At 44.7% G+C, this 230,325-nt stretch overlaps 6 protein-coding genes across 15 annotated transcripts; 4 read left to right on the top strand and 2 right to left on the bottom strand.

Moving 5' to 3' along the window:
- Positions 1-9,052: 9,052 nt before the first annotated feature.
- Positions 9,053-16,272, top strand: BIRC7 (baculoviral IAP repeat containing 7). Its single transcript, XM_027646090.1, has 7 exons — positions 9,053-9,569; positions 11,483-11,582; positions 12,179-12,260; positions 12,353-12,398; positions 13,329-13,547; positions 14,423-14,488; positions 15,008-16,272. The coding sequence occupies exons 1-7, from the start codon at positions 9,119-9,121 to the stop codon at positions 15,208-15,210; spliced, it is 1,167 nt and encodes a 388-aa protein (XP_027501891.1). The 5' UTR covers positions 9,053-9,118; the 3' UTR covers positions 15,211-16,272.
- Positions 16,273-17,350: 1,078 nt separating this feature from the next.
- NKAIN4 (sodium/potassium transporting ATPase interacting 4) lies at positions 17,351-70,588 on the bottom strand. 4 transcript variants are annotated; one of them, XR_003528182.1, is made up of 8 exons: positions 70,275-70,588; positions 44,805-44,942; positions 44,243-44,323; positions 35,963-36,160; positions 28,049-28,109; positions 24,892-24,976; positions 20,255-20,338; positions 17,351-19,781 (listed from the first exon to the last, which is right to left on the bottom strand). XR_003528182.1 is itself a non-coding variant. In XM_027646189.1 (7 exons), exons 1-7 carry the CDS (start codon positions 70,326-70,328, stop codon positions 19,772-19,774), a joined length of 627 nt encoding a protein of 208 aa, XP_027501990.1. In that variant the 5' UTR covers positions 70,329-70,586; the 3' UTR covers positions 17,351-19,771. The 4 variants fall into 4 exon arrangements, 2 of the variants coding, with proteins under 2 accessions (XP_027501990.1, XP_027501991.1); XR_003528183.1 differs by having other exon boundaries at positions 19,755-19,781; positions 20,255-20,342; positions 70,275-70,587; XM_027646189.1 differs by lacking the exon at positions 20,255-20,338 and having other exon boundaries at positions 70,275-70,586.
- A 10,680-nt stretch (positions 70,589-81,268) lies between these two features.
- Positions 81,269-103,207, top strand: ARFGAP1 (ADP ribosylation factor GTPase activating protein 1). Of its 7 annotated transcripts, XM_027645886.1 has the most exons (15): positions 81,269-81,401; positions 81,602-81,712; positions 85,284-85,347; positions 86,263-86,372; positions 87,666-87,837; positions 88,450-88,550; positions 89,124-89,213; positions 89,857-89,953; positions 91,349-91,405; positions 92,357-92,389; positions 93,721-93,750; positions 95,573-95,629; positions 97,204-97,263; positions 98,437-98,513; positions 98,963-103,207. In XM_027645886.1, the coding sequence occupies exons 3-15, from the start codon at positions 85,288-85,290 to the stop codon at positions 99,288-99,290; spliced, it is 1,272 nt and encodes a 423-aa protein (XP_027501687.1). In that variant the 5' UTR covers positions 81,269-81,401; positions 81,602-81,712; positions 85,284-85,287; the 3' UTR covers positions 99,291-103,207. The 7 variants fall into 7 exon arrangements, with proteins under 7 accessions (XP_027501687.1, XP_027501690.1, XP_027501689.1 ...); XM_027645889.1 differs by lacking the exon at positions 97,204-97,263 and having other exon boundaries at positions 98,443-98,513; XM_027645888.1 differs by lacking the exon at positions 93,721-93,750.
- An 8,887-nt stretch (positions 103,208-112,094) lies between these two features.
- Positions 112,095-128,261, top strand: LOC113948546 (DEP domain-containing mTOR-interacting protein-like). Its single transcript, XM_027646221.1, has 9 exons — positions 112,095-112,360; positions 118,598-118,776; positions 121,881-122,004; positions 123,274-123,452; positions 124,065-124,250; positions 124,629-124,769; positions 125,035-125,105; positions 126,727-126,831; positions 127,987-128,261. The coding sequence occupies exons 1-9, from the start codon at positions 112,275-112,277 to the stop codon at positions 128,113-128,115; spliced, it is 1,200 nt and encodes a 399-aa protein (XP_027502022.1). The 5' UTR covers positions 112,095-112,274; the 3' UTR covers positions 128,116-128,261.
- Positions 128,262-131,009: 2,748 nt separating this feature from the next.
- COL20A1 (collagen type XX alpha 1 chain) lies at positions 131,010-182,828 on the top strand. Its single transcript, XM_027646368.1, has 40 exons — positions 131,010-131,115; positions 134,710-134,794; positions 137,198-137,308; positions 138,970-139,113; positions 139,318-139,473; positions 140,390-140,590; positions 141,814-141,969; positions 142,926-143,045; positions 143,214-143,378; positions 144,567-144,731; positions 146,015-146,187; positions 146,805-146,934; positions 147,437-147,582; positions 149,196-149,319; positions 149,794-149,933; positions 150,538-150,667; positions 151,192-151,334; positions 152,396-152,528; positions 157,962-158,104; positions 158,705-158,834; positions 159,394-159,450; positions 162,327-162,365; positions 164,409-164,547; positions 166,264-166,406; positions 166,779-166,888; positions 167,565-167,723; positions 169,672-169,749; positions 170,386-170,472; positions 172,624-172,677; positions 173,640-173,735; positions 174,243-174,296; positions 174,646-174,699; positions 175,024-175,077; positions 176,444-176,515; positions 177,200-177,235; positions 178,573-178,639; positions 179,483-179,671; positions 180,951-181,028; positions 181,814-181,969; positions 182,468-182,828. Exons 2-40 carry the CDS (start codon positions 134,722-134,724, stop codon positions 182,479-182,481), a joined length of 4,419 nt encoding a protein of 1,472 aa, XP_027502169.1. The 5' UTR covers positions 131,010-131,115; positions 134,710-134,721; the 3' UTR covers positions 182,482-182,828.
- Positions 182,829-188,730: 5,902 nt separating this feature from the next.
- On the bottom strand, positions 188,731-210,082 carry CHRNA4 (cholinergic receptor nicotinic alpha 4 subunit). Its single transcript, XM_027646280.1, has 6 exons — positions 209,535-210,082; positions 208,042-208,193; positions 204,419-204,463; positions 204,219-204,328; positions 194,251-195,631; positions 188,731-189,319 (listed from the first exon to the last, which is right to left on the bottom strand). The coding sequence occupies exons 1-6, from the start codon at positions 209,593-209,595 to the stop codon at positions 189,194-189,196; spliced, it is 1,875 nt and encodes a 624-aa protein (XP_027502081.1). The 5' UTR covers positions 209,596-210,082; the 3' UTR covers positions 188,731-189,193.
- Between the last annotated feature and the right edge of the window lie 20,243 nt (positions 210,083-230,325).

Genomic DNA, 230,325 nt, shown 5'->3' on the forward strand with positions numbered 1-230,325 from the left:
GGAGAATGAGAGGAGTGGGGACTGAGGGGACTGAGAGGATGAGGGGGCTGAGGGCAATGTGGCAGCGCTGACCCCGCTTCTTGCCCCGGTCTGTTCAGCCTGGAGAAGGGGAGGCTGAGGTGAGACCTCATCCCTCTCTGCAGCTTCCCCTCGTGATAAGAACTATCAGATTAATTGGTTTTTTTTCCTTCCAGGGGTTTTGCAGAACCCGGATGGAGTCATGGCCCCCTTAGCCGGGCTTGTGTTGGTTTCAGCAGGGCAACTTCCAGAAGTTAAAGATGACTTGTAACATCTCCGTGCTTAGTTTTGGGGGTCAAAGTGGCAAATTCTAGTCCTCACGATCATCCTTTCCTTTAGACACAGTTAAAACCAGAGTCTTCTCCATGTACACATGGCTGGAAATTGGTAATTTGAGTTTGTGCTTATTATCGTAATAAAATATTTGCCATGAATGGCCCACTTTTGTCCTTTTTCTGATCAGACATCCAGACATAAGGAAGGAGGAGAGATGCTTTCATCCTCAGTACCTGAAGATGCTTTGGGTTCTCTGTTTGCCTTAGGCTGCGAGTAATAGTTGATATTTTCCTAGAATCCCAGAATGGTTTGGGTTGGAAGACACCTCAGAGATCATCTGTTCTAATCCCTGCTGTGGGCAGGGACACCTTCCACCAGAGCAGGTTGCTCCAAGCCCCATCCAACCTGGCCTGTTACAATTCCATTAGTTATGGACCAAGTCAGTAAGTTTGTGCTCTGGAGAGCCCCTGAGTGAGCTGGAAAGGCTTTCCAAAGAGCAGAGCTTCCAAAACAAACCTGAGGGAAAAACAGTGAGCAGCGTGGCTGGAGAGGGGAACATCTGTCTGGAAGGAAAAGGGAAAGGCTGGATGTTTGGGTGATGGGCACTGCTCCGGAGTCCATGTGATTGTGTATGTTCACCAGTCTCGATATAGAAACGATGTGACTGTGAATCATCCTCAACATGAGTGCATGTGGGCAGAATGCTGGAACTGTGTTTGCTCCAGCATCCCAAGGTACAGGGGACTCTGCTAGGAGGCTCTACCTGTTAGTTTGAACTCAAAGGCAGCATGTCAGGCATATACATACATGTGTACACCCGAGTCGTTGTGGGAGTATTTTTTTTTTTTCTTTTGCGTTAGGAAAATGCGAATTGTTTGTTCTTCTTGGTAACGTTAAGAATGATCTTGTCTATCCGTTGAAAAGCACGTGATCTTTTAGGAATAAAACCAGTAAGACAAGAAGTCTCAGTTGATGGATATAGACAAGGCAATATTCATATTTATATATATATTACATAATTCAGAATACTCTTGGAGTCTAACACTGTAACCCCAGAGGTAACATAGGGTTTGGTTTGGTTTTGGCTTTGTTGAGAGAAGTATGGTGGTACGTTCCTCTAGTGTAAGAAAAAGTAACACACATCTTTTTCTTCCTGTGCCAACACTCTCTGAAATCTAAGAAGAGTTCATGCGTAAATTACAGAATACTTTTGTTAGTGTTTTGGATTTTTTTTGTTTATTTGTTTAATTTAGAATTTACAGGGATTTTATGCAGCCCTCTCTCCTACAAACAGGGAGGAAAATAAAATATTGCCGTGCTGGAATCATCTCCCTCCTGCACCCCACACCCCTGCGGAATGTTACCAAAAAAAGGACCCAGCGTTCATTTCCATCATTTTAGGGTGGAGAATAAAAGCAGACACATGGAGAAATTGTATCTGTTCTTCTCTCCCTCTCGTGTCACTGCCACATTTTTTGTGAAAACGTGAGGAGGGAAATCATATGCAAAGAGTGTGGCCTGTGAACAGATCCCATCTGACATCAGCATCACACAGGCTGTTCTCTGCAAGACAAGGAGCTCAACAGAGCAACAACTGAGCGTGAGGACTCTCCCGTGTCTCCCTCTTCATCTTCATCATTGGCAACACGCTCTTGCTCCTATGATTCTTGGTGCCTGGTTTTCTACCAATTAAAAAGCAGGATGAGCTCCATTAGAATCATAGCAATGCCTGACAAGTCCTTCTTTGAAGGTAATTTACTGCCTGAATGGTGGAAGGTGCATCGATCACAAGTGGATCACAATCTCTTCTGGGGAGTTGTTAGTTTAACTTGTGAACAGTTTGGGGTAGCAATGCCACTCAGTTTACGTGAGGCTACATTCCTTCTGTTCCTGTACCTCCTGGCTTTGAGTCGATAGAGGGAATAGAGCTCAAATGTGAGGCTCCTTCCTGTCAGAATCAGAAGGAATTAGGAAATGGTCAGTCAGTGAGAGGGAGAGGCAGGAGCAGAGAGGAAGGAGAAGCACAACTGATCTTTGGGGAAACTTGCCCGATGCTACTTAGAAAGGGAGGAAGAAAGGGAATATCATTCATGTTTTCCATGCTCACTGTGGGAATTGTACTTAGCCCTACATTTCTCTCCCGAAACTAATTCACTCCACTTGCTCTTTGGATCTTTAGATTGTTGATCTGCTGCAAACTGAAAATAGTTCATTCAATTTGGGCCAGTATTGAATTTTTACAGATTTTTTTTTTTTTAAGTTTTCAGAATGTTGTGGGAAACAAATGAAAAACAAAAAGGCAACAAATAATGGGTGGGGTTTGGGTTTGTTCTTTATTTCTTTTTTTTCTCCCTTATGATGTTTATATTCACTGGAAAAGATGGGAAGGGATAGAAAGCCAAATAAAGAGGGGAAAAAAAAAAACTTGAAAAAGGAACTCAAATTTGTCAGCTTCAAAAGCCATTTAGTGAAATAAAAAAGGAAGTGTTTTCTACAAACACTTATCTTTTGAAAAAGCATTGAACCGTTTTCAACCCACTCTTCAATAGAAGAAATAGCTTTTATAATAGGCTGGACACTGAAATCATGAAGTTATGAAAGGATTTTCCTCATTCCAAGGAAGGAGCGTGTTTGCTTTTCTTTCAAATCACAGTAGGATTTTAAGGCCAGTTCCTGCAGTGATTTTTTGAGTATCTGCTGTGCTTTGCAGATTTTCCTTTTGATATGTACTGTGTTCTGTTCTGTGGGCTGGTGTATTAATAGGATTGGATTTGAAGCACTTTCATGAATCATGTTGCAAGCTACAGTTAGCTATTTCTAGCTATTACAATACATAAAGTTTTGAGGCAATCAAATGACATGGCAGGGGAGGCCAGGAGAAGGAATTAGGGCAGGAGATTGAAAGAGTTGAATCCTTAGGAAATCACAAGATGAGTATCTGTTGCTCACCTGTGCATTAGTTCTGGCAGTCTGTATTTATAGTATGTGTACTTTTTACAAGAGCATACAGTGATAGGACAAAGGGGAATGCTTTTAAAGTAAAAGAGGAGAGATTTGGATTCACTGTTCTTTATTCAGATAGTAGTAAGGCACTGCCACAGGTTGCCCAGAGAAGCTGTGGCTGCCCCGTCCCTAGAAGTGTCCAAGGTCAGGTTGGACAGGGCTTGGAGCAATCTGGGATAGTGGAAGGTGTCCCTGCCCATGGCAGGGGGTTAAAATCAGATGGTCTTTAAGGTCCCTTCCAACCCAAACTATTTTGTGATTCTATGATTTACTTCACAGCAACATTTTTCAGAATTAATGATTTGAGCAATAAATCATTTAGTATTATTAATGTGTTAAATTTGTTTTTCATTATTATTGAAAAGTCCCCTGAGAGAAGTGCAGCAAGGAAGACATTGCTAGGCAGAGAAGATCCCTTTAGATGTAAAGCTGTGGGAAAAGAAAGAACCTTGAGCTGGATGAAACAGCAAAGTGAGACTTCTGAGCTTTGCCCTAAGGGAATGACTTTGTGTTTGTCCCAGGGGTGACCAGTCACTTTTCAGTGTGTCTTGTCATTATTCACTGGGTTGGATCCTTTTGCTTGTCCACAGTGGAGCTGTTTTATGGATGTTGTGGAGCTCTGTGTCAAGAGCCAGCGATGTGCTTTGGTCCCTCAGCGCTGCACTGGGAGGCAGCTGAGCAGCCAGGCACCCTCCCGGATTTCACTGTGGCAGGAACAGTGACAGCAACTCCCCGGAGAGCAGGAGAGTGCAGGTGCTTTGCTGCAGGATGAGACCAGCTGGCCCTTCAGTGTGAAGGAAGTTGAAGGATGACAGACAAAGAAGAGGCAACCAGAAGAGGGGAAGCAAGGCCCTAAATGCAGAAACAGCAGCAATCATCTACTTCTAGGGCTACAAATGTAATGATTTTTTCTACTCTGCTTCAGGCTGGAAAGCAGTTCTATCACAAAGTCTGAATGTTTTGTTCTGAAAAATGGGTCCTTGTCTTCATAGTGGTTAACAGTGGTTCTGAGCAAGTGAGAATAGCAATTATGTCATAAATTTGTTTGATATCCAGCTCCTTTACACACCAGTTGCAGTGGCAAGCTGTGGCACCTCTATCTGTGTTCCAGCCTGTTTCTTTACTTATGCCAACTGATACTTTTTTCCCCCTGCTATAAAAGCCTCTTTCCTCAGTAAATGCTTAATTTATTGATGAAAGCACATTAGTCTTCCTCAAGCTAAACCACATGGAACAGCTTCATCCCCTTACAGCTGTGTAGCACCTCGAGGTTAGAGATGCTGAATTCTGCTGGAGTTTTTCCAGGGGCTCCAGTCACTTCAGCCCTTTCTAGCTCTTCATCATGCTGTCTCCAGCTATATTTTGGCCCTTGTATTTATTGATTGCTTTCCTTCCAAATCAGGTTGATGTTAATAAACATATTTTTGATTAATTATGTTTATATTCTTTTCTTCATCGAGTGTTTCAAATCACTGTCTAGTGATGGCACTGTTGATCATTATCACTGAGCTATCCTGGACTCCTGATTGATGTTTACTGATTCCCACATTTGTTTGTCATTAGCTCACGACACTCTTCACTGTAAGAAGCATTCAGAAGTTCAGTAGGACATCTTAATTCTCTGAAAAGGGACTAAAAATGTATATGACTTGCTAAAAAAGTGTCAGTATTAGCTGCATACAACACATTACTGAATATGTTATTTGCTTTCCAAATTTTGATGTGCTATAATAACCCCCCCATCATTTATACACAGTGACTTATTTTTATTTGCTCTCAGCAATACTTGATGTCACTTCATCTTCTGCTGTGATCATCTCACCAGTCCTCCTGAGCTTTGCTTTGTTGGTGAAACGTTCTCCCCAAAATCACGAGTGTATCCCCATATAAAACCAACCTTAAACCTGCCTTGAAGCTTCTATGATGGAAGGATGTTGTGTATACAGAGAAAAAACCCTAATAATCCCTGCCAGAATTAGTCAAATGCTGTCAGTTAACTTAGAAGGTGCTTTTGAGCTCCTATGAGATTTATACAGCTTTTCCCTCTTTAACAGTCACACTGGGGGCTACCCAGTGCACCTCCCGAGATCACCTGGGGGAAGACAGGTGGTTAAAGGCAGCACAAGATGTGTTCATTGCTTGTAAAATGCTTCACGAGATCAAAATTATCAGTCATTTTATCAATTAACAAGTGATTTGCTACAACCCATCAGCAGTCCCCAAACAGCCTCTCTAAGAGGGATTTTGCTAAATCTGGATCTTAGGTTTTTAGGACATATCCTTCAAAAATCAACACAGAATTAGAAAGAAAAGGATCCATGGAGCAGAAGAGAATGTGCAATTATCCTTATATGTATTTTATTATATATAAATTCATTAAGGACAAAAAACCCCCCAACACATTCGCTGGTTACAAGATTCTGTAAATGTTGTATATGAGCACTGCCCTCTACTGCTCAGGGACTTTCATTAAAGAGTATTTAATTAAAAAAAACCCAACACTGTTCTTTGTAATGAAAATATTTGTACAGACTTGCCTGTAACAAAAAGGACTCTGGATCTTTTTATTCGAAGAAAAATCCTAATTTATCATTTTTCATAAACAGAAACCACCTGTGTTCTTATGTTTGCAGAGAGAACTGATGTTTTGTCAAGCACAGAGTTTAGAATAAGCTTCATCTCTCAGGCAGAAATGTGGTAAATGAAAATGCATTTTCAAGTAGTTGCAGCCTTCAAAACTACCTTTAAAATCTTCCATTCTGAATTGTGACCACAGGAAGGCAAAGGAATAGGAAGATTTCAAACTGTGGAGATGCAATGGCAGCAAAAGAGTGTTGATCCCAAAGTAAAGCCAAGGCAATCTGTTCAAGGTGTCTTGAGAAAATTCTTCTTGCTATTTATCTGTTAATTTTACAGTACATTTTCTTAAGGAATGTAAGGTGCAAAACACATGTGAGAGCAAGTTGAAAAAAATGCAGAAATACTGTTATTAGAGTCTCAGCAGGAAGATGGGAGTCATTGTATCATAGGAACCAAGATGTTGTGCCTGGCACTCTACTCAGTTTTAACAGGATCCCAAGACTTAGTTGCTATTATTATTTTCATCAGGGACCCAAAAGGTTTTTTTCTGGAGAAAGTTCAAGCTTATCTTTGTACCTTTCCCTGGTGACCCCCACACTTATTAAGATCAAATGTGAACTCATCAGCCAATAGGGAATTTCAGCCCAAACCCAGCCAATAGGGGAAAACAAAGCATTAGAAATAACCTCTGAGGCAGCTGGGTTCACTTCCACCAAGGAAGGTTTTCTGCCTGTTTGAAAGAGTCTTTGCTGTTGTTGGGAAGAGAGTTGTGTGAAGCTTGTGGATTTGAGAGAGTTTTAGTTCATGGAAGCATTCTGGAGTTTTGTTCTTAGGTTGCAGGTAAAGTTGGTGGTTTGGGGTTTGTTTTAATAATTTTATTTTCATTGTGCTGATTGTAAGGAAGTGTTGATATGAGCTGTAATGTTGCTTTGGCTTTATATTAATGTGTAAGTAGTGGATTGTGTGAGAATATTGGCTTTTAGTGGTGTTGTAACTATTTTAAATGTTAACTTGAAGAGCCTTATTAGCCAAGCTAATGAATTTTCTGCAGAGCATATAAATGTCTTCAGTGCAGGTAAACCATAATGGGGTTCTTCATAAGCAAAAGGTAAATATATTTGTTCTCTGATATTGCATTTCTCATTTATTAAAAAAAAAAAAAAAAGTTTTGATGGAAGAAATAATTTTAGTTTTGTTTTGCCATGAAACTTGCTCTGATGTGCATTTCTTAAGTGGAAGTAGGCTGAGAACTTGTTCATTGTGTAGGTGAAACACAGCATTTGTTGTAGCTCAAGAGTTATAGCTTTTGTTTTGTTAGGGCTCAATATGAGAGCAGCACTGACTGTGGAGCTGTGCCTGATGAACAAGCCTCTCTGTTGTTTCTCTGTGTTCTGAGAGCAAAATCTGCTGTGCAGGCTGAAAAAGCTGTGTGCTCCTCAGTTTGCTTAGCTTGCAAATTCTGTTGGGTGTCAGGGACTTAATGGCTTTGGTTTTTTTCTTTTTGTATGGATTTTTCTCTATACCAGTGACATAGTTCTTGAGTAACCACTTTATTGTGTTAAATAAAGCACAGTTTCTGAAACTTTAGAGCTGCTTCCTACAACTCTGCTTTCTGTCACCATAGAAGATAATTCTAGCTGCTAATAAACTTTCTCTTCCTTGCTCCCTTTCACCCTGAGAGTATATGGTTGAGCAAGCTTGGTTTTGCTCTTAGAATCTCACTAAATGTGTAATACCTATGGAGGATGGATTTGTTAACTCTGGCTGCGGTCTGGTGACTAAAACGCCCTCTGAAGTATTTTTTGCTCCCTAAATGTGCTGCAGCACTTTGTTAAGAGGAAGAATAATTCAGAGATGTACTGGTCTGAGTGTTTCTTAAGTCCCTTCATGGTCTCTGTGATGGTGTTTACTGCAGAGTAGCTGCTACACAAGTGGTCTCCACTTGTTTGTATTTTACTCTATGCCTATTCCAAAGAGTGCACTGCTGTAGTTATCTTAATGTGCTGTACCAACTTTGAAACCCCATAATTTTTTAGGGTGTGTATTTATATTTTTTTGCTTGTATTTCCTTATATTTGCCTATGTGATGTTTTGGGGTCTGTGTGCTTATAATGCCTAACCCTGACAACCAGTAGATAGTTTTCACCTCTTTGGGATGAACTTACCTATTGAGTTAGGTGGTAAAAGGATCTTCAGGGCAATAAATTAAAAAGAAAAAAAACAGAGTTGATTGCACCTATCAGTTAATCACACACTTGGCTCCAAAAGAATTCCTTTGATGTAACTAGTTAAATTGTTCCTTATTTTCAGTTGTGCCATAGTATGGCATTTTGAAAGTGTCTTTGCCAGCCATGTGGAAAATATTGGAAGCAGTAGCTGAGTTGCAGCTCACATAGGGAAGGGCTGTTACCTTAGGCAGGATGAGGGCTTGGATAATCAGGCACTTGGTAACTTCTTTAATTTCACTTTTCCTCCTGCACAGAACTAACAAAGGCAGAAAATGAGAAAAATGAGAAAATCCTTGATTTAAGAACAATGCCTCGTAGAAACTGCACCTAATTATTTTAGGCTATCCCTGGGGAAGCCCTTTCATAGAGGTATTTCTAGATATTCACTGTTTAATTAGGACAATACAATTATGAAAAATCTACTGATTTGTGTAGTGTTTGGCTGTAAATTGGAGATGATGAGACACATCTTGTTTGGGTGTGGCTGTTCTCTGCTTTGTTACGATGTGCCTGCTGAAATCTGCTTTTAGGAATAAAAAAAATTTAATACTAGTTTAAAGGCTGAGCAAAATGACTGGGGATTTATCTTGCAGATCAGATGCCTAAAGCTGGATTGGCTCAGCTTGGGAGGCAGCACAGGTTTTGCCCTCCCCCTCCACTCTATGTTCCATCTCTCCTGTAAATTGGCAGGGGGGCTCTGAAAGTGCTGGTCCCTTCCCATCAGACACTAGTGAGGGCTCAGCAAAAGTTCAACAGCAAAGCACAGAAGCACCAGATCTGTGTTTGGGCTGCAATTCCGAAACAAGCTCAGCTTTGTCCAGACCAGGAGCTTTCTGGAATATACACGGGGATGAGGAACAAATAACACAGGGTGAGTGCTGCCTGAGGCTGGGAATCCAGCTGACTGCTCTGGGATTTCTCATCCTCTCTTTCAGAACAGGGCCATGGGGGACGCGGCACCGGCCGAGGGGACGGAGCGCGGGGCTGCCTCTTCCCAGCTCTTCGATTCCAGCATGAGGAGTGTGGCCAGGAGACTCAGGACTTTCCAGAGATGGCCACGCACCTCACCTGTGTCCCCTCGAGATCTGGTCGAGGCTGGGTTCTTCTACGTGGGTCCCAGGGATGAAGTGCAGTGTTTCTGCTGCGGGGGTGTCCTGAAGGACTGGAGGGCCGGGGACTGCCCCATAATAGAGCACCTGAATTTCTTCCCTTCCTGTAAATACATTTGTGGTGAGGATGTTGGGAACCAAGAGATGCTGTCTCTTCAGGAGATCTTTGACACTGTGGATGGGCAGTTCCTCAGTCTCTTGCAGGGGATAGTCAGTGAGGAGACAGCCCTGCCCAATGAACCAGAATACCCAGAGATGGTCACAGAGGAGATGAGACTCTCTACCTTTGAGAACTGGCCACAAAATTCTGACATTCATCCAGAGGAACTGGCCAGAGCAGGGTTCTTTTACACAGGTAGGTACCCTGGGGAGATGTTCTTAACTCTTATTCAAGTTAACTTTTGAAGGTTGCACTGTGTTTTATTGCTTTTACAAATGCTAGCAAATATGTGTGTTATAGTTAGAAACCGCATCCTTCCTTCAGAATATGCTGTTTCACTTGCTGCTTGTGCAGAATTTACTTCAACTTTAACTCCTGTTTGAATAATGAGGTGTCCACTACTAAGTGAATTCCCTTGCCACCATGAGTGGAGAAAGTGATGTGTTTTAAACAGATGTTTTACTGGCAGAAAAGTGTGTGCTTGAAGATCCATTGAGCTTGTTTACTAGTTGCATTTCTTAAAGGACTTGAGGAGCTTGCTTGGCATGTCATATTTTGTATAAAGTGTCTTACACTGAAGCCTCTTCTCAAACCCCCAAATCTGAGTGAAATCTGTAGGTAGTCAGCCCATCTGGCTGTCACTGTGAGTTGTTGCTCTAAGGACTCCAGATTTGTAATTCAGAAATAAGATACTAATTTTTTAGTAAAATAGGCAATATTTCTTGTAATCCCATGCATGTGAATATCAATATAACATTATCGTTTCCCTTTGAGAAGGCTTTGCTGATTAGGTAATAGTTTTAAAGAAATATTCCTCTCTGGACTGACCAATCAGAGGAAATATTTACACTATGTTAATGCTTGACTGCAATTAAATATTGAGGGGAGTCCTGCTGGTTTTTGGAAGCTAATAATTTAGGGATACTTGTGTATTACTAGTGTGATGACTTTGATATGAAGGAATCTATTTGGTTTTGCATGTCAAACTGAGACATGGAAGGAAGCCACAGGCAGGTTCTATAAACTAAAGGTCCCTAAGCAGAAACAAACCTGAACACCCTGAACACTTCAGAATCACTGTTGAAGTATGATTGAATTGCCCCTCTCTCCACTTATTTAAGTAGCTTTTGTTGGTGAAGATGGGAGCAGGGGAAAAAACAGCCTTAAATATTGTGATAGCTGGAAAAATCTGAGCTGTCAGTGACAGGGATGTAGGAAAGTCAAAGTACCTGCCTTTCTGTTCTTTTAGCTTGAGTTGGAGGAAGTGACAGGTTAGTTTGCTAGTACTTCTCAATTTCTGCAAGGTTTTCACTCAAACTGCATAACCCGGATCTTGCTATAAATCCAACTAAAAAGCTGTGTTCTGTGTTAGATTTATCACTTTCAGAGCTGTTTGATAGCCCAGCACAGACTTTTACTCTGGGGACTCATTAGGCACAGCAGTCTCACATGGCACTCCCCAGCAGTCCCCTGACCTGGAGAACTCTGGCTGAGTGAAGCCAAACAGTGCTCTAACATGAGTGCTTGGGAGATCATGCCTGTGACCCAAGCTCACTGGCAGCCTTTACTGACGTTGTTTCAGTGTCCTCAGGGCAGGGCACTTATCTGCAGTTCTTCTTAATGGTGTTTGGCTTTTTTCCCCCTGTGATTTCTCTGAAGAGAAGCACAGAGCAGACAGGGACCACGTTGTGGCAAGTTCTTATACCTGTGAGATGGAATCTGTGTACACTGCCTGCCTGTGCCTGCTGGTTATGGCAGATTGTGGTTAGTGAACACAGTGTATTTATAGGTATAACTAGCTACAGTTCTACTCTAAATAGGGTAGAAGAGGAGTTGGGTAAGGGGGGTGTGTGTACACATGGGAGCTCAGGTGCTCACATTCATGCTGCCTGTTTAGCTTGTGACCCAGTTCTGGAATCATCTCAACCAGCTGCAGCTCTGGGAATTCAAACTGATTTCCTGCCCTTGCTTGGTGCTGGTAAATTGTCACATGTTCATCTGTTCTGTCAGCCTGTGCTTTGTGCTCAGTCCCTCCCCAGGTTCTCCTCCAGGGTCAGTAGAGCACCCAGTGCCTCAGATATAAAATAACCTCTTGATATCCCTTTCAGGACGAGGTGATGTAGTGAGATGCTTTTACTGTGATGGAGGCGTGAGGAGCTGGTCATTTGGAGATGATCCTTGGAGGGAACATGCCAAATGGTATCCAGAGTAAGTCAGTCTGAGTTCACAAACGCCCCTCACAGCAAGATCAAAGATGGGTCATGCATTTTACACTGATAGATTTGGGTTTTTTTCCCCCCGAGGCTAGAAATATTTAGAACCTCTCACTTTAAAAGCAAAATAAAATATTCAAGCTCAGGTAGAATGGCACAGTTCAGACCTGAGATTTTCTAATTTGATCCAGAGTTCACCATCTAAGAGTTCAATTAAAATCACTTTCTTTGACACAAAGTCAAACAGCTTTGATTACTACTACTCTGAGGTACAAAAAGAAATGTATTGTAAACCTCGGATTTCTTTAGGAGTTCTTATGGCTCTTTTTTCTGTGAACTACTCTCTTATCATAGTTTTGTGGTCCATCACAAAACATGAAGATTGAATTAAGGGAGAGGAATCATGAACCTCTTACTGTCAACCTTTGTGCAGGAAGTGGGAGTGAGAAACCCCATGATATCCCATCTTTAATAAATACATAGCAGTTTGCTCATAACTCATAGCACCCTTTGCTTCTAAAATTCAAACTACTCCTGCTACTTTCACTTGAGAGATCCTGTACTAATATGTGTAAACCTTTCTGCTTATAGGTGTGAATTTTTATTGCATTCAAAGGGGAGAGAATTTGTTAGCAGTGTTCAGGAGACCTTTTCTACCACCCTGCTAGCTCCAGTGAGTCACTATGTACTTTGTGTGTAGTAGATGGAGGTTTGGTAGATGGAGGAGTTTTGAACACATGCTTCTCTTTTTGTGTCATTTTCCAGAGGCGTTCCTGGGATCAGACTGAACAGGACTCCTCTCCTTCCCAAGGTCAGTGCTGTGATTACATCTTCTGTTGGAAGTGGTGTGGTCTCAGTTCTGCCACCCCCCCAACCCCCCAGCTACTGTGCACTCTGCAGACATGGTATTTGTGAGATGTTTTGATGTTCCAGAAACAGTTTCACTTTGTTTTTAGGAAAGTCTCTAGCTCAAGAAACAAAATTACTTGTCCTTGTGAGACCTCTTAGACCAGAGACACTTAGCTAGTCTGGATAATGGTGTGAGTTTTGAGTGTTTGCCCAGTGTTCCTTTGACTTGTGCATGCTCTTGATGTTGTTGTCTGTCTATAGAGTCTTTCACACTGCAACATTTTAAACAAGCTTGGTAAGGCATGGGAGAACAGCTAGAGAGTCTAGATGTTTGTGAAGGGGTCGATCCTGGGGATTATTCCCATTCATCAGTTGCTCCTGGAAATTTAAGTAGGTGAAATTTGGCTCCCATGAGCTTAAGCAAGACTTAAGTCTTTGAACAGGCTGCCAGCTGAATTTCTTACTTCTGTTGTTACTGATGAATGGTTGAGCTAGACTGAGGTAGGAGATACTTCAATTGGGATGTTCCACTTGATATTCATGAAAACAATTTTAAGGCTTCTGTTCTGGGATGTGAAAACAAAGATAAGGATTCTGGACTGAGGCCAAACTTAGCTCACTGATAGAGGGAGACTTAGTTTACTGATACAGTAGAATAAACCATCCAAAATTATTCCCTGGGCTTTTATGAAATTGCTTTTGATTAACTGCTTGTGAATTATGGTTGGAAGTAAAAAACTGTAAATCTGGATGTTAGTCTAGCTATACAGATAGCTTGAGGAGTGTTTAAGAGTATATTAATACCAATTTATATATAATAGTTCTGGGGAATGTCACACTTGGGGCAAAAAGTTCTGCCTTCTTGGTAAAGTATCTGCTCGCTGCTTTACAGATCCTCTGAGTGCTTGGAAAGAGCTGGCTCATCCTTCTCAGGATCAGCGTAACATAGTGCACAATGTCCTGCAGATGGGCTTTGACCCCACTTGCGTGGCAAACCTGGTAGAGAATAAATTTGGGTTGACTGGGGCTTTCTACCTTTCTGAGTCTGAGCTGGTTTCAGATCTGCTGCAGTCGGGCCGGGCAGAGAGCAGCGGTGCCGCGGGAGGCAGAGGTAGGGCCTGGCTCCACACCTGCTCTGGGGGCTGTGTCACCTCTTCCTTCACCTTGAGCCCTGCTGTGGTGTCTTGCAGTTCTGCCTTCTCTCTTCCTAGGCTGGAATTAAGAGGAGTAATGCCCACAAGCCTGCCTGCCTTTCCTGGCTAGGCTGAACAATGGGATTCTGATTTAAAGAAACCTGAAGGAGCTGTGGTTACTGGGTTATCAGTGACTATCTCTGCCTCCACTAGGCTCTGGTGTAGATATCTTCAATGGTTCCCACTGCCCTTAGACCTGCAGTAGCAGCTCCACAATGTGGAGACTTGTGGCATAAATTCACATCTGATCCAGACAGAGGCAGCTGTCTGAAGCAAAGCTTATAGGATGGATGATTGATCCAAGCCTACTTAAAATTGGATCAATAAATTGATCAGAAACAGCCATACTACTTGTCTGGATGATATGTAGCTTCCTCAACTTATCTGTCTGTCTTGTGTTACCTGTTTTGTGGAGCCTGTTTGCCAAGTGAAGTTGACTTGAAGGTGCAGTTTCCAAAGCTCCTGTCTCCATGGCATGGTCTGACATTTCTGTAGCTAACATGGAAAAGAGAAGTTCACAAAACTGAAAACGTGATTAAATAGTAGGAATGAGTAGCTGATGGCTGTTGCTGTCTGATAGATAAACCACCTCTGAGGAGAGAATGTGATGTGGACATGCCTTGATATGGACGTTCACTTATATAGTGAGTGAGCATGTTAAATTAAGAGCAGAGTCAAGAAGTGTGTAACCAAAGGCTCCTGAGATCCAGGATGCTTCATCTTTTCATACAGCACTGTCTGGAGAGGGAGACAAGGGTAGCATTTAATACCATCTTCTTTCCTGGTTGCACAGATCCTGTTCGGAGGGAGGCTGGAACATCAAGAGAAGAAATGCAGTCTGTGCAGCAAAAGGAATCAGGTGCTCTGGGCTGACAGTGGTGGTGGAATTGAGCTTAGGCATAATTGTGATGAGTTTAAGAATAATGGCATCAGCAATCATTATATTAATTGATTTTATTATTTATTTTTTTTTTAAAATCCTGAAGGGGAGAGTGTGCTTGCTTGAGTGGTACCTACATTAGAAACCCTTATTCAGGAATTAGAGTTCCACTGTGAATCAGACTGTTTAAAAAAAAAAAAATCCAGTTTATTAGGATAATTTACATACCACAGTAAAGTGATGTTGATCTCTGTCCCTGCTCAGTCCAGCATGTGTACACAAACTGAACCTTGTGCAGATAAGCCAGGTTATAATGGCTGTAGTCTTCCAGCTTAAATGAACCTTGCCTGAGAGGCACTTTTGCCATGGCCACAGTCAGTCTCTGAACAAAACACAAACAAGTTGCAGTGTGACTTCCTAAGCTGCCAGAACTGGCACTCTGGAGCTGAGAGAATATTAACAGTTTGGGCTTTTTTTTTTTTTTCTCTTCTGGTAAAGATGAGTCTCAGCTGAGCACAGAAGAACAGCTCCGCCGCCTGCAAGAGGAAAGGATGTGCAAAGTGTGCCTGGACAGAGATGTGTCTGTTGTGTTTGTTCCCTGTGGCCACCTGGTAGCTTGTGGAGACTGTGCCCTCAATTTGAGGTTGTGTCCCATCTGCAGAGCTGTCATCCAGGGGAGTGTGAGGACTTTCATGTCCTGAGCCATGATGCACCCAAAGGGAAAGATAAGTCTGTACAGCTCACTGATAACACAGCAGAGGAAGAAAATCACTAAATAGATTGATGCTGGAGCAGTTTTATTTGCAGGGGATCTTGGCATATGTGTAAAAACTCACTAAATGTGCCTCCTGTGCACAGTGTTTCTAGGAGGAGCTGCTGGTTTGCTGTACTGTTGCTGTAGGACTGTTCCAGAAAAACTCTGCTGGGTTCTTTTGTCCTCCAAAGAGAGGCTTTTGTTGACAGATTCTCCTCCAAATTCCTCTGTTCTCAAATGAATCTTTGCTCTGTGTTGAAATCAAAGGCTTTTTTTAGTAGGCTCTCTGATTCTTTTTCACACATTTAGCAGTTGTTTAGAGATTATTCTGCTAGGGCTTCCTTCAGTAAGTTTGAGTGAAAATGGGAGTTTTTTGTATACAAAATGCATTCCATTGAGACAAGAATGCTCAGCAGCAATGTGTTGTGGGAGGGGGAGAATCTAACTTTTTCTTCTGAGCTCTCTCCTGTCCTCCCCTCTTTTTTTGTTGAATTTTCAACAATTGATGAAAGGTTTTACTGGTACTCAAATCTGCATAACTAAATGGAAAAGCCTGGCCTGTAGCAGACTCTCCAACCTCTTTACTCTCAGTTGCCCTCCCCAAGTGAAAGACTCTTTGCTCAGGGTCACTATGGTCTCCTGGAAGCTTCTCATGGAGCTCTTCCCTGGCTGTTGGGTACTATCCTACTAGAAGATAGCTATGGAAACTTACCTTTTTAGGACTTCTGTTTGCTGGCTAAACTGGTCATTCTTATTTAAAATGGAGCATTCTATCATTTAGCCAGAAAGAGTAAGTTTTGTCCATACTATAGCTTGTTAACTGAAGGGGAAAGGAAATATGTTTTTAAAAATAAACTGTTCTTTTTCATGGAATAAAATTTTTCCTTTGTTTAACTTAGAGCTCTGAGTATGTGATTCTAGTACAATTCCCTCCTTGGGGAGGGAGGGCTGTGGTGGTGTCCTCAAATGTTAGAGTGACATCAGGTTGTAGATGACTTCTGTCCCTCAGTGCTACATGGGCATGAGAAAAGTAACTGTTCTGACCATGGAATTCACAAGACAACAGGTCATGGAGGCATAGGATTGGGTTGGAAAGGACCTTAAAGACCATCTTGTTCCACCCCCAGACCAGAGTGGATGCTCTCTTCATCCCTGCCTTCAGAAGAAGAAGGTGGTAGTAGTAGTGAAGTTTTTGGCAAAGATGAGGGAAATTACTAGTTGAGCAGTTTGAACTCTCCAGCTCTTGAAGGAATTGGTGGGTCTCTGCCAGACAGCAGCTTTCATAGAGAGCAGAATGTCACCAACATGCTAAATTAGGTGTTGCGTGGGTTCAAGATATCACTGGCTTTGTTTTGCCACTATAAATAACAGCAAAATATTACAGTTTAAATAGAAGTGCTAATCATAGAAGGGAAAACAAAACCAACTCTCTGCTGGAATAGTGTTATTCCCTCTTAAACTCAGTTCAGTGTGGCTTGAACCTAAAGTAAGTGTGAGCAGGACTACAGGGCTGGAAATGTGCAGCTATTTCTGGGGCTTCTCTTATTGAACACTTTGAAAACCGTGGCTTTTCCAAGTCTGGAAGGGAGAAACTGGTTTTTCCTGTGGCAAGATGTTCCTCCAGAAACAGGTTTTTAGAGTGGTAGCATCTCCAGTGATGCCTGTCCCCAACAGAGGGCACTCCTAAACTGGAGATAAGGGAACCCACTGGAGCAAAACCCTCAGCTGCTCCTCGCTCTGAGAGCACACTGGGGGTAGAACCCACTGCCAGTCCCTGCCCTCACCACTTTTTGACCTTGTGGTGCTCAGAGTGGCTCTAGCACAAGCAGACCAGGAGGGGTTTTCAGAGTATGAAGGATGAATGGCTCTGATAATGAAAACTGGAGGAGGTAATTAAGTGTGGAATATGACCCTTGGTAGTTTCTCTTAGTTTTTTCTCAGACTGTGGTGGCTTTTTTTTTTCTTTTTATGATTTATGGCAGTCATTGATACTGCCTATTATAGGCTTACCTGAATATAGGCTCAGTGTTTATTTTCCTTCTATTAATTGATGCTTTATGCTGGAATGAACACCGGTAGTCAAGTGGTAGTTATGAAACTACTCAGTTATCACACTTTTATTTATTCACTTCACCAGTGTGTATTAAAGCCAAAACATAATGTTGTTAAGTGCATAGTTTGATGTTTAGTTCCTTTAGAGTACTTGGCAAGTGTTTTTTACCAGTTTTATTAGTAAATGTGGCATCAGGGCCTTGAGACGTGTAGCGTTAAAAACATGCAGATGTCAAAATAATTCCAGGAGTTCCTTCATATGACCACCTAGAATAATTCCTTCCTGAAACTATTAGTGAAATGTTTCAGCTGTTCAAAGCTGAAGCTGTGCTTTCTCCACCATCTGGGCTGAATTTTGTTTGCTCTCAAACAAGGCCAATAATGACTGCTGGTATCTGATGCACAGCAATTCCTCTGAGGAAAAGAAATCATAATAAAAGCAAACAAAAAAATGTGAAGTTGGTGTTTTTGGACGAGAGAAGGGAAGATTCATTTAAAAAACCCCAAATAAATGAAATATTTCATGGAATAATCTCATCGACTAGAGGATCTTTATTCTTCTTCTATTCCTTTTTGGTTTTCTGCCCCTCCAGGGAACATCAGGGCAGGTGGGAATGAGTGGGATGCAGAAATGAACTGAATCAAAGGCGAGGTGGAGAAAGAGCCAACAGACAGGGTGTGCACTTTTCTGTTCCTAGTGTTGAAATGGAGAGTAGCTTGTGTTTCACTGTTTAACTTAGTGGTGACACACTATTGACTAATAATATAACTAAGTAGTTATATTTTGTCAGGCAGAGCTGTTTGAAAGATGGTTGATCTTTTTCTTCCTCTAGTCATGACACTAGTATCAAACCAGTTGTCTGTCTTGCTCAGTCAGCAGCTGTGGCTTTCAGTGGATAAAAGAACAGGGGAAAAAAACTACACAGAAAACAACATTTTTACTTGTAGCTGCACCCAACCACAACTCAGGATGTTAATTTGCAGTGGGTATCTGGAATAGAAGCCTCACTGACCCAAAAAAATGCTCTCTTGGTGCTTATACATTTGGGTTTATAGAAGAAAACTTTGCTTCCTGGGTTCTTTGAAATGGGACAAAAAAAGCTGCATCATTCTGTCTTTGATTTAGCACTTAATGTTTTTATTTGTTTTCATTCTTCCTTCACACTTCTCCCTAGCATGGCTTCCAGTTTGACTCCTCTGAAAAGCATTTTTTCAAAACTGCCAAGTAATCCCAAACAGATTAGGTAAGACAATAACAAATTACAACAGCACTTGGAAGGTACCAGCCACAGAATCCCACAGCTGGCTGGCCAAGTGCTCTTTCTCTTCTTGATACTCAGTGTGCTGGGAGACACAGCTGACATCACTGACATTGGTTTTGTTGTTGTGGTGTTGTTTTTTTATTTTATTAATTGCTGCAGCTCATTAATGCAACTTAATTACACTTACATTCCCCCTTCAGCCCTTTCCTTCCCCTCAAAAAACCTGTCACAAAAAAAAAAACAAAACAAAACCATCTTCCATGGGAATGTTGCCAGGCTTGTGCCTGGAATAAGCGTGGCTGCTCGATGGAGAAGGCAGGGACAAACCCACCTGTGATCCATGAAGAACTAGGCCTTTTTCAGTGTCCTGCAGGGGGATTCAGCTGTGTATGTGGCTACACCAGTGTTAAGTTAATGTAGCTGAGCAAACCCAGAGCAAGCTGCAGCTGCTCTGAGAACGGCTTGGCATGTTGAAATGGGGCAAAGCTCAGTGCTGAGTAAAGATTTGGTGCTTGTAGTAGTTTTTAGCTGTTCAGCATTATAGGAGTTAGGTCACATGACACTGAAATCCAGGACAAATGCTTATTGCCAAGTCTACAGAGGATGAGGAAGGGAGTCCTGGATGGGCAGGGAGGAAGAAGGGAAGAGTTCTCAACTATAATTTAAAACCCAAAAAAGCCTAAGTAACTCAAATGTAAAGAGCCCCCACCAAGTTCTATACAGGCAGCGAGGAGATGAAGTTGTGTTAGGGGATTTAGGCTCTTTTCAGAACAAGGGAAAGGAGAAGGGGAAGACACTAACTACAGAACATAGAAATGTCCCAGGGCGGTGCTTCCTTCTTTATGGATCCAAGGCTGCAAGGAAGCAGCTCTGACTTCAGCTGCACCTCTTGAGAGAGGCTCTTGGTGAACTTGTTCTGCCAGAGGTCTCTAGGCCTGTGTCATTTCTTGGCTAGTACCAGCAGACTATGGTAGGAAAGGTTCGTCAGGGCACTTGGAGAATTACAAACCAACTGTGTGGCCGTTCTTTGATGTACATTCATTGCATTTGGAAAGAAGACAAGGAACAAAAAAATGGAATGGAGTTCACCATCCTGCATTTCCTCTGCCAAAGATCCAGGCCACAGGGGACTGTTTCCTGCAGCACCTTTGATGGTGGAGTGCAAGGTTTATCCATCCTCTGGCTCCTCTTCACTTACGCAGGCCTGTAAGGGGGGGAAAAAAGGGTGAATGTGGGACAGCAGTGTGGAGCAAGTACTCAATTGCTTACTTAGGAGAACAGATATGGTGGGGAAAGAATTAGGACTTTTTTTTTTCCTCTTCTGAGCTTTTAAATATGACTTCTTACAGATGAGGAATAGGATTGACAGCTCAGAATTAACGTGGTTAAGTAGTCTTCAAGCCTGGCAAGGACACTATGCACATGTCAGACCTGAATACGCTGCAGTTAGGCTAAGGAACAGATAAAACAGCCAAAGTGTTAGATCTATGGATCCCTCAGCATTTGGAGCCGCACAGAACTTGGTTAGGAATTTAAAAAGCTGAGGGTCATCTCTAGAATAAAGTAGCTGCTTGAAATTGCAGTGATGTGTTTTTTTGTGTAGATGCAGCAGTATAAGCAGATCTACTTTTGGAGCCGGCAGTAAAGGTGAGTGAATGTTTTTGGCTGAAACATCACCTCTCACACATGCAGCTGCAGGTTGATCAAAAGAGTTTGCAAATTCATGTTGATATTCACCAAACTGTTTGTTTGGGGAAAAGTCTACCTAGAAAGAGAAGCAGAAGCATTTTGTTTGGTGGGGTTTCTTCTCTCCTCAAAACAAAGTGGGATTTTTTTTTTTCCCTGTTTAAGTAAAAGTTTCCTTTGTAAAGTATTCTGGCCATCCTTAATTAATGTTATTAGTTAGATCAACTATCAGTTGATCTATTGAAGAACCAACTTTCAACCAGTAAGGGATGACTGTTGTATGGGGTCTAGTTCTTTAATGCTCATGCCCACAGCTGCTCATGCCCATGGCCAGCAGCCACTGCACCACAAAAGACTGATTAGGGAGTATTAAAGTGAGCAATTGCCAACTGGAGCCTTAGATCACTCAATTAACCAATAACCCCCGTTGCTGCCCTGTCAATACTGAGCTCTCCATCTGATAAAAGTCACACCCTCTCCAACCATATGGCCCTTTCCACTGGTAGATTGAGGAAAGGCAAGTCAGTGAAATCTGGCCACACAATTAAAATTAAGGCTCTCAAACCATTAATGTGATATAGCACTTGGGGTGCCAGATCACAGTGAGTGTTACAGGCTGGAGCTTCACAACTCTGCAATTCACTGCTTGGCCTTATAAATACAGTCTTAAAAGGCAGGGACGTCTATTGCTCATCTCTGTACCTTTTAAATAAATAGAGGCTACCTCCTGTCACCCAGCAGGTTCTTGCTTTAGCACTAAACTGTGTACAAAATCGTGCTTTGAGGCTATTCTGCTTTATAATTGAGATTGCACAGCAATGCTTTCCGAAACAAATTCAGAGAATGATGTCAAGAGACTAAATGGATGCAGCAGGAGGGAAGTGCTGACAAATGATCAGGATGCTCTGGGCCTCCTCCTGCCTTGGCAGGTAGTGCAGGGTGCTTGGAGATAAGAGCTTTAGTGGGAAATGTCAAAGCTGGCTCAGTTAACCCTTCCACAGTTATCGGTGGAGAAATGCTTCTTTGCCTCAAATGATGAGAATTCTGTGACTACAAGTGAACAGGAAAAAAACCTGGAGCTGAGGGCCTGAGCTGTGCAGCCCAAGGGGAGATAGTGGTGCCAGCAGGCACAGCCTGAACTTGGGCTTTAGCTAAAGGAGGGAAAGGGCTCAGCCCTTCCTTCCTGAAAACCCTTTTGGCCTCAGGAGAGTAACTTTGGCTTTCAAGAAGTGATTTATTATCCTTTGGCTAAGAACTTTGACACAGAAACTCAGGCACTGAAGACTTTACCATGTCTTCTATCGAGATTCCTGATATATTATTATTAAATAATTAGTGTAGTCCCTTAATTGGTAATCAGCAGTGAGATTAAGGGTATTTCTGTTACACAGTAAAACTTACAGAGCAATTTTTCCATGATAATTTGAGCTTCTTTTACTTAAGGTTGTGACTTGAAATAGTAACTATCCCAGCCAAACTCCCCTGGAGTCAATGAAATGTAGAGCAGAAACAGTTGTGGAACCTAAATAGAAATAACTGTATTTTTAGACAACCATTTTTGCTGTGTAAGTGTTGGAGGTACAAATTAAGATGAAGCAAATTTACATGTTGCCATTGTAAGCAGTAGTACAAAATGATGGTTGACTTTTTTTGTTGTTGTTGGCTTTTTAAATAGAGAAAAATAACAGCTGACTTGATAATTTGTCAGGTTTTCCACTAACTGGAGACTTGCAACTGAGGTCAAGGAAGGCAGTAGATCACCATGATAAAGCTGGGAGATAACTGGATTGTGGTCTGGAAGTACCTATTATCAGTAAAAGGTTTTGGAGGGATGCTTTTTCCTCCTAGTAGGAGGCAAAGGTATTTAAGAATTTCTTGCAGAGCAGTGGATGGAAGCTGAGGGCCAGAAATGGGGTGTACAGTTTGAATACTGAATTTAGCAGCTGATAACCACTGATTTAGGCTGCCAAGGAACACTGCAGTTTCCCTTTAGTATCTTTGAACTGTGGCAGCATATTTAAAAGTTTTCTAACTTGGGCTGTGTGTTCAATATAGAGATTGTGAGGGTTAGTCTCGGGTATAAACCGTGCTCATCAGTCCAGGTCACATGAGTGTTCTGTGGGGCCTTGGATCTCTGAAAACTCATAAATTTGGAGAGATGAAGAAGAGAGATTAGGGAAAAATGCAAGCCAGGACAAGGGAAAGGGCACATTGAGAGGAAAGAGTGTGATCTGATCAGAAAAGGATAAATAAAACTGGAGTGAATAGGATAATTCCATTAGGGAAGGAAGGAAAGTGATCCTGTTAGAGAGTTGTGGCAGCCCAGCAAGTGCATTATCAGGATAAGGGAGTGATGCCATCCTGAAATGAAAGTTCATGGCTGCAGTCAGCTCCAAGTTGTGTGGAATACATTTGGTTTTGTTCAGCATTTCCATTAACAAAAAGGAGTTAAAACCAGAAAGCCCATGTTCCAAATCCCTAGCTCTTCTATAAATTTACACTTCAAAGAAGTTGGATGTATTTGTTGTTTTGCATCTTCTTGAACAGGATAAAAAAATAAAAATAAAATGCCTTCAAGTCATCACTAAAGGATTTTCACAGCAGGACGAGGGCATCTGGCACTCAGTGCCCCAGACTGCAACACTCCATGGTACCATTAGTTGAGAATCAATAATCCCTTCCTCCCCCCACTCCCACTCATACATGTGGAAGAAAGGCAATAGCAAGGCTGAAATAAATAAACAGAAATTGCTGTTTGGTGGCTGCTGTGAAATTTATAGAGGGTCACTTTATCTACTGCTCAGCAGCTGTTTTCACGTGCTGGTAGCCAGAAAGAAATATTCCTGTGTGGTGGCAGAAGCCATCAACAGAGAAGTGATGGGCTGAAGAACAGGAGTGAGGAACTGCAAAATTATTTGTGTACTTCAGCAGCAGCTTCCCATCTTACTGAGGCCCTGGCAGGAAGTCTTACATTTTGAAGTTCTGTCTGTATTCTAGTCTCCCCACATAGAAAACTTCATTTATAAGTGATAGCCCCTTTCACAAGCAGAATTGGTCATTTGAAGAAAAAAGCAGCCCCAACCCAGCACTGTAAAAGTGTGTGATGTTCCTTCAGCAGGCTGCTGCATCAAGGGAGTAAATCAGGGAGCTGCTTAAGGCTCCACAGCTTCTGCAGACTGAAAAATTCCACCCCACTGTGACAAAATGAGAGAGAAATCAATATTTAATCTCCTTTAGCATCCCTTGTAACAACAGTATAGAACCCCCAAAGTTACAGGGAATTCAACTGCTTTGCAAAAATTACTCGTTCTCCTGATCTTGTGCTGCAGTGACAAAGTGGGCAGTAAGTCCTTGTGAAATTAGAGGGGCACATCTACCAATCTATTTGGGGGGAGTTTTCCTTCCCTCAGCCCCAGTCTTCTCCCCCCTTCTCACATCCTTCTTTTTGGCAGGACTCTGGTAACATTATTCCCCCAAACAACCTCTCTTAGCAGCTGCTTTAAACAAATTCTATGTGTTGAACTGCCTCTTACAGATCAATTTAAAAAATATTAAAAAATCACATCTCCTTGCTGTTTTGAGCAGACAATACTGGCCTTTATGGTTCAGAATCTTATTAAGAACCAGCTTTTAAGTGGACAGAGTGAAATTGTGATCTTGTGCCTTCAGCAGTGGAAGGGATTATTAGAGGGCAGAAATGGGAATTCAACAATGGATCTCTATTACTGGTATGACAGACGCTGCTGTGGAAAACTACTCTTTCTGCTCCCTGCTCTCAGTTGAACTCTTGGGCTACCCCACACATGGATGCCTCAGTTCTTGTAGGCAACAGAATTTAAAATAAATAAATTTAAAAAAAAATCAAACAAACAAAACTTTAAGAGCAAACCTGTGCCATTCTGAATACAAACCCTCTAAAGCTCACTTAAATTTAATTTACTGGAGTGTTACCTTTGTACCCTCCAGGATCCCTGGAAGTACAAGCAGGGACAGAGAGACCCTGTTCCCAAAAAAAAGTCAATTTTTGCAGTGCTACTGTGAGAGGATTATTGGAGGATGACACAGACAGGGCTGTGGTTAAAATGACACAGATGTGTAGGTCACAGCTCAGTTATGACTGTCCACACAGCTAAATACAGCTTAAATAACTCGATGTTGCATAAATTTTACCCCAGTACAAATGTTTTATTGAAGCTTTGCCTGACAGACCACAATTTAACCTTGACAGTGAGGATTGTGTTCTGCTAGTGCTGTGGCTGACCCTTCCTCACAGCTTCTGCCTTTACCTGCTTGGGAACCAATCATGGCTGAAAAAAACCTCCCTTTGCTTTCTTCAAGGAAAAGGCATCCAGTAGTTTGTTTACAATAATATCCTATAGCTGGCCCCACTGTTTCCTATCCAACAGCACTGCCATAAGCCAAGCACAGCAACTCCAGCTTCACCCTGGGGCTGAGCAGGGGCTGCTTCACCCCTTCTGGTGTCCATTCCTTCCCTCCTTCCATGCCTGAAAAGCCTGTTGGAGAAATCAACCTGCAAGGAGGAAAAAAACCCAAACCTGTGGTACCCTTGAGCCACCAAACCAAGAGACAGTCAGCACAGCCTCTTTAGCACAGGAGATGATACTTACAGGTATGTCTGCTTGAACAAAAGGTTGGTGGGTTTTTCATTGACATGGTAGAGAGGAAATGGATCAAATCCACCAATGAAATCAACTGAAAAAAAATCAAAACTCAAATAAACAAACAAACATGGCCAGAAAGTTGAAAGGAAATGAGAGAAAGGGTTGGTGCATGTCATGGCATAACGTAAAAATTAGTGACAGAACAGAAAAATGATTTTTCAGGTATGGATTCCTGGGATCTGCTGGGATGGGCAAATGTGCCAAAGAGGAGATTCAGCCAACACAAGACTTAAAGTAGAGCTAACAAAAGACTCCAGGAAAAAACCCCTCCTTGGATATTGCCAGCACACTGTGACTTCACATGAGAGTGAGCCTACAAAGGCTCGGCCATTCCACACTGTGCCGAAGGGAGGAAGCTGGGGAACAGCTCCCGAGTGAATGCCAGGGAGAAGTTGGCAGCACAGCAATCCCCTTGAAGGCTATATAGTGAAGTGGGAATTTTCTTGCCCCACTTGTCTTTCCTGCAAGACAACAGCAGCTTTGGAAAACTGCAAGCACCTCATTATCTTCAGCTCTGATATTTTTCACGTCCCCTCTGCCAACTCAATTTCTTTTAATTGTGTACAAATAGGAACAATGATTCCCTTCTCCAGTGTTCACAGAAGGGCAGCGTAACTCAGCAGGGAGAGTTTTAAGTGACAATTCCCTTAGTAACCAGAGAAGCATTTTCCAAGCCTGTCTCAGTTCCCCTGACATCAGCCCAAGCCTGTATCACTGAGCTGGCCAGCACAGCCCGGGCAGGAGGGGTGTGATGTGGTGTGATTTGGGACTGACCTTGCAGGCTTTGCAAAACCCTTTAAAATAGATTCAGCTTAGACCACTTTTTGGTGCCAAGTTAGTGCATTTCGTTTGGAAGTGTGAAAGCCATCCTGTCCAAGTGCCATTTAAAAATGACTGGAAAGTCTTATTAACTATATAAGTGCCTGTTTACTTTTCTTTCCTGAAGGTGGCACTATTATTTTAAATTTTAGCTGAAGAGTTTTGGTATTTTTCAGTGATCAAACAACAGAAAAAAATAGTTACTAATATACTGAATGTGAAAAAAACCCTCCTAAAAATATATTTAGAAACCTAAGCAACAGATTCTGAGAAATTCCATCTTGATGGAGAGCTTCATGCTCACACTGTGATTTTGGAACAACTGTCAGGTAATGGGTGAAATTTGTAGAGGTTCTAAGTGAATTGTGGAGGTAATTCCCAAATAGTTCCAGTGAGACTTGACCTCTCCTCAGCCAATTTTGAAAACATTTGAGTATCTTAAAATCAAAAAAAGGCTGCACTTTTAAAAAACAGACACTTTGTTACCTCAGTTGTGGAATGTCTAAATCAGGAAACCTTTAAGAACTGCAGTTGAGTAACTATCTAGTACCTTGAACAAACACACATCCTATCATCTGAGCATCTATGGGATAATGGTTGAGTGCACTCAAAATCCAAGTCACTTAAAAAAAAAAAATCTTAAGTGTGGTTCATTGTTGCAATATATTACAGTGCATTAGCACATCTAAAATATTCCTGCCCACAAATCAGCATTAGTCGATCCCTACTGCTGTGTTTTCTCATGAAAATCACGTTAGCAGGAGCTTCCTGATTAATGTGCCTCAGCACTTATAATTACTTCATGCTGCATATCAAAGCAACATTTAAAGGAAACCACAAATGGAAGAGAAAATTAAAACGCAGCTCAAATTTATTCAGGTCACTGGAAGGATCTACCCCTGCGAGTGTGAAATATTGATGGTTTGTCATTGTTAATTATTCAAGCTGGCATTTTAACTCCAAGCTGGGAAACTGGGAGGGAAAGTGAATTTGTTAGTGGCAAAAAAAATAATATGTATCCTGAAATTAACAGCTCTGCATTTCTAGATAAAGCTTCCTTCCATGTGGTTGCTTCTCCTAACGGATCCCTACTATAAAAATGAGCTCTGTCAAGTTACTGCTTTACAATATTCAGCAGGGGCTCAAAACTGAAGCTGTTTAGCTAATAGAAGAGCTATAGGGTAATTTAAAAAATATTACTATAATGTAGCACCTTCTCTAAGTGCACTGCCAAGCTCTAAATAAAATGATCAATAAAGCCACTAGAATGAGTTCAGCCACACAGGAAGGAAGGAAAAAAACATGAGGACAAGTCAGATAAGTAATGCATCTCCTCTCACTCCTATGAAAACACATTCTTCACACACTTTCAAATATTCAGTTCAAAGCTGTTGTTTTTCAGCTCTCATCCATGCCAGCTGCTCTTTAAAACAACAAAGCTGCTTGCACAAACCTAATCAGTGTCTTAAAGAATTGATATCTGGATGCAAAACCCGTGGATCAGACCCTTTGCTGGAGTAAACTGGCTTAGGCCCAGCACATTGCCAAAGAAATCAAACTCCATGTCTGTTTTAACTCTATGCATCCATTCTTCTGTTTGTAAAATTATTGGTCTCAAAGTTTTGAGTTTTAGAAGGGCAAAGTAATCCAAGGGCAGGTTATGGATACCCACACAGATCCCACAGACCCAGGAGATGCCCCGGAGTCTTTGCTGACACACGTCCAGTGAGGGCACGTCACTGAAGAGATTTGTGTGCCAAACACGAGGGGCTTGGCTCCTTCCTCCTCCTTGTAATTCAAGTGCAGTACTTCCTCTGCTCTTAAATTAAGTGGTCAGATTGGTCCTTGGCAAGAAATCTCATGTTCTCCTTCATCCTCAGCTTGTGGCACATGAGACTCAGCAGGTCACCTACTGGGATGAATTGTCGTAGGTGCTCTTAATCACAGCAGTAATATTTCAGTAGCATTATTCTTAGGCTATACAAGCTTGAGAACAGAAGCAGCTGGCCAGTTTCTCTAAAGCTTAGTCCAGCTGAGAAGTCAAAACCAAGCTCTTTTATGGTGGAAGTGTAGCAGAATTGCAGCATCTAGCACATACTAACATGGGGGGAAAACACCCTCACAGTAAAACCAGCTGATCCTTGAGAGGCAGGTAGTGCCACATCCCATAGAGGCAGAGATGGAAAGAAATCTGATAGCAACTCAATCCTGACAGACAAACATCTGAGAGAGAAATAAAATTCACTATAACCTTTTGCCAAGGGATCTGTTGATAAATACTTACAGCTGTCTTCTTCTTCTGTAAAAACACTAACAACGTAACAGGCATAGACAAAGCCCACCAGCTGGAAAACAGAGAGAATAAATCATTTTAGAATCAGTTGTGTGAGCCTGGTCAAAACCAGCTCAGCAGCACTTCAACAGCCAGTATTTACACTCCTCTTGGCAGCATTACTGTGACAGTGGAGCCAAGTCTTATCTGCTGTAGGCAGGAGGTGCAGGTGTAGGTGGCAGGGAAGATGCTAATGGAGCACAATCAAAGCTTGAAAATAAAAACTTGCAAGGCCCACCCTCACCTTCAGAGTAGCAGCATGCAGTTGTGTGAGTGATTGGCAAGAACATGGGTTGGCTTTGTTGAAACTGTGAGAAGTGGTGGGGATGCAGGAGAGGGCCCTGTGTAATGTTTTAGACAGATGGCTACACACAGGAGACACACAGGGGTAGGTTTTATTAGGAGGTCCAGGGACAAGAACTCATCAGCTCTGCATTCCTGTCATATGGGGCATGTAAGGGAAGAGAAATTAATTTGGTGCAGGAGCTACCAATCAGATGTGAGTAGTTCTTGTGCAGATGAGGAGGCAGTTAACCATAAAAATGGTGATGTAGTGGCAGAAATATGCAGAGACACTGAAATCTTTAGTAGCTCAGCTGGTAGTTTGTAGAAGCTCTAACACAACAGAACTGCCTCATTCAGCCTCAGTAGCAAGTTGTTACTCAGCCTGAATAAAGAAACAAACTCCTGGTATTATGGGAGTTAAGCATTCTAGATCCAGAAGGGTCTTATTTTCCTTTGCCTTCTTCCTGTTAATCAAATATCCTCTCCATCCTTCATTTTACATCTTTACATAACACCCCACTTAGAGAGATCTTGGTTGACAGTAACTGTGTTAGTAAAGTTATTGTGAGGCATAATTGTTTTCCACTGTGAACTCAATTCTTTCGAGCAAGAGTCAGCCTGTAACACACAGTGACTCACTCCAAGGGGAGACAGAATGATGCATGGTAGGGCTTGAAAAGTAGAGTCCATTCATTTTTAATATGACAGAAAAATACATCACACCAGAAAACAAAAGGCAAGATAATGAGATTTCTACTGGGGAGTTATACAACACTCGTGACTTTTCCAGCTCTCCCTGACAAAACACGCCTTGTTGGAAAGGAATTGGAATGTTTTTGTAGCATCACTAAACCCCGTTTTTCCTTTACATTTTTCTATAATCATATGAAAGACAAGCCAGCTTACTCCTGTCCTCTTGGGTGAGCCTTATGGAAGTACATCCCAGCACCTCTGTGGAGGAGGGGTAGCTCTGGGGACTCCCTCATTCCTCTGCTGTGCATTTCTGAAACCAGGGCTGCTTCAAGCTAAGTTTCAATGAGTGACAGGGTACAATAAATCCTCTGGGTGTGATGCTAACCACAAGACCATGTGCAATGGCCAGTCTAATTGTACCTGCTGACTTTCAGAATTGCCTCTGAGTAGAAGCATTGCTTTTTAAAGGCAGTCAAAGTTAAACAAAACAATCTGAATATCAGAGATTTTTTCACTCTCCTATTGCCTGTACTGTGCTAATATAAAACCTGGAGTGTTTTTGGTTTTTTTCTTTAAGTTTGTGGTAGTTTTGGGGCAGGACAGAGCAACAAATCTGGGAAAGGTCTGGAGTACAGGCCTTATGAGGAGCAGCTGAGGGATCTGGGGGGGCTCAGCCTGGAGAAAAGGAGGTTCAGGGGGGACCTTCTTGCTCTCAGCAATGCCCTGACAGGAGGGTGAAGCTGGACGGGGGTCGGGCTCTGCTCCCAAGTAACAAGTAGACAAGTTGTGCCATGGGAGGTTTAAAGTGGATATTAAGGAGTACTTCTTCTCTGAAAGGGTTGTCCAGCCCTGGCACAGCTGCCCAGGGCAGTGGTGGAGTCACCACCCCTGGAGAGATGTAAAAGACAGGTGGATGTGGCACTTGGGGACATGGTCCAGTGGTTGGGCTTGGTAGTGCTGGGGGAACAGGTGGACTTGGTGATCTTGGAGGGCTTTCCCAACCCAAAGGATTCCAGGACTCGGAGCCCGGGCCGGGCTCTGGCCGTGGTGCTGAAGCCCCGAGGCCGCTCCCGGGAGCCCCGTGAAAGCCGCAGTGAGCGCTCGTCCCTGGGCGGGGGGACCTCACCTTGCTAACACCGAGAGACGCTCTTGGAAAAAACAGAGTGCTTTCTGCACATCCCAGCATTCCATGAAACGTCCACCCACCCTTCTGCTCGCTCTGGTCTCCAGCATAAATGCATTTGCCCAAGCAACAAATCAGGAGTGTGGTCACACACACCCTCTGCACTTGCTCTGGCATTTTCACGGGCTGGAGATCCAGCCTTTCACATAAGATCAAACCATGCGATTTACATACACACAGAAAAGCAGGAAAGATGCATCTTGGACGTCTACCCCCATTCCAAGGGAACTCCAGGACAGTTTTCTCCCTCCCCAGATTTCCCATCATGCCTCAAAGTAGGAACTTTTGGGTTAACAACCGTGTAAAGTGGCAGCCCAAAATCCATTCACTATTATTATACTCCATAACATGTAGACACAAATCTTATGTGATACCTGTGTCAGGAAACTCCTGATAGAATTAACAATGAAAATGATTTACCTGCCCAGTTTATGGGCAGAGCGTGTGAGCGATTATCAGCTCTACTGTCACAGCAAACCTGATAAACCTCCGAGCATTTTTCACGGTTCAGAAGCACCAAGCGATAGGAGTGACTTGGGAAGTTTGTTTTGCACAGAAATTAATGCCTCATAACCCTCAACCATCATTCCACTCACCCCATACATTTTTCCTTTTATGACTAAGGTGACTTTTTGCATTCATAACAACAAACCAATCAAACAGAAACTAGTGAATGAAGTGAACTTCCCTAAGTCTCTAATTCCAGCTCCATTGGAGTGGAGGGTTTTCTTTTTTTATTTCTTCCATCTCCTCCCTTTGTTTCAAAATTACCTGCTTAGTGCTTAAAATCTACTTTTTACTGACTTTATAATCCATTCCTGTTTTATATGAGTTTCATCAATAAAAAACCTGTTTATTTAATGGTACTTTTTATTCCAAGAAATTTTTTTTAGTCTTGTGATCTGGCCAGAACAGGAGAGTTTCAGCAGCAAATAGATGTATAACAAAACATGAGCTGCATTTTTATATGGGCTGACCCAAACTGTAATTAAACATACCATCTCAGGGATTAACTGAACTCACAGGAATCCTTATGTCATTTAGAATGAATTATGAATGAAATATAGCTACAGAGCAGAAATGCCATTCAAACTGTCCAGTCCTTTCCACTGGAAGAGTCTGCTGGGGTTTGGGATGAGCAGACTCCAAGAGACACCAACAGTTCTTTTTTTACTGAGTCCCTGATAAAGATGTATCAAGCCCCCAGACATTACCCAGCTTATGAGCAATTAACACAGAGCAGAAGGCCTCACAGAGACCAAGAATTTGGAATCTCACCCTTGCACATCCTGGTTGCTGATTTCAATGCAAAAAGAGGGCTTTAATCTCTACTATCTCAGGAAAACAAAAATAATTCTTAGATCTTTGCAAATTACTCAGGGGAGGTGGAAGATGTAAAGTGACACTAAGCTACTGCTCTAATTCCCCAAAGAATGTTCTAGGGCTTTAGCCTCTGCTGCTGTTTCTCTACTTGTTCTGCCTGTTCAGTACCAGCTTTCTCCAAGCTGCAGAAGTATCCAATTAAGCCTTTTTATTAGGAACACATGTTGTAGGCAGGTGTGTTCCGTCAGCCCGTCAGACAGCCTGGGAACGCACATGCTGCCGAACAAAAGAGGATGGAGCTGGGGCGTCCCGAGCACTCTGCAGGCAAATAAACAGAGCAGGAAAGACAGGAAGAGACAAGTGTGCCCAAAGGGAATGAGGAAAACATATGTCTGAACATCCCTCTGCCCCTCAGCCCTCTGAAGTTAACTTTTCCACAGCGACTCCTAAAACAGCAGCATCGAAGTGAGGTGCTGGAGCCAGAAAGACTGAATTAGAGCAAGAGCTACAGAAAGGGACCAGCTGGCTGCAAGTGTGCAAAATACATGAAGGATGGGAAGGCAAATTTTAGGACGTGTTACTGTTGCTTGTGTAAGATCTTAGTCTACTTCTGTCCTAGTGGAGAGTCTGGACTCTCCAACTCTTCTCTCAATAGACAAACTTGCTGTTGCTTTTTTCACCACATAGAGTAGGTGCAAAGTCTCCTCCTTCATGGCAGATGCATTCTAGGTTTCACTTCTAATCAGAGCTAATGAAGTGTGTACTCTCTCATCAGTGCAAGAGGGGGAAATGAAGAGATCTGTGCTATGAGAAAGCAAATATCCAGCTTGTGAAAGGGCTATTGTGGCCAGATAGCCAAAGGGAGGCAATCAAAATCCTTTGATTCCCTGACCTTCTTTACTCCTTGGATGCAATACAGCCACTGAAAATCTACCTTCTGCCAAGAGCAAAGCATCTCTTGTGCCTTGGTTCTCACATAACATCTGCTGTCAAGGCTTGCATTGCTGCCTTCCTGGGAACCTTCCAACCTGTCAGTCTGACTGAAAACAGCAGACAGGCAGGCAGTGAGACACTTCCAATTTCTACCAAAGTCAATGAAGCCTCGGGAAAAGCCTAACCCTCCCCACTCCCAGAACTACCATATGGACAGCCCAGAGCTACGCCAGGTATTTCAGAACTGGGAATCGCTCCTCTCCCTGCGGGCTGGCAAGCTGGGGAGAGGCAAGATGAATCCTTGCTAGGACAAAAACAAAACAGATTTCTTTCCTTGAGAGAGTAGTTGCTGTTCCATTCCCTAACTGGGCTAGCAGGATTAGTTTTACAGTTCATTTCTATATAGAGTCACAATAAGCTTTTTCCTCCGATGTGTTTCGTGCTAAAGCATTGAGAAAGATTTTCATGTTGGGCCCTACAGCTACTTGTATCATGTGTGGTGACTAATATGCCCAAGTTTGATGGCATTCCAGATTAAAGGGATTGCTTTTGCCTTCAAGGAGCACAGACAAGCTCTGAGCAAAAGCAGACTGAGACCTTATGTATCCTCAAATGTATGCCCAGGAGCAGGATGATTCATCAGCAGGAGTCAAGACGACAGCCAACACTGTGCTCACCATATGGGTTCAGGTTTGCTTTCCCTCTCCTTTGGCGTGGAAGATTGAATTCAGTGAGCCTTGCCTCACACACACAACACTGTGCAGTAGTCTCAAGGAATTGGTACTTCCAGAAAACAACCAAAATACCCACAGCTGGGTGCTGCATAGCTAAAGAGCATGGATTTCACAGTGCTGTATCTGGGATAAAAACCAAGCAAAGCCAAGCACACAACCACACCTTTACAACTTCTAAAAACCATTAGGCAAAGCGAAAACAAAGCACAGAAAACACAGTTTTGTCTGTCCCTTGCCCTTCTTAACAGGGAACTGGCTATTCTGGTCTCAGACAAGGAGGGAACTAGGTCATGTCTCTTGCTGCATCCCCTGAGCCTTCAAGTTCCTGGTTGTGTTTTTGTACCATCGATCTGCCTGTCTGCAGCACTGTACCTGCCAGAGCCCTGAGGACAGCTGCCTGTAATAAAACCTGCCTCAAAGTGAGATAAAGAGAACAGAAAAAGATACTGGCAGGGATCAAAGAGTTTGACCCTCAGAGACTAAAAAGGGAGAGAACTGGCTGACTGCTTTCAGGCAAGGTCTGAGGGAGAAAGCGAGAAGATTTGCTTTCTGCCTGACCTCAAAGCAGAGGGGAAAAGCTCTATTTCTCCCACTGCATGATAAAATTATATGAGCATTCCAGAGCCAGCAGCAGTTACAGGCCTGGGGCTTCAATACTCTCCTTTTATTTCAGGACAAGTAGAAACTTAGTTCCCTGCATAGCTCAGCCCATATGGGTTTCTTGCCTACAAGTATTTTAGCCTCATTTCCAGGATTTAGGATTCAAAAACCCATTTCGCCCTAGATCTGAGGGAGAAGGAGAGAGAAAATATTTGCCTAAATCCTATTTTATCTTATATTTCCCTCCTGTCTCCCCATCTGGCCCCTTAGAGGTGTTTTGCAGATGCACAGAGAATATTGTCACGTGCCTTTGGGAAGAAGCAAAGGAAAAACCACTGCCAGAGACAGAGTCCTATATATCAGTGTGATCACTTAGCCCAGGGCCACGTGCCTAAGTCAGTAAGCTGCCAAAAAACAAAGATCTGCTCCAAGTAAACTCAGGACCCTTTGTTGGCTCAACCTCTAGCCCAGGGCACAGGGGCTGTGCCAGCTCAGGAGTTCAGGAAGGATGTGAACAGTAACAAACTTCTGTGCTTTAAAAAGGGATGTTCTGACTTCCAAATCTGTCAATTGTTTCACCAAACTCGGGTTCAGCACCAGCTCAGCACCACCAATCCTGTCCCAGCCAACAGCCCTTTCTAAAAGACAACAGGCTCTATTCTCCTGGATGCACAGGTTTGCCTTTCTCACACACGTGTGTGGAAGCAGCTCAGACAGTTTCATGCAGATCATTTTCCCTGAAGGAGAACTAACGGAATATTAACAGCCAGCACACGCCAGGGAGTCCATCCAACTCAGGAAACAGGAGCTTCTCCATCTGCCTCTTCTCTGTGACATGGCAAGAAAGGGGGCTGAGTCTTCCCCCCTCCCTGCAGTTCACTGGGTCACACAGATCATCCCAGCTAATAGGAAATGCAGGATCAGGACAATGGAAAGTAGGACCAAAAACGTGCAGAGAAGTACTTGGCAATCCAGAAACTTGGAAAATCACTATTTGTTGTCCTTTAATATCTAAACAGGGCAAGATACTTCTCTTTTATAAGCCAAAACTGGAAGCCAAAAAGTGAATGTTTCACCAGTCCACGTCTGTACTTAGAGCCATTAACCCCGAAGTAACAACCCAAAGCAGATTAGAGATGTGGGCTGCTGACTCTAATGCAGCTACAAAATGCAAGAGCACCCACAAAGTGAGGGGGAAAACAGACATTTTGCTTCAGTTAATTTCACAGACAAGTGAGAAATAATTAACAGCGAGCATTAAGGACATTGCATTGCTGCAGAGTACTTTAAAAAGCCTGTGGAAGACTGATGAAGAAAGAGTGGATGAGAACATTTAGTGTATATATCCTGGGTGTCAGCAAAAGGGAAATATGCTGCTTACTGCTTCCCTAATTTTTTTTTTTATTTTCTGAAGATGAGGATCTTTTCTCTTTTAATTCTTCACAACAAATGTGCATCTATGTGCTCTGGCACCCATCACTAAGTCACGGGGAATGAGAGCAATCCTTCATAGAATCATGCAAGTATTAAGGTTGGAAGAGACCTTTAAGATCAAGTCCAATCATCAACCCAGCACCACCACCACGCTCATCACTAAACTATGTCCTCAGGTGCCATATCCACTCATTCTCTGTACACTTCCAGGGATGGTGACTCCATCACTTCCCTGGGCAGTCCATTCCAGTTCTTTACAACTCTTTATGTGAAGAAACAGTCCCCAAAATCTAAACTAAATCTCCCCAGGCGCCACTTAAGGACATTTCCTCTCATACTATCAAAACTCCTGTCTCTTTACCCTTCTCCAGAAGGGTCTCTGTCCTTGTCAAAACATGAATTTCCACCCCCCCAACAGGGTACAGAAGGATTTGTTATTGTATGGTTGGATGGATGCACTACTTCAGGCATTAGGTTGCTGGTATCCATTTCCAATTCTTTCAAGCAATACTTTTCAAAAGAGAGAACAGGAGAACAATCAGACAAAACGCATTTACAGAGGCCTTTTCAATCAGATGATACAAAATGTGGTGGAAAACATGGGCCAACCTCTGTGCCTGGGAAAAAAGAAAACTAAACAGCATCTCCTCAACAAATGCTACCCCTCAGTGATGTACTCACCGCAATCAGGATCTGGAAGGAGCTGTGCATGACCTCAATGTACCTGTACTCCAGGGCACAGCCTATGACAGAGATGTAGGAATGGTTATCCAGCCCCTTGATGCCAGACATTGAAGCCTCCTTCCTTACACAGCCAGGGCCATTTTCACTCCACCACGATTGGTGCCGGGAGATGTTGAACGTCAGGAGTTCACTGTCCTGGAGGGAAAAGTTGTAAAGAGATCCTCGTTTACTCTAAGAGTGTCAGACAGGCTGTCAGAAGGAGGTCATAGTAAATCAATGGAAAATCTAAAGTTTCTGAGATCCCCACTCTCAGGAAATGCCAGCACAGATCAAAGTACATTGGAATGATTTTGGGTTGGAAGGGACCTTAAAGATCATCTGGTTCCACGCCCTCTGCCATGGAAAGGGGCACTGATCACTATCCCAGGTTGCTCCAAGCCCCATCCAACCTGGCCTTGAATGCTTTGAGGGATGGGGCAGCCACAGCTTCCCTGGGCAACCTGTGCCAGGGCCTCATCACTCTCACAGGGAAGAATTTTGTCCTATTATCTAATCTAAATATATTTCACAGGCAGGCTTCTTCTAAACCATTTCTGAGGCAGCCTTACAGCAAGCACTCCAACAAACCTATTTGACTGTCCCACAGCATAGTTTGGAAGCAGGCATGAGCAGCTTCCAAACTAGAATGACACCTTCTAGACTGCAGACCCAAGAACACTTTGCTAGTGGTTCCTACACCCAGAAAAAAAATCCTCAGCCTTTGGGTTTGGGAGATTAACTTTGCAAATCTAGAAGAAAAAGGTAAACAAGGCAGCACAAAGTGTCCTGTTACAGAACCATGTGCTGTGGACATGCTCTCCCCAGCACAGGAGTCACCACAGGGAACTAAAAAATATGAACTCCATAACCCCAAAGTGGGTTTCAAAACACAACAGACCTTCCTCTGTTCTTAGCTTTTAACACACCTGACAAGCTCCTGTACCATTTCTGTCTGACTTCCTTCCACACTCTTCACATCTGGTTCTTCTGCATCTTCTGTCAGCCCCAGGTCAGACTGCCCAGCCAAGCTGACCTCAGGGTGCTGATTGCAGCTTCTTGTAAACACCTCCCCAGCAACTCCTTATCCTCCCTACCCCGAGAGGCTTTTTGTTTTGCTGTTCTTGTCTTTGCTTGTTAAATACCTTCAACCAGGCTGTTGAGGGGGTTACAGAGTGAAATGCCACTCAAGTGGTGCAGGGGTTTGATGCGCAGGCAGATGCTTACTTAAAAATGACCACACTTCCCTCACACTTGAAAAAAGAATACCCAGGTTGGAATTTTTGAGCTTACAGGACACGGTAAAGCCCTGTAGGGAGTAAAAGACAAACTCAGGAGTGGCTGAACAGAGCAGCTGCATCCCTTTGCAGATGAGTGAGAAGTTCTGGGTGCCCCAGCAGCCCCCTCAGGTCAGTTTGATGCAGAATCAACAACCCCTCTTGACCACAAAACAAGGCAACAGGTTGGAAGTTTTATTCTAAAGGATAGATTGTCTTCATTACAATTTTTTAATCTGTGTCTCTGTAGAGTAGAGATAGGTACTGGAGTTACACACCTCACCTATCCCTTACTAAAAGTTTTAGTACCTATCCATAACCTACTTCATACTCCTCGAGCCAGGGTCCTACACAGGCCCTGGAAGGAAGCAGTGGCTCCCAGCAGTCAGAGCTTGGGGTATTCACACTTCCCAGCATGGGAAACCTGTGGCAGCTCCTCTGTGCCAGCTCCCCTCAGAGTCAAGAGGAAAAACAGATTCACAGCAGCTTATCCAAGCTCCTGCTCCAAATGACCCTCCTGAGAGAAGGCTTGTCTCCACAGCCAACACAGGAGCCCAGAAGATACAAACATGGACACAGGGAAGCATCTCCAGGGACAAAATTGAGCTGCAAGGGCAGAACTCTAAGTGCCAGCCAGATAACCTGTGAACAGAAACCAACTGCCCTGCTCTGCACATGGTGGGGGTTCCCTCCACCCACCACAGAGACTCAAAACCAGCCTGCAGAGCTGTTATTAAAATATGCTGCAAGAAGCACATGTTAAGAAATGTGGACAATTAAGTGAGAAGGCAGCTGCCAAAGCTCCTGACATAATCACCACAGCAGATGGCATGTGCTTTACAGGAGATGGAGGAGGGCAAAGAGATGAAGTGTGGCACCAGTGCAAAAGCAGCCTGAGCAGCAAAGACAATGGGGAAAACTCCATTAACAGCTGGGAGCTCAGAGGGAGCTGTCTGCATTTCAAAGGCTATGGGGAATAATTTTGGGATTGACAGTTACAGGGTAATGCAGTTACAGTGCAAGGTGCTGTGTTAGCTCCACTTCTAGAGACAGTTTTCTCTTCCAGTTCTCACAATTTTGGCAGGCGTCTTTGGCTTGCTCCCTCTGCTGGGCTTCACTCTTCAGTGGCCCACAGATATCTCACTTCCACCAAATCACATCTTTTCTGCAAAGCTTGTTCTTTTTCTCCCAAGTTTGCATGTTCTGAGACACATGGAGCTTTTCCCCCTGGAGACAGCCAGCCCTCCAAGCTGCTGGGCTCTTCTCCCTCTCACAAATCACTCACCACTTTGGTTGGGGGAGGAAAGAGTCACTTTCCTAATACTAAAAAAAAAAAAAAAAAAGACAAAAAAAAAAAAAAAGACTAAATTCCTGTTTCTTTGCCTAGGGCTTCCCCCAGTTAGCACAGAACCAAAGCTGTTCCCCAGGGCACCTCAGGATCTACTCTTAACCTCAGTCTCCAGGGCTTCCCTCTCCCAGCTCACAGATGGTGCCTTCCCAAACCTTCTGCCTCGCTGATGCAGACAGACCCCTCAGTGCCTTCTCTGCTCCTTACAGAGGCATTGATGTGTGTTTGGCAAAGTAAGAAACAGGCTGCTTTCCTTCTAGAATCTCCCTTTTGTCAGCCAGATTTGGCTCTGGCTTAACTCTGCTGCAGAAGCTGAACTTGCTTGTGAATTAAGCCTGAAAAAGCAGAACAGGTGTGGCTGGAGGTTGGCAGGTGGAGGAACAGGAGGTCCTAACCAGCACTGGCTTCTTTTTGACTCCAATCACACTCCAGCTCTGTCCAAAAAAAAAAAAAATTAAAAAATTATACATCAGTGAAGAACAGATTGGAAAAACTGAGCACATTTGGATTCTAAAGGCACCACAATGACTCGCACTCATGAGCCATCCATCTCACAGATGTAAAATGAATACTGATTGCACACTGGGATCATGGATGTCTTTGTGTTCAGAGACACCTTTCTGAACCAGCATCTGTCTGGAGCACAGCAGGGCAGGAGGGCAGCACGAATAAGAGGGTCTCAACATGCAAAGCAGTGCTGTTCCTTTCCTTGTGTCCCTGGCTGGATGCCCTGGGAAGGTACCTGCGTGATGGGGCACAACAAAAAAGCACTCAGGAAAATCCCTTAATTGACCTCCAGTCGCTCAGGAAAACAATCCCAGGATGTCTCCTGTGGTTTGCCAGCTTCATTTGTGAGAAGGTGGTTGGAGAGAAGTGAAACTATGGAACAGAACAGCACACTAAAATCAGGAGAAAAGAACCAGTTGTAAGAAAGTCCAGGGAACAGCTGTTTCCCAAAACCTTTCTGCAATGCACTTGGGATCTAAACACACCGAAATACTCCTAGAAGTGCTTGTGGGTTGGAAGAGGTTAATCAGTCCCAGCAGTGAGCAAGCCCTGCTGCAGAGAGGGATCTGTGTGTGACTGCACTCCCCCTCTCCTCTTTCCAGAGCTATCGCTGCCTCTTTAACCTTCAGCCTGGAGAGAAATATGAGCCAAGAGTGACACAAGCTCCTTCTCAGGAGCATGCTGAAGGCCAGCCAAAAAAATCACAGCTCACTCTGAACTGTTGTAGCACCTGGCTGCCATCCGTTTGCCATCAGAGTGAGAAGGAAGATAACAGCACTAAGGCAGCACTAAACCAGCAGTACCTACATTTTACAGAGTCTATTTTCCACTCCCAGCCTCACCCCACTGTGTCCCACGGGAAACTCACACCTACCTCTAACACCCACAGAGCCAGATGCATTTCTTTTCTAAAATAGCTTTCTGAAAGCTGTTCTGAAATTATTTGCTAAGGGACACCATCAGAGGTGGTTTTATTTCTTGTTGTTAACAGCCTTCTGAACCACCTCCCCCAAATTTCCTTAATTATCAGGCAAGACAGCACTATAACAGCTCTGGAACAAACTGAACCTCGCATGGGAGCCCCGGAGCTTGACAGCAGAATCATTTTTAAAATCCTTTTTAGATGGAAACATTTCTTATTAGAATAGGAAATATGATGTTCATCTTTCAGTCCTGTGTGCCAAGTAGCTGTATCACCCTGAGACACAGCAAAGCACTTCCAGTGTCTCTCAGGAGGCTTGTTGACAATGTCACAGCATTTAAAGGCCAAATCCCAGGCTTCAAGGTTCTAAATTTTGAGGGAGTTGAGGGACAGTTGTAAGTACAGATGCATTTTTCCACCCTCCTCACAGTATTTTCCCCAGGTACAAAGTCATCCCAAGATGCTGTCCAGATTCTCTGGAATACAAATAACTCCCATTTGACTAATAAGGGCTGCTTCCACTTCAAGAGGAGATTTAGACCACCACAGCTCTGGATTCAGATCAAAGCACTGTGTAGACTAGAGAGAATATAAAGGAAGGATACAAAAGTAAATTAACAATCACCATTCGAGATGAGCAATTCCAGAGGGAAAACACAAAGGAATACATTGAAATACACAACATCAGTTCCTCAAACCTCTCTGAATGTCTCTCAAGTACGTGATGAAGAGTCAGTCAGCATGGCAGCTGGACAGACAGATGCTCATATGTCTTAACAGCAGGATTTTAATAATTAACTCAGACTGAGGGGTTGCAGGAGGGATGTGTTTCACGCTCGGGTAGACAGGGAGAAGCTTAAGGTATTATTTCAAGTACAGCCTAGAAAATTCAGAGCTATCTCCCAGCAATTCACCAAACCAAATGGCCAGATGGACAAAGAGAAGAGAGGGAGATGGAACAGGAGCAGACCACAGGAGGAGGAACAGCAATCTGGATATTCAGCTGTTAGCCCCACCACAGAGCAGAGCGACAGCACTTGGAGATGCTGCATTTCCCCCACATGCTGCAAGTGTGCTCAGAGGCAGGGGCAGAGCAAGTCAGCAAGGCAATGCTGCCAAAAGCTGCTCAGAGACACATCACAACCTCACTGCCAGTGCTGAGGAGCATCCCTTCAAATGCAGATTGCTCTATCACTCGCCTGCTCATTGGCAAAGCACTTACAGGAAAGCTGGCACAGGCTACATGCCTAGAGAGGCCCTTGCAGCACCAAGGGAAGTGCTTCCTTAGACACTTGTGCTGATCCACTTGTGTCTGGCCACCTAATGAAGTTCTGCTGTGCCATATTTCATACTCTTATTTCTGCTAAGAAAAGGCTGCAACAAAAAAAAAAAGACAAGATAGAAAGATGGAAATCAGGCCAGTTTAGCTTTTCCAAGAAGTATGGAATAGATTCACAGAGCAGGAAAAAATACTTTCCTTTTCCATAAAAAACTAAGGATAGTGCAACTAGTGATTTTAATTTGCAATAAGTGCACATAACTGTTTGCTCATCTTTTCAGTTCTCTGGGCTTTTTCTGAACTTTTTACATCAGAAACACTTGTACCCTTCCTCACCCCACCTGAGTTATCACCTGTCTCAGTTTTAGTGGGCTGTCATTACAAGCTACCAAAGTTAACAAACTCCATTCTTCCCATCTCCCTGCCCTTTCTGCATTCTGTCATTATCAATGAGCTGCTGACAGAGCCCGCCCTGGCAGGCTGCCCTTGTCAGGAGCACAGCAGGGTGAGCACAGGGCTGGCAGGAGCTACTCCCACTCCCCCAGGCTCATCAGTAATCACTGAGGAAACAGCACCCTGAAGATCTTCCTCAGAGCTATCAGTCCCTTAAGGCACTTGCATGGGAGCACAACCCTGTCTGAAACACTCCCCAGTGTATTCATGCTTAGTCTAGTAGTTAATGAGTTAGTGTTTATCAGACCAGCTCCATCAGTCTCACTCCACCAAAGCTCTTTTTCCAATATTTGCAATTTCCCTGCTTACTGCCAGGCTAATGATGAGCTTTGTGCTTGACTTCTTATCAGGGGCAGCTTCCTCCCAAGGGCCCTGAGGGCCCACAGAGGAACCTGCTCCTTGCAACACTGCATCCAAGCCCAGATCTGGGTTCTGATCCCAAGACTGAGATCAATAAGGATGCTAGCTGGCTTTGGATCAGGTTTCCAGAGATGCAGCAGCAGAGCAACACCACTCCTGGGCCAGCCTACAGAGCACCACTGTCCTACAGAAACCTCAATTCCTAATTCAGAAGCATCTTTTGGTCTCTTGTGGAAGTGAGGATTTGTTTTGCCACTACAAAGACCTAAATTACTTCAGTTAAGGGGGAGAAGGAGGACAGAAAGCAGCATCCTGAGTTTTTCTTACAAAACAGCTTTTTTAAGTGAAAGCAACTCATTAAGAACAGAGGCAAGGCTGTCAAGTATTTTACTGCCAAACAAGCACAAATAGTCTGTTGGTTTTGCTATTTGCCACTAAATTAACTGTTTCTCAGTGCAGCTCTAGAGGGAAATCCACCGAGTCAGTAACAACTGACACTGCAGCCCAATTCTATAAAAAAGTCCCCAGTCACAAGTGTCATCCTGTAGGCTAAATAAAGCCTCTCTGTGTGCTGGCTTGGCTAAAACGAGCCCCAGCACAGAGCAAGGTTACCAGGTGAAGCTGCTCTGTAGGGGAGAAAGAGGAGTTTGTGCTGTTTGAATTGCAGAACAGAGCCCGACGTGGTGCAGGGCAGATTGGGATTAGCAAACACGAGTAACCAGCTGGCTGGAAGCAAACAGTGGCTGTCAGAGAAGCTCCCAGTGCACTTTACCAAGCCAATATATCCTCCACAGAAGGGAGCATTTCAATAGTTACATAAAATTCTTTTTTTTAGTTCGTCGCAGCCAACATCGAGATCATCTCAGGCGGAGATTTCAGATCACGAGTAATCAAGAACTCCCTCAAAGTTTCTGGGGATAATTGAGAGGGGAAATGAAGATGAATTGAGAAATTAGGAAGCTACATTTTCTTATCTGCAAAAGATTTGTCCTATCAGTCCTGACTTGCTGTCAGCCTGATAAAAACCACAGGGCAGTTCCAATTATGATTGCAACTTCAATGCACGACCTGGGAATTTAGGCCAGATGTAGAGTGCTCTGAAACGAACCCATATCCTACAATGACTCTCAGTCTGCTGTGCTACAGCAACACTTTTTAATTCATTGCTCATAGCCCAGGCTTAATTTAGGACCTGTCTCCCATTTTTATTATTTCTGACTCACCCCACATTAAGCAGACAGCAATACTCAGTTAATCTAGTCTTCAAAGAGCTTCACATATTAACTTACAACACCCTGGCCAACAGCCATGAGTAACTACCACTGTATTAAAGAAGGAAGAATTAAGGTAGGGAAGCCACATCCCAAAGAGATGTGCCAGCCTCCCCAGCACCCCTCTGGGAAGGGATTTCTCTGTTCAGCAGAGAGAAGAGCCTCTCCCAAAAGGTACAGTAGGAAATATTTTGCCTGGTGTGGCAACAAGTAGGTACTTATCCCTGCAGCTGAAGTGCACTGAGTCTCCAGCAGGACTGGGAGGCACAAAAATATCAAAAGCTGGTCAGGTATGGAGTTCCAGCAAAGTCCTTGGTCCAGCTCAGTCCAGCTCTTCCCTGGGACAGGGTGGCAGAGAGAACACACCCAATGCTGCACAAAGGCCTTCCCCTCCATCAGACACCTTCTTGCCAAGCTGGTGTCAGATCACAAAAGGATCAGCTATAACCTAGTTAGCTCATAGCCCTCCTTAGCCACCTCTGCATTATGGCTGGGAATTAGCCCTCAAAGCCCCTCTTCCCTCAGGATGGCTCTTGTTCCCACCTCTGGAAAGCAAATACACTCTACCTGCCATGAGGGCAGGGTTTATTCCAGCCACCACCTCCACTGATCACCAAAGAACTCCAGGAATCAGCATTGGCTTCTCATTTTTCCATAAAGAAGCAGTACTCCTTCATCCTCTCATAAAGCAACCCCCTCCACAGGCAAGTGGGCAGGATTAGGACCTGTTCCCAGACAGTCCCTGCCCTTCCCCTCCCCTCTCCACTAAACTCCATCCCCTCCACTGCAAAAGCTGGGAACTCACCCAACCAGTTCCCACTCACCTTTGAGAGACCTCCCACTTCTAAGTAAAAGCAGATGATGAAGATGTTCCAGGTGACCCAAATTGCAGTCCAGATGGCATACTGGAAGGGAGTGGGGTTGGGGAGAGAGAAGCAATAAACATTAGGAAGTCACTGGAATTAGTGTACATATACGTGCTCTAGCTGGGGGCAGTTGAATGCCCCGAGTCATCACTGCAATCGTTTTTTCTTCCTCTGTTTGTTTTCCATATGCAGGTGATCTGTTGCCTGAAAGAGACACAGGGGCAGGAGTTTGGAGGGATGGAAGACCTTCTGACAGGCATTTGTCCAGCACCTCACTCTCCCTCTCTGCTGTGCAGTGTCTGGGTGTTACTTTAGCACCAGCAATAATTATCTAAAATCTTCCAAGTTTGGCATAAGCGCAGCACACTGAACATTGTGTTCCTAAACACAGCCAGGCACCTTCTGCTAAAATAGTTTGCAGGGCTTGTGCCTGATTTCCCCAGGGCTTTACTCAGTTCCTCATCATGTGCCACGTCCCCCCAGAGCAGAGGCTGTGAAAGGCTCCGAGTGTGTCACTCACCACCACAATGTAGCGAGGTCTGTACTGGATGGTGCCAAACAGGCCCAGGATAACGATGATGATGTGGAGGAAGTTGGCCAGGATAGGGGCCCACTGGTATCCCAGGAAGTCGAACACTTGCCTCTCTAATGCAGCGAGCTGGAAGGGAGAAGGAAAAGGGGAGTTAGGGTTTCTGAACCCACAGTGATTATTCTCAAGGTTTTAACATGCTCCCAGAGCAAATCCCTGCAGCAGCTGAAGGTGGGACTCCATTCCCAAAGCAATTTGCTGCCTATGAACCAGGTCAGTAGGACACAACACTTGTCTACACACCCCCCTTCCCCTTTGTACTCATCCCACCTCTCCTCTGATGGCCAAACTAATGCAGATCAGAGAGCTCCAGTGGCTGTGTGGGGCGTTCCTCTGGTGTGTGCACTTTGGGGAGGTGCCTCTGGCAGAGGACAGAGGTGAGCAGCAGGGTGGTAACATCTCAAACGTGAAATATTCACATTCACAAAACCACAAAAATAACTTTCAAGAGCTCATTTGTCAGAGCCTTCAGCATCACTCCGTCATTTCTGACACCTCTCATGTTTCTGCTTTCCAGCACACATCCATCAAAGTAAGAGAGACGAGGAAACTCTCTCCTCCACTTTCATCCCTCAGAAAATGCTGCCACCAGTAAAGGAATTCTGCAAACACATCAGTTTTCCAGGACAGGTTGTGTTCCTCTCCAGCACTAATAACGTGGTTCAAGGCCAGTACTATGTCCTAGAAATAAAACTCCATTACTGTTGAAGTGCTGGGGCCGATTTTCAAACCACATTTGCATAAAGATGCACTTTTACCTGTGTTTGAGGCAATGTCTGGTCCCCAGCTCTGAGCTGCTGTTCTACACATGCAGCTGAAAGAGCACAATGAACATGCAATTGCATGCTGGCCTTTGCATCCCCACAGCCTTTAAACACTGTATCTACAGGAGAATCAGTGAGTGCAGGGGGCAAACCTGTTCCAGAAGGTTTTTCCCAGTGCCCAGCCTTACACAGAGAGATCTTCTCTTTCCATGTCTTCACTAACACAGTGTAACCCTCTCCATCGACCTGTCTTTGCTAGTGCCAAGGCACAGCAGGAGATTTCCCTGTCAGGATAAGATTTCAGAGTGTGTTTAATTATCATACTAGCACATTATGACATTTCATATTTATTTTCACCTAAATAAATCATTACCATTTACTATCAATAGTTAATATTAATTTAACTACTAATTAGACATTAACCATGGGTAATCCTAGTCTGCTGTGTGACACCTTTTCCTGGTTGGGAACTAAGCACCAGAGCTTGTGTGATGGCTTAAAGCATTTAAGGATGTGAGTGGTTGCAGGTGTCACTCAAGCCAAATGATGAGAGAAGCCTCATCTACTAAAGGGCCATTATTCCTCCTTCTTCCTGGATCAGTGGGGAAATTACCTTCACACCTCTCCTGGGCTAGGATGGTATTGCAATTCTCAACATTGCCTTGAAAGTTCAATAAAAATCTGTACTTCAAAGAACTCTCTGGCAGGCTGGTTAAGGGTGGTCAGTCAGGGCAGGGGCAAGCAGCTTTCCCTCTCCAACACCTTCACAAGCAAAGAGTGACAGAGAATGGGGAGGGAATGGAGGCAGTCGCCAAATCTCTCACTTCTGCCAAATAGTTTTCCTGTTGAAGCAACACAGACTGCCCTGCCCTGATCCATCTGAACCACCTGGAAGATGCTGTGGCCAAGCACGAGGCTGCAGGGTTGGGCTGGGGTAAGTGCTGCTCCCCCCCAGCAGAGCAGCTTTGCTGTGTCTCGTCAGAAACACCAGTAATAGGTTAAACACTTAATCCCTCAGGAGGGGATTAAGGCACACACCTTTACAGATATTTGTCAATTTTACATCCTGACTGGCTGGCAAGGGGCCATTTGACTGTGACCACTTCATCCAATCAAGCATTTAATTGGCTTTGTGCATTACATGGTTGTGGGAGGGTGTGCCATGGGAGCCAATGCTGTGGCTGTCACTCTGCTAAGGGGACACAATGGGTGTGTTCTGCTGAGGTAATACCCTGCTCTGCTTTGCCTGTCACCCTCAGGCTCTGAAAATCAGTATAAAGACAGACCCCTCCTACCCTCATGGCTTTCTGTCATGAGTTTTCCCACTCCAGAATCAGGGCACCCATGTCTGGAGAAGCGTTTTCTTCTCACAAAAGAACATTTGCCATTAGGGCTGTGTAAAAAGGGGGAAAGCTTCTCCTTCCACAGGCTCATGATGCTTCTTGGTTTGTTTGGACCAGGGAAGATATCAGGCTGTGAAGTAAGAGGTATCCAACTGCCCTGGAGATGGACCTGATATTCTACACAGCTTCAGATTGGGGCACAGCTCCTTGAGAGGTCTCAGAGCTCTGGATTTTTCGCCATGATCCCAAAAACTATCTTCATACCACACTTCCTTCTCCTTTAGTGCAACTGCCTTTGCCTCCAGGTTCTTTCCATCATGATTTACATTCTTTTGCCATGTTCTCTGCATTTTTAAAATGTTTTTGTGTACCTGGGAGCTGCAGGCATGACTCAGCTGGTCCAGAGATGGGCTGTGCCCATCTGCTGGTTCAGCAAAGGAGAGGGGAGCCTTTGTGGGATGTGTGAGCTCACACAATCTGTTTCCTCACTTATAAAAAAAAAAAAAAAAAAGCAATTTTCTGTAAAATGTGTTGATTACAGGCAAATGCTGCTGCTGAAACTCCAACACTGTATCAGTGTCAGGCAGGCAGTGAGTCTCTGCTGTAATCCAGCTGTTGGAAATGCAGCCTGAAGTTACCTTGGGTTTGTCCCTGTTCCCTCAGGAACTTAGCATAATTAAAGAAATATTTGCTAAAAACAAACTGATAAACAACCATTTCACTCATTATGCTACAGGTCTGTTTGCAGAGCTTACCCACTAAATGCTGCTGAGATTTGCAGGTAAACAAGGCTGATGTTTGGGCTAAGTTGGCCTTGATTTGGGGTTGGGATGTGAAGAATGTCAGGGTATCCTTCAGTCTTGGTCCCTCCAGTCCTGCTCAGAGAGGGCAGGGTCAGGGTTTGCCCTGATTTATCTTTCCCCATGTACTGAACCAAGCTGAATCCCTCTTGTTGAGCAAGGAAATGCCATCTTTCTCTGTGCTGCCAAGTTTCTGCAGAGTAATATCCTTGCTGTATTGTTCCTTACAATGATTCACACTATTCTATTGAGAAAGCCTATTACTTTCCAGAGGCATTGGAAAGTAATTGTAAAGAGAAATTTCACAGATTGTGACACAGGTTTCAACACATTCGAAGCTGACAGGACCTTTCCATCAGGGAGGACAAATTTTTCTTCTTTATGGCTATTCTTATTAAAACCAGGATTCCCTCTGCTCCTTTTGCTTCTCTAGCCCACAGAATATTTTTACCTTTCATTTTTTAAATTAAATGATTTATTGCGATACTATAATCAGAAGAGTTGTGGCAGAATTTTCTCTCCCGAAATAAACCACATTTCTGCTGATCTGAGTGAAACTGGAATAGCAAATGACCATGTGAAACAACTGTTAGCCAGGCAAACAACACAAGCCAAAGCTCTCTGTTGGGCCATCATTCATTTATACAGCTGGGAAAGATAAGAAAGGCAGAGAGAATGTTCTTCAACTTACAGAGCCCTGTCACAGCTCACACACAGGGAGCAAAGAGAGGTTTGGACATGCTGAGGAGCTTTACAGTATGAAAACTTCACCAGAGAGGGAAGCTATACCTGAGCTGCAGTGGAATATTGCCTGATGGACCCCACTGGAGAATAAGAAAGTGAGTCTTAGAAAACATCTCAAAATGGGGAACAGTTTCTTCTTGGGGGGTTCAAACCATTCCACTTGCATTCCAAAGGCTCTGGCAGGGCAGTGTCACTGGCAGGTGTTGATGCCAGTAGGACACACTGAGCTGCTGCAGCATGGGCTGGGGGGGCTTGTTTAAATTCTAGTTCCTCAAATCTTTTCTATCCCCTCAACTCTGTCTTCTGTTGCTCTTGTCCTGCTGATAAAGCTGGAGAGTCCAACCTGTTCCCTTGTGCCCCCAAGCTGCTGAGGAGGAAGGGATGCTGATGAATAGTTAGTTACCTGTAATTCCTTAACTCCCTGCCCTTTATAGCCTACTATCAAAGCCATGTTATCAGCTAGATTTGCTCTTCTTAATTTATTAAGCTTTTAAAGCCTTTAATCTTATTTAGTTTGGATCTGTGTCTTTCACTGCATTTTTGAAATCAATTGGGACACAAAAGAAAAAATATCACTTTCAAGATGTTGACAACTTGTACAGATGCAGGGAAGACTCTCAGAGAACCCAGTGGCAGGTACAGTCCTGCCTACACACACATCCACAGGTATCTGCTCCTGCAAGCAAACCTACTTTTAACCTTTCCAAGTTCAGTTTTAATAGGAGATTTATTTTTAAAATTAAACATTAGAAATAAATACACAAGCAAGCAATAAAGGGAACGAATGGGAAAGGCCGATCCTACTGCTGCAGCCAGGACTTAAGGGAGATACTCCTGCAAAAAAAGAAAACAAACCCAAAATGTTTTACCCAGAAATCCAGGCAGTTTTCCACTTGGCCTATAAAAAAACAACCTGACAACTCTCCTTTTACTCCTTGTCTCTCACCAGGGTAAGGACACAGCCTCACAGACTGTTCCAGATCCTGCCCTGCTCTTGTTCAGGGGTGTATGCAGCAGCCTCAGACCCCTGTGTGCTTACATACAGCTTCAACTCGGACAAAATTGGCAACTTAACCCCCTGTATTTCCTTTCTCTCCAGCCTGAAGTGAGTAAGAGGCTCAGCTGCAGCCCTTGGTCCCCACCACACCGCTGGGATGTTCCGGGCTCCCGGCTGACTCCGATGCCTTGAATCAGCGTTTGATTTCCCGCCAACCAGCTTTGCTTTTTAAGAAGATGCTCTTTCTTTGTCTGCTGTGCAAACACCCCCGGAGCAGCCAAGACTTTCACTGGAAAAGGTCACGGGTCTTTTCTTGAGGCAAAACTTGCACTGATTTCCTGAGGTATTTTGGCCATGTGATGGGATGGCTTGAGTTCAGGACAAAGCCCCAGTGCTGCTATTCCTGTGAGACATCATATAAGGATGAAAGTTTAAGTCCTTCTAGCTGAAACAGCAGGAAGAAATTAAAAGGCTCCAATTAGATAATTTGAAAAAGATATCTGTTTAGGTCTTGAACACAAATATCTGCATTTTTGGTTCTTCCACACAGTTTAAGTTTGGCAATACTAAACACCTGTCTGCTTTTTATTTTTAATGTACTGGTATTATTATGATACATCATATAATTATACATATCTTTCTATACAATTGCTTTGCCTTTGTAAATGGTGGAACAATGGTAATTCTCAAGAATCCTAAACCCAAGCTGCAGTGTGCTGAAACTATCAGCAGTGAGCAGAGAATTCCCTTCCGTGCCAGTGCTTATTCAAGGTGGAGAAGATTTCGTGGGTAGAAAAATAATTAAACAATAAGTCTGCTTTTACCACGGTGGCTGCATTTCTAAATAAATATGAACGGTTGTAATAGCTCTTCAATTAATTTTATCTGAAAAAGCAGGTCACTGAGCCACTACTTCAACACCCCCAAACCGAGGGGCTCGTTCTGCGAGGTGCCACGTCCTTGTCTCTCCCAAAGTCAGCCTCTCACGTGTTAACTCCCGCTGCATTCATGAAATCTCATTTTTCTTCAGTAAGTGTTGTCAAGGAAACATTCCTTGGGGCCTTGTGAGCCACAGCTCCTTTCCCAGCATCCCTCGCCCAACCACAGAGGTCAAGAGACTAATTGCACAGGAGGTCTCTGTTTGTCACTTTGTCTCTCAGGCCCCTTTGGTCACTCTGGCCACTGGATACAATACACCCCATTCTCTGCTTCTTTGGTCTGTTTTCTTCCCAGAAGCTGCTGAAGCCTCTTCTATTCACACAGACATTAGAGAGGCCTCCAACAGCAGGGCTGATACCCTTAAATCATTTATGTTTCTGAAGCAAACTGGTCAGTGTTCTGGCCTGGAGGACTGATCCCTGCCAAAGGGCCCCACGAGGCAGCAGGAAAAGTCCCCGTTGCTGGCATGACTCCATAGCAGGTCACTCCCTGGCTGCTTCTGAGGCATCACACTCCAGGAAACACAGCTTTCAGACTGCCCCGTGCCATAGCTGAGGATCAGGACTTCTCCCAGCCCAGCACCATCCTGTGCAGAGCCTGCGTTACTCTTTCTCCTCTGAAGTGGTTGAGCACAACTTTCCTGCTGAAGCCTGGAGCATCCTGCTGTCAAACATCCCGGTGCTGAGCCCTCATCTCCTCGTTCCCCCTGGCCTGGCACCTCTGAGCTCTGCATTCTCCCCTCCCAGAATCATTCTGTGTGTTGGCAGTGATGCTCTCAGGAGTTCCACTGCTGTGACCTTGATCCCTGAGCTTTCTGTTGCCAAAGCCTTTCAGAAATGTCCTAGCTGCAAAGATATGTCATTATTCAGTCCCACATGCCCAAATACTGCTTAGCATTCCAGGAAAGGCACAGTCCTGCTAAACATAAGGATGAGACTGGCACTCAGCAGTGCAGAAGCCTGTTTGTTTGTGTCTGGGGTTGAGGCTCTGCCTTCAGAAGCACTGAGGTTTTCTAAGTACATCACAAAAAGCCACTAGTCCTGCTTAGCTGAAGACATGGGCCATGCACAAGCATTCATAAAATCATGGGATCACTTAGGCTGAAAAGGCCTCCAAGATCATAGAGTCCAACTGTTCCCTCAGCACTGCCAAGCCCACCTCTAAACCACATCTGCAAGTGCCACATGCACACATCTTTTAAATCCCTCCAGGAATGGTGACTCCACCACTGCCCTGGGCAGCCTGTTCCAATGCTTGACAGCCCTCTTGGTGAAGGAATTGCTCCTCACATCCAGTCTAAACCTCCTCCCCTGGAACAACAACCTGAGGCACACATCCACACAAACCTCTTAAGCCTTTTTACTCCAAGTGTTGGGTTGTGTCACAGAATTGGCAAAACAGCAGGAGCTGGCAGTACTTTTTCTAGCAAGGCACTACAGTCCCTGATCCCTGCCAGATGGCAAATCCACAAGTGCCCTCTCCTGCTCCATAACCCTCTCAGTGGGGTGGTCAGCAGGACAGTAAATTAGCTGCTTGCACATAATGTTGCAGAGGGGAGAAGAGGTTGCCCAGCACTGGTGTTCTGAATGGAGCTCAGAATACAGCTCCCAGGAAAAAGGGAGCTTCCTAGGAGGAATGTTTCAGTAAAATGATTGCCCTGTAGTGCCTAAACTTCTCCCAAATCAAGGTCAGTCATGTGCCTGGTGAGGCTTGTGCTCTGTACATCCCACAGAGCCTCTGGTCTGTTTGGTTTTCCTGGATTCCATCTGCCCTTGGGGCTCAGATCTCAGGAATGCAGGGAGGTGCCTGTGTCTCCTGGTGGTCCCTCAGCACTGAACGCTGCTGTGATTGCTGATTACTGAGATTTAGCAATCAGGCTAAATTAATAAGCAGGTGCCTTTGTGATCCAGGCAAAAAAGGACCCTGACGAGAATGACAAATTTGTTTTATTTGTAACCTACGACAACACTCAATCCTAAATTCCCCAAAGATAATTAAATTAACCTGTTATTCCCACAATGTTCCCCCCTGCTCCCTCTTCCCCCGGTATTTTTCTCCTCCCTCAGTTTCACAACTCAGCTTTGGGGTTTCAGCTTTGTGATGGAGAGAAGGGGCACAGGGATGAAGGGGATGTGACTGTATTTGCAACAGACATAAAAATTAATGAGTTTCTTCAACAACTGCCTGACGTTTTCATCACCCAGATCCTCGTAAGGCACAGCTCTATCCCAGGCTCAGGCTCCACACTCACAGTTTTCCCTCACTTGTTGAAGGACTTGCCAGTCTATCTTAACCTATCTCATACTGATGATCGTGGGCAAACATCCTTGCTGCTCCCCCAGACAGCATCCTGGCATGGCAGAGAGCACTCGGGGAGGAAGCACTCTCACCAGTAGCACAAATTTCCTCATTGAGTGAAATAATATATATTAAAGACATGGCATTAACTCACCAGCCATTTTGCACCAGAGATCTGCTGCTGTTATGAACCCATCCAAACTCTATAAAGGCTGTGAGGCAGAGCAGTGCTGGAGATCAGCAGGAATTTAATTTTCTAATAGAGAGATTTATTCCCTACCAACAGGGCATTATATTCCATGACCCCTGCCTCTGCTCAGCCACGAAGCCTATCCAAAGTTTGGGCTCATTCACATGACAGAGATGCAGAGAAAAAAATGAAAATACTTGAAAATTAATCAATGGGTTGTTGGATTTAGGGAATATACCCTATATCCTCTGGACCTGCTATCCCAAGCATCCTCTGCTTAGCTCACAGAGCCACCTCTGCTGCTGGAGGGAGCTGCCTCAGAAGGCTCAAGGCTGCACTGAAGCACTGCTTGGGCCAGGACTGCCCAGCCTGTCTCCTCCTGATGCAGCTCTCTGGAGTCTCCTGGATGTGGGAGCAGTAGTTTGGGAACATCTTGGAGATTCCCATAAACTCTCAAGTGTACTAGAAAGAATTAAAATTAATCAGAGGTTGGACCAAAACTCACAGTGTGTATAAAGCCCATGAGATACCAGCTGGACTCACCCAGTTTAGACAAAAATCTGGCTATCTTTTCTATTTTATAGGCACTTACTGCAAACTGCAATTTTATTTTGCCACTGGTTACCCCAGGGCTGAATTGCGGCCTTAAATATACCACTGGCACTTTCCCAAAGGGAGCAATAACTCTTGCCTCAGGGTCAAAGAGTGAAACTCTTTTTCTTCTGTCCTGTCCACACATAGCCCAAGAAAGGCTCACTGTGTCCAAGTGACACTGAGAACATCCCCTGTCTTTGGCTTTATGAACAAATTCATTGGTGTCCCCTGTCAGTCTAATTCACTGCTGGTACCTGCAGCACTTTCTCTTCAGGAAGGATCAGCTGTGGCCTGAGTAACAAAAATGCCCCTCTGAAGGCAAAACACCCACAGAAAGCCGCTTGAAGTCATTTTGCTCATCCAGCAGAAGACGAGGATGAAAGTTTCTTGGTGGCCTCGTAGCACAACCAGCAAAGCCCCACTCCCTGCACAGGGCTGTGTCTGAGCAGCCCTCACTCCACAGGATGCTCCCAGTAAATGGGATGAACGATCTCTGTGATCTCTGTGCTGCTGGACTTTTGTGGAATCCCCCCAGGGCCTTGCTAGACAAAGCTCCCTGCTCTCCCCTTTGCTCGATGGTCCCTCTCCACCCACCCCACACCCCCCACCCTCCCTGTCCCTCTCCAGCCGGCTCAGCGCCCGCTCTCCCCCAGCTCCTTCCTGCACATGGCACTGGGAGCTCGAGCAGCTGATCCCCTTAATTAGGTCACAAATAGATCACGTGTAAAACACTTGCACCAGCCAGATCCTCTGAAGGAAAAACATGCAAGCCCTGCAACTGGGCTAAAAGCTCGGGAGAGGAAGGATGCCAAAGCTGAAGTAACTCTTCAAAACTTTGTCTGTAGGAGCCCTGCTTCAGTTTCTGCTCGACAGCTGGGTCCCTGCTCCCTGACACTGGAGCTAAGTGGTAGCACTGCTTTAATTTCCTCCTGCTTCTGCTGCAATGCCAGATTGCTTGGATATTCGTAAACAGAAGGAGTTTAATGAAAATTATAATTAGAGCCCTGCGGTGCTCTTGCAGGTCGCCTTTACACTGGGCTGCCTATTTACATTACAAATCAGGCTGGTGTCACTGCAGAGTCTACAGCAAGAGAGGAGAATTTTATTAAAAGGGAAGCACAGGGTGGGTGAGAAACAGGGGAGAGAGAAAATGATATTGTTATTATTAATAATCTAGGAAATTGGGATCTGCCATGGTCTTGCTGCAACTTTGCTCCTTGAAGGAAAGCCCATCGAAACCAGCCTGAAGCAGTAGGGGACAAAGCACAGCCACCCAGAAAATTCCACTGGTAATTACCATACAAATGGGCCCTTTCTCATAAAGCAAGGCTTTCTCACCCCCACCAGGACACAGAGAAGTGCTCTTAGCACTTCTGCTTCCTAATACCTAGCTGTGAAGTTGTGGGGGCCAGGAAGAGATAACACGTGAAGCCAAAGAGATGCATTTACCATTATTTTACAGCTTTTCCTTCCCACCTGCCATCAGCTCCACGTGATGCTTTCTGCCCCCTTGTAATGTCATGAGCAGCAGCTCCTTGGGAGACACAGAAGCCCTCACTGACTGAAGGTCTGGAGCATCAGCTGGCTTGAGTCCAGCTGCAGTCATGTGCTGAAGGGCTCTGTAAACTCTGGGTTTGACAGAGCAGGAGAAAAGATCCCATGGGAACAACAGGGAGACATCTGGGAATTGATGCGCTGACACCCAGCCTGGCTCTCACACATGGCAGCACAAACCAGTGTTATCCCAAACATGGATGAGTCTCCTGGGGTTGATTCTGCTCCTGCTCCTTCAGGTAAAGCCCATCAGCAAAGTTGTTAACTGTCTTTCCATCTATATAGTGAAATTAGGAATAACACCCTCATTTTACACAGAGGATAGTTGGAGACTTGGGTCATATTTGTAAAATCTTCAGGAATATTTCATGCTGATCATCCTGCATTGGGACAAACCACATCTGCACTGCAAAAGTGTTTTTCTGGATGCCCACCTGCCCTGTGGTGCCAAAAAGAGGTGGCATTTTAGGTTGGGAGCCTCCTGTCATGGTTACAGCATCAGCCCAAAGCTCTCACCTTTCCCACCACTGTCACATTCTCAACAGGGAGGTGAACTCGCATCCCTCCAAATTCATCCCTAGTGATGCTCTGAACAACTCCATGCAATGCCCAGCAATGGATGCTGAGCCAGACCCCCCTCCTGCCCACCTCCACTGCCAATCCCACCTCACCCTCTGCGGCCAGGGGACGTAACTTTGGTCTGACAAGCAGCTGGGAATTCAGGACAGAGCAGATGAGTACTGTGAATATTGGCTTTATATATCAAAACCTCCCCAGGAGACTTTTGCAAGTTGTGGCAATATGCAGAAAGTTTTCAGGCAAATGAGCAGCTGGAGGTATTTTAGGAGTTGGGCTGCAAACAGGCAAAGTTGTTTGTTTGCATTTCATCCACGCTATCATCGTATAAAGTGACAGCTGAGTTTTAATCACTACTAGTAACACTGATGTTTGTGCTTTGCCCAAAAAAACCCAACTGAAACATAAAAATGTGCTTATTTCAGTTAAAAAAAGGACAAAAGAAAAACTTCCTTTGAAAAACTACAGTTGAAAAACCATGCAGCCATTTTTTTCAGCAGAAAAATAAATGTCAGTGGATAAATACTGCACAACTCTCCCCTAATGAATGTACCAGGAAACTTCCAGGCCTGTCATCAGAGCATGAACTGAAAAAGAACTGGGAAGAAAGTAGTATTTTGGACAAGAAAAACATTTAGCAGCTCAGCTTCTGGTTCCAGTGAAATGCTTTTGACAGGAAGAGTTTTAAATTGGAACAAACAGGAAAACAACTATTTTGTTCAAAGCAGGGACTGTTGGAGGCTTTTGGGGCATTGCAGGAATTTTTCAATAACCACAATCCCCACAAACAATCTTGTTCTATGAAGTGGGCAGAAAATAAATCAATCACTATTGATTTTCATCTTCTGATTGCTTCTCTGGAAGAAAATCAGTCCTACTTAAGTAATTGAATAATTACCTTAGTAGTTACAGGTAAAAAATGTTAGCTTCCCTTGCCTCCCTCAAGACATGTAAACTAGGGATATTTCAGCTTTCCAGCCATTTTAGGAGGCAAAGTCAATTTTATATGATCAAAGATGATTTATGAGCTGTCACCCCCCTCTCAGGAGTCACCAGCACGCTGGGCACGGCCCCAGCAATGCAGTGCCTGCTGCTTACAGAGGTGAGGAAGGCTGACCACCTCCTGGGCTTCTTCCTCAGCTGTAACCTCCCCACAAGCAACACAAGCTGGAGAGCAGAGATCCAGCTCTATTTCTCTTAAGTCAATAAAAGCAAGAAAACGGAGACACACAAAGTGCTCCAAGGGATTAATGGAGTGAATATCTGAGGATGGAGGAGGCAAAAAGTTTAGACACAATTTGAGGCTGAAGATCAGCCTCTCTCATGGGGTGACAAAGTAGCTTGGGAACTGCAATCTGCTCTGGGCAGTCATTGAAAGGTAAGAGCACAACTCTGCTACAAATCAGTCTGAGTGCTGGAAATCAGGGCTCTGGGGTGGAGAGTTGGACTCACAGCATGACAGTGGCTGTGGGGGAAGTCACTAAGCCTGTGGTTTTCTCATGGTCACTGTCCCCTCCACTACTGAGTTTTCTTCTCTACCTGAGAGGAGTTCAGTGAAACCACAGATTCTCATTGGGGATCTATTAGCAATACAGAATCATGCTAAAAAAATGCTAAGGTTTAACAAGGTCTCCCATTTGTACTGATAGCATTGACCATCTCACTTTTGGTGCAAAAACCTTTGTTTTTGCTCTTCAGTCCAAGTCGATGATGAAATGAGATCCGTGACGTTCACTTTGATGGAGGCGAGCTGCTGGCTTTCCAACAGGGTAAGTAAGGATTCAGTGCCTTTTAAAAAGCATTATTTTTAAAGGAAAGCCCTTTTGAGTGAGGGCTAGAATGGGGTTATTTTCCACATGACCAAGCACCAAAAGGAAAGCGGCAGCCCGGTCCATGCTCTTATCACCCTCCCTGAGTCACCCACTGGATAGATTTGTCACAAGGTGAAATAAGAGCAACCCCTCAATTTATTATCATTTTCTACTTGTCCTCCTTAATGCAGCTCCTGCCAGGATGAGTTTGCTGTGGGAAAGTGGAATGAAACCAGGCCTTTCAGTCTGCTGCTAAATGGGACTGGGGGGAGGCTTCCAGGGGGGAGGGAAAATCTTCCTCATTAGAAGAGGAAAATGTGCAACGCAGAGTTTTCATCGGATGCTGCCCAGCCTCCCAATTAGGGTGGCTGGGACAAACAGTGGTGTTATTATACGTAACTATTTATCCAGTGTCGCTCAGCCATTGTTTATTTTATGAGCATAATTTATCTCCTCCGTTGTGCTACCCAATTTGTTTGCATTTTCAGTCCAGTCGAGTGTCTCTCTTTCATTGTATACATCTTTTGGCCTCCCACCAACCAACTCTCCAAGTAAGTTTCCAGGAGTGTCACACAATGGCCAGGCCCCTCCTGTGCTTCATTTTTCGCATGACATTTGTGTCCCCTTATTTCTGTGCTGCCCCTGCCCCTCCCCTGCTGACTTGCAGCTCCTCAATGGCTCATGGTTTATTCAACAGCAAAGCTGAATTTCTCTTTTCCTTCTCCCCCTTTTAAAATAGAGGCTGGTCAATAGATGCCGCTTCAGCAGCTCTGAAGAACAAAGTTCACTTGCAGCAAATCTTTAGTGGTTGTGTCTCCACAGGGCAAGATCCTGGTGATCCTGCAGGGGCTGAACCCCAACCCCCAGGCAGCAGCTCACCCACAGGGCACTCATGGACTCTTGCATCTCCTCCAGCCATGGAAGGGGACAAAAACTTGCCCTCTATTAGCTTGTGACACCAAACCTTCATCCACACATCACCCTTCCTCCCTGCTGCTATCACCCCTTGGAGGTGCGAGATGATTCCTCATCCCTGGAACGATGACATCTTTGGTTTGTTCCTACTCAAGACTTTCTGACCATTTTTTTTTCAAGTCTTTTGATCTTCTTGCTTGCAGGTCTGACTGCAAGGATTAGCTAAAATAGAAAAGTGCTAATCCACATTATGGAAATTCAAATTCTTGCTGCTCCATTAAGTAATTTCAAGGAAGTTTGATCTGGCAAGACTCTGAGGTGACTCCAGACAGTTATAACAATATCTGTGCATCACCTCTTCCACCAGCATGGTGACACTGCAGCAGGAGAAGCAGCACTTTCCTCCTCATCATAGCAGGCTCCATCCCTATTTCTGATGGGGTCCAAAAAAACCCCATTGAGCTCTCAGCCTGGGCAACAGCTGAACATGGGATTTACTGCTCCATTCTTTTGAGTCTGCTAGGGTTGAGTTTCCAGGATTTCTGCTAGAAAAAACGCACAGTATCTCACCACTGAACCCTGGAGCTCCATCTGAAATGCAGATTGAAACTTGTTTGCAGGTTAGTGTCCAAAACTGTGAGCGAGGAACTTTACACGGCCAAGGGAGCCTCCATGAGGAAAACTTGGCAGCCATGAAACCTGGGATACGTCTCGTGCAAGGAAAACATCCTTTGGCTGAGTGATCTGCAGAGGAGTTTACTGCCCCTCCACCTCCTGTCACTGTGAGCTGCTTCAGAAATTCATCGTACTTTAAATGATTCACTCAAGTATCCATTCAGTCCCAGTTCATAGATTGCAGAGCCTTTATTACACAGCCATATATTTAACACTGGGATAGTTCTCAGCAGTTCTAACAGCCCTGCCATCTAAGGAATAAAACAAAGAGCCATTATTCATCAGAAGGGAGACACAGTCTTTTTTGTCTGAAGCTATGGCAGAGTTTTTATATCACCCTATCTATTCTTTCACACTGTCACACAATTCAGCTTTAAGTTGTTTCAGTGGCAGCCCTGGAAGCCCAAATGCTGTAGCTTCTCCCAGCTAACTGCCCAGCTAATGCTGTGTTCAACTGACAGCAGGACTGATCCCGAGCTCACAGGAGCAGGAAGGTTAACCTTTCCAGAAGAGCTGGAGGTAGACACTAGTCTCTGGCTAGGTCAGGAATAAAAGCTATGCAGGGTTATTTAAAGACATGAGGAAGCCCAGCTATAAGGGTGGGCTGTGGATGGATGAATGTGCACTTTGGGCACTGATTATATCCAGAAGATCTGGGGTTTGGCTGTGGTCTGATGGCAGAGCTGTGTAGACCCAAGGACACACTGAGCTGTGCACACCTGCTGTCCCAACCTCCCTGCAGCCCTCCCATCCTGTCATGGTTTTCTTGGTGGATCTCTGTCCAGCGTGGAGCTGAAAGCAGCAGCCTGGTTCTCTGGATCTAGACATCTGGGGACTAAAACCTTGAGAAGTACTCAGCATGAACCACCTTCCACCCTGCCTAGCACCTGCCTGACTTCCTCTGTACCTCTGGGAAAAGCAGGTCAGATTTGGGCCAGAAGACTTCTTCTGTGTGCAAACAAGCCTATTAAATGAAAACAAAGCAGCAGCAATCACAGAACCAACTACATCATGATCTCCTCAGGCTTCAAGAGCATTTGAGACTCTGCCTGTGTCAGCACAAGGCAGGATAAGGGGAAGAACAGATCCTTCTGAGAAGGTGCCATGCAGGGGCTCTCACCAGCTCTTTGCAGAGAGGCAGACCTCTCTTTCCCTTGGATGTCTCAGCTCAAAATGATGAGATGGGAAACTTGAAGACCCAAAATCTTAAGAAGTGCCAGACATTTGAAAAAGAATTGCCCTTTCCCAGCTTTTTAATTTGTTTTAAGGCTGGCAATCACATCCCCAATCGCTCATGCTCACTTCTCTCCACATGCTCAGACAGTAAAGGGCACATAACAGCCTGTGAACTCCCATCACACTTCTCCCAGCACCCGCTCTACTCCCTGCTGAACAGCCAGCAATCTCCCAGGCTAATTAGCCAAACGGTATTCTGCACATATTTAGCATTTCTGAGTAATTAGGATAATCAGATTTCTCCCCTAATTCTGTACATATACAATCTAAGCAGGTGTATTGCCTTTCCCACAATGATATCACAAAAAGTGTGTTGTCTCTGGAGCCAGGGATGCCAGACGCCTGTCAGAGCCCATTCCCATCTCCCACATGGAAACCTGCTGCTAACGGATTACCAGTAGCCATGGGGAATTAGGAACTGGGTCTGATTTGGCAAAGCAACCAATAGTTCCAATATTCATGCAAGTTATCTAAATGCCCAGCCTTCAAACCATCCTCCAGGGAAGAGCTGCGGGAGAAGTTGTTTTGCTCTGCAAAACAGGAGGTGTTTGGCCCAGAACCTCGAAGGTGTTTTCGGTACTGGGGAGTTTCTGGGAGTCTGCCCAAGGCTCAGGACTCAGGTCTTGGTCATTCTCCACAAGGTTAATCAGCTCCTGGGCCTGGACCTTATCTCAGCGAACCTGTGAGCTGGGAAGCACGTATTTGTGGTCTGTGCCTCTTTCAAGGTCCCTAAATGAAGGTCCAAACTGGCCAGGCCAGGCCAGCTCTTTCTTGTCCTGTTGAGGTGGGTCTTTGCTTCAAGAGGAGTTTTTCCTCCATCCAGCTTCACTCAGTAATTCCTTCTCAGGGAAGCAGAAAAGTCTGTTTTAAGTGCTGTTGTGTAGGCCCTGGTCCTTGGAGCAGGTCTTTTGGATGTGGTGCTTCCACCAAAGTGGGACTGTTTCACTCTTAACGGAGTATCAAGGGTCCAGCAGCTCTGAACAGAGGAAAGGATGCCCCCAAGTCCCACAGGCACTCCTGAGTATCGGGACCATAGCAGAAATATTAAGCAAAGACCCTGCCACATTCCCTCCACAAAAAGCCCATCCATCTGCTGAGCAGGGGAGAAGTTTTGCTTGTAGGCCTTAGAGTAGAACCCAACATAAAGAAGACATTTGTAACGTGCAGGGCAATGCTCTTGTAGTACTGTAGAATAATGCACAAACCTCCTAAATATGAACAAACCTGAGTAAGGCTGGGATTTAGATTCCTTCTGATCTCCAGGTAGGTCAACCATGCTGGTACTGAGATTGAGCTCTGGTTGCTAGAGAGGTAATTTTCGGGTGGAGCTGAAGGGAGACAGTGACAAACTGTTAATTGTGGTGAGGCTGTTTATCCATGATGGATGAGCACACCACACACAGCACTCCATGCAAGGCTACACTCAATATTTTATAAGTTGTATGTGGATAGTAAAATGCTCCATCCTCTTCTTTGGTGTCCTCTATCTCACCTTCCCTGTTCAGATGAAACGGTGCTCACAGATGAACCATCCTCAGAGAACAGCTCTTGGAAAACATAAATCAGCACCAACTGCTTTAATGGGTCCAAGGCTGTTGTCAGGGTCACCACAGACACAAGACAGGTCCCTGTTCCCCAGAGATGTGTCACAGGAGACATCTTCCCAGGCTTTGTACATTTGCTTTGTGTATTCCTCTGAGCACCTGGATTCATTTTTTATTAAGTGCATTTAGGACTCCAGGAGAAGTGAAATCCAACTGTCTTCAGTGATGTTCAATTCTTGTCCTTTCACACCTTTGACCAGGTGTCTGAGTGCCCAAGGGCTCACTCATGAAGGGCAGAGTCTGTCTTCTGTCATTCTGACCTTAGGTCAGTGATGTCCCAGGTCACTCAGGGATGGCACAATTACATAGAAAGAGAGTTGGAGAACTGTGCTGAGGAAAGAGATTGTGTCACAGAGCATTGTCCTCCTAGTCCTGGAGACCGAGCTCGTGGGCAGCTCTGGGGGGTGTGAGGCGGAGCAAGCTGGGATGAGGATGTTCCAGGCATTCCATCTCCAGGGATCTCATCAGTGGGACCTTCAGCTGTGTTCTTGTCTGCTCTGAGGGTAACACAATGGGGAGCAAGTCTGTGTAAGGGGCTGCCCCCAAGTGCAGAAAGGGCCTGAAAGCTGGTCCTACACACACACACTGAGCCCTGACCCATCACTGTGCAGTGAGATGGTCTGAAGCTGAAACAGGGAGGGCAACTTGTGCTCCCACACTTCTGAACATCAGGGCCTGGGTGGACATCTGTGTGTTTGCTCCATTGGTGCAGAAAAAATATGATGATGATCCTGCTTTTCTTGAGTTTCGAGCATTGGAGGAAAAAAAATGGAGCAAAAAGAAAGAAAAGGGGGAAGCAAAGTGATATTTTGCTGGCCTGAGAGAGCCCAGGGAGCAGGTGGGAACCTGCCTGCAGGGCTGGCCAGTGCTGAAAGGTGGCAAAGGAAGCTGGCTCAGGGACAGCAGCTCCTGATGTCTGCCTTCCTCGAGCAGGTGATGAAGACAAGCTGTTTCCTCGATTCCCACAGTATATTTTCATTAAGCCCAGGCAGATGGCAGCGGAGGTCACTCCTTCCACACCATCATCCTTTCAGCTGAGAGGTGTCAGGGAATCTGACATCTCAATTACTAAACCTAGATTCGACCAAACAGCACCCAGGACGATGGGGGGAGGGGGATCAGAAAAGCTGTGCTCCTAATTTCCAAGAATCCTCACCTTTGAGAGAAAATCTGGGACGTGCGTTTCCCTGATAAACAACATATTTTTGTCTAATGTCCTGACACAGAAGCAGCTGTGCCGAGAATGAGCCACAGACACCAAGAAAACAGCAATTAAGTCCTTGTGGAAAATAGACCAAAAAGCAGCCCTTGGAAAAGACAGTTGATGTTAATGAGCTACAGCAAAGTCAAGGGAGGAGATATTGATCTTGCCCCAGCAGAAAGCTGCTGCTCGCTCTTCTCTAGTCTGCGAAGCCTCTGAGCTAAATAAAACTTCAGTTCTTCACAAGGACTCTCAGATGGGGGCTCAGGGCTCGGATAAGCCAGGAGGAGCCAGAGCAACACCAACATTGACTTTTCTGTGTTCAATGTGAGACACAGTTCCAACCTGCTGGTGAGAAACAGCACTTCTGCTGAAGCGCCATCTCAGAGATTTCTGCCAGATATTTCAATCAGTTTAGTTTTTCTCCTCCCCACTATTACTACCTACTTCCCTATTATTACTCTACTACTACTGATTCCCTACTTTTTACTACTATTAATCCTTATTTTTGCCATCCCTACTATTACTGCTTGCAAGAAGACAAAATTCTGACACTTACAAATAAATAAGCAAAGCAGAAGTTGTTCATTATTATTCTGAAATCTCATGAACTTTAAGGTAATATTATGACTCTGGAATGATTACAAAATATCTCAGATTCACGTTTCCACAGCACATTTATTCACTGAGTTTCCTTCCACAACAAAAATACCCAAACCCACTGGCTTGGGAGCAGATGAGTCACTACAACACAGCACCACCCTGCAGCAACACCTAAACCTGTGCTTTCTCTTCCAGGACTTTTCCCCTTAAACCTCACTATGAGCTGGGTTTGGGGGAGACATCATGATGTCAGAGATATTTGGAAGATGAGAATGTCCAGAGTGCACAACTCCAATGAAAATAACCAACAAACCAACTTGTTTTTAGAGAGATTTTTCAATCATTTTTGGAAGTGTTTTCAAGCTTCTGTAAAAGTTCAAAATATTTGGGCTTTGGCACAATAAACACCCATCATTTTCAGCAAACATTGCCAAATGCCGGAGTATTTTCATTTTTTTTTGTGCAGAAATGTAATTTTTTCCCTCCTCCTGTTCTGAACATAGAGAGGGGGAGAAAAATATACTGCTTTTGAAACAAAAATTTTCACTGGGTTGAAAAACTCTCTTTCTACAAAACTTAAACACAGAGACACAACCTGTGCAGTTGGGTGTGCTCATCACATCTACTGCAGCCCAGAAGGAGTGGGGACAAAGGGAACTCCACAAGCATAAGGACATTAAATCACAAATTATCCCTGGGTTTTGTTGTTGTGGTTTTTTTTTTTTTTTTTTTTTTTTTTAATAAGAAAGAAAAGTTCAATCCTACTGACCTCAGACCCAATGTTTTGTTAATGGGAAAGGGAATGCTACAGCTGGGGCACTTGCTGCTCGTTAGATCATACGCGTTTTCTTAAGTGCTCAAAAAGCAACGGGCTAGTCCAGGGTTTTCCTGGAGGAAAAGCGATCACAATCTGGCCTTTGTTATCCAGTTTGTTCTCCAAGAGTTCATACTTTTGGGCCCCTGGCGCAGATTCTTGGAAAAGCTCCATTTTGCACCCCAGCCAAAATGATCCGAGTTTCCATATATTATTAGCACACAATGGAGCAACGTCAGCTCCCTTAACCCCACACCAGCCAGGGGGAGAGGGTCCCCTCGGGGAAAACCAGCTCCTTCTCTTCTTGTAGGGCTCTGGTGCTTGGAAAGAGGAAAAAGGGGAAGGCAAAGGAGCAGAGAGTGGCCGGGAGAAGTCAGAGAGTGGTCAACAAACATCCTGTGTCAGCTGAAACAAAACCCTGCTTCTCCAGGGAGAGTTGACTTCAACACCACCCTGCCCTCAGTTGTTTTTTGGCTTGGCTTTGGCCAAATTTCATTCCTGGTCTGAATGGGTTTGGTTAGAGGACAGTTCCTGTGAGTCATCTGCAATCTCCACCACCGCGATGGGAAACGCGGATGTGGGCAGCTGGGGGATCTGCAACGGGGCACAGTTGAAACACAGACCCCAAGCTGCTCCTCCCTTTTGCTGCAGTGTACTTACTCCAGCTGCTCAGGAAAAAAGTGGAAAAAAAAAAAAAGAAAAATCTCACGCAAAAATTCATCTTTTTGTAAGAAAATCTCCACTGCTCTAAAATTAAAAATGTTTGCCAGCACAGCAAACATTTGCCAGCACATTTTTGATTTTTCGCCAAAATATTCTGGCCAAAACTTGGGAGAAAAACTCAGGATTGTCTATGGAAAGCAGATACTTCTCATGAAAATATTCATTTAGTCAAATCCCCAGGTTTCTACTGAAAGTCAGCTTCAGTGGAAAATGCTGACAAGCTCTATTATTGGCACAGCTTTAATTTTCCTTTGTCTGGAACAGACACGGAGAAGACAGCATCTGTCAAACGTACTCTTCAGACTTACGTTATTATTTAGCCTGGAGTATTGTTCAAGGACTTCAGGAAAGGTTTGAGCCATCACAGTGCTTGGTGCTGTGCATATCCACGAAAGATAGCCCCTTCCCTAGAGGGATTATAATTTAAGCACAAACCATGGAGAAGATAAACAGCTGGGGAGAGCACAAGGTAATTTTGGAGGGGTCTTGAGCAGCGTGATGAGCAAAGGGATGCTGTGTTTCCCCTTGCACCTGCTCTTCCCTCCAAGGCTTTGTGCTCAGCCAAACCGCAGCTGTGCGGGCTCACAGCTCCCTCAGGAGAGGCAGAGTCTGCCCCAGCTCCAGAGGCAGCTGCAGAGGATGGGTCCTGCTCTCCTCACTCAGCCTCCAGTTCAAAATATCCCTGGGGTAGAGGAGAAAGCCAAGCAAGTCAGCCCTACAGTCCCCAGACACCACAATCCTGCTTGCCCGTTACCCTGGGCAGGAAGATGCTCTGCCACCCTCCCTCTTGCAGCCCACGTGCGCTGATCAGTCGAGGCACAGAACCATTTTTGGGTTTGGGTTGGAAGGGACCTTAAAGTTCTTCTTTTTCCAACCCCCCTGCCATGGCCAGGTACACCTTCCACTAGGCCAAGTTGCTCCAGCTTTGTCCAACCTGCCCTAAAACACTTGCAGGGATGGGGCAGCCACAGCTTCTCTGGGCAAACCTGTGCCAGGGCCTCACCACCCTCACAGGAAAGAATTTCTTACCAGTAACCAGTCTAAACTCACTCTCTTTCAAATTAAAGCCATTCCCTCTTGTCCTACCACTACATGCCCTTGTAAAACATCCCTCTATTCCACCTATTTGAACTAGTCCACCTATTCTAACTCACACTTTTTTGTTTGCCCACATCCTGCCTTCTGCCCTCACCCCCCATGTGCTCTGCATCACTTCATGTCTCGATCAAACCAACACGATTGCTTTAACTACAAGAGAGTAGTTAGAGAAGGATCTGTGCTGGTTTCAAATGGCTTCCAGAACTGGTCACCCCCTTCTGTAAGAGATTAAAAAGGAATCACTGAGAAAGGAGCGAGGCAGAAAGAGAGCAGAAGAAAATAAATAAATAAAGGTATATAGTTACTTTTGGTTAGTCTCGATGTGCAGCCCCGTCCCAGGGCGCCTTGTTCTGTGCTCATTTGAAGTATTAGTCACTTTTTCCATTAGAAGCTGTTATTCTAGGGGGATTTATAATGTATCTGTAAAATTGTCTCCAGGCTTTGCTTGGCATCTGAGCTCTCAATCCACGGACAGAATGTAAAGAAACTACAGTTGTTTGATTTATTGGGACAGGGCACGGGGAGGGAGGGAGTTTTTCCATGCTCAGTGGAAATAAATTCACATAGTGCCTCCGGTGCACAATCACTTACTGCTCCAGAAAATACACCGTTTGGGTGCAATCTCACACTGGCAGAGAGAAAAGAAGCAAATCAATGATTATTTAATACCTCCCTGCCTGAGACCCAGCCCTGGTTTGTGGTTTCTCACCACGAGCCACCCAGTCCACAGTCCTGCTGGGTACAACAGTCTGTCATACCACTCAGGTTCGGAAACCCTGCCCTTGGCAAACCTTTTTCAACCTTAGTTTCTGTAAGGGATATTTCTTAACTCACTACAGAAGGCTCCCTGAGAGAGTCACGATTATTTCTTGGGGAGGCCTAGGGCTCATTTAAGCTTTGCTCTCAATATACATCTGCCCAAAGCCTGGGAGGGATGAGGAAGGGCTGGTGATCTGCTGTAGGTAACACCAGCACCTGGATGGCAGAGGTGTTCAGGCAAAGTGAGAATGGGGAGGTGACAAACTCTGGGAAAACACCCCATCACCTTGCTGACTCCACGTCATCCACAGCTGAGGATAAGCCTGTTTGCAGGGTGGCCCTAATCTGGGTCAACTTTCACCCAAAATTCTGCTGGAGGTAGGAATGGACTAGAAAAAAAGGGAAGGATTAGGGACAGCTCTGCACACCAGGACCAGAGGGAGGGAGAGCCAGAACCTTCTTGCAGCTTCCCTGCCGGACCGATCGTCAAAGCACGAGCCTAACGTGGACGCTCAATGGAAACAATAACCTAAAATTGGAACACGGCAAATTATTTATTCAAACTACAGCCTTCCCTCCCCCCTTGATTAGCAAACCGCTGGGGAGTCAGCCCTGATTTTCTTCAGACAGATGCATACGCTCTCCTCCTCCTCTCTGCGCCAGGAGGCTCAGCCCGTGGGGGGCTGAGGATCTCGTTGGTATTCGCATTGTGTAGCAGCTCCCTGAATTCACACGTTGTTGTTCTGCTCTCCGGCTGGATCACAAACTTTTTCTTTGGGAACACACACTGCAATGATGAATATGTTTGTTTTCTGCCTTTTTTCTTTCCCCCCAGGAAAACATTTAGACTGCAGTGTGCAAACACTTCCCCACACACTCACTCAACTGCCTGCACCTAATAATAAAGCAATTTCTGTGAAGAATTGCAACTCAAATCTCTAATTTGAGTTTTTGGAGGGGTTGTTTCAGGTTTTCATTCAGGAATTATAAAAAGCCTCAGTGAAGCTCTGAGGAACAGACATGAGAACAGGCAGTGGAACTCAGGGGTGTGCTGCAGAACTGAAGTGGGAGATCCCAGCACTGAAATCCTCTCCCCATTTAAGTCAGAGGCAAAACGTCCACAGAAGAGACAGGATTTCACCCCTGGAACTTCAGTAGCGGGAGACATGGAGCTTGGCAACAAACAGGGAAGACTGTGAAGGGTTCAAAGTATCAAATGAAGCCGAGCAGAGACATGAGAGGAACAAAGGAAGTTCACGTCATTATAATTTATTGATGATCTTGGCCTGATCACTTCAGTGTTTTGTCTCAGCAGAGCCCACCCTGAGCAGCAGCGAGTCCTGCACGTCACTCGGCTGTGCGGATGTGGGAGTGATGTGATGATTTACAGACAAACTTTGCTTAATAAAATAAAATAAAAAAGCACCATGCTGAATCTCACCCTCACCCAAGCACTTGCTGGGAACTGGCCAGGATCTCCTGACCTCACCCCCACCAGAGTGCAGCTCCAGAAATTCCCTCACCATAGTTCACATTTTTCCAGCTCTACCAATTCACCCAGCAAGTGCCATGGGAAATTGCTAGGGCTGAGGCATCCAAACTTGCTTAAGAATGAGCCAAGCTGATTCTTTTCTTCAAGGAGGAGGGTCCTAAGGAAAATAAAATGCTGGGGGTTCTTTGTCCCTGTATCTTGGATACAAGAAAACTCCCACGCTTGTCAGAAAGCAGAACAGCACCAGCAGCTCCTGGCTTCTTCTCTTTTTTATTTTTATTTTTTTTACCCCAGTGTGTTGAGTGTGTGCCTTAAAGCAGGATGACATAGTGATGGGTTTAAGAGACAGTGAGTGTTGAGATGCCAATTTCTAATGTAATACAGGGTACAGCTTCTTTCTTCTGTGATCACGGGTGAAAAATCAAAAGAAATAATCCAGGAGACTAAACACACTCCCCAGCCATTCAGCTCGCTCATAAATATGCCAAGCAAGACGCTTTGTGCACGAAAACCCCCCCACTTCCATTCTGCATTTTGTTTAACTACGAGTCAGATCTTCCACCCGCATCTTCTGATTGTGCCACTCAGAGTTCACCGGGGTGCATTCCCACCCTCTTCCCCTTCAGTTTGAGGCCGATGGTTATCGTTTCAAAACTAGCAGGTTCCCAGTTTTCCTCTCCCACCTTCAGCCCAGTGCCGTCCCCCGCGCAGAAAACACTGCGCCGTCACAGTACCCAACTCCAAAACAAAGAGTTTTAACCAGACTCACCCCCTTGGCACCAGCAAACTATTCAACAGAACTTCGCAGGAAGTCTGCCCTTTTCCTGCACGCTGCTAATGCTCCAAAATACAGCGAATTCGGGAGAAGTAAATGAAATTAAATACCTAGCTGCTGTCATTTCCTTTTTAAGGCTGGAGGAGCCCTGGAGCCCATTAGCTATTGACAAGAAGGGGACCCTCCAGATCCAGGCTGGATGCGCAGGGAACAACCAGACCTTTGTTTATCATCTATGCACATGTCAGGAGGAGCAGGAACCCCTGCCCACCAGGGACCGACCCGTGCCCGCCAGGGTCCACACTCTCCGCACACTGAGAAGTTTATTCCTACATAAATATATGTATATTAATAAGCACATTTTATCCAAGCACTTCATCCCGGCGGAGTTTGAAACAATTCCTTCCAAACCAGCACAAACCCCAGCAGGGTGGGATGCAGGCGTGCAGGGGGGGACGCGGGTGGACCTTTTTCTTGAAGCTGGACATGAAAGAGGCTGAAGGTACCGGTGGGTTTTGGCACGTATGAAGTTTGATTTGGTTTGCAACATCGCCACCGAGCCGCCGGGACTCTTCTCACAGAACGATTTTCTTTTTTTTTTTTTTAGTTGTATTTTATAAGCACAAACTTATTACTTGAAAACTACTCTTTTTTTCCTTTTTCTTTTTTTTTTTTTTAATCAGTTTTAGGCACCAGTAAATCACCCCGGCGCAGCAAAGCGTCCCCGGAGCGCACCCCGACATCCCTCCTCCGAGCCGAAGTTGCGGAGGGAGTGGAGCCCTGCCCGGGGCAGCACCGAGACCCTGAAGGGGGGCTTTTGTTCCCGGCTCCGTCCCGGGGAGCCGAACCCCCCGTTCTCCGCCGCGTCCCCCCGAACCCCGAGCGCCTCCACTCACCAGCTGCAAAGTGCAGAGGAAGATGAGGGTGCAGCGGCCGGTGCAGCATCCCATGGTCCCCGAGCGGCGGGGGCAGGGCAGGGGCAGGGCAGGGGCAGCCCTGTGGCCGCGGCCCCGCCGCCGCCCTGGGGCTCTGGGATGCCCGGTCCGGCAGCGAGGCGGGCACGGAGATCTGTCTGTCTGTCGGTCGGTCGGTCGGTCGGTCGGTCGGTCGGTGTCGGCTGCCGGAGCCCCTCTGGGAGCCGGGGTGGAGGCGAGTGGGGCCACAGCTTAAAAGGGCAACGCTCCGGCGGCGCTGCCGTCCCGGAGGCTGGGCGGGCTGGCGGGGCGGGGGCTGCCGCCGCCGCCGGGATGCGCCCCCCGGGCCCCCGCAGGCGCGCTGGGATGCTCCGGTCCCGGCACCCGGCCCTCCCCCGGGAGGCGGGAGCAGGTCCTGTTCCCCCGGACAGGGCGGCCCCTCGGTTTCCCTTTGGTGGGACGCGGTGCCGGTCTGTGCTGGGGCAGAGCGCTGTGCTGGCCAGGCAAGGTGTGTGTACAGGACACGCGGCTTATAGAGCTCCTCTCCTCTTTCCACAAGTGCCCATCACCTTCCTCCGCAGGCAGGTGCTGGTATGTTAACCCTGAATATTAGGAAGACTAGAATGAACCTAAAATACAGCGATTCTTCCCATAAAATTTGTCAGCGCGAGTGCACATGGAAGGCAAACTCAGAAAGGGGCATAAGACAAGGAATTCTTGAAAATGCACATTTAAGGATATTTTGAAGTATATACGGAGGCTTGGGAATGAATCCCAGATGAGTGGTAGCAGAGGGAGAACATCTCTCTGCTTCCAAGAAGAGTTTCTACCTGAGCACCATCTACACACTCGCTGTACCCTGCATCTGCACAACAGCAAGTCAGTCTAATTGTGAACAGTAGAGCAAATCCACAATCACACAACCATCTCCTTTACACGCCTGAGTCCTTCCCATTGTCTCCCCTCCTGAAGCAGAAGCAGGATCCAGAAGACATGGATCATGCCAGCCCTCCCTGCCACACATGCTCCTGGCTGGCCCGAGGAGCAGGTCACACACCACACATTGTGACTGGCACAGACTTGTTGCTAAGCTCAGCACAACAGGATAAGGAGCTTTGGGAGAGCCTCATCTCATGACGAGGTTGTGTCTTCGCAATCTCCGGTGGCTCCAATGTCTGCAAGACAGTTTGTTCTGTCACCTCTGGCTGCTCCTTCTTCCTCTGAAGCACATCAGGGTTTTGCTTCTGCCTCCAAAGCAGTGTGTGGCTTCTCACCATCAGTGATCAGCTTCCCTTTCCGTTTGCACTGACCACTGCTCATTGCAGTGGGGTGAGAAGGAGATGGCAGCTGAAATCATAAAAGCTTTGTCATTTTACTCAAGGAGAGCATCGCCTGACTATATCCTAAGGAAGGAGGATTAGTCCTCCACTGCTAGGAATGTTTAAAACCTTATATTCACAACATTATTGTTATTCCCATCAGCCACAGGGAGAAACAGAACAAACAAACAAACGTACTCTGAATACCTGAGATTAGGAGGTAGACTCTGAATTGATCATAATGGTTTTAAATGGTAAAATATATTGATTATGTGACCTGTGTACTGTGCATAATCAAGGCATCAACTAATGCAGTCAGATACAATAAAACACATTTTATTATAGGTGAAAGGAAAACACCCGGAGAAGAAACCAATTTATTTCACCTGGAAAACTGTGGACTGAAGACGCTTTAGCAGTATTTGTATTCCTGGGAATGTGGGTTTTGGATGGAAAAGGCAACAAAGATCAGTTTATTTTTTAAAGAAAGCAGATAAAACATTCCTTACAAACTGCACAGGGACGTCTCACTCAGCACTGTAGGGTCAGACAACCTGACATCAGAATTAAAACAGGAGCTCAAGCTGGCTGAAAGCAGGCTGGGGTTGGGCTGGTTTTGTTATATGCTCTGGAAACTGCTGGGAACAGCATGGGAAAGGCTGGGATACAGCCATGCAGGTACTAACCTGGCCTTTGTGCCAGTTCTTAAGGTTTTCTGCATCTCTTGTTCTTCCTCCCGCTTCTAAAAACCTCCCGTAGGCATTGTGATTTTCCAGCTCAGTTGTACTGCAAAGGAGACACGGTGTGAAACAGCAAAAGGTATTGCTGCTGAAATGATAAGTTTGACTTAAACAGGATTTTTTCCACCTGCACTTTTATCTTAATAAGCCATGCAGGAAGCAACTATGTGTTGGCTGGGACTCCACACGCATCTGAAGGAAAACACACTGACTGTCCTTAGATTTTAAGAGGAGTGAAACCACAGGAATATCACAACCTGTATTTCAAAGAGAGACTTAAAACTGCCAGAGCCTGATCTTATAATCTTCATTCCTATGATTTCTTATCTGTGTTGGTGTAGCAGGTGGCCTGAACACAAAGGGAATCCACCTTGAAGCATCCAAGCAGCTTCACTGGTTTCAGCGGGGCTACTCCCATGTTAAAATTTGGACACTTGCTTCTACTGTGGTCTCCCACCTCTTTTGATTATGGAACCAGTGGAGGTGCATTGAGATTGAGTCTGCTGACAACAGATTTGGTTTTTTGATGACTCTTTACAGGCTGACTAAAAAGCCTCCTGCAGACCACCAGAAAATCCTTTACTTCCATCAGATCAAAAATTAACTTAGCTGAATTTGGGCCTAAGTGAATAAAACACATAGAACTTAGATCATAATTAGTTTAATTAGCAAGTGGATTAACAAGGCACCATTGAATGAGGCAGCCATCCCTGATGGGCAGTATATCACCAGTGATCCCCACTGTGCCACTATGCAGTGGCACTTGGCATGGCCAAAGCAGCTGCCAGCATCTCCTAAAAATTGTGTGAAGTCCTGACCACCTGCACAAGTGCTGCAGGACCACACATCTACCCTGAAAGTTTAATTCATAAAACCCACTACAGCTTTAACTTAGCAAAAAAAAGAAAAAAAGCCAAAATTGCTCACTGTCTTGAATTTTTTATTGCCTGGAGTGTAACCTCTCCCTCAGCTTTTGATGGATGAAATGTTGCTTCAAGAGTTCAGTCTGAATGTCAAGAAGGTTTTCTCCTGATTAAGGGCTTCTGGATGGGTTCTGAGGAATTCTTAGCAGGGATATTGATGCACAGGGATATGTGTACACAAAGTAAGGCAATTGCAGGCAGTTCCACCCCTGGCCATCACAAGAGGACCAAGAAAAGGGAATTGTTGTTGCATGGATCCAGCTGCATTGTTAGGGATGATTAACCTTAGACAACTGGACTTTGTTATCACTTGTTTCTGGCCAATTACATCAAAATTACTTCAAGAAGTCCCAGTTTTACTTTAGGAGAAATCAAAAAACAAAGTTAGCAAGCTTGAAACAAAGCAGCAGTATCTTGCCACAGCTTGTTCTCTCATATCTGCAGCCTCCTTGCTCTGACAGATCAAGATGAGCAATAGAGGCTAAAAGTATTAGCTGGGGACATCTCTTCACAGCCCAAACCCTGTAATTGTCACAGCTGCTGAAAGCTGTAGATGGTCTTACATCCCACAGTACCATGGGGTGCATTATTCCACTCAGTTCATTTACATCCACCTCCTCTCCATTTTAATAATGTCACCTGGTGCCTTTACAGATGTCTGATCAAACACAGCCACATCCAAAAGGCAAAGTGTGCCTGTCCCAGTGCTCTAGGAGCTCATCAGCCAGCCCTCTCCCCTCCTCCAGGGCAGACAGCAGCCTTTCCAAGATGGTCTGTCACATCCTATTTCTCTGTCACAATCAGAAGTAAAACCCACTGCCTGAGTGATGCTGGCTGTGCACTGAGCACAGCAGGATTTCCTGGGGACACATTCAAAATGATCTGCTGGAAAGTCTTCACGTAAGAGGTGGGTGAGCTGTGAAGCTTCCAGCCACAGGACACTGTGGATGCTTAAAATGTGTGTGGGTACCAATGGATTAGGACAAATCATCTTCCTGGGTGGGAGGAGGAAGGGCACCAGGCTCTGCCCTGTCTCCTCAAGAGTAATGTTGGATGCAGCGAGAGGATCTACCAGCTGGTGACCCGAAGGCAGCCTTGGGCAGCCAGGTCTGCTGTAAGAACTGGACTCTGTGACAGTTCCATGTGTCTTACTGAAGACTTCTCACATAGAAAAAGGGTACTGGACCATCTACAAAGAGATTATGAAAAAAAACAAAAACAAAAACAAAACCACAAGGGCTTTTGACCTTCTAATTTTAAATTAGTAGTTTTTTTCAACTGCCATTACCCTGGGCTAATAACTAGAGCACTGTTACAGAGTTCAGCTGCTCTGGGACCAAAACCAGCTGAACCCAAGACTGCCACAGTAGAAGACCCAAGAGAGGTGGCACTAGCCCAGACATGTCCTTCTCTCCAGAGGGACCAGAGAGGCAGAGAAACCCAAACTGATCAGCACCACAGTGACACACTCTCATCAGGCCATGGCCAAAGGAAACACACTCTGCTCTTCCCCTTCTTTTGCAGCCTGGTGAATTCATTGCTGACAAAAAACAGCCCAGTGGCAGCAAAGCACACCATTTCAAAAATTGTTCTCATCACCACACAAGAAAGGAAAAATTCTCAATGACTTTTATGCTTTGAAATGGGTTCCCAGCAGCCCAGGGCAATCTGTAAAATTTATCAGAGCTGGTGTGTGAAATATGTCATTTTCTCTCTGATCCCTCTGAAGTCTTGGATGTTGGGGGGAGGCAGCTCCTAATCAGACTTTTCAGCATTTCTACACCACCATCATCTGCATTTCACATTTGTAATTCCCTAATATTAACTTGCTCAGCTGCACAACAAATTCTCATCAGTCTTTGATGGGCAAGTGGAGGATGGCAGAGGTGGAAGGCAGCTTCACCAAGCTCTCTGGTACCTCAGAATAACAGCAAAGTGAACAATTTGTCCATATCTAGCTGACACAGCTGCCTTGTTTGTGTGATCAAGGGCTTGTAGGAAGGAAACATGACTGGCATCAATCCTCCCCTGGATCAAACACATCAGCACCCATTAACTGCTACAGTGGAGTCAAGGTTCAAATCCACACTTTTACAGCTTTTCTAAGATGCTTTGACAATTCTGCCATAACAGCCCACGAGCAGCCCTTCAAATAACTCTTTTTCTATTTCTTCGTGACTATAAAGGAAAAACATCAAGACAGAACACCCTGGAAGCTGCCAGCATTTTTGTTAGTCCCAGGGGGAAGCCTTGTGCCACAAACCACCTCACCCAAGCAGCAGCACTGAAGATCCTCCCTAATCCACTGAAATTCCCCATCTGTCTTATTTACAGTATGAAGACTGAGAACATGTAACAACTACTGAAGCGCTGTGGGGAAGGCTGCTCACACTAGTGTCATAGTGGTTCTGGGATGGCTTGTCCAGCAATAGGGCCCAAGAGAACAGCACGGAGCTGTGTCAGGAGAGGTTTAGGTTTGATACTGGGAGAAGGTTCTTCACCCAGAGGGTAGTTGGGCACTGGAACAGGCTCCCCCAGAGCAGTGGTCACGGCCCCAAGCCTGCCAGAGTTCAAGAAGTTCAAGTCGAGTCAAAGAGTTCAACGCTCTCAGGCACATGGTGGGATTTTGAGGGCATCCTGTGCAGCGCCAGGAGTTGGACTTCGATGATCCCTGTGGGTTCCTTCCAGCTCACGATATTCCATGATTCTCTGCCAGCATTCCTGATAAAGTGGCGCAGGTGCTTTCACAGGCACGGGCTGGAGCAGAGAGGAGGGAGTGCCCGAAGGGTTAAGTCCCGCAGGAGGAGCAGGCTGTGGCAGCTGACACCCCGGCATCTCAGCCCCTGCAATCCGAGTAGCTGGCATGATTGCAGCCACATTTCCAGCCACAATTTCACTAGGCACTGTGACCAAGAAGTAATTCAATGCAGCTGCCAAGGTCCCTGGGTATTGATACCAAATGATTATTCAAGGTTTCCATGCAACAGTTGCATTGCTCAAATGATATGACCAAAAAAAAGAGCCTGAAGGGTGAGTGCGGTCTCCAGTTTCGGGCAGTGCCTTAGGGTGCTCTCGTTTAGGAAAACTGCCTCCCCATTTCCTTCGGAATCATTTTTTCCTCTCAAATGATTACAGACTTCCCCAAGCCAATTTTACAAGGCTCATGTGATGCAGTGGAGAAGAAATCAATAACAAGTAGTTTCTTTGAGCGTGTCTTTTGAAGGACATCTGCAGCAGTGCGTGCACGGGCGTGCGGTGTCAGGAGCCGGCGTGTGAGTCCTGCCCCGAGGAAGGTGTGAACCGTACAGTCAGAAGCGATTCCAACACATACAGACACAAACCCAGCTATTTTTCTGCCGTGCTTTCAGTGATATTCTTTCCAATCCCAAGCCAGTGAGAGCTAATGCGTATTAAGAAGTCAGCAGTGTCAGGTGCCACCAGGCTGAAGGAGCATTTTTTACACACATTTGCTTTACAAAGACTTAATTGCCTTAGAAATAAGCCACTTGAACCAGCCTCCCAGAGTTCATTCTGAATATCCACAGAGTAGACACAGGCAGGTAGCAGCACTTCCAGGCTTTTTCACCCTGCCTGGACCATAGTAGCTGCCCACTTTGATTGACAATGAGACAAACTGTGATGTGACACACATGGACTTGACATTAACACAGAGTTTAAGCTGCGTGTAGTAACAGCTGCTTTTCAAATCAAAGTTTTTACTTTTCTGTTTCCTGTTTTAATATCAGAGTAAAGCTTCCTGCTGCCTTATATGAAAACTTTCCAAATTAGGTTTCATTTCTGAAATGAACAAAACGTGCACAGGTAGAAGGACTTATGGGGGTCTCTAAATACAACTACCTGCATAAGCTTTTCTTCAGCTGTAGTGATGAGGTGGAAAAGTATAAAGAAAGGGTGTCTTAGTAACCTGATGGGTAGTGGAAACACACACATTAAAATGCCCTCCCAGCTGCATGGGGGAGTGGGCATGGGGAGCTCAAATCAGAAGTGAATTCCCTATAAATATGGAATGGAAGGATGGGGGTTGATTACTGTCCTGATCTTGTCTGTGTTTTGAAGAGCTGGACATGAATTTCAGAGCCAGAGGCTGTGGTGTGTGGTCCATGGTGTAGGCAGGACTCCATGATTCAGTTGTAGGACTAAACTCCTGCCTAAACTCTGGCTTTTGGTGCCTGACCACCAGCAGGGCTGTGCTGGTCATTAGATGGAATTACAGATTTGTGTCAGTGTCAAATTAAGGAATGAGGTCTAAGGAAATCTAAGGAAAGGTCTGAGGAAATGTATCAGAAAAGCCCTGATACAAGGGTTTCTCAGCTGAAAAGGAAGGAAAAAGTAATGTTCCCTTACACAACAAGAGGGAAGAGATTGTTTTATTACATCCACGTGGCATTTCTGTAACTTAATGGCAATATTCATTGTAGCTGGGTAAGGTTGTTATGCTGTGGCTGCCAAATGCAATGAATATCAACAGCCCTGAATGCTATAATTCATAAAAATAAATCTTATTCATTCAGCATAACAAACAATAATAAAAAATAAACATTTAGTAACAACTGATGTTTCATCCCATGGCAGAATACATTTCACACATTATTTTTCTAATTTTTTTTTTTAATGTGACATAATGTTAGCAGGAACGAGCTTCTGTCAAGATTTACAAGACACCCCCTGAAGTCACTTTGAACTCTCAAGCCTGTTAAGTTGAAAATGAGATCGAGAGTTCGGTGGCTCAGGTGACAACCTGCTCACAGTTCACAGGCTGCTATTCAGAGCATGCAACACACAGAAGCACCAAAAAACCCTCCTGGAAAAGGGTGTTACCACCCAGTCCCATCAATGAATGAGATTTCTAATGGTGCTAAAAGGGCTGAGTTCAGGGTTCTGTTATTATTCACACAGTTATATACACAGTTATATGTTATTCCCACAGTTACATGAGTCATACGCAGTGACAACGCAGAACTCGAATGGTGACATTTATCATGCAAACAGGTCCATTCCTCACTCCTCACTCTTCAGATTTATTAAATAGATTTATCTAACAAGGGTATCTACATTTCCTTTTGTTCCCCCTCAATTTAAGCAGTCACATCCTAATATAGTGGCTAATCTCAGATGTGTGGGGAGGGAAAAAGGCAATAAAAATCCACGTCTTCTCAGTCCACGATAAGTGCTGCTAGTACAGAATATAGTATTCAGCCCACATAGGCATCAGTAAACAAGTCAAAACAAAGTTTTGTGGTATCTCTTTTTCCTTTAATATTTGAAGCTCATTTTGCCAGCTATTCTAGAAGAGCATTTTTCCAAAATTTTCTGTGTAATTTAAACCAAGTGGTAATGCCACTTCCTTTATGTCAGGGACTGTGATATTTAATAGCCAAAATCTAGTCTTCTTAATAGATTAGAAAGAGCTTAGTAAATCTGTAAAAGAGGAATAAGTGAAAATGAGTGCTCTTTGGTTTAAATCCTGTTCCCAAGATTTATTTTTTTACCTAAGAAGTTTCAAAGCCATCATATAAAATCATTAACTTACAAGCAAAACTGTACACTAGGTAGCTTATCTTAGCAAGCTTCCACTTGCTTCCACTTTTCACTGCAATTATGATGCACATGTTCATGAAATCTTTGTGGAATTGGGCTGTAGCTGTTTTCTGTGCTCTCAAATCAGGCTGCCCTTTACATGTTTGTATATTGTCTTTTTTGAAGCCAAGTAAAATAATTTCTATCTGCAAAATCTCGACATGGAAAACAGCTCAAAGAAACTGTGCCTGCCTTGCATTATTGTTATGCTGCAATTTGTTCCTTATCGTCACATTTCATATGTTCTTGACATTGGGCATAACAAATATAACAATGGCAATTGTGCTAAAAATATTTGTCATTTAGTCTCAAGGTAGAAACAGTTCATATGCAGATAAAGGGAACAAGTAGGGAACACAATGCCAGTAGGGAAAGGCACGCATGGTGCCTTTGTAAATGTTTCTTCTTGGCATTATCTATTATCTCAGAATAGATATTTGTCACACATTGCAGAGATGGGGAGAGAGCTATGCACCCATCCCAAATTCCTGGAACAGTGCAAACTGGACAGGGAATGGCGTGCATTTATTTGCTTGCTGAGAAAGGCAAATGTTTGTGGCGTCCCTTCGTTCCTACTGCAAACCAGGTAGTCCCATCCTGCAGCCTTCATGTAGGTGAGTCTGCTGCTCACTGCACATCAGGGGTTAAGGATGACTCCTGGTCCAAGGAAAATTGCAATATCATCACTACAACAAAACAGAAGCACTATTTGTGCTTCTTTGGTTAAAGCAATTCTGGTCCCAGAAAGACAAAGCCACCACTACAAGGGTTGGCTGCCCAGAGTGTGAACATGCAAGTTTAGTAAATAAAGACCATGGGAGGCATCAGTCTCCCAGCCCAGCACCACAACAGATGAAAGATACCACCCAACACTGCTCCTGAGGCTGTGAGAACTCACATTCACCCTTCCAGAACTGCTGCAGAGCCAACACCAACACCTGTCACTGGATTATCTACCAATTATGTGGGAAAACTAAGATTAATATTCTCATTAGGCCCTATAATACAGCGTCTGTGTAATGGGAACCTCATTGCCCATTGGTTCATGTTTACCAGAAAATGATGGTGCTTATCAGAAGAGATCACTTTCTCCTTAACTGGAAAAGCAAACTATTTAAGGCGAGTCTGCTTTATATTCCATACCCCTCCCTCTCTCCTCCTTACACACACACACTTAAGGGCCCATTATCTTCTCATTGATGTGAGGGTGTTATATGTAGCCACCATTAATGGTAATGAAAATGGCTCCCGTTAATCTCCCATGCACTGATAGGAAGATAATAGCCTACTTATTAAGTACGAAGGCCAGACAAGGAGTTGCACTGAAACGAGCAGCATATTGTCTCGGTGGGATTCATACGTAAATACTAAATCATTGCTCTGTGCCTAGAGCTGATGATTAAAAATAAATTAGCAATAGCATAAATGTGCTCTCCTGGCACGTGCCTCCAGGCACCACAAAGCAGCTCCAGGTCCTTTTTCCATCTGATCCATCCTCACCTTTGAGAGGATCTCTGGAGAGAATGTCCTGCGTTGGAAGGAACCCACAAGGATCATCGAGTCCAACTCTTGGCCCTGCACGGGACACCCTAAAATCCCACCTGTATCCAAACGCTCCTTGAGCTCTGGCAGCCTTGGTGCTGGGACCACTGCCCTGGGGAGCCTGTTCCAGTGCCCGACCACCGTCTGGGTGAAGAACCTTTTCCTAAGACCCAACCTGAGCCTCCTCTGACACAACTCCAGGCCGTTCCCTGGGTCCTGTCGCTGGTCACAGAGGGCAGAGGTTGGTGCTGCCCCTCGAGAGGAACCTGCAGATCCTGATGGGGTCTGACCTCAGTCTCCTCCAGGCTGAACAAGCCGAGTGCCCTCAGCTGCTACTCGTATGGCTTCCCTAAACCCTTCTCCATCCTCTTGGTCTCCTCTGGACACTCTTTAGATGGCTTTAGATCCTTCTTATGTTGTGGTTCCCCAACCCGCACCCAGTGCTCCCGCTGGGACCCCACCAGCACCGAGCGGAGCTGGAAGCGAAGCTGCTCCCCAGCACCAGGGGAGGGCCGGGGGTCCAAACCACCCCCTCAACGTGTCTCCGGGCCTGGGACCAACGCGTGGCCTCTCTGAAAACCCACAATTCGATATAATTCACCTCTCTGGGCAGCCTCCCCCCGTCCCGAGATACACCCCGGGCTTTTTTTTGCCGTCTGGAACTGCACCGAGCGCAGCGCGCGCGCAACTTCATCCTAGAGCTTTATTCCGGTTTTTCTTGGTTTGAAACACCCCAACATCCCCAAGCCCCCGGGGTTGTCCTTTAAGCGCAGAAAGTGGGATAAGCGGGTGTTCCGGCCACCCTTCTCCCTCCCCGTCCGGGCCGCAGCGGGTTAACCCACAATGCCTCGCGCCCTGCAACGTCGGCGGCGCCGGGCGGGACCGGCACCGGCACCGGGACCGGGATCGGGATCGGGATCGGGATCGGGATAACGAACGGGGCCGGCGGCGCCCCGATTACCGGCCCCGCGGCTCCCCCGGGCTGAGGTTCGCTGTCCCGGCAAGGCTCGTTCCCCCCAGCCCGGCCCCGCTCTGCTGGCGGCGCTCGGGCCCGGCCCCCGCGCTGTCACACGGGACGGTGCCGGGGGCGGGCGTGGGGCCGGTGCCAGGCTGGCGTGGCGGGGAGGAGGCATCTCCCTTGCCCCGCATTTCACCTATTTCTGCGTTGTTTCTTTTCCCCCCTCTAGGAAGCGGAGGCCGGAGCGCTGGCCGGAACCCGGCCATGTTCTGAGCGAGGCTCCGCTGGGATCCAGGTGTGGCTGAAGGCATCGCCCTCCCCGCGGCCCTGCGGGCTCCCGGTAAGGCGGCTGAAGGTGTGAGGCTGCTCCGCTTTGGCAGCACCTCCGGTGTGTCTGTGAACCGTGCCTGCTCCGCGGAGGTGGGGGCACTGTGTGGTTCGAAGGGTTTCTTCAGCCTCTGGGGCCTTTTTTGTCCTGGTGGAATTCGCAGGGAGCCTTCAGGACCACGGAGTCACACAGACCACGTCACCCGCTGACTCTTCACGTGCTGAATTGCAAAGCTCTTTCCACGTTGGCTGTGAATTTCCTGCTACATCAGAGGAGCAAAGTCCTGTTATGTCACATTTCCATGTAAAAGTGTCGAGGCCACTTCTGCCTTTTGGCTTGTTTTTAGCAAACTAGAGATTCCTAACCTGGAAATTCACACGGTATATGTCTGGTTTTTGCTCTGGAAGCAGATTGTTTGGGGAATAAGAGTGTGATACTGGTCTGTGTGAAGCTGTCTATTTCTGACTTCGAGCCCTTAGGCAAAAATATTTATATTCTTCAGTGAAAAATTATTCCTAAACATTTTCATTACTGCTTATGTCCGTTTACAAAACAATGCTTATTTATTTAAGGTGTCTGCACAGCTGTTTCTTCAGGATTTACTCCTGAAACTTAAACAGCACAGTGGTTATGTGTCCAGTCAGCTACCAGGGCTCAGCTTTTGGGTGGAAACAAAGATAATTTGAACACTTAAAACTTTGTGGGAAAATAATTGGAAACAAACCAGGCACTCTAGTGAGATTACCTCTTAGAAAGCTTAGAACATGACTTTTTTTCCTTCTCCTTTATTTCCAAATGCTTTGGTGGAGGAGAAGAAGGTGACAAGCTGGGTGGCTTTAGTCAACTCCTGCTTTTCTTGGGTGATATGGTATGGATGAAGCTCTGCCTTCCCACCAGGCAGATGTGATGGTTTGGTCAGGGAACTTGGTGCCTGTGGAATGGGTATGTGTTCAGACTGCAGTTGGCCAAAGTCTTTCCTTTAAAAAGTTTTTATAAAAGAAAAAATACCCCACAGTTATGGCAGAACCAAAAGCAATTGCTTCCTCTGTCAGCTTAGAGCTGGGGATCTGAAACTCATGCTGTGTGTAAACACTGAAGGGGGCTGGATATTGGCTTTTGGAGGATGGATGTCCTTTCTACTCTTTAGACAAATTCCTGGTGCATGCAGAATTGGAATGGGAAAAGGCTTTCCTGATCACCTCTAGCAATTCTCGTTTGCCATTGAGGCAGGAAAGCCTTTGCATATAGATTGCCTTTGTTGGTTATTGTGAATGAAAACCTGTGGAAAAGGAGGGAAAATGGTAATGGAAGGATAATGGTAAGGGGATTGAGCATCCAGCCAAAGAGAGGAGCTTGGAAGTTGTCAGCAGTGTACAAGAAGCCACTGGGCACAGGAATTGCTGAGGAAGAGGAGTTGTCATGCAAAGAGAGTATAGCAGTCACGGCAAAGAGGAGGGCCTGGAGTGTGCACTGTTGTCTTTCTGGCTATTCTTGCTGAGTTATTTACTTAATTTATGTGCTGTAGAGGAAGGATTTTCCCTTGTCTCACCGGGGGCAAATAATGGAGTTGAAGACATGGACTTCGATTCATGTAAATGTGTTTATGGTCTTTGTTTAGGACATGAGCAAATGCATTTTATGTGCAGTGCTATCTCCCTCCTCACATGCACATGAGTAAGTTTTGGGACACTGAATGATGCTATTGGAATGCTGTTGGAGAAGCTGTGTTCCATTATATGAGGGTTTGCTTGCCACACTTTTCCTGTTCCGAAAGTTAGACAATTTCTGTTTGATTACTGACAACAATAGTTGGGTTTTATTTTGATGCAGGACGATGGGAAGATTTTACTCACCCGTAACTGTAGTAACCTTTCCAGTCTAAACCACTTTTTTTCACAACTTACCTGTGCTTGTCTAATACAGATTAAGGTTGAAAGGCAGCACATTCTAAACATCAGTGGAAACAGTCCCTTAAATTCCACAGAACAAAGTATTTGTCAACAAATGTTTACAACGGAAGATGTTTATTTACAAAAGAAAATGTTTACAAACAAGATGTTTACAAAGGAATAAGCACTTTAGATAAAAGGCAGTGAGTTCTGCTACAAATAACTTCTGCTTTTAACAGTGATGATATGTAGGCACAACATTGAGCTTATTTCTTTCTGAGTCAGATGGTGTTGCAAATAACTGTATTTGTTGTACCTCTGTGGTTGCAGATCACAGAAAGGCTGCTCTGCTTTGGGGATTTCTAAGAAATTGATATCACAGTCATACAAATTTAATGTTTTTTTACCTGTAGCATTTTTCTTTTTATAACAACCTTCTTTTTTATACTGAAGATATGTTCTCCTTCCATCCCTTGGGGCTGTGGAAATTCTATGGAAGAGTTAATCATTTACCTTCTAAAATTATTGCAAGATTGTTAATTCTGTTGATATTTTAAGGACTTAGGACTGATTAGCCAAATAGCACAGTGAAGTATTGTCAGGCCTTTGCATAAAGGCACTTTTCCCTCTCAGACCAGTATTTGATACAAATATCAGCCTGCTGTTTTATGCTTTGTATCTGGACTGACTAGAAAACTTGACATTTACTGCCTTATGATGTTTCCAGTCAACTTGGTGACTTCTGTCTTGTTACATCTTAAAAGTTTGTTTTCTGGAGTAGAAATGAAAAGATGGACTGGAAGTAAAAAGAAAGAAGATATGTTATTTATTTAATTTAAATATCGTACTACTAGTTGGAAATACGATTTTTTTTCTCTAAATTGTACTCTTATGCTGTACCCTACACTATATTTCTTTTAATCATGAATGTTTTTGTGTACTTTGGGCTTTTCCAGGCTGTGTACTGTGTATGAATCACATTTTTTTCTCTTAGTGGGGATTTTAGCAGTAGCTTGACTCTGCTCCCTGCTGTTTCATGCATCATAAAAATTAGAGTGGGATGATGTGGTCTGCCAGCAAGACGTGACTGTTGGAACTAGAACTCTATTTTCTGTGAAAGGTCCCAATAATTGCCTTGTTTTCTTAGAATTGCATTGATAATTAACTCAATATTTCTGGGAAATCACGAATTTTTTTTTTGTATCTTCTGGCAAAGTGCTCTTTTAGGAATATCTTCAGCTCTCTTAAGTGTGAGAGTTTCTGTTATTTTTTGCTTAGGTCTGTTGAGTTTTATGCATGTGATCCTGTGTAATGATGGGTAAAGTGCTTTCAGGAAGGGTAGTGGATTGGTCTGGGAGCAGCATCCAGTAGAGTCTGTTTTGATACAATACTTGACATAGAAGAGTTTCCATGTTTATCACCCCCCAACCCCTTTTCAGTCATGGCTGAATTACAGCTTTCCAATTTTGGAACTGAGATGACTAAACCTCCCAAAAAGTGCAAAGTAAATGGAAAAGTAAGATTGTGGGGTTTATGGTGGTTTGTTTTGTCTGTTTTTCCTCTGCAACTTCTTGTGAGTCAGTGGTTTGGATTCCAAGCTCTTTGTCACAGAGATGTGCTTGTAAGGGGCTGAACATCCTACTGAAATCAAATCCTTGATTGTGACTCAGTTTTATGTTTTTCTCCCTTTGCAGAATCATGGCAAGTCCAAGAACAAGGAAAGTTCTCAAGGAAGTCAGAGCACAAGATGAGAACAATGTGAGAAAATTATGATTTTCTTTAGATTAGCTTTGTAGAATTGAATTTTCTTTTTACCTACTCCAAATGTAGGTTGGGGTCTATTACAGCTGTTGTCTTTATAGTATGGCTCACTAATAGTTAACATATGAATTTAGATGTCTCATATTTCTGTTAGTTCCAGTAACTTTTATTCATAGATGTATTATAATACATTGCTTCATCTTTGGCACAAGTCTTCTAGAAGTTCTAGTTATTCTGAAACCTCTGGAGTCTTTTGAACAAGTGGTGTCTTGGGCACAGCTTAATTAAAATTGTTTGTTTCAAGTAACTTGATTGTACACAACCTTAAATGTCATAGTCCATGGGCAGGTTCAGTTTTATTCATGTCAGTACATTAAACCTTGAGTGGTGATTCCAGTCATAAAACTTCAGTTGTTGCACTGTATGAGCAATAAAGCTATTTTTAAGGAAAAAACCTCTGTTTAGATCTGCTATCATTTACTGCCAAACTGTAGTCTGACTGAATAAATGTTCCAAACCTTAAATGTTGCATCTTTATTTTGCCAAGGAAACCTCAAGAATTCAGTTTGGTTACTTTCTCCTCCCTCAAGACAATATGGAAATGAAACCAAATTGAATTCTTTGCTCAGTAATTTCCATTTGCTCATCTGTATTTCCTCACTGGTTTCTAGTAGTCAGTACAGTAATTTTTATAATCCAAGTTAATGAGCATTTCTTTACATGCAGCATAAATAAATACTCAAAGGAAGCTTCTGCTCTCAGGGAATGTGTTTCCAAACACTAAGAACTCTCCCTTCTGAAATCATCTTGGCCGTGTAATGTTTTCATGATTTGATTTTTTGAGCTGGACTGTGAAAACTTCACCTGGACAAGTGATGGCTGATTGCAGAGATAATTGTTTTTCTCTCGCAGGTCTGTTTTGAATGTGGTGCATTTAACCCCCAGTGGGTGAGTGTGACCTATGGAATTTGGATCTGTCTTGAGTGCTCAGGAAAACACCGAGGCTTGGGAGTTCACCTCAGGTCAGCCTTTCAAGCAGACACAGACTGGGTTGGGTTACCTCAGTGATCGTGGCTGTGAACAGAATGTGCTGGTTTGGAATGTATAGAATGTCTCAAATCCAACATTTCACTGGCAGTTTTGCTCCATGTTCCTCTCCAAAGTGGGCTTTGCTCTCTGTGCCTTGTCTGTAATTAGTTTGGTATAGAACTAATTTCCAAAACAGCTTTATTCTGTTCAGGAGGTTTCTTTTTTTTTTTTTTTTTCTAGTAATATAAATTATAATTTTTGTTGTTGTCCAAGAAACATCCTCAGCTGAGATGGGAATCTGTGGAATAGGTCTGGAGACTCACAGTGTGTGTATGTGGAATAGGGGCAGAGCATGGGATAGTTACTCAAATGAGGAAGAAAAAAGTCTAGAGGGGAAATGAGCAAAGCAAGGGGGCTGTTCAGAAGTACGTGCTTTGCTTTACAAGGGCTGATTTGAAGCTCATTACTGAGTAGAAATAGCATAGAAAAGAAGAGTTTGGAACTATTCCATATGTTACATGAAAGAAAAAACTAAATTCCCGAGATGAGGGTGTGATGAAGGCTATTTCTTTAGGGAGAAAGAGAAAGAAAAAGAAATCAGTCAAGTTACAAGTTTTAAAGAGCCTTTTTCACCTCCTTTGTGACCTTGTGTTTAACAACAAGGCACTGTTTGGGGTTCTTTTGTGTGTGGGGGAGGTTGTTTGGTTTTGTTTGTATGTTTTAATACAGTTTACTGAGCAAGAATTTATGACTGAAAGCAGAGTTGAGATGCCAGCTGCAGTCACAAGTGCCCTGGGATGAGGTTCAGGTGTTAGGAAAGGCTGTTTTAAGCAGCTGAGCTGTCCAGTACCTGATGGTCACTGGGAGCAGAGGCAGGGACTGAGACAAGGAGGTGTCTTTGCAGGTCACTGAAGTGTAACTGTCATAATAGACAGAAAAAATTGCAGAGTGAAGTATGGCCAAAATTTCTGTTATATGGTGGGTTAGATTAATTTCTGAAAGAAATTTCTTGAAGAAAGCTGCTTTTTCTGTCACTTGCCTTCTGTTGATTGTCTCCTTAAAGTGCCAATAAATGACACAATTTTGGCTTATTTTGGTGAGGATCTGCCCACCTTCTTATGATGATCTGTCTTTCTGTACTTGGAGAGTGTTCTCTAACATGTTTGTACTCTCAACTTTTGAGATAGCTTGTAATAAGCTTTTTTTTTTGTCCCTGTTGATACAGCAGGAAATTATAACAAGCTGTGATTTAAAACTAAAAAAAATCAAACAACCCTGTTTTTCAGTTTTGTACGTTCTGTAACCATGGACAAGTGGAAGGATATTGAGCTGGAGAAAATGAAGGCTGGAGGTAACAGCAAATTTCGACAGTTCTTAGAGTCTCAAGATGACTATGATCCCTGCTGGACAATGCAAGAGAAGTACAACAGCAAAGCTGCAGCTCTCTTCAGAGACCAGGTAAGTTCAGTTTTGTGTGTTCTCATCCCCACGATCTGAAAATGTCAAAGTGCTTCGTAAGCACTTGTTTTTGAAAGGGCAGAGGGGGGCAAGTAGCAATTTTTGAAACCTCTGCAATAGTTCCTGAAAGGGTAAGTGTGAGAGACTGAAATCCTGAAGAGTTAATGTCTCAGATATTGGGCAGAAAAGGAGTGATAGTGTGTGACTGAGATAAGGTGCAGTTAGGATGGAGGGTCTTGGGGAAGCAGGAGCTTTTCTGGGACCAACTTCCTTATCCTGGACAACTATCTCTAAAACCAAGTTAGAGACAATATTGCACTTTCATCTGTGGTGGGGATGAGGAATTGAAACCACAAGACTCCCCACCCCCATTCTGAAAACTTTGAAAACCAAATGTGCCTGCTGGAAGAAGTTGCCTGAAATAAAACCAGTGTTCAATTCAACATCACAGCCTGGGAGTCAGAAAAAAAATAGTTTCTTGGGAAAACAAATTAATTGATCTCTGCAGCTGGCTGCAAATTGGAACAATGACTTGTCATGATACAGAACCAGTGTATGACTTGCATGACAACTCTGACCTGGCATTCTTGACTTTTTTCCTACCTCTCCTAGGTAGCTACAGTGGCTGAAGGCAAGGAGTGGTCTATTGAAACTTCTCCTGCCAGAAACTGGACCCCACCTCAGCCTAAAATGCCTCTCTCTTCCACTCACCGGTAGGTATCCTTTTATCTAATGTTGCTACAGATACAGCAGGGTCAAAACCTGGTCTTTGAATGTCTGCTGGTTTTATTCTGTTGATAGTGGTGTAATAATTCCCACCTCCTCCACCTGAACCTTAAACCATGGCAGAGACAAGTGAGCAAGGGCAGCAGACAAGCCAGGCTGGTTTTATCTTGACTTGTAATGCACCTGAAACATTTGTGTCACTCACAGGTGGTGTGCCAGTTTGGGATTGAATGCCAGGGAAGAGGAAACTGCATTTTCCCTTGTGGTGCTCGTTACCAACAGGAGCATCAAAGCTGGACCACAGCAGTTTTGTTTTTCTGCTTTTGCATGTAGTGGTTGTTACTCTGTGCACCCTAAGGACCAAGTTAACTGAAAAGCAGTTGTAAATCAAAGGAACAAGCACTTCTTGGCTTTTAGTGGTTGCATTAGAGTTCCTTACTTGATAGATAAAAAAAATAATCCGTTTTTCATCTGTATTATGATGATATACATCAAGCTGCATTGCAGAGCTGGGAGGAGATTTGCTTTACATGGTTTACTACTTCAGTCTTTTATTTCAGAAGTTCTGCTGGACAATCTCACACTGCAACTGCCTCTTCTGACAAGGCTTTTGAAGACTGGTTAAATGATGATGTCAGCTCCTACCAAGGGTAATGTAATATTTACTGACCTTTTTGAATGCCTGTCTCTCTGGCATGACAAAGACTTGGATGTTGTACTACAGCTGCACAACTGTGATCCTGGTTCACTAGTGAGCTGTTATGACTGGGTTAGTATTATAAATATGTTGGGATGTAAGATGAAGGAAAGTGTCTCTTAATGCATTTGTATAACAAAGATATTTGAAGCACTGAAGCTTGTAACTCCAAATGTTACTGTGGTGGGCTTCAAACTAGGGAGTTCTGTTTGTGTGTTGTATCTTACAGTGATTTAAGTTAAACAGAGGGATTTATAAAACTAAAAGTGTTTTCTTCTTTCTTTCTTTTCTCATTTTCATGTATCATTTTATTAGGATTTACTCAGCTTTCTAATATCAGTGATCTGTTAAACCTGGAGAATCATTAGCTTGGACAGGGATACTGTAATTTGCAAGGATTTCTCAGTGGATCCTTGTTGTTGTTATGTCTTCCTGAAGCGAGTGTTTTTGTTTTTTGGGTGCTAGGTGCTTTAGGACTTTTTTTTTTTCCCAGGTGTAAAAACAATTGTCACTCTTTCATGCTTTTCAGTTTTTGTTTAATAGTTTTAATGAATGCTTGCTGATACAGATACTGTTCCTTTATTGTCTTACGGTAGTGGCCAAGAGAATCGCTACGTGGGGTTTGGAAACACAGTAAACCCTCCAAAAAAAGAGGATGACTTCCTGAATAATGCTATGTCTTCATTGTACTCGGTAAGGAATTGCTGGAAGCTTTCTGTGACCTCAGTTTTCTTCCATTGTATCCCCTGTTTTGGGAGAATATAAACAGAGAAGAGAAACTGAAGACTGCAGGTAGATACAGAGAAATGCAGAGTATTGGTTGTATTCCCAAAGAGTGAAGAAGATACTGGAGGACTTTATAAGGTGAAATGAGGGGAGAAACTTGAGCAAAACTTAAGTTATGTCTGGTATCAGTTCACAGAACTAAGGAAATGAGGATGCAGCAATGGATCAAGAAATAATACTCAACAGGGCTGAAGGATAAAAAGTAATTACCTGTAGGGAGAAGCAGGTAGGCTGGTAATGCTCTAAATCAATTAACCATATTAGGTATGTTCAGTGGAAAACAACTGAAAATGTGTGTCTTTGTGGTGCCAGAAGCCCTGAGCAGTGATGAAAACATTTGAAATACTTGTGACAGCGTGTGAAGAGATAACAGCATATGGTTGAACAGTTGTTGTGACTCAAGCAGAGATAGTGAAAGATGCATTGTTGAAGGAAAATGAGAATAAAGTCAGAGGCAGTCAGGGAAATATTGGTGCTTTGATAGGATGCAAAGTAACAGTGCTGAACCATGTTTGGGATTTGGAGTCACTTGGAAATGCAGTAAGGTTTTCTACCAAGGTTAGTGGCCAGCAGCCTTCAATAGAGGCTTATTGGCCTGAATATCCACACCAGGTTCTGTTGTTTGTTTAAAAATAAATAAGTAGTTTCACTAGAACTTAATGGAGATAGATAATGCCTGAGCCTTTGATCAATATTCCAGGTGATCCCACTGGGTAGTTAGTATAGGTCTGCTGAATATTTTCTAGGTATGTCATAGTTTATAGGCCAGAGAGTTCAGATTAGAAACCACATCTGTGATGTGTTGCAGATGTGCTGAGGCAGCAGAGGAGAGAGGACACCGTGTTCATGTTAGTGTGAACCTTTTATTTGAGTCCAGATCTCCTGAGTCTCTGGTTGGAATGCCCTCGTGTGACCACAGACACACATTACAGTGGGATTTCAGTCCATTATTGTGAGCCTGAGTTACTTGCATGTGGGTTCATCCTGGTGAGGAAACCAGTTTTCCTTCCGCTGCATGGAATTGTTTTTCCCCACACATGCAGTCGTTTTTAGAAGAAAAACATCTGAAACGCTCAGGTTTGTTCAAAATTGCAGCTGGTTTGACAGAAATACTGGGAATTCATCACTTAATTTCAGTAAATGAGAGGCTGTGATTTTTTCTCTCACTCGCAGGTAGTTCTTACGACTACAGGACAAGCTGTATTGGAGAATTTTGACTTAATGTAACCTGTTATAGAGAGCACTTGATTATTTGCTGTTATTATTCACAAATAGCTTATGGCTTCCTTGCTTTCTTTAAAGGGATGGAGCAGTTTCACAACTGGAGCAAGCAAAATTGCCTCGGCTGCTAAAGAGGGTGTAAGTAAATAAAACGTGTTTTAGGTAATGCTTGTAAAGTCAGAGATTCTGTTAGTGTTCTAATAGTGATGAAACTTGAGAAGGTTTACCAGGACAAACTAAATTTTGCTCTTCCTTTCCTGGCCTAGGGCTTAGTTACATACAGTTTGCAGATCTCATGATCATTTCTTGTGTTTCTGGATGGATGTTTTTGTAAATTTATCCACTGGATTTAGGAGAAAGAAGTCAAGAAAAAGTTTTGTTATAAAGTAGAAATTTCAGTTGGTGCCAAGTAAGGCTAAATTGGATTCTTCAGCAGGAGTTTGATACCAAGTTACAAACTGCTGATAGTTTTCTATTTTTCTTTCCTTTGTCTTCTCTCTATCTACAGCATTTCTGTCAGTCTAAATAGAAAGCATGTTGGGCAGAGTTTGTGTCCACTGGGATGATTTGGGAAAAACTGAGGAATGGTCTTCATGCTCTGCATGTTCTGCAAATTGGCACACTTAAATGACAATCATTCAACTAACTGTAAATGAAAACCAGAGGAAATGAGAATTTATTTCATTTTACATGGATGATGATAGAAAGAGACTAAATGTTTTTTTGAACATAATGCATTGCAACTGTTTTTCAGTTTTGCTTAGTATTATTCCAAACTTCCATGACCATAACAATTACATCTTACTTTGTGTGACATTATAAGAGACAAAAATATTGATACTCATCTGCATTGGCCCACCAAGTTCTAGTCTAGGTTGAAAATCCTTTCTTCCCTCTGTTGCAAGCTGAGAAAGACTGATGCTTCCCCAGAGCAATCTGGAATGCCAGAGGTGGTGATATGGATATTCTCTTCTCACTGTGAAATTCTGCCAAAGGTTCCATTCCTTTTGGAGAGGAAATGTGTGTATTTAAAAATTGAAGGGTTTATTCCTGATAAATCTGAATGTATTTACTTCTTTTCACTATCAGGCTACCAGATTTGGATCTCAAGCAAGTCAAAAGGTGATTATAGATTTAGTTCTGTCTTATTCACTGTAATTGTCCTTAAATGTCATGTATTTGCCTGTACCAATTGATTTAGATTTGATCATCAACAGACCAGTGTATTTTTCCTCCATAATCCACAATAATGTTTAGGTTCTAGCTTTTATTTCATAGGGATTGCAATCAAGTGCAGTGATCAAATTAAGCAAGAAATAAACAGTGCTACTCTGCTCTTTGTACCTGTTGGGTGTATTGGAAAGGCAGTAGAACTTACAGACATAAAATACCCTCATTTTACTTCTGTAAATCTTAGATATGGTCTATCTTGAAGCACTTTCCATGGTGATGTATTATAATGCAAGCCATCTTCCCATTACTAAAGTCTAATAAGTTACAAATGTGACATTATTATTATTATTATTAATTTATTAATATTATTAATAATATTAATATTATTAATAAATAATTTTGCTTGTGTGTATTTTAAAAAGTAATTATGACAAAAGCATTTAATTTTTCAAACTAGGGTTAAAACAGAGACAGACCTGAATTACACAGAGCTCTGACATAAGATCTATTTGCATGGAAAAGTTTTAAATTCAAATGTAAAGATTTGCAAAACAGGATTCTTAATTTGCCAAAGTTCTGAGTGAGACAGGACTTAAATATATTAATAGATGATACAGGAGTTTTACTTGAACTATAACTCTTTTGTATGTGCAGCATTAGCCTGGTTTGCTTTCTCATAGACATAGATGGTGTTGCTCAAAACAAATGTGTAGCAGCAGGTGTTGGTGTTCAGACAGGTGTATACACTGGGATATTAATCCTCCAAATAGCCAAATTTGGGCATGTTTGCAATAAAAATGTCTTCTCAAAGCACCCAAACTTCCTACTTAAAAGCTTTAAAGTGTTTGCTGCTTGGCTTATGTAAGAAAAACAAAGTTTTCTACAGCTCTTCCTCTTTCACTCCTTCTGGCAGTTTCCCTTTTAGAAGCTGTTCTTTCTTTAGTATTATTAACAAATGTAAATACAATATTAAATGCCAAAGCTCATCACATCTACTGACAAGGACCTCAGCAACATGGTGCTCTAGAATCTAAACTGTGTTACTGAAGCTTAAATTTTGTTCCTGAAACTTCTGATCCTTTGCAGAACAGATGTGGTATATTGGTTAAAAGTGTATTTGGTGCCCAGGGACCAAACACATTTCACTGTTTGTCTTGTCAGTAGATGTTTAAGTTGGAAAAGGTTCATGCTACTTAACTTGCCTGAAAAAATGCTGCCAATTTGTTGCTAAAAGCTGCTTCTACCTTCCTTGCTCTTTCTCTTTTGCTCTCTGGGTAAAGTTTTGGGGCTACAAGCAGCAGCCAGAGCCGGTAACACCCTCACATATATTCTTGTGCATGGACTCCTTGTCACTGTTCGTGCTGAATATGTGCATTTGCTCCTGAGCTGTCTTTTCCTTTTCTGCCTTACATCAAATCTGTTTAGAATAATGTTGTGTGTTTTGTATGGTGATATTTCTTCAAACCTACTTAAAATAGGTCAAATAGGACAGAGATCTCCAAGCTCTGCACAGTCTGAAAAGGGACTCTACTGCTGTCCGTGCTCTCCAGAAGCACAGATGATTTCAGGATTTCTCTTTGCATGCCTGCTCCAGGAGTGCAGTGTGCCAGGAGCTGGGGTGTTGTGGGAAGGTAGACTCTTAATGTAGTGTTCATAATGGTGGTTACAGTGCTATCCTAAATTCAACAATAGGAAAGATGAAGAAGTGATTCAGATGAAAATACAATTGTACCCAAATCTTTCCATTCCATGTTTACAAAATTATGTGCTTGAGGAAGAGGGATGATGTAAGAATTCTTCCTAATTCTAGCAGTGACTCCACTTAGCACACCTGAACTGTTACTCTGAGTGTATTACACTCTTTATTATATAACATAAACATTTTGCCAGGTTTAATAGATCTCTGACTCATTCAAAGATGAGAAATCCCCATTCTTGTTTTTCTTAAAAACTTTCTGACCTCGCTCCCAGTGGAAACAAGCCTTATATGATTTACATTCACATTTCTCACTAGGTGGAAGCCTTTGCTTCTCCAAGAACTTTGAGCCTGTAAGGAGCAGAAGTACTGGAGATAATGGTTGGGAAAAGAGGAGAATCTGGGAGTGCTGTGGGTTAGGGAAAGGCTTCTTAGGAAAGATCTCCAAAGTGATCCATTCCCAGGAAGAACATGAATGAAGGCTCACAGCCTGACCAATGTTAGTGATAACATATAAACCCTTAGGAAATAAAGCTTCCTTAGTCTCTGCTGATGTTTAGGAATAATGTTTGCCTGGCAAGCATGTTGGCCCTTTTGGATTAACCAGGATAATTCAGAAGGCACTCAGTGTGATAGGACAATTCCAAAGAAAGGTTTAAATCTATCAAAGGGTTACTATGTTAATAGGGAAAGGAATGATTTCAAGTGAAACTCTCCTAAACCCTGCTGCTGTCCTTGTCAGCACTGTCTAATGAAAATAATTTAGTAGCTTACACTGTGGGCTTACATTTTTGTAAAATACCTCAGAAGTACAATATCCTCATGCATCTTGTTCTGGATTGCAGTAGATTTCTGAAGCTCATTGTTTTTTCTCCCTGCAAACCTGGGGCTTTAAAAAAGATTACAAAAATCTTCTGTCACAGCTTTGGCTCTTGTGTGTTGCTCAGAAACACTTGGGCTGTTACCAGTGGATGACAACTGGAGCACTACAAGATGGAAGAATTGGGGAAAAATTAGGCACAAAAAATCTAATTCTGAAAGTAATTGCATTAGTAGGAAAAAAATAAGGGTAGATGAGGTCAGTTCTTCCAAACATTCAGCTGCAGGCATTAGCAAGGGGCCTGTCTTCAAGGCTGTTGCTGGTTGAACCATTGCTTCTGCTTCCAGTGCAGGGCCAGACTTTGCCTGGGCTCTGGGCATCTATTGCCATGTGTATCTGATTTTATTTTATTGTCTTTTAATGTTTCCTGCAGCACTTTACTGTGTGTGCTTTTCAGCTCATTCTGCTTCTGTGAATCAAAGCTTAAGGCTTCTTGTGTTTTTGGAGATACTGCTTAGAAATGAGGCTGCAGAAGGTGTTGGCTATTGTTTTTTGCTTTTTGGGTTTTTTTTTAAGAAATTATAACTGACTTTGTTTTTGTTTTGCTTTTAAATAGGCATCAGAGTTAGGTCAGACATTAAATGAAAATGTTCTCAAACCTGCACAGGAAAAGGTAACTCTGGAACTAGTAAATGACTTGGAGAAAAATGGTTATGATGTCTCAGGGAGTGTGTCCTTCTGTAAAGGGGAAACATCAAACAATTCAAAGCAGGATGTTAGCAAAGAAAGGTTAATGAGAGTAAATTCCCTTCACCAATCTTTCTCATTTTATAGATTTCATACTTTCAATAATGGAAGATGGGACAGGATGAAAATGCACCCTAAATTCATATTGAAATCAGTTATTTTTTAAAATATATATATATGTTAGTAGTAGTATCTTTGAGTGTTAAGTTCCCAGTGCTTTACTCATCTACCTGCCAGCTTTGTTTTAGTTCAGTCAAGCATCTTTGAGCCACTGTAGTTCATCTGGGGGTAGAATTTGGGACAAAGTAAATGTTTAAGATGAATGGAGACAGTTCATCAATAAAAATAACATGTTCTTCCAACCTTTGTTTCCTCAGAAGTGACCAGTGATCACTGATACTACAGATTTTAGTCAGAGATTCTCCCCAGGCTCAAATGTTGCCTTCCTCTTTCGTATGTTTTAAAAAACGTACTTTTACATCCTTCCCATTTGGCCTGCATTTGTTCTGTGCTTTAGAATTTTGGGTCAGCTCCAAAATTCTGATAAAGTCTTTTCTGAGAATGTGGTGCTCCACTTACCTGCATAGTTTTTCTTAAAATATACTGGTTTTGATAAAGCAGACTATCTTTGCTATCCTGAGAGAAGCAATGCCACCACTTTGGGATTTGGATTGATTTTCAGTTTGAAAAGAATGTTTTAATCACATTGCAAAATAATTTCTCTTGCATTACCTTTATTAATTCACCATTCTTTACATGGCATTTGAAACCACACAAGAAGATTCTAATTGGTTTTCTGTTCCCTAGAATTATCCATAACTTATTTCTAAAGGCTTAGATGCATTATTTTCAGGGTTATTTTAGGGTGCATTTCCTTGAGCTGATTTTTATTTTGTAGGACAATTTAATGAGGAATGATGCATTCAGTATTAAAAAAGTAGTTCTATTTCCCTTAGGATGTTGTGTTGTTAGTTCTAAATAAGTGTTACTAACTAAAATAGGTATTTTCTATATGGTTATACAAAGTCACTTGCTTTGGAACAGCTGCCATTTATTAACTGGTAAAAGGCACCAGTTGTGTTCTGTTTGACCAAAGTTTAAAGCCCTTTTAATATTTAAATAAGCATCTATAAAGAAGAGAGAATAAAATGGAAATGCTAGGTTTCTAAAAGACATCTTTATATCCAGTAAAATATATGTATAAAACTTCATGTTTGCAGATTTTTTTTATTTACTGGTGTTTTTATGCTCAGCAGTAGTATAATTATACCTTCCTCAAACTGTGTGTATCTGTAAAATAAATTCCCACATTCCCAAGGTTCACTCCATTATAGATCTCTTAACTTTGTTAGTTTTAACTTAAATATATTTTGATTCAGTGTGGGGTTGTTTTTTCTTTTTACACTTTATGTTTTCAGCTGTTAAGCACAAGTGAGCCTGTCTTAGAGTTTCAATAATACTTTGTTTTATGGCTAATTTTCAATCCTTTGATTCACATAGGTGAAAGAGGGGAAAATATTTGAGGAGGTCACCATGGGGGTATCGCAGTTGGCCAGCAAGGTATGAGGTGGCCTGCCTGGCTTCAGGGAGGCCAAACAACAAGCCAGTCTCCATATTCTTATCAAAAGTGATACAAAAACCACAGTGCAGCTTTCATCTGCTTGTGTTGAAGAGAAAAACTTGGAAAGTGGAACTTTGAGCAGACGGTCCTTCTGTAGGGATGTTAAAAGCTGTACGGGTGTGGTGTGGTCCTCGCAGCAGTCTCAGTGAGGACATGGTGTAAGACAGCCAGTGTCCCAAACAGAAAAAGAGAGAGAATATGGAGACAGCTTGTGTTACACTGGTACAGTTAAACTTACTAATGGTCTGCACCTTTTCCTTTGTCTTCTTTCGCTCTCGTTGCTCGGTGATGTGGTAAGTGCTGCCTGTGGCTGCCAAGCACAGAAATCCTGCACAGTCTAATACCTGGTTTGATACCTTGCATGTCTTACATAGGAAGGTGTGTCTTTCTAGCACTGTGAAGTCAGCACTGGAAGCTCTCTCACATACCAGCTTAGTTAGTGCCTTAGATTTTGGGCATATTTGAATAAAGTGAATTATGTTACCTGTTCTGTTTAGAGCCCGGTGACTCCAAAGCTGAATTCTGAGATTCATCCTCAGTATCTGTGACATAGAATAGCACCATCTATGGGTGTCACTTCAGAATTTGTGTTTCTAATCCAGTGCCAGTCCATTATAATAACCCCCAAAGGATTCTCCTAGCAGTCATGCTTATTCTAGGACTTAACTTTTGGCTTGTTTTACATGGGTAGTGTAATACAGAGTGAAGGTAGCTTTGTAGAGCAATAGCAATATAAATACTTCTTACAAGAATCTTGAGATCAAAATGTCAGTGCTGTCATTAAGTTTAATTTTATGTAAGGAGTAATTCCAGTATTTTTGTCAAGAAAATCCAGGAGAGAATTCAGAAGATGTTACAATGATGAGTGAAAAAGCTTAACTTGACCTGCTTCTCAGCTCTTCCAGCAGCACGATGCTGTGAAATGTGTGTTCTTTACATCAATCAAAAATCTGCCCATCAAAAACACTAATGAGTTGTGAGTTAAATTTTCTGGTGAAAATGTGTTCTATTTATGGCAACAAGTGGAAGGATTGTTTTGTGGCTTTTGCTGTTGCTCCTGGCAGAGGGGTTGGATCAGCCCAAATGAATGGAGTGTCTTTTTTTTCCTCTAGGTTCAGGGAGTTGGAAGTAAGGGATGGCGAGACGTCACCACTTTTTTTTCAGGCAAACCAGATGATAATTCTGAAAGGTAACTTTTTGTGGTTACTTTCTGTGTCTCTTTAGATGCATAGTTTTATCTCCTGTACGTTCTCAGCAGTCTAGTGGCAGGTAATGTTTTGATATTTAGAAATTATTCTGTCTTTGCTAGCAGTCCTGCTTTATGTAATATGGGAGGAATTCAATATAACTATTTGTTTATAACTGAGAACAAAACAGGGCACACATCTTGGTTTAAAAATTGCTCCAAATGCATATTCCCTACCCTGGGACTGTTAAAGCTGGTAAGAAAATCTGTGAATTAGACTATAAGCTTATGCCATTTGGAGCAATATATTTAGTTATACCTTTATCCTCAGTTTTGTTTAACCAAAGGGCAGTAGAACTGTAGTTTTCTTTGTGGTCGTTTTTTAAAATTATTATATTTGGTGTAACTAATTTATTTCTTCCTTCCTTTCCCTCCCCTCCACCCCACAAAAGACCAGCTGAGGGAGACAGCTACCAGAACAGTGGAGGGGAGGGCTACCAGAACAATACTGTAGATCAAAGCTTCTGGGAGACCTTTGGCAACTCAGATCCACCAAAAGCTCATAAATCTCCAAGCAGTGAGAGCTGGACCTATGTGGACAATTCCACAGAGAAGAAGAGCTCCGACAGCTGGGACGTGTGGGGCTCGGGAACGGTCTCCAACAAGAACAGTAACAGCGACAGTTGGGAAAATTGGGAGACCAACTGGGAAAACGCAGGAGGGGAGAGCAAGACCAGGAAACCTCCTAAGGCAACAAAAAATGCATGGGATGACTTTTAGAACTTTGTTAAACCCTGGTTTGCACAGCGAGGAGAGGGAGGCTGTGCTGGCTGATGGAGGGGAGAAAGTTTTACACACAACTGGAGTATCATGGTTGACCTTACTGATCTGTTACTTTTGTGCTTCCCATTCATTCTCCTTTCTTATATCCTGGTTTAGGGGAAAAAAAAGTAGCATCTGAATCTTTTATCACATCTGGCTCTCCCTTTTTTAAGGATAGTGATAACTGTCTTCTCCTTGCACTGTTGGCTATAGTGACTTTCTTAACACGAATGTTCAAATGAAAAAAGTCAGTGCAAGGACACTTTCATGGCACAACCTTGCATGTATAGGTTCATAGGCATTCATCCAGTCCTCATCTAATTTGAGATTTGAGGTGGTTAATGCAAACAAAGGACAGGGTGTGACTTGAAAAGATAGTTATTAAATGAGCAAACTGCAGTTGAATAGATCTAGCTGAAATGCCTTATGTATTGCTCTGACTACATTAAGTCTGGCAATTCAAGATGGTCTTTAAAGTATTTTTTACTGGAGCTTTGTTTTTAAACTTTATGACATTATTTTATTTTTTTTTTTTTTAGTATTTTAAAACTTATTTTCTCCCCTTAGAATTCATAAGGAATCTAGAGCTAGATAATTATTTGTGTAAACTTACAGGTTTGACCTGAGCTATCAAGGGATATCCAGAATGGCTGTACTTGCCCTACTCAATGGATTAAGAGTTTACACTGTACAGCTCTGCTACACAGACAAAAAGCAAAGCTGAGGTGTTTTCCTTCCTCATCTACACCCTGCCCCAGTTTGAGTATTTTATGTGGTCTGTTTTTTCTCTTTCTTCCTTCTACTCATCTACTGTACTGATTCTGATAAAAATGAAGTCTTTCTGCTGCTTGGCAGTGAAACAAATTTATAAAGAAGATTCCAGCAAGACAAAATGGGTGGAAAATATGAGAACACTGAGGGAAGAGCCTGGCAGCAAGCCCCTTTCAAGATGAGTAGATGTCTGGATTTAATAGTAAAATTTAATTTAAGCAGATGTTTTCCAAACGAATCTTTAATGTGTCAAACTGTATCTCTCTCTCTGTCATGCATTTCTCCACATTTCCTGGATCTTGTTAAAGAAACACTATTTTGGAAACTTCAGAAACTCCTTGTCAGCATTAAGGAATGGAACAGAAGATTCAGTTATGTCTCAGTTTTGACCCAGCAAATTGCTTTGCATGACACAAACCATAACTTCTGCAGAAGAACTGTGACTTTAACAGCAGAGGTGTCATAGGCATCCCATTTTATTTTTGGGGATGGGTTGTAAATGTACACTCAGCACGAAAACAATCAGCTCGCTTGAAAACTTCATGTTTTATGTAGTCTGCTTTATTGCCAGCATGGAGTTCTTCCTGTGAACCCTGTAAATCTTAATACTTACCTAAAAAACCCTTTTCTTTTTAAAATCAGTTAATTTGTTCAACAACCAACCAGTGTTGTCAAAACTTAAATAACGCATCATTTCTTTCCTCTTCAGAGAGGTTTTTGAGCTTATGGTAATATCAAGAGTTTTAAAAGGAAGGAAAATCATGAACTCCTCAAAAGCAGCAGATTTTAAAGGCTTAAGTCTAGGTAGAAGTAGCTGTATTTATAGCCTGGTTCTGTATTTCTATTAGTAGGATCTTTCAGATGGTGAACAGAGTATTTTTTCTAGTCTTCTCTTGCCCTGTCCTGCAAGAACTGGGATTTTTTTTTCCCCTCTTGCTTCTCCTGAGCTCGTGGTCTCTGAAGCTCCTGGTCTCTGAGCCCCTGCAGCGGGACCTGGAGCTGCTCAGGACCCAAGTGCTCCTCCAGGCTGAGCCATTCCCAACACATCCTTGCTGACACTGACCCTTTTGAAGTGCCAAAGGCACGAGAGATCTGGGTTTACAATTCTGCTCGTGGTACCATTGGCAGAAGTTTACAGCCTGGCTGTAAAACGAGGATTTTTTTCCTTCTTTTCTCCAGTTCCAAGTATAACTTTGTCATAGCTTAGTTGCATGTCAAATATAACTTTGGGTTTTTTATGCACACACCTCTGTTGCCTCCTTGTCACGTGTCTGCTGCCCAGTCCGAAGCTGATTCAGCTTCCTTTGTACAAATGTATTACAGTTTCTCTTCCATAAATCTCCTGAAGTAGCTCGTGGCAGGAGAGGCCATTCAATCAACAGCATTGTGGGGGGTTTGTGCACGTTCTCCTCAGCTGTGAGCTTTGCCCAGGAGAAAACTGGTTTATTTATGTATCACTTGCAGCTACGGTTGGCATGAGCCATTTGTTTGTTCTTCTGATTTTATTTTTGTAGCTCTTGAAACTTTTATGTTCCAAATTAAACAGCCAGGGCCCTGCTCGAGCAGGAGCTTTGGATAATGATTCTTCTAGTTGAGGAGACGGAGGCAGAAGTTTTGCTATCTCTTTTTTTGAAGTGCTGCAGAGAAGCAACAAAATGCTGCAACTTCCAGAAAGGTGTTACTGGAAGATTAAAAGAACCCATTATGACAGCAGAAAGTGTAACTGCAGACACAAACTATTATGCCAGCTGGTCTCAGTTTGAGAGGCAAATTGGTATTTTGTAATGACTTGTCAGAGTCTGAACATTTTGATCATGTCTTCCAGAGGAGAGGACAAAATGAGGGCGTTTTCTTTTACAAAGCCTCCGTTTTATTGGATTTTACTTTTCCTTAGAGTAGGTGGCTGGGAATTTTCTGCAATTCAAAGAAATGCATCCAAGCAAGTTGCATGTGCGGAGCAAGTGTTTCTGAATCAGATTTGGTTTTTTAACTCCCCCTCCTCTCCCCAGATCCTCCTTTTTTGGCCTGATGAGGAGCACTGTAGCAGAGGCACTGAGTGCAGGCTGCTGGAGCTGAGGCTGCCTGTCTAAGTGAAGGTACAGCCATGAATCTGAGTGTGTGATTTGTAAAATGATCTTGTCACCGTGTTCAGTGGGTGACCAGTGGGCTCTGCTTCCCTTTCAGTCCCACTCCTTGTTGTCACAATTTGAAGTCATACAAGCAAATTGCCAGGAGATGGTGCAGTAGGTGAAAAGGCTGCTGCAACAATTGGACATTGCAGTGGTGGTTCAAATTTCCTGGTGTTCCAGACTTTTATTTCTTTGTATGGCTTTGTATAACTTTGGAAAATATGGAGCAGCTGGATTCCTACAGGTAATCTGATAAAAGAAAAATTTCAAGACATTCAAGCTAAGTGCCACTTGAAAAGAGTGAAAGTCTTGGAGAATGCTCCCAAACCTAATCCTAGCAGTTAGGGATTATTTTAAAATGTTTCATTTGTGTCTTTAAACCTGTTAGTAATGATTACAATTCAAGAAGTGCTTGGCCAGCTCTCCCTCATGGTTGGGACCTCAAGGATAATGCTGCTGCTTTTATTTTCCAGGCCAGACTGTAACATTCCATGAGTTCATAATGTACTTGTCAGTGTAATGGTCTGTGCAATAATTTAACAAGTGTAGATAAAACCTTTGTTTAACCCAGGATACATTTAAAGATACAGTGGTCCTCTTGGAGAGTAGCAGCCTACACAAGTATTTCAGTTCTCACCTTACTTTGGGAATATTACATTTCAGTGACCCAGTTAAAGGTTTGAGCAATCAATGATTTAAACAGAAATCAAGAAACATTTAAATGTCCATTACTGGAGTTTGATCCTAATGGTTTAGTGGCCTCTAGTTGCAGAACCCCCTTTCATTCTCATGCCAGCAGAAACTTGGTCAGTAATGGAGTACTGTATCTTTAATTTTCCTGCAGTGTTTTTTGTGAAGTTCACAGGAATATTGATTTCAGTGAACACTATTCATTGTTCTGTAGAGTGGTTCTGGACTTGAACTGCAGTGTCATCTTTTAAAGAGCATTATAATAAAGCAAAGAGATATGGAGCAGAACGGTGTTCAGCCCTTTTTCAGCAGACTTAATTTTAAACCCATGTGCTGGTGTCAGGCATATTCTTTCCTGCTAGTAATGGAAGCTGCCAATGTCAATGACAGAGCCAAAAACATCTTTATATTTCCTTGAAATTTCACAGTCTAACTTAAAGTGCTAATTTTAGGTCTATTAGAATTTGGAACAGTTTTGAGACAACACTGGTTGCCTCCTTAATTTAAGGGGAGCTATAAAATAGAAAGTAAGGTGATTGCAAATAGATTCATGTATTCAGATTTTTATTAGCTTGTCTACAAAGGCACTTAACACAGCAGAAAAAGGTAACTTTTGAAGCAGTTTTCCTTTCCAAAAAGTGAGATTCCTCTGGCCAATCCTTCAGCTGGTGGTGATGGTTCACATTCAAGATTCCAGTTTCCTTCATTAACCAGACAGCCACGTGAGTACTCCAGATGACTGATGACTGCACTGGGCTTTATTTAAATTTAAAATATCTTTTACTATGTTCTTGGTCAGCAGGACTGAATTGCACCTGCCTTGTGGGAGTAATTTTACTGATTTTTTTACACCAAAAAAAGGTGGACGTTGGAGTTGGGTAATGTCACTGGTATTACTGCACTGTGTCCATTCTTGCCATATGGGCTGCTCTGTGAGTCGGATGCAAAGTTTTCACAAGGGATTACTTGAAGTAAACAGGATATGCTGTTTCTGGAGAGAGGACTTCGACCCTCTCTTCTGACAACATACAGAGCCCAACAACTTATACAAAATACCATGAAAGCAGTAATGTGTATTCTGAATTTCAAGCTGATAGAAAAAGTGGAGTCTAGACCAGAAAATACCAGTCATTGACTTGAGGAAAGTCAGTCACTACTGCTTATCATGTCCACTTGCTTCTGCTGGGTAAGTTTCTGTGCCCCTTCACAGCTGTGGTCTGTGCTCTGATCCCAGGAATGTGAGTAAGTTTTTGAGCTGGTTTGTCGTTATTTGGTTGCACATTTCTGTGACACGTGGAGGCTCAGAAGGTGGCTCCCTGGGCTTCCAGGGCTTCACACCTCACTGACTTGAAGGAATCAGATTGTGTGCCCTCTGAGGTGTGCAAGCAGGCAGTGGGGATGTTTCCAGTTTCCTTGTGTGCTCCACCTATTCCAGTATGTTCATCCACAGGCGCTCCACCTTCTGCAACACGCTTTGGATGGGCTCTCAGGAGCTGGTTGGCCATCATCACGTCCCCAAACTCCACAGGCTTAGCCCAGTACACAGGTTAGGCTCTACACCTCTCCACTGCTTTGGCAAAGGTTTGCAGGATTTGGCCATGGGTTGGAAACCGAAAGTCCCACAGAAAAAGAGCAGTGGAGCTGAGTTGTGCTGTTGGGAAGCTGTAAAACCCGAAGCTCTGACGCGCGTGTGGCGCGATCGCTCATCGTCTGCTCAGTCACTAATTTGCAAGGAGGCCAAGACATGCTGCCTGTCCTGGCTCCAGCCATTTGTGCTCTGTCAGCAGGAAGCATCTCCTCAGCAATGCAGGAAAAGAAAGGTCAGCCTCCTCCTCTGAGCAAGGTGCTGACGTTTGCTTTAGGCGAGATTAAACCAGCTGCATTTTTATCCTCAAATGATGCATTGCCTCCAATCTCCGAATTTCACCAATGCTGCCCCAATGGCAATGTTTAAACTGGCTAAAACCGGAAGAGATGAAAGAAACAATGAAAAGACTTCTAGGAGAAGCTTCCTTGTACTTTCAATTGCTGAGAACAAATGGGAGAGACCAAGTCTCTGGCGGGACTGGCTGCTTGGACTGCCAAGAACAGTCATGTTGTACCTCAGCAGGACCATGACCGCTGCTCAAGCAGGAAAATCCAGTGCTATCAGCTCTGCACAGTTTGCAAACCAGTTCTTGTCTTTCCCTTTAAGCCCTGCCAAAACGTGCTCCCTCAGAGAGGCTGCTCAGCGTTGCTGAGGCTGTTGAATTTTACAATAGATAAATCAGCTCCTGCCAGGAAATGCAGAAAGGCTGGAGTGTGTCTTTTAGGAAAAAAAAATCACCACTTCTGATTGAAGTGCTCCTGCTTAATATCAGCAGTTCTGCACTGGACTGCTCATCTTGCCTTCAATGTAACTCTGTTTGACTACTTAGGGCAAAAACCCACTTGTATATACATCTTTTTTTCCTACTCTGCTGACACAGATGGTTAATATATGTAAATTGATGTGCCAGCCTATATAAAGGCTGTTGTGATCAAGGTCAAACTAGGAATTTTCTTCTTTACAGAACTTTTTCTGTGTGTTGTTTTTACATAGAAGCTTGATACAGTTCCAAGAGGGAATTGCTATTTTAATTCTGTTTTCTCAAATTACCTATTGACTCTAGCCATCAGCTGTCACTTTTGGAGTGCAGCTCAATGCAATGCACTGGACTTGAATTACAAATTTAGTCCACCTAGACAGGGCTTCACCATTCAAGTCAAGCTCCCCAGTGTCACTGCAGTACTGGTAAGAAGAGAGAATCTGAATCTGAGACTGCTGCAAGTCTCCTTTTGTCCACACCAAGGTGTGGTCACCTGGTCATAGAACTTGTGATGGAGTACAAAGCACATCAAAGAAGTGGAATAAATACTTCTTGTGTAATCTAGGCTGCTGGTGATACCCCAGCTAGTTAAATTGAACTTCTGCAGGATGGAATTACCTGTTTCCATGTCTGTTAAATGCCCATCCTCTCTGTGATGGTGGTTGTGAAGGGCTTTTTATCATCTGCTGAAGGCCACACATGCCTTGGACTCTGCCAGTGATGGAGACAGAGACTCACATGCCTTTCTGACCCATCTCCTTCCAGAACCCACAAGGCATCAGAGGTGAAACAGCTCAGCCGTGCTTGGCCAGTGGGACAGGAGCTGTGACACAGAGACTGACACGATCGGATGAATTATGTCTGAGTATCAGTGCCAGAGGGAGGCACTCATATGGTGAGGAGTGGCTGCAAAGCCCCAGCTCAGGACTGGTGATTCTTCCTTGGGCTGTTGTCCATTTTCTTGTGTAGTCTTAGCACCAGCTGCACTCTGCTGGATGTATTCCTTGGGCTGAAACTCCTCTGGATCAGTCCCAGATCAAACCCTCTCTTGCACTGGTTGTGAAGAAGGACTGGGGGACTCACCAGCTCACACAGAAGGTGCTGGTCTAGTGGAAGGTGTCCCTGCCTATGGTGGGGGGGTTGGAACTAGATGACCTTGAAGGCTCCTCCTGTCCCCAACTATTTTATGATTCTATGAAGATTCTTTCAGAGCTTGTGGTCAGATGGACGCTGCTGGTGGAGAGCCTCACTTCTCCTTCCTTCCTCTAGAGGGGATTGTGTCACTGTGCATGGGTCGTTTTTGGAGGAACTTCTTCCATGAGGTTCTAATAGCTGGATGCAGGGTTAGAAATGTGTTCCTGCTCGTGTATCTGCTCATCCACAGCCCCATCCTGTCCTCTGCTGGTGACTTTCATGCTGCATTTAAGCAAAACTATGCAAATTCCTCTCTTCCAACCACACACATGTACTCCTTCAATTTTGCTTGCTCTTTTGGGATTTCAGCTCTCCCTTCTCTCTGGCTGAGTGCACCAGACTGGATGGTAGCAGTTCTAGGCTTTTTTGTCCCTGTTACCCTGCCCCTTTTTTGTTAAGCCAGTGTAGCAGCCTTTCTTTATGATGAGGAAGCAGCAGACTCATGTACAGAGCTGGGACAGGGCTGTCTGTCCATCACCCCTGATACAGGTTGGCACAGCTACAGCCAACAGTTCTTTTTAATGGATTGTGATTGGATTACACTTCCCCTGCCAGGAGTGATTCCTTTGGCTGTGTTTAGTCCAGGCTAATTATAACATAATTAGCACATTCCCATTACAGCAGGAGGCTTTCCCACCTTTGAAGCTTGAGCATTCCTTCTCTGGGAGAAATGTGGGTCTAGAACTGGCCACAGCACATACTGTGCAACACCTGGCAGGGCCCTGACTGAGCTCAGGGTGTCCAGACCATGCTGGGGAGCTGTGAGTGCTGCTCTGCAGTCTGCTCCTCCCAGAATCATGGAATCGTTTTGCTTGGAAAAGACCTCTGAGATCACCGAGCCCTGAGAGGCTTCTGTGGAGATGGAACAGCAGAGATGCACCTTGAGAGATGTCCCAGAGCAGGGGCAGGGAGGTCTCCATGTCCCCATCCCAGTGGTCTGCAACACCTGTGTGACCTAAAAAACCACGTTGAAGAGTCTCACCCTTAGGGCGAATGAAGGGAATTAAACTCGTGCCCTGCTTCAAAGTCTCACACCCACACACTGGTTTGGGAGCTGAAAGTTAAGGACTGTTGACAGTTTTAAGTGTTCTAATGTTGAAGAATGGGGAAGTGGAAGTGACACAGATTCCATGTCTTGTTGCATAAGAGCATTTCTTTTGTTGTCACTTGTTCTTTGTTGGTTTTTTTTTTTCCAATGAAAACTTTTCTTAGTTCATAATAAAGGTGAGTGCTTGGTGGTGTTTTTATTAAAGCTGCAGGTCCTGGAGCAATACAATCATGGGAGAATTTCATTTTTCAATGTTTGGGTTTTTTGTTTCTTTGTTTGTATGGGTTTTTTTCCAAGCTAAAGTTCTATTCTTTGTAGTTCTGGAGAACCATAACTGAGGTGTGTTTGCTTACGACTTTAAGGGAAACAAAGAGCCTCCTATTTGCTACTTTGTAGCCAAGCAAATTATTTTGACTTGCATTTGATTGCTTGGCGTTAGCAGTCTTTATTTTCCGTGGAAAGAAGCAGTATATCACTCGAACATCCAAATTTCTTTTCTGGAAAAAAATGAAGGACACTCGATGACGAGAGAGCTCCAGCTCAGATTTATAACCAGGTAATGAGAAATTGCTGAATAACGTGCTCATTTGCTGCCACCAGAAGGTAATAAATCTTCCCAATTTTCTTGGGCTGTGAGAACGCTGCTGACCAGTCCCCTGAGCAGCTTCCAACACAGAAGTGGAGGAGTCTCTGTGGTGCACAGCAATCTCCAGGCTGCCTTTTATGATTACAAAACCATTCCCTGGGTACTGGGGATGAGGGATCTCCAGACAAGATGCTCCCAGTATTGCTGATGTGCTATTCCAAGTGGGGGTTTTTATGGAGATGTTTGATGCAAAGGGGCTTCCAGCATTTGCTGTGGCACTGACACCAATGAGTTAAGCAGCAAATAGTCCCAGGGGTGGACTGTGAACTTTACTGCCAAGTATAAACAACTCTTCTGAAAGCAGCAGGGAGAACCTGGCTCCCAAACAATGCTGGGCTCTCTGGATGGGCTCCAGCCCAGGTGAGCACACCTTGCTGGCGACAAGGACTTACCCCTGAGGGAAATGTTCTCTGGCAAGGACAGCTCGGTGTCAGCTGGCCAGGGAAGGGCTGTCTCGCTCAGAGGAAACATGGGCCCTGCAAAATCAGGGGGTTTATTGTGTTGATGTTGGCTGTGAACTCCTTCTTAAAATTTTTTAGGGTTTTTTTGCTTAAGCTAAATGAAAGTCAGTGTGTGGGGTGAGAAGCAATGGCTGGCTGCCAGCTGCTGGCGTTGGATGTGCCAACTCAGAGCAGGAAAAATCTGAATCTCTCTGTTGCCAGACCCTGCTGCCCTGCACAGGAGATTTCTCCAGCTCTCTGCTTGAAATGCAGAGCCTGAACTGCCACAGGGAGGACAAAATTTAGGCAAAGGACTAAGGCAAACATTACAGTCAGTGACAAGGACGGCTGTGAAAGCTCACAGTGTCCTCTGTGCTGTCTCCTGGCAAAACTTACAAACAGGTTTTTAATCTTTTTACAACTTGTCAAAACAAACTCATCTAATTCCCTCCTGTCTTTTCCTCAACCCTGCTAGGGAAAAAAGAAGGAAAAAAAGAAATAAAAAAATCTGTGGGAGCTAAACCTTCTACTTGCTGTAACAATGTTGGGAGTTGAAGACCAAGGTACATGGCTGTACCCAGAGGTGCCTCTATCTTTTCTGGACACTTAATGAGTCAAACTACTTCCTAATATATTGAAACAGGAAAATTCAGACACTCCCTCTGGAGGGGAGACCTAGATGAAGGGACTCTAGTGCTGCTTGCAATTCATTGTGGTTTAGACTCCAAAGCCATGCTGTGAATCGCTCTTTTCATCTGTAGATGGAGGTGATAACTAATCCCTTCTTGTGTGGGGAGTGAGGGGCATATATCTAGGGATTATTTTTCCCAGCCCTGAAATGCTGTCACCTCTAGGATGGAATTAACAGCAACTTGCAGGGTGTATTCCCTACATTCCCTTCAGTGACACAAATTGCTTGGGGTGAAAGGTGTCAAATCTGCAAAGGGCACTGCTGAGGTTGAATAAAAGCTCAGTGCTGTGAGCACGGGGCACAGGGCTTCGGTTTAGCATGGCTTTGCTCCTGAATTGAGGACATGCTCTTCCCTCTAAATGTCAGTGTAAAAAGCCCTGAGGTTGTGACATTTGGAGTGTTGTGCTGGTGGAGAGCAGAAGTTCCTCCAGGCCTGGATCCTTGCTCTGATGTGGACCAGTAACAGAAATCAGGGAAAGAGGAGGAGAAATGGTCAGTAACCTCTCCACTAACATATTCTTTCAGCTTCCACCAGTCAAGACAGAAGTAACCATCTGGATTTCCCTGATCAATATCAATACCATGTCCTGCATGAATTTACCTAGTGTTCTTTTTTAAAATCAATTAGGTTTTGAGGCTTTATATCAAGTGATGGCAACTTGCACAATTTAATTTTATGCTGCTGAAGGGGAAAAAACCATCCTCCAGTTTGTCTCAAGCCTACTGACTTATGTTATGAGCTTGGCCCCGGTCCTTGTTGGGAAAACAGCTACTCCACAGTCACCTTCTCTTTAACAGCTGTAGGTTTACAGTGGTCCTCTGTCCTCTCAGGAGAAGTTTCAGTCCATCTATCTGCCTGTCATGCCCACAGGCAGCTTTCTGAGCACAGCTCCACCATCCTCAGCAGCTCTGGATGTCGCTGGCTGCTGTGCTCTCTTGACTGAAGTGCTTCCCAGGCTTGAGAGGGGGAGATAATATATTTCTAGTAGCTTCTCTTCCTTGTTTTTGCAGCTTAAGTAGAAACATTATTGTCTAATTTAAAGGGCACATTTTACAAGGTTATTTATGGGAGCAATAAGCTTTTTTCCTCCTGTGTCTTTCATGAAAGAAGCTGGCAAGAGCTGAAATCCTTCACCTTTTTACTGTGAGAGTAAAACACTCTCAAGCTTGGAGCTGAGCGTCTCTTTTTTCTTTTCTTTTTCTCTTTTTCTTTTTTTTTTTAAGGAAAATATTTATTATGCAATGATTAAAAGAGCAGAAATTTTTCCCTAGCTGAAGCGATACAGGGAGTGATGAGATGGGCAGGTTTGGTGATGTTGGGGATCTCCCCCAATGGCATTTATGTTGGGAATGAAGGATGCTGCCCCCATGCCTGCCCCAGGAGCACCTCAGGGCTGGCACAGACTCACCAACACCGGCACTGCCAGAGGGGACTCCAGGAGCCGTCCTGAGCCTGCCCCAGGGCTGCCCGTGTGCACAAGGGGAGCCTGTTTCCCTGTGTTTATGGCCTGGCATGAACAGCAGGACATGGGAGAGAGTGTGCTCTGGGAGAGCCTGGATAGAAGGAGCCTTGTTGGCGCAGCCCATCACTGCTGCTCCCTGCATGGCCAGGCTGCAGTGGGTGTTTGACTTGGACAGGATTGCTGGGAGCGAGGTTTGTCCAGCCCCTGAGCTGCACCTTTGCTGCTCCTCCATCAGCAGAGAGCCAGCAGTGATGCTGGATTCAGGAAGACCAGTGTGCCTCCAGTTACTGCCGTGCCTTTACCCTGTGTCTCCTGTTCCTTCTGGCCCTGGCTGTTCCGTGCTGTGCTCCTTGAATCCCTAACCCAGGCTTGTTGGATTTAGCAGTATTATGGAACATAAGCCTGGAAGGGTCTGCTTGTGCTGATGGAGGTACTGGCTAACTCACTGCTGGCTGATGAATTGCTGCTAAAGATGAACTAATTAAAGACAGCATTTAGTTTACTGATGCTTTATCAGACTCCGAACTGAAGCAGAACCTCCTCAGCTGATAAAATTTCCTTCCCTTCCCTCGCTCCTGACTTCTCCACACACTCTTTTGGTAGGTTTTTTTAGTGTTTCTGAGACTTGATCCTCTATGCCAGCCAATATTTTTCACTCCTGTTTTAACTCATGGAAATCTGATTTCAGATGAATCTGGTGGTAATGATGGATGTAATTAACCATCTCCACATCCCACTTCCTCTGCCCATTTTTTTGCTGCCCACTGTTACTTTTAGGTCAACTCTGGCCTGCAGAAAGTACCTCAAGTAATGGAAATGCTTGGTAACAGCTGAGCAGGTACCAGTGCCTGGAGGCAGGTTTTAAAGGTGGTATCTGGTTTCAGCTTGGCACCTGCAGAGCCCCAGACTCATCAGTGTCAGCTCTTGCTCATTACAGCCTGTGCTTCTCCATCCAGCAGCCATCCATGTGATGGCTGCTGCACTGAGGAATGGTTCAAGCTCCTCTGAACCCCCTTTTTAGAAAGCGTTGGCCGTGGTGTTGGATGCATCCCACCTGGGGAGAGGCAGGAAGTCCTCAGGGAGGAGGATGAGAATGGCACATCTTGAACCCTTGTAGGACAGTTACAGCCTAAGGAAGGAAGTGCTTTGTCCGTCTGATGGCTGATCAAAGCACTCATCCTCCAGCCCGTGTGTGCCCAGAGCCTGCCGGAGTCACCTCCCCGGAGCGAGCAGAGCGGACTCTGTCCCAGCCTGCCGGGAGCATCCCTGCCACCTTCCCGGCTCCCAGCCCAAGCCTGGCTGGAGCCAGCGGGTGAGAAGCCCGCAGAGCCAGGCTCAGATTGCAACAGGCTCCTCCTCCGAAGCCTGCCGAGAGGGAAGGAGAGGCGGGGAGCAGGACTCAGCAACTTCAGGCTACCAACCTGCACCCTGCCAGCGGCCGGGGACGCCGCTGGGGGCCCGGATCTTCCCAAGCCGCATCCCATGGGGAGCATCTCCCACCGCCGCCCACCGTCAGCCCGGCATGGAGAGCCTGAGCAGCAGCCTGAAGAAGAAAGCCACCGAGCAGCACTACCGGGCAGAGGTGATGATTGCTGGAGAGCAGCTGAGGTAGGAGGTGTGGGGTCCTCCTCCAGCCAGGGGCAAGGCTTTACCCGGGGCTCTGGGCTCTATCCCGTTAGCAGGAGGCTCAAAGCTTTATCTCTGACCAAGCACTTTCCCCCCAGGTATCAGTATCTCCCCCTCCCCAGTACCTGCTGATCCTTCCTTCACCCACCAAACCAGTGTTGAGCCAGGTCCTTTCCCACACGACCTTGTCCTGCTGCTCCTCTGTGGCATCTCCTGCGATTCACCTCCAGGTGCCAGGAACTGGCAAGTGGGTTGAGGTGGCAGCAATTTTTTTCTCCCTTTGCACGTTCCCCCCAGTGCAGAACATGGTGTGCTGGCACTGAGCAGCCCCCCCCGAGGTCCCTGGTCCCTGGCTGGATGGGGTCAGCATCGCTTCTGGGGATGCTTGGACTTTGGGGTGACTTGGAAAGACATCTCCTGAGTGCCATGTGCCTGAATTGGATTTACCTCTCTTGAAAGTCACTTTTGGGAACTTCTGCTGGCTTGCAGTCCCAGCTTTTAAGCAGCTTCTGAGATTTATTTTTTCCTATGAAGACAAAAATCTATTCTGTGCAAGAAAACCTGTGTGGCTCAGAAAGCGTGTTCCTTGTGCATCTGGGGTCAGAACCCTCACTTGCTTCAAAGCATGTGACTGTGGGCTTTCCTAGCTCTTGAGCAGAATGTGCTTGTTTGTATCTGAAGTCATTCTGGTTTGTTTTGAAATGTGGGTGGAAATTAGGAAATATATCCTTAAATAATGTAAATAGCCCAGGGTTTGATTTTTGCTAGCATCAGATTCCTAAAATTAGCTTGGTGTTGCTCTGTTGTCCATTCTCAGAGAGTACTGTTAGCTTTAGCTTTATTATTTGCACTGTATCAAGGATTGATAACTTCCAGTTAAGGACTGGGGCCCGATCTTGAAAACACAGCCAGTGTTCAAAGTGGCAGGGAAAGTTTATTCATATTTCTGTCTTATTTATATTTATATTTCCAGTATTTTACTCATCTGGGGTGACTGAGGTTTAAAAGGAGTCCTATAGCCAGGGGCAAAGAAAGGGATCAGGTATTCAGAGAGAAAATAAAATAATCAAGCTGTGAGTTAAAACTGTGCTCCATGTGTGGGGAGTGATGTGTCTTCCTTGTACCTCTTGCAGGACAGGAGCATATCAGATGCTGGACCATTTGGTGATTGTGGCTGTAAGGTGGAGAAGGGGATACAGTAAATTTATTTGTGAACAGAGCTCTTCTAGTACACTGCCCACTGGGATAGAGTTGAATAGAAAACCCAAAATTCAAGTAATTTTGGGGACACCATCTGAGAGTTCGTGGTGATGGAAAGAAGGACCCTTTTACTGGTTGCTGGGAATGCTGCAGCTGCATCCTTCTTCTTTGGTCTGGGCAGGAGCCCATTCCCAGTGCAGAAGGATGGGAAGGAGCTGCTGGCCAGCACAGGGTGTAAAACCTGGGGAGGAGGGTGAAGAGATGGACACCAGCCTGCAGCTGGGCTCCTCTTTCCCTGAACCCCTGGCTAGAAGGAGAACTGAGTGATGAAGAACATGCTGAATATTTATTTGGGAGATCTCACAGCCTGGCAGGCAAGGAGTTAGTGGTATGAATCTTCCTGGGACCTGGATTTCCAATACATAGCAATGGGGAAGCTGAGGCAGAGAGGCTGGATGATGTCTCAGACAACAGCAGATGGACATGGCTAAATATCCACATTGTTCTCCCCCTGCTTTTCCCCACAGATGGAATACAGAAGCGTGTGAAGGAGCCTTGCAGGCTGCCCTGACTCTGTAAACCTCCATCAGCAAATAACATTGTTGCATCTACATGAAATATCAAACATTTGTTTTTCCCTGTTCTCCACTTCCTGCCCTGCCTCCCCATTATCACATTTAGTCAAACAAACCTTTGCTCCATCTTTACAGTTCTTTGGCTTCCCAGCAAGTTTGCAAATCCCTCCGAGTCTGGTTTGGCCAGAGGGATGAGTCTGTTCAGTGTCAGGATGTGTTTCCCAGCCAGAAATAGCTGCACAAGAGAGGGGTGAGGGAATGCTTCGTGGGGATGGCTGGGAATGAAATGGATCCTAAAGGAAGAGAGGGGAGATAGGCCAGTGTGGTTTGGGCTGTCTATCTGCTAGGTTCTCTCTGCTTCCATGAGGATGCTGCTGTTTGGTCTTTTAAGGGGGAAGAGGAGTTTTGAGTGTTGAGTCTCTCTCCACTAAAAAGATGAAAATAAAAATTCTAATTGATATTCCAGTCTGGAGTATGAGAGGATTGCTGTCTCGGGCTCATTCCTCACATCTGCTGCCAGTCTTCTTGTTTCAGACATATGAACTTGCATGAAAATCACAGCAGCTTTACTGGGCGTTGTGTGTTCCTGGGTGGCATTCTGTAAGAGAGGCCCAATTAGTCACTTCTAATTGCAACAAATGGCTTATCTGCACAGAGATATTCTGGAACAGCTTCCACGCTTTGCATTCACACCCTGCTGTAATCAGAGACAAGTATGGACAAGCCCTTGTGCACTCTCACATGGGTATTCCCATGGTCAAGTGAACCAGCTGGGCTCTAATAACCCTGTTAAGCTGCATTAATCACTCTTAAACATAAAATATACTCAGTAAATTTATGTCTTGCACAGAAAAAGTGAGAGGAGAAGGAAGGTTTTCTCCTATGAAGAACAAAGTTGTGATTTCAGCCACTGTCCCAAGTTTTCAGAGGTGACGAGTATTTTATTTGGATACTCAAACTGCGATGCTGTTAAACAAAGTGTTCATGCTTTGATGCTCTGGAAATTTGGCTCACTTAAAGATGTGTAGCTGAACATGCAAAAATTTGTATTCTTGCCCGAAAATCTTGGGTTTGCAGGAATTTTGGTGGTTCTCTGTTGGACTTGTATCTCTTCCAGTGGGGATGTGTTCCTTGAAGAATCGTGAGGCACCACTTGATGCAGCAGTGAATGTTATTCAGAAGATGATACTACATAGCCAGAATGACTTTTAGAAGTCAATTATTAAATTTTCAGCTCTAAAAGCTGAGTAAAAGTGAGGACTGGGAAGTAGACTTGTGCTTGCTGGGGTTTCTTTTCGAGATTTCGGTCTGTTTTAAATACAACCAGGAAAAGAAAACATCTCTGTACCACTTTGGGCTGCCACGGGCAGGCAAAGCTCTCCCCTCTTCCCACATGTACTGGTGCTTTTGCAGACTGGGGGTGCAACAAACTGTTTGCAGTGCCTGTGTCGCCTGAATGTGCCTCTCCTGCAGCTGTTTTGCAGAGATTCTCTTGTGGCTGTTGCTACCTTTTAGTGAGCACTTAGCTGGTTTGGTTTTGGTTTTTTGGGGTTTTTTGGGGTTTTTTTCTGTGAAAATAGGAACAAAGAAGATCCTTTGGATGAGGCATCTTTCCAAGGCCATTCATTAGTGCTGAACTGCTTTGGGAATGTGAACTGCAGTTAATATCCTTGAAAGATCCACCTTGGCATTTGAGATGCTCAAGGTCTGTTTACACGGGAGGTGATGGAGAGTTTATTTCTCTTCTGTTTGCACTGCTGTGGATGTCCCTTTCAACAAGGTTACACAAGGATGAATAATGATGGCTTTGTAGTGACCTTGACAGAGAAACAATTTGCTTACCCAACACAACCAACACAAAGCAAATGCACGTGGAAGCAGCACTTTGACTGCCAAGCCAGGAGTGTTTCATAAGAGCCCATTCCCATGTTCCAGCAAGTGTTTTATCCTGGCTTAATTCTGCTTTTTTTTTTTTCCCTTTTGGAGAAATAATATGTTCACAGGGTAGATTTTGCCATCTAGAAAACTCATAATATTGCATTATATATATTTCCTTATTTTTTTTTTATCTGGAAGCATGATTATAACCCAGTCACGCTTTGTTTTATTACCATCATACAAGAGCTGCTGGAAGACGCAGTTGCTGTTACATCCTGTGTCTGAAGGACAAAATTTGTCTCCTCAGAGTTGACAGGAAACAGTAAACAAGAGGAAAGTGAAAAGAGCACAAGGACACTCGAGCTGTGCCTTTTCCGCTGCCCTGGCTCTGTGGGACAGAGGGAAAACTTGTCACAGGCTTAAAACAGCCCACAAAGCTCCAACATGCTGCTGCTCCAGAGGTGCTGAAATACCACCTGACTCCTGTCCTGACCATTTTCCCCAACAGGAGAGTTTCAGAATAAATGCATTTTTTATTTTTATTTTTAAATCTTAGGTGTTAGCAGCACTGTTTGTTGGAAATAATTTTTCTTTTATTTTTCTCCTGCAAGACCTCTGAATTTTTTTTTCTGTATTCTGAAACATGATAAAAAAAAAATCTATAGGGGAAATGGTGTTCTCCCAACGATTCAGGCCTTGTGTGTCTATGTGTTATTTTATGTGAAAGGCATGTCTGAGTGTGTATATACATATAAATGTATATATACATGTGTGTATATATCTCTATATATAGTGTTTGTGGAGTCCTGCAGACTCTTTACGGCAATAGAGCACTCTTGGAACATTTCTTATCTCTCCCAAACATGCCTCTAAAGTGCCTTCCCACTTGCTAATTGCAAAGGAAAGAAAGCATATAAAATTGACTGTGTCTTCCCCTGTAGCAGAGGGAGGGGGAGCCTGTTTGTAGTCACTGCTGGCTGGGCCTGATTGCATTTTGACAGTGGACCATGAAATAAAGGAAGGAAAAAGGCAAAAACTCTAAAAATAGCAAGGCAGCTGTCAGTGGACTGTACTTTCCGGGAAAAATCCATATTCAGAACGAGTTCTGGTCACCTGTAGGGATGAGCCTTCCAGGTAAAGAGTGAAATGCTGAATATAGACCTCAGGATTTGAGGGAGGTCTGTCAAAGGCAAGGGCAGGAGCTGCCTCTGCATGAATCTTTGGGTTAATATTTGAATTTCCAGGAAGGTCTAAAAATTTCTTTTAATCATACTGGCTTGTAGTAGCCTCAGCATTAACTGCAATAATCAATTACTGATTTTTCATCTTAAAGAATTTTTTATCTTTAGATTTTTAGGACCTTAGTATTTGTAAATCCTACAATAGAAGATAATCCATTATTATCAGATAGATTTTTTTTAGGGTATTTAAACTTCTCATATGGTACCTAAAACTGTTGTCCAGCATGCTGTGTTGTACACAGAACTTTTCCACAAAGAAGAAAAGAACTTGAGGCATGAAATAACGAAAGGCTGCGGTGATTAATGCCTTAATAAAATACACTGGCCCAGGGCAAAACCAGGAATTGAGGAGAATAATTTGAAACCAAAAACATCCTGGAGTTACAGAGGAGAAGTTTAATTAATATCTCCCTTCTGAGCCTGCTGCATACAGCCTGAATTTTCCAGGGTTGGTGTTTTGGGAACGGTCATGACTATAGGGCAGAAGTTTGGCCCCTGGACAGATCTCCTGCCAGACTGGGTTGGCTTTGGCTGGAACACAGAAGAACTCTGTGCCTTGTGGCTTGCTTAGTTGTTAAAGTCCTTTTGAAAGTCAAAGCCATGCTCACCTGAGTACTTTTGCCCATATATATCTTTCCATCAGAGCTGCAGACTAGCCAAAACATCGGGGTTTTCAGGATAGAAAGGTTGTTGTTTTGGTAAACTCTGTCCCAGTCAATCCCACTTTGAAGCAGAAAATGTCAGGACTGTTGTCCACTGTTGCTGTGGATTAGTGGTTCATGGATTAGCGGGTGGTGATGGGATCCACCTGGCACTCGCTACTTTGACAGAAGAAACCAAGGCTCCTGTTACTGCTCCCACCTGGAGCTATGAGTAAGACTTTGTCCTGGGGGCAGCTTTATTCCTGTTTTCATGGTCATGGGGAAGGAGAACTAGACACAGAACGGTGCCAAGATGACAAATATATGTACTGCTATTTTTTTTCCTGAGTTTTGTCCCCTCTTCACCCCCTTTGGTTTGCTGCTGTGTGTTTTTTAGAGGCTTGCTTAGAGCAAAAAGACATGTGTGGGTCATACTATGCCTGATGCAGGCTATTATATAACCTGCATAGTAACAAGAGGAGAGAAGGGCCTGATGGAGAGGCTCCTTAGGATTGACTAATCCATTTTGCAATGCCAAGGGGTTTGGTTGAATTTTTTAGTCTCTGGGTGGTTGCCAGAAGTCCCAACTCATCAGCGGTGTCTCCAAGCTGGACAGATGCTGGGCAGTCAGACTCAAATTCCCCTGTGACACCAGCTGTGCTCAGTGGCTGCCTTTCCCTCCAGGCTTCGCCTCCACGATGGGAAGCTCATCAAGGACAGACGTTTCCACCTCCGGACGTACCCGAACTGCTTCGTGGCCAAGGAACTCACGGACTGGCTGATCGACCACAAGGAAGCGCCGGACCGGGAGACCGGGATCCGCCTCATGCAGAAGCTGATGGACCACTACATCATCCATCACGGTGTGTGGGTGTCTCTGCTGCCTGCTGAGCCCCCTCAGGGAGCTGTCTGTGTGTCTGCTCACCGTGTGTCCGTCAGCCCAGGATACGGAAGTGTGGCCAGGTCCCTGTCCACCACTTTCCTACGGGAAGAAGCTTCTCTCCTAGAGAAGCTGGGAGAGGATGGGTAGGCAGGAGGCTGGATGGGGCTGGATCCGTGGGATGGTGCATTGCTCTGGGGAATGTGCCAGTTCCCTGCTCACCAGAAAAGGAGCTTGGGCTGTGTGCTGGTAAAAGGGCATCTGAAGTGTCTCCCATTTGGAAGCAAGTTCAGTAACACCTGGCCTGCATTGTCCTGTATCCAGCCAGGTGGATATTTGTACAGAAGTTGGTCTGGCTCATGTTTGTGTCATGCAGAAGTGGAAGCTGAATTATAGCACACGCTTCACATCTGCAGAAAAATTAATTTTCTTTCCATAAGAGCCCAGTGTTCCTCAGTTTCCCCATGATGGGTCAAGTGGGGCTGTGGAGTCCACATCAGTCCAAGCAAAAGTAGTCTGGTACCTGTAAACCTGGAGCTTAAGCAATCCTGTAGGAATACCTCCCTTGGGATTTGTGTGTTTCAAAGGCTTGTTCATGGAACTCATTTAAAAAAAAAAAGAGGGATGGGGATAGGGGAGAAGGCAGCTTGATGCTCAAGCCCAGCTCTTAGTAATTCAGGCTTTTTTTCTTTTTAAAATTTATTTGGAACTTTCAGGAGTTCTGGATTAACTCAGGTCATGTACTGACCTCTGTGCCGGTCCCTGAGCTGCAGAGCAATCCCCAAGGTCCAGCCCTTGGTCCCAATATAACAACAGAAAACAAGTGCTTCAGATTGGCAAAAAGGCAGTTTCTCTCCATGTGATTTTCAGGCTCAATCAAGAACAAAAGTCCCAGATTATCAAATAGCTCTTGGACACCTTTGCCATTGGTGGGAAGGGCTGTGGCTGAGCTCTCTTGCTCCCAGGTCTTTGGGACAGGAGGTTTGGTAACCTGGAGCTGGGTGGTGGTTTGTCACACGAGGATGCAGCTGAGGAGACAGAAGCAATGACCACACCAAATCCAGTCCTCTCTTCCCCTCTCTCCTCCAGGGTCCAGAAGCAGCTGCCTTTGACCACTGCAATGCAAACACTCTCTATTACCCTCTGCTACTTGCTGAGGTTACAGCCCTTTATGTTAAACTGCCTTGAATAAAAATAGACTACTGCTGTGCTTTATCACAAAAGCATAAAGCTGAAGCAGGGAGTTCTCAGTTAACCATTAACACTTAAAGCTGATTAATTTTCCATCTCTCCAGCTGACAGTTTCAAATAAGTCCATTAGTTAATTAAACCTATGCAGCACTGGGTGCCAGTGTTGTTTTGATTGCTGACTGGGACACGTCCATCCTGCCTCTGTGATAATTCCTGGCAGGACACAGAAGTTGACTTTCCAACTTGTTTTTTGTCCATTAATTTTTGTTAGGCCTGTGGAAAGAAGGCTGCCTGCTAATGCAGCACTGCTCTGGGTGCTTAGCAATTGCCTGACTAAACTGTTTGCCCTCTTCTCTGCTGGGATCCAGATGATAATTATCTCGTGAAGATCATTGTGCTACCTCTTAATTGTCTGATGTGGTTTGAGCTTTGGTTCCATTACACGCTGAAAACACATTGAAAATGGTCTTTAAATAGTAAAAGTGCTTTGGTTTTCTATGGGCACAGTCCTGTAAGGCTTTAAGTTCTATTCCTGGTTGCAATGGAATCAGAATGGCTGCTCCTTGGAGTTAGGAGGATGCAAACTTTCACTGTTCAAACAACCTTATCCTGCCCTCCTGCTCGATGACTCACCGGCTTTAGCGTCCTGATTTCATTCGAGACAACTGCTCAGCAGAAATGGTGAACTCCAGATCATCTGACAAGTTTTGGCATTTGCTGCTCACCAAAAGGGGAATGTGGTTTTGCTGGTCTGCTCAGAAGGATGAAAAAGGTGTTAAAATTTTCAGAAGAAGTGTCTTGTGCCTTTTGAATTTCACTCTAGTGGATGACGTTACTTTAGTGAGGAAACATTTGTGGGTTTTCTGTTTTCCCTTGACTGTTTTTCTTTGTTTTGCAGGCATATTCTTTTCTCTGTTTGTTTTTTTTGTTTGGTTTGGTTTTTTTTTGTTTGGTTGATTGGTTTTTTGTTTGCATTTGTTTTGGTTTTTTTGTTTTGGTTTTTTTTGTTTGTTTGTTTGTTTTTTACCATTGAACTTTGTTCTTCTTGTTTCAGACATGTGGACCTGAACACAGGCTGGCTTTTAAAAGCTGGTGTGTGATTTTTGGGCTGGTTTTTGTCATAATTTTTTTTTTTTAACTTGTAGTCTAGGAATGTGTTGCAAGCAAGTTCATCTCAAAGCTGCATCCCAAATATTTACCTGCTAAAGGCTGCATGGACTTAACAGCCATTCATTTACAGATAGTGTGCCCATGCCCAAGATGAAACTAAGACTTTTCAGACAGATTTGATTATTGCAGTTGTGTGTATCTGGCTTTGAAGAAAACTTTCTCTTGAGGTCTGTTTGCCACACAAATGGATTGGGCAGGGTTGGCACAAAATGCTGTGGAAAAATTCATGCCACTATATTTTTTAGCTTACAAGTATTTTTGACAGACAGAGGTGATTTTATGGGGGTTTGGATGCAGTGTGAGTTTTTTTCCTCTGTCATCCAAATCTGCTTACAGCAGCAGCAGCTTTCTAAAAAAAGTTGATTGAGGGAATTCTGTTTGTTCTCTTTTAGTCTAAACCTAAACATTTAAATTAAAAGAAGGAAAAAAAAATCCTGTTTTTTCTAATGAATGTTTTAGTGTCTGGATCAATTGCAGACTCAAACTCCAGCTTTCCCGAGGTCTGTACATTGGGGGTGACCTCTCCCACCAGCAAGGGCTGCAGGTGTTTATAAGCAACTACTTTTTGGGGACTGAAGGCTCAGATGCTGGTTGCTCCATGGTGCAAAGGGCACGGAGAAGGACACGGAGCAGCCCTCACAGCTTTGAACCTGGAGACAACATCCTGCTGAGTGTAAGCCCTGCCTGTCCCTCACAGACTGACATCCCTCCCCTGAACTCTTCCAGTCTGCGACGAGCACTCGGACTACAAGGATGCCAAGCTGCTCTACCGCTTCCGCAAGGATGACGGGACCTTCCCTCTCAGCAAGGATGTGAAGGTGTTCATGCGAGGGCAGAGTCTTTATGAGAAGTACGTGAGTCCTATCCCGGCACTGGGGTGTTGGGAATGTGCTCTGCTGGCTGTGCTGGCTGCTGGTGCTCTGCAGCTGGAAGCCACAGCTCCCACTGGCTTCGCTTTCCCTTCTCTGCACCCAGTGCTGTCCCTCTGGGAAATGCTGTTTCCTGAGCCCTGTCACAGCTGCAGGATAACCACCATCCTTGGAAATGGGGCAGGAGCTGTGCTATGAACTCATGGATGCTTCCAAGGGCTCCAGCCCACGTGCAGGTTCTGGGATCTGTTTGGGGAAGCACTAGAGTTCAGTCTGAATGCTCCTGGGATTAGAATGTCCAGTGGCCATTCCCAGCAACCTTCTACCCTCCTCCAATGAGCTGCTTCCACCAGCTCTTTTAGGACTTATGGCCAAAGTCAGCAGGGTATGGGATTTTCAACACCCTTGTGAGCCTGGGGCCCTGTGTCTCAGTCTATTTGCAAAATTTGTCATGGAAAAGCTAATTCTCAGACAGTAAAGAAAACTCCTTCCACCTCCAAGTGTTTAGGGTTTTTTTGTGTTGATTGTTTCTGGCTTTAAATCCAGGCCACCTTCCCAGGGTTCAGCCCCAGCCCACCCTCTGGACTTGTTTCCTTTAACAGCCCCTTCACACCTTCACAACCTCACACGCTGCTGATCAGTCACAAACTGGTGCTGAAGGAGAAGTCCTTCATTCAGGCAGGTGGTGATTTCGGGTGCCCCTTCTCCAGATGTGCATCCCTTGGACTTAGCTTTTGATCTGCAGCAGTGTCCGTGGGATGGGGAGAGCATCCAGCCAACTTGTCTCATGGCTGAGCCAGCTGCACCCTCTCGTGGAGACACTGGATTTTGCTCTCACATATGCTGCAGATGGAATATGTGCCGTCTGAAAGCCACCTTCTCCATCCATTTGGATATCTGCCATGTGTTTCCTGCATTTTGTTGCTTTTCCCTGCCTTCTTTAGCTGAGGTGGCAGCTGAACTGGTTTTGCTGAAGCTGCTCCCTCTGTTGTGATGAAGATTTGTAAAGATGCCTGACTGCAGCTCTGTGTTCCTCCCTCCTTTCCCACTGCTGCCAGGCAGCAATGTTTTGGCTGCAATGCTTTGCTGGCTTCTCTTGGCCTTGCTTTGTCTGTCTGCAGTTCCCATGAGGAGTGACAGGGATGTGTAGCATCATGGGAACAGCGTCACTGCTTTGTGTGGCTGCAGCTCCTGTGAGGGATGGCAGGGATGTGCAGTGTCACGGGAGCCTTGTCCCACCTCTGTGCCAGGCTGGTGAGTGTGGAAGAGTCAATTCTGAAGGTGAGAGAGGAGAACTCGGTGAAGTACCAGAGGACTTTCCTGGGCTGTGAGATGGTCGACTGGCTTGTTCAGGAGGGAGAAGCAGAAAACAGACAGGAAGCCGTGGAGCTGGGACAAGCACTGCTGGAGCATGGGATCATTCAGCATGGTGAGCAAGAGTCTGGCTGGAGCCAGGATGGAAAGCGAGGGATGAGCATAACTGTCAAAGCTGTGCTGGGAACAAACCCCCATTCATGTCATGCAACAAGTGCTGGTCAAGTGCCCACTTGGAGATGGCAATGGAGCCTTTTAGTTCTATGTTTGGAGCTGGTGACCTTTGAAACCGGAGCAATCTTGCACCACCCGCAAAGGCTTTGAGTTGAAATCTGAGCTTCTGCTCTTCAGTTCTTCAAAGCCACCGGCCACAGGCCTGGGATCCACCCCTGGGTTTGGAGGGCTGGGGTGTGAGGATGTAACGTTCAGCTCTGCTTGGCTGGACATCATAACCATCTGCCGGAATTAAACCTGCAATTCAGAAGGCAGGAAGTCCTCTGAGGGGCAGGTGGAGGGCTGTGACACCAAATGCACCCCTGGGAGATGGCATCTCTTGGGGAGGTGGCCCTGCTGTCCCTCCCTCCCCACAGGCAGCATTCTCAAACAGTCAGAAAAACTGCAGTAGAGCACAGAGGCGTTAAAAGCAATTCACTGGGATCACTCAGGATATTTGCTATATGGTTTTTGCACCCCCTCAGCCTCTCCCTCCTCCCCTGTTCTCTCCTAGTCTCCAATCGGCATCACTTCTTTGACAGTGACATCCTGTACCACTTCTGGATCAACTTCCGCCGGCGGCGGCGTCTCACAGAGCTGCTCAATGAGAACTCTTCTCGTGCCCTCTCCGAGAGCCCCGACAGCCCCTTCTGCCTTCGCAAGCTCAACCCGGACCCAGGCAACACCAGCTTTCTCTCTGGTAACTGGGTGTGTTTGTGGAGGGGTGTGAAAGCAAGGATTACATCACCAGTGTCCCAGAGCTGAGGGTGTTGCTCCAGCAGAGTGTACGATGTCCTTCCAGACATCCTGTGAAGTGACCCCCCATCCCACTGTTTGTGGTGGATGTCACAACACAGTGGCAATCTCTGTCACAGCTCCCCACCCCAGGAAAATAACTCAGCTTAGCATCAGCTCAGCTCTAGATCTTTCTTTGAAGTTGGGTTTATTCTTTCTAAGCTCAAATGCCATCTTCAGCGGGTGCTTACCCTTCAGGTGTGGGTCAGGCTGGGGGGTGAAGTTTGTTATTTTAAACTAGACTGTTTCCTCCTTGAGCAATTGTTATTTTTGCCTCTTTCAGTCCAGACCAACAAGGAGATCAAAATTGTCTCAGCAGTTCGAAGGAGTAGCATCACTTCCCTCTCTGGAAACTCCAACCCCTACTTCAGTGCTGCTCCTACACTGGTATTCCCTCCTGTGGCCGAGTGCAACCCCAAATCAGGTCTGGGCTTCTGCATTGCCCTGTTGTTACATGGGATACATCCATTCCTTCAGGGCACAGGCTCACTTGACCCCAACTCATCAAGAGGAGAGGGTCAGCCTCACCTCTGCTTTGTGATTTAAAAAGTTGTGCAAGTGTTTGGAAAAACCCTGAGATGAATGCAAGGAATTCTGTGTGCAGAATGGGTAATCCCCAGGCTGCCTCGTTATGCACTTCACAGTACAAACTCCTTGATTCTGACAGAATCTGTCACCTTCTGCTCTAGTGTTAAAGAGACCCGTCACCAACGAAGAGCTCCTGTCCCCTGGGGCCCCTTATGTCAAGAAAACTCTGACTGTGAGTGACCATTGTGAATGGCATTGCCAATCCATCAGTATCCAGCTCCCTGCCTGTGTTTGGATGGCTTTCTGCTGGCTGCTCTGACCTCTCTATGTTATAGCTTTGATTGCATGTCACATCATCCTGACTTTTGGTTGGTGACTCTCAACGGGGAAATGTCTTCACATATTCTTGTGGGTGAAAATGTGCTAAGCCCCTGCAAAGGTTTAATGTATATTAAAGAGGTAGATTAGGAAAGAAGTGTTTCCTGGACAGGAAAAAACCTCCCATTTTGGAGGGGGTTTTTTTGGTGAGGCCCTGGCACAGGTTGCCCAGAGAAGCTGTGGCTGTCCCATTCCTAGAAGTGTTCAAGGTCAGGTTGGACAGGGCTTGGAGCAACCTGGTTGAGTGGAAGGTGTCCCTGCCCATGGCAGGGGGTTGGAATGAGATGATCTTTAAGGTCCATTCCAATCCAACTCATTCTAAGATTCTACGATTTCTGTTTCATCCAGCTCCATGCAAACTATAGAATCAGTAAGTCTTGTGACAGCTGAGACTGTGACACTCATCCTCTGTCACATGGCTTTATGCACAGCTTTATGCATCTTTCAGGTTCCTCTGCAGATCAGAATGTGTTGATATGATCCATCAGCAGCACAGAATAGGGGGAGCATCCAAGGGCCACTCTTGCATGGACACTTTTGCATGGACAAATCTCCAGGATGCTGCAGACAACCTGAGTTTGAGCCTTTTCCTTTTCTAATTATTTCTAAAGCTGTAGGACGGGTCAAGGCAGGGCTGGTGGGTGCTGGGTGTAAATGTTGCAAGACAACTCCTGACCTGTGGGTCTTACTGTTCTTGGTTATTTTTGTGTAAAACTTCTCATGTCTTCACTGCCTGCCTCTGAAAGGGGGGATCTCACAGAAACCAGGTGGGATGTCTTCCATACTGATTTGACACAAGTGGGGTTACAAAAGGAGATGTGGATAAGGTTCCCAAATTAAGTGTCCCATAGAAAGTGGTGGGAAAGAGCAGGAAAAACAAAGCTGGTGATTAGCATGGCATGTATGAGGACGTGCTGTTCATTCTCCTCCTGAATGTTCTTGCCCTGCCCTTCAACTCTGCCAGCCTGGGTCTTTCATGGCTCATTTCCTCCTGCTTAGCTCTGCAGTTGCTGTATTTATTTATATGGGTAATGTGCAAAGTCTCTTGGGAATTCCTTTTCTCTTTTAGTCACATCAGGGGGCTGCAGTACTACAGCAAACTGCTCTGACAGACTGAGATCAGAGTGGAAAAGGCAAGAGGGGCAACTTCCACCCTGGAAATGCTCTGCTGTGCCAAGGAAAAGGCACCGTGTGCGTGCTCTGGAGATGTTCTCAGCACACTCTCGGTGCATGCCTCGCACTTCAGCTTAATGCTGCCTGTGCTTCACTCTTCTGCTCTTGCTGGCAGGGAATATTAATCACAAAGCAGCTTTGCAGAGAGCAATTAACCAGTTCTTCATCTCACTGGTGCACAGCCCTTTCTCTCCCACCCAAAAGAGATTAGGATCATGAGCTCTCCATCTCTCTGGGAACTGTTGCAACTCCTCTATCCAGCCCATTCCTTGGTTTTTAAAACCCTTTTGTTCTGCTTGTAGATTGTGGGGGATGCAGTGGGCTGGGGGTTTGTGGTCCGAGGAGGAAGACCTTGCCACATCCAGGCAGTGGACCCAGGAGGACCTGCTGCTGCTGCAGGGATGAAGGTACTTCTTACTCACGGTGACTTAACTGGAGGCAAGACTTCTGTCCTGTTTGAGCTTTCTGGGCTGAACACATCCTCCATGATAATCCCACCTCCTGCAGTGGAGATCAGACCTGTGGAGTCAGCACATGGAGCTGTGGGAGAGGTGGAGGGAAGGATGACCTCTGCAGGAAAAGTGCACACTGTGTGGTGGCACAGGGGAGGATTTGCCTTTGCCAGGGCAGAACAGGGGCTGTGGGCAGGTAGAACTCAAAAAACTCTCTCAAAACTAAACCATCCCCGTGGTAGACTTTGGAGCTGTCAAAACTGTTTGAGCTGCTGAAAACAAAACAGAGAATTCCCAGTTCAGCTCCAGTGATTTCCCAGTGAAGCAGGGAAGGAGCAGAGCTTTATCCTGGATCACCTGCTCTCACAGCTCCTGAGATGCAACACATGTTGTTTCCCTGCTATCAGCAATGGAGTTCTACATGGAGCTTTTTTCCATGTGCATGAAAGCTGAATAACCTTAGACTGATGCCTTGATTTGATTCATCAAGTAACTCCAGTACTTCCAGCTCAGGTGAAATGAACTGAGATCTTGAAACTCATTTTGGGCCCAGGCATGTATGAGTTTCACCTACAGGGTTTTAGGCATGCATGAAAGAAATGTTGAGTTTCCAGTTCCCTATAAAGACCCCAGCAGCCAGAGAGAATCATTTCTACAAGCTGATATAAGTCTAAAGTCACATGAATATTTGAAATAATGGGATCCTTCAGAGGCAGAGTGTGGCTCCTTGTTTGCTTCAGGCAGGATTGGGAGGGGACGGATGAATTTGTTTCATTTACTCAAGAGCCCAGTTAATTTCTCTTTACCTAATCTCATTTGCTACCAAATTGCTAGATGTTAATATTGTGCCTCATTTCCATCTGTGAAATGAACCACTGTTCATAAATGAGTCTTTTTTTTCTCTGTTAGCTCACAGTCTAAATCACTTTGGTCCCATTTTTATGACACAGTGATTGTAGCGCTGTGATATCAGTGTAGCTGTGGAGTGGTGATGCTTTAGGGTTTCAAGGCTTTTGAGGCAAGTTATTTGCATCACAGCCTCTGGCTCCAGTCAGTCATGGGCAGAAGGTGCCAAGAGACTGAAGGTAACCTGTCCCTCCTCTCTTGCAGGTGTGCCAGTTTGTTTTCTCAGTGAATGGTGCATGTGTTTTGCATCTGGACTATCAGACCATCAACAGCCTCATCATGACAGGACCACGGACTCTCGTGATGGAAGTCATGGAAGCCATTGATGAATGAAGGAGTCTCATCCCACTGCTGTTAGGAAAGGCAGGAATCTCTACTAAAGGAGGGATGGACTGTGGGGAGGGACCAAGCTTGACCATTCACTGTGATGTGTTACCCAGGCATTTTAATATATTTTGAAATAAATACATTCTAATGGACAAGTCTGGGATTTTTACATTCTTCAAATTCTCTCCCTGCTCTCAGGCATGCCTCAGCTCTTGCAGCTCCTTTTTAGTGCCAGTGTGAGAATTCAGCACTTCATGACCCAAGCCTTAGAACAAGCCATCCACCAGCCAGGCTGCAAGGCAGGTGGTAAAGCTGGTAAGCAGCAAGAAGTTTGATACCCAGTGAGTATGTCTGAGCTGCCCTGAGCTGTCTGTGCAGTCTACCAAGAACACAATGTGCTCTCCAGATGGCCCCATAAGCTGTGCCATTGGCTCTGTCAAGAAAATAAGGAAATGAATACAGGAATGTGTGCTTCCTTGTAAAGTCTGAGGCTCCTGCTACTCTGTTGGCTTAGCCACACTCACAACCAGGGCTGGTTGCTGTTCCCAGCTGTTTCTTGAAAAGGGGAGATTTCCATGATGGTGCTTTTTGTGCCCCTACCCCTTAATAATGCTTAAATTAATTATTCAGCTTCACCTCAGCATGGAGGCAGGAGAGGTCCCAAATATTGTAGGCTTCTACCAACCAAGTGGTGGCGGGCACTGGGGGAAAGGAGAGACCAAAAGCAGAGTGTGCCCAAAAGTGTGTCCTAGTTGCAGTTTGACTCAGGGAGGGAACAGAAAAGAGTGAAAGGCACCAAAATGCAGCCCACCTGGACTCTGTTGCTTGCAGGATGACTGTGTTTGTAGTCAGTGCAAAATGTTCCTTGCAAAATACCCTGAAAGTGAACTAAAAATAGAATAACAGGTAATAACAAGAAACTGGGGAGGTTTCTTGCTTTCCAGTTCATAGAGCATCCTGCTTGTGATTAGCCTGCTGTGCATGGAGAGGATGATCTCCAGCACTCCTGCTTAGGGCAGGGCTCTCTGTGCAGCTTGGCCACAAACCAAGCCTTAAAAAAAAAAACAAATCCAACCTAAACCCAAAAAAGCCCCCAAATAGTAATTTTGATTTGTATTAAAGTGGGGTTGACTTTCTTGGAAAATCTGGTGGCAGCTGTGTATTAGGTATTGCCTTACTGCTGGCTGCCTTTTTTTTTTCCCTTGGAATAAAGGGATATGTGTTCCCCCAGTTCTGGTGCTGAAGTAATAGGACTACTTGGAGCTCAGCATTCCTGGAACACGGTGCAGGCAAGATGTTTGCATTGATAATCCACTGGGGTCCCTCCAGCCCCTAAGTGAAACCAGACCATCCTCTCAGCCCTTTGTCAATACACTCCCAGTTGTTATTTGTAGCCATTCAGTGCACGAATAAAGCAGCCTCGATCTGCCTTTTTGTTTTTTAAATTCTCTTCAGGGAGTGTTTGGGTGTCCATGGTGGCCCAAAGGTTGAACCCAAGGTGTTTGGCTTGAACTAAGGTCAAATCCCAAGGTGTGGGCACCTTGGGAAAGGCAGACCAGAAAGCAGCACCCTGAACACAAGCACTGGAAACAGCTCCAGATTTTTCTGATGTAAACACAGCAGGAATTTTTAGCTCTGCCTCTGAATTCCATGAAGTGAAGCACAGGAGATATGTGCTTTTTCCTTTCTCACCTTCTCCTACTTTTAAAGTAAACTATAGCAAATCTGAGCAAATTCTGAAATTCCGTAGGAATTACAGAAGAGGTAATTTGTGGTATTTACTGGTAAGGCAATGACAACCCTCTCTCTGTGGGGTACCAAATGCTCCATTTTTTGTTTCAATATGATTTGTTGCCCACATCTTGCCCAGGGAAGTTGTGTCTGCCCCATCCCTGGAAATGTTCAAGGTTAGGTTGGACTGAGCTTGGAGCAACCTGGTGGAAGATATCCCTGTCCATGGCAGGAAGATTGGAACAAGGTGGTCTTTAAGGTCCCTTCTAATCCTTTCTGTGATTCTATGATTTAAGTGCTTCATTTTGGCGTTATCCTTTGATCTGTGTATTGTGGTGCTTTAGAATACTTACAAAGTTATGAAACAAAACTGTGATGAACTAACAAATGTTCATTTATTATGTAAAATATTTTGAAAACTATTATTTTTTTTCCATCTAGCATGACTGTTCCAAAGGCACCTGTGTTTCCCATGGAATGGCAATTCCAAGTGTCTTATACCTCACTTGGTTGCAATGGGAGAATGATGCTGACAGTCCCTGTAGATGCAGCTGAAAATCTGGCTTCCATTTGTAATGAGAAATGACACTGTCAGTCATTCCACTCCTGCCAATGAGGACAAAATCCTTCCAAAAAACATTTGGCAGGGAGCTGGGTGCCTCTCCCAGGTGCTCCTGGCTCTGAGCACCTCACCCTGGAGTGGATCAGGGCTGTATCCCACAGCCGGGGAGCCCGCAGGCACCATCGAGCTCCAGGTCATGATTCAGCCTCTGGCCTTGCAAAACTTACAGATGTGCCTAATTTCCTTAAACAAACGCAGCACAGCTCACCCTCAGTGCACATGCTGGGCTCTCAAAATCATTTAATGGGATGCGGGTGCATCCCGGGGAGTCTGGCGGTGGGCGGGAGCCACGACTTGTTGCTGCGTTCTAGGAAATCAGCGTGCAGATTCCCAGATGGATATTTTATTTAGTTAGCAAAGCCACCAAAAGCCGTTTACTGCTTTTCATAGAGGCAGACTCTTGCTTTTCATGCTTTATTTGGCTGCGCGAAGGGGCCAAGCCGCTGCGTGCGGAGAGGGAGGTGGGGGAATCCCATCCCTCTCCCCCTGCTCCCCCTCCCCTTCCTTATCCCTCCTGACGTCTGGGAATTGAAATCTTTAATCGCGCCGAGGAGCGGACGAGGCGCCAGGGCAGCTTCTCCCACAATTTAAGAATGTAGCTGGATTCCCGCAGCTCCCGGCTGACTCCAGGGAAGTCCCACCGCTCCGCAGAGGTCTGTGGCTCGTTCCCCTTTGGGGCTCGGTTCGCAGGGATGCCCAGGAGGGGCTGTACTGTTTTGGGGCATGTGTGGGGATCCCAAGCAGGGAACTTCTGCAGGGTTTTGCTCTCCGGGAAACTTAGAGCTGGTGCAGCTGAGCTCGGGGCAGCACTGCCGATGCCACACAGTGAAGTGGCTTCGAGGCTCACATTCCCTGCCAGTCGGTCTAAATACCACCAGGACTATTTTGGCAATTCTTTAGGAGTGATGACTGTAAGAAATGTACTTTTGCTGGTTGGTTTGATTTTTTTTTTCCTTCTATTTTTGGTTAATAGAACAAAACTGCAGGAAATGGTTGCCAGAAAGGACAGTGCTTGGAAGGGTTTGCTATCTGAGTTTTTCCCACCTGGAGGTGTGGGTGGGTCGGTATCAAGCTGAAGTTACCCAGCCTGATGGGCTGGGGGAGTTGCAAAAGTTCAGCCTAGAAATGGAACTTATTCCTGGCTTTTTGAGGCTGGTGCTGGGATAATTGAGATTTTTTGTTCATTACTAGAACTGAAATACAAGAACTTTCCAGGAGAGAACAGAAAGGGGTTGATGAATGTGCTTTTTTAGTCTGGTTTAGGTTCTTCTACCGGCAAAGCACTCAGGGAATGTGGGACAGATTTATTCCCTGCAGTTGGCTGCCTGCAGGGCTGTCCCAGTGCTGCTCCTGTGTCCGGCAGCGAGTGGGACACGAGGTGACATTGCTTCTGCCAGCACTTCTGTGCAGAGACAGTGATGGCCTCTGGGATGAGAAAATGTCCCCAAACTGTGGCTGTGGAGAGCAGAAATTATTCACAGTGTCCCCAGATCCTCACCTTTAGTTGTGCTGCTTAAATAAGTGGCAGGAACTTTTTTGCACAGATCTTTTTATTCTTTAAATAAAGTGAGTACTTATAAAATTTCCCATACAAATAAGGGGATCTCTGATGGCATTAACCTCCAAATCCTCTCTGAGCACACAGCTGGGGCAAGTGGAAAGTGGTGTGTCCCACACACACACCTATTTTCCAGGCCCTGGAAATACTGACCACATGCTCCATGTGTTGCTGTCTCCAAATTCCTTCCCTGAGGGTAAGTAACAGGAGAGAGGCTCCCTGCCTGCCAGCAGGCTGGTGTCACTGTGGTCCCCTGAGTCCCAGGGCCCACAGCTCAGCCTAGTTGGATGCTGGCACCAGTGATGGCAGAAATGGGTAGGGAGGGACCACAGAGCCCTGGAGTGGGGGCTTGGGATCTGGCAGGTGACCTGTGGAGAGGAAGCTCTGCAGGGAGGGTAGGAGAGAGCTCCTCCAGCTGTGTGTCTTCCACCATTTCAAACAGGTGCATTTGTTATTTGTGATTTAAAGGGAGGAAAATGAATGTTGGAGAAGAGGCAGGATAGTGATGGATTTGCCTCTGAATTTTTTGCTCTTCACTTTAGTCACAGGAAAGATCCACACCCTGAGAACAAACTGTATCCAGCCTTGGTTAACCTCTGGTTTACTGTGAGAGTGGTGAGACCCTGGCACAGGCTACCCAGAGAAGTTGTGGCTGCCTCAGCTCTGGAAGTGTCCAAGGCCAGGTTGGACAGGGCTTGGAGCAACCTGGGATAGTAGAAGGTGTCCCTGCCCATGGAACAAGACGAACTTTAAGGTCCCTTCTGGCCCAAACCATTCTGTCATTATATGATAATATTTAACTCATCTTTGCCATCAGGTGGAAGCTCAAGCCTTCAGGGGAAACAGAGCCTGCAATAAACCCATATCTGTGCAGGCTGGAGGAGCCCATGGGCTTATTTTTCTGGACTTCAGATTCCATGTAACTCTGGTTAACATGAAAAGATAATACACAATCCAGTAGTTTTGCCAGGGTTTGGCATCTCATTTGCCAGCAGAGCCGTGGGGAATTTGCAAGGCAATCAAAGGCAGTTTGGTGGCATTGCAAAAGGGCACAAATGAACTTTTAATTCAGGGATTTTTTTTTTTGAAAAATACCTGCTTTTTGTTGCTGTTTGGCATGTGCATCTCTGAAGCCAGGGCAGGCTTTGTTTTTCTGGAGCTGATAGTCAGAATCCAAAACCCCCCCCCGTAAAATGTTTGCTGTTTTTTATAAGCAATGACCTCATTAGCTGGAAAAATAAAGCAAGTGTTTCCCATGGCTAAAGGCTTTGGTTACACTGCAGTTGTTCCATATAACCTGATCTTCAATCAAAAAAAAAAAAATAATCACAGACAGCATAGAGTGGTTAACAACTCCCTGTTATAACTCGCATATTTTTCCACTCATTCTTCCAGCAATTTAGAACTGATTTAAACCCCAGGAGGTCATGGCTGGGTCACTCACGTGTGTATTTATTTTTCCTTGGAACTGCTACAAAGTTGACCTGTTTGAGGGGAAATAGACATTTGCCAGGAGCCTTTAAATACTTGTCCATCAAAAGGAATAGAAGTGAAATGTCACTGCAGACGGCAGTGGAGGAAGCGGGTGCGTGGTCTGGTTCTGCCAAAAGCAATAAGGCTGAAATGTGGAGCACAGAAATGACAGATGCCAATGATGCATTGTTAAAGGCCAACAACGTGTGTTTAAGACCTGGTTTATGGAGATCAAGACAAGGGGGAGGCACTGTTTCCACCAGGGTCGTTTGATGCTGACCTGACATTTCTGACCAAACTGAGTAACAAGGAAATCCAAGCCAGCAAAACAACTGCAGGTGCTCGAGGTCTGTGGTCCAGGGCTGGCTGTCCTTAGCCAGCCAGCTTTATCTGTGCTGCAGAGGTTATTCCTGAGCCAAACTGATCCTCTGCCACAATCAGGTCTGTAACTGCCTCTGCTTTCAGCCTGTTCAGGTGAACAGGTTAAAGCAAGACTATCCCAATCAGTCCTGAATGTAACTTCCTGGGAACTCCACTGTGAGATAAGAAGCAAACCTCGTTTGTAAACTGTTGACATACAAACTCCATTCAGTCTGTGGACCCCTCCTGCTGCAGGAGTACTTTATTCCAGCCACTGAGGTGTGAGGAGCTTGGCTGACAGGGAGTGCTCCTCTAAAGGCTTTTCCCCTTGTGATCAGTACCTGCATGGCAGGGACATGAGAAAGGTGCTGTACACCTGTACACCTGTAATGATTTTGGTCATGATAATCACAATTAATTACTTCTGTACAATTTAAAACAGAAGTTACTCTGGAATTTGTCTGTCCAATCATTTACCAGTGTTGCTAATTTCCATGATCAGAGCAGAACCCAGCACTTACAGTGCCACTGTTGAGATCAGAGCAGTTCCCAGCTCCAGGACCAAGCAGGCTGGGAGGAGTGCTTGGGAAAAGCCTGCTCTCCATCAGGTTTATAAACACAATTTATTTCAAGGCAATGAACAGCTATACTGGAGACACCAAGAAGATAAAATAATACATAGGAATTGCAGGAAGATTCACATGTGATTCTCCATCCACCCTTTCAGTGCCATCAGTGATGCCCAGAGCTGCAGATTTCAGCTTGTGGTGCCTTAACTGAGGGCTGCAAAAAACTGGATTTTGATATAGTGAAATATAACTTTTACTTCTCCTTCCTGATATTTGCCCTCTTGTAGGTCCTGGTCATCATGCTGATTCACACTTGGTTCTTTTTTGCCTGCCTGCCTGTGCTGAGCCATGTCTGGGGACGAGTGGGCCAAGGTAAGGAGCCTGCCTGCCCCTGCTCCTATGTTTTTTCTGTCCCCTGGGATAGCCCAGCCCTTACCCAAGCCCTGGGCATTGGCAGTGGCACCACTGCAAGGGACATTCCCAAAGATATGCAGGATTTGGGGGGCTTGCTGTGCTCTGGTGTCTGCTGGTGGAGCTCCGAACCTGTTCCCACGCTTGAAGAGCAATGAGAGATCAGGGGCCCCATCTGGGGAGAGCACCTCGATCCCTCCCCACCCTGCAGAGCCTGTCCTCAGCACTGGCAGCAGTTCAACATGCCACTCCCTCCCACCAGGGATGCATTCCAGCCTGTGCAAGCAATGAAGGGGCTTATGTGATCTGCAGATGGAGTTTGAGATATAGGAAGGAAAAGGGGGTGCCTCTCTCAGTCACTGCCTCTCTCCTGGTGCTTTGGATGTGTATGATGACATGTGATGCAACATCTGGATAAGACAACACGAGTTGCCTTCCTCCTGCAACACATTTTGCTCAGATAGTGCCACAAGTGACCAGAACATACCTACAGCACCTCAGCACTGCTCTTCTGATGTGGAAGAACCACCTCTACATTATATTTGAACCCTGTGTGGAATTGGTGACCACAAATGTTTCTAGGGAGGTGATGGCACTGCAGAGTTGGGACAGATGTGTCTCTGTGCTGTGTTATCTTCCAGACCAGGCTCTGCAGTTAAGCCTGGGCTTAACTCCCTGTCAGCTGGAGAGCAAGGTTACAGCATCAAATGGTGCACATCCAACACAGGGCAGGGAAACAGTGAAGCTTTCATGGCACTGGGGATCATTTGCATCCAGCACATAATGGTGCTTTAGAGGATGCTGTCCTTTCTGGTCTGCCTGGGGAAATTCTTGTCTTTTTAGCTTCTGGGCTCCCAGAGTGATGGCCAAGGAGCTGGACCACACTTGGCCAAAAGAAGACGGCTCCATGTTTAATCTAACTGTGAATTCCCCTCATTGTTCCATGATCTTTTACCATTTCTCTTAGGCACGATTCTGGGATTTGCTTTTTTCCCCTCACCCCTCTTTCCCAAGTTTTCTTTCTTCCTCTTCAGATTTGCCTGGGGTGAGATGTGAATCTGAGCTTTGTTTCCCCAAAATACTTATCTGCTTGTTGGGCAGCCTGGAGGAAGCCTCTGAGAGGAAAGGTTAAGGCACAGATGTGGGGCTGAGACAAGCAAGTCCTCACTGCAGGCTCTCACTGCTTTCCTGGGTGGTGACTTCACAGCAAGGATGTCAGGAGGTGCCTGGACATCATGCAAAGTGAGACTGGGGACTTGAAGACTCCTGAGAAACAGTTTGGCAGCACTGAGTCGACACTCCAGGTCACCCTAAGCTTTTTTTTTTATGAGTTATGGTAAAGAGGCTGGTAACAGCTGCAAATGATGTGGGAGGACACTTGAGTGCAGATGCTTATAGTGTGTTCGCTTACTGCAAATTAGGGCATCCTGCTGGAAAGGCAGCTCTGGGCACAGTGTCAGAAGGAAGGGAGAGAAATCTGCTGAGTTGCCATCTTACATCCAGCCGAGTGAAAAAGTTTCATATGGTGGCATTTGTACGACAGGAATCATTGATTCAAAGAGTGACACATGAGCTCAGACATCTAGCTGGGGTTTAACAGATAGCTGTGAAATCTGGAGATGATAAGGCAATGTGCTCTTTCTTCTTTTTGCCTCCTTGTCTGCTACTATTTTTTTCCTTGGGATTTGTCATTTAGTTTGCAGCTCCCTGCAGCAAACTGATACAAGCTGGTGCCTATGAGTTATGGTCCTGCCAGGAGCTGTTATTTACACTTTATCAGGTTTTCTTTCTTTCCTTTTTTTTTGCCTTCTTTCCAAACCGTGCTGGTCCTTGGAGCTGCTGCTGAAATGATCTCTCTGCAGAAACATGGGATCCATCACCTGGGGAATTTCTGTATTTCTCAGCAGCCCAAGCCCCTTGAAGAGCCTCACTGAGCCCCCTTATCTGTTTCCTGCCCTCCCATTTCATATGTTTGCACTGAACACACTTCCTGAAACAAAATACTTTGCAGGAAGGTTCCTGGGGAGTCCTCCAAGGTGTGAGGGGTGCAGAGAAAGCCCCCACCTCTGTGGGAGGCTGTTTTTCCTGTTTTCAGGGGTATAAAATGAGGACTCGTTTGAACAACTGAGAAACTCCTTTTTGCATGGATGGAAGATAGAAGTGTGCAGAGGTGCAGGGGAACTGCAGGAGCTGCTGTGCAGCCTCAGGGGATAGTGAGGACTTGCATGGGATGGTGGAGGCTTCCTTTGCACAGCCGCTGTTCCCGGGTCCTTAGAGGTGACAGCACATGTGGTGTTTTGTGGGTGCATACACGGAGGGAGGAATTGCATCCATAACAGCATGGACATGTCTCCTCCTCCCCAGGGTCAGGTCGGCTGAAGCTCACTGTCCTCTCGGAAGACAGGCTCCAGATGAAGTGGAAAGAGACTGAAGGGAACATCAGTGGCTACAAAGTTCGGGTAAAGCCCATGGCAGGTATGAGCTGAGACACTGGACGTCAGCAGAGATCTGTGTAGGAATGAGGGATTGAGATCCATGGTTTTTTTCTGGCTGAAAACAGGACCTAAGTAGGAGCATTATTTAGACCTTAAGGTGATAGAAAGAAGTCAGAGGGAATTGTCCACAGCTTGTTCTAGTTCCAAGTGTTGATTACCTACATCAAAACTTTTCCCTGGGCTGTACCTGTAGTACAGACAAGTCTTTCTTCCATGGCCACCATGGTAGCAGTCCATAGTCCCTCTGCTACTCATTCACAATAGAGAGATGAAATTCAGCTCTCTTCACCCTGGGGGAAAGGATTAGCCAGAAAGTGCTGTTCTTTGGGACTGTGTGAGAAAAAAGAGGGGGAAAAGTTCATTGCCTGATTCTTCTGTGAGAGCTCCCAACTCTACCACCACCTGCACAGACACGGGATGAGAAGTCCTTGACCCTGTGTGTGTGGGGAGGCTCACCCCCAGCTCCCTACCCCTACTCCATGATTCCTGATGCTGAAGCTGGTGGTGTTGGAAGGACAGGACATCCCTCAGCAGAGAGCAATGGTTGGAGGCAACCTTATTCCTGGCTGGCATCTGGTTTCCAGTTGCTGAGGCTTTCCCAGTGCACTGGAGAAGGGAGCTGCCAGGCAGGATTGTGGCACGGGCTCCTGTGATCATCCACCCGCTTTTAACTCAGCCCCCACCTGTTTCCCAAGCTGGAGCAGGAGGTTTCTCATTCCTTCCCTGTTCCTCCCCACAGCCTCAGCTCAGCAGAGAACATCCCGGGAATGCAGAGCATCCTGAGAATGCAGGGAATCCCCACTGGCACTCCGGGCACATGCCTGAGGCTTTCCCTCTTTGGCTGGGGAGTTTCCAGCCCTAGGCACAAGCACAGGGATGGTGGGGTCAGAAACACATCCATCTCCATAATGTAAAGCCTGTAGACTTCTCCTGATCACAGGGCTTTAGGGAGCTGATGTGACCCTCTCTGTTTTGTGTAGCAAAGAGCCTGTGGGGCAGCAATTGCTGCCTTGCTCTATCTGCTCACTGCCCTGCCAACACAGAAACACCTCAGTTCTTGGGTGACCAAGGCATCACAGTCCCAGGACAGGTTCCAACAGCATGGGACATCACTGTGGAGGGGTCTGGAGGCAGTGCCAGCCCCAGAAATGAGCTGTCTCCTGCAGAGAGCAGCTGCTCTTAGAGAGTTGGGGCAAAGATAGCACAGTGAGAGCGTTTGGGATAAGTAAGATGAGTCCCAAGTGCCAGAATGACCTCCAGAGACACCACTTCCTTATTTTGTCATATATGACCTCAATCAGTTGGATGTTTTCATAAGTAGTAGTCAGTCTTTACCCTCTCAAGACCAGCTTTTCACTCAGATGCTCCTTGGGAAGTTGGCCAGAGTTGCACTAATACTGGGTGGGAACTGGTTTTCCATTTTGGGCACGTATAAGGGATTTAAAAAACCCCACCTAAATCTTCTCAACTCTACAGAGAAAAAAAGAGTAAAAATCAGAGATCCTCAAAATTTAAAGAATAAATAAGAGTTGACTGCAGTCCCTAGGCAGAACATTCCCTGCATTTCAGCGATGCTTTCACTACTGTCAGCTTAAATTTAAGCTCCAACAGGCTCTCAACTGTGGTTTCATCCCACCTCAGGGGACTCAGAGCAAGAAGTCATGCTGAAAACCAAGACTCCCAAAGCCACAGTGGGAGGGCTGAGCCCTACCAAGGAATACACATTGCAGGTCTACGTGCTCAATGGCTCCCAGGAAGCCCTGTTTGCCAAGAGGAAATTTGTGAGTAAGTGGAGAGGGCTACATTTTACCATTCAGAGAGCTCCTGAGGCTCTTGGGGATGTGTCTCCTCTGAGCTCGTCCTGTGGCATATTCCTTGTAGACTGTATGGCAATCACAAAGCTCTTTTGGTTGGAAGGTTAGAAAGGGAGATGGTGAAGACCCAGGGGATGAGGGATGGACACTTTCTCTGTTTTCGGTCTTCCTACAGTAGAGGAACTCAAAAATGCATCCCAGACCAGAAGTAACAGAAGAAACACAGGAGCTGCATCAGGAAAGAATCTCACCTCTTTGGGGAGCTCAGCTGAGCACAGTGGGGTGGCAGAGGCCACCCCACCACCCCTGAACACTGTCTTGATGCAGACAGGTGGGTGCTCTGATCATCCTGGAGTCACACTGGATTGATTTTGAGTCATAGCCTGTGCCATTTTGCCATGGCTGGAGCATTGAGCTCAGATGTCCCTAAAATCAATCCTACCCTCTCCCTGCTTTACCTACTCCATCAGAGACATTCATTAGTGAGACATGCTAGCCCAGTCCCTTGTGTATAATTCTCAGCTACAGAAACACAGTAAACAACCCATAAATATTTGCCCCTCACACCAGCTAAGCTAAAAAAGCACATCCTGGGGCTGACAGGTATCCAAATTCAGCAGATGCAGACATATCCTTCAGTTGGGAGTGGATCCTTTGAGAACAAGCTGCTGGGGCTAATGGTGCTGGTTTTCCTAGGCTCTGTGTCCCAAGGCTGGCTGCAAGTAGTCTACAAGAAGGATTTCCTCAACCTCCTATTGCTGAGGACTGTATATAACCACAGAGAGTCTCATGTACCTGGCAACGAGGTTTGCATGAGCTCGAAAAGCAATTACACGTGTTGATGGAAGAAAGATCCACCAGGGCCTGTACCTAAAAAGACTTGCACTAGCTCAGGGTACAAGTCACAGATTGCTGAGCTCTGTAGAGGCATTGGGTATGAGGTGCCATGGTATGTTTTCCCTGATTTATATTTACATTCATCATTTTTCATCACCAAAGATAATGGAAAGGGCAAACTTCTGATGTGATCCATTATTAACTCATGAGCCCACATGCAGCCCTCTCAGAGAGGCAAGATTGAAGATGGTCTCTATCTAGCTAGGCTATTTGAATAAGCCTGTAGGACTTTTACCCTCTCTGAGCCCCCTGCACCTGTGTCAAACGTGGTTTAAATCAGTAGAGGAGTGGGGCAGTTTGTTGGGGATAACACAATTAAGGACAATGGGATTTTTCTCTCTGGAGCACAGCAAAGGACAGAGCTGAAAAGAAAAGGCAGAAGGGGATTCAGCCAAAGGGTTCAGGAGAAACCACAAGACACCAGCCCAGTGTGGAGGCCGGAGTGACAGAGGCAACATCAGTAACCCCAAAATCATCCCCACGCGCTCCCACGAACTCGGAGCGAGAGTCCCTGGGAAAGGAAAAACCCACAAAGGATTCATCGAGGCGAGGTGAGAGGGGTTTCAAACATGTCTTGCTCCTTCTTCCCTGCTGTTTTCCCTAACACTCATTGAATACAAGCTTTCTATCCCACTCTCTACCCACAAGATTTTCAAGAGTACAATCCTGCTGATGGTGCTTCCAGTTACTAGGTCATGCTTTGGGAGCTGTCAGGGCTCACTGGAGAAACTGGAGTTCTGTATAACAACTTGGACTTTAAGGAAAGCAGGAGTTGGGCCAAAAATTCCTTCCAGATGATTTTATTTATTGACTTTTATTGATTTGGCACTATTCTCTCTTCATGTTGTCATCTCCCCCTGCTTCTGGCAGATTCATGTAAGCATTCGTATTCTTCAGCAGAGCATCCCCAGCCACAGACCTTTCCAAGGGGAGGAGCACATTAGGGATTTCCTTATCCAACCTGCTCCTCCTTCTGGATTTGTTCCTCATGTTTCACAGATAACTGATCCAGGATGATCCTTCAGATTCAGTTGAGACTGTGACGGCTCACAGTTCTGTTGAAATGAGATGGGCCAGAGCATCCTCTTTTGGTCCCTTTAGACCAGCAGGAATCCACATCTGTGAAATGAGATAGGAGAGGAACCTCTTTAGAGCCCGTTGAATCTTGATGGGGTCATCTCTTTCCCTCCACAAAAGATGGAAAATTCCCCATCCAAGAAATATTCAAGAAAGATGCATTCAATCAGCAACATGTCCTATCTTATCCCCTGTTAAGCTGCAGGCCTGGGGTGGGGAGAAAGGCAGGGCTGGAGTATCTCTGATGCCAGCAGATTTTTACAGAGAGATTGGACTTAATATAAACCCGAGAAATAATTATAGCCCACAGGGGATCTCGTGATGGAATGGAATTAAAAAATCACCTGCAATTCTTGGAGACTTAGGCTAGATAAAAGGGGAGCACTGGGCTGGGGCTGAGATGGAATGGAGCTGACAGCTTGCAGAGAGCAGTGCCTGGGTTAGCACAGGCTTCTTGACAGCTTTAACCTATTCTTTGCAGAAGTGCAGCTGTGCACCACACAATTTCTCAGTACTGAGACGGGTTATCCTTGGCTTTGTGGTTTTCACAAGATGCTGAGATGTGTCAGACTGGCAGATGGTCCAATCCACCATCCAGACAAAGCCTTGCACAGCAGATTCACTCTTTCTCTTAAAACTGAAGCAGTTTTTCCTCCTTGCAATTGCTTCCCTCAATATCAAACCTTTCCCCCCTCAGGTTCCCAGTTCCAATGTGACACACCTGCAATGACTGATATTGTCCTGCTTGTGGATGGATCCTGGAGCATCGGGCGCAACAATTTCAAGCTCATTAAGGAGTTTCTGAGCAATTTGATTTCCCCATTCAGTATTGCCCAAGACAAGATAAGAGTAGGTAGGACACACTCCTGTTTCCTGACCTCAGGATGTCTGTGTTTGAAGGGGCCTTGGTCTCTTATTCCTGTGGTTATGTGCTCCTCTGAGGAGTTTTTTTCCTTTAGGAGGGGGTCCTAAAGCTACTCTTGAAAGCTTTTCCTATCTGGTAGCAAGCTCTGGCCTCTAGTGGTGGTCAAAAATAGCTGCACAGTGAACAGAAGTGATGTCCTTGGGCAGTACCAGGTTGGGCGATGATGCTGAGATACTTTTGGGATTTGCTGCCTACAACAGCCACCACAACACTGGATACAGTGGCACTGCTGCTCTGGGGCTGCTGTTAATTCAGCTAGGAATGGTGCTGCTTCCAGCTCTGAGTGATGCTGACAGTCAGGATGTACATGAAACAGGACTGTGTAAATCCTCCTCGCCCCTTGCAGCTGACTAGTTTGACCCCAATTAACTTTGAGACCTTAACAAACACTCCTGTTCATCACAACAGGGGTAAGTACCCCTGTACCACGTGGGGTCTGAGGCACGGCTTTGCTGCCTGCATGACAAGGACTGTAGAATCATAGAATATCCTGAGTTGGAAGGGACCCACAAGGATTATAAAATCCAAGTCCTGACCCTGCACAAGAATCCCGACATGTGCATGAGAGCATTTTCCAATACTTCTTGAGCTCTGCCAGGCTTAGTGCCATGACTACCTCCCTGGGGATCCTGATCCAGTGCCTGACCACCCTCTGGGTGAAGAACCTTTTCCTAATATCCAACCTAAACCTCCCCTGACACAGTTCTGTGGTGTTTCCTCAGAACCACGCAGAGAAGTGGAGTTAGAAACCCAGCCTGCTCACCCCCACTCCCTTTCATTACTTTGTGCCACCTCCCCTGTCCAGGCTGACACCTCCTCCCCAGAGTGGGGCTCCTGCAACTCACCTTGGCTGCCACAGTGCCAACAGCTCTTGCCTTCCCCAGGGCTGTCCCAGTACAGCAGTGACCCTCGCACAGAGTGGGATCTGAGCACCTACTCCACCAGGGAACAGCTGCTGGAGGCCGTCAGGAATTTGCGGTACAAGGGCGGCAACACCTTCACAGGTAATTCCATTCACGGGTCCCTGCTGAGCAGTCTCTGTGGGGGAAGCTGTTCCCGTGGGACCGTGTGCTCTGTGGGGACCAAGGCCATTGTGGAGCAGAGAAAAGAGTAAAGGCATGGAGGGCTGCCTGGGAGGCTGTAGCACAACATCCAGCTCTGCTCCTCCCCAGGTCTGGCACTGACCCACGTCCTGGAGCAGAATCTGAAACCAGACGCTGGTGCCCGGCTGGAGGCTGAGAAGCTGGTAATACTGCTGACTGATGGAAAATCCCAGGATGACGCCAACCTGGCTGCTCAGACCTTGAAGAACCTGGGCATAGAGATATTTGCCATTGGTAAGAACACAGCCACCAGTAAGGACAAAGTAAACCTACTTTTGGTCATCTTCAAATTGAAGATGATGTTCCCTCAACTTTGATAGGAGCATCCTGAGGCTGTAAAACTCAGGTGGTGGTAAGACCTAATTACATTGTGGCTAAGATGAAAATTAACTCCTTTATTCAGCACAGGCAGTGTCTTCAAAGGGTATTTTTTTTTTGTTTAGAGAAAGCATTCACATGAGAGATTTCACACCTCCCATCTAAAGACCTTTGGGAGCCCCAGGGACCTGTGCAATAAAAACAATATTCTCAGCTGTGGAATTAGGCAAGAGAATATTGTATTGGGGATGGCAGAAGACCTCCAGTATAATTACTGCCTCTCACAACTCCCCATTTCTCTGAATAATAACGTTATCTGCTCTTCACTGTCCAGCAGCAATAACGAGATGCAAAATGGCCTTGAGCAACTCTGTCCTTGACTACACAAGTCTGCTAGAGACTAATACATGAGCAATAAAGTTACACAGAAAACTCTCCTAAAGAAGAAGAGCAAAGCTGTTAGGATAAAGGTCTTGGACTTGAGAAATCAGGTTGGATCCTGGTCTGGCAATGTTACTGCTTGAACAATATTAGGGAACCTCAAATGTAGCACTGGGAAGCAAAATGAGTTGTACTGTGGAGCTTGGTTTGCAGAGGGTTAATCTGGATGAGGAGTAGAAGGAAATGGATGGAGGATGCTCTGTGATGGAGAAGTTCTGTTATATAAGCAGGCTCCTTTTTACTCATCCCTGACTCTTGAAATACAATGTGATGCTCTGATGAACAACAGACTCTCTGTGGGGAGTACTGGCACCTCATAAATATCAAATTGTTGTTTATTCATTCAGTGCTTTGCCCATTTATGCCAACTGCCTCTCAGATTGAAAAAGTATCTGCTTTCCTGGGAGCACAGCCTGCAAGTGATGAGGAGGCAGGAAAACAGAAGGAGGATTCACTAGACCATCTCCAGGCCCTAAAGACAATCTGAACCCATAGCGCTGAAAGCTCTTCCCAGGCTGGACTGAGTTGGTTGCTGCAGGAAAGCCCAGGGCCACTCAAACACCAGCCCTCCACTGGAATGACTGGGAGGCTCTGCTTGGTGAGAAGGGTGATGGTGAACTCATCTCTGGGGGGTCTCTCAGCCTGGTTCTCTCCTGGTTGCAGGGGTGAAGAACGCGGACGAGGCAGAGCTGAAGCAAGTGGCCTCAGAGCCGCTGGAGCTCACCGTGTACAACGTGCTGGACTTCCCACTGCTGAGCTCGCTGGTTGGCAAACTCACCCAGGTCCTGTGCACCAGGATCAAAGAGAAGAGCAACAAGGAAACCGCAGGTGAAGTGAAAACTCCTCAGTAAAGGCTGACCCTCCCTCTGCTCACCATCCACTTTCCTTTGCTGTCAGGGTTGACCCTTTCTCATACCTTTCCCTCCGTGAGATCCACCACCCATCATCACCACCTGACTCTTCTTCAGTGCTGATCTCCTTGCTCAGCCCTCTTGCTGCCACATCAATTTCTCTTGTGATTGTTTTCTGCTACGAGACCCTCCAGATGCAGTCCTTCCACCCTTACTCTGCTGCAGAACACCTGCTGTCTCTAACATTTCACAGAGAGTCATCACCTGGAGATGTTTCCATGTTGATACTCTTGGTTTAGGAATCTGCTTTTGGCCAGTGAGCAGGCAATGTCCATTATTATCAGGGATCTGGATAGCTCTTGGTGGATATAATCACCTAATGACAATAACTGTCATTACAGGGAAAGGAGGGCTTCTTTTTCCTCTTCCTTTATTATATGGTGTGATAAATGTGTTTTAATCATCCCCTTTTCTGAGTTTCTTCCAACCAATAGGAGGTAGAAAAAGCAAAAACACTAATTTGAGAATATATTAGGGAAAGTGTACAGAGTAAATGTGGAGGTGGGATGAGGAGCTGACAAAACACCTAAACACTTCCTTATTTTTTCCACAAGACTTTAAATGGTGGATCTCCAAGGCATTTTCAAGTTAAAATCAAGCAGCCTATTTCTTTCCTTTGCTGGCAAACAGCTTTGTATGAAGAACCACTCCAGATGTGAGGTTAGATTTTCAGGAGAAATATCCTCTATGTATTTCCATCTCCTTCTGCTCTAAGATTGGCCAAAGGAGAATGGGAAAGTCTAACTTTCAAGCACGCTTTTATTTTAATTGATTCATCCTCATTAATTTGTATTTGTTTGACGTAAGTACACATTTTTCAAAGGTGAAGATTAGGCTGAAGAAAAATGAGCTTCTCAAAAACGAAACCAAAATAATTTTTGCTTGTTCATTTTGATAAATTTTTGTGATTGAGGGAAAGGTGGGTCATCTTTTGGATACATGTAAAAATGCAGGACCATGTTGAAAAAATATTCCCAACACCCAGCAAAATACATAGCCTGTTCTCTACGGAGTATTTATGTTCTCTGTACACCCAGCTTTAAAATATTTATTTCAGAGCAGTTTGGAACAGCTTCTGTACTCTATAGGGAAGGAGGCTGTAAGTTGATTTGAAAAATGTCACTCATATTTATGAGCTGGAAAGTACTTTTGGCATGAGAAGTCTGACTATGAGAAAGTAACTGTGTTTCTGATTCCTAGGCAGCACTGTGAAAGATTTCCCTGTGAACACAGGTCTCCAGCTGAGCCCAACTGACCTGAAAATATCAGCTGTGACCTCCAAAAGCATGAACTTGACCTGGAGTCCTCCACTGAGACCACCAAAGAAATACCGGGTTGTGTATTATCCATCCAAGGGTGGTACCCCTAGAGAGGTGAGAGACCTTCCTCTGGACATTTGAGACTGCCACAACTTCCAGATGGTGGCTGAGAGTTTAAGTAGACTTGGGTGGACAAAAAGAAAGTAGAGAATTCTTGTGGGACATCAGTTAATTAAATGCACACTGAGTGTAAATATGACGAGGTAATAGGGTGACAAGACAGAAGAGGGAGCAGGATAAATATCAACTTACTAGAAATAGTGTGAGCCATGCTGACACTGATTTTTCTCTTACACAGTGTTATCCCCTCCCTAAGGCATGTTTTGACTCAAAGAGGACACTCAAGTACAGAGAGCTGTCCAATGTTGCTCATCTGTGATGGATACGACTCAGAAAGGCAAATCCAAATTGTTGATGGCTTTCCACTGATTTCAGTGAGAGCACAATTAGAATCTGTTGCTCGGTGTTTGCACAGATCCCAGCCGGGGAACAGGAATCCTTACTTCCTCTTGCCTCCCTATTTTGGGGAGATGCTAGCTTGCACAAAGTTCAGAGGGCAACAGAACTGCCACAGAGAAGCCACGCTTGCTAGGGATGGCCAGTTCAGCCATTCTGCTGCTGGAGAGCATCTGGCACCTCCCTGTGTTGACAGCCCTCCCTTGTGCTTCCAGGTGGTTTTGGATGGAGCAGTCTCCTCTTTGCGGCTTTCCAACCTGACCTCTCACACCGAGTACCTGGTGTCGGTGCTCCCTGTTTACGACACAGTTGTTGGGGATGGGCTGAGAGGCGTCACCTCCACATGTAGGTCGTGAGTAGAGAGAATTATGCTGATGCATGGCTACGAAAGGTGAACAAAGTTCACTCTTAGATCACCTCAGACTGGAGCCTGACGTTGTGTATTTCCCCCTTCCTCAAATTCAGTCTCTCTACAGCTCTCTGTCCGTGGAGATGTTCAGAACTCCACTGGACAAGACCCTGAGTAAGCTGCTCTTTGACCAGCAGATTGGACCACAGACCTTCAGGGGTCCTTCCCTCCTATGTCATTCTGCAGAGCAGCCCACTGATGTGGCAGTAACACACCCTGCTAGGAATGTATTGCAATCCTTGCTGGATTTTTTTCATCCTTGGTCTCTAAGTGAATTAAACCTATTCTCTGTAAAGCAACTGCTCCATTGTGTTTTAGATGAGGGTTAGGTGTCCACCAGCTTGCAGAAACCATAGCAAAGCCAGGTCTCCTCTGGGTTTTGAGCTGTTGCAGACCTCAAACACTGAAGGTGTCTTTCTGCCTTATTTTTCTCTTCAGTGCCTTTGTCTCCCCCTCGCTCCCTGCGTGTCTCTGAGCTGAGCCACAACAGTATCAGGCTGAGCTGGAAAGCAGCCCAGGGAGCCACACACTACCTGGTGCTCTGCTCTGCAGCCCCTGATGGAGCAGAGGACTACACAGCAGAGGTAGAGTTCATGAGAATAACTATAATATTGTCTTTTCTCTGTTTGGGCTGAATTTACTGCTAGTTCTAAACCTTTGTCAAGTGGTATTGTGAGGTCAAAGAAAAAAAAAATGTATCAGAATTATTGCCAGAAACATCTTTCCTAAAAGATCAGTTTTTTATGGTGTATCTCAGAGTGATTTATAACTGTGAGGGTTTCACATGGGAAATTAAGGCATGGGAGGGATCTGACTGACTCATGGGGCCCTGGAAACCCACGCACTGAACTCACATCTTTGCAGCCCCAAGTGCAATTCCTGTATCCTTGAGGCTGTATATAAACATCTTTACTGTGTTTATCTTTAAAATGTTCATTGAAAACGTGTTAGGGCAGTTTTTGCTGACATCTGGAAACAGACCTACGACACTGCACATGAATAAAACAATGCCTGATGAATGGAAAACCGTTAGAAACATTTATGAACTCTTTGTTGTGCATTTTAATGAGTTATCTGAAGTACCTGTAGGCTGAGGATATGAATTTGAAACAAAAAAAAGGAGTAGGAAGGAACATATGTTGCCTTTTTGACTCAGATTCCCCCCTGAATGCACAGCAATAGAGGAAATTGCAGAGTGGTTTTCCAAACAGAACAATTAATACTTATACTCTGCCTTCAGTGCATAATTGTGGGGATTTTTTTTACAAGATTCAGAACATTTGAAGCAAAACCAACGTTTAAAATTGTACTTCAGCATATTGGAATATTTCCACAGTTTCCTGACCTACTCACTGCAAGAGTGCAATGCCCCAGAGATGTAGGATGTCTGCAAAACTAGCGTTAAAACGTTCCCAGCCTTTTATAAACTGTTCTCCAGCGTGTGCAGACTCCTAAAAGTCTCTGGGGTGCATCTCTGCAGAGAACAGGCTGCGGGAGGAGAGCTGTGACTGTGCCGTGTTAGCAGCAGATGGCAGCAGCTCGGCTGCTCTGGGGCTGCTGGCAGCAGCCAGCTCTTCTGCCAGAGCTTTCCATATGTCTGAGAAAAGTGGGATCACATCCCTTGCATACCCCCAGTCCACCCAGAACAGCCGCAGCATTTTTATATAAGAGGCTCTGGAGGGGAAACCACATGAGGAGTGACTGAGGTCACTTGGTTTGTTCATCCTGGAGGAGTCTGAGGGGAGCCCTCATCGTGGTCTGCAGCTTCCTCATGAGGAAAGAGAGCACCAATCTCTGCTCTCTGGTGACCAGGGACAGGACCCAAGGCGTGAAGCTGTGGCAGGAGAGGTTTAGGGAGGATATTAGGAAAAGGTGGCCGGCTACTGGAACAGGCTTCCTAGAGAAGTGATCAGAGCCCCAAGCCTGCCAGGATTCAAGGAGCATTTGGACAACACTCTGAGGCACATGGTGGGACTCTTGGGGCTGTCCTGTTCAGGGCCAGGTCTTGGATTTTGATGATCCCTGTGGCTCCCTTCCAACTCAGGATATTCTGTAATTCTAAGACCTAAGGTGGAGAAGTCCCCTTAGTGAAACCAAAGGGACCTTGGCCCGTGTTTCTGTAAGATCCTGCTCTGTTAGGTGCATTAACAGGTACCCTAAAGCTGCAGGGTGCCCCAAAACAGCTCTCTGTTGACAGGTGAAGGTGACCCAGCCCGAGGTCCTGCTGGATGGGCTGTCCCCCAGCACTGAGTACTCGGTGGCGGTGTACGCGATGTACGGGGAAGATGCGAGCGATCCCGCCAGCATCCAGGAAACCACCTGTGAGTGCTGCTGCTGCTTATTGAGTTGTTATTAAGCACTTAAGGCAGGAGAGATGTGTTAAATGAGGTGCTTCCCATATTGTGCATGTGGCTTGTAAACATGCTGCCTGTTCCCTGCCTGATCTTAAGCGAATATTGGTCCCTGAGGGGATCTCTAATTACATGGTGAGCTGTGAAAAAGGAGTGATTTTTCCCCTGGTTAAAAAGGACTGCAGAAAAAGTTGTTCCCTGAGGTCTCTTTTGTTTGTGAGGAAAAGGGAATTATTTGGCTGTTTCTCCACCTAAAGCCCAGGTAGCTTTTCGCAGCCTCCCAAACACATGTATGGTAGTGACATAGAGCGATTATATCCCTGCATAGTGAATGAGCTTCTTAGTTCATGGTAGGATCATCTAAGAGCAGCAGGAGGCAAACAGTGGCACTGCCATTGTGCAGCCTTTGAAGCCTCAGAGTGCTGTCAGTAACTGTTGTTGCAGTGGCCTTGAGTCCCCCCAGGTTCCTGAGCTTCTCTGAGCTCAGCCACGCGTCCGTTCGAGTCAGCTGGGAGGCCGCGTCTGCCGCCGTGAGAGCTCACCACGTCACCTATGCTTCTAGCAGAGGGGGCAACACTGGAGAGGTGAGTCCTTGAGGGCTGGGGGAAGGAAAAGAAACTTGGGAGGTCGGAAAATGCCTTGTTCTCCTTCCATGGCTCAGGGAGAGCTCGTCTGCTGGAAGTGTTTTAACTTTAACTGAAATGGGCACTTTTGATGCGATTACCACCCACCTGCTGACCTCTCTGCAGCTGTACCCCTGTTCCTCTCCTAATCATAGAATGGTTTGGGTTGGAAGGGATATCCATAATCATCTAGTCCAACTCCCCTGCATTGAGCAGGGACATCTTCAACTAGATCAGGTTGCTCAGCTCCCTGTCCAATCTGGCCATGAATGTTTCCAGGGATGGGGCATCCACCACCTCTCTGGGTAACCTGTGCCAGGGTTTTACCACCCTTGTAAAATAATTTCTTCCTTATATCTAGTCTGAATCTACTCTCTTGTAGTCTGAAACCATGACCCCCTGTCCTATCACAACAGGCCCTGCTAAAAGGTCTGCTCCTGTCTTTCTTATAAGCACCCTTTAAGTATTGAAGGGCTGGAATAAGGTCTCTCCTCTTCTTCAGGCTGAACAACCCCATATTTCTCAGCCTGTCTCATACAATACTCATACAACTCCTCCACCGCAGGTGGAAGTTCCTGGCACAGCAACATCCACTGTCCTGAGACCTCTGTCCTCCCTCACCCAGTACTTCATCAGTGTCAGATCTGCATATGACGAAGGGGACTCCTTTCCAATTACTGGCAATGTTACCACCTGTAAGTAGGGAATGGAAATACTTTTGGTCTCAGTAGCAGGTGACAAAGTTGGTTTGTGTGTGTCTTATTGGGGGTGTTCTGAGACTGTTCCCAGCAGCTCGTGGCCAAAACCCCTGCATGAAGCACAGATGGTTGCTGTTCTTTGTGTGTGGAATATGTCCAACTGTGTTATGTTCAAAATGAGGTGGAAGGAAAAAAGAAAAGGAGCAAATGAAGAAAAGCATGATGTATCGCTAACCTCTGTGTCCTTGAGAGCCCTCCTAGCCTTCTCCCCTTCACAAAACCAGTGTGATGTGTCCTCTCCATAAACAAGATAATCCTTCTTAATTAGGGCTTTAAAAATAATTTACCCCTCTCTGTCCTGATGACTGTTGTCATGTGGATCTGAAGAAGTGACAGACAGGCTGGTCTCAGACATCTGCTTGGTTGATGTGTTGCTCCCCAGCCATCTGCTCCCCACCTTGGCTCTGACAAGGCACTGTCAGTGCCCAAACTTCAGCTCCTTTTCCTCCTGCATCCCTCAGTAAAGGTCCCCCCGCCGCGCGCTCTGAAGGTCACTGAGCTCTCTGGGAACAGCCTCCGACTGCAGTGGGAAGCTGTCGCTGCCTCTGATGTGGTTGTCTATCAGATCAAGTGGAGCACAGCCAGTGGAGAGAAGCCTCATGAGGTATGGACCCACACACAGCTCTGGGGAGCTGGGTTGGCTTTGTGCCTGATTGATGGCTCTGAACTCACCTACAATAGGGTGATGTAAAACTGCTCAGGTAAATGCTCTCAAGCAATGGAACAGGTCAGCAGGGTCTGTCCTGGACCTGCCTTTCAGTGGAGCAGTCCAGTGGGTGCTGGAAGCATAAGGCACAGCAGGGAGGAGTCCTACAGACTCTGGGAAGATTACAGAAGTGTTCTGGGAAACCTCAAGGATGAAATTTAATAGGGACAAGCAGAAAGTATTAAGCTTAGGCAGGAATAATTAACTACAGGTATACAGGATGTAGAACAAATAGCTAAGAAGCAATTCAGTAGAAAAAGATCTGGGATTGCAGAGAATCACCAGCCCACAATGTCAAGTTGTTGTGGACAAGAAAAAGACAATACTCAAATATTTATAGCTGGAGGTATTGCCTCTAAGACAGGTGAAGCTACTTCTGCTCTCCTCAGAGCTAGGAAACACTGAGACTTTTGGGATACTGCTCTTCAGGAAGGATGAGGTCCAGGTGAGGAGCACACAGAGGAGAATGACCAGAGACAGAGCTGGTGCAGGAGGGGCAGGGATGGATCAGGTGACCTTTTCCATCTCAACCCCCTGCTTTGAGTATGAGGTCAAACAGCAGTTTAAACGGTGGCTTAAATACATAAGTCTCTCCTGCAATGCTTCACATTTGGGCTGGAATAGGGGTGTACTGGGGCTTCTGTCCCCAGCTGTCCTAAAAGCTGGAAACTCAGTAAAGGGATTTTGTGCTCCAGGCAGGCTGACTGTGTCAGAGCACTGTGATGTGGTACTGAAGGAGCTCCTCAATATAACTGGGCTGCAATGCATGGGCATCTGCTCTGCATTGATCAGGGATGGAATTTTGCCTGTGCTTACATGTGTGCAACCCCAAACAGTACCCTTTGTCCCCAAAGCCCAGTGCTAACTCATTTGTGCCTGTGGGCAATCACTGAGGTGGACACCTGGATATCATGAACCAGCTTGGGAATGTGACTGACTCATTTCTTTTCCTGCTGCAGCTCTCCATTGCTGGAAATGTGGCAACAGCTGTCCTGCCAGGCTTGCAGAAGAACACTGACTACAAAATATCCATCTGGGCCTATTACAAAGATGGTGCTCGAAGCGACACCGTTTCTGTTCATCACAGGACCAGTAAGTGATGAGTGCTTGGAATCCACAGCCCAGGGATAACAAACAGGCCATGGGATGCCTCAGAGCTCATCACAGACCAGCAACTCAGACCTGGTCACCTCCAGCTCTGAAAACCCAAACCCAAATGTCTAAAAGAAGCTACAGATATTTAGCTTTATGCCTTAAATGTTCTCAATTTGTCCTGACAAAAATAGGCTGGGCAAACACATCAGCCTGGTGCATTTAAAGGCAGCTGATACCCTTGCATGTGTTTCATGTAGAACATGTTTCTTCCCTCCCCATGCTTCTGTGTAGTGTATTGATTCAAATAATTTGGCTTTCTGCAGGATGTTCAGCTGAATGTGTCACTGTGCTGCCTAATGAATGTTTCCTGTTAGTAAAACATTGTCTGTTAAGGAGGGTGAGGATTTCTTCAGCTACGTCATTGCTGAGCTGTGCTTCATCTGAGGGCACTCACAAAATTAGGAGAGAATCCTGCAGGATAATGCCTTGGAAGCATTATCTAAATCTGGCTTTGTACAGGCAGGATAGGAGGTTAAAAAGTGGCACTCCCAGAGGTCCTTGTAATTAATATTGCGTGTAAAATGGATTTGTTGGCAGTGAATGGAAGGCAATCCATTCAACAACAGCAGTTCTCCTCCTCCATCTCTCAGCTCTCAACCTCCTTCACAGAAAAAACTCATTTAGGTTGGTGTTGAACTGATGAAGCTCAAAGCAAATGGCAGTCTCGGAATAAGAAGCTCAGGTTTTATTAATAATAAATAATAATAACATATCTTTATAGAAAGCTACCTCAGACAAGTACCTTGGAGCTACATACTGACAAAAGAAAAAACAAGAAAGCAAGCATCCTACAGATATATAATGATAAATGGAAAATTAGAGCTGTTTAGAGGGTCCAAAAATTAATTACTGTGCTTTATGTGGTGAATTATGAAGTGTCAGTGGAGCTCCCTCAGCCCACTGCCAGCGACACGTGACAGTGCCCTTCTGGGCACACTGGAACAAGCCAGTCCTTGCTGCTGTTGGCAGCCCAGTGGGACAGGGAAAGCAATTTGATTTCTGCTTGTCAGCTGCTGTCCTTGTTCAGGAGCAAGGACGCCTTGGGGATGTCAAGCTTTGCCTTCTGCAAGAAGAAATCACCAAGTGCTCCAAGAAGCCAGGTGTGCAGCTGGGCAGGGGGGGTCAGTGCCTGGGTGCTGCTGGTCAGTTTGCAGGGGCAGCCAGGACACTGCCACACTTTTCCCAAATTATATCTGCACATGAAATTAATGGTTTTGATGTTAGTTCTTTCCTAATGTTTAAAGTAAGAAGTGCCTGCAGAGGAGTGGCCCAGGAGAAGGGGTGGCTTGTGATTTCCAGAGCTGGTCTTGGGCAGTTCAGAGGAAACCTGGGGATGCCAGAAAATTTCTGAAGGCTTGTGCAGTGGATGTATGAGAAGATGTGGCACTATGTAGGATATGGGAAATTCTGGGATATGGTTATACTTCAAATCTTCACTCTTTCAAGCAGAAGCTACCCACTCATACTGTGCTGAGTGGTCAGGATGCTCAACGGTGTCAACCTCCATGTCAGAGCTGGTGAATAGTAACTCATCCAGCTACAGCATGGAAACCTCTTATGTTATCTGGAAACCCATACCCTTGATTTGATTTTTGAGCCCTCTCCCCTTAATTTTCATTACAAAATGAAATTCTAGGGGCTGAAACAGCAATGAAAGCTATCTGGTTCTCCTCAGGATGGTAGAGACTTTGGGTTGAAGCCTGGTGAATAGCACTGATCAGGTTATGCTGAACAAAACCAAAAGTACATGTTAGAGGAGGTTGAGAAACCACTCTTGCTTTCATCATTGTTTTTCTCTTTTCCTCTCTTGGCAACATCCCTTTATATAATAGGTCAAGTCACAAAGTTTTTCTTCAAAATGTCTCGGTAGAATTTCCAAGAAATGCTGAACTTTAAGGGCAATGTCTGAAGTGAAACTCAGCAGGAAGCACTGGTAACACAAGATTCTCTCCTCGTCCTTCATCCTCCCAGGAATACTTCTTTGAAGGTGAAGGGAAAAAAATGCCAGGTCAGAGTGATGCCCTTTGCTCGCTGGTTTTGTGAAGTGGTACCGTGTCCCTCCCCTGGGGGTGAGGTGAGAACACCAAGGTCATTTCATTCAGGACCACTAATCCCTGTTATCCCATCTGAAACGCCCATTTTGAGACCAAATGGGTTCCACTCTTGGGGCCCTGCAGACACCAATCCCTCACAAACATCATCCTCTTATGAAAACCAGCAACATTCATCACTGTGACATGTCATTTGGAAGGATTAGGATGAGGTTTCTCATCTTTCTCCCAGGAAGAAAGGTTGTTTCAAAGTTACAGTTTGAGATGTGTCACTTTATGAATTCAGAATGGGTGAGTAGCTTCAGCTGGAAGGGAAACAAAATTTGGGGCTGTGATACGGTTCATTCCCCTTCTTGTCTTCTTATCTTGCTCAGCACTTAGTGTTTAAGATGCAATTGTTAAATTTAATATTAAAAGAGAGCACAAAGGAGTAAAAATTACTTTTGGAGTTAAGGTGTGTAACTGGAAAGACTCAGGTCATGTCTTTTTAAATATTTTTTTTTAGATATTTAACTACTTACATGGAGTGAGATCATTGCAACTAAATAACTGAGATACCTTAATTTCATTCCCAGGTGGTCTGGGTATCCTTCTAGGAGGAGGGCACCCCTCCCTGCTGCTGTGCCAGGGAGGGAGAGCTGGGATGCCCCACTCTTCTTCCATGAGTCTGGTCCCTCTCTGCCATTGCCTCACTCCTACATGAACCTGAAACCCAAGCAAAAACCTGGTGCCAAAGGGAGTGCTTTAGTTGTCACAAAATGCATGGAAGAAGTGGATTTTTTCCAAATCTCAGCCTTGACAAGAAAAAAAAAAGAATAGAAAAAGTTTAGGATTATTTTTCAGTAACCCAGTTAGCAAACCTTTCTCTGCAGACTTTTCAAGAGGCAGAGCAGGAACAAAAGCACACTGATGTATTTCCCACGGACAACAAAATTGTTACCATGTGATTATCCATGGTTCTGATGTTTCTTCTTGTCTCTCTGTTATATTTAGACTGAATTCTCATTTGGGTTAAGAGCTCTCCTTTCAGTATGTTGTGTAACTTGTCAAGTGTAACAAAGTCCTTATCCTTGACCAAAGGCTTTACACAGTGATCATTTGTCATACTAATGAACAACTTTAATGGTACTTCAAACCAACACAGACCTTCCGTGCAAGCACGTGGGTGTGCAGATGATGCTTTCTGGAAGAGGAGATTGCTGGCACATGGAGAGGTTACTGGGAGGTGATCCTTGGAAAATGCTGGAAGGGGTGGCTTTGGTCCTTCTGAGAAGCAGACAGGGACCTCTTTTGTATTGAGGGAGAGCTCTTTCATCCAGGCTGAGGAAAAGGAGCTTGAGAAAAATAAAACAGCCCTGAAGGACGAGGAGAGAGTAGTTTGGATACAGTTTGGAACTGCTGCTGAAGCTGGGCTGAGCCACTCTGGCTGCCTTTGCACTGAAGTGTAGTTATGAAGTTGTGTGCCCTGTTCCTCCAGCTAAGCTGTGCCAGCAGCATCTCCAGCCTGGGGCTGGGAAATGTCTTCAAGCCCTTTATCCCACTCCACAATGAGCTCCTCCCAGCAGAGCATACGTGGCAAATAAAAAGGATTGAAATGTGGGGATGATGCTTTAACCCATGGTAGCAGGGAAAAAACATGGCTAAGAATCATAGTAGATGAGTATTTTAATGGAGTGGAGTCAAGCTTCTTATTTGAATATGTGCCTGTCATTCTGGTTAGACCCGAGGCTGGCTGGGATTCCTCCTCTGGAGGAGCAGAGGTTCAAGAGGTTACAGAAGACACAGATGGTGTCCTCTGTGTCAGAGATGCTTCTATCCTCCTGGGCAGCTTCAGGAGGTGACCTTTCCCTTTGCTGTCAGGTCCATGCCATCAAATCCTGCCAGGCCTGAGGGCTTTCTGGAATAAAACAGACTCAGAGGACTTTCCCTAACTTTCCCTTCAAAGTTCACTTAAGCAGAGTCTCCACTTACCTCAGCTGAAGGAAATAGTCAGTGCAGCCAGCAAAGATGCAGACATAGAGCACTGACTAATAATAGTGCTGCTGAAGTGACTTTACCTCCCACACTTGTTTTCTTCTCTGTTTTACCTTGCGGAGATGCACAGCAACAGCCTCCAGCCTGATTCAGCTGCTGCAGTCTTGGTTCAGCCTTAGTAAAAGTAAACTCATTTTATACAGAAAAGGGAAGGAGAATCAATGGAGATGCAAATAATCCTCACTTAACCTGTGCTCTAAGGTCACCCCACACTTTGCTGGGTGGGCAGAAGATCCTTACAGGTAAAACTGCAGAATAGAAATCTCATCACCTGGGTGTGTGTCCTTGACTGTCTTTAGGGTTCATCCATCATTTTTGGTCTCCTCTGAATAAATTCTTCCTTTTCTGAGTCCAAGACTTCTGTGTCTTCACACCAGCACTGGTTTTAAGGCCAGACACATGCTTTTCTACAGAGTGAGGCACTGCTTGGAAACAAATCCTGGGAGCAGAGGACCCCATGCTCTCGAGCCCCCTTGTTTGAACTGATTGAGCCACCTCTGCCTTTCCCTCACTAACAGTTTCTGCTCAGAGAAGTCACTCCAGCATAACAGCCTCTGTCCTCAGGTCTAGTTTGCTGCACAGTAGGACCCCAGGGAAGCAAATGCATTTACATAATTAAAAATTGCTCAGCTTTGGTCTCTGGCAAACCCTTTTCTGGCTGACTGTGGCTCAGCCCATCATCTATTTGGATCCATCCATATATAACAGTGCAGGGCTAGAGAAGGGGCAGTAGCTCAGGCACTGCATGTGAGTCCCTTCCTCAAGACTGTGGGTGCTGGTGTCAGAAGTACTAAACAAAACTGTGGTGTGCTGGATGCCCCGGGGGTTTTTAAGAGTAATTTTAAATCAGAAAGAAAAAAAATGGGAAGGGTTAGAAATTATGATGGATTAACTTTGATATGGGATCTGAGTTTAATTGGCAATAAAGGTGTTTGTCCAGTGTGCCTCTAGATCCTTGATGAAATTCAGTTCCAATTTGGGTCTTTATGAAGAGTATGCTTTGGTGTTTGTCCGTGTTGTATGCAAAGAATCTCTTTGCCTTGTGCTTCGGGACTGTTTCTCTCTTCCAAGAATTTTGAGGGGAGGCTGTGAATTGCTGAATGCTTGAGTTGTGGCATGTTGTGCTTGGGCAATCCTCATCCCCCCAAAATCTGTTTTCTCTCCTGCCTGGTCCCCAAGGTGGCTGTTTCTGCCCTGAGCGTTGGTTACTTGCACAGTAGAGCCCTGAAGCATTGGGGAATCACTGCTCACCTTTTGTGCTGCTCACCTTTAATCCCTGTTGCAGATTCCCGGAGCCCACCCACCAACCTCTTCATCGACTCCGAGACCCCCACCAGCCTTCAGATCCACTGGACCCCCCCTGATGGCCGTGTCCAACACTACAAAATCACCTACAGCCCTGTTTCTGATGCTGGTGCCCAGCAGACGGTAAAGCTCCAGTTCCTTTGTGGGTGACAGACATTGGACCAGAGGGACAAGGGGACAGTGTCATGCTCAGGGGAGCTCTGCTCACTCCAGTCAGGTTTGCAATGAGGATATTGGGTTCACAGGACTACAAACCTAAATCTCTTCTTCCTGATGTGTTGCTTTGTGAACACAACCCCAAGGCTAAGATACTTACGTCATCAAAGCCACTAATAATGTGGCTTTCTCTGCTCCCTGAACTGGGGTGGAGAATTTTTGGAGGCAGAGGGGGGGTGTGGATAAATTTACTGCCCCTCCTACTTAGGGAGCTTAAACATCATCCTTTTAAAACACAGATTTTCTGCTTAAATGCAGACTGGTTACCCTATCATAAGGCACTTCTACTGTATTTCTATGGGGAATATTGGGGTCTTCACACAGGTAAATGCTTTTCCCCTGAGCATGTCTAGTCCAAGAGCAACAAGCTTCCTTGGCTGAGCTAAGCAGAGATACTGCCCCATGTGCCAGGACTTGACACTAGAACTCCTGTACCTAGGTCTGGGCTGTAAGAGCTAGAATGAGAAGCCTGCCCAAACATTTGGCTCTTTTTTCATCCCATTTTAGATCATGGCTTCTGGCAAAAGCAGCAGTGTGACCCTGCAGTCGCTGCTGCCTGACAGAGCGTACAAAGTGACCATTTCTGCCATCCACTACACGGGAGAGAGTGAGAGCACATCCACAACGGGACGGACAGGTAAATGTATCTGTCAGAAGGGACATGTTCTTCATTGCCCTCTATCTATTGATCTTGAGGCAGTCCCTCTTGGGGCAATAATGTCCTCACTCACACTGGGCTCTGGTTGAGGCCAGAGTTTTGCTCAGCAGGGTAGACTACTGGCCTTGAAAAGTGAAAATCCTGCCCTAATTTCTGTACTCCAGACAATTCTGGGATGAGTGGGAAGGGGTGAAGGCCCTTCAGGTCTCGAGCCAGGGATCACAGTCCTGCATAACGGAGCTCACATGTGGCATCAAGGAGTGCCAGGGGAGGTTCAGCTTGGATATTAGGAAAACTTTCCTCACTGAAAGAGTGGTTAAGCATCAGAACATGGTTCCCAGAGAAGCAGTGGGGTCACCATCCCTGGACATGCTCAGAAAGCAAGTAGAGGTGGCATTTTGTGATATGGTTGAGTGGACGTGGTGGTATTCAGTCAAAGGTTGGACTGGATGGTCTTGGAGGTCTTTTCCAACCTTAGTGATTCTTATCAACATGATAAGAAGTGATTCTTAACAACTGTGATTGTTTTCTCTTTCAGCTCCAGTGCTGTCTAAGTTCCCTTCAATACGAGGATTCATTCCACCTAAACCAGAGGGTAAATGATCTCCTACAAAGTTCTACTTTGCTGTTGTTGTTTTTCATTCCATAGCAAACAGCACAGTGTGAGCTCTGCAGAGCAGCAGGAACAGGTCTGTCAGTTAGTTATTGACAGACACTCTTGGGGATTGTCCAAGGACAACTAGAAACCACAGGACTTCTTAAAATCAGACTCATTTGGTATAAAGACTGATATTATTTATAGGATTTCTGTACAACTTAACCAAAATGGAGCAAAGAGGAGGATGACATGCTTCAAATTAAAATTCCTTGTAAAGTTCCTTATTAAATTTAATGAGCATATGTTCTCATAGCTGATATAAAGCAAACTATGAAATGAATTAGAGAGGAAATGTTGAATTTACAGGGTCATAAAAAGTTATTAAGAAGTAAATGTTAGAATACAGATATTATGTAATTGCTGGCTTTTCTTGACTATTTGAAACTATTCCAAACAAAATTTCAGTTTTCAAATTTGTTGAGGGAAGTAAAGATTGAAGAATGAAGCAGCCTAGATGAAAAAATTGTTAGTTTTTAACCAACAAAGAACATATTGGATTAAGTTTTTAAATGGTTTATTGAGGTGTTCAGATCACTGTGGAAAAGTTCTGTGAACTTTCAAGCAGAAAACAATCCTCCCATAAGGCTGATGAGTCACCTTGTAGAATTTAATATAGTTGCCTGGCTATGAAAGCTGAAAAGACAATAGAAAAAGTATTAAATTCAGCATGTTTTATAAAGTATCTCTTTTTTTGAAGAATGAGAGAAATATGTAGCAATGCTGAGACAATAGTTGGATGTGCAGTAAAAGACTCCAATATTGATATATAACCAAATTATTCAGAGAAATGATCTGACATTGCAGGAGTGAATGTTTATTGTACAGTGAATAACTGCACTGGGCTGGGGTTTGGAGAGAAAAACAAAAAAAACAAAGAGAATAACAAGACAGCAGGAATCCTAGGCTGGAAAGCCTAGGGAAAAATCTTCAAAGCAGAACTGAAACTGCCAAAGTCAGGAATCCTTGCCCTGACTCTGATATGGTTCACCTTAGCTGAGCATTGCCAGATCAAAGAGCTGTGAGCAATCCCAGTGCCACCAGCCTGGGAAGGAGATGAGAATTGCCAGGGATGTCAGTGAGAGGGACCCTGGAGCCTGGACAAGAGTCAGAATGAGCTCACTGACTCCCAGGCAAGAAAGCCAGATACCTGGAAAAGGGACAAGTCTGTAGCCTGTTTATGTGACTTTGGGGGCATTTTGGTTTTTGTTTTCTTCACCGTTCTTCAGTTCCAAGGAGGCTGTATATGGACTTTTTACAAGGGCTTGGAGTGATAGGACAAGGGAGAATGGCTTCACACTGACAAAGGGCAGGTTTAGATTAGATATTAGGAAGAAATTCTTCCCTGTGAGGTTGGTGAGGGCCTGCCACAGGTTGTCCAGAGAGCTGTGGATGCCCCATGCTCAAGGCTGGGGAAAGAGCAGTGTGTAAGTAGGAGATTTAAGTCAGATTACCCTGAATGCAGGACATTGCTCCACAACCAGGGTCAAGCTCAAAGAGGTGGTTTTGAGGCTCAAGATTCAGACACTGATTTTTTCACTGATTTCCATAGATCTCTTCAATAGTTTTATACCCAGTTCTACAGAATTATGGTATGTATGTATAAAGCTAAGCATCAGGTTGAACAATGGAGGTCATGGCAACTTGTAAGTCTTTGTGGTTTAAATCCTGGCTTCAGCAGTCTCATGGCTATCAGAGTCATAGGTTTGGGTGCCCTTTCTCAATCCTGAAGAATGGCATTGACACTCCTATAGACTTAGGAATCTCGGGTCTCTTGGGGAGGGTAAGTCACTCCCTCTAAATTTCTTACGTATTTTACAAAAGTGAGGTATGAAAAATTGAAAGGCCTGATTTTCTGCTGAGGTACAAAATGTCATTGATGCAAGAATGGCAAGGCTACAACAAAGCCTCAGTGTAATGATCTCCTAGATTCTATTATACTGATGACCTAGAAAACCGTTTGTGAAACAGCCAATCTTGTCAAGTGTCCTTGATTTTCAGGGACTTTTCTCATTTTGCGTCAAGCATTCCCCTTTGTTCCAGCTCCATCTGGCATCCATGGCCTGGGATTTACGTGGCAGCAGAAAACTGAAAGTAACATCCGTGAGCTGTTTTCTAAAGCACCCCCTCACCTGAGCCTTTTAAACAGAGAGCTCATAACCCTGGTGCCTCCTGTTCCAGCTTCACATCCCAGTCTCTGCACCTCTGGTTTTGCTTTCTGTCCTGTGGCATCTCAGGGGTTTCATCAAGGGAATTTCTGAAACACATCCTGCAAAACTTGGCCAAAACTCCCAAAGAGTTTTCTCCTAAAGAATTCAAAAGGCAAACTCTCAAGTTGAGATATGTAATTTTGCTGTGTGTATTTTGAGTTTCAGGTACAAAATTTGATATCTTTCTTTTACAACACCGCCAAGGCACTGTTTTAAAAAAAAATAAAGTACTTTGATGTCTGTTTTTAAGGGGAAACTTGCCAAACATGATGCTCCCTTGTATTTCATATCATAAGGTGCCAGGTGAGTCAGTCAAAAGAAAGTGATCACGAAGATGTTTGATGATGAAAGACAGTATTTTTATTTTTATGATGGGTAAGCCAAGAAGCAACTTTTAAGTTTGCACAAGCATAAATTCTCTCTTTCTCCATAAATATATAAACAAAGTTGAAGTCCAGGCTCTGATTTAAGCTGCGGAATATTCTGAGTTTTTCTGTGGTTTTCCTTTGCTTTGTCTAGAGGAACTGTGTTTGTTTTGCTTCCATAACCCCTTCCTGCCTTTTTTTTTCCCTCTAACAGTTTTTCCCTTTTATTTTGTTCTCACAGCCTGCCCCACCATCACCTCTGCCGAGGGCTCCACACGAGGTACAGTAGCAGATCAAGCCCTGGTGGTGCTGGGCTGTGACTGAACACACCACTGGTCTTGGCTTTTGAAACACACACAAAAGCTGAGGGGGGTCGGAGGGGAGAAATGTGAGGACCAAAATTGGAAAATATCCTTTATCAGGTAGAAGAATATTCTGCAATACCTCAGCTGGCATTCCCAATGGCTCGTGCTCCACCAGCTCATGCTCTCTGCTGTTAATGTTTAACACCAGGATTTTCATGGGCCTTAAGGAAATGTAGCTTCAAACAGCCATTGAATGTCAAGAGGATTTAAATTCCTAACTCATGCAGGCTCCTCAGTCTGCCAAACACAAAACCTCTCAGTTTGTCCCCAGGATCACCTTTGCATCCTCTGGAGGAGGGATAGATGCCCGAGGAGCTCTCTGCAGCCAGGCTGTATGGATTTTGCAAGGGCAGTGAGTTCCCATTTCTCTTGTCTGTGCCACAGCAGCTGTTCATGCTGTTGGGGTTGCTGTAAGAATTTCTTACTTAGAAAGTGATTAGTTCTGCTTATAAAGTGGTATCACCTCCTTCCCAGAGCATTTTGTGATACAGTTCAGACCAAGAAACTGGCTCCAGGTCTCAGCTCTGGTTACTCTGTGGCTGAGTCACTTCATCTTTGCTCTGCTCCCAGTCCTGACCCTCCCAGCTCACAGGGATGTGCATCCCCCCTTGGGAGACTCTCAGCACTGTTGCCCAGTCTGTGGATGTAGAAGCCAAAGCAGTCAAATCATAAAGCCACAACAAGTGTTGACCTCTCCTTCTCCTCCTTGACAAGTAGATCACTGAAGCCATTTCATGGCAGATTCATGGTGTGATGGAATACATGGAAGTGTTCAAGGTCAGCTCAGATGAGGCTTGGAGCAACCTGATCTAGCGGGTGGCGTCCCTGCCCATGGCAGGGGGGTTGGATCTAGATGATCTTTAAGGTCCTTTCCAACTTAAGTCATTCTATGATTCCATGATTCTATGATGACAATATGATTATTTTACAATATGTTTGTAATTGTGACTCAAGTCTTCTTTTCAGTCTTTACACTTGCACCTCCTAAAGGAGGCTCCAGTGCCAGAAGCTCCATATCAGAGATTAATGGCCCTCAAGTAGGTAATTTACTTTGGCAAACTCCCTAGTACTGTTGGAAAATGAAGAAAAAAAAAAAATAAAAATAAAAGCATCCTGGACCAACCCCCAGGCAAAAGAAAAACTCAAGGCAAGAAACTGCAGAAGACTGTAAACAGTGAAAGGGTGAGGGAATCTGGACTGAAAGCACCTCACTGAAATGAAGCTGTAGCCCTTCCATTTGCTAAAGAAGGAACCATCTCCTTCACCCAGACTGCTGCAAACTGAGATAAACTAAGAAAGAATCCAAATTGTGAGATCTTGTCTCGCTGAACAGAAAACTGAAATGAAAAAAATGACTTGGAGCTTTAATTGGAGCTGGGAGAGATGAAGCTGCACGAGCCAGGGAGGCGATGTCGGAGGTGTCAGAGGAGAATCTGTAAACCACATGAGGCAGGTCACCCTCGGGTGTCTGGTGAAAATAGAGAGAAATGGAAATGCTCATATTTTAAAGTTCTTTCCTCAGTTTCTGACTCTCGTATATAAGGCATTTCAGAGCAGAAATAATTGTCTCTCCCTGCTAGCAATTACTGGACTGATCCCATGTCATTTGAAGATAATATTTTGTGTCTAGTTGAAAAGGAGAAATTGTTGGAGTAACGTCTATCTCATTTGTTTTTCATTCTGAAGATTTGAAAACACAATTGTAAAAGTCTCCATCTTTAGTCCACTCTCCTCCAAGAGGAAGAGAATACAGCCAATGTGCACAGGGGATACAGACACAAACTTATTTTCCCTGGCTGCCACTTGTGGGGTACACTGGAGTTTGGACAGCCTTGCTGCTGTCATGTTGCCATGCATTTACACTTATTGCCTTCTCCATGCTAATTCTACCTGCTCTTCAAACTCACTTCTTTTGCATTTTTTTTCTAATCACTGATTTTTCTGTTTGTCCCTTCCAGGATTTGACATGATGGAAGTTTTTGGCTTAGTAGAGAAGGAATACTCCTCCATCAAAGGCGTGGCCATGGAGCCCTTCGTGTTCAGCGGTTCCCGTACCTTCACCCTGTTCAGAGACATTCAGCTCACCCAGAGGACCAGGTGGGAGCAGAGCTGTGACTGGTGTCACCTTCATGCATGAACATTAGCTCTGTGCACGGGAAAGGAAGGTCACTGATTTAGGGAGGGATGATGCAGCCCCCCTGGCAACTTCAAAACAAAATGATAAAGATGAGCTAAATCAAACCACTGGCAGACTGAAAAGAATGCCAGATGGTTTTTACCTAATGTATTTATAAATAAACCTCTGACTTTCCTTAAGACGAGTTGGAACATGTCACAGAGAAGTTAAGGGAACACAATAGTATTTATTGCATCTTTTGTGTAGCCAAACATTTTCACAGTGATGTTTTTCATTTCCACAAAATCACTTTTTCTGGCAGTGTTAGTTGCTGTGATGGACATCAGGATCATGTCATGTATGGACACTGCACCATTCTTTAGGCATTCTGTCCACAGCCACCTACTCTTCAGTGATGGCAGTTTGAGGTCACATTTTCATTTTCAATCCCTTCTCCCAACATCTCTGGTTTGAAGAGAGATCTTTGCTTTAGAAAACATTACTCTCATAGCTGCTCTCTGCAGCTCAGGCTGTATTGATGAGAGGGAGTAACCACTGACTCTGGGTTGTGACTTGACCCCATTTCACTGTGTAGGAAGCGTCTCTGCAGGGTCCCAAGCAGGCCAGGCAGCTCCCATGACCTCATTCATTTTTTATGATTATGAATCAGGAGTGATCTGACTCCTGACATTGCTATTTTGTTTAAAGTCTAATTACTGAGGCAGTGGCTCCGCTTAATCTTAGTTTAAGAAGCAAAGCTTCTTAGAGTAAACAGAGTGAGGGAGATTCAGAGAACTCTTTGGTCTAAATACTCAGAAAATGATGGGCAAATCCTTTTGTTCAGCTGCTATAGATGCCATTCCAAGGACATTACTCCTTTAGAAATGGAAAAAGAAAGAAAAACCTTGTATTATTTATGATTCAGTCCTGAAAAGATGGTTAATGAGTTGTGTATATGCCCATGCAAATGTGTCCTGTTTCAGATTACAGGCATGTTTCAGGCATAACCAATTTGACCTACCTCAGTTGCCTTGTATCCTCTCACTGCTGCTGAGCCTAAATCCTGCAGCTGGGATGTGGGGACCCAGTGGGGGCTTCTCTGTGGGCTCAGTGTTTATCCCTGAAGGGTATTTACACTGACCTAGACTAATAGAATCATTAAGGTTGGAAAAAACCTCTAAGGCCATCGAGTCCACCCCTTAACCTAATGCTGCCAGGTCCACCACTAAACCATGTTCCTAAGCCAAGAATGTTCTGCCAATGTTTAAAGATTAACCCCATGATATATGGCAATCATTCCCCCTTCTTGAAAAGGAGACCTGGAGTAGTGTTTTGCAACCTGGCAGGTGTGTTTTGTGAGCCTCTGCTGGGCTCTATTTTGGAAAGCGTTAAGGCTGCACTCGCTGTGCCTTGGCATTCCCTAAGGCAGCTCTGGCAGTGATGGACTGACACTGACCTGAGCATCCCCCAGGCACAAGGGGAAGGCCACGAGTGCTCATTGCTCAGTACAAACCTCAGCAGTCTGAGAGGGATGTACAAACAGGGTCCAGGCTCTTTCCACGCGTATCGTGATCAACTCTCGGCAGTGAAGCTTTTCCAGGCCACCCTGCCCAGGAGACAGGCTGGATGAGCCCTGCCTGGAGGATGTTGCCTGTTGATTTAAGTCACTGATGTTTCCTTGGCTTGTCTCGTTGCAGTGACATCCACCTCTTTGCCATCCCACCCGAGCACACCATCAGCATCCTCCTGCGCCTCCTGCCCGACACCCCCAAGGAGCCCTTTGCCGTGTGGCAGATAACGGACGAGGACTTCCAGCCTCTCCTGGGGGTTAACCTTGACCGTAAGCTTTCTTGTTGAATGCATTAAATTCAGGTATTTGCATGCATTTTGCAAGCAGCAGAACTCACTTTGGCGTTCACTTGGAAAGTTTTAATGGTTTTGTTACTCAGTGGTGGTTTTGTGGGAAGATTCCCCGTTGCTGCCTTCCTTGCATTTAAAATACTGCCTTGAAGTGCAATTAAAAGACATATTTTCATTCTACTTGTAACCTAGTCTTTATTTTTACATATTGTTTTCCATTGTTTAGAAGTATTTCATGATAGCATACGAAATCTTCCACCTTATTTAAGTCTAATTATTTACTATTGTGTCTGTGGATGAAATCAATTTCTCTTTTAATTCTAAGCTGTTATTTGTCCTATTTCCCCTGTAGCCAGTAAGAAATCCTTGACCTATTTCAATCATGACTACAAGGCTGATTTACAGGAAGTCTTCTTTGACCAGCAGGAAGTGAAGAAGATATTCTATGGGAGCTTTCATAAGGTCCTTATCAAAGGAGGGAGAAATGTGGCTCACAATCCCACTCTGATCTGGGAGTGTTATGCCAGCAATGTGTATTGTTCAAAGTGAGGAGTGATTATCCAAATGCTTTGCATCCCGATTGCCAGGGAACTGACAGACCTCTTTGATATGCTGAAAGTTATAATTGTAAAGCATTTAGGTTTATCTCGTGATCAAAACATAATTTCCACATATTGATTCCCTTTTTCTCTAGAAACTCCAAAATCGAGGTGTTTTTTAGGTCTTAATAATGAGGGGAAAATGAAAAATCAATTTTTTTTTCTTTTTTTTCAATTTCGGATTTTGGTGATCATTTAGTGCTGGAAGAAAGTAAAAAAAAGAATCCAGCTTTGTGAGAAAGCCACTTTTTCACTCATAGCAGGGTGGGGGTTTTGGCTATCTAGGTCCTCAGAGAAAAGGTATTGCACCCAAATGTGCAACGAGCACTTTCCATCAGTATCTGTGGGCAGGGTCATTATTTAGCTAGTTCTGAAGACTGAGGTATTTAATATCACAGGTCCAGAAAGGCTTCTCCCGAGGAAAGGTGAGGGGATCAACAGAGGCAGTCTGGGAGGTGGGCAGAAGGCATTACTGTCTGTAAGAGGCTCCCTCATCTCCTCGCAGAGCTCCAACACACCTTTTTCCACCTGCTGCCCAGGTGCACGTGGCCGTGAGCCACTTCAAGATCAAACTCTATCTGGACTGTAAGAAAATAACAGAGAAACCCATCAACACCCTCGGCAGCATCTCCACCGCCGGCTTCACCATGCTGGGAAAAGTGACCAGGACCAGAGGACCCAGGAGCGGGTCTGCACCGGTGAGTGCTGGAGCTGTGTGCTGCTGGAGGACGGGGGGGCTCCTTTTGGATCTGGCTGGTGTGGGCAGATGGAGAGGAGAGCCATCTCACAGCACTGTCTCTCTGAATGCCTCCCAACACCGTTGTGACGCACAGCCGTGCCCTGATCCCGCTGATCCCTGTGATTTTAATGAGCTTTCCCAGCACCGGGAGAGCGTGTTCGTCCCTCCTGCCTCCTGCCTGGGTTTGGGGATGGTGATCACAAGCAGCAGCGTGAGCGTGTCCCAGAGGTGCCTTCTGCTGGCTGCATCCTCTGGGGACTGGGGAAGCGCAGCTCCTGCACCGAGATGCTGAAGGAGACAGGAGGGTTTGGGAATTGCTTCTGCAAGGGGAGGTTGTGCTCGTCAGCCCCCACGGAGTGATGTTGGGAAATGCTGGTGACTGAAGGCAGCAGGGCTGGATGTGCCTCAGTCTCCAGTGTGTTTGGACTTGTCTATCTGCATGCAAATGAAAGGAGAATAATCTTCAGTATAGAGATGCTTTATCAGCTGCTGCTTGGAAAAGAAAACAACCCAAACAGTGTGTGCCAGCCTGTGGGTTTGTCCTGACCCCCTCACACAGCGCTGCAGGGAGCTGCTCCCTGCCAGGGGAAAGGACAAGGGAACGTGTGGACTCAGTGTCCTGCCCTGAGATAGCCCAGTGCACAGTCCTCAGGGCAAAAACACCCCTGTATGCCTTCTCCTGGCAGTCTGTTCTGTACTTACTCCCCAAAACAGGACTGTTAATTATGTGCACAATCGGTGACAAGTTCATCACTCACAACATGCTGCTGGGGCTGTCGGAAATCATTCACCACTGATGTGAAGGTTTTACTCCTTGGCTCTGCTTTTAGATCTAGAAGTCCGTGGGAAAATAGTTCATCAGGTGATTTATAACTCCCCTTGCCTTAAGGCAGCACTTAAAAACTGCCACATGCCTTCCCAGCTGCAAACTGAGATATATTTGGAAAAAAATGGACACTGGAAATGCCTGTAAACTCTGGGGTCCACTGTGAAACAAATCAACTGACATTGGTATTCAAAAATTATTCATTTAATTCCCAAATAAATTCTGTAGCAATTTGATCACAAGTCTGTGGCAAAGAAGGCAGGAATCTGTGCTTTCCCCATCCCTCCCAAATTCTCCCTGCCAGCAGCTCACTAGGCAGGTCTAGCCAAGTAATGAACAGCTTTGTGCTGCCCCTACTCCCACTGCCATTCCAGCCCAGAAATGTTTCACATCTTCCACAGCTCTGCTGCCCTTGAGAAGACAGAGTGTCTCATTACTGGTTATCATGGAGCCTCATTTAATTTAAGATATCTTTAAATGCCACTTGATCTACAGGGCTCATCTATATCCATATGCTGCCTGTCACCATGAGATGAGAAATGGTGTCAGTGAAAGAAAAAATAACCTCTGCCTCATTATTTTGTTTGGTTTTGTGGGCTCCTTTGTTAATCAGAATGGGAAGACGTGTTGGTTTTTAGGGATGCAGCGAGAGAGACAGGTTGGGATTTCTTGGGCAGGGATCACATCTGCCCTGGGAAATGCTGCTGCCACATTTACTCTTATCTCCATGGGGAGTAAATCAAAGTCTGCTTTCACATTTTGGTGATGCTGAAGCCCAATTACTTGAGAACCTGCTGCTATTGCAAGGCTGTGAGTAAACTGGAGACTTGTCTTTGCTGCTGTGAAGCTGCTCCTTGGCTTGCTTAGCAAGACAGAGACCTGAGGGCTTGGGGAACACTCAATATCTGGGGATACTTTTCATGTTGTGGTTTTTTTGTGGCACAATTATAGTTGGGATCACACGGAAGAGTCCTGGGAAATCATCACTGAAGATTATTTTTATCACTTGAACTTCATGAGATTTGGTGATGGATGGTGGGTGCCAATGGTATTTTCTTATCAAACTCTCTCTTTTTCCCAGTTCCAGCTGCAGTCTTTGAAGATCTTGTGCAGCAGCACAGGGGCAGAGGAAGACAGATGCTGTGATCTCCCTGCACTGGTAAGACAAGAGGGACCACTCAGCTTATTGATGGGAAACTGGGAATGATGGAACAACTCCACGGCACTGAACTGACACTGTGAATGATTTTGACAGACGCAGGAGGGAAAATATTTTTTTTCCTTTTCTCTTGGGAATAACATCGGTGTGTTTCTTGGTGAAGTAAACACAACTATGTTTGCTTCAAAAAGAAATCCTGCACCAAATCCTGGTGCAGTGTCTGTGCCTCCTGTCACAACCTCATCCGTGGCAGCAGCCCTGACAGCCCTGCAGCTTTGCTGCCATCCCAGCCCTGAGGCACAACATCTCCCACTCTTCCTTGCACTTTTCTTCTCGACACAGAAAAGTGCTTTATGGCGTGTATAAATACTTAGCAAGGAGAAAAATTATCTCCCAGTATGTGTTTTGCACATTACAGGCAAGGATGGTTCATTGGGGTTTTTTTGTCTTAACTTGTTATTTGACAGAAAAATAAAGCACTCTATTGCTCACAAAAATCTCAGTGGAGTAGAAAAAAAAAATCTGCTTTTTTTTAACTAAAAGACTGAATTTTGAAACACTGAATATGTTACTTGTGATCCCCCCCTGCTCTTGCTATGCAGCTGCTCATGACTCTTTGGTTTGATTCCATTTCAGAGGGATGAGGAGACCTGCCCTACCTTGGCTCCTGCCTGTTCTTGTACTTCTGGCCGTCCAGGCTTGCCAGGACCTCCAGGGCCTCCTGTGAGTTCACCCTTCCATGCAGAATATCACATGGGTTGCTGTAGCTTCATGGTTTTGGGGCATTACGGGTATGAGGGAAGTGCTCCTGGGGCTCCATGAAGCTTTAGAGTCACAGGATCAATCAGGTTGGAAAAGGTCCTTAAGATCATTGAATCCACCCATTAACCCAGCACTGCCAAGCCCACTAAACCATGTCCCCAAGTGCCACGTGTACACGTTTTAAATCCTAGTAGGGATGGTGACTCCACCCCTGCCCTGAGCAGCCTGTTCCAGTGCTTGAAAACCATTTTGGTGAAGAAATTTACCCTCATACCTATTCTGAACCTCTCCTGGTGCAACTTGAGGCCACTTCCTCTCATCCTATCTCGGGGAGCTTTGAGGTCCTACTCGTGCCAGGGCAAGTCTGAAAGCTGCCCTTCAGATTTCAGATGCTGATGAAACAGGGAGATGGTGAGCTGGCAATGCAACAGCTGCAGCTGGGAACAGGCTGAGCAGTTCCTGGTACCACGTTAATCCTCTTAGGAGAGGAGGACAGGTCACCCTTGGTGCCTGCAGAGATTTCATGGATTGTAGGCTCTGAAACTCTCTAAATTTAAAAAAAAACCTCAACCCACCACAAAACCTTCCTAGGTGGATAGTATGTTAAACTGGACTGTTTTAAGTGTCTGTGTGGGTGGGCAGTGTAAAGAGAAAGGGGAGACTTTGCAACCCTGTCTGTCCCCAAAGCTCTCTTTCTTTTCAGTGAATGTCTCTTGTGAGAAAACCCTGAGGAAATGAGGGGGAAGAGAAAGCAGTTATTACATATGTAATATGCTCAGGAAAAAAGGGCAAATGCAGTATTCTACCCTATCCATTATGGATGCAGGAAAGTCACCATGGGCTTAAATCGCAGGAGAAAATATTTTAGTTAAACACTAGAAAGCAATTATCAAAAAATTTGCATTTTGAAAGTTTGGGGGAAAACATTTTATTTGCACTAAACATCTGAAACCTGACAGTCTGTCCAGAGCACCTCAATTCAACCACTCCAGTTGCTTTTCTCCTGGAAAATAACCATTAAAAAAAGCATTTGCCTCCTTTCTTAAGTGAAAAGGTCTCAGATCACCTCCTGCATTGCCCTGTGGTTTAGCTGTGAGTTCAGTTCCATGCAAGGAACAGCTTCTCATTGCAGAGTAATTACTTGCTCATTCTGGTAGAAGTTTAATTAACAGCACACTCCACTGTCACAGTTTGCTCCAATATCCTAAGTGCGTAATTACCACTTGCATTGCCCTGTGGTTTGAGCATCTCCACTGACGACTCCTTAAAGAGCAGTACTCTTTAAAGCATTAGAGGAAATCAGCTTTCGACACAAACCTTATCCTCACACCACTAAACCCTTGGTAATTTGCTGCAGTTACAACAGCACTCATTGCTATTTTTAAAATTCCAGTTAGCAGGACTATGTCCCACCTTGTATTCACTGCTGCCATAATGAGGGGTTTTGACCAGATCCAGCTGACTTTTGAAATGACTTTCTGGGCACTTCTGAAAGCACCTTTCCCCAAAGTGCTTCTCAGTTCAAACAAATCCAGTGGTTTTTTTAGACTTAGGAATAGAAACTTTCAGATTCAGATGTCAAAAATTCACACAATATTAGTTCATGCCAGAAGGATTGTTTCTTTTCCCCACACAGCAGTTAGGCAGAGCTGAGCCAGGTCTCCCAGAGCTGGTTGCTGTCCCTGATCTCAGCACGTCTCTGCTCTCGGGGTGACAGTATAAAACCCAACAGAGTGCCAAAAGTATGTAGGTGTTAGCACTCCTTTTTCTTCTCAAGTGTGTTCCTATGTCCATATGTGATGTTGTCTCAGGATGGATTTGCTGGGAGAATTGGAGGGAGGTTGAAAAGTTTGAAACTCCATCTCTCCCTGCTGGAGGTGAGCGCAGAGTTCCCGCTGCTGGTCACCAAGAGGGTGTGATGTTCCTTTCTTCTTCCCTTTTCCATATTTCCTGGATGACTTGATTAATTTTCTGCTTGTCCCTATTTGATGTGACTTCTGTGGGGCAGGAAACACCTTTCACTGTGTGCAGCAAAGTGCACGAAGTTCTGTCCCCCAGGCTCCTGGCTACAGTGCAATAAATATGATGATGTTCTTTGTGTCCCACTGGCAGGGCAGCCCTGGGAGGAGAGGACCTCAGGGGGAGCAGGGGGAGCCAGGACCCAAGGTGAGTCCTGATACTCAGCACTACTTCTGGCTTTGTTTGCTTCAGGCTGTGTGGGAGCAGGAGTGCAGACCCTCTGTTAGTGCAGCTGGGTGTGTTCATTCCTGGTCTGAGCTGGACTCTTTGGGCTGGGGACTGTCTCACTGCACCAAGCTGAGCCCAAACAGAGCCTTAATGGTGCATTGTGAAGGATGGGATCACTTATTATGAATTAAATGCTCAGTTGGGCTTTGGAAACAGAGATGATGAGCCCAATTGTGCTGAATTAAGGCAATGTACGTGGTCAGCAATGTCCTCTGAGAGCAGCCGTGCTGGAAAATGGTCACTCTTTGTGCTGTGCTTGTTCTGGGTGCCAAGACTCTGGACTAGACAGGTTGGTACTGCTCTGGGGCAGAGCAATGTGAGGAGGGAGGCAGAGCAAGAACCACACAGAGCCCTCAGGAGGAGCCCTGAGGAATGGCTGGGTCTCAGTCCCCACACCTCGAGGATGGCAGCAAACCCTGGTGCAAGTGTTCATGGCTCCATGGATCAACACAGGGCAGAGCCAGAGCAGCCCACTGGTCACCTTCTTTGGGATGACCTCTGGGAAAGCAGCATGGTTAGAGGGGAAGGATTCTGGGGAAGGAATGGGAATGGATGCAGATCTCAGCCACGGGTTAAGGAACATTTCCCTTTGTTCTCAGACCATCCTGAATAACAGGAATGACCTGCTGCTTGGGAAGGTGAATCATGTTCTGCAAGGCACCCTCTGCAGCTTTGCTCTCTGCTCTCATGACAGATGAACCAAAACCACAGACCTAAAAGGCAAAGGCAGTTGAGGTTACTAGAGATGCCCTCACTGTCCCAAATTTGTCTTGAATCCTGTGGATGGTTCATGCTGAACCAGGTCAGCAGTGCAGCCCATGAGGAGAGCAGCCACTAAACACTTCCTTTCCTTATGATTGTTTTCTTGTCTTTGGTTTTAGGGTGAACCAGGCCCACCTGGACAAGTAGGACCAGCAGGTCCCAGTGGCCAGCAAGGCTCTCCAGGTTCCCAAGGAATCACAGTTCAAGGTCCTGTGGTATGTGATCTCTTCCACTGCCTTTTTTTGTTACTTGCTCTCTGCAATGAGAACATGCCTCAGAAATGGGTGTCTCAATGCTGTGATCTGTGTATTTACATCATCCTTACCAGCAGCTGAACAGCTGCACCAGGGAGAGATGACAATCAATAATTTTTATGCTGATGAGGCCTTACACTTGCTCATTCTGGCCAAAGCCTGCTTTTGTCCAGATTCTCACTAATGGGCTTTTATTGAAAACAGCCCAGTGGGGTCCCTTCCAACTCAGGATATTCTATGAATATTCAGGCACTTTCCTTTCCACTGATCATCATTGCTTGGCAGGGAGTAGCTTCTACATGTCTGGGATGGCAGAATCCCCACGCACATGCTGTGGCTGCAAATTACCCTGGAACACTGCAGGGAGCAGGAACAACCTGGGATGTGGATGTGGAGCAGCAGGATGCTGTTTGCCTTAAAGGGTGCTGCTGCCATGTGGCTAACTGAATGCTTCTGTTTTAATCCAAGGGACCACCAGGAATTAAAGGAGAGAAAGGAGACACTGGAAGTCCTGGCATGCAGGTAATGAAAGACACCATTTCTTCTACTTGTCCCAAAGATATGCCCTTTTGTCCCAGTAACTATTTTAAACTGAAAAGCCATAGAGCAGTTGCTGTTGTCTGCTTGGGAACTGCCTTTCATTTTGCAATGTCATCACTTTCCCAAGGGAAACTGAGTCAGTTGGGATAAGAAAGACAGACCTATCTGGAAGCTAGATATAGTAGAATTAAAGCTGAGATAACAGTCTTTGCTCTGTTTAAAGAAATTAAAACTATTTCTTTTTCTATCTTTTTCTTCTGTCCACTGTCACAAGATGAATTAGGGTAATGATAATCAGATGCCAACTTTATCCAGCAATTCTGATTCACAGGGCATTCCTGGTGTGCAGGGAGCTCCAGGCAGGGATGGACTTCAAGGTGCAAAGGTAAAACACCTCACCTCTGAGTATTCATTTACAGGTGCCTAAAAATCTGCTGTGAGTGTACCAAAACATCCAGTTCTCTCAATGCACTCAGTGCAGAAGTGAACAGTCTTTTCACAAAGCCAGAGGGATTGGGTCAAAAAATGGGGTCATCTCAGGTTTGGCCAAATTTGAGGAGGTGCCACCTTTCTTGCTGTTTGGTAGATGCATTTTTTTACCCATTCTTAGCAAGTTCCTGTTAAAAGCAGCACATGGAAAAACCATCTCACTGCTTATGAGGTCTGTCAGAATTCTTTCATTAGTAAATAACTGGATTTGGCTTTGCAGGGGGTGAGGGGACTAGAAGGCACAGCTGGGCCTCCAGGACCTCCTGGACCAAGGGTGAGTACTCATTAAGAGTGATCCACGCCAGAATCTCTTCCTCAGCAGAATCTTGGGGTTTTTCTTGGAAGTGTCAGGGTAAAAACCCTTCTTGGGGCACCATGGGGAATATCTGACACATTGGGCAGGTGACAACTTCCCCTGCCACTCTCTGTGTAAGAAGAAAAACCTTGGCTTCTTCTGGCAAGCCCTGAGGAAGCTTTATCCCAGCAATGAGATGCTTGTTTTGCTATTTTGGCTTTCCTGGTGCCACTGTTTTCCAACTGTTGCTTGAGTTTGAGGTAATTTGGCTTGTTAGACTGAAATCAGCAGGAGCTGGAGGATGGAGGCAGGTGGGAAAGGTTTACTCCCCACACTGTTGCCAATACCTGCTGCCAGGGATGCAGGTAAGTGTACTGCACTCTGCTGTGCCCAGAGCAGCAGAACCTTAAGATCTATTGATTTACATCTGCTAATTTGAAGGCACCACAGGTACACTTCATTTTACATGGGAAACTGAATCAGATTTGGTTTTAGTTGATGGATGGTGGACCTGATAAGTTACTGGTTCTCACAGCTGTGTCTCACTGCTCAGTTACAAGGAATTTGGCAGCAGTTGTGCTAAGTTATTTATGGGAGCTAAGGTTGAATTCAGCTCATAACTTTGACTTGCTCATCCTGGGAAGTTGTGAAGCTGACAATGCTTTCTGAACACAAGGAAAGCACTGTAGCCTTCAGAGGAGGCTCTGAAAGCTGTTCTGGTGCCTTGAAGACTCCTTTTATGTTCACTGTTCAGAACAGTTGCTAATCTCTACTGAGCTTAAATGTAATAGCTGGAGAATTATAAAACAATAAATTTTTACTAGTTGGATTTGGGTTAATTTTTTTTTTCTTCCCTTTAAGTCTCCAAATGACACAGAAACTTGATAAAGAGGAGATGACCACAGAGGCCACTTCCCACTCTCTAGGCTGCTGTTACTGTTGAAAAGTATTAGAAGCCAACACAGGTCTTAAAGGAAAAAGAAAACAACCACATAGTATGGGGAGGCTGAAGAAACGGGTTGTGCTCTAGGCTATGTCTAAATCTGAATATATAATGAAGGATCTAAAGCCTGTAGGGTATAAACTACATTGCAGTTTGTTGGTAAAACTCAGCTTTGCTGGCTTGGCCATAATTGAGACAGTAATAGGAAATGATGTGAACATGACTCACACACAATATCCTCTTAACATCGGGCTCATGGATGGGTGAGGTACTGACAGGAAACTTAAGGCTGCAGTGCCCTTGCTAGAGTCCTCTAAGCTCTTACTGCTGGTGCCCCTGGAGCTCCTTGAACATAAAAAGAAGAAAGGAAACAACTGGATTTTTAATTTGTACTCTCTGCAGGGTTTCCAAGGAGCGACAGGCACCCGAGGCAGCAGTGGCGAGAAGGGACCTCCGGGTGATGTTGGGCCAACAGTAAGTTTCTGCTTTTGGGTCTCAAAGAAGGCCAAGACATGGAATACTTGAGTGGAAACGAGCTGTTCCCACAGCAGCTCTCCCCCAGGGTCTAAAGAATAGTCTGAATTCACACTCGTCCTTCTTAAGCAGGTGTCTGGACACACAAAGCCCAGGCTACTAAACTGTTGATAAAGCATTCGACAAATCCCACCTCCCTTTGCCTTCTGTAGATTCACAGGCTACACAAAATCCAACAGCCAAATGAATTTCTCATGTAAGATTCTAGAATTAAGCAAGGGAGTCTGTCCTGAGCTGGCATAGCCGGTGTTGGGCTTGTAGGTGCAGCCACAGATCAAGATGCCACAGGTATTTCTTTTTCTCAGATGATAAAACCACCTCTCCTATTGGGAAATCTATTCTAAGATTGCATCTGAGAAATTTCTGCATCCCTGTTGTTGGTGTTTATGCCACTTCTCCAGTTACTGCTTATTTTTCTTTAAAAGGAAAACTAAATGTTCTTACGGATTTAAAGCTCTTCCAGTCACTGTCATGAGGTCAAGCAAACAACAAGACTGTGAGAAACAAACTTTGTACTCCATGTCCCACTAATGTAACCCATATCCCCATTTGTTTATTTTTGTGGGGTTTTTTTCTGCTCTTCCTTTCTCTAGACTTCTTTATCTTATTTTTTTCCCCCTACAGGGGCTACCAGGTCCAAAAGGAGAAAGAGGAGAGAAAGTGAGTTTTTCTGGTGCCAGGTAACACTGTCACTGTATCCTATAATTAAAAGAGTGGATGTGGTAACCTGATTTGCAACCTTTGCTTACAAATATGAGCCAAACTTCTAGTGCTGAATAACTTCATGTACCTTTTGTTTCTTGCCTTCTCATTCACCTGCACGGGCTGTGCTGGTGAGATATAAATAATCCCACAGCAGTCAGGAGCTCCTTAGTATCATTTGTAGTAATGAAGCAGAAATGTCAACAGAACAATCCATTCTTTGCTGAAAAGGAAAAAACAAACCCGCTTGGCTTCACCGAATTGTTCTGTTTTAATGCACTGCATGAGAGGATTCATTTGGAATAATTGTCAGCTGTGCCCCAGCACAGAACCTTGGAGGTCAAGGCATCCACACTGCCTTGGAAGGTTGTTTTGTTGGGAAAAGAAGTTTTTCTCATCCTGACTTTTGGTTAAATAAGAACCTCGTGACTTTCTAGGAGTCTGAGGTTCATTGCCAAGACTGGCTTATGCAAATTAGGCTTCAGGAGGGGCTGAGGTGCTTTTGTCTCAAGTTAATGCCACAGTATTATAATTTTTAAAAGTATTCTCCTTCCAATCCAACCAGCTTTTCCTTTTCTATACTTTCTTTGGTTTTTTTGCTTTGTTTTTTTCTTTTCCAGTGGAACTTTCCATTTCCCCCTCCCTTGGTTGTTGTGCAGAGCAGATTTTAAAGTCTGGGTATTCTGCACTGTGATCCAGCCAGACATGCATGTTTTATAAATGTTTCTGGAAGTACACAGTGCATTAGATATGAATTTATACAGAGCCAGAGTTTATTTTCAAGCATTTTTTTTTTCATTTTTATCACTTTTCCTTACTTTACTCGAACTTTCTAGAGGACCCCTCACATATGATTTATTCAGAATACAGTAACAGTAAGAATCAATATTCATAAAAGATTGAGTCAAAGATAAGATGTTGTAATATCTGATCATACTAAATGTTTTACATATCACAGGACACTGAGTTATAGACTTAGCATCTTTTCTGATAAAATTTGAGGGTGAAATTTGCTCTCACTTTTTTTGGTAGCTTCGGTAATTATTTAGATTCGGTCTGGGTTTTTTGATGTGCAGGAGAAAAGCAATTATTGATGTTTCCAATTTCAATTTTCTGGTTTCAGAGCTTTGTGATAAATAAATAGAGCCGCATTTCACAGTAATTAATATCTCTGAAACTCAAGCTGAGGAAATGAATGTGCAGAAAGCTATCATGAACTATGATATCGATCCTTTATAAAAGATATTAATGCTTCCCTTTTTTCTTCATTTAAAAAAAAAAATGCTTCATTTCAGGGAGAACCACAGTCCTTGGCCACAATTTACCAGCTTGTTAGCCAGGCTTGTGAGCGGATGATTCAGAGTGAGTACAACCAGCCCAGCTCCTGAGCGTGTTCCTGTAGTGACAGGGCACAGGGGAACGACTTTAAGCTGCAAGAGAGCAGATTTATTTTAGACATTAGGAAAAAATTTTTCTCTGTGAAGGTGGTGAGGCCCTGACACAGGTTTCCCAGAGAAGTTATGGACTCCTCATCCCTGCAAGTGTTCAAGGCTGGGTTGGATGGGGCTTGGAGCAACCTGGTCCAGTGGAAGGTGTCCCTGCCCGTGGCAGGGGGGTGGAACGAGATGATCTTTAAGGTCCCTTCCAACCCAAACCATTCTGTCATTCTGTGGTTTTATGACTCTCCAGTAGTGAAAAAATCAGAGGAGAGACAGCATGAAGCTGTAAGTGACCCCAGGAGCTCCTCCATCCTGTGCTGTGCTGAGCACTGTGCATAACAAATGTCCCATTGCAGGCTCTAAGTGCTGCTTTATTGGGTGGCACTGGCACAGAGACCTGTGAAATATTTCTTTGCAACATCCTTTAGTATTTTGCAGAGGCTTCTTTATTTCTTAAATGGGAAAGCTTGAAACTAATTTGAAAGAAATAATTCTTTTGGTGATATGTGCTGATTCCTCTTGAGACAATGCTTTTTTTATAAAGTTCCTGTGCTGTGATGCACGAATAAAGGTTTGACCAAGGTCAGGCAGCAAAGTCATGACTCAGCTGCCCATCTTCATCTTCTGGCTTTCTCAGTTTGGACTGACAGCTATTTAGCTCTAGCTGATCATTTTAAGTACCTTTTTAGACAACATCTTCTGGTTTTTATCTCTCTTCTGAATTTCCCAGCCAAGGAAATGTTAATTTTCTGTCTTGCTTTCTCAGCTCATGTGTTGAAATTTGATTCATTCATTCATGAACACGCAAGGAAGCCAGTTCCCATGTGGGAAGAAAGGGTAAAACCAGGAGAACCAGGACCACCAGGTCCTCCAGGTCCCCCTGGGAGCAATGGAGAAAGAGGAGAAAACGGCATCCCTGGACGGCCAGGCAAAGATGGGTATCCAGGAGAAAGAGGTATGGACAGAAGCCTTTGTACACATTTTTTACTGTATCTTTGCTACTTTAACTAAACATTTCAGTGCCTCAAGCAGTACTGTAAAGATAATCCATGATATCATCTCATCTCATTGCTGTTTTCCTTTTGGAATTCTCAATTCTAGGAAGAGACACCCCCTCTCAAAGAGTAGGCAGAAACCAGATGCAGCCCATTGTTTTTTCAAGCTTTGCATTGAGAAGAAGGCCAGTGGAGGTTTTGGGGGATGGACAGTTTAATTTGAGAGGGCAGGAGGCTCTACCTACAGAAAGGCAAAAGAAACAGCCCTTTGGGTGAGCATATGGTGGTGGAACAGATCACCTTCGGACAGAAATGAGGAGTGTTGGAAAACACTGACTGAAGGCATGAAGCAACTGAAGCAATATTTCTGGTGCAGTAGTTTCAACAATGAAAGACTCACAGATGACTAAAGAAATAGATTAATGTAATCTCAGATGTGGCATCAGTTGTTGCACAGGAAGGAGTGAATAGTGGGAAGGTGTCTGTTTCACAGACAATGTTTGGCAGTAGCTCAAGTAATTATCTGTCAAAATAAAATGAAAAACATTGGTTTCAGCAGTGTCCTAACACCTCTGAGGAAGCAGAAATGTGCTGTTTAGCTCCTTACTCCTGCACTAGTCAGCCTTATCTGGTATCTGCAAAGCTTATCAAAATGTCACTTCAGAGAAAAGGGAGTATCAACCTGCAGATGTTTCCAGCCTGTGGAGCTGGAGACGGGACAAGATGAATCTCACTGTAAAACCATCTTGAGGACGTGGCTGGTCAAAATATTTTCATCTTAAAACGATCAAAAATTGTGTTTTCTAAAAATGTACCTGTTTCTCTGAGATGTGCTGGCTTTGTGACTAATTTAACACAAAAACAGTAATCCTGACTAACCAGCACCTGGTTGAAGAGACAGTTCAGCTTTGTGATTTGTCTGCTCGATGTGAAGAGCACAGAGGTGGATCTCACCCTCAGGCTGGTGCACTAACATTATCACTGTGAATTTCTCTGTGAAAAAAGTTCATTTCCACCCATATCAGGCTGCAAATCAATGCTAAATGGATCAAAGAAATCAATGCCCTTTTGGTCACAGCAAGAGAGTAGGTGCCCAGACTGAATTAAAGCAAATGGATGTTTCTCAGTGTTGCCAAGGGCTGTGACTCCACTTCAACATGTGGGGAGACTGCAGGAGCACCAATTCAGGGTGAAATTTGAAATGCAGTGAAGCAACATTTATCTCTTATCTTTGATTAGGTGCCCCGGGGCCCAAAGGAGAAAAAGGAATGTCTGGAGCCAGTGAGGAGGGGAGCCAAGGACCCAGAGGCAGAACAGGTAGAGTGAATATAACCTCTTTGCATTAACCCAGCAGAGCCATCTGATGCCCACCAGCTCTCAGATTCAAAGCATTAACCAGCTGAAGGACCACTGTGGTGGGGTGGACTGGCCTTCTCCCTCCCCCCTCTCCCCAGCACTGTTGGCAGCATCCTGGACAGTTCCTCTCTGCTAAGACACAAGAGATTATTCCAGGCAGCTTCTCCTCTCTGGTGCCAATTTCCAGGTGATGATGTACTTTAAGGACCTGAGATATACCCAGAGAATTTTAGTTTTGCTGCCTTTTTGCATGCAAGGCCAAATTCTCTGGGGATAGAAACTCTGAAAATTCAGCTCGTGACATGTAAGGGTTTGTGAGTGATCTGTTAGGATCTGGCATACAGCAGGAGCTTTGCCACTGACACTATCAAGAGAGTGTGGTCAAACATGTCGTTATTCTTTTACATTTTTATAATTGAGATGTAAAACCACAAAAAAACAGTTACTCTGGGATGGATCATGGGGTTAAGGTGATTTTCTGCATTGGCATGTTGTGGATTTTGGATTCTCATAACCAGGACCCTTTTTCAGCCAAGCTGGGCACCCTTAAGGTCAAGAATAAGCCCTATAGTTCTTTGGATTCAGAACAGGTTTTCCAACTGGCAGGACCTATTTGTCTACCAGAATGAGGAAGCAACACTCAGAAAATTATCTGCCATGTAGGATGGAGGAAAATACAGAAGAGGTATTACATCGAAGCAGCTAAAGTAGATGTGCTACAGCTTACAGTGCTTCTCCTTCTTCAGGCCCACCAGGAGAAGTTGTGCTGGGGAAACCAGGTCCAAAGGGTTACCCTGGGAATGCTGGTCCTCCAGGTTTTCCTGGTGCCAGAGGACAGCCTGGGCAGCCTGGACATCCAGGGGCCTGTGATATCTCTGGCTGTTATGGGGCAGGTAGAAGAGGTAAGTCCTGACTATCACAGTACAAAAGTTATCATTTTATGGCTGGTCTCTGGTTACTTCTCTTAAGCCAGGCAGAGACCTTTGTTCATCCTTCAGGCCCCATCAATCCTGCAAGAGCCTCCCCTGCAAAGCAATCGGGGTGATCCAGTGCAACCCATATGGATTAAAGGCGGTTCCACTGACTGCTCCTCAGCCATCCTTCATGGATTAACACATAACTGCATCAGTAGTCGAGCAGGTGGGGTGATCATGGGGGTATCCTCAGCTCTTAATGTCCCCAGCAGTGTTTCCATGGTGGATAGAGAGGAACAATAACTCACTTCCCACACACACACATTTCACGGGGGCTCAGTGCTGCAAAGACCTGGGCAATGAAGAAATTCACTGGCACGGAACAAAAGATTTACAAGGGAAGAGGATTATTTCTATGCCATTCCTTCTCAGACCTTGACACTTATTTATTCATTTGCTCAGTGGCCTCATCCTTTCCACACACAGATTTCGTCCCCTGACGGCTGGTGTGGAGGCAGATGAAGACTTTGCTTTTCCCTGGAAATCTCTGGCTGAAAACTCCATGCACTCCAAGAGAAGCAGCAACCTGAATACCAAATGTGTTGTTTATGTTTTTTTAATGCCTCATCATTTCTATATGGACGTGTGAATCAAACACTACAGCCACCAAACCAGCCTGTGTTTGGGTGAGCCCTTCTCTGGTTCTCAGCACTGGACCCCTGCAGTGTTCAAACTTCATGTCCCACAGCAAGACAAAGGCACAGCTGGAGATGCAGGCTGACAGACTTGTAGGAAAAACAAACACTGTATTTAAATGCTCAGAAATAACAGATAATTTCTGCCCGTTTGTCTGCTTTTTTTTTTGTCAATTTTTATTCTGGGTCCCCTGCACAGAGAAAAACAGCACATCACCCCAAAGATGCAAATCCACTGGAGAAAACCTGAATTTTCTGTTAGTTGACAAGGTAACAAACTCTAGCACCATGTTGCCTGTTTCTGCTCCTGGCAGAATGCTGGTGGCTTCCTTGCAGGGGTGTTATGTACACAAATATTGCAGACCTTCCTGTGTCCTGACAAACCCCTCCACTGTCCAGCCTCCTTCCCTGGGGCTTGGTAACTCAAGCAAAGCCTTATATGAGTCAGAGCACAGCAGTGTGCTGAGAGGAGCTGGAGATTAACCTGCTGCCTTTTCCATCTCTCCCTCCTGCAGTCTGAGTAGCTACTTTACATGTTATCAGAATATTGAACAGCTCCAAGTCTGGCTTTTACCCATATGACATGGAGGTAATTGTCATGTTACGTCCCCTTTCCTTGCCATCGTCTGACACATGTCTACAACAAACCATGCAGATACTGATAAAAATGTACCTCCTTTTGCAATCACTACTTCAGGCTGTGCTTGATCACTGCTTCAGAAACAATCCTTCCTGAGCTCTGATTTAAACCTAGAGCAACAAAATATTTCTTTTTTTTTTTTTTTTTTTGCTAAAGCAGAATGACACAAAAATTATCAATACGTATTTTTCAAAGCTGTCAAGATGTAAAAAAATGGAGCATCATGCAAATTCCTGCATAGAAGTATGCACTCTCATAGAAGTAACATTTCCAGTCACTATGGAGCTTTCTAGAGTTGCCTTGACATATAACATAGAAATCTTTGTAGCTCAGATGAAGAAGTGTTGCAGACAAAGCTCCAGGCAGAAGAAAAAGGAGAGGTCAGAGGAGCTGAAGGTTCCAGCACACTGAGAACACAGTGTTTGAAGAGACACATTCACTGGGACACCCTGAATAGGTGCTGTGGGTTTGCAGGTGTTTCTTTTTATACAGGTCAAAAAGCTTTTGAACTGTGTTTTCACTATTCTCTGGGGGAAAGAAAAATAACTAAACCAAAGAAAAAAAAAAGCAACCCAAACCTGGATGAAGTTGATTCAGAATGGTTCTGCATTTAGCACTGGATATAACCCCCTACAGCTGTGATAACTGGCAGATGAAAGGAAAGGCAAGGAGGTAAAAGAGATACCTGCACAGCAGAACAGAAAATTGTTCCTGTGGAATGCTCACAAACTGGGGAAGGTGAGCAGTTCAGTGAGGAACATCTGCATTTGCAGGTGATGCTGCTTCCTTTCTGTCCCAAACTAGTGCAGCCAAATTCCCAGTTCTGGACTTGCTGCTCTGCCTGTTCAGGTGTAGTAACTGCAGGTGACTGAGGTAGAGCTCCTTTGTGTTTCTTTATCAACTGCTTCTGAAAGTTACTCAGACTCCCTCACTGCCTGCCTTGGGATGAAATCTATTTGTTGGAATTTCTAGTGACATTTGCTTTTGTCTCATTATTTCAGATACAAGAGGAAGGGTCAGATTTTAAGAAAATTGTGTCCCAGAAGGGCTATTGATTAGGAGACAGACAACCTGAACAAACAACTTGTCCATTTATCTTCCTAAACTTTGTCCCATGAGTGGTTTTATTTACTTGAAATCGTGGCTATTTAGTCCATGTAATATCACCGAGCCTGTGCCAGTGCTTTGTAATCCAATTCCTTGAGCCAAGGGGCATTTCTGCTGGGAGATTTTGGATCCTTAGAGTGTCCTAATCCAAAAAGGAAATATTTCAGCGGCTGGAGAAACACAGCAGCCCTAAAGGTGAAGGTACAGGGAGGCTCAGGAGACCCTCTGTTCTTTGCTGAACAGAACTTGTTGTTCTCCCTTTTGTGCTGTTCTTTTACATGTTTTGTACTTTTCCCTCTCAGTTTATCATTTTTAGTGCAAACTGTAGTTCAGAACAGTGTAATTCATTAGCAATGCAGTTTAAAAAGTTCTCTTGTAGGTCCTTCCTTAGTGGGGACTTTACTCTCAATTCTAAAAATTTAACATATCCTTGTGAAAACCCACATATTCAGACTATTTTTTTCTCCTTTGCAGATCAATGCCTGTCTCCCTGCCTTCTCTTTGGTCCTTATTAAAATCCTTTCTACTGATTTGATCATTTTTATTAGTGCCCTGAAGTAATCTGTACCATAGAGACTTTCTTTTTCATATCATCTGTGGTGTGACATCATTTCTCCATTTTCTTTAAACCTTCTATCCTCCAGTCTTTAAATTGCAATAAATTTAGATTTTTATTCCTGCTGCAGAGTTTGACCCACCTGGTGCAGCTGAATTCTGGCAGTGGCCTTTTAGTGACAGATATTTTTGCTAAAAGCATTGTTTTAAGGTATTAAGTCGATCTCAGGAGTAAGATACAACAAGCACAGAGGAGTAACCAGCAACACTGCTAACAAGCAGCAAAGGCTTTCTCCAGGGCTCAACAGCTGGGCTGGGCCAGATTTAAAGGGTTGGAAACAAAAAGACATCCTGGATAGGAATGAAAGATCTCATAAATGGACCTCACTGCAGTGGAGGAGAGCCAAGTGGGGCTGCTACGGGGGGGATTTTCTTAGTACTGTACGTGAATCTTGCATCTCACACTTGCATCTTGCTGCCTGTCTGTCCCTACACCAGTGGATTTCCTTAAGTACAGTTTCTTGCAAAATGTCTAGAGAAACGTATCCAAAAGGGAGGTGATGTAAACTATGTGGATTAGCTCGTTGGAGAATGAGAGAGAGAATAGCGCTGAAAATGCTGGGGAAAAGGGGATTACAAGATCATCCTGCCATCCGGCTGCAGATAAAATACCCTGCATCCTCTATGGCTGGGAGGATGATCTAGACAAAGTGAGCACTAGGGAATCAGAAGAAAGAGGATGTGGGGGGAAAGAGAGCAGTGGTGGTAACTGAGGTAATTACAGTCAGTTTTCTTCCATTCATGCCCAAAGGAGCTGTACTGGAGGGAAGGCAGGAATCACCATGCTGAGGATACAACATCTCCTGCTCAAGTAAAACAAAAAAGATCAACACCTGTATCTGCTGTTTGTGGTGCCTTTGGGGTCTCTGAGCTTAGTTTTGTACTCCTGGAGCCTGAAAACCCATTACTTTGCTCTGAGTCTTTTCCAAGGCAGTTTTAGAGCTCCTGCTGTATCCCAGTCTTGCTTCCTCACTCTTCTTCTGTCATCAGCTTGTTCAGTCAAGTCCTTGGAATCATTTCTGAGATGGGAACATTATAAATGCTAGCAGTCTGGCTGCATGCATTTTCCTGGAGTCTTTCATATGCTAAAAACCTCTCTTTGTGTTTCATGGGTTAGGAATAGCAGAATTATTCATTATTCTACAGTTATAGTCTGGTTCATGTCCCAGTTTTATTCCAGTTTCTGATCATTGAATCCTATGGAGGGATAGCATCCTCCTAAACAACCTCCAAGAGGGAATAACTTGTCTAAGAAAGAGTGGTAAGTGTTGATTCCTAATTTCTCTCTTTAGAATTCACAGGGAAGCATGTCAGAAGCAGAAGGAAGAATTTATTTGAACTTTAAAGTGGGGAACTACTGATGCAACATGAGAAGGAGTGTAGCTACCACTGTGGGAAAAATATTCTGTCTTTAGCAAGGCAGGGGATGCCAGAGATCTACCCCAGTTTCTCCCCAAACACCAGTAACACCTTTGTAACTGGTTTCAGCTGTCACTTGTCATCTTGTCCTGCCAAACTCTCTGATCCCAAAGTGGCACTGACTCTTCAGGGACACAACCACATCCTTAGCACTCCTAATCACACCCAATACTTTTGATGTGCTAATGGAGCCCTTTCCTCCTCCTCCTCCTGCCTGGCAGGGCCATTCTGCCAGAGAATTCTCTGTTGCTGTCACAGTGCCATGATCCCCTTGAGACACTGCACTTCACACTGTGTGCACTGGCAATAACTTTTAGCAGAAAAGGTGAAGATTTGAAATAGGCCCTTTGCTGTGAACAAAGTACAGCCTATGCCTGTCCCTACTGAATTTCCCAATATGCCGCCTTAAACATTTGGCTCTTAATCTGTCCTTAAATTTTTATCAGTTCTCCTGCTGCCTCCAAATCATTCCTTTCTGCTCCCAGGGGCCCAACAGCAGCTCTTGCTGTACAGGCCCCCCTCCTCTGTGGGTCCCTGCCGTGGGTTGGCTTTGGGCATCTGCTGCTCAAGCCTGTGTTTGCTGGGAGATGTGAGCAGAGACTCAAGCTGCTGCTGACTCCATCCTAGCTTGGAAAATGAGTGTGGTTTTATTGCTAAAAATGTGCATGCACAGTCAACCCTCCCACCTGCTCCGTTGCCAGCAATCCTCATGGGCTCAGGGGGAGGAGGAGGAGGCAGCGGGAGCTCTGCACATCTGTCATGGGCATTGCTGAGATACGATGCCCCTGACCCAGCAATGCCCAGGGTCACAAATCTTCTACTTTCGTGATTATTGGTGCACTCAAAATGTGAAAAGGTGCTGGAGAGGGCTCAGGCTGCCCCTGTGAGCCCGGAGTGCCTGTCACACAGACCATGAGGCAGCCCCGCTGTCCCCTCCACTGGCAGCCCTGCACACAGACTGCAGCTGTGCTGGTACATTTATGCACTAGACCTTGAAGATGTTTGACTGTTTGTTTTCCTTTCATTGCCATAAGCAAACTCACTGACTGTGAAAAGGGATAAATTAGCATCTCCAAAGACCGAGGCTCTCTTTATTCTGAAAACAAGCAACAAGGAGAAGCAGCTCAGGCTCCCTCACCCTCCCTCCCTGTGCTGTGCCAGCACAGCTCTTCGGGAACTGGCCCAAAGCTCAGCTACTCTGTTTTTTTTTTTGTGAGCTGAACAGATTTTAAGCACTTGGCTGAGTCTGTGAACATGGAGGTCAGTTGTAACTTCTTAGATGAATCCACACAGGCTGATCACTGCATTGATTTTTAGCCTGTGCTGTTCGGACTGAGGGCAGTAACTTGTATTTCAAAGAAGTCTCTAAATCACATTGTTTCAGTTCCAGTATTGCTGTCACAAGCCTGAGCAGCTCTCTGCTGCTCACTGAGCCATGTGGTATGGGGCAAGCCTCATGTCCCCCTTAGATGTGGCACACACTCCACCTGGGGTGTCACCTGGCTCTGGCTTCACCTGACTCTGTTCCAGTGTGGTCAGTCTCCTGCAGTTGCACTTGCACACAGAGAACAGGCAGAAGGCAGGTGAAGCCCACACTTGCCTTCTGTGTCCAGGCTTTCACCCACACCTCTGGCTCAGCTGAGCCTTGGAGCACCAATGTCACCCTGCAGTAGGACAGGGCTTTGGAATCCCTCTCTCTCTGGCCGCTGCTGCCCATCCCTGCCTTCTTGTTGCAGGTCTGAAAGCAAGGACGAGGTGGGCAAAAAGGTTGATTTAGCTTGGGTAGAGCTGGGAAGAGCACAGCTGCTGAGACAGCTGGCCAAGTTTAAGGCCTGTAATTTCTGCAAGGTGTCATCCTGAATTCCCGAGCCTGTGTGTCCTGTGTGTCCTGTTCAGGGTTCCCCCTATTTCCTTATTATCCTAAAATCATCCTGGGCTTCTGTTAGGCTTCCCATTGTCTAAGTATCTTCCTCACCTATGCCAAGGGTTTTACAGCTCAAGGTGACCCTCTGCTATTTTGCAGCTTGGATCCAGGGTATTTCCTTTGAAAGTACACTAAAGTGCTACAAACATGGTCCCTGTCTTAACCCCAAATCCTTCCTCCATTTGCATGGTCTTCATTCAGCTCTGGTCCCCATGGCTTCTGAAGGGCATTGGCCAAAGTAAAATCTGTCAGTGTAAATACTGCATCTGCTGTGCTAATGATCACTGTCGGTCCCAAGCAGTTATTTCAGCCTTTCCACCAGCTGATCACAGACCACATCCTCCACAGGTATCCCAAATCCAGAACTTTATTTATAAAATGACTCATACAGGGACACAGAGCCCTGAACCACTTCAGACTGACAGGGTAAAATCACTAGGCAGGGCACACTGAGACCTCTGAGGACGACTGGAGCTAATTGCCAGGGGCTGGTTTGGGGATGCAAAGCCCCTTTATGTGCTGCTTTAGGGACAAGCTCATGTTCTTACATTGCTGAGTATATGCCAATGAATGCCACCATGCTATGGACAGACTTTAATAAGAACTTTTCCCCTAGATTAGATGGAGGAGATGAAAATGTCTTGGCAAAATGACGCGACCTCGGAAAGGATTCCCCGAGAGCTCTGGAGCAACTCAAGCGTGGACACGCAGTGAATTATTCAAAGGGCTTCCTCTGTTTCTCTGTTCCTCTCCTTCCAGGTGAACTAAAATCCATAGAGTGGGATAATTCTTTCTTCCTTCTGGGCCTGTATTTAGATCATTCCTGCCAGCCACGGTGGGAGGAAGAGGCCAACAGTTCCCAGCAAACACACAATGATGAACATCCAGAGGAAGATCCTGTCAATGACCATTGCAACGTACTTCCAGTCTTCCTTCACCTGGGAACACAGAAAGGCTGATTATTAACATTTATTTGAGACCAAAATTTATGAAAACTATGAGTGCTTTGTTCCAAAAAAGGATATTGTTGTTTAATTCCAGAGATAGGAAGGGAAAGGTCTCACTCACGTTTAGTGGTCCTATAAGATGGCAAAGATTAATCTATGAACTGTTGATGTGAGAGACAGATTCCCAGAAAGTCTGTGGGTGTGCATGTGCAATCACAAACCCTGTTCACAGATCCCCAGGGATGACACACACCTGTGGATAATTAAGCTCCTCACTTGCACACTCACTATCCCATTTCCCATGAGCAACAGCTGTAACTGGGTGTGTAAATGAGGATGAGATTCAAGATGGGAAGGGAGAGGGGTAAGAAATGAGTCATTTCCCCATGCTCATAAACAGATTTGCTTACAGATTAATGAAGCCAACCTCTTTCTGCAAAGGGATTTAAAGCTTTGGGTGAGTAAGCAGTGAAAATGAACCAGCAAATAAAAGCAGTGGTGTCCCTCATTCTCCTTTTTCTCCGTTTTTGCCTTGCTGTGGGAGGATTTTCCAGCAATTCCTCTCTGGGGAGGTCTAGTACTTATTAATACCATCAGGCAGAAATTGTAAATGGCTGTTTCATTAAGAAACCACACACATATGAAAACCTCTTTTATTACATTGCTGTTAATAATTTCTTTCCAAGGAAGAGGACTGATCAGATGGCAAACTTTTATTTGATATGACTGTACCCATTAGAATTTCCTACAATTTCCCACTTGGTGATTAACAGACCCGAGGGCTGAAATTTGGCACGCTGCCTTGCTCTTCAGGGAAAACATCTCAGCAGGAGCTCACTCAAACCTCTTCAGTGGCTGTGAGTGCAGCAAGTCAGGAGTGTAGTGAAAGGAGAAGGAGGCAGAGCAAAACCAAGGCTGCCAAAAATTCATTTTGTTGAAGGAAGCAATCCAAAGATCAGTGAAATGCCATTTGCAGCAGATGATGCTTCCACAGGTACAGTGGCATTACTGAGCTCCTTGGCTCAGTAAGCAGCTTTGTGAACTGGGAAATGAGGCATGCACTGGAGACCAAATCATATTTCCTCTGAACAAAGCATTTTCAACTTCAGGAACACCTGAACGTTGCCAAAAGTGTAAGAATCAGTTAAATATTTTCATGCACTGCATAGATTTATTCCTTATAAAACCAGCACCGAGTTAAGCCAGCCTTTATTATTGAATAGGAAGAAGAAACAAACAGAGGTTCATCCTGTGTCTTGTCACCTTCTTGGGGAAAATCGTGTTATTTTATGATTGCACAGCCCTCACTACAACCATCTATAATTAGAGTAAAAGAAATAGTGACTATTGAAACCAAAAGTAGTTATCTCATCCCAAGGATACAGTCTGAGTCAGTAACTCCCCTTTGCTGCACCTATTTTCTGATCTGTTCATCACTTGCTGAGTGTTGGAGTGAGTCTCTGATGCTTAAAATTCCTCTTGAGAAGGGCAGCTAAGTAAGCTCTGGATTACTGTATGTATGTGTTTAGTGTCTCATGACATAACCAATGTGTAAAGAAAATCTGAAATGTACCATCTGAAGTCCAACTGGAAAGCTGGATTGAGTTAATAGTGCCCCATTCTGGCAAAATAAGCTTTTTTTGGATATTCAGGCTGGTAAAAGTGCTAGATCATGAAAAGGAAAGAAACTAGATGATTTTCTCTTTGAGAAAAGAAGGGGGAAATGGAAGAAGAGGAACAACTTGAAAATTTGACAGAAATTTACTTTCAAATGTAATGGTGTATGCAGAAATACTCAGCCCATCTTGAAAATGATGGCTGGGAGTGCATTAGATGAGTTTGTAAAATCAATATCCAGCTTCAGTCCGAGAGCACAGAGGGTGAAATTGCAAATTATGGAGAGATAATGAAAAAAAAAGGAGGAGGAAGAAAAAAAATTATCTGGATTTTGTGTTTTGTGCTCTGCCAGCACTGTAGCATTTCCCTGTGGTCCAGCACCTCACGTGGGGCAGGATCCGCAGACATCCCTCTGACAATGTCTGCAGCTGCCAACATCTGCCACCACAACTCCTGAGCTGCATTTTGATTAGTTTTTAAGAAGCTCACTCAAAACTATTTTCAGAAAAGGATCAGGGGCAACTGATTCCCCCACCCTTAAATTTCCAAAAAGTCAGGGAATCTGCAGCTTTTTCCTGGTCCAGCTCCTCGTGGGTCTGAGCCCCAGGATTTGAGTGGAGGATTGAGGTGACTTGGTGGCATCTGATCCCCAGGATCTGGAGTCTGCAACACAGATTAGAGCAGTCCCAGGTGGTTTTATTGTACTTTGTTAAAAATAAACCAGTGAGATTATCCTCTGTCTCCTCCCCTTCAGCTTTATTCTTTCCCATTTTATTTTTAAGCTGTCTTCAAAGTCTTCATATTACAGTATTCCACAGACACACAGAGCCATGGACAGCAAGACTTCCCAGATGGTGCTGTTGGTGTCTGGTTATTCTGGCTCGTGTGTGACATCCAACTTGTTTTGCTTTTCAGTCTGTAATTAATTTCTAATGGCATTTCCATCATTTGCTGGGACAATTCCGCCTTGCGTTTTCCCCAGTGTCCCACTGTGCTTGTATTGTTTGCAGATATCTTTTTGTAACAAACAACTGCCTCTTGCATTTCCCATTTTGTCTTCGCTGAAGCACTTAATTAAATGAGCTATTTACTTTTAATTTAGAAGCGCTGCCCCTGTGGCAATGGAGCTTTAGAAAAAAAAACTTCAAAAGAAGCTCTGTTCATGTTCTGGGAAGGTGCATGTCTATGGAAATACTGCCTATGAGACAGCAAGCTGTGTCTCAGCAGTTTTATCAGAGATGCCTCCTGATAGATTTATGGAAGACTTCCATGAAGAAATGCCACAATTTGATTTTATGATGAAAGCAAGCTCCCGAGTACTGATTTTTTCCCCAATAAATCTAATTTTATTCGATGAGTTCTGCTCCTCACAGTATATTTCAACTCCAGAAAACTGTTTCTCCCTCTTCTTTTTCATTTACACCTGGAGAAAAAAAATGTGCCTTCCCACTTGATATCTCTTGGATCCAGAAAGAGAAAATAGTATAGCCTCACACTGAGGTCAGCATTATTCCCCCAGACCTGAAAACCCAAGCTCTGCCTACTGTGCCAACAACAACTGTTGTGCAAAAGCAGTGAAAGGTCACCCCCAGGAACACCAGTGCTTCAGACTCCCCAGGAGGAGCCCACAGACCTGCCCACAGCTCATTGCTGGATGGTTTCTTGGTGCCTTTGCTCACAGGCTGGGCTGGCAGGAGGTTGGGTCAGAGACCGAAGGCTCAAAAGTGCTCCTTTTCTTCTGCTTTTGATGTTTAGTGCTCTAAATTACTTTTCCTCAGGATAATCATTTCAAGAGGGAAGAGTAGCAGAAGAAAATTCATGGCTACTGAAGACTGTTTTCATTTTAAAGAATTAAAAGGAAGGAACTCAAGATGTTAATTGACTCAGTTCTTGATGATAACAACCAGCTCAGCAGAGAGAATCAGTTGAAATGGGAAGTATTATTGGTGTAATATTCTTTCATTTGCACCATGGGGAAAAGAGTGAGTTAAACTCAGCTGCCATCCCTGGGTTTACTTGTGGTTATTGCCAGAGGGAGAGAGCAGAGTTTAATTCCTGCACTCCTAATGTGCTTGTGAAGTGCTCTAGCCTGACAAAGAGTTTTGGGCTGTCAACTAATAAAGATGAGGATTCACAGCCCATCTCTGCCACAGATTTGTTCTGCGACCTTGAACAGGTCACTTCATCTCTGTATTTTGGCTGTCACTCCTCAACATGAGGAATAAACAGTTATTTCCTCAAAGGGATGTTGTGAAGTGAAATACATTAAAGAACAGAAGCCTTTAACTATGGTATCAAAGAGGACAGTAGTATTCAACATTTTGTTGATGCTTCTAAGTGCTCAGTGCTGTGAAAAGTGCAAATAAAAGACACTCTTCATGCCCAGGAAGTCTTGCATAAAAGCACTATGACTTGCACTGATTCTAAATCTTGAGAAATTTAAACTGTAGGTACAGATAAGTACCTTTTGCTTATGGATCTGTCTGGAAAAAGCTAGATAAGACTTTCCATTAATAACATGACTAATTTCAGGTTATCGTGTGCCTTCCTTCATTATGGCCATCATTACTAGCACACTGTATCCTCAGCATTGCAGGAAAGAGCTACAGGAGGTGTGAAAGAATGTGGCATTTGTTATGTGCATCACTATCTCCGTTGAAAGAGATTCTTTCAGTCTCTATTTCCTTCCTCTATTTGTAGCCATATTTACCCTCACAGAGTAAGCGTGGAATTTGTCTGTCCACCCACCTCCCTGCACAGAGCCAACTGCTCCAGTGGAAGTCCACTAATGAGGAATCACACCCTGCAATATCCCCATGCTACTACGTGCTTCCCACATCCACAACCTGTTTGGGGAATTCACTTTCCTCGGCTCCATAGTCAAAGTCAGTGCTTAATAAAAAACAGAGAGTGTGAGTTGCCTGTCTGTCAGAGGCTTCTCTGGAAAGAATAAGTCTCTCTTCCCACCAGATGATTGCGTTTTGGGTCTCTTTCACAATCTTACCTGCCTCCTCCCTACCTAACAACAACTTTATTCCTATTTTCTGCTGGAGAATCCATTGTCCCAGAGCAGCCCTGAGCACGGTCTGGTTGTGCTGCCCTCTTGGCCCTCATGCCAGCCAAGACCCCAAGGACATCTCCAGCTGTGTCTGCAGTGGCCAGTGAGTCCAAAAGCCACAATATCAGGGATGGCTGAGCCTACATCAGCACTTACACGCTCTGTACAGCCTCAAGGTTTGGTGGGGCTTCCCTAGCAGATAATTTTTGGGTTGCTAAAGGAGAGCAGGCTAAGTTGGCATACTTACTGAGAAATCAGCATCCTCTGCTCTCAGGTGATCTGCGATGTAGTGAACCCCTTCCACTGCCAGCTTCAGGGCTGGGGACATCAGCACGAGGTGTTGCTCCTTGGCGCTGTGAATCTTGCTCCCTTGGGCTGGTGTGCCAGTTGCCTCCCCCTTTTTGCATTTACACTTGCACTGAGGGGGCTTGTGCTGGGGCTGCTCTTCGTTTAGGTGGCACCGCTGGGATGCTGGAGAGCCAGTGGATTGGCCATTGGTCTGGGAAGAGTCCTCCTGCAGGTAGCAGTACTGGATGCTCCGGGACCTGCAGCGGATACTCCCCTCCTCTGCTTTGTTGGGACTGTACATCTGCTGAACACTCAGTGATCTGCCTTTCAAGACAGAGGTGGCCTGGGTGTCACTCAGGGGGTGGCGTGAGGGTTGTGGAGATGAGCAGGTCAACTGTACAGGCTCTGGGTGCAGCACGGAGTACTGCCCAGAAGGTGACTTGCAGATAGGCTGAGGCTTGGCTGGCTCCTCGAGGTGGGCACAGAAGGAAGATGTGGGTGAAGGCTCATTACTCTGGGGGCTGGGGGAGGATGAGGTAGTGAAGTTGGGTTCCACGTCGATCTCGGACCAAAGCCTCGGTGCGTTGGTTATTCTGTGCATGGATTCAATGAGCTTCTTGCAATTGTCTTTCACTGCAGAGGGACGTTTCATGAAAAGGATACGTGGGACTATGTCAAGGAAGACCCTCCTCACCCAGTCAGGCATCGTGTGGGTACGTGGGGAACGATGGTGCACGTTGAGCACAAAGACAGTGATGATGATAGACAGGGTAACAAATATCATGGTGAAGAGAAGATACTCCCCAATCAGAGGGATGACCAAGGAGGTAGATGGGATGATCTCTGTGATGAGCAGCAGGAACACAGTCAGGGACAGTAGCACGGAGATGCACAAGGTTATCTTCTCTCCACACTCAGAGGGCAGGTAGAAGACCAGGACAGTCAGGCAGGAGATCAGCAGGCAGGGGATGATCAGATTGATGGTGTAGAACAGCGGCAGCCTCCGGATAATGAAGGAGTAAGTTATATCAGGGTAGATCTCTGTGCAGCATTCATATTTCTTGCTGTTGTAATTGCCCACGGCGTTGATGATGACCCATTCCCCGCTCTCCCAGTAGTCCAGCTGGTCCACATGACTGTGCATGCTCACCAAGTCTATCTTGGCTTTGTCATAGGTCCAGGAACCAAACTTCATGGTGCAGTTTTGCTGGTCAAAGGGGAAGAAGGTGACATCGATGCTGCAGGAGCTCTTATATATAGCAGGTGGCATCCATTTAATTCTCCCATCATAGAAGAGGTGAGCCTTGGTCAGGTGGGTGACTGCGAAGTCACCATCAGCACTAGGGAGAAATGGAAGAGCAAAAAAGACTGAGACTTCTCTAAGACGTGTCAACTCTGCTAAAGAAATAGGATATTTAGTGCCTGGCTTCCAAAAATACACTCAGAGAGATGCAAGAAGCACATTGTGTGCAAACACTGGATCCATCTACTCCATCCAGTGGATTGTGAACTCTGTTGGCTTACACAAGCCCTGGATTTCCATGCAGTGTCAGCCTTTACCTGGCATAAGTCAGTTCCTTGAGGTGATTGTGCACAAGTTTTAAGTGCCCTGGAATGGGTTGAGGAGGAAGCACTCTCAGGTAGTGTAGCTGTGAGCTCTGTAGAATTAATTGTGACAGCTGCTAAAAATGAAACAATGTTGGATAATCATTCGGTCTCTTACATGAAAACCAGCAAGAGCATCCTATTAATAAGAATAATGAAAGTCAATCTCTTGGTTTCCCAGTCAGGAAGGGAACTGTCTTTTATGGTGTCTTCTTACAGGGACTCTCACTCGGGTTCTGTGTGGCAGTACAGGATAAATAGATAACAGCCCAGGATTTTGTATCAGAAAGCCATTTACCAGGCTTTTGCAGGAAGAAGCTGAGTCACAAACAGCAGCTCTGCCAGACCAAGGGGAAGCTGAGCAGGGGAAGAGAGCTTCTGCTAAAAACTTGAGATGAATTATTCAGGCTGATACAGACAGAAAGCTCTCTGCTCCTGCCCAGCCCTTCTGGCTGGAGCCAGCCCAGCCTGCAGCCGCTTTCCCAGCAGTTGGCAAAATCCCTTGGCCCTGCTCTGCTGCTTCAGTGCCCAGATGTGCCCTGACAGCAGCCATACAGTGACAGGGTGTGCAGGGGTCTCACCTCTGCTGCTTCTCACCAGTAGCAAGATGAACAACATAGGAATGATCTGGCAGGATCAGTTCCTTAAGCTGCAGAACGCAGAGGAACTTCCCTAAATTCATTTCTTTAGGAGAACACCCATTCATTCATATGCAAAAGGGTGAAAAAGGACTTTTTGACATTTCATACAATCAGAGAATCATGGAATTATTTGGGTTGGAAAGGACCTTAAATACCATCTGGTTTCAACTCCCTGTCATGGGCAGGGACACCTTCCACTAGACCAGGTTGCTCCAAACCCCATCAGCTCAGCCTGGAACATTTCCAGGTATGGGTAATCAAAACTTCTCTAAGCAAACTGTTCCAGTGCATCATAGCTTGCATCACATATTCCTTCATGCTCTGTGAAACATCCTAAAAATGAGCCTGGTGTAGTATTTTGGGAAATAGTGGCAGAATATGGCCTTCACTGAGCTGCTTGGCCAACGTGGTATCTGGGCAGAGGTAGAACATGCCCCCAGTCCCCATGATCACAGCCCAGACCTCTTTCTCTTGAGACAATTTTCTAGGTGGCAGATTTTACAAAAACAAAAGAACACAAGAGAACCTAGTGCTTTTTGACCTCTAAACTGGATTATTTCTAAAGATCAAAAATGCCTTTTATTTTTATTTTTTTTTAAGGAAAGAAAAAACTGTGTATAAACCCAAACTGCCTCAAAGGGATTAAGGCAAAAGCAGCACCATGATTTACTCCAAAGCAAATAAACCTGAGAAATACCATTGTACAATCCACCCAGCTCCTTTCTTACCTCTTCTTTCCTAAATTTAATTTACACCCTGAGAACACGTGTTTTGGACGAAAACCACCTCTTTTTCTTTTTTTTTTTTTCTCCTGGGTTTTGCCTGCACTGTAAAGCCAGATTGAGACATGAAACATGCACAGCAAGTGACAGTTCAGCGTTTGCTCTTCTCAGTGGTTTTCCTTCTAAATCTCCATAGGAATATGGAATCCAATTCTGCATTTAATGATATCTCTGAGGCATGATTAAATCGCTCATTAATAGAACAATGTTTATAATTGGATCTTATTACAGAAAAGGGATTATGAGCATCCACTAGTGGTTCACTTCTCAGGTAGAACAATGTGTAAGTGGCTGGGGAAACAATAGAGGTGTGCATTTTTCCTTGGCAAACTGTTGGAAAAGGGCATGAAACTCTTCTTAAAAGGTCATCCAGGAATGATATTAATTTATGTAATTGTGTTTTAGTCTCCTTGCCTGGCAGTTTTGCAGTCTCTGTGTGACCAGCCACATACCTCTTCTGCAAGTGTAGATGGAACTAATGTGGTGTTGCAGATTTGTATGTCAATTGTTTCTGTAAATGATCTGCATGTTTGATGAGGAATGTATTTGTTTATTGCTTGCCTAAAAAACCCAGCCTCATCCTGGGTCCTCTTTGGCTCACAAGTTATTACAAATTACACTGGTACTGCCTTCCAGGCTGGGTCCTGCCTGCAGTGCCATGGCAGGAGTGAAATCAGCAGTAGAACAGCTTCTTAGATTTAGTCAGCTATTGACTTTTAGGAGCCATAAAACACCCTGGGATCCTCCAGCTTCACCAACCTAACAGGGTTGTGAAGTAATTCCTGGCTCTACTGGGTGTGTTTGAACTTCTCATTGCAGTTCAACGCAGAGGAATTTGTAAGCAGGGTAAATTAGCCGTGCTGTGTACATAGACTGTATTCCAACCAGTTATGTCATGCAAAGGCAGTGTTCTCAGTTATCTTAACCTTTCATGCATGTATATATTTTTGCCTCCTTCCCCAAGCTTACCACCTACATTGGACCTTCAAACATATGTTTACTGGACTGGAAGCTACTCCTGCTGGCACCCTGCCGGTGAGGGGGAACCTGCAGAGATGCTCTCATCCCAGCTGCGAGCCTAGAGAGATGCTTTCATCCTGGGTGAGACTTTCATTCTGCTTCTCCCCACATGAGAGAGGGAGCAAACAGGGTCACCTGGCTGTTGACAGTCTTCCAAAGTCTTTTCTCAGTCTCCTCCAGGGTATGAAGGTGAGACAACCAACTGCAAGCAGAGTCTGCAGCTACGAGACTGGGGAAACCCTGTTTCCTTGGGGACAGCTTTGCTGTGGGAAGACCCATTCCTGTGCCGACAGCCCTGGCTGCAAATGTGAATATTTCCTTAGGTAGGAAGGTGGGAGACCTGATACAGTGGGACAGAGAAAATCAGAAGCCATTCCTTTATAGCAGTAGCACATTTTCATCTCGTTTAGTCGAGACCACTCTGTTGTGACAGTTGTCATGAAAAACCATTTGGAGGAAGGCATGAGTGCAAGGTAAACATCACAAGATCTGGAGAACTAAGACAGTCAGGCTCTCCTGATTACTCTGACCTGACAGCTTTAAAAATGTATCAGTAATAAAGTACTGGAGCTCTTACATTTTTGTGCCAAATACAACACTGCACGGCAAGAAAGAAAGTTGCTTATTTTTCTCCCAAGGAAAAAGCTGTGCTGTGTGCTGCAGCCTTGGATTTGTCATTTTGAGAATAAAGGCTGCTCTCCTAAATCTCCTAAGATTATAAGGGTTCAAGGATGGCATTGTTTTACTGGCAGCCATCATCCATGTTTCATTAAAAAGCTCTGCTAATGGAGAATTTTTCTTTTTTGTGTGTGTGTCAGTTTCTATTTCCCTGTAGTTGGGAGATACATCATCTCACAAAATTAAACGTTTTCAGAATGCATGTAAATGAGGCACACATTTATTTTAATTTCTGATGATAAAATTTAAATCCAAACAGAGCTCTAAAAGCCTGAAAATTAGTGATATACATGTATGGATATAGTAGAATATCCTCATTTAAAGCATTTTTCATCAACCAGCAGCAACCAAGAAAAATTGTGTTTTTAAGACCCCTGTAAAGAATGTACTCAGCACCCTTTCAGTACACACTGAAGAGACACTTCTGTAACATTCTGATTAAAATTGTCTCCAAAAGTAGACCAAAAAAATGGTTTTTTAAACAATTGTTTTCTGCTACCAAAGTTATAACTACAAATGCACGGGTTGGAAGGAACTTCTGGAATTGTCTTGTTCAAGCTCCCTCCCCAAAGCAGGATCAGCTACAAGAGGATCAAGACCTCATCCAGTTGGGTTTTAAATATGTCCAAGGTCTTGGCTAATTGGATAAAAACCATTTTGGGTACACAGATGGAAGTGTCTGTCACTGATGTTACTTCTTTGAGTCACATCCCAGCTTTTGCTTGCTTTAGATGTTTAGAAACCAGTGATAACCAATACTTTGATTGTCCCTCAGCAAAACAGGCATCTGTCTCAGAAATGCCTGTCCTACGCCCATGGAATGAGCACAAGTCTCTCAGAAGGCTCTAACAGTGCTGAATTGGTGCATTTTGCTCCAATTCTTCCCTTTGCCAAAGATCCTTGTCAGCACTTTGAAGGCAAAACTCCAGCACTGTCCTCAGCATAGTGGTAGGAGAAGCCCTTGGATGGGAACACAGTAACAGCCCAGGAGAGAGATCCCTCCTATAGATTTCTTTGCATCAGTTCCTGTATTACTGGACAGCGCTTGGCAGAAAACCTCAAAGCATCTAAAGATATAATCCCTCTCCAGAATTACAGTCACTGGAACTCCCAGAAGAATCAGGGAAGCTGAAGTGTGAAGTAGTGATTTTTGGCCTATTGTAAGTTAAGTACAATCTGGTGCAAAATGATGAGATCTGTGCCGGTACACACAAAGAAAAATGTCAAGAATGTTTCTAATATTTTAAAGGTTAGACTGGGGCATCTTTTGGTATTTCTCCTCCAAAGAGCTTTGGATGAGTCATGAAACCAGCGTTACTCCAGAAATAAAACTGGTTGCAAACATCACAGAATAGTTCAAAAGAACAAGCTGCTGCAGTACTGTTCAAAAGAACTCTTTGCTTTCTCATGGTTTTCAAAAGCTGCCTGCCAGATGGTCATCTAACCCAGTCCAGTAATCCTTTGTGTCCATTTTACCACTGGGTGAATTCCTCAAGATATTTCCTACTCCTAATTACAGAAATTTGCGTTTGATTTCCCTTCACGTCAGATATTTTATTTTATTTTATTTTACTTTTTGTGACTGTGGAGTCTAAGACAGGGATTATTTTCTGGAACAGTCAACACCAGAAAATACCGAGGACTCTAGAATTCTCAGTGTTCCCAGGTTTTACAATCAGGCTAGAGAAGACAAATGCTATGATGCTACCACAAATATACAGTGGAAAAACAGGCAGTGAAGCTCACATTTCAAGTTCCCTGACCATCCATTAATCTCAAGGACATGTCTTGGATTTTCCTGGGCAGCCTTTAGCAGCTGGAGCACCTGGATGCAAACCTCCACTTTCAGGGGTTTCTGCTCTGGAGCTCCTGTGTTCCACAGTGGCCAAGGGACTCAAACATTGTGTTGAAGAAGCAAAAAAAAAAAAAAAAACCCCAAGAACTTATTCCCATTTTAGAGAAAAATAAGTGGTTTTTTTTACTTCAAATACATCAAAAAACCCTAAAATGTTCTTCAAATCCATTAATGAATAGGAAAATAAATCAATGCAGGGGATTAGATAATTCATTTATAAATGATTTGGTGGTGCCTGAAGAGCCTTTACAACCTCAGATAAGGAACAGCCAGTTTTCTTGGCAAAGAGGAGGCTTTGTCACTTCACCATGAACTCATATTCCTCTGTTATGCATATGTTATGTCACATCTAGCAGAAACTATTTACAGAGTCTTGGAACTTATCTCATCAAGCCTGAAAATTCAACAGCATATTAATTTCCCTGTAGGATATTAATTTGGTTTTAGATTCCTTATGAGTGTTGACAACTACATATACTCTCTAGGCCAAATCAACTGAGTTTACTGATTTAATTTGGGCCTCTGGAGTGGGTATATGGAAGGTTTTCAACAATAATGAGCCAAGATATGAGAATAACCTCACCGCAAGGGGTTAGGTTTCCTTAACGATGTAAATCTGAAATCAATTTAAATTCTACCACTTATATATATAACACAAAATAAAAACAGAAGGGGCATTTGTATAATCTCCTGCCCAGAACGTCTCTCTTCCAAAGGATTCCATCCCAAACAGAAATACCATACTTCTGGTAGAGCATGTGGCAAGCATTAATTAGCTCACACTAAAAGACCTGAAGAGTGCAAAAAGCCAACGTGGCCACTTGCTCTCCTCCACCAAAGTTCCTTTGCACATTCTCTTACTCTTAGAGACCCAGAATTCCGTGCATCTATGTTAAATTCCCTCTGAACTATATATGCATGTAAAATATAAGATGGAATCCTTGTTAGCATCACCCAGGAGCAGTCACCATCATTTCTATGTCCACAAGGAGAAGCCCTGGCTGGTAATGCAGCTGGTGAGCTGCCGTGCAGAAGAGCCTCAGCTTGGTGTCCCATCAGGCTACAGGTTTTGCCTTGCATGTACTGTCCTACAATCCCTAAAAAATGTGAAGCCTGACACAGCAGTGCAACTAAGATATTGACTGCAGCTCCAGACGTGTTTGGTAGGAAGTTAGGTAGAAGAGAGAAGTACATCCCAGGGCAGAAAACAGTTCGCATAAGGCTGTATGAAAGAGCATGGGGAAATATAGCTGTAAAGAGGTATAGAATTAATGGAAAACCATTACTGACTGGCTAATGGATGGTGTCTACATCCATGTTTAATTCATGGATAAAGGAACCAATTAAAAATGCATGATAGACTCATGACAACCGACAGAGGAAGGTATGATTATTAATGATAAATATGGATGAAGGGAGAGAAGCACCTTGGATGTGGGTAGCTGGGGCACTAGAACTCCCCTTTGTGGCAGCAGGTCCCCAGTACAGTTAGATTTGCTACCTGCCCAACTTCTTGCAAGTCAGAGCAATGAGATGGGCAAGGCTGAAAGACTTATGCCCCAGGAGAGGGCAAGAAGGATGTTCTGGAGTAGCTGCTGTGACTCCAGGGCTCCCTGGAGTCCCTGATGATGCTCAAGTGACAGTGAACTAGAACAGAGCAGAGGGGCAGAGCATGTAGGGGGTGCCCAGCTTGGAGGTCTGAGCCCATGGACCTCTGGGGGATGCCTTCAGCATGAAGTCCCAAAATGCCCAAAACACAAAAGGATACCAAGGTCTCCTTCTGGAGGCCTCACCGTTCCTGGGCACATTCAAGGCCAGGTTGGATGGGGCTTTGAGCATCCTGGTCTAGTGGAAGGGTTCCCTGCTCATGGCAGGGGGTTGGAATTAGATGACTTTTAAGATCTCTTTCAGCTCAAACCATTCGAGGATTCTATGATTCTTCATTTCTAGGCCCCTCCTTGCATGGTCAATGCTCATCAGCCGTGATGAGCCTGATGAGCCAAGGGAGCAGAAGCAGAGATGACACATCAGGCTCTTGGGCACCATCCAGCAAATGAATGGTTTGAAGCACAAAGGGCCCATGGAGATTTGTGCCATGCTATTTCCTTTGGCACCATGGTCCATCACAACAACCACCAGAAGCTCCAGGAATAATAATTCTTGCCAATGTCATTAATTAAGCAGTGAGAACGACAAGGACATTCAATTTTTTTTCCAGTGGAAGCTGTGAACACCTTTCTTGGCTGCAGTGTGAGGCATTTGTAATACAATATTCATGCTCAGAGTGTGTCCCTGTAAGGCAGGAAGGTCCAAGTGCCTATGAATTAGTCATTTCCATTGGGCTAATCTCTGAAAGGCGTTGAGTGAGGATACAGTGGTTTCCAAGAGGTTTGCAATCACTCCACACCACTGAGGATCAGAAACGAGCTAATGGGAAAGATAACAGTTCCTGTAGTCTCCAGAGCTCCCAATTCCCTGGGCAGATTCCTGCTTCAGCCATTTACTTTTTTTTTTAAACAGAAGCAAAATCGTATCAAGCTAGAACCAGGCAACTGTTTATTAAAAACAAGCCTGGCTGCTGCTGTGAGTGTTTTCTCTGAGTGTAAGCCACATACTAAGATGTTTTTGTTTGATGCCTGCAGAGTTTTCTCTGGAGCCTGTGCTGGGCTGGGAAATTGGTATATCCAACATCCTGGGAGACTTGGAGAGCTGTGGTATAATAAGCCTAGGAGAAAACAGTCCTGGCACTTGGGCAATCTTTCTAAGAATATCAACAGACTCCAAAGGAAAGAAAGAAAACAATCACCTGCTCCCTAAGAAGTGTCCATACAAGAAAGAGATTCCAATCATCTGAGATGAGGAACAGATACCTGTTTAGGAATCATTCTAGAATGGTATTTGGCTGACCTGACACTGCTATTTGTAGACACACAAGCCTGACATGTTTCAGCATATTTTCCATGTTTAAGCCCATCCTCAGTAATTGGCTTTTCCAGTTGATGGTGATGAATTAGGGGAGAGCTCCTGGGTGAAATGAAATCTAAGAGAACTGAAAGCTCAAATCCAGCTCAATTGTGCATCTGACATGTGAAGAGAAAACAATACCTGGCATCCCCCAACAAAACTCACTGCCCAGAGAAAGGATCATTAGGAGAGCAAAGCCCTTGCAATGAATGTCAGTCACATCATTTAAGGCACGTCTGGGACAGATATTATAGAATCTGCAGGAAATCCAACCACAAAGGACAAAATTTAAGAGGAATAATTGCAAGAAGCATTTTAACACCACGAACAGAGAAAATTTGCGAGGATGGGTTTGCCCTCTGGCCATGGTGCCCACACTCACTTGTTGTAAAGGACAATATCTGGCCTCCAGATGAGCTCCGAGGGGATTCGGATGGATGTGACATTTTCATATTCTTGGGGGTCCCAGCGCAGCTTGTAGTCGTGCCACTCCTGCCAAAAATGAGGTGGTTACAAAGCTGTAACAGTTCAGTCGCAAAACTGAAATGGAACACGGAAAAATACATATTTGGTCTCACCCACCTGCTTCACCCACACGTTCGTGGTCATCATCTGATTTTTCTCATCCTGAAATGCAAGATCAGATATTGGTTACAGAAACAGACGAAGCAGCCCGAAGGACTCATTAAATTTCTCCTAATTGTACATCATTTCTGTAATTACAGATCACCTCTGCAATAAATGTAAGTTCCATCCTGGAATTAAAAAGCAGATGTTTCTGTCATTTGACATGGGACAGGGCACAGCTGCCTGATACCACTGAACAGCTGAGCCTGCACCTAAGCAATCCTGTGAGCAGATGGACTGGAATTTATTGGGATTTTCCTCAGATGGATTTAGCCCAGGACAATGATGCCAGGTAGAGGAAAAACCTCCACAGCCTGGTTTTGACCTGTGCACTGAAGGAGAGGAGTTCTGGATATATACACCCTTACTCACACGTGTGGGGGATTACAATGCTCAGCTTCATCTGCAAGTGGTGTTCAGTACTTCTCCTGTGAAATGTTACCCATGAACACAGTTCTGGAAACAAGAAGCTCAGCAGCATTTTTTCCTTTTATCAAACAGATGAAGGAGAGCATATGGATTGGGTTTTCTGAATAAACCCAAGCTGCTCTGCTGACATGGAACACTTGGACAGCCTGGTGTATTCCCATTCTGGGGGTATTCCCAACAGGTAGATTTTTTTCCTGACTCTAACTAGAAATAGTATGGAAAGGTATGACTGTACACATATATATTTAAAAAATGTAAGGCAGATATAATGCTGGTAGCACTGTAGTAGAGTTAATTACTGCTTGCTGCTTGTCTTTTGTGTTTATTACAACATTTCTGTAAGTAACTGAGATGACTTACCCAGGGTAGAGCCCAGTGCTGCTCTGATTGAAGTGTCACACCAGAGCTCAGAGCTTATTTGTGTGTTTATTTCTTTTCTCTCCTTCTTTGGTTGGCATCAAACCCAGCTGAATTGGCAGGGCTCATTTGGAAGCAAACTGCTCATCATTAACCTTGCTCTTGTGGCAGTACAGGATTGATTGTGAACATTAAGTACCAGGAGGTTTGGGAGGAGCTGTGCCTCCTCCTTCCTGTGGTGCACCAAGTGTAAAACCTGATCAGAGATACTCTCCTCTGGGGTTAGGAACCAGAGTGACGTGGAGGAAGGAGAAACACAAAAACCACTCCAATGAGCAACATAGGAAGACAAAATATCCAGCTATTTCCTTGGGTGCTGATGGGAGATGAGGAATGCCACTGGAGGAGGCTGCACACCCTGGACTGGACTGATTCTTGAACATCTGCTTCTCCTACCACTTTGCAGTTCAAGCACCTAAGGGTCTCCCCACAGCCCCAGTCTCTCAGGCACTGCACTTTTTTGAAATTTTTCTCTCTGGAACCACCCTTGGTGGAAGTTCCTGCCCATCACACCTGAGGCTCTGCCGTCCTGCTGACCTGAGTGCAGCATGACTCCAGTCCCACGGGTCTATCTCAGGAGGGGGAGTTGCAATGTGCTGATGACCAAGTGCCACCAGCACAGCTGTCTGCTCCTCACAGAGCCAGCCTGGAGAACAGCAGTGACTCTGCAGCCATGGGGGTGTTGTACTGCCTGGCCCCTTTTCTCAAGGTGAACACGGCACATGAGGTCCTGCAGAGAAACAGGCTTAGGATTCCAAGTGTGCCTCTCAGTGGCTGCTCCTGGGCACATGCTTGATCCCTCACCACTTATTTGTGGGCTCAGAAAACCCTCAGCACACCAGGGTGAGGTAAGGACATGCAGAGACGTCAAGTTCCCCATTGATTTCTGTTCCCCTGCCCCCAGCTTTTGTCAGCAGGAGCTGGGGTTTGAATACAGCTCTGATTTCTCTTTCAGACTCCTTGTCTTTGGGAGCTGAACGTTGGGTCTAACAATTGCAGCAGGGTTTGCACCAAAACTGTCACTGTCGGGAAGGGAGAGACACAGCTGAAGTGCCGCAGTGGTGGCAGGGGTGGCACCAGTCCCAACCACACAGACTGGGGTAGGAAGGGCTGAGACTTCTCCTCCAGCCATGCCCACAGGCCTCAGCACATATCTGCTTGTGAGTTGCACTTCTAACCACTGACATGATTTTAAGAAGATTAATTCTTCTTAAGTAAACTGGGAAGGCACTATGGAGCAGGTGTATCGATCCCCCCCTTCCACAATTCAGCAGCTGCATAATGGAAAATCTCTTTCATGCTTCCACAGTCACTAATGTCTCATCTTTAGTCTTATCAATTATTCAGATGAGAACTGTACCACTTCAACATTAGCAACTGCAAACAGCCCTGGATCCCTCGGGCTGATGTAAGAGTGAGGAGGGGAATGGAAGACCATTTCTGTGCTGCAAAGCTGAACGTTGATGGCTTCTGCCCAAGGAGATGCAACTCTCCAGCAACTGGTGTCTTTGGTTCCCCACCTCCTGCAACACCTTGGCTCTGTGTCCCTTGCATCTCAAAAGGGTGATCTCAAAATATGTCATGGTGTGGAGAGCCATCTGTTATGATTGTCCCACAGAAGTAATGTCTTGAAGTCACATTATATTTTCCTTTATCTTAGAAATCACAGAATGGTTTGTGCTGGATGAGACTTTAAAACTCATTCTACCTCCTGACATGGGCAGGGACACCTTCCACTAGACCAGGTTGCTCCAAGCCCTGTCCAACCTGGCCTTGAACACTTCCAGGAATGGGGCATTATCACTTCTTTTACTCTGCCACATCAATACAGTAAAAAATGTCAGGGAGCCTCCTCCTCTGAAAAATAAGGGGGTTGGACTAGATGACCTTTAAAGGTCCCTTCTAACCCAAACTGTTCTGTGATTCTCTGAAAGACAGGCTGACACTTGCTCAAGAAACATGCAAATGCCCAAACACACTGTCCTGGGAAGTGGGCAAACAGAGACAGGAAGGAGAAGCATGTGGGAGCAAGATCTGCACAGGCTGTAAAGCCTGTGAGTGTGCCTGACATCTGCAGCCCTGCAGGGATGTCCTGTGGATCCAACACTTGACCCCAACATACCGTGACAGAATAATCCCTTAAATACCATTTCAGTGCACATCAGTCTGCTTGCAGACCACGTCATTCTGTACAGAGCACATGCAGTTTGCACAAGTGTAACTTCTATCTGAGCAAACACTCAGAAACAATTTTCTCATTAATATCTGCCAGATTAGCTAAAAGCCCTCAAAACTTTAATTTGCAGGAAGTTCTTCAGGCAAGGTCTCTTCCCAAGGTATGCAAAGCGCTGTTCCTATTAGCTGGTGTAAATTAGTAATTATGGCTCAAATTCCAAGTGAGGTATTTAATCTTTTCCTTAGCCAGAATTCTCTGGCATTTATGCCAATTGCTCCGCTGCTCTGCTGTAATCAATCCCATGGGTTTTCGTAGGGAATTTAGGATATAGTAAATGAAGAATAAAGGATCCACTTTGATGACCAGCTACTCACATGAGTCATACCTTCTTTCAGCAGAGCTGGCTGCACAATCACTATTGTCTGCTGAGAGTAAAGTCTTCCCAACCCAACTCTGGATCAGCCAGTAAAACCCACATGCACCAGGAGCCTCTCCCCAAGCCCCAGCCTGGCTACTCTGGGCCTCTTGTCGCACAAAACAAGCGGGTTGTACTCACCACGTCGATGAGCTGGGCGATGGACAAGCCAAAGCGGACAATGACCACGTCCGAAATGTTGGCCACGGGACGGGACCACTTGTTATAACCAGAGAAGAGTTTCTTCAGGAGCCGCTCCTCCGCGTGGGCTCGGGTCTCCACATGGCCGAAGGCTGCGGGGAAGGAACAGGGCACAGCAGCATAAAACACCTGCAGCTCCAAGGGCTGGCACAGCTGGAGCCTTCTCCAAGGGGAAACTGCGGCAAACCCCAGCAACGGGCACATGGGGACACATGATGTCACCCGGGTGACTTGACATCCTGCTATAATAATTGCTATAGTAATTGGAGTTGGATCAGAGGTTGGACTTGATGATCTTGGAGGTCTTTTCCAACCCAATCTATTCTATGATTCTATGATTCTATGATACATCTCCGTGTATTTCTCACTCTGTTCACCCACAGTGGCCAATTCCTAATGTTGGGTTTCTATTGCAGAGCAGGAGTGGTCTGAACACAGCATGGTCACCAATAATACCACATTTGGAAAACACTACATGGGCCATTCTTCCCTGAAGCTAATTTTTATGGTCACTTTGTGGTAAGTTTCTAGAGCTGATATCTGCAAGCAGGAAAGAGTGATACTAGAAGGAAAGAGTGATACTAGAAGGAAAGAGTGATACTAGAAGGGTAAGGAAAAAGCAGCCTCTCGCTGGGAAATAGGGGTTTTAGATCAGATTTATACGTTAAAACTGACACCAAATGAATCAGGAGAAAAAAAAAAAAGACAGACAAATTCAGCTCTTTAACCTTAATAGCTGTAATTTCACAAAAACTAAGGGAGAAGGAGGAGGACAGGGGAGAGCACAGGTTGGATAACAAGACTGTAGTTTTTCTCAGGCACAACTTTAAAAGTTGTAGGTTGCAAGGAGCAGCCCTGACCCTGCATGTAGGCTACAGGAACTGTCGGGGGTGCCTGTTGGTTATTAAAAATTGAAGCCACGTTTCACGCAGGGGGTGTCGGAGGAGCTGCACTCCTGTGCCGGCTGTAGCAGACAGCGGGGAGACGGAGCCGGGGGCTCTCCCCACGTCCCTCGTGGAATATGGCTTCTACTTAGTCTTTAGCTGCCCTGGATTATACAAAGGGAAGCATTAGCTGAGCGCTGGCTGTGCTCTCCGCAGTCGGGGCTGTAGCCCCGAGACACATTAACACACTTTACCCAGGGAAGAAAAACCCTGGCAAGAAGCAGGATGTTGAGCCCCTGCCTGGCTTCTCCCTCCTGTCCCCTTTCCACCGCGGCTTTAACCCTTTCAGACAAGGAGCAGAAAATAAAGGCAAAGCATTGCTCAGCAGAGGCTGGTGTTCAGGGGACCAGAAATGATGGGGCAGGAGGATGGAGGAGTCAGGGAAATTCCTTGTTGGCAGAGACTGGTCTCCACAGCGTGTCTTTGAGAGGAATAAGGGAGAAAAGAGCTACAGAGCAGAGCAGGGGAGAAAAGCTTTCTTAAACTTACCAGGAAAAATGCTGGCACACAGCAGGAGGAGGAGGTTTCCTTTAGGCACAAGAAATCCCATCGTGGAGCAGAACTCTAGTACGCAGAGTCTCTTGTCAGGGCAACTTTTCCACTCTGAGTCTCTGGATCCTCCAGGTTCATTCCCCTAAACTCCTTTCACTCTCTCTCCCTCAGGGAAGGGATAACAGCTGGTGCTTTGGTTTTTTTCCTTTTCTCTTCTGAGAGATTTCCAGCTCTTGCTCCTAGAAAGATGCTCTTTCCTGGGACACTGATGCTCATACACTCACAAGTGATGCGTAAGGGCTGCAGAGAGCTCCTGTAAAGAGTCCGGAATGCCCAACCTCCCTGGGCTCTCCTGCTGCTCCTCTCCCCTTTCCTACGGGGCGCTTTGACTGCTCGCTTTATTTGTTGCTGCTGCTGCTGCTGCTGCTGCTTTCAGCCTTCCCCCAGCCCTTCGGGCAGCCTGTGCTCGGATTTTGATGCTGATGGGCCACTGATGCCTCTGAAGCAGAGAGTGAGCACAGTATGTTTGTATATTTAATGTAGTTAGACCTGCCCACCTCCTGCTTAGGAGGAGGAGGAGGAGGAGAGAAGCCCTGCGTTCCAGCAAACAGGCTGCAGGGAGGAAAACTTTTAGCAGGAGAAATAAAGGGGGAGATACGCAGAGCCCAGCTGCAGCCAGAGGTGGAGGATACGGGGCCAGCTGGGATCATTATAGCACCGGAAGCCCAAACAGTCTTTAATTAACGAAAGCTGTCTCTTTAATCTTGTCCAACTGCCTTTCAAAATCACTCCAGTGTAATTAGACTGAGATATTTCTGGCTTGGGCACGAATCTTCACTGCCGATGTTTACTGGGGTGATGAACCTGCTCATGAGAGCAGGGCTCTGCTGTGCTTGGTGCTGTACAAACATGTAGTACAAATACAAATATTAGTCTCTGCCCCATGGGCAATATTGCAAATCAAAGGCGAGACTGAGATGAGGTCACTTGAATTTATCTATATGCTTGAATATACCTTAAATATATCATAAAAAACTCTGTTGAAGTCTTGAAAATTTTGTGGAGGAAAGGATAATTCCTTGTGCTAGCAAGAAATTATTACTCTAGCCCTTCATCTCTCATCCCTGATTCCTTGCATGGGAGACATGGAATAGAGCTCTCCCCATTTCAGTTTAAAACTAGCTTTGATATCAACACAATTACTTCCACACGGATAGCAAATGGATTTAATTTTCAGGCACGGGTAGTGTTGCCAGCTGTAAAATTAATCAAAGTCTGTTCTAATAGTATTAGCTACATATTTTATGTATAATAATTTCTCTACTCCCAAAGCATCTCAAATATCTTCCAATATAATAAATTGCTTGCTGCAAATGGGGAGGATTACAGTCACAAGAGAAATTAGGTCTGTAGTGAGATTATAAATAACATCAGTGTAGTACCAAACTCAACTTGTCTTGTTTTTCTTATCTCATCACTTCCTCAGCAATTGTCAGCCTTTCCAGCAACAAACCACACTGTATTTTCCCATGGCTGTGTGGACTCCTGTACAGTTCCCTGCTTTGCTTTCGGTGCCCTGACCCTCAGTGCAGCACCTGAGCACCTGTGATATGCTATAAAAATCTGTGGTGCTCATTTTAGGGAACCATCCAGCATTAATTTAATAAGCAGCAGATGTGAGACCAAATTAACTCGAAGCTGAAGTGTGGGATTACATCCTGAGAGCCGGGTCCTGTGTAGCACTGAGCACCTCTCCCATAGCCAGGAACAGAGTAGCAGAGGGGCAATCACTCCTCATCGGGGCAAAACCAGCATCACTCAGTCACCTACTGCAGCTACACCTTCCCAAGAAACAACCAGAAAAAAAATACCAACATTTGTTTAAACCCTTTTTCCCTGTGGAATTTGCAGGCTCCTCTGCTCCTTGCTGGGTTCAGTCGTGCTCAGTTGCAATCCAGCAGCATTCAGTGGGGGAATCCTGGATTTCAGCCCATCTACAACCAGCAACAAGCACCAGATACAACAAATCTTACAGATTCCCAAAGGAAATAGTGGGAAATAGGATTTCAATAGGCTGTTTTTTTCAAGGAGGCTGGTACTCTGCACAGGTCACACGTTGGGCGACCAAACCCAGGGGATCCAAGGCCATCTATTCCCTTTTGAAAACCCTGGCCATAAATAATACAGGTATCCTTGACTACAGGCCCTCCTGTGCTGAGCTGATTCAAATCCCATGGACAAACCCCATCCATCTTCACCTTGCCTTGGTTTCTGTGCTGGCGAGCAAACACTGCCTTTAGATTAACCCTATAAATTATTTTGATTAAAAAAGGATTTCCTTCTTCTGGAAATTAATAGTAAATCACTATTTCCTATAAGTGAAAGGTTTATCCCTCACCTCCCTGGCCATGTGGGGAATGAGCATATTTTACAGAGGTTTCTATGCCTTGAAGTGACCTTGTTAAATCTCACTGCCAGTTTCTTTCTGCATCATTGGGCCATAACAAAATTTCCATCAGCTCCTGTGTGTATTTGGAAGGCGATGACTTCCACTGGTACATGTGCAAGGGACTCTGACTGGAACAAAACATGCCATTTAAAGGTTTTAATGATTTTTTTTTATTGTGGTAGAAAGCTGTGACTCCAGCCTTATTTCCAGGTGCCCGGCTCCAAGCCTTCTCATCATTATTATCTTCCTTTTTCTGATAAAGACGTAGATAATTTGGGTAATCCAGATGTTCAGAAAAACTGACTCAAAAATCCCAGCTATTGAAGACTGTAGACTGAACAAAACAGAACCAAGGTAGTGTTTTCCCCAAGGTTTTCAATGAAATCTCAACTTGTCCTTGGAATAAGAGACAGCCAGTAACAAGCTCAGTTTCAAGTGGTTTGGGTCATTTAACGGAATTCCATGATTTTGCAAGGATCTGGTAACTGTTGACTGCACTGCCTTGCATTCTGCACTCCTGTAAATCTCTTGTCTACTTTAGCCCTTTCTCAAATAATTTTATCCTGCAAAAGGCACTGACATAATGGGATTGAATGTCCCTGAGAAGTGGGTGCCTGCACATAGACTGTGTCTGAGCCCCCTCTCCTGCCAGCACTAGTTCAATATTGAAAAAAAATCAGCTGCTGAAGAAGGCAGAGGCGGCTGCACTGACAGGGAATCCTAGGACTGCACACTTCCTTTGAATTTGCCCTCTCTCTCCATGATCTTGTCTTGGATGTCACAGCCAGCTCTCCAGGGCAAGCCCTTGACCTCTGTTTATTTTGTAAAATGACATCTGAATGTTTAAATCTACAGAAGTGAGACATAATAATGATAATATCTCCTTACTTGTTCCCTGTCTGGGCTTGACACAGGGGACAAAGCAGGTTAATGGAATGCTTGAGAAAAACCATCTTTGCATTCAAAGGTGATCTGAATTTTTTTCTGTCTCCAGTCCTGTGATAAAGATTTCCTTCTCCTATTCCTAACTGCTTTGTCATCAACAGAGGCTTCAGGTGGAGCAAAAGCAGTAAGGAGAAAACCAACACTGAAGGGGCAGAGATCTCCTTTCAGTGAAAAGTGCACTGAAATGAGCAGAGCAGAGGGATGTGCAAGGCTGTTTCTCAGCAGAGCAGGCTCCATTTGCCTCTGGGGAAATCTGCGAGGTACTGCTGGCCTCACAGGAGTGACTGATTTATTCAGATTTATTTCAGTTTGTCTCCGAAGTGACAGCAGACTTTGAAAGACATTTTTAACTAAATCGAAGATTTTTCCTTTGTAACAGACTTCTGGCCATGCCAGCGAGCCAAGACACCTGCATGGGAGTAAGAACAACAGTAACTCAACAGAGTGAAGCAGCAAATGCAGTAATGGCTATTTACAAAGCAGTAGATATGTCTGTGGAACCCAGGCTTCTCCCAGGTTTCTTGCCTTCTTGGAAGTTGGCTGTGGAGTGGATGGGTTTCCAGCCACAGAATACTAATGTAGCCTCTTATTATTTCCTGGAGCATCTTCATGGCAATGTCCAGACTCTGCAGACAAAGGCACTGTCTTGGCTTTGCAAAACTTACAGCACCCACAGGAGGAACCCAGGTGTCCATTGGCCATGAGCAACATGTCTGATGTGAGATGCTCCAAAGCTGCATCACCCACGATTCCCTTCTAGACTCATTTCCCTCTCAAAATTCACCCAGTGAACAGATAACACTGGCAGCCCCCAGCCTGGCAGCCAGCCCTGTGTTCCTGGGACACTGCAGACACATGTTGTCCTGTGAGGACACCCCAGCCCTGACCCTGGGCAGCCCCCTGTGTTCCAGCCCTGCCGAGATGCTCAATGGGGCTTGGAGCAGACAATACATACACTTCACAGCAGGGCAGGAGGGCTAATGCAGCATCCCTCCCTCCTCTCTGTTGTGCTCATTAAGATTTGAATCCAAGCACAAGAGCCCTAAAGCATCAACCTATTGTGTTGCCTTGGAATTCTCATGCATTGCTGAGCTGGGAGTTAAGGGAGCTCAGTACCTTGCAGGATTAACTCCATAATGAAGCTCTGGGGAGAATCCAGTTGTGTTTACCTCTGAACAGGCTGTGCTGATGGAGAGTAGGAGGAATTCTCTCACCCCCTCTGTCTCCTGACTTGTTCCAACCTCTCCCTTCCACAGCTGTGTAAAATAGTGATAATTTTTTTTCTCTGACCAATGACTCATGATGTCAACAAAATGCACTAATTCAGACATTTCTTCTTCTCTGGATTTCTCCTTTCCCTGTTGCTCACTCAAACATATCCCAGGAATTTCTGGATAGGGTTCTTTATTAATACAGCAACAGGAGGATTTGTGGTTCTGGCTATGCTCAAACAAAGCAACAAACAAAGTGAGCCAACTATTGAAAGAGGAAAGGAAGCAAAACAGTAAGTCATGGCCTCATTAAGGCTTCCAGCTCTACAACTATTAAAGAGCTCATGTTACAGATCAGATGAACCTCTATGTCTTATTTGTAAATGCCAGAATTCATTGTAAAGAGCCCCTAAAGAGCAAGGAGGCGGCTTTCACTTCTCTTAAGATCCAAGAAGATGGATTTTTAAATTAGAGAACAGAAGCATGTTTCTCCAGACAAGTTTGTTCTCTAAGGATAGCTTTGGTTTCACTGCTCAGCTTTTAGATCTAAATTAGGCTCTTGTCCTTCCTCACCAGAGGGCAAACACTGCCCAATTTACTCACTAAGGAAATCTGGAGTTGACTGGTTGACAAATCTATTCCCTTTCCTTTCCATAATCAGCAACAGCTACAGACCACAGCTTCCCAGCCAGTACAAACCTGTCCTCCTCTGAGCTCCTGGCCTGATGTCGTGATGTGAAGTGTCATAAATCTGCTGAACACCCTGGGCTATGAAGGGCAGAGGCTCAGTAGTGCATGATCTGTCCATCCATCTGGAGAGCAGGAGCTGGGAGCTTCCACTGCCACTCCAAGCTCTGCCTTGATGACTTCAGGCTTTGTTTTCATGCCCACACCAGTGTGAATGGGATCTGTGTCCTCTGTGCAAGAATCAGCATTTAAAAAATGCAGCCAGTGCTAAAAACTTGGTCATAAATATTGTGCTTGGCATAAAGCTTTGGCCATAAATATTTCCTTGGTTAACCAATAGGAAATGATAGCTCTTAAATCTCAATTATAGTTGAGTTGTAACTGGCTCACACTCATTGGCACCAAGGTCCTGCCTTGCTTGTGTGGGAAATAAGGGCAGCTTTCCCACAGCTTTGGAAGCAACCCTGAAAGTCTGATTTCTGATTTCCAGAGTTCAACAGCATTTTTTTCTTTCTTAAGTTAGGAAGAGCTGAGATGAAAAAAAAAAAATACATGTTTATAGTTCCTTACGCTCTATCCAAAAGCTTCCTGCAGTAGATGTTGTCATGACAGTTCTGTTCCAGCTTCTTATTTTTCCATCAGTTTCCTCACTACTGGCTGGATTCATTCATATGTAGCTGACAGACAGTCTTAGTATGTGAATCTTCAGAAATACAGAACAAACCGGAAAGGAAAGGTGTTTTTTTTTTTTAGGAAATGTATGGAATTGGGAGTTGTTGAGATGCTACATCCTGTCTGGCTATGATCAAGCCAGTTGAGATACCTTTGGTACCTATACAAATTCCATGTTCATAGTTAAAAAATAATAAAAAAGGGGGTTTAGAGCTTTTTATGTCTGCAGACAGGCTGTGGCCACACTCACTGGTACCTGATGTGGATGCTGCATCTCCCCAGTGTGCACCTAGGAAGGTGGAGAGGGGGCAATCCAAGAGCTCCAGAAAGACATGCCATAAGCCTGGATTAGGGCCAAAGATCCTTTCTCCCTTCACATTTCTTTTTGTGCAACAGATGAGAGAGCCCTTCAATAACCAGGAAGGTACAACCTGACTTGTCTGCACCCATCTCCCATGCTACTGGTACCTTCAGGCTCACATCTTCTTTCTGCTCATTAAGACATATGCTTCTATTATTTTCCTGCTGACTGGCCCACAGGAAAAGAAACATCAGCCATCTGTTACTCCCACGGTTTTCTGGATCACAAGAGTTTTGTTGATTAAGGAGGAAGTTTTTCCAAAAGGCCCCCATTTCCCACTGATTTCCAAAAAACCTATAGTATCTTCCTCTAAAATTACAGCTTCTTGTCCTGCATGGTAATGACACACTGGCCTTTACTTGGGTTCAGATTCATGTGCAACACTTATATTTACACAGCAGTTATTTACAGCACTACACACTGCTCAGTCTGAGTAGAGGAACACAAACACTTGATTTCAAGTGCCTGAATATCTTTGGAGATCTGGACCATGCCCAGCAAATTGTCAGAAAACCACAGCAGTCTCATGCTATTTAAGAACTCGGTTATTTTTTGCACTTGTCTACAAAACCAATTTATTGTGATGTCTTTAGGCCTCATCCTGCCACTCCAAACATCCAAAAGTTCAGGGATATTTATACCTGGGCTGCTTCTAATTTTGCCAACCAAGATGATTGGGCTGGCATGATTACAACAACTCCCATCACTGTGACTGTAGAGCTTGGAATTAGCATGAAGATACTTTGACATATTTTATTCCTGATTCTATTCTTCTTCTTTTGGCACAGACTGATGTCCCATATGGCCCATTGTTGGACCCTGCATCAGCTGAAGGGAAAGCATCTTTGATTGACACTTGAAAATACCAAGTTGTGCCTTTGGGCTGGCTCAGGATGAAAATGCTCTTGGCAAATGGAAACAGTCATGTCATTTTTATTTCACTGTTCAAGAGGAAGAAGACATTTTCTACACTGAGCAACACACATAAAAGTTTGTTCTCTAAGGGGATGAAATATTCCTCTTTTGATCTCCTGTAGAGTGTTTCCAACTGGAAACTGGTTTCAGATCAGAGGTTCAGCTCTGATGGAACTTGGAGGAACAGAAATCCATTCCTGTCTCTGGCCTCTGGGCTTAAAAATCAAATGGCTCCTTCCCTTATGGAACACAGCTCTTGGTATGATTAATCTCCTGCTCCATGGGTTTGAAGTTCCCACATGGCAAACCAACACCCAAAGTACACCCAAAGAATGAGATCTACCACCTCCTCTCATCTGTGATGATGGAAATGCAACCAAACTCAACAGAATGATCTGGGGTTAGAAGTTTGAAGACAAGAACACTGGCATGATTTCTTTTTGTAAACAGTCTCCAAACCCACAACAACCTGTCTCTACTTACTTTCCTTGAATCCTCAGGACTATTCAGACCATCTGGAGTAAAAGTTCATCCGTTCTTTCAATTTTTGCTGTTATGGACTAGAAGAGAAATTAAAAAGGACTCCCCCAGACTATTTCACACATGAAAATGGGCAGCAAATAACAATACCTCTTCTCATTAATAGCTAGGCTTGTGCTAACATTATTTTTCTTGAAAACCTAATGAAAGCATTTTCCTGCAGGCAGAGAGGAGCTGACTAATTTGTGGGCTGTAGCAAGAAGTTAGATTTGTGTAAAGGAAAAAAGATGGGTATGGAGAAATTATTCCCTCTGCCTATTCAGAAAGTGCTTATAATAGAATATTTGCAATCCTCAAATATTCTCAGTCATGATCCTGTTACTGGCAGTGGAATCAAGCCAGGTTCTTGGAACAGGAGAACACTGAAATCACAGATTATGTCCATTTTGTTGGTTGAAAATTTTGGTGGATACAAAGCTGCTCCTACATGAGAGCAATTGAGTTTGATCCTTTGGCTTTGGATATACATCATATAACACAAAACACTTATAAATTCCTTGAGCAACGGGGTTTTTAAATAGAAATCAGACAGAGAGCTACACACAGCACAGAGTGAAAAATCAATCAGTTATAACAGCAAATATAAAGGCTGTGCTGCAGGACTGAAGAGCCATTTTGCTCTGTGTATTAAAACACTTCCAGCAGAAGAGGCTCCAGTAGGGCATCTCCTTTCTACTGGAGAGAGATTTCTCATCTCGATCCTTAATGAAGACTCAAATCACTGGGCTGGCTGAGCTTTGCTCTGTGCAAGGAAGAAAGTGCTGACCACTTAACATAGAGAAGTGCCTGCAAACACGAGTCATAGTCCAAAGAGCAGGAGTTTTTCTTAAAAATCCTGGGATATGATACACATATATGAGGTTCTTTTCAATCTTTATTATCCCCATCCTACAGACACCGTATACTTCATTTCTTTACTATAACTTTTTACAGCTATAGGAAAGGAAAAAAACCAGAGGCTGTCAGATGCTTGTTTGACTTCATTGGCAGAGGCTGTTGAGCAGTCATCACCAGCCCTGTGGTGTAACCCCAAGAACTGGCAGCCCCAGACCTCAGCCCTTAACCAGGTGTCAACAACATTCAGCCTGTGCCAGTGAGGCTGCTGCAGAATTCCAGGGGGAAGCAAGTTGAGAAAGGGCAAACCTCTGGCTCCATTTCATCATGGCTTGCTCTACTCTGGAAAATGCTGTTTGCTGGAACTGTGGAAAACTTTCTGGCTTTGAAACCCACATAACATCAATATTTTTTTATTGCTGGTTTTGCTACTTAGCATTTTCTTCTTCTGTCAGTGAAAGAGCTTTGGAATTCATGAAGGTGTTTCGTTGAGGGATATTTGCTTCAAAGCACTGCCATTGTTTGGTCCTTTAGTCACGCAGAAGGAAAGCACAAATGTATAAATTATGCAGGAAAAAATCAATGAGGCTTCTGGAAGGAGATTCACTGACAGTGGTTGGGAAGGCAGCGAGTGGTTCCTCTCTGTTACAGCCAGTGATTCATAAGCACTGACCACACCAGCCCCACGGTTTATTAAAAATCCAGTCAGGTCCTTTGCAGAAGTGATGTTATTTTAATATCACAATCGTTTCAGCAAGGTGTAAATTGCTTGGCTGCAAGGAATGACGTTGCCTGAGGCAAGCTATCAGTTTTGTGGAGGGGGCAGGAGATTATTCGTGGAAGAGACGGTACAAGAGCAGGCAAGGGGCTGACAGTCTGGATATTTCCATCAGGATCCCAACTGTAGCAGTCAAAGCTTCAGTCAGAGACAATCATTGCTAGGATACAGAGAAATCTGTCCAGAGCCATAGCAACAACTGATTACAAGCAATTCCCCAAATGTTTGAGGGGACTGATCACTCTAGATCAGCACCTCAGCTTCTCGGTGATTATCCAAGATGCAAACAGCTTTACCCAAATAATCTAGCTGCTGGCAGCCATGGGAATTGATGAAATGGGAAACAGGATGCCTGCAAAACAGTCCCTGCAAAGATCTCTGTGTAGGTGATATCCAAGGGGGTCAGCAGTGTGGGTCACAGTGCAGGAGCTCAGAGCCACGTACATCCTTTAGCTTTATCCACATAGTGTTGTCCAGCCCTGCCAAGGCTCTCCTTGTCCCTCAGATACCACTGCACCAAAAATTTAAATTTATACCCCAACTCCCATAAAGCTACTGGGTGCTTAAGGCATCCAAGGCTAGAGATGGCCAGGGGCATCCCCACAGGGTGGATAAGGGTAGGACCTGTCCCACCACATCCTCCTGCACGGCAGTGCTGGACATGGTAAAGGTTCCCCTGTGGCTGGCAGGATCAGCAGTTCATAAATGGTCCCAGTGCAGTGAAAGTACATCAGAGGCAGAGCCAGAAGAAATCAATTGGAGAAAAAGATCTTTTCATAGAAAACCTCTCCTTTTACCACCTTGAGAGACATACAGAAATCCACTTTGGAGCAAGATGACCTGGCCTTGGGATAGTGGGAGCTTTGTTGGGTGCCTCCTGCCTAGCTTCAGGTTCCATTATCAGACCATTTAATGCCTTTTTTTTATTGTTTCTTTTTCCTCCCTCTCAAGGCTCATTGATCATGTAGTGACAGGCAACATTGCCATTGCTGTGCCAGGGCTTGGCTAATGGCCACACATGGAAGCTGTGCAGTGGCTGATTGCCCTGAATGAAAGCCAAACAAAGGAGCTGTGGCAGGGGGTTGGAATGAGATGATCTTTAAGGTCCCTTCCAACCCAAACTGGTCTGTGATTCCAGGATTCTATGAACAGGGGAAAGTCCCATGTTTGGTGGTGGTGGATGTGGTGAGAGAGCATCGCCAAGGACTGGTGCCCAGAAAACCTGGGATGCTTGTTGGACTGTAGTATTTGGGGATAGTGCTCCCTAGGGAGTATTTCTAATGGCACCCTACAAAAGATCAAGTGCTTCCTGGAAGTGTCTTGGAGTTGGGAGCAAGGGAATGACCCCTTAGCTCATGATGTCTGTGCTCAGGGTCCCACAGCCACCCACAAACTTTCTTAACAAGGCTTAACCCAATGCTGATTTTAGTCCTTCCTTAGACAGGGAGGAACCAGGTACAGGGGAGATGCTCACATCCATAATGGCCAGGCTGCCATGTAGAGCAACACTTTCCAGTTCAAAGACCACCAGGTGCTGCATAAATCAGATTTAAAAAATCATATGCTGAGCACAGAGATATCAGAGAGAATGAGCTTGGAAAAGCCAGGGCTGACAGCATCTCCTGGGGATCACTCCAGCATCACTCCTGGGACATTTAGCTCCTGGCAAAATATGACTCACTGCCAAGCAGGGTGTTGATTTCCACAGGAATCCATGTTTTCAGGCTGTGATCTGCACCCCCATGGTGCCAGCCATGCTCCCCTCACTGCTGGGAGGAAGGTTGATTTCCCTGCATTTCCCAGAGATGGTACTGCCCCCCCCACCTCTGGCAGGACAGTCCCTTTTCCTCAGGCCCACATCTTAATTTATCACCTCCCTTCCCTGGATCCCTTCTCCTGGCAGAGGACACTGTGTGAAGGTGCCAGGTGTGAGCAGAGCCCTGAGCTGGCCTTTAGGGTAGGAAAGAACTGACAACCAGAAAAGTCTGCAGCAGTTAAGTGTGCACAAGGGAGGCTTTGTAAGCCTAATTAGAGGTAATTAGAAGTCCTCCAAAGCCATCCACCAAAGCCCTGATGAATATTTATTGCCCTGTTATGGACTGTTCACAGGTATTGTCCAAGAGCACTGGTATTTTTGGAGGGAAGGCAGTGATATATGTACTTTTAAAGCAATTCTTTTCCAGAACTGCAGTGATCTGTGGCATTTATATGATTTTTATATAACTTTTTTAATTTTACAGTCAGTACAATGACTTTTCTCACAATATATATGAGAGGTGACCTGACCTTACTGACAATAGTGTTCATCTGCTATTTCTAACCTGTTTGGAGATACATTGAGGAATCAAGGTGCTATTTGCACCCTGGGCTGTGTGTGTCATTCTGTGCCAGCTCAATGAAGCCACTGGTCGTATCAGTCTCTCAGGAGGAATGGAAAGTTTCCAGATCCAGAGAGTACAAATCTAACAATGAAACACAATCACAATGCTCAGGTGTTTGGGATATGAGCCTTTAAACCATTCAAAGAGAGAAGGTAAAGCTGAGTCACCGGGTTTAGTCTGGGCTACCGAGGTGGGATTTGGGAGGATTTTAGTGATAACTGCCCAAAAAAATGCTACAAATGAACAAAACTTTCCAAACTCAACTCTCACAAAGCTTGCCTGTGAAATGCCTTTCCTTTAAAACTACAGATTGTGGAGTCATAAAACAATCTATATTTTTTTTTTATTTTGTAATGTAAGGTTGTAAATCTGATATTTGCAGCTAAAATAAAAAAAGGAGGTTAAGAAATCACAGGCAGATCAAACATGAAAACAAATCTTGGGATCATCTTTAGAGCCTCATGATTTTAAGCTTTCCTCAAGGTTTTCATGGAACTGGCAGACACATGGGTTTAGGGAAAATATGCTATGCACAAACAGTATGTCCTTCTCCCACCCAGCATCACATTTCCCTCAGTAAAGGCAGTTTCTGCCCCATGTGCACTGAAAACCTTCACCTGCATCTCCACATGAGAAAGAACAGAGGAGAGGGAGAGAAGGAGAAATTTAACACCCCAAGAAACCCAGTCAAGAAGAAAAGTTGCTGCAAGGCATGTGCTGTGCAGAGGGATGATGTGGGATTTCAGTGGCTTTTGTTACTTTATTTTAAACAAACAAATAAATAAAAATTTTAAATAAATAAAAATTTATTTTATTTAAGTGGATGTGCTTTGGAAATAAAGACTATTTATCAAACTGGGGTTTTGTGCTCCTGATCCAAACACCTGCAGAGGTGAAACACAAGACTCTGGACCTGCAACAGTTTTGCTTTTGCAATTCAAACGCTGCAAGGGTTTGACACATCTCACGGTGCAACTCAGGTTAAAATTATGGACTTGTGTCTCTGAAAACCTATAGGGACCTTGAATATTCAGGCTCCATGTAAAAAAAAAAAAAAATTACCATTGACCCCACACATCACCCAACATTCCAGGGAGATGAACTGAAGAGCTTCTGCACACTCGTGGTTACACAACCTGCAAATCAAATCCCGTTTTGACACGTATCTCTGGAAACTACAGGAGATAAATATAGAGAAGGCAGTATCTCAGCTAATTAAGCTCTCACAAAGGTGAACTGCTGCAAGTTTAATTAGCTCCCCGATGTTCCTGCTGCAAGGGTGTTTAAATCAAAGTCAGCTTCATCTGGATCTAATTTGTAACGTGCAGGAATCCGGAGGGGTGAGCAGTCTTTCACCTTTTGTTGGGAACAGCACATCATCTCAAGCATGGGGAAAACAAGGCAAATGACATCATCAGGCACCTCTGGGCAATGTGTTACATTTTTCTGTTAAAATTATTCATCTGTTATTTAGCTTCCCATTGCACCTGTTCTTGCTGAAGATGCCCAGCTCAAAAATCCAGCTGCACAATTCACCTCGAGTGTAGATCTGGCTTAGTAAGAAAATGCTCCTGGTGAGGCCATGGAGGGGCACGGGGGGTTGGGTGACTCTCTCCTAGTGAATCCCATCGTAGGGATACAACTGAAGGTTACCAGAGCTCCTGGTTTGCCTCCCCACAGACTGAGCTTCTCTTAATGGCATTTTAAACAGAAGATAATTGGTATTTTCCAGTAAAAAAAGAAATGTGAGGCAGGGGAGGTGGGCTGTAAATAATCACTCCCAAGTGTCCATTTCACCTTGTAGACACAGTCAGAACTGCTGACCCAAGCCAAGGCTCTTCTCAAAGCTGGAGCAGCATCATTTGATCTACAGCACCAGGTTGGGGCAGATACTTCCCCGTGCAATGGGGAAACTTCATAAATGCTACTTTTAATTAAATCTTGAAACCATCAGCTTTTTTAAGCTAAAGTGAAAATCCTACCCATCAGCTGAAGACTCTAAAGAGCTTGAGAGAAATTATCAAATGCAGATGGAGAAGAAATAAACACATGGGAACTATTAAAATTTGCAAATTGGGTTCTTTACCTGTTGTGTTCAAAACTTTCTTCTCTCAAAAGAGCAAATCTCTTTTGAGAGTGAAGTATAGACTGTGGTCAAAATTTCTGGAAATTTCCAAGCTCTGCCCCCCACCCCTATAGAGGGAAAACTCCACCACTGGGCACCACCAGCCCTGCTTTCCTCCTCCAGGGTCATTGCAGTGAAGTACTCCTGCTGCAAAAGCTCTGCCTCCATCTGGGATTCCTCCCCTGCCCACACAATTCGAAGGCAGTAAGAGCATGGAGAGTTTCAAACGGGTTTCTAACAATTTATCTAAATTTGGACTCTTTCTGGCTCTCCAATACAACCCACTGTGATGCTTCCCTCTGGCACCATGGTGCCTTTTCCTCTGCCACTACTCATCCCACAAGGCTCTGAGCCAGAAGATGATGGGAAGCTCATCAGGAGCATCCAAGGAGAAGGGAAGGTCAGACACTGTCATCACACTTCTTGAGCCAAAAACTGCTAAACAGGAGGTCCTCTGCTTCAAAATTAGCAATGATTTTCCATGGGTAGGAACCCATCATTTTACCAGCTATTCTTGTGAACTAAGAGAATGGACAGACTGTGGATGTAAATGGATCAATTTACATATACAGCAGTAAAAGGATCTCTTCCCTCCCTTCTTGCTTAGATTTAAAATCAAAAGGGTTTCTTAGTTCTTTCTATCTCTATCTGAACACAGCCCATATGCAAACTCTCACCACCCCACAGTAAGTGAGAGCTGGTTGGAAATGGCTTGTCATGGGTGATTTAAAAATATTTTTTCCAAAAGCAAAGATTGTGAGTCTGAGGCTGTCCTAGACATGAGAAGTTATAATAATGTTTCTCCCTTCTAATTTAATCTTATCCACAGACCTTTGATTCCACAGTAGCATCTTCCCAGCAGTATCAACAAACAATTAGTATTTTTGCTGAGACTTGTTTACACTTCCTTTACTTTCAAATGAACAGAAGGTATGGCTCTCTAAAAAAAAATTATAAAAAAAAGGAGACAGAATATGTCAGTAGGAAGGAATTACACAGCGCCTTGAAGAGAACAATTAATAGCCTCTGACAAGTTGAGTAAGAGCCACAGAATTCATTTGTATCCTAACAGGATTTTCCTTCGTAAAGGAAAACACGAAATATAAATCAGCGATTGACATTTCTCCTCGGGGAATGAGAGAGAAAGAGTGACATCTGACAGATGGCAGAGAAGTGACAGTACACTCTGCAGAGATGCTCAAATCATTTGTTGACAAGGAGAGTTTAAAAGCTTGAAGGAAATGAGATATTTCTGCTCCTGCATTTTAGTCAGATAGTGCTTAACTGGTTTTGTGATGAAGGCAGAAAAATGCTATTTAAATTTTCTGAAGATCTGAAAAAAAAAAAAATAGCTCACAGATGATTATTTCCTTTAAAGTCCAAGTTGTGAAAATATGATAACACATTGGCAAAACATTTTCTCCAGGATAAGACTTGAAAGCCAGCACAGGAAATAGGTTAAATAAACATAACTTTACTGTCATAAGAAATTATAGGTTTGCATTTTCCATAAATATATTTTTTATTTTTAAGCAGGGAATAGAAACTCTTTAAAGCCTCACTTAAAACACCCTATTTATATAGACACATAAAATATATATTTTATATATAAATATATAGATAAATAAATATAACATGCACATATATACTTGAACATTTTTACATGTTTTTTATCATCACTCACTGAGAGGGACATCAAAGACTGATCCATGAGGAACAATGAGAGGAAACTTCAAAAGGTACCAAATGGGATAGGGGGAAACAAGGTGGAACCAAGCTTCAAAATCATGTCTAACTCTTCCAGAAGTTTCTCAGGAGTTCAGGAAGTCAATACAATTCCTTATTTTTGTTTGTGTGGATCAGTTTTGCAGATACTTGCAAAGCCCAGTCTTACAGGAACCATTTGGACCACTCCAGACTGGGAAGTGATGGGATGGGAAATCCCATGAAGTCAAGGACACAAGGTCTTCAAGAGCTGTATAAAATTTGTCTCATGTACATCAAATGAACAATTCCTATTTAGTGCTGGTTACACATTCCTGGCAAGCGACAGATGAAAACCAGTTCACCTGATCCCATCTGCATGGAATTTAAAACTGCAAGTGACCAGGAACAGACTCCAGAAAGAGCATTTTCCAGCTTTCAACAGAGCTCATCTGCTCTCTCCATATAGCACAGAAAAAATTCTTTTTTTAGGTACTTCTAAACACAAGGTGCTGTGAGCCAGAAGTGCTCAGGCAGGACAGGGATAGTGGGATTTGAACTTGGACACCAGCCATGGCTGTTTCTCACTTCACAGCTTTATGACCAACCAACTTGACTTCTGCAGCATGATGCAAATTCCAAACACTTCAACAATAATGAAAATAATTAACAAAACTGCTGCTGATAGCCTCTGCCTGAATAAACTTACATCTACACTTAGTCTGCAGTGGATTTAAACCCTTGAGAAATGTGAGACCTTCCTCATAAGAGGATCACCTCTGCACAGATCTGATCTGCTGCAGAACAGAGTCTGAGGGTAACTCTCCACCTCTTAAAAGAGGAAACAGGAGATAAGGAAGGCTTTAGCAAGAAGGAACTCACTGAATCTATGCAAATTGTGAGGTCTGTGTTAACAGGGTTAACAAAGCTTCATACTTTTATAGAGATGTGCATGGAGAGAATGAGATTTTTAGGGTTTATTAACCCTCAGACCTTGCTGGTTGGGATTATGATGCAGCAGAGAACTGTGATTTCTCTGTGCTGGATCTGTTTGGAAAGCCTGGGGCATTTCAGAGAGAGGACCACACTCAGATCTGAGCTGTTTGCTCATGCTGAGCAGAAGAGGATTCCTAATTCCTCCTCTGGCTCAGTGGCACATTGGTTGTCTTCTGCAGAGGAACTTGCTGAGGCCAGGGGGGTCGAGCAGCAGGGAGATAACCTTGCCCTGCAGGAATGGGCCATTTTGTGTATTCATCAGCCATTCCCTGGCATGCAATAACAGCATAGCAATGAGTTGCTTCCACCCTTTCCTTGCCTCTCCGTGTATTTGGAGTCAGGCAGAAGATCAAGCTCAGTTTCCTATCAGTCCTGGTTGTATTTCCCTCTCTCTTCACTTCTCAGTTAAGAAAAGGAAAAAAAAAAAAAAAGAAAAGAAGGGATAAGACTAAAGAATGGAAATTTCATGGGGAACAACAGCTTTGAGGGCATGAAGTGAAGGCAGGAAAACCCTGAAAAGATGGAGCCTAACACTGTGGATCTTCTCTGTTCCAAGTCCCCCACTGATAGTACCTACCCAGAGGGTTCTGCCTTTTCTGTAATCTTTTCTCCCCTAAAACCTGCCTTTCCAAATATTTTCTGTTTGTCACAAATGAAACAAGAGGAAGCTGATTCACAGAGATGCAGGTGCCACTTTTCTGGTGGGATCAGTAACCCAAAGCCCCGGAGGAGGGACAGGCACCAAGGAGAAAGCACTTGGGTTTCCAGAAATGGGCTGCATGAGAAAAGACAGGTGAGCCGAGGTGATAAATAATTATCCTTTTGGTGTGTACTTCAAACAAATGGGTGGTTTTATGGCAGGAAAGAACAGACTGAACCTCCATGCTTGTGGCTCAGCAGGAAGTTAGAACTGAGGGGTTGTTAACACGTGTGGAAAATCACCTTTGCTTTCACTACACCTCGTCAGGGTGGCAAACATCAGCCTCCTTCAGCAGCACCATCACAGGAATAAAGTTGGGAGCAGCCTGCTGCACACTCTGTGTGTGTTTACTGCAGGGAGAATGACTCCTTGTCAGGACTAATTCTGTAATGGGAGTGACAACCATTTAGGGGCTGAGTGGTGTCATTAGATGTGGCTTGAATGCTCTCCAAGCTACTTTTGCTGGCAATTTGTGCCATGTCGTCTTTCAAGATGTGCAGGAGGGGATGAGGGGAGGAGGGAGTGCAGTGGGTTATCTATTTCCAAACCTTTCTGACAGTGTTTGGGCAATGGCAAGATCCTGCTGGCTTAAGGATTCACTTGGGGAGGCATGGAGAAGAGAAGTGAGTGCATGGGGAGTGAGGAAGCAACCCCAAACCTGCTCTGTGTTACAATGTGCAGGTCCCTGATCCTCCTCCATGTTCCTCTGAGCATCTGCAAGTGTCAATGAACAGGGTGTGAAAGGAGCCCTTTTTCTGCACAGCAACACTTATGATTTCTCACACACCCAGAGGACTGCTGGATCCTTATTCTCACATCACCCTTTTTAGGGTTACTTTTTTAGACCTAACAGTACTGATTGGTCCAGGGTTTCCCTCCTGGAATTGCAGAGGAAGGAACTGTTAAGCCCATTACAAATATGCTTTTTGACTGACAGCTCAAAAAAGTTGAGATTCTGAAGTAAGTTGTCCCCTGGACAAATATTAATTACTTACTATTAATCACCTTGGAAAATAAAGGTTGTGGTAGTTCTCTGATACTCATGTCTTAGCTCTTAATTAGAGCTTGACTTTGGTCAAGGGCAAACAAAATAGGGAAGCAGAGTAAGCTGCTGTTTGAGCTGGAAATGCAGCTGTGGTTTTCATTTTTTTGGGTCTGGTCTCTGGCTCTCCCCCTGAAGCCACACACCAGTGTGGGTTTTGCTGGAACAACACTCTCTCCATGTCATCTGGACTGGCACGAGCTTTGCACTTCTCATCTAGTCAGAGGATAACAAGTTTTCCTCTTCCTTTGGACAGAAAGAAACCAAAGATGTGGAGAGGGTAAAACCCAACCAAAACCCAAAGAAGCCTAAGGACCCATTTGGCTTTGTTCTACCTGCTCACCAGAGGCTGGCATTGCCTTCTCTAACACTGCTCCACTTGGTCCCAGCAGCTGGAGAACTGGCTGTGCCCTCCTGCAGCTGTCAGATGGCCCCAATGCCCAGCTGAGTCCTTGCCATCTATTGGGCAGCTAATCTGTTCTGAAAGCAAATGAAGATGTTTTCTCCTCTTCCCCCATGGTTAGCCATTCCTTAGAACAATTTTTTTTTCAACACTCACACTAAAAAATGTCTGAAATGGGTTGAAATGTCTGAATTGATTTGGGGAAGATGGTTAATCACATTTAATTTTATGACACATTTGAGCCCTGATGCAGTGATATGGTCTTATGAATCATGTTCCCACGGGATATGAAGGAGTTGCAGTTTTATATAACAACAAAGGATCTGGACAATAAATCCCCCATGTACTTTACCTGGCTGGCTCTGCAGATCCCTGCAAACACTACCTGCTGATTTTTGTACATTTTGGGGGGACACTTGGATTCGTTTGCACATACAATTAGCAGGGCTGATCTCAATAGGAGCTATTCTTGGCAGAGGGCAGACAGGCTGGGATTTGAAATAAATACAGATGTTAGACAGAATTTGTGTCGATAAAGTATTTCAGCTCTAGTCCTGGCAAAACCCAAAAGGCAGTGGTGGACTATTATTTTTTCAGTTGTCAGATGAAGGTTAGATTTATACAGTGCTGAAGGTAAAGGGTGGAGGAGTGAGCTGCTCGGCTATCTCAGCAGCCCCAAGGTTTCACTTGGCAATAATAATTTATGGTGCTGACATTCTGCGCACAAAAACCCGAGGGCAAGTCAGCCCTGTGAGGGGAAGGAGACATCTGAGGGATGTGAAGTGTGAGGTCCACGCTGCTGTGAGTGCTGACACGTGTGATGGATGGGCAAGAAGTTCAAGTAAGTGCAATGATGGATTATGAAAGCTGTCTTGACTCTGGGAAGAAGAATTGCCCAGGTGCTGAAAGAAGAAGCATCCAGGGTGCTGCAGGGAATGAAACCTTTTATTTCTGTCACTGGAGCCAGGCCAAAAGACTATGTTTAGGATCTGCATGTCAGAGAAACTCTGCAACATCCAATTTCTTTTCTGTCTCCTGGATGGTGATTGATTTACTGACCTTGACTCCAGCACCTCGCCCTGTGAGCAGCACACAACCTGTCCCCTGCTCTTCAGCCAGGCTCTTACCTTTAAGATATCTTTTCATGCATAATCCAGGAATCTCATTTTAATTCATTACAAAATAAGAGTTTTATGTTTCTGCATAATGTAACACGGGCAGAGGTAGGTGGTAATTCTACTGCAGGGACTTGGGAACATGCAGGTGAGAGAGAAACACCTCTATTACTTATAGAGCTGAAAGATAGGGCTTTTCTGCCCTAGGGAATGTGGAAACATGGTGGGGAAAAGTCTCCTCTGTAAAATGAGCCTCCTGTCACTTCTGAGGGCAGAGGAGGCTCAACCACCCCAAGGGTTTTCTTCCAGCCCTGCAGTGAGCCCAGGGAGGGAGGTTGACTTGCTATACCCCTGCTTTGAAAGATGTTGGGAACTAACTCTGGCCTGTGCATCCCAACACAGAGCCCTGGAACAGCAGGTCACTAAACCCAGCCAGTACCCGGGTACTACCTGTGGACCAGCTGGGCTGAAGCTCCGAGGGAGGTCGGACCTGTCCAGCGGTGCTTGTTGTTCTCTCTCTGCTGAAACTCTGGGTCCTCCCACCCCCCACAACGCAGCTCTTTGCCGGTTTGGTCTTAATCACTTTACAATCTCATTTTCTCTCGCCTGGCTGGTCCCCCTCCCCCTTCCATCCCCTTCCATTTTTTTCAACCTTTCCCGACATTTGCCCCCCTCTCTCCTCTCCCTTTCCCTCTCCCCACCTCAAATTGTCCTTCCTTTCATTCCCCGATCACTCTAAATCCTTTCTGACGTCTGAGCTTTTGTTCTGCTCCCTCCTCACCCCTGCTGGGACCTACGCTGCCTTTCTGTTTACACGCATGTCTATACAAATTCTGTGTCTGACAAAGCATGGAAAAATGCCCCTCTGAGACCCGTTTTCCTTTTGCAGAGCAGACTGTGCTTTATGCCAAAATAATGACTCAGCACTGC

Source organism: Corapipo altera, unplaced genomic scaffold (assembly GCF_003945725.1).
Source record: "Corapipo altera isolate COAL_440 unplaced genomic scaffold, ASM394572v1 64, whole genome shotgun sequence".
Lineage (NCBI taxonomy): Eukaryota > Metazoa > Chordata > Aves > Passeriformes > Pipridae > Corapipo > Corapipo altera.

Excerpts from the sequence above, each read along its gene's own strand:
- BIRC7 (XM_027646090.1), top strand. The coding sequence starts at position 9,119 with ATGAGGAGTGTGGCCAGGAGACTCAGGACTTTCCAGAGATGGCCACGC. Across the intron at positions 11,583-12,178 it reads CATGCCAAATGGTATCCAGA|GTGTGAATTTTTATTGCATT; the intron begins GTAAGTCAGTCT and ends TTCTGCTTATAG. Across the intron at positions 14,489-15,007 it reads TGTGCAGCAAAAGGAATCAG|ATGAGTCTCAGCTGAGCACA; the intron begins GTGCTCTGGGCT and ends CTTCTGGTAAAG.
- NKAIN4 (XM_027646189.1), bottom strand. The coding sequence starts at position 70,328 with ATGGGATGCTGCACCGGCCGCTGCACCCTCATCTTCCTCTGCACTTTG. Across the intron at positions 36,161-44,242 it reads AAGTGGGAGGTCTCTCAAAG|GACAGTGAACTCCTGACGTT; the intron begins GTGAGTGGGAAC and ends TTTTCCCTCCAG. Across the intron at positions 28,110-35,962 it reads CCTTCCAGATCCTGATTGCG|CTGGTGGGCTTTGTCTATGC; the intron begins GTGAGTACATCA and ends TCTGTTTTCCAG.
- ARFGAP1 (XM_027645886.1), top strand. The coding sequence starts at position 85,288 with ATGGCAAGTCCAAGAACAAGGAAAGTTCTCAAGGAAGTCAGAGCACAA. Across the intron at positions 91,406-92,356 it reads CCTCGGCTGCTAAAGAGGGT|GCTACCAGATTTGGATCTCA; the intron begins GTAAGTAAATAA and ends TTTCACTATCAG. Across the intron at positions 95,630-97,203 it reads TCAAACCTGCACAGGAAAAG|GTGAAAGAGGGGAAAATATT; the intron begins GTAACTCTGGAA and ends TGATTCACATAG.
- LOC113948546 (XM_027646221.1), top strand. The coding sequence starts at position 112,275 with ATGGAGAGCCTGAGCAGCAGCCTGAAGAAGAAAGCCACCGAGCAGCAC. Across the intron at positions 112,361-118,597 it reads ATTGCTGGAGAGCAGCTGAG|GCTTCGCCTCCACGATGGGA; the intron begins GTAGGAGGTGTG and ends CTTTCCCTCCAG. Across the intron at positions 125,106-126,726 it reads ATGTCAAGAAAACTCTGACT|ATTGTGGGGGATGCAGTGGG; the intron begins GTGAGTGACCAT and ends TTCTGCTTGTAG.
- COL20A1 (XM_027646368.1), top strand. The coding sequence starts at position 134,722 with ATGCTGATTCACACTTGGTTCTTTTTTGCCTGCCTGCCTGTGCTGAGC. Across the intron at positions 152,529-157,961 it reads TTCTGTTCATCACAGGACCA|ATTCCCGGAGCCCACCCACC; the intron begins GTAAGTGATGAG and ends TCCCTGTTGCAG. Across the intron at positions 174,700-175,023 it reads ATGGACTTCAAGGTGCAAAG|GGGGTGAGGGGACTAGAAGG; the intron begins GTAAAACACCTC and ends TTGGCTTTGCAG.
- CHRNA4 (XM_027646280.1), bottom strand. The coding sequence starts at position 209,595 with ATGGGATTTCTTGTGCCTAAAGGAAACCTCCTCCTCCTGCTGTGTGCC. Across the intron at positions 208,194-209,534 it reads GTGTGCCAGCATTTTTCCTG|CCTTCGGCCATGTGGAGACC; the intron begins GTAAGTTTAAGA and ends CCTTCCCCGCAG. Across the intron at positions 189,320-194,250 it reads CAGAGGATGCTGATTTCTCA|GTGAAGGAAGACTGGAAGTA; the intron begins GTAAGTATGCCA and ends CTGTGTTCCCAG.